The 241,480-nt window shown below is 42.4% G+C and overlaps 1 protein-coding gene and 2 pseudogenes across 1 annotated transcript; all 3 read right to left on the bottom strand.

Annotated features, from left to right (window-relative positions):
• Positions 1 to 74,644: 74,644 nt before the first annotated feature.
• LOC112312681 (ferritin light chain pseudogene) lies at positions 74,645 to 75,157 on the bottom strand (annotated as a pseudogene).
• A 42,084-nt stretch (positions 75,158 to 117,241) lies between these two features.
• On the bottom strand, positions 117,242 to 192,766 carry HHIP (hedgehog interacting protein). The gene is made up of 13 exons (XM_024568940.2): positions 191,867 to 192,766; positions 186,002 to 186,194; positions 180,114 to 180,270; positions 179,088 to 179,289; positions 139,825 to 139,976; positions 139,253 to 139,426; positions 138,720 to 138,863; positions 135,364 to 135,485; positions 132,941 to 133,064; positions 131,881 to 132,011; positions 128,525 to 128,606; positions 119,884 to 120,032; positions 117,242 to 117,518 (listed from the first exon to the last, which is right to left on the bottom strand). The coding sequence occupies exons 1-13, from the start codon at positions 192,143 to 192,145 to the stop codon at positions 117,325 to 117,327; spliced, it is 2,103 nt and encodes a 700-aa protein (XP_024424708.2). The 5' UTR covers positions 192,146 to 192,766; the 3' UTR covers positions 117,242 to 117,324.
• Positions 192,767 to 198,185: 5,419 nt separating this feature from the next.
• LOC112312361 (ferritin light chain pseudogene) lies at positions 198,186 to 236,955 on the bottom strand (annotated as a pseudogene).
• Between the last annotated feature and the right edge of the window lie 4,525 nt (positions 236,956 to 241,480).

The following is a 241,480-nucleotide window of genomic DNA, read 5'->3' as shown; positions in this document are numbered from 1 at the left end:
CATTTTAATATTCATAGTTTTGATCTTTTTCTTAAATAAGTCCTTTTAACGTTTCATGTAATAATGACTTAGTGATGATGAATAACTTATCTGGGAAGCACTTTATCTGCCCTTCCATTCTAAATGATAGCTTTGCTGGGTAGTAATCTAGGTTGCAGGTCCTTGCTTTTCCCTCACTTTGAATACTTTTTGTCAGTCCCTTCTTGCCTGTAAAATTTCTTTTGAGAAATCAGCTGACAGTCTTAAGGAGACTCCTTTGTAGCTAACTTGGCTTTTCTCTTGCTGCTTTTAAGATTCTTGCTCTATCTTTAACCTTTGGCATTTTAATTATGATGTGTCTTAGTGTGGTCCTCTTTAGGTCCAGTTTGTTTGGGACTCTCTGTGTTTCCTGGACTTGTATGTCTATTTCCTTCACCAATTTAGGAAAGTTTTCTTTTCATTATTTTTTCAAATAAGTTTTCAATTTCTTGCTCCTCCTCTTCTCCTTCTGACATCCCTATGATTCAGATGTTGGTACATTTGGAGATGTCCCAGAGACACCTAATACTATCCTTGTTTTTTTGAATTCTTTTTTCTTGCTGTTCTGGTTGAGTGCTTACTTCTTCCTTATGTTCCAAATCGTTGATTTGAATCTCAGCTTTATCCCTTCTCTGATTGTTCCCTGTAAGTTTTCTTTATTTCACTTAGTGTAACCTTCATTTCTTCTTGTGTCTTTTTTTGTTTTGTTGCCATCCTCAATGAGTTCTTCGAGCATCCTGATCACCAGTGTTTTGAACTCTGCATCTGATAGATTATCTCCATTTCGTTTAGTTCTTTTTCTGGGGTTTTGTTCTGTTCTTTCATTTGGGCCTTATTTTTTTGTCTCCTCACTTTGGCAGCCTTCCTGTGTTTGTTTCTGTGTGTTAGGTAGAGCTGCCTTGACTCCCTGTCTTAGTAGCATGGCCTATTATAGAAAAGGTACCTGTAAATCATGTGGGGCAAACCCTTAGGTGATCGCCAGGATGGGGCAGCCTGCTTCATGGCTTTGGGACTCTGTGTGGGGGAGGGTTTGGAGAGGCGACAGTGCTGCTGCCTGGCTTCTGGAGGTTTTCCTGGCACTCGCTCCATTTCCAGGCACTTCACCTACTCCCTGTCTGTGACTGGCGCCCTTCCAGCTGCTGCCCTGGCGCTAAATCCCAGAGTGGGTGGGTTTACATGAGTTCTAAGGCCGTGCTGGCCCTTTAAGTGGAGTCTTCTGAAATTCTGGCAGTTTCTTCTGCTCCCCAACCCCCAGTGGTTTTTATAGCCAGAAGTTATGGGGATTTATCTTCTTGGAACTGGAATCCTGGGCTGTATGGTCTGGCCTGGGGCTGGGATTGCTTGCTCCCAAGGTGTGCCTCCTGATTTTTATCTACATGTGAATGTAGGACTGCCCATGCCCATTCCACCACTGCCACCACTGTGTCTCCACGCCACAGTGCATCTCCTCACCTCTGCCTGTCTCTGCCCATCTCTACCCTTCCTACCCGTCTGGATGAATGTTGGATGCACTTTGGTTGTTGCATCCAACAACCACAGTGCCCTTGGTTGTTGGACTTTCATGCGGTTCAATTTTCTAACAGTTCTGGGTGTTGTTTTGAGGTTTACTTGTAATTCTCTCTGTGGGTGCGTGAGGAGACAAGGCATGTCTACCTATGCCTCCATCTTGACTGGAAGTCCTCTATTATTTTTTATTGAATTCTTAGTTACTAGTTTATTTCATCAATTACCTTTTTAAAAATGATAAAGTTTGCAAAATATGTTAGGTTAAAGCATTAGGGAAAATAATACTTCGTAGTTGTGATTATATGTGGACACTTTGCTTTGTGCATCTTTTGCACCAAGATAATCTTTTGCCCACATTGTTCTGCTATTCCCCGCTTCTACTATGACTTTCTAGAGCAGTGATTTTCAACTGGTGCACCGCAAGAACTTTTGAAACATGCAGTACCTGACTATTTAGTCAGGAGCACTGACCTCTTTTCCCTTAGATTGTCCAATAAAAATATGACTGACTGCCAACACGAATAGCTATCAGGTGTGAATGAATCAAAGTTATATGTCAGATTGGCAAAACATGTATTTTTTGGTGTGCCCCAGAATTTTAGTAATTAGTTTCTATGTGCCATGAGATGAAAAAGGTTGAAAATTGCTGTTCTAGAGTGTGGTGTCTGGAAATGTTTGCTGCGAAGGCTCTTTACCAGCCTTCTACACGTACGCTCTCTGTGCCTGATGGTCTGCCGTTTAGTTACAACTGTTCTGTGCACTGGCATCCAGAAGGCCTTAGAAGGAAGACGACGACGAAGAAGTCCTCAGGGATTAGTTTATTATCCATGACAATAATTTATTATAGTAACAGGACAAATCTGAAGGTTAGTTAATTAGACCCCCCCAACTATAAGAAGATTTCTATAATCAAGGGCAATTTTATATAAAAAGTTTAAATTATTTTTTAGTACTATCAACTAATCTATTTTTCAATTTTATCTGAAAGTACCCTTCTTTTTTTTTTTTTTTTTTTTTTTTTTAGGGGAAGGGAGGGAGAAAGAGAGGGGGAGGAACATCATTGTGTGGTTGCCTCTCATGCGGCCCCCCTTCTGGGAACCTGGCCCACAACCCAGGCACGTGCCCTGACTGGGAATCGAAACTGCGACCCTTTGGTTCGCAGGCTGGCGCTCAATCCACTGAGCCACACCAGCCAGGGTTTTTTTTTTTAGTGGCTAATCCTACCACCTTTGTCTTCTCTTGTTCTTTCTGGTGAATGGAAGCAACTCGCTGTTTTGGAAACATAAGCAGAATTACATGTGGACCAATTTTAGGAGAGTTCTACCTGCTTATGAAACCTTTTTCTAAGTGAATTTTTGTTGCAGAATATGGTATTTCACATCATGTATAATAGAAGCTCTAGCATTGACCTTTGCAATCATTTTAATCACTGCATTGTGGCCGTTGGCCTTCCATCGGGGCAGTTCAGTGATCACCGTAAGATGTTCTCCCCACTAGGCATTTGCTTTTCTCATGTTGAGAGCAAATTCCAATTCTCCCCCTGTGGTCCTGGAAATAACTCCCTAAACTGTTTTTATAGACTTTATTCTGAAACTAGCTCTCCTCTTTACCCTGGCATTCATCTGAAGCTGGACATCCAGATTTTAACAGATCATTTCCTGTTATTACTACATCAGTATCAAAATACTGATCACTTACTAAGCAAAGTATCCAAAGGACTGAAGCAGAGAGTTCAGCCAGCTCTTTGTTTTCAGCAGTTCACATTTATAAGAATCACATGTTAGATGGCTATGAAGACAAATGAAATCGAGGGTAGCCTCAATAGAAGGAGAATGAATGATAGTGGCCCATCCAACTATTGTTGCAACTTACTCAGGTGTTTACCAAAGACAAAGCAAAGGAATTTTACTATTTATTTTAAAATAGTGCTTATTTTTTAAGGTAGTATTCGGTAACTGATAGGAGATTTAACAATCTGTTCTCAGAAGTTTTTGTTTTCTTTTTAAGTCATCCAAGCTGGTTAGAAAAAATTCGTCAGTTTTTTCTTGAAATTGTCCATCGTTTAACTGGTGTGATTTGATGTATTTTGACCGCTCTCACCTTTCACACGCCCAGTCCCGCAGGGCCCACGCTGATGATCACCTTTAGTTTCACCGTTTGCCTCATTCTAGGCCAGTTACAGGAAGCTCCCAGATGGACCATTGGTCTTTATGCTAAAATAAAAGTATCCAAACAATGTTTCATCCTATGGCTTTCTGTAACTATCTATACTAATTACACATTACCTAAGTAATTTGCCAAATATATGGACCCGAAGTTTGTTGACAGCCCTTAAAGGCCATACCTCTTCCCTGGCTCTTTTATAACCTTTTTCCCCCCATTATTCTCAGACTTTTTGCTCTAGCCAAACAAATATGCTTGTCTGTTTTATGCACCCTCATTCTTATTTTTACTTTTATATGTAACATTTAATGGCCTTTAATCTTGTTTCTATTCTACTAGCTGATACCAATTTCCTGAGCAGAAACTAGCACAAAAGTTGCTCTGCCTTGAATGCCTTTACTTAATGGTTTAATCCTGTATATTTTTGTTCCTTTATTCTAACCCCCCTCAGCATTTTTGTAATCTGTTTAGTACTATATTAACATATGAATGTTATACTGTGTATATTGCTAACTCTTTAGAAATCAGTCTTACTTATCTTCTATATTTGCATTATTATAATTCTCAACATAATAGTAGGCATAGAGTAAATATGCTTTTCTTTTCTAAGATCTTGCACTGACATATTTTCATGTCTTATCTCATTTCCATGAAATCACTGTGTCAGGGTTACATTTAGCTATGAATAATAGAAATCCCTACCACCGTGACAAGTAAGTTTTTATATTTCTTGTATATTAAAAGGTTTGGAGATCCATGATTGTTTCATTGGCCCAGCGGTTTAATAATAGGCTCTCTAAACTAAGAGTAGCTCTGTCCTTTATCAGAAAGGGCAAAGTGCCCCAGAATTCTTCAGCATACTTACATCTCATTGGTCAGAACTTGGTCACATGGGCATCTCTACCTGAAAGGGAGGCAAGTTCGCCTGGGAAAGCAGGGAGTAGATTGTTGAATGAGGCAGATAGTATTTTCTAGAGCTAAACAAATGATCGCTCTGCCAAAAGACAAACAAACAAAAATAACAAAAAGAGTATTCTCTATGCACAGAAAAAGAGAAGAGATAGTAGGTAGAGAGTAAACTATCCGCCACAGGATCCTCCTCTGCAAACCGGAAATACAGTTTACAGTTACGGTTTAATAGCAGCACCTCAGAGGATAACAGGAGATAATAAAGGTAAGCACTTAGCCCAGGGCCTGGCACATAGCAATAAAGAGCAGCTGGTGTTACAGTTAGTTACTTTGTCTTCAGTCCATGCAGTTTGACCTGAGAAATCTTTGGGGGAGAAAAGGCTGTGTTCCCTTCTTCCCTCATGAATCGGGAACACTACTGCTTGTGTGGCAACCTAGGAAGCCCTTTTTCAGCATCTGTATTTTATCATCTACATCATATGTATGAACACTTCACTGTAATAGCAAACATGTAGAATTGCACCTCACAAAACAAGGAATTTCTAACTTCTGCACATTCTGTTTCCATGAATGGGGGCCAGAGTAACGGCAGTGTTTTTCCTTTTGAGTCCATGCAAAATACAAAACTCTGTTTCTTGCGTTTTCCAACCTTACCAAAAAAGAAAAGGTGCCTGATGAAACTTTCTAACGTTGCAGCTGGCGTAGATGCTGAGCATCCCTTAAATTCTTTAAGACGTGCTCATTCCCAGAAGTGGGAAATGAGCATCATTTTCTCATAGTGAGAATTAATTAGAATTAAATTCTAAGTCATTCTGTTAGACCCGTTCGTTCTTCTGATTCTATTGGGTTGGCCAAAAAGTTCGTTTAGTTTTTTCCCCTACGATGGTTCTAGCAGTGCTTAGTTGTCTTTAACTTCTTTTGAAACAATTTTGTTAGATTGTATTGTGACAGCTGTCACATCAGCGTGCATTTTAAAAAAGCTTATCAAAAATCGGTGAATTTTTGTGCAACCGTTTTTATATTGAAGATGGAAGAAAATCCACATTTTTGACATATTATGCTTTATTACTTCAAGAAAGGTAAAAATGCAACTGAAACGTAAAAAAAAACAGATTTGTGCAGTGCATGGAGGAGGTGCTGTGACTGATCAAATGTGTCAAAAATGGCATGAGAACTTCCTTAGTACTGTTGACATTTTGGCCAAATAATTCTTTGCTGTGGTCTGTCTTGTGCATGGGAAGATGTTCAGCAGCACCCTGGCCTCTACCCAGTAGAAGGCAATAGCGGGAGATAGCCGACCTACTTAAAATATCCAAATCAATAAAGTTATTGTTAAAGATGAAAAATGTTTCTTTTATTTTACAAATAAAACTAAACGGACTTTTTGGCCAACCCAATCTTTCCAAATCCCTTAGCTGCTGGTAGCTACTTCTTGTTTCTGCTCTTTCTAAGCCCTTTGGGATTACATGACAAGTACTATAATTCTAGCTCCAAACTTGCCTCCTCCCAGGTGGTTCTCTTGAGCCACTTTGGGTAAGTTTTCTCTATTTTCATCAACTGAGTAGAAGTCCTCATTCTAGGTCATCTCCAGGAATGTAAGGTAACGCAACTGACAATATCGGTAACACCTCGCCGATGAAGGAAGGTAAATGCCGTTGAGCAGGTGACGGTTACTAAGGCGGGGCGGCATGCAGTGCCTTTTATAAAGATTTCCTTAGGAGGGAATAATCTCCAGGGTCATTTTTTAATTATTAAGGACACTTGCTTGCTCATTCCTATCAAAAAGGATGTTTACAATGCTGGGATTAATTGTATTATACATAGATCCCAGGAGAAAAATATTCCATCTTTTTCAAACAACACATACTGTCGAACACTTTAACACTGTGTAGAACACAAATAAGCAGAAAACACGTTTCCTCTTCAGAAATAATTTGCAGTCTAGCTGATGAGGGCGGGGAGCACACAGCGACATTCACACATACTCCATGTGAGGTAGTATTGAGTAAAACAGAAAACAGCTATTATTTGAAAAAAGGCAGATCTCCCCAATGCCCAGGGTGGTCGGTAAGTTCTTATGGAAGAGATAGAAATTCATGTAGGTTGGGGTATCCTAGGTTCTGTACAAGTTGAGAAATAGTGAAGATGAAGGCCAAAATATCACCTTCTTTCTTAATAAATGACAGGTTGACAGATACCTTTTTAAGTCTTAGCTAATTTGGGCTTCTAACAATGAACTCCTGAAGTTCAGGTCATAGCTGGTTGCCCTGAATGGGGCAGAAAGCTCCCTGAAAGAAGGAGGATAGAACAGGGCCCTCTATTCTCAGTTACTCTTCCTATATTTACCAGTGAAATGTTTGCCTCATTAGGGATAGAGCAAAGGGGTGGAGAGAGGCTCAGAGTAAAGGAACTGTGCTTCTTCCCAGCGGGGAATCATCAGGAGTGGCGAAGAAGTTCTCTATTTACACCCTGCTTCCTAACAATGAGCAGGTTTAAAGAGATGAGATGGGAGGGCTTTAGGCACCCGGAGGAGGGAGGAGGTTGTGGTCAGACTGCAGTACAGCAGGGTGTTAGAGCTGAGTAACAAGTAGCATCCCTAAGGTACAGAATGGACGGAAGGTACGGTAGGGTACAGTGGGGTGAAAGTTTACTCTTTCCCTGTTATGCATAGGGTAACTATTGTCTTATACCCATAACCCTATGTAAGCCTTCTATTTAATGCTATATTAAAACTTGGGTGGATCAAAGAGGCAATATAGGTAGCCTAACGCACCGCCATTTTCAGTTGTAAAGGAGACTATGGGATAAAAGCTCTATTTCATCCAAGATTAGGCCGTGGAGAAGGCTACCAGAAGGTTGCCTGGGGTAAGAAAGTTGGCTGGAAATCTCCGCTTTTCCAAAGGGCATTCCTGAGAGTATGACGCTTGTGGGATTGTAGGAATGTCCACCCAATTTGGGTCCATTGTTCCAGGTTTCCTCCTTTGGCTCCACGGGTGTAGATAATACGTGGAGTTCTCAGACAAGTCCACTCGTAAGCAAGTCCATCAGAAATCATACACAGCTCCAAATGAGGCTCTCAAGTGGCCATTCAAAAATATTCGAGTTCTTGGAAGTTGGCTTGCTGTGTGTTTAAACAAAATCATCATTAGGAGGAACAGAACTCGATTCCTTTGGGGTCCAATCTGTGCTTGGCTTGCATCTCGTTGCTTTTGGATTCAAAATAAGGGAGCTTTCTTTTAAAGCTGAAGAAGCAGCGTTATCCATACTATAATCCCTTCCAAAGATACTGTCAGCTGAAACATGAAATACACTAGTGATATGAAGGAACAGTATAGTGTAAGCACAGTTTCTTGTTTCAATAAGTAGTGGCCATTTTGCAGATACTCGTGTAGCTAGTGAATATGATAAGAGGAAATATGATTTTAATGGAAAGCTAGGTGTATGAAAGTTTTTCTCTATTATTTGCAAGATAAAAGGAAGCAACTCAGTGGTATAGGAGTTATATGAGCACCTGAGTCCTATTTACTGTAATCTTTGGCCAATTTTGTCAGCCTTTTTCCTTTTTAAGTGTGTGAACCATAATGCACACCCAGCACCGTCTCACTGAATCAGGTCCGAGTGGACTCCCCAAGCATGTGCCAGAGACTGGAGACACCTCGGAACCCTGGGAGCGCCCTCTTCGCGACCCATCTAAACTGGTATCCCCTCCCCCTCTCCAGCATTAGCCTGCGCCCCGAGTTAAATGGCGTAACTGTGTTTCACCTACGTTTAATGCATACATTATGTGCATACGTGCAGATGTACAATGTTTTCCTTCGCGTTGGTTTTCTTTCACTCAGCGTGAGTTATGTAATATGTATCCGCGTTACTGCATGTAGCTGTCGTTTGTTCATTTGTACTGTTATGCGTATAGTGTTCTCTCGTAGGAATAGACCATACTTTTTTCATTCTAGCCTTGGTGGTTAGTGGGATTTTCAGTTTGAGGATAGGACACAAAATGCTGTTGTGGAGTTCTGGTGCCGGCCTTTTGACTCCTGTTGCGTGTGCATTTCTTTTGGACGTGGACGTAGCAGCCAAGCACCTGCCCGAAGGGGGTGTGTGCGCTCTTTTTTGTAGATCATGCCAAGTCACGTGATGTACCCATTCACGTTTCAACAGCAGGATTTAGGAGTCGCTGTTGCTCCACGTACCAAACTTTAGTATTTTTGCTCTTTTTAATTTTAGCCATTTGGATGAGTGTAGCATTATTATGTTATTGTAGTTTAATTTTCCTTTTCTTACTAAGAAGGTCAAGCCACTTTTCATGTTTTTGTTGGCAATTTGGATAGCTGTGGAGTGTTGTATGTAGTCTTTTGTTCATTTAAAAAAATTGTCTTTATTTTCATAATAATTTATAAAGTGCTTTAAATATTCTGGATATAAACCCTTTGACAGTGATAAGTATTATAACTATCCCGCGTGCGGTTTGCCTTTTCAATTTTCTTAAACGGCGGTCCCCAAACTTTTTGTCACCAGGGACCAGTTTCATGGAAGACAATCTTTCCATAGCCCGAGGAGCGGAGGATGGTTTCGGGATGATTCAAGTGCATTACATTCAAGCTCACCTCCTGCTGTGCGGCCCGTTCCTGACAGGCCTGGACCAGTACTGGTCCGTGGCCCAGAGGTTGGGGACCCCTGCTCTTACAGATGGGATTTTTTTAATGACCATACATTCTTATTTTCTAATGTAAACCAATGTATTAATCTTTTACATGATGTTGAGTGTTTTTCGTGGGCCAAGAAATATTTTTCATCCGGAACATCATGAAAATATTCCCTTATATTATCTCACAAAAGCTTCATTTGCTTTGTTGGACAGGGTTTAGATCCGTAGTCCACCTTAGATGATTTGCGCAGTCGCGGGGACCCTCTCTCTCAGCGCTCTGCCCCGCGCCCCCGCTTCGCGCCAAGGACCCTGCGCGTGTGGTGTGTTCTTAGCTCTCTGCTCTCTCCAGGTGGCCTGTTCTTGCAGCAGGACCACGCTGTCTTCATTTGTGATGTGTTTTGACATCAGGTAGATCCAGTTCTTCTCTCAGCTCGCTCTTTTTGAAGAGTGTCTCAACTGTGTTTGGCCTTTTCCATTACTATGTACATTTTAAATTCAGCTGATCAGGTTACATACATACCCCAAATAGAATTTTTATTGGGGTTGCTTTGAATCTATAGATTGATTTGAGAACTGACCCTTTTACAGTATTGAGACTTGTAATTTTCAGAAGACTCCCTGTATTTGAGTCTTTAATAGCTTTCCATAATGTCTTACAATTTTCTAGGGAGACATCTGGTACATCTTGTGTAGATTTATTCCTAAGAATGTGATATTTTTGATGGTATTCAAATGATACTTTTAAAAAGCTTGTTTTGGTTAATTGAAATAAATTGATTTTTTGTACCTTGACTTTGTGTACCCAGAAACTTTCTAAGTTTCCTCTTAATTAGAATAATTTTTCTGTGTATTCTTTTTGATTTCTTTTTTTAAAAGACTTTATTTATTCATTTTTAGAGAGAGGGGAAGAGAAGGAGAAAGAGAGGGAGATAAACATCAATGTGAGAGAGAAATATTGAACGGTTGACTCTTGCATGTGCCCCTATCGATCCTGCAACCCAAAGTTTTTTGTTTTTATATTTTCTGGGAGAATTTGTGAGAGATTAGAATAATTCCTTATTTATAAGATTCACTGTAAAGACATAATGATAGGTTTGATTTCTAATACTAAACAGATGGAAAACTACTCAGATTTTTGTACTTACTCTTTAGTAAGTTCTGACAGTTGGTATTTTTCAGGGAGTATATCCATTCCATCTACACTTCCAATTCGTTTGGTATACGATTATTCATATTATCACTTTATAAACTGCAGAAGGCCTGTCGGATCTATAGTGTGAGACCTCTCATCCTTCCTGATGTCGGTTATCTGTGGTCCCTCTTTTTTCCTCTTCGTTAGTCTCAGCAGAAACTCACCAGCTCCGTTGGTCTTTTCTGAGAACCCACTTTTGGCTCTATTTATTCTCTCCACTGCATATATGTGTTCTACTGCATTAATTTCTGCTCTTTATTGTTTTACAGGCTTAATTTATTTTTCTACGTTTTTAAGATGAATACTTAATGATTTTCCATATTCTTTTTCTCTAAAATATACACTTAAAGCTGTAAATTTCTCTCTAATCACAGCTGTAATTGATCTTATATGATCTGATACGTAATTACCCATATCATTCAGTTAGAATGTTTTCTAATTTCTATTAGAAAACAGAAATTTTTGCCCATGGGTTACTTAGAAGGACATTTCTTAATTTTCTTTAGAAATATGTGGAAATTTTCAAAATATCCTTTTCTTATTGATTTCTAACACAATGACTCTGTGGTCAGAGAACATTTTTTGAAATGTGTTGAAACTTGCTTTAGTACCCAGCATATGCTAAATTTTTATTTAATGTTTCATAAAAATCACGTTTATTCTGTAGTTTTGGGGTATAGAGCTCCATATATATTAATTAGTTCATATTTATTTGTTGGGTCATTCAATATTTTACATCCAACTGATTTTTTTGTCTGCTTGTTCTATCAGTTAATAAGTCAATTTATACAAACCCTACACATGATTGATGATTTTTTCTACTTTTCCTTATAATTCTGTCACTTTTCTGTTTATATATATTTTGTGGCTGTGTAATTAAGTATATATATTCATATTTAGAATTGTTATATCTTTCTGATGAATCAAACCATTCTTTATGAAGTGTACTTCCTTGTCTTAAGTAATTTTTTTTACCATAAAATCTACTTCCTATTTAATAAAGATGTGCTAGCTTTCTTTTGATTAGTATTTAAATATTATGTCTCTCTTTATTTTTCTACTTTCCACCATTTCATGTCCGTATATGTTTTCTATAAGTAGAAAATAATTGGGTTTTGTTTGTCACTCCATTTGGCCGTCTGGGAGGGAGAACTCCCTGTGGCTCATTTGGAAGATACTGCCTCCCGAACTAAGGCAAACAAATGTCTAGAAGAGAGGCGAGAGAAATTTTATCGAGATCGTTTCAGGCCAGATTTTGGGGGGATTTTAATACCAAGGTCAAATGTGTGGCCTTTATCTTTCGGGGAACCACTGATGGGTTTTGAACAGGTAGGTGAGTGGTATGTGTCTCAGGAAGCTTGGATCAGTAAGGTTCATCTTAGATCAGTAAGGTTCAGCTGCAGCAGGAAGCTCTGAGGGCAGCGAACAAAGGCTCGGACCACCCTCCTGATGTGGCCTCTGGGACCACAGTACGTGATACGTGGTAGGCTTCAATGAAATATTTGACGACTCACTGAAAAACTCAGGACCAGACAGGAATGTGATGGTGGAAATGCTAAGAAATGACTGGAAATATAAAATAGATAGAATTAATTTTCTGCTTACATGTGTCTGGGCACGAAGTTTAAGTTTAGGTTTGAGATAATCATTAAATAGGTATTGAAACCATGCTGTCTATTACATGGGGCCTCAGAAGAATAAATTAGGTAAAGAGACAGTAGTGGTTATAGTGATCATTAATTTACAGATTGTTAAATGTAGGAAGTATCGCAAAGTGAGTATAACATTTTCTTTCACCACCACCTCTCCCACATTTGAACTATGACGTTAGCTTTGGTGTGTAGACCAACGTCCTGCAGGTCTTATCTAGGTAGTTGCTTGCTTTTCCTCAATGGTTTTTGCAGGTTCTTTTGGGGAAAGAGCCTCAGTTGACACATTGCCGAGATGAGGCCTTGTTTCCCTATAGTAGCTGGCTGTTCAGGGCATTCACAACTTCGTATTCATGGTGCCAGAGCAATTCAGTGTCTCCTATTTCTGGTTTTACCTTCCTCTTTCCTCCGAATGCAGTTGTTAATCTTTCCCTGAACAGCTGCTTACTCATTTTTCATTTTTATGTATGTTAAGGAATATAGAATTTGTAGTAAACAGAATTTTAGAGAATTTTAGACTAATAAGTTAAATGTGTGATAATTTTTTTAGTTATAATTTTTTAGTAGTTTCTATCAGACATTTGTATTATGTTCATTTCTTGGGTGTTTCCATCTGCTGTTTTTGGCAGCTGAAACCACCCAGTATAGATTGTTTTCTGTTCTGTTTTAAATCTTGGATTATGAGCTTATCTTCAGTAGGGCTTTATCTATAAAATTCCTGTGCAGCCTGGGTTAAGAATGTTCTTCCAAGATAGTTTTGGGTTTACTTCTGTGTACACTCAATGGGGACCCCTGGCTTAGGACTTAGTTCTCTCTGTTTCTCAACTGTTGCTTCCTAGACAACCTGTGATGTGAATTCAACCCTCTGTGTTGTGCAGGCCATATTATGAATTCTCAAGGTGTTGTTGTAGGTAGTCAGTTAGTTATTAATAGAGGAAGAGAGCAAAGGCAATCAGATGTTAAGTAGCCTGCTTGCTTCACCAAGAAACTACCCCTTCACACACTCCAGGGGATCGCAGTGGTTCCCCACCAAGGGATGAACACCTCTCCCTTCCCCCATGTAGGGAGCAGCCCACCCTTTGCTGCTGGATTGTCTGGGGGAACCGGGACGTCAGCACATGCTCAGTAGAAGTCTACATGGCCCAGGGGGAGGTGATTCTATGAGGCATGCGTAATGGGAGCCGAGATGGTGACCATAGAGGCCTGTCAGTCTAACCTGGAAAGGGAATAGATTGGTTAAGAGGTGGACCCATCAGAGCTGCAAAAGCTTGTGAAGTTGATTGGGTAGTTTGAAAAAGCGCCTGGTCTGTCTCAAGTCCTAGAAAACATAATGCCAGCTAACAAAGCCTTTCCCTCTCTCACCTAGTAACACGGGCTGCCCTGTTTTCCCCGTTCATTCCTTCATTCTCTCTGTGCTAATCAACCATGTGATTAGCACATGGTTACCTGGGGTCCACAGCAGACCACTCGGGCTCAGAACGATTAAGCTTTAATATGACACCGAAATTCTGGACACTGGCCTTAGTTTTGGCCTTGATGAAGGCAAGTTTGGACTTTTTCCATGGGGGCATGGCTGGTGATGGGACATTGGAAACCCAAGGGAACTCTTACGACTTTGTATCTGGAGCCACAAAATCAAATAAATCTTATCACTAGGCCTCATCCTCCCTTGGGGGTCTCCTGGAATGCTTTTCTTGCAACATCACAAGAACCCCACTTCCACTGGCAATGAAGGGATTCCTTTTCCCCATCCAGAGCCCAAGCACAAATAACTCACTTTCCCTATTGTCTATTGTCTTCTTTTGCTGGTAGGCAGATTCCACCCCTTCCACCCCAGCTGAGAGTTTAGTCCCCCTAGTTTTATGCTGGGATCTTCGTTTTAATTCTCCACCTTCCAAGAACCAGGTTCTCATCTCTTCCCTTTGCATTCCTTTAAAACCAACTCTTAGATCGTAACCACCACTCACCACCGCCACTGAGGCAAGCGCGGGGTAGCCTGCCCTTTGCCAGGCCAGTTTTCAGTTGCTTCACTCTTCCTGGCCCCTGGATATTTTGCTTTCATCTGCACTTGGCTGTGCATTTTTTAAAAGTTTGCCTAATTTTCGCCAGCATTTCCAGTTAACCTAGCAGAAGCGTTTTTATGCGTAGTCTACCATATTGCTGAAACTCAAATCTTGAATTCTTTCCACATTTATACAGTTTTTTTCTCCCCATGTTTCTAAATATCCTTGGCTTTATTTATTTATTTTTAAGGACATTATATTCACAGTTGGAGTGGTCTTAAAATGGCATATTTTTCCTTTTTTGATTTAATGCAAAAAAGACCTCACCACTTCATAAATTCTGCTCAGAGGCACAAAGGGAATAATTAATTCTAAACATTCATAGAAGACTAGCTCTTTTATCTTAGCCTGAGAGAGTAATTCTGACAATGCATCCCAAGTGAGTAAATAACATCAGATTCAGAATGGTGATTACCTTGGGACTCAGGGGAAAGAAGAACTGAGAAATGAGGTCATTGCGGGTAGGAGGGATTCCATTGCATTTGTAATGTTTTATTCATTCATTTATGTATTTTAAATTGATATTAGAGGAAAAGAGAGGGAGACAAACAGACAGGCAGACAGAGAGGGAAACATCAATTTGTTGTTCCTCTTATTTATGCATTCACTGGTTGCTTCCTATGTGTGTCTGACCGGGGATTGAACCCACAACCTTGGTGCATTGGGACAATACTCCAGCCAACTGAGCTACCCAGTCAGGGCCTGCAATGTTTTATCCCTTAAGCTAAGTAGCGTATTCCCAGAGGTTTATTATATTCTCTACATTTAAAAACGTACCCGAAACATTTTAGAGTGAAAATGATTGTAGGAGGAATTATCGCCATCGTGAGGTTGCACCATATTTTTATTCCATGTAACAGAAGATACACAGGGCACTTGTCATTGCCATGTGCATTTGCCAAGGGGACAGATAACTGTCCACCCCCGAGAGGTCAAGGAGTAAGTTGTTAGCCAACTGCTGTTCAGATTTAGTTATTTCCATGTTGGATTCTCTTTCCTCACACTTGTCGACAATGCTACGTGCCCGGCCACAGCCCCCAGCCTCTCCAGTGCCCGTGCTGCTTCCAGCTTGGGGAGTAATTCCAGCATTACCCAGGATTACAACAGGTTAAATCGGAATCATCTTTTGTGCTAACAAGATCCTTTTAAGTGGTTTTTGCAATCACATTATCAGTGCTTTTCCCCCATGTTAATTACAAGCTTTGTTTTTAGTGATCTTGTTTGGTCACATCTTTGACAATGACATATGACGGAGGAAACACAGGTTGGCGTGTCGAGGGACTAAGGTTCTTTCAGATGCTCGCGTAGGCCTGGCACTCTCCTTGACTCCTTGCGAAGCCTGCCTCTTGTCTGCACAGCGACATTAAAAATAGTCAGTGTGCTGTGTGCTTTCTTTGTGGCAGTCACTATGATAGATCATTCTTTATGTATCATCACATTTAACTCCTATAATATTTCCAGAATGATCATTATCTCTTCTTTAGAATGAAACAGTTTGACTGGACTAAATTGAACAAGTACAACTAACTATGCTGAATATTTACTTCTAAGTAAATCTGAAGTAACCTTATCTGCCCATCTGTTCGTTTTTTTTAATGATTTGTTTTTAGAGAGAGGGGAAGGGAAGGAGAAGGAGAGGGAGAGAAACATCAATGTGTGGTTGCTTCTCAACGCGCCCCCTACTGGGGATCCCACCTGCAACCCAGGCATGTGCCCTGACTGGGAATCAAACAAGCGATCCTTTGGTTCACAGGCCGGCACTCAATCCACTGAGCCACACCAGCCTGGGAAAGTCTGTCTATCTTTTTATCTGTCACACCATTCAGTATTGGGTACCACATAGAAATAATTTAATATTATTTTAGCATCAGAAAGAGTCACGTAGATGTTATGAAATGTCACATTTAGCTGATTTCTATTTACCAAGAGCAGATGAAAGGAAAGTTCAGGGAATGGATGGCAGCTAAGGCGAGCTGAGTCCTCAGGACCCTGGAGTGTTTGGAGGGCAGAATGCCTGTCCGATGAACTGCCCGAGGCTGCTGTTGATGGCATGTGTGGATAAGATAGGTATGTGGCCTTTGGTTTTTCGTTTTCTCTCATACCAAAGACTATTAAAAGGACAATATTGTCCTGGGATTCTCACCTTTGACCTAATCAAGTAAAGCTTTCCGTCCCCATGCCATTACTGGTAGGAGAGTGGGGGGGGGGTGCAGGATGAGACACAAAGATAAAGAAATATGAAAAGTTGACCAGGCTCTATTGTTTCCTGTTGCTTTATAGATGGAGCCTATTGCTTTTCAGAAAAGAGGAAGAGGAAGAATGGAGGGAGGGATGGAGGGACAGAGCTGGAGTGGAGGAAAGACTGACTCAATGCCAAGAAAAGTGCTCACTCATACTTTGCTCTGTGGCTTCTTAGAGAAGATGCTCGCAGGACCGTTTTGTGACTTTACAGCTTTGTTTGAAAAGAAGTCGGTGTGATCTAATTTAAACTGAGCCTTGTAAGGAGCAAGGGACCTCTTTCCCGCGGTCTCTCTGGTGTACAATTCTATAACACAATCCAAAAAATGCCAACTGCAGGGTCCTGTGTGTTCACCACCCTGAACCCCGGTCTTTCCTAGAGAGACTCACTCACGTCACCTCCAAACTGCGTCTTGAACTGTTGTTTCTACTTCACACCGAGGCTTGTGTTGAACTATTTCTGCCTTGTTCAAGTAACTCTGGGCCTGGGCCACTTAGTCATTTAGGGGGCCTTCACTGGATTAGCAATAAATCATACATGAACTAGTATAATCTCATTGAAATTAAAATAAGACTCCGTGGATCCAATTTCCCAGTGCCATCCATCTGTGGTCTAATCTGAATCCTGCTATGATAGTGTAATTATTATTAACAAATTAATAATAACAGTAGCTCATAGGACCCGGGGGCATATGAGCAGGGCGTGAGCAGATGCTTTCTTTTGCCTTTGGAATTTTACAGGTGTCCAAAGGCGTTGTGAAGATGCAGGAAGGGGCCATTCTAAGGACAACCGCCCTGGGGTGGCCAATAAATAGCTCTGCTTGTGTGAATATTTTGCTGCTTTGTTGTTAAAAAAATCAGTAATTAAATTGAAACTAGGTCTTGCAGAAAATTGTGAATCTCATTTACCCGAACTTTCTTAGAAAGAGTCAAATATTTTCAGTGCCCTCCCCGATGCCAGATGTGGAGCTCTCTGTCGGGGCGGTCCTTGGGCTGCTGCTACCGCCACCCCCTTCCCTTCTGTTTCCAAAAGTAAAAACAACAGGAGACAATTTTATTAGGGACCTTCTGCAGTCCTTCTGAAACATTTTAGTAAAGCTTTTGTTTGGAAATGTATTCCGTTTTCTGAACCTATAAACAGGAAAGTGAACTCTTCAAACATTCTGTAAAGTCCTTTATTGTTTAAAAAAGAACATAAAGGCCCATCGCCCCTTTTGGACGCTTAAAGCCACCTGGTCAGGTAGATAAGGCAGGTGGCAGCCCCGGAACCATTAGAGGTCTCACTGTTAACTGTTAATCTGGGGGTGGGGCACACTTAATAACCGATAAATCCTCAGCCTACGTTTGTGAGCCAACTTTGCGTTCCCTTCCTGTGTGTGCTCTGGGTCTCAGAAATGCAGGACCCGGTGTGAATGGAGCAGGGGAGCCCGCACGCTCAGCAAACACTCAACACAGGGCTGCTGGGTGGGAAATAGGTAGCAAATGGCAGCTTCAAAGAGCCCTCCTTCATGTTTCAGAAGGAGATTCTTAAACTCAGGATCCTGTGATTTAAACACCTTCTTCATGAATGGGAGCGACGTGGGCCGCACACACTCAGGTCACTTCCTTTTAGAACTTCGGTGCTCTGCGTGTCTGTAAGTCATCCCGCAGGGCGGTGGGAGCCCCAGGTAGCAACGGGGATGGCCAAAGGTTGTGAACTCCAACACCGCTGCGTTTGTTTTTATGAGAATTAGGTCGAGATTAGCCTAAGCAAAGGCACCGAATTACCAGGGAACACAGGCAAAATGGGAAATAAAATATACTTTATACAGAGTCTTTACAGATGGATTTCACAGAGAACAGTAATTAACTGTGGGCCCAGCTGGGGATGCCTTTTTAATGATTTTCAGGTAGTCTAGAGAAAAGCTAAAAAAAAAAATCCAGCCCCAACTGCTCTTCTAAAATGGGCTAAGAACTATAGCAGTGAATTAAAATAACCTGTGAATTTTTCTAACCAAAATAAAAATACCAGTTATGAAATATTTCTTTTACTCTTTGCCAATTCTTTAATAGTCCATTAGGTATTTCTAGGAGGTGGAGTAGTTGAAATGAAAATTTGAGCTTAGAAACCTGAAAGGCCAGAATCTTGAATAAACTGACTGAGGGGAGATAGAAGTGGGGTGAAAGGAGGCTTTTTCTGCGGGAGATTTGCCTTCAGACTGGGCATGTGTTTCATTTGGATACGTCTTTGAAAGTTCCAGGAATCACTGAAAAAAGAGACTTGAAGAAACTTAGAAATAACTAGTTTAATCCTCCTGCAGCCTGAAAGTGGGCCACTTCATGGAGAAGGTATTCAATTGCTTCTATATGGTTTAGCTAAGCGATTCTGTCCTTTTCAGATGAAAAGTTGCCACTCAGCTTGGTTAAAGAATTCGTTCTTTCAACCCACTGCTTCTCCCCATTAGATCCTTGTTGTAAAACCGGATTGCTTGTGTACCGCCTCTCTTTCGCCTGATGCAGAAATGATTGCTTGAATGTGTTATCCTCCATGCCGTTGTTTGTAGAGAATGAGTATCTGAATGCACTGTTTCGGTTCAGCTGCCCAGGCCAGCATCTGAGAACATTTTAATCTTCTTTCTGTTGTTTGCCCTGGGAATGGTGGTAATAATAACATGGCTAATAGTACTATGATTAGTAATTATGTGTCCAACAGTGAAGCTAATACAGTTTTATTCTGATACATCTTCCTACAGGTAGTACATAGGAGTGATTTTTCAATTCCCAGGTTCTTTTCAGAAGAACTAGGCTTTTTGTTTATTTGGGGGGTTTTTTGTTTTTTGTTTTTTAAACCCCTTAACTACAATAACCACAGTTCATTTCAGGGTCCCCTTCTTTGGTGAGGCCACCTACAACACAGGGATATTGGCGTGGTAAATATTCCTACAGAGATAGGTTAAAAGACGATGCCCTTGTATGTGGCATTATTTCATTAAAAACAATTCCATTCTAAGTTACAGCTTTCATTCTTTTTTTAAATGAGTGCTTCTTTAAATAACAGCCATTCCTGGCTTCATTCTTGAAATAGCTCCCTAAAGGAGGACAGCTAAGATAGGCACCTTCAACTTTTGTGTACCATACAGACTGTAGTTTGGAAAAAAAAAAAAGAGAGAGAGAGACAGAGAAAAGAAATCAAATTGCCTTGAGGCAAAAATGGGAAATTTGGCTTTACTCAGGGTTCTTCATACTACTTAGTTACCCAGGAATAAAAGGAGATAGAATTTTGGAATGTTAGCTCCAGAAACCATTTAGTTGAATCTCTTTATTTAACAGTCCAATATACTGGGGCCCTATTGGCCAGCCAGTGTTCTAGCAGGTTCTGTGGGGTTCTGTGGATGGGTGGTGGGGATGTCTGTGGAGATCTTTCTCAGCTCAGAGTGATTCTGTTGAACTTTGTATGTTTGGTTGGATTTGGCTTGGGAAGTGGTGAAAGAGGGAAGCTAAGAAAAAAACAACCCATGACAGGTTTACGGCCAGCTCGTTAAATTAAATCCTGTGCTTGACACTGTATTGCTTTCTTTGCTGGGTGTGGATTGACAGGTATTGATGAAATGTCTCGGGTTCTAATTCAGAATGCCTGGTGACAAATTATTAGTTTGACAGGCTGAGGTTATCAGCAAGCCACAGGGTGAGCCTGTGGACTCCAGCCTGCAGCAGCCTTGCTACCACCCTCTGCTAGCAAGACTCCAGCTCTTAACGAGGATGCACTTGATCTCTTCACCTTCAACAGTAGATTAAGTGCTTTAGTAAACAAGCCATTAAGACACTTCGTTGTGCTAAGCCATTCATACACACCTCACATACACTGGAAGCTGAGGGCCTTCAGCCACCCAAGAAGCCTATGAATGGCCAGGAGAAATGCCTAATGCTCTGCCGACTTCGGTACTTCATTATGAAATACAATATAAAAATTGCTTCGGAAGTAAGTTTTCTATTAGTTTGAATAAAGCCAGAGTGGAGAAAACAACAAATTCTTTCACGATCTCCTCTAAAGGATTCTCTCTGCTCCCATATCTACTCAGTTGTGGCTCTGATGACATTGATCCCTGACATTGGGCCCGAGTCCGACCAGAGGTTTCAGAGTACTTTTCAGCACCAACTAAGCCTCTTTGAGATTTTTCTTTGAATTTGAAGAAGCTAAGCTGGAAGCAATTGACATGTTTACTATGTATGTTTGTTGTCTGATATTTTATTTCTTACTTTTCTGGACATAATTCTCATGATAATAGAATAACATGGAAATAGAAATTTAATACCACCTTGGACCCAAGGAACCCTTTAACTCAACTCTTCATTTAATTGTTTAAAGATTTTATTTATTTGTTTTTGAGGGAGGGGGAAGGAGAGAGAAAGAGAGAGAGAAACATCAATCTGTTGCTTCTCGCATGCCCCTGACTGGGGACCCAGGCCACGACCCAGGCCACGACCCAGGCCACGACCCAGGCGTGTGCCCTGACTGGGAATCAAAACTGGTGACCTTTTGGTTTGCAGGCCGGCACTCAATCCACTGAGCAGCCACACCAGCCAGGGCTCAGCTCTTCATTTTAGAGGTGAAGAAATTATGGGTCAAAGACATGAAGACACACTCATTCCTATTGCCTTTGCCATCTTAAAGGGATTTGGTTTAAATTTTTTTCTTACAAATATAAACATATTTATTCTCTCCAATCCCTAGTCATGATTTGGTTTTCATCACCGTCGAGTGATTGATATGATGTTTTGGGTGAATGAAAATTTATGTACAAAGAGATGAATTAGCCAAAGTCAGAGTCTGAGGTAAGGGAGAGAAACTGATGTTGAATTTTGGGGTGTTAGTCCTGAGAAGAGCTCTTTAAAAAAAAAAAAAAGGTCAGAAATTAAAAATATGCATTATTTTGCATTGACCCTTAATATTTCTTTTAAAAATTATTTATTTATTTTTAAAAAGATTTTATGTATTTATTTTAGAGAGGGGAAGGGAGGGAGAAAGGGAGAGAAACATCAACGTGTGGTTGCCTCTCGTGGGCCCTCTATGGGGACCTGGCCCTCAATCCAGGCATGTGCCCTGACTGGGAATTGAACTGGCGACCCTTGATTCACAGGCCGGCACCCAATGACCTTTAATATTTCATCTTACTCAAGAAAGACTTCGAGAAGCCAACTTCTCGAAGTTTTATATCCTGCAAATTTTGTAAAACAACTCTTCAAACAGCTTACCTGGACTGATACATTGACCTACTAAGCTTAGATAATTTTATAACTTATTTGTCTATCCAGGGGGACAAAGGGTGGTTATGATTGTTCAGTGAAAGACTATAGGTAAAGTTGACAGAACTAATAACGAATATGAATATAGGAAAAGTGTTGTCTATGGAAGACCTTTCTGGACGGAACCGTAATGGTACTAATTTCCACTGGTGTAAGAAGTCATCTCCCTCTGTTTTAGAATCATATGGGGATCTCTTTGTATTCTGTAGACTCGGAATCCATTAGCTCTTTTATTATGACTAAAAGCTTAAATAAAACAAAACAAAGGCCACTGCTCTTTGGCAACCCCCCCCCCCATTAGCTCTAAGGATATAACTTAAATGAAGAAGGAGCAGGGTTTAGGTATAATCTACTACTGATGACTATTATTCTCTTTATCAGGAACAAAATAGTAAAAAATGGGAGAGCAGAGTCAAGCCGGTAGAGTAGGTATTCTCAACCTCAAGATAGACTAATGAATCAATGGACTTTGTCCCTTTTCACAAATATCCCATTATGCAAATTAGCCCCCCCACCAAAAATGATGGGATTGTGAATTTCTTTGTACAGTAAACGTGTGTTACTTTTATTATTTCAATTAAAAAATATACCAGAAATAAAAACAAAATACTATGATTTTCATGGTGATTTTATTTTCTGATCAGATTGCCTTTTGGTGCTCCCAAAAGACGATGTGTCGTAATGCCACCACAGAATTTTATTTCCGTTCAAGTTAGCACAGTTTCAGGAACCCCAGAGACTGGAAGTAAGCAGTGGCTGACAGTGACGAGTCAGCCTTGTGCAAGCGCGGTCGCTTTCGTCTGCACTGCCTTCCTCGCTGTGCCTGGAGTCCTTCCAGCACGGAGACCTGTGTCACTCATCTTTGTGTCTCCAGGTCAGGGAACAGTGACGCACTCAGTGAGTGCCTTCTGAACGAACCCCTGAGCTAAGTTCTATGCTTCTGGGTTTCTTGCGGGCAGGGTAAATTCAATTCTCCATGTGTAACTGCGTCCTAAGCTGGCGTCCCGGCTCACTGCTCCGTAAACCGTACAGCTGGGAAATAACCGGGAAGACACAGCAAGGCCCAGCAGACGCGGGTGCACCCTTCTCGAAGCTCATGGCTCAGTGTATTAATACTAACCAGGATTTCTCCTTTGGAAGCTGCTGAACCCCTCGCCTACTTACTGTCAGAACAGTTTAATGTCAACTGTGCTACAACAGAATCCATTGTATCTGACAGACATTCTCCAGTACATGAGTGAACAATACGAAATAACCCCATACAGCAGGTCAACTCATTCAGCTACTAGAATGTATATTTTGCAGCTCACTTAACCTGGGTGGGTCCATCAGGATACCATTCTGCTTAAAAAAAAAAAAAAAAGATGGAGACATTCACGAAGGCCAGGCTGCCGGCTTTGATGGTGCAGGCTGCCGATGGGATGTTTTTTAGGGAGCCTGGCTCTCATAGAAACCACTCCTCCTCTGCTTAGCAAGGGATCCTAATCCCTTCTCACAGCCAGTTCGCTCAAGATTATAGGAGTTTTTACATCCTGAAAAAAGCTGCCAGCTGCCTGGACAGGCAAATAGATAAGAGAAACATTCCTGAGAAGAGGGAGTGGCCCTGGGTAGGAGGGAGAGGGGTGGAGCTCCTGGAGAGAGCCAGGGGGATGAAACACTGCAGAGCTCTTGGATAAGTGATCACAGCCCCGCAGGGGTTGAGATAGGATAACAAGGAGAGACCACCAGGGGTGCTTGTGAGGGGGGTGGCCGAAGGCTGAGGTCACTCGCTGGAGAGGGTGGCTCAGAGAGAAGGGCTCAGCTACCTGAGCGGGCTCTGCCTTACTGTCTAGGTCTCACTCTCGGGGAAATTGCCACACGAGACCAGAGACACCTGTGAGAGGTCCGAAGCTGTGCAAACGCTTGGGCACATCTGGGAGATGCTGCTCTGGGGAGAATGGCTCCAAGTACAAAGCCTGGTAACAGGTAACACTAGCCTTCAAAACGTCCCAGGCCCACATTGTGTTTCACAGCACAGAACGCTCGGGTCTCCACTGAACCCTCACCCGAGTATTTGAGCACAGTCAATATAACTCTTGGAGAAAGTAATAATTTGGCCTTGTTTATAAGCAAGAACACCCGTGTCCCATTTCTGCATACAAGTGGAGAATGTCAAGTTCTTAGGAGTTTCAGAAACATAAGGTCAGCTCGCTCACACATGGATCCCTGATATGAAAAACTTGGCTCTTTTTAAATGAGCACCATGGACTCTTGGCCTCTCAGACACCAGCAGAGATTCCAGTTATGAAACGACAGCATTTGCTTCTCAGAGCCTGGCTGAGACGTCTGTTAGGTTAAGGACATCTGACAGCGCTGAGAGTCAAGTGAACCGCAGGAAAAAATGGAAAACTTCCTCACCTGCTGCGTACCTCTCCAGACGACCAGACCCAAACCCAGCTCCTTGTCTTCGTGCTCGCTGCAGCTCCCGGGCAGTTCTAGGTGACAAACAGATAATAGTGCTGATGTGTCCGATCTGGTAGTGATTCTAATGGGCTTCTCCCATGTGGATGAAGCAGTTTTGTCCCTGTGTGGCATTCATCTCAATGTTCCTTTCCTCCTCATAAGTTTGTGCTGTTTTGACTTTGCAGATGAGGAAACCAAGTCCCAAAACTGTTATATGGTCACAATTCATCCAAAATGTAAGCATAGGTAAGTATTCAAGTGTGCGATTAACCGTGACTCCATCGCAAACACTTCACCTCTTAAGCTACAGCTGCTGTTTTGTCAATACAGTGCATTAACCTGCAAAAAGTGTGGCTGCGTTTCTAGTCTACTTGTGAGTGTGGAGAAGTTCTTTGTGAAAGGCCTTTGGCAGGCGACCATGTCGGTCCCGGGGTGGGGGTGGGGGGGCGGATTTTCTCAGGTTTTGCAGGGTATCTGTTATCTGAGCTGTTATCTGAGCCACAGTGCTGGGAGGTCTCCCTGGCTCCACTGGGGAAGTCGGGATGGCAGTGCTGGTAGTGCCAATAGCGGGGTCTGTCTCCTGGGCCGGCAGGAATTAAGTGGAATGAGGCCTGTAGCTTTTTTGGCTGGGGTTCAGGGCCGCGTTCCTATCCAACAGGGAGCCAGGGTGAAAACCAGAAGCTGGGCAGGAGGCCAGTCAGATCACATGGCAGCTCAGTTCCCAGGGGTCTCAGTTCACCTCCAGGCACGCTGGACAGACTGCACCCCAATTCTGCTCATCGAGGAGAAGGAAGCTTCTCACAGTGACAGACTGAGCCACCTCAAGACTCAGAGTGGGTAGTCAGAGGTGAGCAAGGGCGGTCACTACCTTTCATAGACCTGGGGTTTCTTATAAAAATGTACCTGTTGATGGCAGAAACTGCAGAAAAGGATAAAGACGAAAAGTTAGAATTAACTATGAATTCAAGGACTTCCATTCCAGGCTTTTTTTCTCTCTCCCTATTTAAATTAAGACAATATTGTATATAGTGTTTATTAAATTGTTTTTCCACTCAATATTTTGTGTACATTTTCTGAAATCATTAAATGTATATTTTTATTAGCAATAACGGTTTTCTTTCTTTTTTAAGAAAAGATTTTATTTATTTTTAAAGAGAGGGGAAGGGAGTGAGAAAGAGAGGGAGAGAAACACTGATATGAGAGAGAATAGACCTGAACCCGCAACCCAGGCACGCGCCCTGACTGGGGAGCGAAGCCGCGACCCTTGGGACTGCAGGCCAAGGCTCCAGCACTCCGAGCCACACCGGCCAGGGCACAACTGTTTGCTTATCGTGCACTCACACTGGGCAGCTGTCCAAGCTGAGGTTGTGCCCGCCTGTGGAGTTAACTCTAACCGTAATCCTTCAGAGTCGAGAGGGACGTGATAGCCGTCCTGTGGTTCGCATTCTAAGATGTGAGAACTGACGTCCAGCCTCACTCGGTGATTTGCATGTTTAAACACAGTGGTTTTAAACAGAGCTCAAGCCGAAATCGCTCAGGATACTTTCTGCTGCACAGTGACACCCTGAGTTATGTATTTCACGTGCACAGGGCTCGTCTGCCCTGCCCGACTCCGAGTTCCTCGAGGGCAGAGCAACAGGATGCCTTTGCTGCTTCGGGTGCGGCAGTAACGGCATCATCTGGGAACTGGCGAGAGAGATGGAGAATCCCGGGCTCCACCCCAGGCCTGATGGATCAGAGCCTGCATTTAACAAAATGCTTGGGTGACTCATATCCACACCAAAGTTTGAGTGGCACTGAGGGAGTGGTCGTTAACTACCTGTAGTGGTGATGGTGTTTCTGTCCCCTCCCAAGTTCCTATGTGGAAACCTAATCCCCAGCACAGTGGCGTTTGGAAGAAAGTCTTTGGAAGACGATTAAGTCACGAGGCCTGAGCCCTCTACCTGGGAACCAGGAAAGTGGGTCCTCACCAGAAACCAAGTCTGCTAGCCCCCAGATCTTAGACTTACCAGCCTCTAGATCCATGAGAAATAATTTCTGTTGTTCGTGAAACACCCGGTCTCCGGCATTTTGTTACAGCAGCCCGAATGGACTGAGACGGCGCTGTCGAGTCTTCTCTTCACAGCAATGGAGACTCCCTCCAAGAGCCTTAACACAGAAATGGGAGTGGTAGCCTTTGTTGGAAAAGACACTGGTGTGTTATGGGGAATTAAAAACCAGACTTTGGGGATTAAGCCTCAGGGACCTTAGAAATAGAACTTAGGGGACCTTTTCAATGGGGCTCTACCATAAATGTGACACCGAGTCACAGTGTCACGTAGCACGGCTACTGGTCCCGACCCCCATAGTCAATGCCATTCCCAGAGCTGGGGGATCGTGGAGAGGCAGGTACCACTGCAGAAGTTGTCTGCTGTAATTTTTAAATTAAAATGGTCACATTTTTTTTGCTAATAATTGGGCTTAGAAGTATGACAAGGGCCTATTTCTAGTCTTTCTCCCTCTGCAGCCCCTGTTTCTCTGATTTTCTTTGCTGCAGCTTCTCCATCAAAGAGAACATACATTCTAATGATTGCAGCAATTAACATTTTGCCGGTGACACGCAAATGTACTTCCAGCTTGAGTCTCTTTTCTGGGTTCCAGCCTCCTATCTCCAAATGTTCTCTCCCTGCTTAAAGTTCAGCGTGGCCAAAATTGGGTTCATCATATGTCCCTCCCAGTTTCTTTATTTCCAGCAAGATGCTACTGTTTTCCACGACAACTAGCATCTGTGGCTCCTTGTTTTTCAAATGCCAAATCCTGAACTTCAAACTGTGAATTTCTTTAATTCTCCCTTCCCTTCCTACTGCCACTCAGAGTTCACATTTTCAACAACTCTTTCTTCCATCATGGCCTGTTCCCTTGCCACACCCCTCCTCCTGTCCAATCTCTTTGTCTTACCTTTGCGACGTGCATTTTTCTTAGCCTCTACTTGTATAGCATCTCGCTGCCCACCTCAGCAACTGTTTAATATTATTTCAGGACATTTTATATAGGTCTGAGGGTGTGACCGCAAGAAAACATTGGTAACTCAGAGATCCCCGTTGCCAGTGATCTGCTTAAATATTATGTGAAAAACAAGTTTTCTAGAAATACTCAATGAGACAGATAGCCAGCCCTATTAGAAATAAATAGCATGGTGTTTACATAAAGAACTATATGTTTAGCATAACCATTAACCTATTAAAGGAAAAACTGTTTCCTCTACTCACACCAACACTTCTGACACCAAATCTGTGGGTTTCCACACCAGGCCATTGTCCAGCTCTCTGGAGACCAGCTTGGTGTCCTGTAATTCAGTTATGACATTAAGTACCTGAAGTTAGTGCAGACGCCACAGGTGATGGCTGTGACCCACAAGACTGGACCCGCCCCCACTCTCCCATCTTCAGATGCTAATGGCAAGTTCAGGTCGGTGCCTGACTTTAGACTGACTGTAAATCAGAGATTCCCATGACCTCCTCCTCAGGTTTGATAATTTGCTGGAATGGCTCACAGAATTCAGGAAAAGTGCTTCACTTGCTAGATTCCTGTTTTTTTTTTATAGAAGGTTGCAATGCAGGAACAGCCAGATGGAAGAGGTGCAAAAGGCAAGGTCTGAGGGAAGGGGTGCGGAGCTTCCTTGCCCTCTCTGGGCACAGCATCCTCTGGGTACTTTTACGTTTTTAACAACCCGCAAGCCCTGGGAACCTCTGTGGTTAGGGTTTTAACGGAGGCTTTCTTATGTCGGCACAACTGACTAAATCATTGGCCGTTAGTGGTTACCTCAGCCTCCAGCCCCTCCCCAGAAGTCTAGGGGGGTGAGGCTGAATGTTCTAGCCCTCTAATCACCTGCTTGGTTTCCCTGGAAACCAGGCCCCCACTCCTCCACCACCCCCATCCCTACCTCCCTGGAGCTATTCCAGAGCTCCCAGCCACCAGTCACCTCACTAGTGTGCAAAAAGACACTTCACTTCTGATAATTGCATGGGCTTTAGAGCTTCAAGCTGGGAAGCAGGGACAAGACCAAAATATATATTTATTTTTATAGTGCAATATCACACCTGTTAATTTTAACTTTTTATGTTGAAATAATTTCAGTCTTCCAACAAAGTTACCAAAATCGTAGTTTCCATATGCCCTTTACTCAGCTTCCCCAAATATTAACGTGTTATAACTGCAATGCACTAATCAAAACCAGGAAATTAACACTGAAACAGTATTATTACCTAATCCACAACCTTTATTCTCGTGTTGCTCTTTGCCCCACTAAAGTGCTTTTGATGCGACCCAAGCCTCCGCACCGTGTTTAATTGGCACGCCTCTTCAGTGTCCTCTCCTCCGGACAGTCCTTTGGGTTTCCTTTGTCATTTCCTTTGCCGCTTTGGAAGAGGTCGGGCCAGTTATTTTTTTAGAATGTCTTTTAATTTGAGCGTGTCCGTTGTTTCCTCATGTTGAAACATGAACGTTCTTTTTTTTTTTTTTTTCAAGAACACCACCAAAGCGATGTAATGGCTCTCTCAGTGCATCACGTCAGCAGGTCCGTGATGTCGATGTGTCTCATCGCAGGCGACGCCAGTTTGGATTGCGAGGTGAAGAAGGGTATCTGCAAGATTTCTGCCCTTAAAGTTACCATCTCCCCCTGGTGACTAATAAGAGTTTTGTGGAAAGATAGGCTGAGAGGAGTAGGAGACTGAGCGGGGCTCTAAGGCTGTGGGATGGGGACCAGGTGGTGGCGGTGCGCCCAAGTGGAGAGCATTTCGTACAGGAGGAAGTGCTCTCTGAGGGGGAGAATCAATGGGGACGATCTGAACGTAGCGGGACACGGAATGACCGGGTAAGGAAGGAGAAGCTGCAACTCTGGAGAAGAGGGGACTTGTTGGAACATCTGTGAGGCGCTGGCAGCGGTGAGGAACGCCCATTCTAAATTTGGTTCGCTGCTCTCATCCTTTAATCTCTTTCTGCAGAGTGCTGAAGGAAAAGACTCAAGAGTCTATTTTCTAGACTCTAGACAAATACAGAATGAAGGAGTTCAGTTTTTATTTTCAAGATCTATCCTTTTGTTCTGCAGAGGAAGACCACAACTTTTTGTCTCTGGATTAACTCTGATGTGAGTAGCAGCACTACTGGACTGTAGACAAATACACAATGAGGTGGATTGCTTTCCCTTTCTGTACACGGTTTGTTTGCTTTTCAGCTTCAGTGTCTTTTATGGCCATTCTTTTGACTGTCTAGAGTGTTGACTAGTGATTAGCTACACTTATCATTTTAGAATACGCAGGGCAGGTGAGCATGTGGCTCTGTGAGCCAGAGATGGAAGTGTGTCTAAATGCTAAGTTGATTAACATTGATTTGGTTCATAGTGAAGCCTGCCATGTTGTAAGAAAAATAAATATAACTTAAAGGCAAAGAAACACTAAACACCCAGGTAATTTATGGCGAAGCATACTTAGTTTATGATTTTGGTTAATACATACTTTAACTAGAACAGTGTTCTGCACTCATTTTTATTAAATACTGTAGGTGTTTGCTGGGGCATGAGGTAATAACCCAAATACAATTAAAATGACCATAAAATTAGGGTCTCCACATAGGCTCCCAAGGATGGGTCTGTTCGAAGCTTCTAGTCATCAGCATTGGGTGGTCTGCTATTGGTGCGTGATACTTAAATAGAGCTTTTTCCCCTTAGGTCTGTAAGGTGTTAAGGTGTTTTTATAAAACCCCATAAACCCTTGTTAAACACTTTTTTTTCATAAAGAAAACTTAAATCTTTATTTGACGTGTTTTCTGTGGCACTATTTTGGCATTTTAACAAGTCCTTTAAAGAATCACTCTAATAATTGCATACACCTTGGGGTGGGGGTAAGGGGTATTTATTCAGGTCTTTGTACATCAAACTGCCTGACTCACTAAGCAACAAACACAGAATTTTGGTACATTTTAATTTAATAAGGAAAAAAGATCAAAAGAATCTCCAGGTGGAGAAAGTTAGGCTAATTTGGGTATTGCATATTAACTGATTGAAAGGAAGGGTTGACTACTGACTGAATTAACTGTGATTCAAACATATTAGATTATTTACTACAGGGAGGGCTTCCTAAACTCTAAAGAAGAAACAGCAGCGCTTTTCCTCGCCCTGACACCCCTTATTCCCTTTCCCTGCTTTATATTTCCTCCGTAGCACCTACCGCCTTTGAACAAAGTGCGTACTTATTTGTTGTCTCTGTTGTATGTTGTCTGTTTGAATGTAAGCTCTATGGGAAAGGGACTGTGTCTTTTCGTTTACTGTTGTATATTTGATGTGTCCAGGACAGTGTTGGGACACACTGGCACACAATAAATATTTCTGGAGGGAAGGAAAGGAAGAAGGGAGTGGGGAGGGAAGGAGTGATTAAATTACATTTCATTTGTGTTCCAAGATATAGCGTAAACTTCAGCTCTCTCAGAGTCCAGACTTCACGTGAATGTACGTTCTCTTACGTAGAGATCTCATTTCTCTCCCCTTTCACGCCACATCTTGAATCACAAAATCTTGGCATCATTGGGAATAATATTTGTACGTTTTAGGAATGACGTGAGGTCAGACCATGGTTTCTTGACGATGTCATGAAGCAGTATTCCATATAAATGCACTTGAACTCTAGAGTTTCTTCCCAGTAGAAACAGGTGGTTAGGTTAACTTTTTTCAACTTGAAAAGAAAAAGAAACCGCTTCAGTTTTCAAAGCAATGATGATCTTTGCAGACTCTCTTTCTTAAAAATATGTAATTGGGAGGATGATTCTGGGAAGACGGTGGAAAAGGAAGCACCAGATACCTGTCTTCTCAGCTCGATAACAGTCGTGCTGGCAGAATATGTCAGCTGGGACTATTTTGGAACTCTGGAGTTTCTTGCAGGCTTGCAGCTTCCCAAGGAAGGGTTGGCCCCTAAATGGCAGTTAATTTCAATCAGCTCCAACTTGGCACAGTACAGCTCCCTCATCTCCTGTTCCTCAGCCAAGGGAGGCAGCTGTGCATGTGGTGCTGGAACAGCTTGCAGGACCCAGGATGGGTATTAAGGACTGCCCTCTGGTGAAGGTCTGTGTCTGATTGGTGCCTCTGATCACGGAAGTGCAGACACAGAGGTGGGCCACCCCTGTGGCACCAGCACTCTTCGTTGGTGCAAGCCTCTTTCACACTAGCTCGGGCGACTTTCAGGGGGTTCGATGAGCTGACACTTTCTTTTTGTTATGCCCTCTCCCTGTTCGTTTTCCTCTTTTTTTTTTAATCAAACTTTAAAAAAAAATTTATCTTTTGATAACAGAGAGAAAGAGAGAGAGAGAGATCAATTTGTTGTCCCACTTATTTTATGCATTCACTGGTTATTTCTTGTATGTGCCCTGACTGAGGATTGAACCCACAACCTTGGCATATCAGGACAATGCTCTAACCAACTGAGCCACTTGTCCAGGGCTCTCATTTTCCTCTTCTGGGAGCCAGGCAATAAAGACTACGACTTCAAATGTAGCTGGAAAAGAAAAAAGCAGCTGCATGCGCAGGGGAAATTAGAAAGTCATGGCAAATGCCCGGGGAAGGCTTAGGCTCAGAAAGGGTCCGCAAAGACCTGAAGTTTGTACCTCAGGCTGATCCTCAGCAAGGAGAGAGCCTACAACAATTAAAACAAAAACAAAACAAAGCAGGAAACCCTTGAGGAAGTAGAAGAATCTGATTTCAAGAGATACCACATTATTAGATTCAAATATTTACTTTTTTCAACAAATAAATCCCGGGACATATACAGAAACAGGAATTTAATTCCCACTCAAAATAACTAAATGAATGGAACTACCCTCGAGGAAGACCAGAGAGCAGGTCTACTAGACAAAGACTAAAACAACTGTCCTAGAAGATTCTTAAAAAGCTAAAGGAAGATGTGCAGAAAGTCAAGAAAACAATGTATAAACAAAGTGGAAATATCAATAAAGAAAGAGAAATCCTCAAAAGAAGACAAAAAATTCTAGAACTGAAAAGTACAATGACTGAAATGAAAAATTCACTGGAGGGATTCCAAGGTAGTTTTAAACAGACAGAAAAAAAGATTCAGCAAACACTGAAATAGGACAATTGAAATGATCAAGTCTGCGGAACAGAAAAAACTATCGGAGAAACGCAAACAGAGTACAGGACACCCGTGGGACAATCGAGTGGACCGGCTTACACTTTGGGGGAATCCCAGACGGAATTTAGAGATAGAGGTAAAGAATCTATTATCCAGCAAAGATGCCCGTCGAAACTGAGGGATAAATTAAGATGTTTCCAGACAAACAAAACCTGAGGGGGTTCGTTACCACTAGGCCCTAAGAGAAATCCGAAAGGGCCTCCTGCAGGCGGAGACGAAAGGGCGCTAGACAGTAACTTGACTCCATATGAAGAAAAAAAATCAGTAAAGGTGAACATCTGGGCAGTTATTAACGTTGGTTTGACTGTGATAGTAACATATAACTTCACTTTTTCTTTTCCACCTGATCTAAGAGATGGTCTGAAAGCTCGTATTGTAATGTGTTTGTAACTCTGCATTTCGTTTTCTACCTAATTTCAGGAGACGAATGCATCTATCAAACAATCATTAAGTGTTCGGACACATAGCATACAAAGATATAATTTTGTGACATCAATAACAAAATAAGAAAATCTGGGGACGGAGTTATAAATGAGCTGAGTTTTTGGAGTTAAGCTGGTATAAATTCAAATTAGCGTGTTATAACTTTAGGATGTTAAATGTAATTCCCACAGTAACCACAAAGAAAAGCTATAGAGTATGTATAAAAGGAAATTAGAGAAAATTAACATGTTTCACTATAGAAAATTAACTAAATACAGAAGAGACCATAATGCAGGAAATAAGGGCCAAGAAAGCTATAGGGCTTATAGAAAGGCAAATACCTTAAAGCAAGTAGCAAAATGATAGAAGTATCTTCTTATCAGCAATTACTCTAAATTTAAATGGGTTAAACTCTCTAGTCAAAAGACAGAGATTATCAGGGCTACTGCCTCAGTTTCCACCTGGCCAGGCCGCATCTGCCCCGCAGAGCTGGGGGCTCAAGATCCCTGCCTGGCAGAGCAGCAAAGGCGTGACCCCTGCCCAGGAGAACCATGCAGACGCCATTGCCCCCGCGGGCCTGGGGGTGGGACTGCCGTCACAGTGGCAAGCAGCGCACAAAACAGGTTCATACTTAGGTCTTCAGATTAAATAGAATTTGCCTTGCCGCATTTTGGATTTGCTTGGGCCCTGTCGGCCCTTTCTTCTCTCCCGTAGCTCACTTTTAGAATGAGGATGTCTGTCCTAGGCCTGTCTCGTTATTGTATTTTGGAAGCATGTGACTTTTCTGGTTTCATAGGTTTACTCCTAGACAGGAATTTTACCTTAGATGATACTTTAGATCAGAATTTGGACTTTAGGCTTTGGAGTTGATACTAAGATGAGTTAAGATTTGGGGGCTGTTGAAGTGGAATGAATGTATTTTGCATCTGAGAAGGACATGAATTTGGGGGGCCAGGGGCAAAATGTTATGTACTAAATGTTGGTCTTCCTCCCCAGATTTATTTGCTGAAGCCTTAACTCCCTAGTGTGGCAGCATTTGGAGGTGACATCGCTAAGGAAACAATTAAAGTTAATGGAGCAATAGGGCTGGGGCCGGAATCCAATAGTGTCGTGCCGTTATAAGAAGAGACACCAGGGAGCTTGTGCTATCACCCTGTCTTTGCCAATGTGCACAAGAAGAGCGCATGTGAGCACACGGGGGGAAGGCGGCAGTCTGTAGCCAAAGGGGGGAGTTCTGACCACATGCCTGCTCTGCTGGCACTTTGCTCTTTGACTGCTAGTCTCCAAAACTGTGGGAAGAATAAATTTCTGTTGTGGAAACCACCCAATCTATGATGGTTTGTTATGCCATCTCAAGCTAAGACAAAGACAAATGAAAATGAAAGCACAACATACCAAAACTTATGGGATACAATAAAAATAGTGGTAAGGGGGGAATTTATGGTTATACATACTTAAACTAAAAAAAAATCTCAAATCAACAGTTTTAACCTTACAACCTAAGGGCCTAGAAAAAGAAGAATAAAGAAACACTAAACCAGTAGAAGGAAAAAGAGAAATGAGATAGAGAATAGAAAAGCAATAGAGAAAGTCAGTGAAACCAAAGGCTGGTTCTTCGAAATCACCAAAAAATTTGACAAACCTTTATCTAGATTGACTAAGAATATATAAGAGAAGACTCAAATTACTAAATTCAGAAATGAAAGTGGAGACATTACTACTGATTTTATGGAATGACTTTTCTGGTTTCATAGGTGTACACCAAGACAGGAATTTTAACAGATTATAACAGGATTTAACAGGGTTATAACAGAGTACTATGAATGACTGCATGCCAGTAAATTGGATAATTCAGATGAAATAGACAAATTCTTAGAAACACAAAAGCTACGAGACTGAATCGTGAAGAATGAGAATATCTGAATAGACATAAAACTAGTACTGAAATTTAATCAGCAATCAAAAACAGGAAAAGTCCTGGACCTGATGGCTTCTTGTGAATTCTACTAACCATTTGAAGAGGATTTAACAACAGTTCTTCTTAAACTTTCCCAAAAAATTGAAGAGGAAGAAAAGCTTCCTAACTTATTCTGTGAGGCCAGCATTACCTTCATAACAAAGCCAGACAAAGAAACTGCAAGCAAAACAAGGCTGGCAAATATCTGTTATGAACATTGATGTAAAAATTGGCAACAACAAAGAAATAAACTGAATTCCACATTATATTAAAAGAATTAGAAACATATATGACTAAGTGGGATTTATTCCTGGAATATAAGAGTAATTTAACATAAAATCAACCAATGTAATAGACTACATTAACAGAATGAAGGGGGAAAATCTATATGATGATCTCAGTAAATGCAGGAAAAAGCATTTTACAAAGTCTAACACCCTTTTATGATAAACACAGCCAACAAAGTATGAATAGAAGGAAATTACCTCAGCATAATGAAAACAATGTATGAAAACCCCACAGTGAACATTATTCTCTATGATGAAAGACTGAACACTTTCCTTCTAAGATCAGGAACACAGCCTGGCTGCTTTAGCCACTTCTATTTAACTTAGCATGAAAGTCCTAGCCAGAGCAATTAGGGAAGAAAAAAAAATGCATCTAAATTTGAAAAGAAAAAGTAAAGTTATCTTTGTTCACAGGTAAGGTCTTACTCGTATATGTAGACTATTTCTTTGCTCAAGGTTCTACAAAGATACACTTAAAAATTTTTTTTCTGGCTCAGTAAGTAGAATTTCTCTAGTCTACATTTACTTACAAAGAAGCCCTTCCAGATCCCTGGTCTTATGCATGTAGCTCAGTTTTACTTCCTGGTGTGGCATGTGGGGTGGAGGGTGGGGGTGCACAAGGCCTACCCTTGAATTCCCTGCTTTTCCCAGACTTAAAACTTTATCTAGTTCCTAGAGTTAGACCCATCGCTGTTTTTTACTACCTAGTGAGCCCCCTATCTTTGGCTTCAACTTACTGCTTGTCTAAGTTTGCCAGGTCTGCTTTAAGCAAGCACCACAAACTGGGTGCTTACACAACAAAAAATTTAGCATCTCACCGTTCTGGAGGTTAGAGGTCTGAGATCACAGTGTCGGCAGGATTGGCTCCTTCTGAGGACTAGGATGAAGACTTTGTTTCATGCCTCTCACCTAGCTTCTGGTCGCAGTGCTGGCAATCTTTGGTGTTCTTGGTCTGTAGGGACATCACACCAATCTCTGCCTTCAGCTCTGGTGTCCTACTGCTTGTACATGCCTGTGTCCAAACTTCCCCTTCTTATAAAGATATCAGCATATTGGATTAGGGGCCCACCCTACTCCAGTAGGACTTTATCCTGACTTAATTAATTACATCTGTAGTAAACCTTTTCCCAAACCACATTCTGAGGTACTGGGGGTTAGGACTTCAATGTATGAATTTTTGGGAGGACATTACGTAACCCATACCACCACTCTTCAGATCCCCTCTTCATTTCAAGCACCTGAATATTTATATTTTTAAATTTATAGCCCAGCTATTCAATTTTGTTTCATTGTATTGTTTCATTCATCATAGGTGTGTATTTGAAGTGAAGGGGCCACGTCCCACATCAGCACAATCCACTCACTGACTGGAATTTGGTTCTTCCATCATTTAAATGGTGAGAAAATTTTTAAAAAGAATCACCCATTAATATTTTACAAGGAATTAAATAATTCATGGCATAAAAGAAGGAATAAAACATTTTTAAAAGATACTGTCAATAAAGAAAAGGCAGGTTTGCAAAATAACTGAAAAGAACTTCTACAAATGAAAAATATAGTGATTGGAAATACAAATTACAACGGATAGGTTAAATTATATGTTAGACACAACTGAAGAAAGAATTAGTGAACTGAAAGAAAAATCCGAGGAGATCATAAGAATGCAGCAGAGAGGGGAAATGCAAAAAAAAGAAAGGGATTAAAAATATAAATTTTAATTTAAAATTATTAAAAATTAAAATGAGGAAATCTAACATTTGCTTCATGAGGAGTTCCAGAAGAGGAGTTGGAAGGGATAGGGAGGACTGGCAATTCTGTACATGAACAGATAAGTTTTCAAAATAAAGAAAGGCATTGACTTAGAAAATGCTGACTGTGTTTAATTCCTAATTAATCAAGATTTGACACAATTGGGTCTTGCTTACCTCTTCTGCCTAGGGAAGGAAAGTCTAAGGAAGCCCTTACTTTTGTGTTGGTATTTCTGGGAAAAGATTTTGTTGACAAAGAGATTAAATCTACTGGCTATGAGGGAAAAAAGCCTTGTCTGAAGACTTTTCATATTTTCCTCCATTTTCAAATCAAATCCTATTACAATAATACAATATATGCCCTGTTAGTTATTAGATGATGGTTTATCAAAGTAGAATTTACTGCATTTGTGCTACTGAGTAGGTTAATGAACAAAATAATATTATCAATTCCACTTTCTCATCAAAGGATGTTTAGAAAATGTTTGGACTGAAGCTGTGGCCACATACACACTTAGGGCGTGTTTTATGATGCTTAACTAGTGTGTGGTTCTTCTTCTGAATGTAATTCTTGTTTTGAAATTTAAATAATAAACAGTATTTTATACATATTTTTGCTTAAAGTCACATTTTGTCATATTTGGCTGCCAAACAGATGGTGGAATCAGCGCGGTGCCTGCCCAGTGGAAACGCGGCCAGGACCACACAACACGGTTCCACTGTGTCATTTTGTTCAATGCGGCCTCAAGAAAATAAACTCTTCTCACCACAAAAAGTTGCTTGTCATTTCCCACTTTTTAAAGTGATCACTTCTAACTTCATTTCCAGCACCTTATCCCTTTTCTAACCGTTGTCTCCTCTCAAGTGACTTGAAGATTTGTTTATTTTGCTTTGGAATCCTTCATTCTTCATTTTTTTTTTACCACATTTCTAACTATAAAATGCATATTATTAAAACATGTTGAGCCTTTGGGATAGTTTGATGTTGGTAATGTAAGATTTTTGGCTCATTCATTTAGAGTTTTGTGGTATTTGTATTTTCAGTATATTTGATATTTTTCTATGTGTTTTAACTTTTTAAAGATTTCTTTTAGCACATAATTGAGGACTAACTTCTCAATTCTCCAGAATATTCAACATAAATTTAATTCAGGTTTTTTTTCTTAAAGCCTGTTTATTAGACTGTGTATTTGTGAGCATGTGTAATCCAGGAATCTTAGATTTTTTTTATGGTAAGCCAAGATGCAGCGCTCAGCTTCAAAACAGGCATGAATTATTTCCAGATCTCTCAAATAGGTGGGAGACAGTAATAGCATAAATTTCCTTGCAAAAGCAGAAGAGCAAGACATGGGCAATCGTTACGGAGTCCATTTCCAAACCTTCACGGTCTACACTTTCTAAAGGGTAACGCCCTAAACAGGACATGACATTCTAACCAGAATTTGGTCCAAAATATTGTTGAGGGGAAACTTTAAATGCCTATCGTTCATTTTAACGCAGTCCTATACCATATAAGCTTCTCATCGGTGTGTTTCTCAACCTTAGCACTATTGGAAGTTTGGGCCAGATAGTTTGCTGCTGTGGGGAGTTTTGCTGTTTGTAGAATCCCTGGCTTCTATGCATTAGCTGCCAGTAACGCCCTCCCCACTCACGACTGTCAAAAACATCTCCAGATGTCGCCAAATGGTCCCTGTGCCACAAAGTCATCCCTGGCTGAGCACAACTGGTTTAGGGTGTTGTGTTGCTAACTCCTTCTGCTCAAGGTCAAGTCTAGTCTTGCCCCTTATCTCTCAGTTGTTTTCTTTTGTACTTAAGCTTTTCCTGTCAATTGTGCTTTATTCTTCATATGAACTATTTATTTGGGTTTCTAAATATGTATTTTTTTTGTCTTTTCATTTTCCATCTCCTTTTATAGGATATTTTTCCACTTCATCAAAGTCATTGGATAATCGTGTTTAACGAACACAAACAACTGTATAGTTTCAGTTTCTTTACTCTGGACACGAGTAAAGATAAGAAATGTAGCATTTATCCCTACGACACACAGTTGCGAAGGTTTCTCCAAATTGATATTATGTCACGGATAAACGCCCTTTGAACGCAACCTCCTGTGTGTCATTCACTTCTTTAACATACACGTGGCCCCAAACCTACTTTTCTAAAGGTTTTTAACTTTGTTTTGTGAAACAATCAAAATGCCTTATCAAAATCAGGAGTGATCACACCTCTTCTTACTCCATCTCTCCTTGGTAGAAGCAAATCAATTGTCTTTCAAAGTTGCTTCTTCACACAGTCACTTGGTTTCCTGCTAGCAACTGAGTGAAATCGCCCTTGAATTACCCAGGAGAGCGCTGCCAAGCCTGCTCTCTGGTGTGAAAACGGGCTGCAGAGAACAGCCGAGGTCTGCCACTAAATGCCTTCCTTAGGAGTCACAGATGGTGAGAAGTGGCACCTCTCTTAGAGACTCAGAAACGTTTATAGTTGGGCATGGTTAAGTCTCTTTCCTCCCAGACTTCTTCCATCTCTCCCTGCCATTCTTCCTTCATTTATTTATCGTGCACTTACCTACTTACTCAACCAACAATTATCGATCACTCACTATGTGTCAGACATTGAGAGCACAGCGGTGAAAACCGCAGGGATCTGGCCTCCAAGTGGAAGGAAGATGGATTTGGGGAGCAGTGAGGAGGAGGACAAGTGACAGTTACTTGTACTACAATGTGGCAAGCGTAGGGGTGAAAGGGAGCATGGTTTTATAGGGATATATGGTGGTGGGGGGTTGCTGCCAGGGAGTGCTTCTCAAAAACAGTGATGCCCGAGTTCAGGATTAAAGGTGGAGTCGAAATTCTTTGGAAGAAAACGTAGGAAAGCTATTCCAGGTGAAAGGAGCGGAAGGAACGAAGGCATGATCAGGGGAAAGGGGCATGGCTCAGCATACATGGGAAGTTCTCCTCTTTGATCGGAACTAGTCTGTGGGGGAGACACTGAACAAACTGGAAGACCACCCGTGATGTATATTAATGTAGTTACTGTCCACACTCACGGCTGCATTTCCCTCCCAAATTTCCACCTGTAACCGGAATAGCTAAGCAATGCCACATTATTTTTGAGTGAACATTTCTTAATGCAGACATAGTTTTTCTAATGGAATACCACACACAGAAAACCCCTGTTGCTTCACATAATGACCCTACTTTCAAGATGGCTTTAATTTATTCTTTAATATTCCCTTAGGCTTTCAATACCACATTGTGCTATTTTATACCCATATTTTAAATTAAGTCACACCTAGTGAAAAAAGAAGGCAGCTACTATATAACCACTGTTTAAGTCCCCTGGAAATTGATGTTCTCTCTCATTTACTCACAGTCACTCTGCTCTTCTTACTTCTAGGTCTTTTCTTTTCTCATTTCTTATTTTCTAGCATATCCTTCCCTTTCCTTTGGCCTTAGGACTCCTGCCTTTATCCTCCCATACTTGTTATACATGGGACTCGGTTATACTGTTTCTCTAAGAGGATGAAGAATCAGATCAAAGAACGTAAGTAATCCTCAGGTCTGCTTGCAAATGAGCAGAATCATTTTCATACCAGCTTATTATAAGTTGAGAACAAAGACTAATCTTGCTGATTTTTATTGAGTAATCTGAAAAAAATTAAACCAAGGCATCAATCACTACCTCAAAATAGGCAGTAATTGTTGCCACATAGTTTGCAGATAAAGAAGGGGATACAAACAAGAAGTGGACTTATAGAGGGTTTGTAAATCAAGGAACCTATCCATCAAGCATGATGCATTGAATTTGACTCTGGGTATAGTTTATCAATAATATATAAACTATTCCAATTATATTTTCTCAAATGACCTTTCTTATAGTTGAAAAACTGTGGTACATTTTGTTTAGTATTTCACAACAAAATTGTATCATCAAAACTATATCATCATTTTGTGATGATATAGTTGATATTTCTAGAATTTGCATTGGAAAGATGCAATTTGCCATCAGGAAGAAACTCTCCTTGATATCACAGCATGTGCTGGAAGCCTCTCGTGGGAAGAGTTGTTTCAAAGTGACAGGCATGAATATCTAAAGTAGCCTGAGAAAAGAAGTGGGCCAGAGGCAGAATTGTGGCTGCCCAACGACCTCCGTGCCCTAATCTCTGAAACCTGTGAATATGTTCTGTTACACAGCAAAGGGAGTTCAGGTAGAAGACAGATTTAAGGTTCCCATTCAGCTAATTTTAAAATGGGGAGACGATTTGGGAGTATCTGGGTGGGTCGGATGTAAGCCTAGGGGTTCTTGAAGGTGAAAGTGGGAGGTAGGGGAGGAAGCGGTGTTAAGGTGGTGTGATAGGAGGAAGATCCAGCTGGCCGTTGCTGGCTCTGAAAATGAGGGAGCCCCCCAGCCCAGGGATGCAGGCAGCCTGGAGAAGCTCAGAAAGGCAAGGAATTGAGTCTGGCTTAGAGCCTCTAGAAAGGAATTCGGTCTGTGACACCTTGGTTTTAACCACTGAGACCTGTTTCAGACGTATGACCTCCAGAACTCTTGTAAGACAATAAATTTGTGTTGTTTTTAAGCCACTGCATTTGTGGTAACTTGTTATACAGCAGCAACAGAAAACCAATACAGAACTGTAGAGAGGGAGTTGAAGTGAGAGAGAGAATTCATCCAAGTGGATTCAGCCACCACCGGATTCTCCTGTAATTTAGAAACAAAACATAACCAGAATTAGACCCCTGGAACAGCAAAGAAGATCCCTTCTAACTAGACATGCGGGCCCCTCTAACTGGACATGTACACCCGTCGGTAATGGCAAAGTGACGCTCGATGCAAGCTAAATGTGCCCAAACACAGGGCTTACATTTTGCTAAATTCAGTTCACGCTCTTCACTTATTTACCCAATTTCCTACAGCCACTTAGTTTTTTGCTCTTCTTTTTAGGGGAAGAAAATATGACCATGCTCAACTACTGACAGCTGATTTTTGATGATGCCGATCACCAGTTCAGTCATCACACAGGTAAGGTATGTAACGAGTTCGACATTTCCTGTTTGGAATTCTTATCATCCTGGAGTTTTCCTTTGCTCTAGGGAAATACCGACTTCTAGGATTCTGGTTTAGCAGGATATGTTAGTGTTCTTCACAATAGTGTCCCCAAAGCATGACATACGGTCCCATACAGTTGGACATAAAAACCGACACAGACATTTAGCACATCCGGTGTCAGGTGCCTCGGTTAGTCCATCAGTATTGCTGACATTCAACCCAACCCACTAAATGTGTGTATGGTCCGTGATGTCCTGTTTCAGTAGCAAAGTGACAACTTTCCGCTGTGCCGAGCACATTTGTTTTCTAACATGTCTTTCAGAACAATGAACAGAAACACTGAAGTTGCTTGCTTGCCTCTAGGAAAGGGTGTTCTACTGGCTCCGGACTTGAGGACACTTTCTGGAGGTCAAGCAGAGTTGCTGACTTCTGCACTTGTCCATCACGGTGACCATAACTCCTGCTTTTTCTTGGAGCCCCTCTCCTACATTTTACACACACACACACACACAGACAACAACAATCTCATGTGTGTACGCGTGCATGTCCACGCACACTTCTGTTCATTGAACTGTTGTTCTTCGGATCCCTTTTCCAGGTCGTGTGTGCTAATACACCTCCATATCACCTCTTACGCACTGCTTGTGTGCATCGCTTATGAAGAAATGCTGGAGTATTGGATTAAAAGATCCATTTCGAATGCTAATGCCCTAATTAGATTGTCACTGCAGCTTCCACATATGTCCTTTGAAGAATTTGCTGTTAAAATCCCTTCATAATCCATGGTTTAGGATAATCTCTTTCAACCGTGCCCCTTTCATCCTTACTGGGAGCTGTTCATCCCCCCTGACACTTCACAGAGAACGGGTAAGTCATCAGAGGGGCGCTTTCTCAACTCTTGTAGGCCAGCGGTCCTGTGAGCCGGAGCAAACTTGTAAAGCGTGACCCCTTGCAGGTAACAAAGCTAGTGGAAGCTTTGGCACTTGTTTTATCGTTTTAGCACTGGAAAGAGCACACACATTGTTAGCTGGCTTTCTGTCCCCAGGTGGTGGGGTAGGTCATTTTCATCCAAAGTCCATGGTGTTCTTCAGTGAGCTGACAAGGCAAACACGCGGGGCTCTGCTCGAACGCCCAGCGTTTGCACTTCCCCACCGTGTGCCAGGGCTTGGGAGCCTGCATTTCCCCCGAACTCAGATCTTCTGGCTCATTGTCGGCCCAGTCATGCCAGAGCTGCTGGCCAACAAAAGCATATAGGGAAAATAAATTTGTCATAGGAAAAGTACAGAAAAGCGATCACTTTCAGGCAGGATTACAGTGAGAACACTGTTAGGCTGCATTGCACTAACGTTAAAAACAAAATGCCTTGCCAAATAGTTTTACAATTTTTGTGTGTCTGCGTGTGTGTGTGTCAATTAAAGCCCAAGTGTTTGGATACATCCACCGTATAGCTCGGCCTGAATTCGGTTTTACACAGAAAACCAGAGACATTTGCAAGTGCTATTTACCTAGGAGCCAGGATGGTTACATTTTAACCCTTCCCCCAAGCCAGACCCTCCCGTGTTTTTGCTAGCCAGGTGTGAGAGATGGGGGCCGGGCGGTGGGGGCGGTTTGAATTTCAGCAGAGCATCGCAGGTGTAATGGCGGTCTCAGAGAAACGCCTCCTTTCTTTCCAGAGAATAACAGGCCATTTCACTGAGAAAGGAGCTGGGTTCTCTCCAGCACTTGCACCTTACAACTTCAAATACGTACCACATGGAGAGGATTTCCTGAAAACTACAGAATGGCCACTATAAACGCCTAGTGCCTGGGAATGGAGGTTGCTCTCCGTTCTTTGTCATTTCTCGAAGCTGGACCACTACAGTGATAATGTTGTTGCCTCCCTTCTTTTTGGTTCTGAAATTACTTTGAAAGGCACAGAAAAAGATAAAAAGGAGGTAAGGCAATCTACAGAGGATTGACGTAGATATTTAAATGTTCTTTTTCAAAGACAACATTGTCTACTGTATGTGCATCTGCCAGATTACAGTAGAAGTTGTCACCCAGAGATGTAGAGTGGACTAGGAGTAGGAATCTGAGGTGTCCTTCCGGTGCCCCACTGGACACAAAAGCAGTGTCTGACGTTGCTGTAGCAGGGACGTGACAATCGGGTGGGTGCCTGTACTGAAGCTGGGGGAGCCAGCCTCTGGGCTCCCTCAGCGAGGTCACGATAAGGGGCAAAGGAGGTGGTACCCACCACCCAGTGAAAAGGAAAATGAACCCCACATAAAGTTTGTACAGCTTTCAAGCAGCCATGAAAGTCCCTTTTCTTCCATCTTCCCCAAGTCACATGTTCTCTCGTGACATCTACATCCTTTGTTTTCTCTGGCGTGGTGGCCATTAGGGGTCATTTTCATAAGACATTATCTGTCCAAAGATTTTGAATTTGTGGAATGGGAGGTACACACTGTGTTTTTCCCTGACCTGCATGTCTCCTTAAGGAAGGCTACACCTATTACATATTATCCCCAGAAGAGGCATATGATTTAGGGATGGCTCTGTGCTCATCCTGGGAGCTACGTGTTGGAATGAAAAAACCCCACACTAAGAGATTAGGCACGAGTTGAGCTCCAAAGTTGCATGTTCTGTTTCCTTTTCCTTTTTCTTTTTAAAAAAATGTTCTCAGACTTTCCTCTTCTGTCGACCTGAGATACAGTCTTTTGAGCAACTTAAAATTTTTCAGTGGCCTCCACCCTCTGTTCTTGGGTTGTTTTTGTTTTCTAACTCTTGTAGCCGCTTAGTCATTTGCTGGTGGTTCAAGAAGTGCCATAAATCAGCAAAGTTATTTGCAAGATATGCCTGATAACTGACGCAGACGTAAAGCATACATACACACTCACACACGACTTCGTCGCCATGTGGATTCTAACGGGGCAGGAAGACAACCGGCCGTCGGTCTCATGGCTAAACTCGTTTTAAACTCCATTAGCAAAAAGAACTTTCAAAAAGCTTCTGTAGTAGATGAACCTTGATAATTTTTTTAAAAAGTGTTTTTTGCTATGCAAACAAGGCCAACTATTTTTAAAATTTACCTAATCTCTATTTCAATGCAGGACTTAGGAAACTTCAGGGCTCAACTTCTTCCCCAGGGCACATGACAATTCTCTACAGTGTGGAAGCAAGTTTGCTGGCAAAGCCCAAGCTCCCAGCACAAACTTAGGTCTCTGAATTCTCATCGTGACTTAAGCTTGATCTGAAATCGAGGGATATAAAAATGTCCACATTGATGAACAATTGGGGGATCATATGTTTATAATGTAAACTATGTTTTAAATCCATAGGATTTGATATTTAAAAGAATTCTATGGTGAATCTCTCTCTCTTGCTTTTTTGTAAAGAATGACCATGGAATGCATTATGGGTGTAGAGCCAGAGCTCCCTGTTCTGTTGGCTTAGGTGATGCTCAACTTTTGTGTAGACTCCCTGCCTTCTAGCTGGTAATATCTATATCATGAGTTCTGTTTCAGTAGCTACGATAAATACAGCATCCTAACACTACTTCTGAAACTGTGTCTGCCTTGGGAAGTCTACACTTCAGCTCAGAGTGGTCCAAATGTTCGAATTTTCTTTGAACATTTTACCTTCAATAACAATACAACATTTATACTCTAACTTATTACACTTGCTTATTTTATTTTAAAATGTTTTAAATTACTCACCATTATGTAAAATGGGTGCAACAGGAAGGGGTGCCAAGTTCGTTTCGTTCCACCATAGCACACCCAGCACGGCCCCAGAGTAGCAAACAGGATTCGTGTTCATTCATTAACATATTTAGCAAGTGTTCTTTTTTTTTTTTGAGTGCTTAAATTTTTAAAAAAATATATTTAAAAATGGAAGAGCCTGGCCAGTGTGGTTCAGTTGTTTGGAGTGTCCTCCCATATGGAAAGGTTGTGAGTTCGATTCCCAGCCAGGGCACATACCTGCATTGTGGGTTTGATCCCTAGTCCAGGTGGGCACGATCCTCACTCCAGGTGTGTGCAGGAGGCAACCAGTTGATGCTTCTCTCACATCAATATTTCTCTCTCTCCCTTCCTCTCTCTCTTACAAAGCAATGAAAAAATGTCCTCACAAACACTTGGTGGCTTAAAACCACAGAAATGTACCCTCTCACAGTTCTGGAAGCCAGAGTCTGAAATCAAGGTGTCACCTCTCTCTCGAGCCGGGGACCTGGGGACAGCCCTGCTCTGACTGTTCCTCTTCTGGTGGTTGCTGGCTTTCCCTGGCACTCCTTGACATGAGGCCCCGTCACCTCCTTCTTTGTCACTGCCTTCGCATTGCCTTGTCCTCTACGTGTCTGTGCCTTCTCTTCTGCCTGGTTCAGATCTTCCTCTGCCTTTTCTTACAAAGACACTTGTTATTGAATTAGGGCCCACATGGACAATCCAGAGGATCTCAAGATCCTTAACTGAGTCATATCTTTGAAGACCCTTTTTCCAAATAAGGTAACATTCCCAGTCTCAGGGATTAGGATGTGGCCATATCTTTTTAGGGACCACCACTCAACCCACTACAGAAGGGATCCAGAGTCGAGGTGGAGGGATGAGTCTGGGACTGGAAATGGGATATGCAGCGAATGGAGGAAGGCGTTAAGATAGGGGTGTGCGGCAGTGGGAGTGGGTTCGTCCGAAGCCCAAAGAGCTCTCACCCGGAAGCCTCAGATTCTCTGAAGCAGAGGGCAAGCCCATCGGTTCAGAGGAAAGGCTTAGACCTGAGTGTGGGAGAAACACAAAATATTATAAAGCCGTGGTGTGGAAGGAGAAGGTGACAAAGAACAGGTAAAGGGCCAGGTGCGGGGAGCTTAGGTGTGGAGGACTATATACTTCTAGATCTTACCTTTGTAGATTCGACCATACCTTTATTCATCTATGGTTATATATACATATTATCAATAGACCGCACTAAAACAAAACAACTACAACAACAGATAAAGCAAAGCAAAACAAATGCCCAAGAAAATGAAGTGCAGTCTGCTCACTGAGTCTAGCCTGGCCCAGCGAATCTGCAGCTTTCTCGCTGTGAAAGCCAGGGAGGCGCTGAGGGCAGCTAATGCACGGCCAGAAGTAACGTGGGAGAGAAGGGAATGAAAGCCTTCAGTCACTGGGGGCTCCGTGGGGAGCAGGGCAAATTGAGCTGAATTTGCTTTGGCTTCTGATCTGAAGTTTCTCCAGAAAAGGCTTTTCGAGGAAATGAGAGAAAAATGCCAAGAAGGGGAGTGTGCTAAATGTGGGGCAGATAAGCCTGAACATACTGTACTTGTCCAAATGGCCAAATCATAGGAACAGACTTCAGTCTGTAACTTTAGCTTTACTATCACTTAAAAAATTTAACAGGGGGGTATGTACCAGGCACTGCCCTCGTGCTGGCCTCCATATTGTCCGGAATCCATCCTGGGTGCAGACAGAGCCGGCGTTTATGGAAATGACTCCGGGCAAGTTCTGAGTTTTCCTCTTCCCACAGTGACCCGTCACACCCGTGTCTGAGTGTCCTGACGGTTTTAGCGGGATCAGGAGACGGGATCAGACATTTTCCTGGCACCCTTCACGTAAAAGTCAGTGAGTTTACATGGAATGTTGATGTTTGGATTGATGAGCAGAGATAAGAGATGGGCAAGAATTTTGTTTTCTGAGTCCACGATATTAATTTCTTAGTTCCTCAAGTGTAGTATACTGTAGTTGCGAGATTTCATATTATGTCTGTGGATCCTGCAGGCATCAGGGGCCGAGGGAGCGACTAAATATACCTTAGAGTAGTTTCTCAAATGTCAGTCGTGCATACGAAGCTCTTAGTAATCTTGTCAAGTGCAGATTCTGTAGGTTTGGGTTGGGCCTAGGATTTCGCATTTCAAACAGGCTCCCAGATGATGCTGATGCCGCTAGTCCAAGGAATATATTTTGTTTAGCAAGATATTAGACTATTTAAAAAACTTGCAGAACACCTACATGATCCGAAAATATGTGGATTGGTAGCTGTAATATCAGAAGAAAAATCATAGATGACAGTTAGCTAAAAATGTTTTCCTTATCTTCTGAGAAAATCCATGTTTATTTAGCTTCTCAGTAAGTCTTCAAATTGACCATCAAGCCACTTAGCTTTCTCAGCTGTGAGTATCCAGCAATTAAAAGGAGGCGAGACCTGTACTCTAAAGGCAGTGGGAAATTTCTTGGTTTTGAGGTTGAATGGGCCCAGTAAGTAAGCACATCCCTAAGTTGCATAGGGCTTTTCTTCTTCCGTTCTTTTTAATATTAATCTTGTAGGGAAAAAACTGGCTAATCTCTTAAGAAGGAAGAGCTTTTCGTTTCTGTAAGCAGTATTTTAGTAGTAGTTTTAGAGACACTTTGACTAAGATTTACTAACCTAATTGCATATTTAGCTCTCAGAGAGGGTCACATTGGTTCCTCACTTCACGCCCATTTTCTTTCTCCTTTTTTATCAGAAACCCAATTTTGTGAGATCATCCCCTGCCCTGCCCCCCAGCACTGTGAAGCCTGTACCCAGGGATAAATGACTCCTCCCCATCTCCAACAGAGGGTCTGGTCTATTTAAAGTCAGTCCCATTTCTTCTGCCAGAGATGGTTTAGGATTGAGATTTGGAAGCCTCTAGGAAAAATTTCCTTGCTCCTAAGAGAGCTCCACAGAAGAGAAAGCCTTGCCCTCTGCATTCTGTCAGGACATGAGCTCTACAACTACCAGAGTCATCTTGTAACTGGCCTGAGAAGAAAGCCACGAGCAGTTGGGAGGACAGAACTGATGACATCACTGGCCACTGGCCACTGACGCAAGCAAGCCCACAGCCCTCCCTCCTTCTGGACCTTTGACGATGTGAAACAATTTTTTTTTTTTTAGTATCCTGGCCAGTTTGATTTGGGGTCTCTGTTACTTGTAACTGAAAGCATCCTTCTAGTTATCTTCACCCCAAATAAAATGGAAAAGGACCAGACCTGGGGAGCACCCGTGTGTGGACGACTGCTTGCAGAAGCCTCGGGAGGACCGTGACGCAGTGAGCATTCATAGTCATCTTATTAAACCCTCACAAACTCAGTCTGGTCACAACGAAACAACCAACCACACTGATTTTCCTCTGCTAAGGGAATAGATGAGTTTCTTTAATCTTATCAATTTTTTTCCAAAAAAGTATTATTAAAAGAGTCCATTTTCAAATGACACTGATAAATCTTAGAACTGAGCAAGTTCTCGACATGGATTTATTTATTTTTATTTTCCATTCTCTGTATTCTGGGTGGCTTCTGACAAGTGGCCCTAGATTATTCATGACTGCTTCTACTATGGGTCGGTATATTTTAAGAAAAACAAGTCGCCAGCCACTCTTTCTGCACGTCGAACACACACGTCGCTGGAGTGGATACCGCCCCGACGTGAAAACCCACAGCTCACATTACAGCGGGGGCCGCTCGGTGCCTTTGACACTGGCTTCTCCCAAAGGTAAATAGTCGTAGTTCGTTGATCGTTTTTTGTTGAAACTCCACTTGTGAGTGTTGTGAAACATTAAATAATCTGTACATTTGCACTGCTGGGTATGATGCTGTGTGAAGCGAAGGGGTTGAAGAATGGCTTCTTTATAATAGCATATGGCAAACCTCCCTAATGAGAGGCCATTACTGCCCCAGTCTCCTACATGTGGGCCTCGGCAGCAGGTGTCTGGAGAAAATCCGGCAAACGTTTTCAAGTGTACTGTTACTGGCAGTTGGCAAGAAAAGGTAAAGATCTGAATGTGGGAGATTGAACCAGAAAGGAGAATAAAATGCAAAACGACAATGAAACAGAAAGAGAGGGAAGAAAATCCCTAAAACCCCCCAGCTCACCAGCTTGTTTCTGCATTAAGGAAGTGAATAAATAACTCCATCAGAGGGCACTAAACATGACATATTACCTACACGGGAGAGAAAGGTCTTATTGTGCTCAGACCACAGAGTTACCTAAGGCTGCTTTCTCAATAGAGAATGGATACAAGTGACTGGCTCACGTCAGTGTAGAGTTTAATTAAACCACTCAACGCCAGTCTGCAGAAGCTGAGAATGAAATTTATTGGGGGAAAATATTCATTTCGACAAGTTTTACATGAGACTTTTTTGCATCCCATGCTTAATGTCAAACGCAGGGCTGTCACTCATAATTGTGTTTCCGCGCGCTGAACAAAGGCATGTGGTCCAGGAGGTGAGTGGGGGCTGCAGTCAAAGCCACATTGCACTTGCCAAGCTGAACCCCCGGCGAAGGGCTCCCTTTGCTGGGAGTTGGGGATGGGGGGTCTTTTTCTTTTTTCTGTTTAACCCCACAAAGGTACTTTCTTTAGTTAAGCCAGGTACTACCATCTTTTACTAATTCGCTAAATGAAAAGGAGAGACATCTTTTCTTTTTTTAATAGTTATTTTTGTAATTTGTCCACCTAGAGAGGAGTCCCTTTGTCCTCTTTGGCAGAAAGGCACATGTAACATAATCTAGCAGCTGCCCTGTCCAAGACGTAAGATTGGGTCTCTGCTTCCAAAGTTGGGCCATAGGAAAACACTACCGTAGAGGCGAATTGGGCATTTAGCTGCTCATCTGTAGGCAGATTAGTCTTATACTTGGAGAACTTTTGTTAATGAGGGATAGGTGTGGTCTTATTATCTGCTTGGTATTCCAGGAACTGGCTTGGTCTGAGGGTGCAAGTTTATAAACTGCAGAGGGAGGACGAGGCCCACGACCCTGCAAGGTGGGACCGGAGTCCTCCCCTTTCACGGCCACCCACGTGTCCCCTGGAATTGGTCTGAGGAATGCAGGGCAAGCGGCGTTAATGCGGAGCACGTCTTTCTCCTAGTCCGCGCGTCCTTGCGCTTTGCGTACCACTGCGGAAGGAGCAAAACAACAAAGCAATCGAGAGGAGAAGGAAATCACACACAGAGTCTTTTATTTTTTCTTTTTCTTCGTCTTATCAAAGTTTTATCCTAGACTTTATTTTTTTATCATGGATTTTAAATTTCATTTATTAATAATCTTCTTTGTCAACATTAAAAGAGAAAAACATATTCCTCAAATAATTCTATTCTTTACCAATGTGGTTGATTTTATTATTCTCCGTTTATTTGCTCCTTTTTCCTTGTGAGAAGATCGTACATTTTTACCCTGCAGTTCCCGCCCTTGGAGGGGTATTCTTCCTTGTCCCACTGGTATGGGGCTTGGCCAATAATATTTGAGCTGATGTGATAAATGCCATTAAACAGTTGGCTGTAATACCGTCTTCTATGCACCTGGGTGTGAGCATGAGAAGCCACGTGCAGTAGAACCAAACGTACCCACGCCTGCAGGTAACACGAGTGCTCAGTAAGCCTTTATTGTATGAGCCACAGAGATTTGGGGGATCATTTGTCACTGCAGCAAAGCTGACTAGGTACCGGGAGTGAAGTGCCATGTAACAAAGTCCTAAAAGATGTGGCAGTGGCTTCTGGCCAGGATGTAACAAGGAAACCTTGATCAAGGATGGGGAAAAAAATGGCAATCTATGATGTGGAAGGGTTAATATTTGGTTTAATGCTGTTCACAACCATTTGAAGGCAGATAATATACTTGCAGCTCTCAGTTAAGATGTGGTAATAGAATGCCACATCTATTGTGCCATGGTTGTTTTTAGATGCCTTTGACGAGTAACTACAAAGAAGAAATGAGCTCAGAAAAGAATTGGCCAAGCAGGGATGAGAGGAAAAAGAGAATTTAGAAGTGCTGAAACTTGTAGGGTTGATATATGTTATGCTTTCTCTTATCTACCAGCAAAAGATAAAATTTGGGAAGGCATTGAGCAACAGAGGCTAATTAAAACATAAGCTTTGGTTGCCTTGGCTGGTGTGGCACAGTGGATTGATACCTGGCCTGTGGAGGTCCTCTGCATGGGGAAGCCTGTGGACCAAAAGGTTGCTGGTTCAATTCCCAGTCAGGGCACATGCTGGGTTTTGGGCCAGGTCCCCAGCATGTTTTTCTCCTTCCTTTCCCTTTTCTCTAAAAACAAACAAACAGACAAATCTTTTTAAAAACCCAAAATCTTGGGGTGAAAGGATAAATCAAGAGGCTACCACACACACCTTGTTTAAACCTCTAAATGTATTAAGGTATAACCCTCCCCCACAAATAAACCCTTTCAGCTGCATAGGATGGCTCAAAGAAAAGAGATATGGGCACATCTGTCTAACAAAACCCAATAAGCTCAAACTGCTTGTCAGGAGGGAGGGGCAGGTCTTGAAAACAGTTGTAGCTGCGGCTATCGACACATGGGTCTAACTGGAATCAAACAGATAGAAAGCCAACAGCACTTTTTGTGTTTTGGTTTTTTGGGGGGTTGTGAGTGTGTGTGTGTGAGAGAGAGTGTGTGTGTGCAAGCCTGGGAGGCGGGTGTTCAGCCACCAGCCCAAATGAAAAAGGCCACGACTGTTGAAGACATAAATGCAAACCTTTAGGTCCCTGAATGCCTACAGGCGGAAGAGAGACTGAGAAAGACGCTGAGACAAACCCTGTGGAGCTCGCTTTTAGACTAGCTCCCCCTCCCTGCCTCCCTCCCTCTATGTCCCATCACCCTCAACATCTGATCGCATAACACTTCACCTCCCGCCCCTGCTGTCTGATCTCCCTGGCTTGGCTTCAGCACGGATCTGTGGTCCTTGATGCCTGTCTCTCAGTAACTCTGCATCCGCGGACCCCTCCTTCTGCCCCTTGACTGTAACCCCCATGTGCCCTCGCTGTGTTTGGAGCTGAGCCCAGTTTCCCCCCAACACAGTCAGGGCACCTACTGCAAACCATCCCGAAGAAAGCCTTCCTTAGCATTTTAACAAACATCAGAATCGTTTTTCCTTGAACAATGCTCAGCCACAAAGGAGGGCATGTTGTCCAGTGACCTCTTTTGGTGTGTCCGAGGAGGACAACGGAAAAGGTGGAGCCTCTCAGAGGGCAGAGTCCTGGAGCAAAGTGGGCCGGAGTGCAGTTTCCAGGAAGGAGAACCAGAGCCCATCTAGAAGCATCTCCTCAGAGAGGAGGAGGAGGAGGAGGAGGCTTTGCAACACGTGCCCAGGGCCTTTTAGACCTGCTGCTGGTGAGTGACTGCCACCAGCAGTCCCTTCCCATTCTTCTCCTTTCTGAAGAGTGTTCATTGCTGTGGCCTTATTCCGGAGCTACTATTATTATACCTTATATACACAGCTTGTGTTTTAGTCCATATGTCGCTAAAGAAGTGGACATATATCCAGATGTGAAATAGAGAATGTCAAGCGTACATTCGTGATTGAATGGAATTTTGCATGTGGAGAGGAGAAAAGCAGCTCTTCCTGATCCAGGGGGTGAACTGTGGCAGATTGTGTCATTGTCCCCCCTCCTTTTATTCTCCCCTGCCCTCAGAGAAGATTATTCATCCTCACACACGGCCGGGGGATGTGCAGTGACCCTCCCCACCCCACCCTGCTGCCCCAGGAGGGGTGTATATTGTGGAATAAGCAGACCACCCAAATGAGAACAGAGGCTGTTTGTTCAGAGTGCGCCATATAGCAAGGCAGTCAGCCTCCGTCACGTGCACTTGGCAGAGAGTCAGAGGCAGCAGGGAGCGGGAGAGCTATTTTATAGTGAAAGACAGGCAAGGCTTCAGGTATGCTGATTGGAGGTCCTCTGCATGGGGAAGCTGGAGGCGGGCCGACTGGAAGGGGGGACTGTTGTGTGATTGGTTTGAGAACATTTAACTTGCTCCAGTTGATCCTGAGTTTGAAGCAGGAGCAAAAAATATACATTTATATTTAACTGGCAGTCACTGACCAAGTCCTGACCACTTGGGGCCAATTGCCACCGAGGCTGTGGCGTGGCTTCCTGGGCCGCGTGCCACCGCGGCTGAGGGTCAGTTTTATCACAGAGGTCTGGCCAGCATCCACCTGCAGACTCAGTCTCTGCACTTCACCTCGCTGACATCGAGCTCAGCCACGGGACTTCTTTGGCCAATAAGATGTGAGCGGGCATGATGTATGTGTGCGCCGGTTGGGCAGAAGGTGTCAGAGCCATCGTGTGTTTAACTCTGGCCCTCTTTTCCCTGTGCCGTGAGAGAGGCGGGTCCCACGGAGGGGCTGCTTCTTCAGCTTGGGTCCCAGAATGGAAAGACATACCCCCAGCCTACCTACTGCCAGACACAGCGTGGAGGCTCTAGAGTCCATGTGAGATGTCAGTGAAAAAAACTAACCTTTGTTTTGTGAACCATCCATTATCAATTCAGATTTGTTGTGTATGCAGCAAAGCTAGCTAATGCAGTCACCCCCTGGCTTGGATCAGAGAGACACTGATACACGGATGGTTTTGCTTTAGGGAAAACCTAAATAAGGGGTAAAAGGCATGTTATTTTGTATACCAAGAAAGAGAACCTCTGCACCAATGAATAATAACGGTGATAATAGGAGCTGCTGTCTATACTTAGTGATTTTGAACTCTTCTTGTAATAATGCAAAGAAAATGCCATTTTCCAGAATTCCTCTTAAAAAAAGGAGAGCTGTCTTTGCTAGAAAAATACCGTGATAACTGAGCAGATGAAATAGTGAGCGGATGGAGGCATGGGCAGAACTCTTAGTAACTGCAGGGATGTTTGTCGTTCTTGAACCGAGAGAAAAGAGGACTGGGGGAATAGGCAGACAGACCAGCAGTAGAACCAGCGGGGTGGTGGAGACCGCAGGGCTCCTTGCAGTTCTTCCCGTGAGCCCTTCCTTCCAAATCTCAAGTACGTGTGTGAACTGTATGCAACTTCCGGGCCAGGAAACCTGGTGAGCCTGCAAGGGTGCTGGGCTCCCCTCCAGACTGATATGCTCAGGTCGCCTGGTGGGTGCAGAAATCGAGACGTAGGGACAACTGTGGCCACGAGCCACTGGAAGCTACAGGAAGTCGTGGGCAGGGCTTTCCATTGTCACAGGTTGGAGAGTTGCACCAAGTTCAGTCAGGTTTCCAAGTCTTAGAGCGCTCCTGCTGATAGATAAATTGTATTAACAAACACCTACAAGTAAATATTATTCCCATTTCACCGATGAGGGAATTGAGGCCCATGGCAATGACAGAACTGGCCTTGAGTCAAGCGGTGAGTGATTGGAACAGCTGGGATGAGTCTGACGTGAATTCTCCAAAGGCCATGCGCTTGGTTCTCTGTTACTCTGGTCCCATGCTAAGTTCGAATGTTGATAGTAAATTTGCAGGCTCTCAGAAAAATTTTAGTAAAGGCAATTATTTGCGGACATCTTTACTTAATTTGTTTAATGAATGAAATCCTAGCATTGTGCCCTCTTTTATATATTTGGCACATCTTTTTTAAAACTGTAAATTGTTTATGTGGCTTCTGGCTTAAACCCCTGTGGAGGTGAAGGATCAAGTCCAAATCCCTTGCCCAGGTGCCCATGCCCAGCTGACCTGGCCCTGCCCCCATCCCTGCTCCCAGTTCAGCTCACACCACACTCTGCCTCTGATTTCCAGCTGCACTGGCTTCTTCCAAGGCACCGCTCTACTCTTGCACTTATTGTTTTCCTAGAAGGTTTTTCCCACTGTACCCACCCCCTTATCAAAGAAGAACAAAATGCTTTCATGGAACTAAGCTCTACTCACCTTTCACATTTCAGTTTAAATATTTCTCTTTTGAGGCAACTTTTCCTAATGAGCAGCCCACTCCCTCCACATTAAGTCATGCCCTCTGGTCCCGTACTCTCCTAGCTCTTCGTCCTCGTCCTTCGTAAGTACTTGTCTTCCTCAGGAACTGTAAATCTCTGTGATCGTCTGTTTAATGACAGGCTGTGGAGCTGTAGTGGTTACCGGAGCATCAGGAGGCCGCACTGCCCAGGTTCAAGCCTCAGTGCGCCGTTCACTGGCAGGGAGGGCCTGGCCCAGTTCCTTAAGATCTGTGTGTCTCATTTTCCTCTTCTGTATAGTGGACATGATATTATAGTACTACTTCTGGGGACTCACCGTTTCTCTACACTCACAGAGCTCTTCTGACACCAGATGTGTGGGTTTGCTGGTTTTCTCCCCATACTACTGCAATTCAGTTCTCTGGTGGAGACTATGTAGAATCCTGGAATAGGACCACTTTAAGTTATCCTTTCAGGAGTGACCCTCTCCCCCCATCACAGAACTGGGTCAGCAAAGGGCGCCCTGCCTCCCTTGCGATCAGGAAGCTGCTAGCTGCAGAACTATCCGGCTGCCACCAGGGTCAGTAAGCTGTCACAGCAGGTAACTGTCACATTCAGGGAACTGCCACGATCAGAAGGCTGCTGCTATTGCTGCTGGATCCAGGTCAGGGCCATGCCTGCCATGGTCCACACCCACAAGGCAGACATTCTGCGGTGGCTCTTGACACCTACACGGCTCACAGCCCGGGCCCAGGCCTCAGCCACACGCACTCACCACCGTGCTTACCAGCCGAGAGCACAGAAGCAAGCGGATATTCAGGCTCTGCCCCCTTCTGCCTCCCAGTTCTAGTTGAGCTCCTCTGATCGGCAGAATCGAAATCACTTCCAGAACCTCACTCTGAAGAAGGGGAATGGTTCTCAGCTTCCAGCCTCTCTGCGTGTGCATCTCAATTAGCAGTACAGCACGTGGCACCTCTACGGCTCCTCGACACACTCACAGGCCCTTGCCCCTGCCCCTTGGGTTTGCAAACATTAACAATGGCAGCAAGACAGGAGCTCAACTTATTTTCTCTATCACTCATACAAATGACTCACTCATCTCCACCCTGATGGAGGAAAATTAAGTTCCATCTATCTCAGCATCTCATTGTGGGAGTTATGTATTTCCTTTTTATTCCAATCGCAGTTCTATCTTGATGTCCAGTGACTAGTGGACTAGGATGTCAGGCCCTCAAATTTTTGAGGTGTATCTTCCACCTTCTGGCAAACATCTGTCTTACGAAGAAATGTAGGGTAACTGCTACTCCTTGCTCTCCAGGCCCTATCAGAATGACGTCAGCGATGTGGTTGCCAACTTGACAACTGGTCTGAAGAAGGGGAGATGTACTGTGACTGGAGCCAGATGGTTAGTTAGCCTGAGGCAACATGGAAATTTGCTGCTTATTGGTGAAGGGAGAGAGAACTAGACCAATGGCGACTTAATCAGGAATTTATCGGAGCTATTTCCTAATTACGCTGGACTTACGGACTGATTGTGTGTGAACCCCAATTCCTGTGTCGAAACTCTAGTGCTCAGTGTGATGGTATTAGGAACTGGGGCTTTGGGGAGGTAATTAGGTTTAGGTGAGGTCATGAGGGTGGGACCCCGAGATGGAATTCATGCCCTTGTAAGAAGAGGAAGAGACTAGAGGTCGCTCCACCTCCCACCCCATGGGAGGATACAGCAACAGGGCAGCTGTCTATAAACCAGAAACAAGCCCCTCCCCAGTTACTGAATCATATTCATATATAAGAAAGGTCTTACAGTAACTATTCTATGAATCACAATACAGAGTGCAAACTTCAAATACGAAATTCTATGCATCCTGATCAGGAAAACGCTGTCTTTCAAACCCGAGAGTCTGAAAGTCAGGCCCCACTGTGCAGCTCTTGTTCTTAGGATTTTACACAAAGACTAGACATGCACTTTTCAGTGATGGTCTTCTTTTCAGCTGTTCTTTGGCGTTGATTAGCCAAAAGAGGCGAGGAGAGGTAACCATGAGTGTGCGATAAATGACCCAGCTTCTAGGGAAAAACTTTAAGAACTGACACATTTACTAAGCACCTTGAGGTCATTGATTTTTCACTGTCGTAACTGTTTGGACTCAGGATTCTGAGAGTTGAACAACGATATTTTTTTAGTTGAATTTTTTTCCACCTTGGTCTGAAATACAGTCACAGTAATCCTTACTACCTTTTACCGAGTACTTACTACAAGGTAGGCGCCGTTCTAAGTGCTTAATATCATACAATAATTCATCTGAACCTCGCAGCAACTTTAGGAGGTAGGTACTATTGTTATCTTCGTTTTACTGATGAGGAAATTGAGTCACATGGCCAAGGAAGTGATAGGGCTGAATCCAGGTACTTTTGACCCAAAAGCTTGTGTAAATGTCCCATCTCTGACGCATCCCCTAATTTGTCCTGTTCTCCCTAAATCCCACCTTCCAGACTTAAACACTTTAAATGTTTAATACCATAGATTCTTCCAACCAGGGAACAAACTTGTTCTCGAATGTCAAGTTGAAGATTAGTCAGTAGGTGGAGAGAGGAAATTCTGATGTTTCTCTGGAATTCAGTGAAATTTATACACACGGGCACCCACAAATATATTAAATTCTCTTTCAAATAAGGATTTCTGAGTATTAAGTTTGTATTATTCACATCGTCTGGTGAACATAGCCTTTTAAAAATTCCAAACCTCTCTCTCATTCTGCTTTGTGGTTTGAACGACAGATTGATCACTTCTGAAACTGCTCTCTGAAGCTCCGGAGGAGCCCACCTCAAACAGTACCACCTAGTGCATTTCCAGGGAGGGAAATCTTCTGGCAGGGAGCAAAGTGTATTCATGGGAATATTATGTTTTCAAAAAACAAATAAATGCAAGCAGTGAGGCCTTGGGTCCTGGGTCAAAGATCTGGAGGGTTTTGTGCATCGTTTCCATGGGTGTGGATCAAAGGCTGTCTATTTTAATAGTTCATTTTAGCGAGATTACGAGTGACTTCTCTGAATGCTGACAGAGAAGGAGAACTCAAAGAAGCCCTTTACGCTCAATGCTGGCCCCACCGCAGTAGCGGGGGGGGGGGGGGGGGGGGGGGGAGGGGTAGTTAGAGGTTGCCGTAGCAATGACCTGTATTTCATAATGCCTCCCATCTGTCCACAGATGTGTGAGGCTGCTCAAATGTTTTATTAGAGTTTTATTACACTTCCATACAGCTTCAGCCCATCTGCATTTGCCAGCCTGGGTGCAATTTCTAACATACCAGACTTATCAGGTGTTCAATGTGTGCAGAGGTATATTGAGATAGGGGCTCTGACCAAGTAAGTCCCTGGTGCCGCGTGGGCGATACTATCCCAGGTTTTATGGATAGAATGAATAGGATGCACGGGGTAGGCAATGAGGAGCGCTTGGTGAAGATGAAGATGAAGATGATGATGGTGATGGTGACAGTGATATCTGTCTGGATCAGCTCAGGGCCAAAGGTTCTAAATGAGAGTTTGGGTTCTGTGGTTGCTAATACTGAGTCTACTTCAACCCATTCATAACTTGATCTACAAGGAGAGAAGATAGAAGGAAAACAACAGCGGCCGCAGTGACAGAAACAAAACGAAAGCAGTTCACACCAACTCTGCCTTAGTTCAGGCTACTGTAACAAAAGCGTCACAGACTGCATGGCTTATAAACAACAGACACCTATTTCTCAACATTCTGGAGGCTGAAGTCAAAGATCAAGGTGCCAGAATGGTTTTGCTGAGAGCCCTCTTTGGAGTTGCAGACGGCCCGTGTCTCTGCGCATCGTCCCACGGTGCAGAGCGGAAAGGGGAAGAAAGCTCTCTCGTGGGCCTTGTAAGGGCGCTAATCCCATTCACAAAGGCTCCACTCTCAGGACCTCATCTAGTCCTGACTGCCTCCCAAAGGTACCACCTTATTGGGAGACAGGGTTTCAACATACGAATTTGGGGAGGTGGCACGAAACATTCAGTTTATAGCGACCTCCATGTATATATGTTTACATTAATAAAAGTGAGTGAAGCATTTATTTTTCCTTGCAACCTCATTAGTTGTTTGGCCTGGAGAGAGTCAGAACTAAGAGTTCTCTCATTCTACACCAGCACTAATAGCTCTTCTGTCCATCGGAGATGTCATTACCATTCCCAGCTTGGCACGCCCTCGAGAAGAGCACCGCCCGTCTGCCTGGCTCACAGCCCTGCACCCAGCAGGTGGTGGGCCCTCCATAAATATGTACGAGTAGATGAAGGAACAGATAGAGATTGGTACCGGGTGTGTCTTTTCCAGCTGGCTCATAGTTACCACATGCTTGCTGACGGAATAGATTTCTAGGCTACTGTCAGCTTTATATTTTGTGGTAGAGTTTTAGTTAGTCATTTGTCATGGAAAAAAATGCAATCTTGGAACCCCTTTGAGATTCTGAGAAAACTTTCCCCTGCATATTAGAGATTCCATATGGGATCGCAGTGGCTTTCTTAGGCTGACTTATTCCCATGGTTAATTGGAAAGGTCTGCACACTTGAGCTGTAAGATTTTCATCTTTTGCTTTAGGGGTAGAGGTCGTAGGAAACTGATTTTATTCCTTAACTTAAACTGAGAAAGCTTTGGGGGTTTTAAAAAATACCCATTTCTGGCAGGCCTCTATCAATGGATGCAGTTTCTCCTCTTTCCCAGTTGCATAAGCAACTGCTCCATTCAGATGCCATTTGTGAATATCATGTATTTCCAAGTTGTTCGTTTCCATTCAAGGTGGCTTTCCCATATACAGGAAAGCCAAGAAATAGCGTCCTCTCTTTTATATGTTAGTATGTGCCAGTTCTTTGTGGTATTATATCATCTGATATATTATTTCATTTTTATTTAAAAGGAAAACACAATATTGAAGATATCCCGAAATAGCATTCATGTGGCAGATGGGTCCCTGGCTTTCTAGTTTGATTCGATGCTTCGACGTGCCAAGTCCAGCCAGAAGAGGAGAAACGGTTTGCGGGTTCCGTGGAATCCCAGTGTTTTACTCACACTGGGTAGCCCGAGGGAGCAGAATTTTCCATGCATGAAGCCAGCATTGATTTGTCTGAAGAAAGCGTCCCTGAGTCTCGGGCCGAAAATAAGGTCTGTGGTGGTATGAGAGGATGAGCCCAGCGGTTGGTCACCCCGCAGGACATTCTTCCCTGAGAAATTGTGATTATTTTCACATGTAAGGAAAGAGACACATGTATATCATTTTCAAACCTCTCTCTGACTGAACACACCACCCCAAAATGCATCTACCTTCATCATTGTAAAAGAAGTCCAGCGGGGCTCTGACAGCGTGTGAGCTATTGCCATTGACCTCCTTTCACCAAATGTTTCTCACACTTATTTGCTCTCTGTTTTCATGTTTATAAGATGTGTTCCCAAGCCCTTTAGGATAAAATCAACAATAGTGCCCAGGGCTCCAGCTACAGATTCCCAGTGGGAGGGGCTCAGCCTTTTGTTCCGAGGGACCTGATAGAGTGTGAAGCTGACACAGAAATGGGAGAGCCATTCAGCTAAAATTAAAGTCTTTGTCCCTTCATTAGTTGAACTTGAACTTCACATTTCTGCAGTTCTGCTAGGTTACTCTCTCTAAAATTCCGATTCAATCAAGGTGAACAAGGAAGCTCATTAAAATCTCTTTCTTGCTTACTTTTAAAAAGAGATTGCAAAAAATCCCAGCTGTTTGGTACAGCTTACATTTCTGATTTTTTTTTGATGAAAATTTTAAGAAATTGATTTGTTGAATAGGAAAAAAAAGAAATTGATTTGAATCTCATTATTCTTAATTGTGAAAGATGTTTTTTAAGAAAGTAATCTGACAGATTTTACTTTATTTTATCAATTTATTGATTTTCTCAGGCCCATTGGGAAAGGTGAAAGGTCAACAGCCAAGTCTTTGTGATTAATGAGCTAATGTAATTAAATAAAATTAATTTTTATTACCTTTGATTATGGGGAACTATTGAAAGTAAGCAGAAACTTTTGACTGTAAGTTCTATAATTGATCTCCTTTCATATCAGACTTGCTCTCTATCTTATTTCTATAATGAGCTCAAGTTTTGCTTAAAGTTGGCAGAAAAAAGGTGATAAAATGACAGTGATCGAGACTATCCAGACAGGTGGGTCTGCAGTGGGTTTACATGAGGGAAAGGTAAGACAAACAGAGAATAATATAGTGTTGATTTAAGTAATTGTTTATTTACTAAAATATGGCCCATCACATTCTAAAACAGATTTGAGAAGTCTAATGAAAGCAGAAGTATGTTAAATATTATAAAAGAAAACCTACATTATTTTACTCTCAAGATGCTATTCTTGACTGCAGATATATACTTCAAATTCTTTCATGGGTAACATTTAATGCAAAGAACAAAAGAGCTACATAGTATTCCTATGAAAATGAACTGATCTCTCTACTCTAAGGAAAAACTATACCCAAATAATTCATTTAAAAAAAAAAAAAGATTTTGCTTATTTATTTTTAGAGAGAGGGGAAGGGAGGGAGAAAGAGAGGAGAGAAACATCAGTTGTCATCTGGGGGCCTGGCCTGAAACCCAGACATGTGCCCTGACTGGGATTCGAACCATCAGCCTTTCAGGTTGCAGGCTGGCACTCAATCCACGGGGCTGCACCAGCCAGGGCCAATTCTGATGATGAGAATATACCATGTTTTCTTGCCTTCACTATAAAGGAAAGCCTCTGTCATATTCAGTCTTGGTCTTCCATTTCATATATAGATTTGGAGCATTTGCATTTTAAACAAAGATTAATAGAATTCTTCCAAACTGGTTTCCAAGAATTTTTTAGAATATTCTCTAAATTTTATAACCATATTACTAAAGATATTTATGTATGAACAAAATTAATTTATTCATAAGTTATATACATATACTACTTACTGATATATTATGCACTTTATAAAACACATAGAATAGAAATTATTGTAGGCTTAAAGAAGATGAGAAAAATATTTTTAATATATTTTATTTATTTTGTTTTCTTTATGATGCTTGAAACTGTTTTGCCTTCATTAGTGAGAATTGTGTAATTTAACATGCTTCATTATTTTTTCTAAATTATGGTTTAAAACTTTGTCATATAGTGAATCCAAAATCTGGCTCAATTTTTGAATTTTTGACTATGTTATCTTAAAAAGATGCTTCATAAATATTTGTAGATCCAAATAAAAAGAACTCATCAATTGGCTAGGTTTACTAAATCATGACATTTATTTTGCTATCCTATTTTTTTGCTTGTTTCTTTTTTTCTTTGCTGTAATCTATCCTATTTTTCAATTATGTAAAGATTTTGTTGAACTCTGGGTAAAAAAATTCAATTTTCCTTAATTTCAATCAATTGTTCTTGCAAACTAATTGGATCTCCCCACGTGTCAAGGTTATGTATGGAGAGAGAGAGGTTCATTATTGTGAAAGTGGGCATACATGTATATTTAAAAAATAAATTTAATTTGGGGGGAAATTTTAAATTTGCTTCTTTCCAGGCGTAAAAATGTAAAAGGCTTTAGCTCTCACCTCTTTTCGTTATTGGCCTATGCTTGGATTATTGGTATAATCTTCAGTTTGTGACTTCTTGGTAAGAGTATTTTTAAGCCACTCATTCATTTTACGAGATTACATTCCATCAAACACAGTTAATCTGTGTAAGGGAGTCCGCAGACCGTGGCACACTGCCACACGCCGAACGGCTGAGGGCCTCTGGGGTGGAGACCGCTAGCTCTTCACTGCAGTCCGTTTCCCTCTTCTTGGGTCCATAGCCAGGCGACATTTCCTGGCCTCCCTGGTGGTTGGGTGTGGCTGTGGGACTAAGTTCTAGCCAGTGGAAGGTGAGCCTCTCCTAGGTGGGGCCCATAGAAAACCTTCCAGTTCTGGCTCCCCGTGCCCTGTCTTTCCTGGTGAAAGAGATGCAGGCGGCCATGGTGACCAGGAGCAGAAGGTGGCCGAGCTTCTTCATCAGTAGGAGTACCTGAATGACTTGAGCTGTCCTGCTGACCTCATCCCCCAGACTGTTACCTGAGCAAGAAAAAACCACTTAGGGCTGAGCCATTACACCGGGTCAGGCGCTCCACCTACCTGGTCCCTTGCAGCACCTGGCACATCCTCGGGGGTCTGGACTGCTCAGCCTTCCTTCAGGAAGGCTCACGGGCCACAGGGGATGTGTGACCATCTCTGTCTGCATCCAGGGATGATGCCCAGAGTCATTCTTTGTTTTAACCATCGGTGAAGCTTGCTTTCTTATTGTTTCGAGAAAAAGTCAAGAGAAATAGAAGTTCTAATATTTCTTCCTGCATCCTGGGATCTGTTGCATTTCACTTAGTGAACTCTTGCTTTAAGAAACTTGACTCTGTAGGTTTCACGCCTCTTCACTGGGTCAAATTTGTAACTGCTATAAAATGACAGCGTAAGTCAGTTTGGCGTTGTTAGAAATGCATTATTCTGTAAGAAGAGGAAAAGAGATGTGATTCTCATCTTACTGTCCTGGCAATAGAAATCAAAGCAGCACGAAATACGACTTTCATTAATTTTCCCTTGTTCACGGGCCCTTATTTGGGATTTCCTGACTGACCCTCTTTATTCCATAGGGCTAGCAGTTATAAATTTGACGTGTGGAAAGAGTTTTGACGTTGCTACCATTTTATTTCTTTTTCTTTCCTCCTTGTTCGGGGGTGGGAGGCGGTGATGGGGAATAGGGTTCTAGTCCCATTTGGTGTTAGACGGGGCAGCCGGATCCAGCCCAGATCCGACTCTGTCACTGGGCTTAGCTCCTGCTTGCGAAGAAATGTTGCTGCAGCGAGCGCTATCCGCTGCCCTCCCACCCACGGAATCAATCACCAGTGCAGAAGAGAACTGCAGTCCAGCTGACACTCTGCCACTAAATAGCTTCATCTGATTTTCCTGGCCCCTTCCCCACCTGCCCTTCTTCCTCTTAGAGGAATCGATACCAAGCGACTCTATAACCACGCAAAGCAGACGGTGCTTTTGAAATGAGTAGGGCAGGCTGGAACTCTAGGCCCTGGTTGATAGAATTAAAACTGATGAGAAAGTAAAACATTACTTCAAATATTTGCTTAAGGCCGGGGAAGTTGGGCCCAGCCTCTTCGTATTGCCAAATGCTTCACGGAGCGTCGTAAAATCAAATTCTCACATCTTGTTGTCCTCCCATTAGATCGCATTAAACTCTGGCAGCGAGGCCAGCCCGCCTTGGTGGTTTTCTGACTTGTGGTTTGCACTTGGCTCTCCTCGCAGCCTTTAAAAATGATTTTATTTTGTGAACAGTCGGTGATAGTCAGACTCTAGAGTAAACTTGCCTGGGCCAACGTTTGCAGTAATAACATTTCACATTATCAAGAGTTTCCTGAAGGACTGCAAAGAAGGAAAACAGAGCGGAGCATTTCTGGTAGTGGCTGTTTTTCTTCAGGTGCTGGTAACCTCCCGCGTGGAGAGGCTGTGGATCTGGGCGGTGGAGGGCTCCTCACAGGCTGCTCCAGTTCTGCGCCTTTAAGGGGAAACTGGAGAACTGGAACAGACTTGGATTTTCTTGTGCCCTGGCTTGTTGAATTTGTAACTGATTCTCCCTTTTTCTTTTCTTGGGTGGTTTTTCTGATTATCTCGGTCCATCTTTTCCTGGCGTGGGAGGTGGAGGGGGTGGGCTGGGGAGAGGTTGCCCCAAAGCAAAGGAGGGAGTGTGGAGTTTAGGTAAGGCCCTCTAACTATTACAAATAAGGACTTTCTCGATGCTCTTGTTAGTATTTTTCACCAAAAAATATTTATGCTGCTTGTATAATGAAATGGAAAACTATCTTGAAAGTATACAGCTGGTTTCCTAAATAGTCTGATGATAATAATGATGAAAATGATGATTATGATAATGATTCACTAATGAAAAAAACAAATAAATGAGCTTTTGAAGTTAAAAATGAATGTCATATAGGTACGTGTTAGCTTGAAGGGTTTGAAGATTCCATTTTTTTATGTTCGGATTTTTTACTTTTTTAATTGTAGTAAAATATACATAACATAAAATTCACCATTTTAACCATTTTTAAATGTACAGTTCAGTGGAATTACGTACATTCATATGGCTGTGCACCCATCACCGCCGTCCACTTCTAGAACTTTTTACATCGTCCCAAACGGAAACTCTGTATCCATTAAACAGTAACTCTTCACTCTCCCCTCTTCTCAGCCCTGGGCACCCACATTCCCTTGTCCGTCTCTATGAATCTGACTGTTCTAAGTACCTCACGTGAGGGGATCATGCCGTGTTTGTACTGTTGTGAGAGGCTTATTTCGCGTAGCGTAATGTCTTCAGCATTCGTCCATTGTGTAGCAGCTGTCAGGATGTCCTTCCTTTTAAAGGCTGCATGATATCCCGTTGCGTGTAAATACCGTATGTTTTTTCTCTGCTCATCCATTGACAGACACTTGGGTTTGCGAGCTCAGTTTCATCAGTGGAGTTTACGTGGCAGGGACTGATGTTTGGGACAGAACTCGATTGTCATCCAAATGACCTTGGTTTGAAATTCTTACAAAAGCCAGATGGATAACCTACATCAATCACTTTCCCAAAACGTATTTACAAAATGTCACAAGTGATTTCTTTCTCTCTTTAAAATATGGGGTGTAGGGTGGATAAACAATAATGGAAAACATACAATTAAAAATATAGGTATGTCATTTTTATAAAGGTATGTCATTGTAAAGAAATTAGACAATACAGAAAAGTATGAAGACAAATATAAAGGACCCTTGTAAAATTGTAGCCTTGTTAGCACTGCGAACATTTGGGGGGCACATTACATCAAAAGTGATGTCACGGTAAGTATAAGCTCCGTGGATGTAAATATAGATACGGATGTTGTATTGTTACAGAACTGAGAACCTGTCCACATGCTCGCAAGCACTTTGTTAAATTAGCTGTATCCTGGGGACATAAGTAAATGTAGTTAGCTCTGTTTTGGTAACTTTTAAATATTTTAAAGTATGGACTCTTCCTTTAGATGAACTTTCAGAATACTAATTTATAAAACAAGGAACTTTCCTAATTCAAGTTGGCAAGAGAAGCCTAGAACTCATCGGCTCAGGAACAACAGTTTCTCTGTGGGGGCTTTTGTGGCCCTCTTCAGAGTTTGTGGGTGGAACTGTGTCCCCCGTACGGTGTTGTTGAAGTTCTGACCTTCTGTACTTGTGACTGGGACCTTATTTGGAAATGGATTTAGCATGTGATCGAGGTGGGATGAGGTCCTTCGGGTGGGCTCTCTTCCAATATGACTGGAGTCCCCATAAAAGAAGAGAAGTTTGGACACAGAGGCAGATGCGTGTACAGGGAGAACACGTGAGGATGAAGACAGAGGTCGGGGCGATGCATCTACCAGCGGAGGGAAGCCAGAGGTGCCAGCAAACACAAGAAGCTGGGGGGGAGGCCTGGGAGAGATGTGCCCTCACCACCACGGAAGGAACCGGCCCTTTGGAGACCTCCGTCTGGGATTTCTAGCCTGCAGAACTGCGAGCCAATCAATTTCTGTTGTTTTAAGCCACCCAGTTTTTGGTACTTTGCTGTGACAGCCTTGGGAAACTAATACAGAATTCCCAAAGCATGATTTGAAAACTACTACTTTATGCTCTTATTTTTAAGGCCCACAAGTATTATTTTATTTGTAAGTATAAAATCTACTCAATCATCCCCTTATTAATAATGTACATGAATGGTGAGAGTGCCCCATATTTTAAAGAATGATGCCATAAACACCCTTTTAGGTAAACCTTTGCTTGTCACCCCTGTTGTTTTCCCTAAAACAATTTGCCAGAGGAGGAATGGTTGGGCTAAGTGATAAGAACATTTGAAACTTTGCTACTTACTGCCGACACGCTCTCTGGAAAGCTCATACTGATTTTTCCCCCACCTGTAGCATCAGATTGCATGTACATTTCTCCACCTTCTTACTAGGCATTGTCATTCTTTCTTTTTTAAAATGTAAATTTAATTTTTCTCAAAGTAATACATGCAGGTATGCAAATAAGGAATGAGTTTTAAAGACCCGCAACAAAACCCGGCCATCCTAGCCACGTGCCTCTCCGCTGGCCACTCCTCAGTGGCAGTCTCTCCCTCCCACAGCTGTCTCTCCTGGTTTTCACATTTATATTTCTAAATAACAGGCTTATGGTGCTGTAGTCTTTTACATTTTAGATATTATCTACTGACTTCCTATTATGGAAGAGAAGGAATTAAGTCTCTTACATGTACAACCATCACCCCATTCTCCCAAACAGGTTATATCACAACTTTGGTTCAATCATATTTAGAGTTTACATTTTACATTATTATGACTATATATGTTATTTGTGACTGAATCATACAGTGTACTATAATTCAGTTATTTTGCTTAAATAACTCTCCCTCCCCAGAGTTAATAATTAACTCATTTTTTCCTTTGCTTAATGCTCTAGGTACCTATCACACATTCATATCAAAACTCTGCCTGAAGTCTCTACATCTCTTCTCAATACTTTTCAGCATAGTTCTATCAGTTCTTTCCCCCCTGGACTTCTCCTTCCTGCAGCCATTCACCCATCCTCCTGCTCTCCATTCTCTACATCTGCATTCTGCACACGTGTCAGCCTGGGTTTTCTTTCCCCGTTGTTCTGGGGCTTCCCTTTGCCTCTCTTCTGGGTTGGGTCACGCGTTTCCTGGATCCTATGTCTTTCTGGGTGCTAATTTGCTGCCTTGCTGCAGTGGAGCAGGTCCTACACAAGAGTTACAAGAGTGGGGGAACCCGGTACTTTAATGGGAATGCTTTTCGTTATTCATTGAAAGCATCATGTAGGATTCTGGCAAGTGTGTTCTGCCAAGTTGCATAAGAAAAACCTTTCCTATCAGGAATAATTGCTAATTTTTGGAAATGCTTTTTCATGTGTCCTGAAGAAATGATATATATATTTTTCTTTTAAGCTCTTAATATAGTGGATTACACTAAAAGACTAAGGTTAAACTATCCTAGCATTTCTGTGAAAAAGACTACTAGTGCATGATGCAATTCTCTTAACACAGTACTGGGTTAGATTTTCTAAAATATTGTTTGGAATTTTTGCCTCTGTCTTTGGGTCTCTTATTTTGCGTGTGTGTGGATTTTCCCCTCTATTTTTATCTGGGTATGACTCAGTGTTATGCTACACTTATAGAATGAACTGAAAACCTTCCATCTTTCGCTGTGTTCTTTAACGGGAATTATCTGCACTTTGCAGGTTTAGTACAATGTGCCCAGAAGATTTTCTGGGCATTGTGCCCTTTTAGGGTTTTTATTTCCTCTTAAATTTCTTTTATGGTTATTGGTCTTTGTAGGATTTCAATTCCTTTTTGAGTCAATTTTGGTAACTCAGTTTTTCCTACAAAATAATTTATTTCAACTAATTTTTCAATTTGGTATAAATTTGTATTTGATTTGCTTATAGTTAAAAATTTTTTAACATTTTTTTCAGTTCTAATGTTGATTGTTTAAGTCTTCTTTCTTTTACCATGATTACATTTGACAGTCTATTTAATTGAATTTTTGTTTGTTTTTGGTGTTGAGTTTTATAAGTTCTTTTTAAATTTTGGATATTTTCAGATGTATCATTGGCAAATATGTTCTCTCATTCAGTGGGTTATCTTTCCTTTTTTGTTGATGGTTTTCTTTGCTGCGCTTAATTGCTCTTTTTAATGAACTCTTATCAAAGAACTAACTTTTTCATTTGATTAATCAGCTACTTAATTTTGGATTTTACTTGCATCTTTATTAATATGTTTTGTAGCTTATTTAATTATCTCTTCCCTTCACCCTCCACCTCACTCCACTTTCTCTTTAGCTTCTTGAGCTGATACTTTAGTTTTCCTTTGTATTTGCATCACTGGTAGATGCCCCAAGTGTACCAATGTACTGTATGCCAATATCAATATAAATGCTCTTGTTAATTCTACTCATATTCTTTATATTCTCTGGTGTTAATATTAGCACATCAGCATTGCTTTTTTAGTGTACCTTTCTAGTTCTTTACAGTAAATCTTTCTGCGACACTTTCTTTCATGAATATCTATTATTATCATATAGCTGCTACTACCTCCTGTCTCCGCATTCTGAGCTTTGCTACCTTTAATATTATGAGTAATGACATGTTTGGGTTAACTGTTCCATTACATTTACTGTGCTTTCTTTTTTATTCCTGATTTCCTGCCACTGTCTTCCAGCGTCTAGTGCTGGCGCTGCGAACGCAATTGCCAGTCTGATTCTCCTTTCTTTGGGAGTGGCTCCTTATTCTACTCAACAGTGTTAGGGTTTGTTCTTTGTGCTTGGAGTTCTCAGATTTCACTGCGATGTACTTAGGTATTTTTTTCTTTATTAACTCTGAAACTTCCCAATCTATGGATTCATTACTTTGGGTCATTTTCCTCTTCTATTTTTAAACAATCACTTTCATTTTCCGTTTCTTCTGGAATTGCTAGCAGACACATATGAGAACTCCTGCATTGGTCCCCAGGTCTCCTTCTTCTTACGTATCTTTGTGCTGTAGGACTGCGCTTTAGGGTAGTCTCTCATTTCAATCTTCCTGCTGAAATATTTGATACTCATCTATGTCCATTGCCCTATTCAGTCTACCTATAAATCAATAGTTATATCTTAACTTTTTAATTCTTTCTAAAATAACTTCATATTTTTCATACCATACCTGTTTTACTTTATGAATGCCATCGTTTCAAATCTCTCTGAGAATTTTTTTTCCTTAAGTTTTCTGAGGTCTCCTGGAGGCAAGCAGGCATTCAGCAGGAGCACCTCCTGCCTCTTCCCTAGTCAAAGTCCACATTGCTGAGCCGTGTATCACTTCCATTTCTGCTCTCGGGGCCGGTAGTTTCTGTGCCCAATGAGCAAGCCCTAGGGTGGCTGGGGAAAGAGGCTGGCTGAAATTCCCAGAACGGTCTTTGTCCTCCTGGCTAGGTGGGCTTCTCTTCAGTGAGCTCCACTGCGGAGCACTCGTTGGACAGCAAATATTTCCCGCTCTCTGCCGTTTGGAAGAGTCCATCCACAGGCCTGTCTTTTCTCCAGACTTTCTCATAACCAGTTCTCTGACGTCGTTCTATCTCCATTCATGCCCATCTGGCCAAACCATCAGCTGTTGCCTGCAAACTGCTTTAGATCCACATCTCTCTCTGTCTCTCCTTTCAGGCGACGTGGAGAACTAGATACACATTTTGAAGTCTTGCCCGTTGTGTATTTCCCGTTCTGATCGTCCTTCTGATTGGGTGACTTCTAACTGGGGCTTTTATACACAGCAGCTCAATTTTGCCTGCTGCTTGTGAATCTCTCAAAACTGTCAGCTAGCCTGACATTTTTTCCTTCTGTAGTCAGCTGGTTACAGGGAACTCCTTAGGAAGCCACAGATATTAGTTTGGGGAGCGGCTGCGGTGAAGCAGAATTGGGTGCCACAGAAATTACACTTGCTTGTGTAATTCCAGGATCTGCTTATACTCAATCCTGCCTACAACCTTTCCAGTTCTGCAATTTTATGGTCTTGATATCAGATGACACTGATCTGATTGGCAGATCAGATCTCGTGGTCACTGTTCCTTGATCAGACACTTAGTCACTGCTTGGGCCTAAGCCAGAAACTATCCCTTGAAATGCTTATTTCCTTATTTACCAAAGAGGGTATAGCTTGCTTCAAAAACTTTAAGATTTTCTATTAAGGCTGCAGAGGACTCCTGGTGTATCTGTATCAGCAGCAGACACTTTTAACCTCATTGGATGTAAATGACAGAAAGCCAGAGCTGCTTGAACTGCAGTCTGGACTAGCTAAAGAACCTTCTCTCACTCAGGCCCTGCTCCAAACTGGCAGCTTGAAAATGTACTCAGTTTGGTACAAGATTGCATTAAAGGCCCTAATTAATGGCCTACATGTGTCCGTATACTTTAACTTGTAACTTTCTGGTCCCTTCCTATCCTAACTCTGGGGTTGGCCCTGAGACTCGCTTTGGTCAATGGGTAAATGGAGAAGGTGATTCAAGAAGAGGTTGAAAAAGGTGCATGTATGTTTCTGCTTCCTCTCCCGGGTGCTGTGCTAGGCTGCTGGAGCATGAGACAGACGCCATGGGGAGAAGAACTGAGGTTCCCCAGCTGAGACTGTCCTAGAACAGACAGTTCCCAATCAATTCATAAGAAATGAGAAATGACTTGTATTTTCAGCCACCAAATTTTGGAGTGGCTCGTTTTGCTGCGTTATTGAGGCCATAAATAACTGATACTCTGGGCAAGTGGACAGGAGCAGCACATTGAAATGTGACGCCTATGCACATTGACTCCAAAATCGAAAGAGGCCAGCAAACACTGCCTTTCTTCACAGCAGTCAGGGGTGAAGGGACAGTGACTTATCTTTCACTCTGGGGAAGATATCCCTACAGGACTCCAGAAAACTAGGCTCCTGAAAGCTTCGCTGAAGTTTTTAATCTTGTTAGCTGGCACTGCTGTACCAAGCTGTCTCCTTTCTGCCTTCCAAGTGCCATGAGAGGACCTCTCATTGCCGGCATCTACGCCGTATACAAGTCCTTAGCTGCAAAGGGGTCCTGCAAACGTGCTATTCAGCTTTCCAGAAGTTGACATGTGAGGGCAGGGTATAGAATAACAGGGCTGTGAGTAGATACCAAGTGCCAGTAGAAAATGTTTAATTCATTCATAACCTGTATTTTGAGCAAATGCTGCTAGCCTGAATTTACCTTTCCAGCCTTAATGCTCAGTTTTCCCCAGCCAAACAGACAACCAGTGAATCTGTGACCATTCCTTTTTGGAGCTCATCACACTGGACTGTCTCCTCTCTTCTGATGTGTCTGAAACGCCACTCCGCTGGCCGGCTTTCTGCTCACCTCCAGAAAGAGACGCTGTCCCCTCCTTTAAAGTCCCTTCATGCCATGTGCTTCTCTCACGATGCTCCACTTAGTGCACCTGGCCTCATTGTAATGTTCGTACATCTCTCATTACCTTCTTCTGCAGCACTGAAACCTTGGGAATAGGGATCATTTCTTAGTGGCCTTCATGTCCCATGTAACACTGATACAGTATTTGGACGATGTATTTGCTCCGTAAGCATTTGTGGTAATAACTGAACTATGGCCACAAACTCTCATGAAGATGTTGTGCTGAATACTGAGATAGATATGGACATATTCTTCCAGAAGCTCACAGACTGCTCCAATTGAACAATATCTCAGCTCTGTGCCTTCAAAGAAGACGAAGTTTGTCGTAAGTGGACCTGTGAGTAGTGGGGTGTGTTGTCTCACAACCTCCCGGGACAAGATTCAGCAGCAGAAGCACGGAGAGAAACAATGGAACTTATTCCCTTAGAGCTCATTTTTAACGAATTATGTTTTGCTGTAGGAAGTACCTGAACCATAAGAGAGAGTAAATAAATATTCACAAATTTGTTTTACTTCCTGGACAATCCTAGCATACGCACAGCGAAAAAGAAGCTTCCGGCAACATTAGCTATGACAGGAGGTACTCTGCCTTCTCTGTTCCTGCCCTCCACGCAGACTCCTGGTGCCTGGCGTTCTCAAGTCCATGACAAGTAACTGTGACATCCCTTCCCAGCTCCTGTTCCTTCTTCTGGTAGAAGAGAGTCCTGATTGGTTTTGACTCCAGATGGGCCGTTGTTAATTGAGTTAGCTGTTAACTTGACCTTCACAGGTTTTTCCCCCTGCCAGGTTCTATTACTAGGCGGAAATGGGTGGAGAAGAAACCTCTTGTGCCATATTCTACTCAGCTGCTTGCTGCCCTTTGGGAAATGGATGAAGCCAAGAAGGAAAGGGAGAGGTGCAGTCCGTGGTGACTGAACGCACCAGACTGTGGGGATATAAATTTCTCCCCTCCACGCCTGAGTGCGACTGACGTTTTGCAGGCCCGCAGAGGATGATCTTCTCTGTATGAAAACGTCGATGTCGAGAGCTGCATTCAGACATGAGCGATGACTGCCCTCTGTTGTTCCTGCATTAGGAAAATGGAGACTCCAAAAGCTGGGTGCCAGTGGAAAAATCAACAAATATAGCTGTCACTGAGGAAAGCAGTTCAGCGAGATTTCGTTTCACTCTTTGCCAAACTCAACTCACCAATGTGCAGGCTACATGTGTTTAGAATTAGCAAGTAATGTTTTATCCTTCATTTCCCTGTTTCCCATCCCCCCCTCCTGATGTCGCTGGTCCAAAATGGAACTCAGCACCCAGTCTCCTTAGGTCACTCGTCTCTCAGTACAGGTGGGGTGGAAACAGCTCCCTCCCAACGGAGCTCTCCCAACTGACCAGCTTGCTCTCTGGGCTCTCGCTAGGGCTGGGCTATTTATTTTCATAGGTCTCTGGAGAACTAATGAGCTTTTAAGGCACACCTGCAGCAACTCCAGATTATCCACAGCCACCTAAATTTTCAGAGGACGTTTTCAAGGGTCCCCTGTTGGGGGGCACATTCCTTGCCCAGATCAATGGAATTGAGGCTACGAGAGATCTTAATCCAACATCCACATTCAGGTCTTCGTTTTTGCTGATATGCCCAAGCTCCAATGCCTTCATTTCCCCTTCATTTACAACAGTAAAGCCTCCTTGACCAGGAAAATAAATGTGCAGTTGGCAAGAGCTGAATAGAGGGCTGCTTAAATGATTTTTAATTTATGTTAAAATGCTAAGAGCAGTTTTCCAGGTCCCCATGAATACCTCACAAAATGCAGTTTTTCAAAGGCAACCTTTAAAAAAGGAATGAAGAGATTTTAAAACATTCCCTTTAATTTTAGCTGCCCCAATTGTATCTTTTCTCCCTGCCCTGGTAGGATCCAGCAGCCAGTGAGGAGCTTATACTCGGTTATTCTTGGAGCTCTGGTCTGGAAGTCTTCTGGCCTCCAAACCAAAGCGCTGCAAACCTGATCTTATGGTTGACTCTCCACACCTCCGCCTCTCTTCTCGGAAAGTGGACAGTGACCTGGTCTAAAGTATTTATTTAATTATTTTGCTACAAAAAGCTTTATTGTTTCTGTTTGGTCCAAATGCACAGGAGAGGGTTCCAGGGTGCTTAAAAGGGTGTCTAGTGGTTTCAGGGAGAGGCTAAGGCACAAGCCAGATACCAGGCAAGTGCGGAGGGGCCCCTCAGTGGTCTCTGGGTTCCAAAGGCTCCTAGTCATGCTTGAGGGTAAGCCTTTTGAAGAGATACTTGCCCAGCCCAGCCTGGGGCCGCCAGCCTGTAGAGGTGGGTCAGCTGGTCTCCCATCTTGATGAGTTTCACCTCCTCACCCAGGAAGTGGTTCTCCAGGAAGTCACAGGGCTGAAGGTCTGTGCGGGAAGAACCCAGGGCCTGCAGACCCAAAAGGGCCTGGTTCAGGTGTTTCTCCAAGGCCAAGGCAGCTTCCCTGGCATCCTGAGTTTGGCCCCACTCTTCATGGGAAGGCCTCACCATGTCCTGGAAGAGGACGTGGCCACCACGCTGGTTCCGCAGCTTTAAGAGACTCTTGGTGCACTCACACTTCTCCTTGGCCAGCTCTCGAAAGTGGCCCAGGCCCTGCAGAGCCCCTTCATCACGGTGGAAATAGAAGCCCAGAGAGAGGTAGGTGTAGGAGGCCCGCGGATGCAGGGTGGCCAGGTGGCAGCAGCCTCCACCTTGGTGGGATAACTGATGATTTGGGAGCTCATGGTTGTTCGGTGATGAGGAATTAGGGTCAAAAAAAGGTGTCAGCTGGTCTCGGAGGCTTAGGATGGCTGAGGTGGTTCCAAAGGTGGTGACTGGAAAGGAGGTTGGAAGGTCGTTGGAGAGAAGGGGCCGCTCCGTCCAAACCGTGATGAAGCAAGAGAAAGATCCCAGGACTGCCGGGGGCGCTGAGGTATAAAGTATTGAAAGAATCATAATCGTGTCCTTAGAAAATACTTAGCATTTTTCGGTGTTTTTACATGTGCAACATGTACTATTTCTTTTGATCGTGTCTTCTTGGAAAGAAAACACACAGTAATTTACCATCTGAACTGGGAATTCTTGATACTCTTGATTGTCAATGGCCTAAATTTTAAAGCAGATTGACTTCTGTCTGCCACTCAAGATGCATCTAGGTTAAAATTTTAAAACTAGGTAAAACTAGGTAAAAATATGCTATTTTAAAGAAAATTTATAGGGTTCACTTTCCAAATAAATGGAAATACAATCTTTTTAAAGTGGTATCTTTTCAGTGATACCAGTCCATTACTTAGGATAATAGTCACCGATCAGTATTCTTCACTGAGTGTCAATGTATTTTCTGATTGCTAAATTTGGGGTTTTGCCAAGCATAGGACAGAGTTCCATAGGAGATACTAAAGACATCTAAGGTCTTGTCCTTACCGAATTTATAGTTTAGTTTAGAGTACAAGATTAATGTGTGTGTTGATCAATGTTAAATGAGACGTGCTAATGCTAAATGCAAGCAACTCAAAGAAAAACACCTTGAAAATGTAAATGATCATGAAAATTGAAGACGTTGCCTAGGTGAGAGAGGAGAGAGAAGGCATTTTTGGATGTGAAACCAGCATGAAAGACACAAGGGAGTAGTAGCTCTGTAACCTGATACTCAGTTCTCTGGTAGGTATGTCCACCTAGATGGCTCAAACCTAAAAACCAAACTGAACTTGCCCTCTTCTCTCTGAAACTCTCTCTCCTGTGTTCCAGAATTTGGCAGATGGCACCAGTACCCACCTCCACTCAGTTTCTTACCAGAAAAGTGGGAGGCACCTTAAGGTTTCCTCTCTCCCTTTCCTCCTATGTCAGCTCTAGGATTCTCTCTCTGTTTGGGGGCTGCCTTTTGAGAGCTCCAGGATGCTCATTGCCAAGAACTGAGATAGGCCAAGCTTGTTACTGATCCTGTGCCTACCACTGATTTCGATTCTTCTCTGCATTAGTTCCCTTTAAGAGTTTTGTCCTTGAATGTCTCATCTTGGCCTAATGTCTTTAAGTCAGTGAATTGGCTTAGACAGACTACCCAACTCTAATCAGGCACTTCTTTGGGTTAAAGCTTCGGGTTTAGTTTCCTAGTTTCCTCATATGGCAGCCCTTCTCGACCAAGTCACCTACCTGGGACAGCGAACTCTGGCTATGGTCTCAGCATTCCTGACCCCCTCTTGACCCTTCCTACTCTCTCTGCCTTAGTTTACATGTTCATACTCTTTTGCCTGGTATGGTAGATTGAGTTAATATGTTCAACAAATCTTTGCTCTTCCCTTTCTCACCCTTTGGGTGGCTGTAGAAGTCTACTGTGTTGTATTCACATTGAGCTTGGCCATGGGACTTTGGCAAGAGTAATGTAGGCAGAAGGAATAGTGTGCTAGCTCTGGGCAGAGGCTTCAGGAGACTTTGCATGTTTCTGCCCACCTCCCCGACACTGCTGCCATCTGCCAATAGAAGAGCATGGCACAGAGACGCTATTGCTCCTTCACCCTGGGTGCTGAGCACACATGAATCTGCTGGAGGGGGAGGCACGTCCAGCACAGCCTGGCTCAGCCCAGCTGAGGTAAAACCAACCACAGTTGACCCACAGACCCATGAGTAAAACATAAATGTTTGTTGTTGTAACACACCAAGGTTTGGGAGGAAAAGAATATTCGTTGTAAGCCACAAAGATTTGGGGTTGTTTATTACTGTGGTAAAATGTGACACATATATGTGAATTTCTACAAAAACCTCCTACCTAATCTTCTGGTCTCCAGTCTTACCTTCTGCCTATTGGTCCTTCACTTTGGATTAAATAAAAATATTCACTACCTCCCATGTCCACAGGATAAGTATCCAGTATGGAATAAAAGACTTACCTGCCCAGCCTCACCTCCCACTGTTCTCTATTTTGCATTTTAAGCTTTAGCCATACCTAGCTACCTAATATTCCTGTAATTCACAGTACTATATTTCTGCGTTTCTTTTTTGCAAATGCTGTCAGTTCTGAGCCAAATCTCCCTTCCTGACCCCCTCCTCCGGTCATACCCCCATCCAGCCCTTTCACCTGCAAAACTCTTACATGGACCAGTGCTGCCACCTCTGGATGTCCTTCCTGGGCTTCCCCACACACTCAGAACAATCTTCATGGTTCCAGGACAGCGCACTTGGTTTTGAAATGGATTATTTTCATACCTCCCAGCTAGATTGTGAACAGTGTGCTGATGGGAAGTTTTGTCTTTTCATCTTTTTACTCTTAGGACTTCGCATTGTTCCAGGCATATTTTAAGTATTCAGTAAATGAAGTAATGAATGTTTAGTTGATTTTGAAGTTGAATCTGCTTAATGTGCCTCTTGTCTGACTGAAGTGTTTTCACTTAATTCATGGTTTCACCATGAATTTGGATACCCCATTTCTCTCACTAAGCTGCTGCTTCTCAGACTGTACTTGAAACGTTAGGTGAGCACTCCCATGTAACCAATGCTCAGAGTAAGAAAGAAAGCATTTCGAGCATCCTCCCTTTCTCTTACTGGTCGCCACAACCTCTTCCTAGAGATAAGCACTATTCTGACTTTATCACCATAGATTTGCTTACATAGCAATGGAATCATAATGTATATCCACTTTTGTGTCTGACTTCTTTTGCTCAATATTATAATTTATGGTATTCATTCAAATTATTGTGTACAGGCTTGGTATAAATATAATGCAATCTATTTATCTGTTTCACTTTTAATAGGTTTAGGTTGTTTTCACTATTTTACTTTTTTAAAAAAGATTTTTTAAATTTGTTTTTAGAGAGAGGGGAAGGGCGGGAGAAAGGGAGAGATATATCATTCAGTTGCCTCTTGCACTCCTTAAACCAGGGACCTGGCCTGCAACCCAGGCATGTGCCCTGACTGAGGTTCGAACTGGCAACCTTTTGTTCACAGTCCGGTGCTCAATCCACTGAGCCACACCAGCCAGGGCAGGATCTTATAAGTTTGATGTGTAAAATTCTTTGTATCATGCCTGACATAGAGTAGGGGTTTAATAATTATTAGCTGATATTGTTATTTATCCATCTAATCAATGTTTTTGCTCATGGTGTAGTCTTATATAGAAGCTGAAGCTGTATTCTTCCTGTGGTGTTGGTTCAACAACAAGCTTTACATGGGTTGAGGAAGTAAGTAGAACCTTTTAAAGAGGATGCCAAAATCAAATTCTTCACACTTGGCCTTTTCTCAGGCATGTTTTTTGTCTCCTTTTTCTCTGTTTTGTGAAATGTCAAGGAAGAGACACAGAAGCTTGTGGAAATAGTACCCAGGGAAAGACAAGGATCTTAGTCATGGTACTTTCTTGGGGTTTTGGCAATGCCCCATGTGGGTGGGTGTGGGTCCTCACGGCAAATATTCCAGTGGTTAGAGGGGAGCCAGCACTTTTCATTTCATTGCCTGGGTAACTGACCTCGGAGATCCTCAGTTTTTCTTTTTAACAAAAGGAAGCCCAGCCTTCCCAGGGTGTGGTTTGAATTCCTGATTTGGTGGTTGTCAGGGGCTGAGAACACCCCACAGCTTTAAAGCAATGATAGTCATTACTATGCAAATCTTTTTTCCCTTCCAGCCTTTGTGGCACTAAAATACCACTTAAGTGAGTCTCTTTTCATCAGGGTTATATATGAGATTTAAGACACATGGCTCTCTGATTAACTCTGAAACCATTAACACCACATCTTCATCAGAAAACCCACAGAAATTAGGGTTAAATGGGGCCTCCTGTGATTTTCTCGGTTTCCAGCTTTACTGGTTTCTCTCTCTGCTTCCCCTGCATCTTCTTTCTGTCTGCTCTTTACTTTGGTATAAATTGTCCATTCTAGACCTCCAGTACCTAATTCCCTCCACAACGTACACGTCTTTTTCCTCCTGCACAGATCCTGACCAATAGTACTGCACGTAGGCAGTGCGCCTCTCATCCTTCTTTCTGATCAGAGGAAAAAGAGAAAGAGAACAAAAACTGATGTGGATTCAAAACCAGAGGAGTTGGTGTCCATGCTGCCTGTCACTACCAGAACCAATAAGTAGAGACAAGGATTGAATCTTTATGGGTGCTTTATTCAGATGCCGGTGATCTGAGAAGACAGTGGGTTATGTACGGTCAAAAAACATCTTAATATCTCATCCCAAGCTGACCCTTGTATAGGGAGAAGAAAAGGGTAGGTAAGGGATTTGGAAAAAAGGTTAATCAGATAAGCGTTACAGTATTTCTTTATCTGTTGATCAATAATTCTTTATCTGCATCCTGGAGTTCACTCCCTGGAGCACAATGGCTCAGGCGCCATCTCCGTGGTTTGCAGACGCCCTGGGGCACGAGGTTGAATTGCTTGTGGACCTCTTGGAGTTAACGTGGTCATACATTCCAGTTCCTGGGATAACAGCTTTTCACATGCGATCACCTAAGCCTGTGAACTATGACTGAAGCTACAATCTTTAACTCTGAGTCCCCTACCAGATTCCTCTTGTTTACAGGTATCTGGTCTCCTGAAGAGAATCACTCCACTCCCTGCACTCTCTGCAGCCACAGAAATTGTTGCCATTTCAAAACATGATTTGCATAATTCTGTGTTTTAACTTAACCTCAGTTGTTTCAAATTCTACTCATCTTTTGTAGTACAGATCAATATCAGATTATTTGTGGTGCTATACTAATGTCAGAATGAAGTGATCGGCTTTCTTTGCATTGTGTTGGTATTCTTACTGTAATATTCCTGTCATGGATCTTAAAAAAAATTAAAGGACCACAGGCCCAAAATGGAGTCACTTATGTTAAGCCTCATGTCACTAAGTCAGTTGCAGTTTCAACTTTCCCAGAAATAGAATCATAAACCAGTCAAGCAGGAATCACCTGATCAGCACTAGTTAGGTCACATGCCTGAGAGACCCTTGCGATCCTCTAAAGGACAGTGACCTTGCAATCAATCACCAGCCTGCTTTTTGCCTAGTCAATATCTGATAGTTTTATCATAATCATCATTTCCTGTTCTGTTTTTAATCCCTGCATGCCTCATTATTTTCTTATTGGATTCCACACGCTGAATTTGACATTGTCAAGCTCCTGAGTTTGCTGACTTCCTTTAAAGAGTATGTACTTTGCTGTTAAGTTATACAGATCAGTTGATCCTTTTGGTTCTTGCTAGGGTGAGTTCAGAGCTGTCTTCACTCTAGTGCTAGTTTATCCCCACGGTGAAGTCTGACCTCTGTGAGGTCTCCACTGAATGCTCTGTGCATTATGAAGTTTCTCCACTTCCAATGTTGAACTACAGGTATTCCTAGCCCCGTGCTGGGAGTGCTTTGGCCAACTGCTTGCCTGCTGTCTGGCTCAAGGAGTTTTTTTCCACGCTTGCGGAGATGGGTGCTCTGCCAAACAGTCCACAGAATTCCTTTGCAGATCTTTAGAGCTCTCTCTGTAGAGTTTCCTCATCTCTGGCATTCTGCTCCATAAATTCTACTCACCTTGACCTTCCTGACCTCTGTGAGGATACAAGGCCTTGCATAACCCCTTCCTGCAGCTGTCTAGAGGCTGTCACCTGGGGCTCATGCGGCTCATCTTATTGGCTTCCCTTTTCTCAGGGGTCACAGGCTAAGGCTGCCTGTTGTCCGATGTCTGAAAGGAGTTGTTTCGTATATTTGGTCAACTTTTCTAGTTATCTACAGTGGAAGGGTAATTCTCAGAGCCCCACAGCCCTTACATGATATTTCTATTTTCTACTAGCTGCCTTGAAAAATTATTTTATTTTTTCCATATATTCATTGGCCATTTGTATATCTTGCTTTATAATACATCTAGTCATTTCTTTTGCTCAATTTTAAATTATTTTTAAAGACATATTTTGTACATAAGTCCTTTGCTGGATTTTTGTATTGTAGATATCTTCTCCCACTGTCTGACTAGTCTTTTTACCTCTTAACAGTATCTTTTGATGAACATAAATCATTAAGGTTAACTAAATCCAATCTAACGATTTTTTTCTTTTATGGTTAGTGCCTTTTGCATCTTGTCTAAGAAATATTTGCCTGCTCCCAAGTCATGAAGATATTCTTTTATATTTGTTCAAAACGTTTTTCATGCTTCTACCTTTTATATTTATGTCTATGATAAACTCAAATTAATTTTTGCTTATAGTATGAAGTAGGCATAAAGTTTCACTTTTTTTCATATAGATATCTAATTGCTCCAGTATTATGTACTAAAGTTATTATCCTTTCCCTACAGAATTTCAGTGGTATTTTTTCGTAAGTTATTTAATTGCATTTGGGTAGGTTTAAATATAATTCTTTTTTCTGTTCCATTGGTTCAATATCATATGATCTTAATTACTGTAGCCTTATTATAGGTCTTGCAATCTGATAGTATTATTCCTCCAAATTAGCTCTATTTCAAGATTGTTTTTCCAAGTCCTTCAAGTTTCCATATAAATTTTAGATTTATTTGTCAATTAAAAAATTCCTGCTGGGGCTTGGTTTGGGGTTTTATTGAAGCCATAGATAAATTTGGGGAGAATTGAAATCTTAATAATCTGGAGCTCTTCCAATCTATTAACATGCTGCATATTTCTTTAATTTAGGTCTTCTTTAATTTCTCTTTAATATTTTGGATAGCTGTCATACACATCTCTTGTTAGATTCTTTTCTGGTTATTTGATTTTTTATAAAATTGTATGAATTATTTAAAAACAATTCATTTTCCAGTTGTTTTTTGTTAAGGTGATAGAAATACAATTAATTTTTGTATATTAATTTTATTTCTAGTGATACTCTACACTCACTTATTAATTCTAATAGTATGAAGATTATTTTGGGATTTCCATATATTGGGTAGGCCATCGAAATTTGTTTCGTTTTTTCCATAGGATGGCTCTACTAGTGCTTAGTAGTCTTTCAGTTCATTAGAAACAGTTTTGTTAGATTGCATTGTGACAGCTGTCATGTCAGTGTGCATTTAAAAAAGGTATCAAAACTGGTGAATTTTCATGCAGCCATTTTAATATTGAAGATGGAAGAAGATACGCAACATTTTTGGCATATTATACTTTATTGTTTCAAGAAAGGTAGAAATGCAAAAAAAGATTTGTGTAGTATATGTACAAGTTGCTGTGACTGATGGAAAGTGTCAAAAATGGTTTGCGAAGTTTCTTGGTACTGTTGCAATTTTGGCCAAATAATTCTTTGCTGTGGGTCTGCTTATGCATTGGAAGGTGTTTAGCAGCACCCTGGCCTCTACCCACTAGAAGCCAATAGTGGGAGATGCCCGGCATACCCAAAATATCCAAATCAATAGTTATTGGTGAAAATGAAAAATGTGTCTTTTACTTTACAGAAAAAAAACTAAATGGACTTTTTGGCCAACCTAATAGATGGCCATGTCTTCTGCAAGTAAAGACACTTTTTTTCTTTTTTCCAATCTTTATCACTTTTTTTCCCTTTTCTTTCCTATTGCACTGACTAGGGCCTCCAGATCAGTGCTGAGAATGTGTGATGATGGTACACATTCTTGTACTTAAGACATTATCGGTTTCACAGCCGAGGGGCTGGTGCTATTGGTACCTAGTGGGTAGAGGCCCGGGGTGCTGCGAAACATCCTCCAGAGCCAGGGCTATGCTCCCACAGCAAAGGCTTATCCAGCCCCAGGGTCAACAGTGCCGAGCTGAGAAACCCTGATGTAAGGGAAAGTGGACTAACATCTCATAAACCTTAGGGCATGCCGATATTCATAACCTTGACCCTGAATCACTAGGAAAACATTAGGTTATGATCAGCACATTCTAAAATGTTAGGAATTCTAGAAAGATTTATCTAAATATGATTAAGATTTGCAATGATTTGAGACATGTTTCAGTTGTCTGAAAAATTATGTGGGCGATCTCATTTCCAAATAGTGCCAAATGCATGAAGTATTAGAGAAAGGAAGTCCTCTTTACAATTTTTATATTGTTCAGTGATAATTAAAAAAACATTTCTGGCTTCCTGGTTTGATATTTGCACAAAGAGATTATTTTTTTTAAAAAAGTTCTAAAACAAACTGCGGTTTGTACTTCAGGGCCTCAGTGAGCATTCTTCCTCTGTATAGAGATTTTTACACAATAGCGGGCCTGGACCTCCACGGCATCTGGCTATCAGCTGCTAGCACGTGCAGAAGGCACTTCTCCTGCAGACCAGTCTCCCTTTCACTTTCAGGGCTGGGGCACACTCAGCTGGGGCGGGGAAGAGCCAACTAAATTTGGAGTCACTGCAGCAGGTCTCTGGAATTCATCTGCATGTGATGGAGGAGGGGAGGGAAGGTGGCATTGAAGGCAATTATGCAGAAGTTCAGGAAAGGATAAAATGTGCTGGAAATAAAATGAATAAGCAACAACATCTGGAAGTTGATTGAAAAAAGGCAACCACTGAAAGTGCATCTGGGGAAGAGAAAACAGGACCCAGATTGCCACAGATCTGGAAAGATCAGGAGCCTAGACAAAGTTCTGTTTAAAAAAAAAAAAGAAAGAAAAGGGAAGAAAAGGAAAGAACCCTGTGGCCTGGAGACATGCACCAGGAAGCAGACAAATTTGGCTTGGCTTCCTGACCCAGCAATCTCTACCTGCATGGTCTCTTAGCCATAAAATATGCGCAGGAAGGAAGCCCAGAAGAGCCAGAAATTCCCGTAGTAAGGGAAGATAGCACTTGCTTTGGCAACATTCAGAAAGGTACAGAGTTGAATGGAGATGGTTTCTGTAACTGACAGGTCATTTGTTAGGCAGAAATAAGCACATTTTATTATCCCTTTGATCACAGTATTCATGCCTTCACATTCCACCCATCTCCATAATGAAATATTTTCTTGAGTCTTGGATCACAGTATCATCAAAATGCTCAGATGACATTAGCTTGTGATGTGGCCTAAGTATTTTTCTCAGTGTGTTTATAACATAACACTGAATAAAAGCCACATCAGCACCACTGGTCATAAATCATGCTATCATCACACTCGATAGTCATGCAGAGCCAATCATAATCCTCTCTATCCATCTACAGGATGGAGAGAGTCTAGCATTAGTCACTGGCCATCAGTGTCTACACTGAAGTCACAGAGGAATGGCCGTGTACTGCAGTCTTAAGAAACAAAGTGAGTCTGTCATATCCAATCTCCAGGGGTGATGAGATGAAGACCACCAGGGCCGCTGGCTGGTGGTTCTTGGGGAGACTCAAAACTAGGACAGAATGGCTTTCACTCTCAGGGCTGTGGCGGGACCGTTTGTCAGGAACCTGGTCGTGCTACTCAGGAAACGCACAGATTTCTTCCCGTTAGAGTATTTTCACTCTTCGTTTCAATACCTCTTTCCTTTAGTTCTTTTGGGAGAGGGACCTTGGTCTGCTCTATAGTGCTGAGTGTTGAGGTTTAAAGAAAGGACAGGTGCTCGAATAACCTCGTTTCACTCAATGCCGTTTTGTAATAAGGTTGATGAGATATCTAGGAACTTAACTGTTGTTTATATCAGTTAGCCTGTGGTGACATTGGCTTCATTATATGCCATTTGTCTTGAAGTCACACAGCCTGTCAACAACACTGAGTGAGGACTTACTGTGTTTTGTACCCCATATTATGCTGATCTTCTCTTCATAAGACATTTTGCCTCCAAAGACAAAAGTAACACAATACGCAGATACCCCTGTTGTGGGTCGAATCTCCCCTACCCTCAAATTCATAATTGAAGTCCCAACCCCCAGAACCGCAGAATGTGACTGTACTTGGAAACAGGGCCTTTAAAGCCATACTTAAAACAAGGCTATTAGGGTGGGCCCGATTACAATATGACTGATCTCTGATAAGAAGACAAGATCAGGACACAGATATGCAAAAGGAAGGCGGTCCACAGACACAGGGAGAAGGCAGCCATCTACAAGCCCAGGAGAGGGGCCTCAGAAGAAACCAACCTGCCAACACCTTGATCTTAGACTTCTAGCATCCAGAATGGTGAGATAATTTCTGTTGTTTAAGCCACCCAGTCTGTGGCACTTTGTTACGACAGCCCCAGCAACAATGAATACGCCCACATACACCTTGATGTATGTTGCTGAATAAATAAATATTTTCTCCAAGTTTAAGTGGAATATTAGACACATACTGAGTGTTGTAAAGAAAACCAAGAGATCGTACCAAATAGCCCCTACAAATTTTCTTCACTAAAAATGGACCGACAAGAGTGTGAATTCATCCACCATGATACACTTGTCATCTTAATTTGACTTCCCATAGAATCAGATCTGCAGACGGAGCTGGAGTGTACGTAGGTTATTTGGGAAGGAAAGCAAGGTCAGGGAGTAGTGAAGTGACACAGAAAACTTAGGTAAAAAAACAGGCTACTGTTGTAGGTAACTGGGGCTTAATCTCACGGAGTGCTCTGGGAGAGGGTATAGCACAGGCCTCCGAGTTGCGGCTTCGGAAGGGTGAGGCGAGTGGAGTATTTACCCACCAAATCCATTTATTAGCGGTCGGAAGCTGTACCTGAAGTGGAGGGAGAAGTGGGCAGGAAGGAGGGAGGGAGCAGCGGTAAAATGAAGGATACTCCAGGGCCCCTTTCACGTCTGGAGGGCAATCCAGGGTATCTAAAAATTTGAACAAGTGTGTACATGTTTTTGGTTGAACATATGTCAGATCTCTTGAGTATATATCTAAGAGCAGAATTGCTGGGTCATATGTTAACCATGTTTCATTTTTTGACAAACTGCCAAACTGTTTTCCACAGAGGCTGCAACATTTTACACACCCACCAGCAGTACAGGAGGGTTCTAATACTCCAAATACGCATCCGCTCTGGTCATTGTCAGTCTTTTTGATTATAGTCATCCTTGGGGGTGTAGAGTGGTACAGAACTGTGGTTTTTATTGCATTTCTCTAATAACTAATGATATTGAGCATCTTTGTATGTACTAATTGCCATTTACGTGTTTTCTTTGGACAAATATCTGTTCAAATCCTTTGCCCATTTTTAAATGGGGCTATTTGTCTTTTTGTTGTTTAGTTATGAGTTCTTTAAGAACTCTGGATCCCATTTGTTGAAAAGACTGTTCTTTTTACATTGAACGGTCCTGGCCCCCTGGTCTAAATGCGTTGACGGTAGATGTTTCTGGACTCTCCATTCTATACCATCGATCTGTGTGCCTGTCCTTGTGCTAGTGCTGCTACACAGTCCCGATTGCTGTCGTTTTGTAAATTTGAAATTAGGAAGAGTGTGTCCTCTAACTTTGTTCTTGTCTAAGATTTTTGTGGCTATTTTGAGTCCCTTGGAAGTCCATATGAATTTTAGGATTAGCCTGTTAATTTCCTCAAAAAAGAAAACTTCCTTAAGGCAGAAGGGCTTCCCTTAAGGTGGAGGGGTTATTGATTTGAGATCTTTCTTTTTTCTTAATAGGGACATTTATAGCTATAAATTTCCCGCTAAACACTGCTTTAACTGCATCCATAAATTTGGGTATGTTATATTTTAGATCCATTCATCTCAAAGCATTTTCTTTTTTTATTATTTTTTTTTATTTTAAACATTTTAGTATTTTAAGTTTCCTTTACTTGAAGGAAAACATATTAAAATTTTTCTGCCAATACTTCTATCCAATTTATTTTTTAAAAACTTTTATTGTTATTCAATTACAGTTGTCTCCATTTTCTCATTGTCTTGTGATTTCTTCTTTGAAACATTGTTTGATGTTTAAAGAATGTGTTGTTTAATTTTCACATATTTGTGAATTTTTTAAATTTCCTTTTGTTATTGTTTTCTAAGCTCATTCCCTTGCAGTTAGAAAACATGCTCTGTACGACTCCAACCCTTGTAAGAGCACTGACACTCGTTTCATGTCCTAGCGTGTGATCTAACCTGGAGCATGTCTCACGTGCAGTCGAGAAGAATATGCGTTCGACTGCAGTTGCAATTTCATGGACCTCTGTTATGTGTAGTTGGCTTGTCATGCTATTTACGCCTTCGATTTAACTGTTGATCTTTCGTCTAGTTGTTCTGTTATCCAAAGCAGAGTAGTAAAGATCCCAGCAGTTACTATGGAATTGTCTATTTCTGTCAGTTGTTGCTTCTTGAGTTTTGGTGATCTGTTTTTAGATGCAATTGGCTTTTAAATCATAAACAGGGGGAAATGGGTTAAATTGTATTTGTTTTTTTATTTTTACCTATGCAGTTACCTTTACTGGTGCTTATTTTTCTTCACATAGATTTGGGTTACTGTCTAGTGTCCTGTAATTTCACCCTGAAGGACTCTAGTTTTTCTTGAAAGGTAGGTCTCAAGTTCATTTGTTAGTTTCTCATTTATTTCTTTGAGAAAGATGACCGTGTAACCATACGAGTGGCAAGGAAAATCATTAGAAAAGACTGATAAAATGATAAAACAATAATGACCTTGTGGTAGAAAAATAGATTTCACATTCTTTGGGAATATTATAGTTCTTTTATTTTGAACCAGCTTTAAAGTTTTCCTTGTTTGTAAAAACAAAAAAAAATTATTTTCTGTAAGAGTGATGGAAAAACTCTTCCTGAGTGTAGCAATACTAATAATTAAATTATGGGAAACACTTTAGTCTTAAATTATGAAATAAATTCTCTGTGAAAGCAAATCTGGGTCTGTAAACAATGGCGTTTGTTTAAAAAAATGAACAAATAATGGAAAGTTTGAATAAAGGCGCATATTTCTTGACTATTGAGTGCTAGGTCTGTGTTTCATAACTCCTTTCAAAGTGCTTTATACATGTAAACTTAAACCTCACAAGCGTTCCCCGGCAGGTCATTTATCTGCAAGTATTTGCCAGTAGATCATTTACCCCAAAGATAGGAGATGAAATTGAAGATACAACTAATGGAGCCTGAAATCATAATTTTCTCACCAGAAGCAAGTGTGGTTTCCCTCTGAATGGCCCCAGACTCTTAGAAAGAACTGGTAGTCCTTTGCCTAACAGCAGTTGCCTTTAAGCATAGACAAAGAAGAATCTACAGTAGGCTCCAGCACATGGCAAGTGTGTTAAGCGGCCCGGCATCATAGAAACCTGTTCATCTGCAGTGCACAGTAATCCGTCCGGTTTCTGCTGCTGTCCATCCGGAGTCATGCTCCCTCAGCCACATAGGCAGGGAGGCAAGCTCGCGCCTCCCAGCTACCAAGAAACGGCTGTCATAACACATCTGTTGATAACCCAGGGGCCAAGCATGCATTGTGGATCTTACTCAAGAATAGTGCTCTGCTCAAAGCCTTTCTGGAGCCTTCCTTTTCAGCATGACTCATCAGGAAGTTTTCTCAGAAACTTAGTGGCTGTCTGTGAGGTCCAGCCACTAATGACCTACCTTCCTGTTCAGGCAGGATGTTTTCCCTTAGCCAACTACAGAAATCCCTTCTATAAAGAGTTCTCCTGCTGAGCCTTTGGAGGATTAAGTGCCTAGTGGAGTGCCCACCACCAGGGAAAGCTGGAGTGGTTTTGGTTTATTTCCGAACTCTGTGAAATCCGTTTTTGAAAACTGTCAGCCAAAGCAGATTAACAGAATGATTACCGTGAGCTCTTTATGGATTCTACCTACAGTTCTGAGGGCTTGCCCTGAAGACGTTCCTATGTGGAACGTGATGCATTTGAACAGGGAAGAGTAAAACGACCCATTTCTATGAATCTTGGCGTTTTATGAAAATTGGGTCTAAGCTAACCCAGTAGGATTTGTCAAGGGAAGTCTTGTTGATAGAGGAGCTATTTTTCTCAATGTTTCCCCATCCAGCAGGTTACCTGAGGTCTAGTTTATTTACTTCTTCCACTAGGTGGCGGGACTTTTAAGCAACATTGCAAATGTGTCCCAGAAAGTTCTCTTGTTCTGACAGAGGAGTCAGAATTGTCAACATTTGATGCAGGTCAAGGAGTTTAACTGGATTATGCCTCTGGGTCTCTGTGATAGCCTCACTCTACATTCCTGTAACGCAGTTTATTTTTCCAGGCGAACGTGCATTTAGAATGTGTTTTTTTGTTTTTGGCATCATGTCTCAATTGCAGAAGTGATTTAAATCACAGATCTTTGAAACATCTGTGGTTTCTTGTTTTCAGGGAGAGAAGGAGCGCACCCTGGACTTTGAACTGACAAAGGATAGAATCTTTCATTTCCATTTAAAATGTGGCAAGGGAGGAAGATGGAATGTTGGTGTTGGTTGGAGAAGGCTGGAGTCTTTGGGCCTGAATAGAATGAAAATACTTAAAAACAAATAAAAAGAATGATAATTAGGATGTGGCAAATGCTACAAATAATGAAAGTCAATTGCTTTTATGAATGAGGATCTTGTGGGTTCTGGTGTTCAAATTAAGTTTTGCTTAAATTTCATCACTGAATAATGGCCTCTTGGGCCAATGATTCAATGTACGAGGCATTTGGGGTGATCCTGGCTAATTGAGAAACTAGTTGGGATGGTTTAGAAGTCATATCATCAAACACAAGTGGAAAATATTTCCCCAGCTATCTGAAAATAAACTGGTGAAAAATGAAAAGGTCAAATTGCCATAAACACTTTGGCTTTTGTCATGGGCCGTTGTGAATAGCATCGCTCACTCTCAGATAACTGGAGCTTGGATTACATGAACCAATCGCTTGGAATTAAGTCGATGGGTGGTCTTTCGTTTGTTACTCTGGCACGTGGGTGTCAATACTTAATATTCATGATTAAATCCAAGGAGGAAAATGCTTGAAATTACAAGTTCATTTTGTGTTTGGAGAAGAATCTAGTTTCAGCCGAACTTTTCTTTTAACCAACATGTTTTAACCTTCCTTAATGGAGAAGGGGTAGAGTTCCAAGTGCTATTAAATGTTTACCTTCGGTTCACTTGCTGTAGAATGTGACAGGTTTGCAGATGTGTTTCCAACACAAAGACAGGGACCCAGCTTCTCTCTCTCCTGCAACACAAACCTCACTGAAGTCTCTACAGTGCAGCTACAGCTGTTGGGAAGTTCAGCACAGAAACTCCCCCAAACATGTGATCTATTGTCTCCCCAACGCTCCTGTGAATGTCTGGCTTCACAGACAGGTGTCCTTGTTGATATACACCTCCCATGAAGGCAGCCAAAGGTGTAAGGTGTGCCTGTCAGCGTGACTGATGGGTGCCATAGGAATGAGTCAGTGGGGGGGCGGGTGCTGGTGGTGAGGTGAAACCTGAGCTCCTCTCATCCCTCGGGGCAGGACACCTGGAAGCTCCTCCTGCCACTTCCCCCTCCCAGCCCCTGGTTTTGTCAGCTTTGGAAGGGTGAAGAGAAGTAAATAAATAGCCTGTGTTTGTGGAAGGAGGATGGGATGAGATGTTTGGGGAGTTTAATCCCAGCCAGTGAACTTCAAAAAGCCTCTCATGGCCGAAAACAAAGCTATCAGGGGTAGTTCTTTTTTCACTTCGGTGGTCCTTACACTCTACAAGGCATGCCTTTGACCTGCTGCCCCGCAGCCTTGCTTCTTCCTCCTGCTTCTTTTGCCCCTTGAAACTCTGGGTTGGAGTCAGGGCAAGGTAGGAAAGTATGTGAAAAGAACAACCGGTGTGAAGTCTGCTCAGCCTGCTGCGTAATCCCTTTGGTGACTTTTGAAACACTGGTTGGATCTTCCACAAGAGGGATCATACGTCGCTTTTCATACTTGCAAATAAGAATATTCTTTTCTTCTTTATTTTGAATTTCTGTCAGTACTCAGCCAAATCCAATACTTTGTGCCTGACAGTTTAAATAGTGCTATAATCACATGACTCTGTATTCAGTTATCTTGAGAAAGGAAACTTAACTTAGATAGCATTAATAAGGTAATCTCCAAGAGGCAAAGCACTGCATAAAGAAGCCCCTATGTTGTAGAGGAAAGGCTTAGGAATTAGGCGCATTTCGTTTAAATTTCTGTTCTAGCATTTATTGCGTATGAGCGACCTTAGGTAAGTGACTATACTTTGTGCCTTAGTGTTCTACCTCTGTAAAATGGGGATATTACTACCTCTCTGTAAGTGGTGGGATTACATGAGTCAGTGAAGGTTAAACGTGGAGCATTCACTCTGATGCAGAGTGTGGGCTCAGCACCTGCTAGCTCCTTCCTTCAACACGTCACGGTAGAACACAGTTTGAAACAGGGATTAACCGGGAAGCAAGGCCTCCAAAGTGTTGTCATCTTGGTTGATTTTTCATCACTGCAGAAAAAGTTTCCCTGGATGCACTTGAGTTTGCTGCTGTTCTCACTCTCTCGGAAGAAACCCTGGGCCCGGGAAGCAGCAAATGTTCGGTGGCTGGGAAATGAATAGAAACAGGAGTGGAGCCCTCATCAGGAAGACTGTTTTTTTCCTGCCTGTTTCACAGAAATTTAGTTTTAGAGATAATCAAATAAGATGATGAGAGCTAGAAGAAACGATCCTCATGATCAAAATGAATATTGGAGGGCTCAGAGGGAGTTTGAGAACCCAGAGATGCCACCCAGTGTGGTCATGGGGAACAGGAATGAAAATCCAGATTATTTGATTTTTAATCCGAAGTCCCATATTTTAGAAAGGGTGTTTCAGCATACGTGTTTATTTGTCTGGTTTTTCTCTCAATTGCCACTCCTGGTTGACTGGAAAGATGGAAGCCACCATTGAGAAGGTGGGCTTTTTTACTGGTCTCGAAATGATCCTGTACTGGTTTGGAAGGGAGGAGGTAGGTGAATTCAAATTGAAAAAAGAATCAAGGATGACTTTCCCAGGCTGGATTTCTCACATCAACTTCTGTTTGGGGCAAATACTGGAATATTGAATCTTGAGTTTGTCATTCGTTCTACCAATTAATGATAAGCACAGACTCACTGATCTGGGGAGTAATTAGTTCATTTCATTTTTGGGAAATCGGAAGGTATATTCCTTAAAGGTATATTCTTGTACATGGATTTGTTTTGGTTATTGTATAAACGAGGTCACAGTGAGATTTCTCAGGCTTCATAACTATGAATTAAAAATTAACAAGCAGTCTCTGGACCACATCTTTCCGTTAACCTGCGCTTTGCGTCTCGTTCCAAGAGCCGGGTCCCTGCCAAGCGTACCGGATGCAACATCTGCAGCCGGGATTGGAAAGGAGGATTTGGCCCCGAGTTGGAAGGTGTTGTTTTTCCCATGGTTTGATTTGCCTGGCATTCTTCGCCTGGCCTTTTTTCCCTTTTCCTTTGCGAGGAAAGGGCGGAATGGGGAGCGCTGGTTGCTGACGAAGTCAAGAGGGCGCGGAGGCTGGCGGGCTTATTACTTTTGGCAGATGAACGGTGTGATGTGGTTTCACTTCCCATTTGCAGAGCCTTTCTAGAAACTTGGGCCCTGTTCTTTCAGGGAGTCCTCCTCGTCGGCTTCTATATATTCAAGAAAGAGAGAATGAAAGTCCTAAGAAGGAAAGGAATTTGAAGAAGCAGATGTGTAAAGAGAACAGGGGACCCCATGGGAAATCAGACAGGATAGAGCCGGAGACAATCTTTGGCGTGTAAACATTTCCTTTCTTTCCAGCACAGAATGTGTAGAATTTGCGTGCCTCATGTCTCTCGCGGCCTAATGCAGGTAATAGGGATAACAGCATCAATGACAAGGGACGTATGTGGTGCGTCCCAATTTATAAATGACTTGCTTGCATGCACTGCCTCATTTAAATAAAGAAGGTACAAAACACAAAGCCAATTTTTTGAGTATTCCTATTAAAACCCCCCAGAGCGAGGGTCCCAGACGATGGGCCAGTGTGGCGCAGAGGAGGTGCCAGTGACCCTGGCACCTGGGTGTCTGCAAGTGGCCACCTCAGTCATTAAGCCCCACCCCGGCCTGTTTTTCTCATCTTTAATAAGATAAGATTATGTTAGGTGATCTCTAAGAACCCTCTTGGCACTGCCATTCTAATTCGATGGGCCACTCCCCGGGTGGGGAGGAATGTCCACCCCAAGCAAGGTGCCCTGCGAACGGGGGGAGCAAGGCTGACTCTGCTCTTTGGGGAAGCCCCTCCCTTGTTGTGGCAGCAGTTTGTTTGGAGGTTTGGAAAACCAGTATCTCTTCAAACGTGCAGCTAGATAAAAAATACTGCTTTTTCTATTTTGAGACAGGCACCCTCCCCGACGAGACTTACGTGGGAGCCTGTTTGGCACGTATTGTGTAGCTGCCCCGCAGGGTAACTAGACTGACAAAACCAGGCTCGCTTTCGGGATGCCGTAAGCCAAGTCTTCTTGAATAGCTTCAGTCTGTACACATAAGTACTTGTTAGGTTGCATACAGCCAGGGTTCTGCGTGGCTGGGCAGAGGCAGGAAAGTGGGCAGAGAGCGTGCAGGAAGGACAGGACAAGCTAGCTGTGCTTCAGCAGTGACGGGGGGGGGGGGGGGGGGGGGAGTGAGAGAGAGTAGGTGTGTGTGAGTGTGTGTATGATTGTGAGCCTCTATCAGTGTGTGTGAGTATATGTGTATGAGTCAGTGTGTATGTGATTGTGAGTCTGTATCAGTGTGTGTGAGTGTGCGTGAATTAGAGAAGGTGTCAATGATGGAAAGAACAAGTGTTGTACACTCAGAGTTACAAAATAAAAAGGTTGGAGTGTTGTCCCTTTAACTTGGGACGTGCGATTCTTCCAAACACCTGTGCCTTTACACACCTTTCAAAGGAGATCTGACAACTAATGAGAGCACCCTACACTTAGCAGGAGAGAGAGAGGGACATATCCACTGAGACTTTAGTAGAATATCAGCTTCTGGGTTTGGGGTTTCTAGATCCATTTCTCCTTAGTTTCAGGAACAAAATAGTCACATGTCATTGGGAGCTACATCTTTTTTCCCATGCCTACTATTTGCTTTTATTTTTTTTAAGTGGCATTTTGTTATTCATTTTAAGGATTCTGTTTTGAAAGCAAACACTTTTAACATAAACTTTTTTATTTTGGAGTAGTTTTGGAGTTAAAGCTGCCAAGGTAGTCCAGAGCATTCCTAAATACCCTCCCCCTGTTTCCCTCGTGTGCGTACCTGCATCGCCAGGGCACGTTAGGCAAAACGAAGAAACCAACATTGGTGTTTTGCTATTGACTAAGCCCCAGGCGTGCACACAGGTTTCGCCAGTCCCCCCCACCCCCGCCCCGACCCTCTGTTACAGAACTCCACATTGCAGGGAGCCCGCCCTGGTCCACTGAGGCAAGCAGAAGGGTCTGGGGAAATGCCTTTAAGAGGTATTGCCTCGTATCCGGATTTTCCATGTTGTTCCGGAGGTAGTGTGGCACAGTGCTTAGCCAGACTTCGCTTTTCTGACCAGGCACACATGGACCCCAGGCTGGCTCCTGCAGTTCCTCCTCGTTGATAATGCCGGTGACAACTCCCTCAGGCTGCTCCTCAAGCTGTGTGTGGCCTCACTTAAGGTTATGGGAGCCACTTCGCATCAAAGCTCCATCGGGGTCCAGAAGAAATGCTGCCCATTCCGGCAATGTAGTGCGTTTCACAGGGGTTTGGTGGTATTGAGTGAGGGAGACTTGGGCCTTTATTTACAGGGAGACCTAAAACCATAAGCCCCATGAAGGGAGGGACTCTCTGTTTTAGTCACGGCTGTCTTTCCAGGCGCCCCTGGTGCCTGCCCCAAAGGAGGCTCAGTAACTATTTGTCTGTTGACGGAACAAATGCACGAGAAGGTGCAGAAGATGCAGAGCTGTCGGAACGTGGCATTTGGCAAAGGAAGGGCGTTTGGCCCTCTCAGTCCCCACCCAGGTGGCCTTGGCAGTGAAGAGGAAGGAATCCTCCCCGGCGGGGGCGGGGGTGGGCAGCTGAGGGTGCTTCAGCTGTTGGCAGCGGGAAGGCTCACTTCGCTACATCACACCTGGCTGTACTTCATAGATCAATGAACAGCGTCCTGTCGGGTTTAATGTAGGACTTCGGCGATGTGGTCATAAATCCCGGAGCTGCGAGCCGCAGCTTAAGGACTCGAGCGGGGTTCTAGTGAGAACCCAAGAAACAGCAATCGCCATAAAATGTAAAAAGTGCCAGTTTTGAGAGAAAACTGTAAATTTTCTAGGACATTAGGTTTCAAAAGAAGGATTACACACAGACTAAACAAAGTAGAAGTCATAAAAATTTAAAGACACCACAAAACATAACAAAAATAAGATCCTTTTTAGTTATGACAGAATTCTAAAAGGAAACTTACACCAAATTATGCCACCCAAGCAGAGCCATTAATTAACCTAATGAGAAAATATGTTCCATTTCCACGGCCAGAGCATGTCAGGAAGCCTTTGACATTTTAAAATAGGAAAGAAAAAAAAAAGAAAGAAAGAAAGAAAGAAAGGCAGTTGCACCGCTCTAAAAAGTTTTAAATATTAACTTATCAGTTCCGGAAATCTGAGGTACTTTTGATAATATCCTCAATGACCCCGTGGGGAAATTTTTGCAATTGTTGCATAAATCAAATGTGGATTACAAAAGCAGGATTGGGGAAAGAAGCTGGAACCTGCGAACAGTCGGGAAACGAAGGTCAGAATCCTAAGTGCAAGCTTAACTGCTGACCTTTGGGCAGAACTTCACAAGATGACCTTGAGCAACGAGGAGAGTTAAAGCAACGACCTCCCTACGCAGACCCCGAATAAAGACTAAAGCAAAGCATGGGGATGTAAAACTATGTATCCTGAAATGAAACAATAGCAACAAAAGTCCGAAAACCAGCCCTCTTTCTGGGTTTTAGTAATTCTGTTGGCTCCGCTCTTGCTGTCGCTTCCATTTCAGCTGCGGCTCTTTCCTGCCCCGGTTGCCAAGTTTCTGTCCTCCCTCCTCCTGCACCCCTTCAGTGCCCCGCAGCTCCCTACCTGCTCTCAGCCTCGAGCCTCGTCGTGAGCCAAGGGAGAGACCCAGGGTGGTTGGCGGATGCTCTTTTTCTCCGTCTGAGCGATGGAGATAATAGCATTTCCCCTTTATTTCTCAGACCTTGTTTCAGGGGGTTGTGAGGTCATATGGGAGGTCGTCACACGAAAAGGGCCACAGGAGTCTAACGTATTATTAGTCAGCACTATTCGATTGCTACACCGCCTTGTGCTAGCCTCGTTAGAGTCCAGAAGGAATGAGTCAGGGGTTTATGTATTTCTCCCCAAGATTACTCTTAAAACTGCAATTGCAAAGTGGTCCCAGTTGTGAAAGCTGAAACCAGAGAAGGCACGAAGCCCTAGGCCTGACTCGCACCCGGTGGCGTGATGTGGCCTGGACAGGCTCCAGGTCCCACCTTCTCTGGTGACCTGTGGGGTAACGTGCCCTTTTGCACTCTCAGAGGTGAGAGACAGTTAACGGGGTCCTGGCAGCCCTGGAAAGTTTGCCTCCAGGCCTGAGGTGAGAGATGTTTTTCCAGCCTATGCTGGGAAGCTAATCTAATTATTACTAGGCTATTGATCCTGCCAGTCACGTTAGGGGAGGTCACCCATTTGGCTCACTCGACAGGAGCAGAAGAAATGCCTCCTGGGACCACCGTTTCTCAGCCTGAGATGTCACTGAGCTATGTCTGTGCTTCCCTCCAGGGACAATCACAGGCTCCTGGGAATGCTCGGAGATGTCCCTAAGCTCAGGAACTCCAGTGCTTCTTGGCCTGGTGTCTACACCTAGACATTGAGAGCCTGGCTTTTCAGATGTTGGACTTGCCCAAAGATCATATCGCTGAGCCAGGGGACTGTTTAATGAGGCCTGAAGGGATTAATCTTTTTAAATGCAAAAAAATGCTGAGGATTTTAGTGTGGAAGTTGTTCATTGATGATGAGGATGAAACACTTTCAAATGAATTTAAATTCTAAGCTCTAGATTAAATACACCCCACTTACTGATTCTAGAGTTGTGGATCACGAGATCAACGTTTGGAGCCAGTGGCTCAAACTCTTCGGTTCATCTGAGTGAATCTTGATTCTCAAACTTCAGAGTGCACAGGAATCCCTCGAGGGCCCATTAAAACACCGAGTGCCAAGCCTTGCCGCTGAAATTCTGGTCTGGGCTGGGGCCTGAGAACTCTCATTTTTAACAAGTTCCCAGGTGACATTGATGCTGCCGGTCTGGGGACCGTGATTTGGGACCCACTGTGCTAGGAGCATGGGCTATAAGGTCTTGGGTGTAAACTAGACTTTTGCCCCCCTGAGTGTGGCCCTGGTCCAGGGCTGATATCAGCATCACCTGGATGTCTGTTAGAAATGCAGAGACCGAAGCCCACTCCCAACCCACTGTACCGAAACCTGCCTTTTCTGAGATGCCCGGGTACTTCCTATGGACAGGAAAGGTCGAGAAGTGCCACCCTCGAGGCCCCTGTGTGTTTTGTTTTTGTCCAGTAACCTGTAATTGTTCTGGATTCTCAGGATGGAGTTCTCTCTCTGAGTCACATAGCCTTCCCTTTGAAAACAGCTCTGATTGGACAAGGCCAAGCTCTCCCTGAGAATCAGCTTAATACGATATAGTCTAGGGTTTCACTCAACTCACACTCCTGTCTCATCCAAGAGTGGATTGAGACCTGTGCAAATGGCCCCTGAACAAAATCAAAAGGCTTAGGTATGCTGACAGGCTTGCTCTTCCCCGCAGGAGCTAAAGGCACAAGGAGGGCCTCTAGTACTTCTGCCATTATGGTTGGAGCAATTCCTTTTGAGTCAGAAGCCTATGAACCAGCCAGAAGCTTGTGGGTATCCGCCTTTCAGCCCCGCTGTACAATTCTACAGAGCAGACCCAGGCATGCTGCTCTCGGCGGGGCCGGCTGCCACGCTCCCTGTGTGAAGGCAGGTGTTCCACATCAAATAACACTGCCCCGGACCTGAGCAACCCTGAGAAAAATGTAAATGAAACTAAACAGTTATGATAAGAACCAGTCGACCACCTGGTCCACTCTGGCCCAACTCATCCCACCCCCCTCCACCTCCCGCCTCTGCTCACTGAGCTCAAATGCCTGGGAGCATCTTTAGAATTTCAAATGCTCTTTAAAAGAACAGACTCCACAAACCTGGGGAGTCGGGACAGATTTATGGAAGGCCTGGGGCACAAAGGACTCCACCCAGAAGAACCCATCAGGACATACAGTTGAGGACAGGGTCTTCAGGTTACAGTTTACTAAATGTGCAAGACTTGGCTACCAAATCAAGCATTTGGTGTGTCTCCTGTGGTTTTGCATTGTTCTAGCAAGTCACTCACTCAGCGAGTATGTATGCAGTGGTAGGGTCTGTGGGGTAATACAGAAATGAAGTTCCTTGTAGGGGAAATTAGTGTGGAGATAAAAATAAAATGGAGTGCAAGGCTGAGAGAGTTAGGACTGTCCTGGACACCAGGAAACTGTAGAGAACAGCGTGTCAATCTCTGATCTAGGGAAGACATGGGCTACAGCAACATGGGCAGAAATTGGTGACTGGGGTTATGGAGGTACTATCTTTGACGTCACTCAGTTTCAGGCTCCCGTGGACACCAGGCCCATTTTGGGGACTAATGGTCTCATACCAGGGCAGCTGTGGCCCAGAGGGAGAGCCTTGAAACCAAGGAAGCTAGAGAAGTGAGCATGGACTGGTGGGAGTGGCTTTAAATCACACAAGGGCTTTCCTAAGTGTTCAAAATAAAACCCAAACCCTTCGTCAATGCCCACAAGACCTTGCATGATTGTCTTCCGCCTGCATGTCCAGCCTCACTCTTCTCTCTGCTCTCAGCACTCCAAAGCCATGGCAGTCCCTCCTCCTCTCCAGGTCTTGGTTTTTGCTTCTGTTAGGGACGCCCCTTCCCAAACTCTGCACAGCTTCCTCCCGAGATGGAATTGCTGTGGCCTCCCTGTTTAAAGTAGCTCTCACTCCCACTTTATGCCATCACCCCGTGCATTTCCCTCTGAACTGTTCTGTTTATCAACTACTATGCAAGAACGCACTCCAAAAGTTAATGGTTCAAAGCAAAAGCAATTCTTTTGTTATATCTGTAAGTTTCTCTGGGACAGAAATTAAGGAAAGACTTGGCCAGGTGGCTTTTGCTTGGGGTCTGTCATGCAGTTGCAGGCAGGAGGTGACTGGAGCTGGGGCAGTATGGGGCTGGAGCAGCTGGCCTGGATGGACGTCACTGTCCTTCATGCCATCTCACGGTCTCTCCAGAAAGACTAGTTTCAGCTGCTTCTTCTCAGCATAGTGGGCTCAAGGGAGCCCCACTGCTTCTGTGAAGGCTGAAGGCTTCCAAAGCCACAGGTTCTTGTGAGCCAAGTGGAAGTCACGTAACCTTCTATGACAGTGGCATTGAGAGTCACTTAGCATCATTGTTGCTTTTCAATGGCCCTGATTCAAGGGTGGGGGAGTAAGACTCCATGTTTCGATGGGGGTTGACTCAAGGAAAGCATGAGGGGAGATTTTGATGCACACCACCTGGGAAAAGACAGTCTTCCAGAATGCCGTTTCTTACAGCATGTAACATAGTCTTTATTGTTATTTTCTCTATTATGTCTGCCTCGTCCATCCTGATTATTCCTGTACCCCCAGCCTAGAGGGGTGTGCAGTCGTGGAATGAACGCCCAAATGCCAGGACAAGTTGGTGCTTCAACTCAATTCTTTCATGAAGCCAAAACATGTCATTCGTGCAATGGCCTTTCCCCCTTGACCTGCCCACTTTCTAAAGGATGCAGCAATACCTGCACAGCAGCAGGAAGAAGTCTCCCTCACCTAACTCTTCCTTTTAACTTGGCATTTCGCCATTGCTGCTGAGTCCTCATTTGAGAGACACAGACATTCCGAGGCTCTGTCTGTGCTCCTTGGTCTTCTTGCCCCAGGAGCGCAAGACCCAGACCTAATTAGAAATGCAGTGATTGCTAATCAAGTACCTTCCTTCCGCTAGTCTTCTCCTGCCCAGCTAGCTTTCCCAGAGGCTCTCCAACTCCTCCAGTGCAGGGCCATGGGGGTGGCGAGGGAACTCTCCCTACAGACACTTAATGGAATGATTTTATTGATCATGTTTTACCTGGCCAGGAAGTGAGACAATTGGCCACTGACTAGCTTTCCATATAATTTTCCACATCTCAGTAAGGAACTGTTTGCTGAGTATTTTGGTCTGCTGTTAAGTTTCGTTTTCCCCCTTCATTAGCTCAACTCTCTACTACATATACATCAAGTGTTTTATTAAATTGCTTAGAAAGTCATTTGGGAACAAGTGGAATTGAATAGGTCCAGTCAAAGTTTTTCAAGCAGATTTGGGGGTGGGGTGTGGATAGTGTGAGAGCTTTTTAGGGACGTACATGAAACGCGCTTTGGGTGTCTCCCAGAGGAAGTGTGATGATGTGTCTTCACACAGTGGTTGGCAGGTGAGGATTCCTTACAAATCTTAGCCTTGCTGCTCTTCTTCTATAGAGAGGATGGGAGCAAATGGGATAATGATGTAAGGCTGGCAGTACAAAGTTTTAACACTGAAGAGCTCCATACTCCTGTTTTGCTTCTGTAGCAATATTCAGGTTGTCTTTTTTTCATCAGGGAGTTTAACTTTGTAGAGCATCAGCTGCCGACGTTATGTTTGGAGCAGTGTGACCATGCCATACTGTCACTAGCCCAGGCTACCTGCCTGCAAACAAACTTTTCTGAACCTGGGTTTGTATTTTGTTGCAGCTGCTTCTATCTCTCGTGAAGTGGCTCCTGAACACAAGAACAAAAAGAGGAGCAGAGACCTTGACCTGGAGTTGAATAGGCAGGCCAGCCCACAAGGTTGACATCGGGAGCTTGTGACACCAGGGGTCGGTGGGAAGATGCTGTTAGGCTGGCCCGGTCCTCCAGTAGGCCTGGACGGCGATGTGGGAATAGCAGGGAATCCTAATAGTGGTCAGGGTGACAAGTGATGACGAATTTACTTAATGGACTAAGCGGAAACCTCACCTGGAGTCTGGATTGTAACACAAGATCTCCCACTCCTCTCTTGGTTGGCCCAGGCCCCAAACACAGGTCTTAAGTAAATAAATAACCAATATGGATTGGATTGAGTAAAAAATTTTGCTCTGCCTTGTAAGTACTTTTAGACACGAGTAGTGTTATCTTTAATATCCGGGTGTTGTTTCTCCCCCTGCAGTCTCAGCATTTTGAGAATCAAGGACCTGCCCTGGGAACACCTTTGCTTTCCCAGCGGGGCCCGGACTAGGCTTCAGTGATGATTTATGAACTGATGGTGGATTGCTGTATGCGTTCGTTCTTAATGTGAGCCTGTGATGAAGTCGCTGTTTCCTAGTCCCCATGTCAGGTTTTACTGTGTAACTGAAAAGAGAGAATGTATACAGGAAGAAAGCCTCCAAATTTCTTCTTCTCTCCCTCCCTCCTTTCCTTCCCACTCTTTTTTCCTCTTCCTTTTCTTTCTTCCTTTCTCTTTCTTCCTGCCCCTCCTTCCTACTACCTTCTTTCTTTGATTTTCTCTCTCTATAGAAAAGTAGGACTGAGTTTCTTTCATTTTTGTCTTTTTCTCTAATCTAGTAGTCAAACCTTTCTTTCTCCCTGTGCATCTCTGTTATGTATAGTACATTGATATGAAGGATTTTTTTTGAAATCTAGTTCTGTAGAGGGAATCAATCAGGGGAAGCACATTAATATGAGATCCCAAGTCAGAACAGGTGGAAGTGAGATATTTCAAACAAGCTTCTAAGAAGCCAACAGACACAAATAAAGTCATTTCTTACAGCGAAACAAGGGTGTATAGAGGCCAGTCTTCCTGCATGTCCATGGTGGGAAGGGGGTTAAGTGAGCTCAGGCCCAGAGTGAAAATATCACAGTGTTTCGTGAGGTAAAGGGAGTAGACCACCCACGTGGCTGCCACGTTCAACACTCAGCACGCCTCTGAACATCCGGCGGACTTCATTGTTACCAAAGTTGGTAACGAAGCGAGTCCAGCTAGATAACCGGCAGACTTGCCCCCAAAGCATGAGTAGTTCCTTGTAGTGCAGTAAACTCATCGTCGGAGATAAATGTTTGAAAACAAGATGGGGGTAAATGTTATCGTTCACTTGGCAGCGCATTGTGGCAGGCGACACAAATACCTAGAAGTCTGGAGTAATTAAGTCATTGTAATTGTAATTTAAAAAAATGGATAGACAAATTTAAATGAATTCCAAGTCCCCCTAGTCTCTTTCTCCTTACCAGAAATAAACAATGCTGTCTATTTTGCCAAAGAGATACTGGAGCAGTCTGGTCCGGCAGACATACATTATGTTCTTATCCATGAAACACTGTTTTCAAAGTGCTATCTCCTTTGATGTTGGCAAAACACGTGGCAGTTATCCTTAGATCCAGTTTACCAAACATGGAATCAGTACAGATGCTAATTTCTTTCCAACGTTAGCTTTCCAACGTCTCCTGCCTACGACATTGGAAAGACCACTGGTCAGTGGCCGCTGAGATTCGGACTCAGTTTCCATTGCTGGCCCACAATCCCGCCACTATGCCATTATCCAGTCTAGATTATTGTGGGCCATGAACTACGAACACAGGTTAATTTATATAGTTATCATTAATCCACAGATATTCTGTATTATTAGAATAGCACACGACCTTACATTACACCCTAACGTCAAGGGAATATGAGAATTGCCACATTGACCCACCTGCCCTCTCTTCCCCTTGCTGGAGCTCACTCCTTGGAAGGATACTGTTGCTGCCGTTGAAGACATCCTGAAAGTTCCAGTGTATGTCAGCTTCGGCCTCCATTTCGGGTGTTCCTTATTGCGCATGTCCATGGAAGAAAGAACACAACCTTTAGCCTCATGCTGCAATACCTTATTCTAACAATTCAGAGGTTCCCTTTGAAAGATTTGGAACGATGGGCCAGATTTCCTCAAGTTTTGCTACTCAAAGAGGGCCTGTGGGGAGGCGACACTGAGATGACCTGGGAGCTGATTAGAAACAGTGATGCTCAGGCTCTGCTTCATACTTTGTGAATCATCATAAACTGCTGTTCACAAGGTCCCCAGGTAACTGACAAGAAAGGACATTAAAGTGCCATAAGGACAGACCTAAAAGAGCACCAGTGACCCTGGCTGGGGGCCGGGGATCTGGGTCAGACACAGCATCTCAGCTAAGAAATGGGCACAGTCTTTCAGAGGTTTGGTGTTCCAGAGGTTTGGTGAGGGATGCCTGCTGTTTGAGGTGTTTGACACTAGAGGGCATTAGAGGGTGACATTGGGCTGCACAGCTAAGTCAGCAAGGCCTCTCTCTAGGAAGCCAATGGGCATCTTAAAATGGTGTGCCACTAGAAGTTTTTTGGAGGTCTCTTCTGTTAAATTTACTACAGTTACCAAATAACGACTGGTATTTATTTAGCAAGAAGTGTATGCCGAGCACTGTGCCAGGGCCTTTATGTGAACGGCCTCATCTAATCCTCAGAGCTGCTACAATTGCCTGATGCTATAGACAAGACACTGGGCTCTGGGTGGTCAGGAAGGACGATTTTGGCCACACAGCTGACAGGTGGCAGAAACGAGGGAGCCCGGCTCCGACTGGGGCTGGGACTGTGAGCCTGGGACTCTGACCAGCGCACTGCTCGCCTTCTCTGAACTGCCCTCGACAGGCCTCCAGGGTGGGCACCAGCGAGCCAAGTCTGCAGCTCTGTGAAACAATTAAGAACAAAGCAGAGGAACAAAGAATTAAGTTACAAGGCCCTGCATTTTTGATGCGCTTCCTTTGTGAGGCAGGAGAGCGCAGAGGTGGCGTGCTCGGCTCGAAGTTATTCTGAGAGATGGAGGAGCCATTAGCCAGGTGTGGCCATCGGGCGCTTGCAGTGTGGCTACTGTGACTTAAGAACTGAATGTTTCTGATGTTACTGGATGTACGTAGTTCTAATTTGTTTACCTTTACAACTGAGACTTGAGTCAGCTCCTGGAATGGTGTTAAGTATGTTTGGAACGGCTTGGGTATGTGAATCTACCTTTTCAACTGTCAAGTATTTGGTTAAAAATTCCCTGTCTGAGTTAGTATATGCTCTAAGTGTAGAATACACACTGGTTTTTCAAAGACTTAGTATTAAAAAAAAATGTAAAATATTTCATTAATGATTTATATATTGATTACATGTTGAAATCATATTCTGGGTACCTGGAGTCATATAAAATATATTATTAAAATTACTTCCACCTGTTTCCTTTTACTCTTTTAATGCGGCTACTAGAAAATTTAAAAAGATACATGTAGCTCACCTAATATTTCTTCTGGACCAGGCTGCTCCTGAGCCAGACTATTGGATTCAGATCTTCACTCTACCACTTAACAACTGTGACCCTCCATTCCCTCCTTTGGAAAATGGCGCAGGGCTACCTACCTCACAGCCTTGCTGAGAAGGGTAAATGAGTCCGTACTGGCAGAGTGCCCATGGGATGACAATTCTCCAAGGGTCTTTTGTGTTTCTGCACATCTTGTAAGTATAAGCACCGACTGCCTTTCTTGAGAACTATTTCTTCAAGGGCGTTTGTCTAGCAGACAGCCTCGGAAGACAGAGATAGCTTCTCCCTCTAATGCAAAGTCAGGGAGGTTTGTCTACAGTCCATTATAAAAGATTTAGTATCCCTAAGCTCAGAGCTCCTCTTCTATAACTCAACCCACTGCTGTGCAAGCATCACCTGGCCCTTCTTTGGGAATTGGGGCTGGGAGAACTGGTTACTGGTTATGACCCATCTGGTGAGTAATAAACTGTCCTTCGTCTCCGACCTAGGAGTCTTGTGTCTTCTGCCAGCGCCCATGAGATCATGGCAGGCTGCTTGCTAGCTCTTAATTAGAGTGAAACCTTAGACCCCTCCCAGTTCTTGATGGTACTTGGAAGAGGTGCCTCGCACACAGCCCCATGTGGATGTTAGGTGTTATTACTGTTACCCCACTTCTTTCCACTGGGACCTGCTGAAATCACCACTGTCTTATGCCTTCTGTGGCCCCTTCCACTGACGGAGGGGTCTGTTCCCCACTCTGTCTTTGGACCTCGGCATTCCCCTTGGCTGTACCTTCTTGCTTATGCCTCATGGGCACTTCAGGCTGCATGAGATGAGATCGTTAGAGAGCCAAATGGATTTTAGTTTCTCTCTTTAAATATTATTTGCTATTGCTCCAAAATTCTTCTCTTCCCTGAGAATTTTATAGAACAAGATGTAAAGGCACACAGCGGCACCCTCACGCCACCGCCACTGGTCCCCTGTCTGTGCTTTCTCCAACACAGAGGAGGGCTGGGCATGTGAGGAGTGTCAGCCCACATCCCTTCTCTCCACCAACAGCTCTCTCTGTGTGTGGTGGAGCTACGCCCCTTGTTACACTCAGAGGGGTGTGCACACATGATCACAGGGCATGCTAGACTTTGGCTGTACTATAAAACTGTGCCTAGAGTTAAGGACTTTATTGGTTTTGGTGAAAGGCCAATGTAAAAACTTGCAGAGCAAAGAGTATGTGTAGTACGATTTGGAATAAGCTACAGGATCCCAACAAGGTTAAAGGGAATGTGAAGCATTTCACTGTGAGTTGTATACAGGGGACCATCAAACACACGCATCACCAAAACGTTTTAACTGAACCGTGTGAATTGCCTTTAGCATTGAATTTTGAAGTAGCCAATAGAAAGAGACACTGTGTTTTTATATAGGCAACTTAAATTTAATTAAAATTAAGTAAAATGAAGCCTTCAGTTCCTCGTTCATGTCAGCTGTGTTCAAGTGCTCGATGGCCACACGCAGCCAGTGGCTGTGCGTTCGCTGGGCGCTGCCCCGCTAGGACGCTCCCATCATCCCAGAAGTTCCACTGGGCAGCCCTGCTCTAGAAGTACATACAAGCATCTGAATCCGATAGCAAGTATTGTTCCACGGTGCGTAGCACTGGAAGTTGCTTCCAAGACCCTTCAATATAATTCTAGATGTGTTTACAACTTTGAGTTACGTGATTATATCTTGGTGTTGAGCTAAGGGTATAAAATCTTGTTTCTGGAAATTCAGTATAACAGAGAAGTTCTTTTTCTTTTTTGCAAGGCTTATGTCTTTATTTAGGTATGTTTATTCACAGTGCTATCTTTCTTTTTACACTTTCTTCTCTTGATAGGGGTTGTTCATAGCATTCTGTCACAACTACGCGCTACCTTGGCAGAATGTACGCAGCCGAAAACAAACACACTTTTTATTTTACGGTGTGTGTCACTTTAGCGACCCTGTTTATCTTGAACAGACAGGTGGAGTCCAACATTCTTGAAAACATCGTCCTTGTCTGGCCACCACGACACGACTGCCGCTGCAGTCACAGCAGCCAGGAGCCCCCGTGTGATGACGAGGACGACGAGGGACTGGCCCGCCACGTAGTCTCTGTGTGGTTGCATGCCTTCTACCCGACTAAGCCCAGCATTGGAATTAAGATGTAGGACATAACCGTTGTTTGCTTTTCGGAGGCCAAAAGTCATCGTTCCATCAAGCCTTTTCCAGTATCCCTAGTCTGCCCTCGACCTTAACGCAGCCTGTAAAGCGTGCCTTATATCCCTGGGCTTCTGAGTGGGGCCCACGGAGCAGCAGCATTAGCGTCCCCTGGGAGTTTATAGAGAGGTGGCGCCCCGCCCTACCCAGCCCCACTGAATCGGAATCTGTGTTCGGCCAAGCGCCCCAGTGACTGCAGGCACACTGAAGTTTGGGAAGCACTGCTTTAGACATACAAATGAGACCTCAGGAAGTTTCATGTCGTGTCTGGGGCATGGTGTCACAGGTTGGGTTGAATTCTCTCTCCCCACCCGATTCATATTTTGGAGTCCTAAACCCCAGTACCTCCAAATGTGTCCTGATTTTGAGATGAGGTCTTTACAGAGGTGATCAAATTAAAATGAGATCATTAGGGCGCACCCAAATCCAGTTCTGTGGGTGTCCTCGTGAAAAGGAGAAATTTGGGCACAGAGGCCTGTGTAGCAGGGAGACTAATGAGAACACAGGGGGAAGGTGGCCATCCACAAGCCAAGGAGAGAGGCTGGAAGAGGTCCTTCCCTCAGGACCCTCAGTGGGACCCGGCTCTACGACTCCTGGATTTCAGAATTCAGCCTGCGGCGCTGGGCGGGCAACAAGGTTCTGTTGTCTCAGCCACCCGGCTGGTGGTGCTGTCCGTGCAGCCCTGGCAGACTTGTGCTTGCACTTCTGTGTCATGAATCGTCTTTTCGATAATGTCTTGCAGCCATTTGTGTCCTGAATCCGCCCAGAATACGGCATCTACCTGTCAGGTAGTGTGCCTGTGACGGTCTTCTTGGGAACAGAGCTCATGGAACAGAGGTGCTGCTGACAGTTGCAAAACTGGACACTAAGGGCCCTGGAGGGACGGGCAGCCTCCCTGTCACGTGCACTTCTTCACCACAAGGACAAATGATGACAGATCAGAAAGTATATTTAAGAGTGAGAGCTTTAGGGGACATTACAGGATTCAAGAACTGCCTTATGTCCCAGCGATTCCACTTCTGGGAATGTCTCTGAAGGAACCCAAAACACTAGTTTGAAAGAATATGGGTGCCCCTGTGTTCATTGCAATGTTATTTCCAATAGCCAGGAAATGGAAGCATTTCCATTTCTATCAATAGACAAGTAGATAGGACAGCTGTGGGACATACATACAATGGAATATTACTCGGCCACAAAAAAGATCGAAACCTTACCTTTTGCGACAACATGGATGGACCTAGAGGGTATCATGCTCAGTGAAATCAGTCAGATAGTGGAAGACAAATACATATGATTTCACTTATATGTGGAATCTAAAGAACAAAGCAAATGAACAAACAAAATAGAAACGGACTCATAGGTGCAGAGAACGGACTGACGGTGGCCAGAGGGGGAGGGGATTGGGGCACTGGGTGAAAAAGGTGAAGGGAGTGAGAAGGATAAATTGGTAGTAACAGACCAGTTATGGGGATGCAGAGAATATAGGGAATACAGTCCATAACATACTAATAACTGTGTGTGGTGCCAGGTGGGTACTCGAAGTATCAGGAGAGCACTTTATAAAGTATGTGATTGTCTAACCACTGTGCTGCACACCTGAAACTAATACAAAATAATACTGAATGTCAACTGTAATTGAAAAATAAAATGTAAGTAAAATAATAAACCATATATAGATGGGAGGACCAGAAAAAGACTCAGAGAACCCATCAGAGGAAGCAACAAAGAACCAGAGAGAGGGGAGGAGAGGAGGCAGGGAGACTAGAGAAAACTGAGTAAGAGTGTCTTTTCTAATTATTTAGCCACCACAAATTAATAAAAAGGAGTAGTTACTGGACTCCTGTCTGAGATTTACAATTTCAAATTTGCAATATATATGTGCGTCCCGGGATTAGTAACATCCACTAACCATACCTGGTAGAGCTGCAAGGAGCCGCAGTCTCAGTTTATACCTGAGGGAAGAGTCCCAGGGCAGTGACGGACTTGCCCAGGGCCACCCGGCTAATCATTTGGAGACACAAGGCCGGGTCCACGCACACAGCCCCGGCCCAGGGCTCGAGCAAGCACACCCGGCATGCACCGCGTTTGGTAGCTGTGGAGCGTGAAGCAGCCTATCTGTGATCATCTAAATGATGGCTTTACATGAAGCACGTGGATTTTGCATCAAGTCGTTTTAATTATAAGGCTGTAAATATGTGAAAGGGATCTGATGACATCTTATTAAATTGCAACAGTGAGCTCAGGTCGTTTCTGATGTGGGCAGAGTCCCAGGAAGAACGAGCTTTGTAGTCAGGAGCAACCAGGCTTCTCTCTCCTCTTCCTGCCCCACCCTTCCCCCCTTTAAACTCTGTCTGCCTGTTTTATCCTAGAGAATATTGTATAGAAATCAAAGATAAAGTTGTGAAAATGCAGAAGATATTTCATCCCAGTTGATTTTCTTCCTTTTATCCTTTCATTTATTTGAATGATGGTAGGATTTAATCTCCAGAGAGAACTCTTTGGAACTGCAAATAGAAAAAACTGTGTTTTTTTCTGATCAAATACTAAGTGTGGCTGCTATTTTACGTTGTACTTCCATTGTCAATAGTACATTATTCTAAAAATTCTTTTATAGAAGTGAATGTAAAGAAGCCAGTTCATAGAACTCTCTCTCGCCTTAGCTATCAGTTTCCTGGACAGAGTGGAAATGGACAGCTTTAATAGTGCAAATGTGAGCCATGAAACTTCCTAGGACAACTGCGGGGATGACGGCCTTTTGCTCTGGTTGCCACCTAGATCGTTTGGGGGCTACAGGTCGGCTCTGGAGGTGGGGCCCCTCTGACCCCACTTGCTGGGATCGCAGTGGGCTTCAAGGCCATGGTTTTTTATCGTGCCCTCCTGAGGACAATCTCGTCCTTTCCCTCTGTAATTCCACCATGTTACCTCTCTCTTCATCTGTCTTAATTCATGTATGTAGCTCTCTCAGGCTAGAAAGGGAACACAGAAGCCACGCCAGGCGTTCGCCACGAAGGGACGGCAATGCAGGGAATTGACGCCACTGGTCATGGCAGAGCTGCGAAGTCAGGGAAGGGACGGTGAGGAACCCCGATCTGGTTGGAGAGACCAGAGATGCACAAGAAACAAAGAGGGTGGCTACGGGCGAGACCACTGGGATGGGTTCTGAGATGGGGAGGGCAGAGCCCAACGGAGAGAGGTCACTGGGGTTGCTGGGCCACAGTGGAGTGAGTTAAAGGACACTTCTCCTGGTGGCACACTGCCTAACTTAAAACTTCTAGGGAGTCACCCACACTAAGGGGCTCTGTGAATAAGCTTGTAACCCATTTTATTCTCTTAGAAATAGTCATAGAGAAAGAGCTTTTCCTCCCGATGAATCAGAGCTGTATTTATTCAAGGAGAAAGGAGACTAGATGAAAGCATTTTGTTCTAAAGAATACTGGCAGATTTAATACCCATGTTCAAAATAGCATACCTGACCTTACATAAATACTCTTGATGGGGTTAATGGGAAGCTAAGTGGCAAGGTCAGCAAAGTTTGGGGGAATCTGCAATCCCCTTTTCTCATGCCCCACCCTCTCTACTTGCCTCTCCCCTGCTGGTTGGGCACTCACTGCTCCAAGCTGCTCTTTTACACTCTCACTTAATTCTTACTTACTTGAGAAGATCCGATTGAAGTCTTTTACAACTTCGAATAAATTGAAGCCAATAAAACATCTTATGGCTGCCTCATATACCCATACAAAGAATCTGACCTTCAGTATCGGCATGTATCTGGGGGAGTAAAATTTTAAAATTGGAATATGGAAAATGACAAAAGGCAAGAATATTCTGAAGAAGTAGTTTGGGTACAGAGTATCTAAAATTGGTGTTCATATTATCAGGATGAACATTTAGGAAAATTTCTAAATAGTAAAATAAAAAAATAATTTTAAAATAGCACATGTATATCAGGTCATAAGATAAAGTTTAATACATTTGATCATGTTAAAAGGCACAAAACACAGTCAATCTAACCAAATTTCAGGCATGCATTTACATAAATATATTAAATTAAGAGAAGAAATTGTACACTTAAACATCCTTTTCACCTAAAAAAAATCATTAAATCCACAGATCAACAATAAAAACCAATTCTCTGCATTTACCACTTCAAGATACAGTTGTTCTATTTTAAAGATAACACAAATACACTTGTTAGAATTTATATGCATTATACATATATTATATATTACATAGATAGTGTGTATACATATGTCGTGTTTGTACAGATAGATAAATATATATACATGGGTGTGTGCACACGTACAGGTACACACGGAAGTACTTTAGGCCATCTGTACTCCTAGTGCTGGATGCTAATGCTGAGCTGAATTGGAGCTGGTTGGGCGTGATTAGTACCTTTTGATTCAAACATGTTTACCATACCATTGGGCTCACAATCCCCCACGATAAATGTCCTTGCCTTTTCTATGTCACATCATCACACTAGGCACCTCAATAAATATTTGTTGAATTAATGAATGGATGGATGGCTGAATAATAGAAGGCTGATCAAAGAGAAATGTGTATTGTAACAACTTGGTTAGATAAATCAGACTAATTCAAATTTAGAGGGATTATCTGAGCCAATGACTTTGTGCATTTCTTTTCAGATGAACATTTATGGAAATCCCAGCTAGTACATCCATCAGCTCTGCTCCCGCAAACATGCACCTACTTTTATGCTCATTCACACAACCTCTGCCTTTCGTTAATAGGAATTCAAGCAAGGATTGGTTCTGGTATCTTCTGCAGGTGAGATTATGGACAAATCACCCTAATTGTCAGCACCCTGAAGGAAAGCGAACAACTAGGAAAACCAAAATGTATTAGAAGAATGATAAAGTCAACCATTCTTTAAATCTGCACCAAGTTAATCCCAGATAAAGCCCAGAAAGACTAGGGAGTTTCTTTTTAGATTTCTCTTATGCTTGTTCAGGATAATAATTCAGTAATGTTTTCAGATGGGTTTCTTTTAAATAAATAGTCTTCTTTCACATATCCTAGGGAATCAAGCTCCTAAATTCCATAACACATCAGTGTCATTGACCTTGTTACTACTTAGTTCTTGGTGGGATCCGTGTCCAAAAATGTCCTGTCAGTGTATCGGATATCTGATAAAGTTGTCAACTTGATTTCTCAATAATAGTATCATGAACAGAATGTATTAGTGTATTAAGTAGTATTAGGCTCTATTATACATGAAATCTTACCTTATTCTAGGAAAGTTATATCTCAGTTTTTAAGACTATGATGTAAAGAAATATCCAAAATATGTTTTTTGGGCATAGACTATCCAAACCTGATTATACACTGTTCATGTGAATGGAAAGTGTTGGCTAGCTGTTTTTTAGTTCAAAAGGAAATGTACAAGGACTGGTTACTAACTGTGAAGACAAAGTTATTTTATATTTAGCCATTATGGATCTTCCATCACTGTTAGTGCTTTGTTCTTTCTATCCTATGGGCTAAAATGTCTTTTTAACTCAAATATTAGAGTCAATGAAGATACCTCACCAAACTTTTAAGGTAACTTGCTTATATGTGTGTGTGGTCTGATTTTAAGTAATACATCACCTACACCTGCAAAAACGTCCTGACTGAAATGTGACATCATTTCATCCTGACTTTGTGAAATACATGAGAGGTAACCTTAGAATTCATATTGATCATTTTTTTTTGGTAAATTACTATGTAATCTGGCTAAAAAAAGCAGTAACAGGTTTTAAGCCTAGTTTTTTGTTGATACAAAGGATCCATTGGTTATTTTTTAAAATTTTTTCCAACCAATTTGTATATGACCTGGATAAAAGTAAGGAAGGTAAGTGGTAGATCCGTCTTGGGTTGGCATTTAATGAAGAATTTAGGAGACGTGCTAATCTGATAAATGAGGAAATCTCTCACGGCTGCGCTACACCACGCCCTCGTGTGCTCGGGAATCCCTCTTCCTCTCCCAAACACTGATTTTAAGGCAGCTTCCAAAACTTACGAGGACATATTTAAGAGAAAGAAGTGTTGAAGTTGGCCAGGACTAGTGTTTGACAGTTTCTATGGCCGTATTTTTAATATCGGAATGCTTCTGTTCTTGGGTTTCCCACCTTCTTTGACGTTCTATGCAGTTTTGGGTGTATGACTAGTTCGTGCTGGTGTGGTGAAGAGAAAGAAGGTAGGAAAACAAACACATATTTCTTTTGGATTTTCTAAAGAGGAGCTGTCTGCAGGTATCGCCAGCATTCCTAATAGCAGGCCCACTAACTCCCTGGGGGTGTTATAGAAATATGTACATTTTCTGGGTGTGAAATGTGAGTTCTCTGCAAATTCAAGTCTCATCTGAGAGGGGAAAAGAAGATTCTAACGTCTCCACTGAGGAGCTATTTCTTATTCTTTCCTCATAGATCTGGAATAACCTTCTTCCAAGTAGACTGTATAGATGTAAATGGTTGTTGCTTGAATAGGGAATAGCTACTAACTTTCCCTACTGTGAGCTGAGGCTCTCTGCTGGGGATGTTTGCATGTCTTTTCTGTGTCTATGGAGGAACACCAGCTGCACCGGGGCATCTGGGCTGGTAGTCAATTTCTGCTTTTGATCATGTCTTTCAGTGACTGTCATAGATCAGTCCGGGATGTTCATATTTATCTGCTGGTCTTCATGATAGAAAGTCCGAGCAAATGTGAGACCAGGAGAGGCTACTTTCCAGGAAAGTAAATAAAAGATCATAACTGGCAAAATCAATAGCAACCTACCCCAGGACATCTTCATTATGGGTGTATTGAGGACATGTTTGTTTAGTTAAAAAAACAACAGAAATAGAGAAGGGAGAGGTTAAAAGGAAGAAGGCTATACTGGGGTGGGGATGGAGGTGCGGGGGGAGAGAGAGAGAGAAATAGGTCTCATAAGTAACATTCTATAGAGATGCTCAGAAACTTTATTGCACAGCCAACTACAACTGCCTATGTTATACCTTATTTTTTCTCTTAAAAATTTGGACTTGGTTTCTCTTTTATCTTTTAAAACTAAAAGTTAGACTGATAAAAGTTTAAATTAATGTGTCCCTTAAATGACCCTAGGTGTAGCATCCAACCTCATGCCTTAATACCTAGTAGGCTTTTGTATATGATTCAGAGATACAAACACTATTAAAAAGAAATATATTAAAACTGTTAGTACATTATTATCTAATTATTTTCAAAGAAATAAATACAGAAGAAGTGCTTGTTCTGAAGTATACAAGTGAAAAAGTTTTCTATTTGGGTTGTGTGTATATACTGGTGTGGGTTCCTTTGCTCTTTGAGAGATAATACCTTAATCTGAGAAAACATCTGAGTACTCTTTGTGATAAAATAAAATATATTTTTTATAATAGCCACATTAAAACAAAATTCCAAGAAGGTATGGATGAAAGTACTTTTTATCACCACTCAGGTTTCTGAAATCGTCCCTTCTTTTCACTTTAATAAGGTGTCAATTCTGTGTTCTTCTCATCACCATATATAACTGGCAAGAAATCAAGGTTCTATAAACTAGGAAAAAGTGTGGTAGAAGCCGTGGTAGAAAGTTTTTTTCCAACTCTTTATAACCTACCATAGCAGCATTTCATATTAAACTGACACCCAAGTATTAAGCTCTAGAGTGGACAAAGGCATAGCCACACACATGTGCCCACTCCGCTACTTTATCTCACGCATCTGTGTTCACAACGAGGACACTGTTCTCCCATCTGGATGGGGTGCTTTTGGAACCGAGTTGGTGCAGACGCTGCCACTGTGTGATGGGACAATCGCTTTTCCTCAGCTCCAACTTTTTAATCAGTTCCTCTGAGTCCCTCACTGTGAATCACTGAACACAATTCTCCAGCCACATAGTTTAAAAACCTACTTGAAAAGGTCCAAAGATTTTGGAAATGACCACTGCGTTCAAAACGCACTGCCAGCAGTTAACCTCTGCTATTTAGGTCTTTTCTGAGAACGGAAAGAAATGACCTTCCTTTCTTTGCCTGGTCATAGTATCTGCAGGCCTTGCTCTCTTCCTTTTTGGAAGATTTTGGTCGTTCACTCCAATGACTCACAATAGCAAAGGCAATGACACCTGGGGTGCATGTGTTCCTGGGGAGAGGCTGGTGTCAAAATGTGGGTCTGGTCAATTTAATACAGACATTTTTAAAGAGGAGAACTAATGGCGCTACCACACCTTGTTTTTTGAAAGGGTTATTTTGGAAGAGGTGGAAAGATTAAGGACGTAAGAAGAAAGGCTGGATTTTCAGATTTTGCTCCATCTATAGCAATATCGTTATTGTTTTCAGTGAAACGACGACTGGGAGAACGTGTAATAAAACTGCACAATTTGACAGATTCAGACAGCTGGCTCCCTCACAAGAAGTTCACATTTTGCTAATGTCACCATGTTGAATAAGGGACGATTAGATGGTAAGGTTCATTTACAAAAATGGTTGTCAGGACATTTTTTTTTTTTAATTGTAAAACTTTCTGTGATGGAATTCAGTAAAAGGGCCACGAAGAGAAAGCCGTGGAGACAAAAGGCCGCTATTAACCTACAGATGAAGGCTACTGCAGGGTTCACTGCAAGATTTGTCACACTGTTGGTCCAATGAAGTGTTAGCGTGACTAGCAGGGACCACCCCTTTTCTGGGGTAAGAGGGCAATTTGGTCTCCATGCTCATTTAATCCTGAGACTTCTTTGAATAGACTGTCAATTGAATCTAAATTGTGCAAAATTATGCATGCACTTTTTAATGCAGGCTATTGTTCACTAGGCACTGAACCAAGATTTCTCAACCCATTTCCATTTGGCATGAGGTCACTCGAAACTTAAGTCATCATATATGGAAGACAAGCACAGTGCACTTAACCAGTCTCTCCACATTGTGGTCCCTGCATCAACGCTCCCTGTGCTCGAATTGCATCTCTCCTGCCTTAAAACAATAGAGAATTACCAGTGACGAGATTTCATTCTTTCTCATTGAAGTTCGTATTCCTAAAAGTAAGGAGCAGGTTTGGAAAGTCAGCCCATGCTGCATAATCTGGACTCCTCTCCAATTCAGATTCCAGAGGAACAACTGTTTACTGAAGGGGTAAACAACCTACAGAGGGTGTGCGTGTGTCACGATAGATATTTTTTCAGTAGTGCAAAGAGGCCTAACAATTTTGTCACAATCCAAACACGGAGAGCTGGCCTTGAAAACCGTTAAGGAAAATGTCTATCAGTTTTTTTGCAATTGTAAGTTAGAACATAGCATTGCTTTCAAACCCTGGACAGAACATTTACAGAAATTTATTCATACATTCGCCATGGAGGATTTTCATCGAGTTCTGGAGGAACATATACACGAAAAGTCATATTTGGCAAGAATTATTATATTAAAAACTTGTCCGAGTGACCGCTTACATAGCCAAGATTTGTTTAAAAGAGTGAGCTCTTGTCCAGTGGGGTGCGACTGAGTGTGCCATCTGTGACCTTCTAATCACACACACTGACGGTCTCGCTACGGTGAAAAGCACTTGACCCATGTTTAATGCTGGAGTTTTGTAAGGGTTGGCTGTTTCCTTGCTTTCTCATCCGTCGTTAAGGACTGCATGCTGGCTCAAGGACCCACTGCTAGGTTAGGTCCACGGCACACTTAGGACTGTTTGCTTTCTCACTCCCCTTCTTTCCAATTAAGTTGGTGAAAAATGTAACTTTAGTATTTTACAGGACAGGGTAAAGGTGTTTCATCTAGGTGATGTCTATATTATAAAAATAAAATAAAAAATATAAATATGTAACACAAACCCAGTGCCTATTGTTAAATAAAATATACAATAAAAGCAGACCTTTTAGGAAGATTGGTTTTAGAATATGCTGTTATGATTTAATTATAAAACACTTGAAAACAATCTTGATATTAAGCTAGAGTAACCAGATTTCTTTGCCAATAAAAAGGTAAGTGCATAACATTCTGTAATTGGATACAATGATAAAAACGAAGATTACAATTTTATATCAAGTTGCCCACACTGAAATCCATCAGGGAGTTCTGAAACATTCTCACATTATAGTCCTTTAATATAAAAATATTGCCCTTTTTATTAGTTCCATCAGATTGCACGGTAATGTTTCAAAACTCCATTAAAGTTGACTTTAGTTATTACAGACAGAAAATTCCTGGGAAGTCAAATAATCTCTTCTGGTGACATAAAAATGCCGTTATCAATTTACAATGGAATTTCTGTGTGAATTGCTCCACACAAGGAAATATAATTTTTAAAACCCATCTGTTCTGCAGCCACACGCACACCCCGGGGTTGTGAGTGGGTGCGTGTCCGTGCGCATGGGAACAAGTGCGCCAACACGCACACACACAGAATCCGCGTGTATCTGGAAACTATTTTTAAATTAATAAAAGAAAATGAAATCACAGGAGTGTGTAGCGGGGTAACAGTCTTTCTTTTTAATGACAGGGTAAGAAATAAATGCCCACTGGAAAGGAATCTTCCAACAGTCCCAGAAACTATACAATGTAACTTGTTAGATCCAGCAAATAGGATGTCATGTCAATGATCTGGTCAAGAATACCTGCCCTGGTCACTCGGCGGACGTCTCTGTCCACTTGTTCACACTGAGGACCGAGATACCCTTTCTTACAGAGGCACTTGTTGGGTCTGATGCAGACTCCGCCATGGCGACACGCTGGCTCACATTTTGCTGGGAGGGGAAAAAAAAAGCAATAAAATCACACTCACACGGTGTATGTCAGAAACAGCACACATATGTGACGAGTAAAGGAAGGGAGGGAGAGAAGGCGGGAGCCCGACACAAAATGATCCAAAGATAATGAAGACAAGGAGGGAAGAGCGCTCTCAGACCTACAGTTCTTTGGGGGCCAGACCTCCGCAGAGAATGGGAGATGTTTCCAGAGAAGCATACAGATCACGGGAAACAAATTCGATCCCTTGCATAACCGACTCTTTAAAACGAGGATTTCAGTTCTTTCAAGCCTCGGCTCCACGAGGGCACTTCCAAGTAAAGCTCTGTGCCTGCTCCACCGGGGCCGGGCCTCGAGGTGAGGAGGGCCTGGCCCACGAGAGAGGCCCCCAGGTTTGAGCGTCTCCAATGCAACATAAGGGGACGGTCAGTTCTGAACTCTGGCTATTTGGAGTGTCTACCACTTGGACTCCCCAGGATCCCTCCTCCTCGCTCCCAGCAGGGACCCAGCTCAGGCTTTGTCTTGGTGCACTTGGAAGGTCCTTCCTGGGTCAGTGCAGTCGGCCAGTCAAGGACATTCTTTGCAGTCCTTTTCAGGGCTACTCTACAGCAGACATCCTCCGCACAGAAGGACCTGACCACTTCAGTATTGGTGGGAGGGCAGAGATTTACTGCTAAAATGGGATGGAGAGAGCAAAGTGGGTCTGTAACGTAACTGCCTTTTACTGATCTGCTAAATCTGTGTAGGGTGTGTAGCCCTGTATGCAGAGTCGAATTCCTTGAATGCATTTCCTTATACGTTCAGGGGACAGGGTCACTTTAATCTTTGCAAATGCATGAATCAAAATCCAAGGGAAGAACAAAAAGGAAATGGGTTTTTTCCTCTCTTAAATTTGTGGGAGATGAGTCAGCTATGTGAGTATAGGAATAAAATTCTTGCTTGGATCACAAATGTCATGAATGGTTTACTTTTATAAAATGGGTCTGGTTTATCTTGTATATTCAAATTATTTAAATTGAGTTAGTGGAAAAATTAAAGTACTTTATTGAAATAGAACTCCATGTTAACTCAGAGAATATCTGTGTTCATTTATATCACTTATTATTATTATTAATATCTATGATGGTGTATATATAATGCCACCCATACTCAAATAATTGGTTTACCTTCAGTTTAAACATACTGTTGCTATAAGGCACTCAATAAATATTTGTTACCTGGTCGTTTGAGAAGTTAGGCGAAATGCAAAGTGAGGAAGACGACAGAATGGACACTATACAAATGATGCAGAGAGAGTACATATTGTCAGGCATCAGGGGGAGCAAAGTGAAGACAGTATCAGAACTTAGAATATTAGTGTAACTGAACACCGACTGTTATTTTTTTGTCAACTAAGGAAAAGGTGGACAGACTGGGACATATAAAGTGTGAGCACTTGTTTTAAATAATGAAATTACTTAATTTCTGTTGGATTTTAATTCTGATAGCTCTTTGCTGGCTATGTAACCATACTATCAATCAATCATGTAACATTATTAATGCTGAAACAATTTAAGCTTACAATGCAGATTGTACATGTAGCTTTGAATGTTGGCCACTTTTTGTCACGCAATATATAAAGTAGACAAGTTAGGCTTGTAATTTTTCTGTAACAAATACATGGTTAGGATTTAAAAAAGATAAAATTTATGAATTAAGAATGGGGCTTTTCATTTTCATTGGCAAGAGATACTTTAATATTTGAAATAGCAGTGATAAAATTTTTTGTAAGCAATATGTATATGCTGGTTGTTGAAAATGTACTTTTTTTAATCCTGATGGCAACTTTTTCCCAGTTTTATTTGAGAAATAATTGACATACATACATCACTGTATGAGTTTGAAGTTTCTGGCATGCTGCTTTGCACGCCAGAAACTTTAAATAGATTGTGAAATGATTACCACAATAGGTTTAGTTCATATCCAACATCTGATATAGATACAATGAAAAGGGAAAAACTATTTCTCCTGAAAATGCATTTTCAGCAAATACATCTTCAACTCCAAGTATCTAAATTTACATAGGGTTTTTTTTTCTTTTTATTTTACACTAAGTAGAATTTGAACATCATTGCACGTAAATGAGGAAAACCCCAGTCGAAGGCAGAGGAATCCTGGGATGCCTCTCCTTGCTCTCTCCGAGCATCCGCACACCTGGTTGATGGTTTACAACTCCTTCAGGAGCAGACCAAGCATTAACACTACTGGAAATGACTGATGGTTGAGCACTCGATAATTCTAGAAGAAATAACTTAGTGTCACGTTCTTGAGTCCCTTAGGACCATCCCATGCCCAGTGTTTCCCGGGGACAACGGGAATACTAACCGATCCTGCAGAAGTCCCCTTCCCATCCTGGGCTGCAGCAGCAGGTCCCCGTGGGGGTGCAGTAGCCGTTGCGACAGAGCCGGGAGCACTCGGAGGCCAGCGTCTGGGCAGGCTGCACGGCCGCTCTGCACGCCTCGGGCACCAGAGGTCTGTGTCAGGAGACAGGGGTGGAGAGTGTACTTTGGCTGAAAGTCAGTACTGGGATGAAATCTAGTGACTTTGTAGCTGACAGAGCCTATCTCTTGCTTTCTAAGCAGACTGTTCTTTTAAGTGACTCAGAAAGATTGGCAACTTTCTTTCTTTTTGACAACTTTCTAAGAATAGAAAATAAACTAACCAGTTTTACACCAGAGAGAACATGACAAACACCCTAAAAAACTTTATCATGATCAAAATAATTAGATTAAAAATGTAGTCATACGGATATTTTACATTTACTGGCTATGAATTTCCAGCAATTACAAATTTAAAAATAAAGATGTATAGATATTTTCTAAACTTTCCCCCCCAGATCTACAAAAACTTGTAGGACTAGTATCTGAGATGGGTTTCACTCGCTATTGACATAGTTGGCAGTATCGCACGGCCGAAGGTATCCATCAGAATGAATGCCCGTAGCCTAAATAGCTTGGGAATCCATTTTTGTTTCAGTTTTACACTTGTTTTCAGACACTTCTTTCAGCCTGAGTTTCTTGAAGGGCTGTCACACTGCGTATGTGAGTGTGTGTTTTATTGATGCAAAATTTCGACTCCTCATGCAAAGAATCATATGCACACAGTTGAGTGTGTATATACACGCTTAAAATTTTAAGATTTCGTCCTGCTACGAAGAAAAAGAATGCTATTGGTTGGTAGCAAAGAGAAACATCTTATCTGCCGAGTAAAAAGTCATAGATTTCCCTTTAATTGCCCTGTAACTGCCATCGTTTAGAGAGGACTCCGGATGCCTTCAGAAGACTTTTATGGTTCCCGCTGCGTCTGAAAGAAGAGGCTGTCTTTCGGCTGCGTCGAGCTGAAGGCATGAGCATGCTGAACCCCTCACTAGCGAGGGCCGTTGGGAGAAGAGGTGTGTGCAGTGGTACACTTCACATCAGTCCCTGGTACCTGGGCCGCAGGGCGGTGAGAAAGGAATGCAAACAAACGTCCTTGTCTGCCAAATGGCCATCATTGGGCGGCCAGGGCCGTTGGGTTCCTTAAGTACCATATCAAAGAAGGTGATAATTATAGGTCAGAACCACCGTAAGAGGTAAACGATGTAGCTTTCTGGGAGAAGAGAATAATTAGGCCCTTTAGACGCAGTCTTCCCCAGTTTTGCTCCTATGGGTACTGAGAACAATAATAATTTGGGGGCTGACCTCAGGCTGTTCCTACCATGACTCAAAACCGTATTAAGAATACACAGTGACTGCTTTAGCTTCTCTCACCCATAAAAGTCCCAATCTAAGTTGAAAGTACTGTGTTTTACAACTAATGTGACAATTCAGAAAACCCTCTTACATCTATTCAACCACTTATTTAAATATAGAAATGGTCCATTTCCAGAAAGGTCCCTACGGCATTCCATGGACCGAGCATAGTTTTACTCCGAAAACGTTAATGGATAGTTCCCATGTGCTTCCTGGGAGTCTTTCTGGGGGTAAGGGCAGGGTGGGGTAAGGTGGAAAGCACGCTCAGTGGCTGTGCCAAGCAAAGTGGGGGCGTGATCTCTGCCTTCTCATTGTTCTTGACTCACTCTTTCTTCCTCACTGGAAATTCTTACTCTGTGAGATGGTGGTGGCATTTGTGACCATCCAAGGAGCCAATTGTCAGTAGCCATGAAGTCCCTGAGTCACCTGCCGTGATCACTGACCAAGTGGCACTGAGTAAACAGGTGTCGTTCAACGCTGACTGGTAACTGAGATTCTGTTTATCCAATTTCACTTGTTATCCAGTAGTCTGCCCTTTCTCTGACTCATTCAAGAAGGGAGACCCAGAAGTAGAGTGTGTCAAAAACATCTTACATGCTATGTGGGACGCAAAACACGGAGGTGCGTCACTCATGTGCACTCGACAATATGGCTTGTACGCCCGAGCAGATGCATGTAAAGAGAAGACCCCATTTAGACCAACGGTGTCGTGGCTCCGGTTAAAGGACAGCAACCCAACGGTGCTGCTGCGTGAGGCAGAGTGCAGGGGCGTTGCTTCATGTGGGGATCCACCGGGGAAAGGAAGTGGGACACGAGACCAGCACCCAGTGCCGCAGAGCAGTTCCCCAGGGCGGCTCGCTGACCCTTGTTTGCACACCAACCCTCCAGTTGGACTCTCTGGCTACTTTGCATCAAACATTCATATATAGGGAAATACAGATTTGGATGGAATTCTAACTTGTATTTCTGCCTAAGATTTAGTAAATGTTTATCAACCTATGGGTAAAATTATTTTATACTTAGGCTTGTTTACTTTTGCTTACATACGATGGTGTGGCTGCCACATAGTTTTATTTGAATACCTGGGACAACCATCTTTTTCTTCCTTTATGAAATTGACAATGAACATTCCTCACTTAGCATGTCCAATAGATTTTCTCTTTCTCTTTTAAACTGTTATTCTCTTGAGAATATGTTCACCTGAAAATTATATGAAACTCAGCCCGTTTCTCATAGGACTTCATTTCTCTTAAAGAACGGGTTATCCTCTCTTTTTCCCCCTCCCCATTGGAACGAAAGCTTTCTGAGGACAAAACCTACGTGTTCAATCCTCTTCAAGCCCAGTCATTACTTGGACAAGTGCTGTGCTGTTCGTGGGAATGAGGCATGAATAAGACACAGTCCCGCTCCTCAGGGACACGCCACGGGGAAGACAGACGTGCAGACTCCAAACTGGAACTCAGTGCGAGCTCTGTCTGCTATGACAGACGTGCAAACGAAGTACCACAGGAATACGGACGAGGGAGCAGTTAGTGCGGGACTGAGGGATGTTCTAGAACGATGACATGTGAGCCACCAACGTATTCTATCTCTTTCAACCACTTACATTCATAGGAGCTAGGGAAACACTATACAGGCATCCAATGGATTTTTGTTAAATGGAATTGAATGCATACCGTAGAAACTTTCTCAAGCACTTTTTCTGGACTGTAAATGACATGAAGATAAACTCCCAAATTTTGATGTTACACGTTTTGATTCATTTGTCAATGTTGACAAGAGCAAGTCATTGAAGCAACAGATTTTTTAACGCAACTAAAATGAATTAGTTTTAAAAAATGATGCTCATATGTAGTTTTTTCTTTAAAAAGTACATTTTCCTCTAGAAAGCATCTTTTTACACATTTCTGTGGCCGTTTTATGAGAGATAAAATCTGCCTTTGTCTCAAGCACTGCGTTATCTGGTGACATGCCCCCTTGCAGCAGAAGTAGAAGATACTCAGGTTTGGTACTATTATCTTCCACCACAGTTCCAGGCAGGGGACAAACATGGGGACTCCAAGAAGTGCTTTTCAGAGTTTTCAACTCCTTAACAAATGAGTCTCATTTTGAGGAATACATCCTTCATTTCTCATATTCTCCATTTTATGTCTTTTTAACCAATACCATGTATAAGTGGGAATTCGATCAAGTTTTCATAGCAACGTGTACAATTATGCTAGGAACTGATACTCCAACATTTAAAATGGGTAGTTTAGGAAAGACTATAATATATATAGTACAGATCAGAAAAGTCCTTTGAATGCTGTGGACATAGATCACATCTCTAGGAAAGAACATACATAGAAGAAGAACGATATAACCATTTAAAAATAACATGGCCATTAAGTAATATTCTCATAAATTACAATGTTATATAATCTTTTCTCTTTGAAACAGGCGTGGTCTCACATAGCATTGCCTGGACCACAAACGTCTGGTTCACACATAAGCATGCGCAAATCTTGGTAAAGCATGAATAAAATTCCGGTCATACTTAGGCCATTACTATCTGTATTGTATGCATGCTCATCCATTTGGTAGAAATTTTTACTTTGCTCTCGCCCCATTTTTTGGTAACCTATCTTTAAAATGTCAGGTGCTGTATTACAGCTCAGAAAGGATTTGTCCATTGAAAAGGCACTGCGCACCACCCCATAGACTATGGCTCCTTAAGAATGACAGATAACCTGGCAGGTATACCCGTATTTAGTTGCTGGCTATGTAGAAAAACAATAAGAGCGAAAATGTGGGCCATGCTGCCTTGTCATTTAGACCTCCAATCCGCCGTGCTGAATGGATTTTTATAGGGCATATACTTGTTCATGACCTCTAGCGCTCAGAAATTCTGTCATGTTTGAACACTAGTCCCTGCTGGAGCCCGTGTCCCTGTTAATAGCTGAGGGGTCAATGGAGCTGCTAAACAGTTTGTATTACTGTCAGGGTGGCCATGAACACACCGCCCGCAGCAAGAGGACTTGGCAGCTGGGTCAACAGGCACGGTGGGGATTTATCAACCTAGGGGGGCCACTTGCATAAAACTTTGACTGATGAATTGGGACGCGACGGGCTCCTCGGGCTAAAGCCTCTCTATTATGCACGACTTTCTTTGGGATGGCAGAGCTGCCTGCCGCTCCCTGTGACATATGCAAGGGATAAACAGAACCGATTTCCTCTTACGGAGTGATTAAAAAAAACAAAACAAAAACAAAACCCTGCACTCTTCAGCATCCAGTATAATAAGGAGTAGGATGAAGATATTTTAAGAAAATAAACAAAGGGCAGTGAGTGGGGCCTTGGAGGGGAGCCATAGGGAGGAGGCAGGAGGAGCAGTTTTTGATATGGGTCACCCAGGAGTTGGAGGTACCACATTTCTGTGAAATGACCTCTCCAGCCTGGAATTTGCATTGTTAATTTATGGACGTCTGCAGGGAATGGTCTGTGAGGCTTGGTAGGGGAACAGATAAGCAATAGGTTAAAATGCAGTGAGACTGGGTCCTTGGTAATTAAATCAACATGATGAAGAGGAATTTTGTTGTACAAGTTCCTGGAGAAACAATCTCAGAAACATTAAAAAAAAAAAACCCGTCATTTGGCTTAAGGTCATCTGAAACAAAAATGAAAGAATCTTTCTTAAAAGTGCAAAAAAAAAAAAAGTGTTGTCTAACAACAAAGCCTGGGAAATTCACAACTCTATTAGAATTCCTCAGTTTCTGTCCTGCAGGAGCGATGCTGGACCCTGAAATGATTTCGGTAACAGCGAGCATCCAAGGCGTGTCTGGGGCGTTCAGAAACTAGGAGTGAAGAGCTCTTTACAGCTCTATGGGCACTTTTACCCTAATTTGGAACTAATACAACCTTAAATGTCGAGAGATCACCTGAAAGTGATTTCTTCCTGGCATGGAACGCACACCAACAATACTAAAGAATTTAATGTCTTTTAAACGTATTATTTAATGATCTTCATAGAACGCTGCAGAGAGGAGGCGGGGCAGCATGGTCACCGGCACCTTGCCAGCCAGCGGGCAAAGGGGCACGCTGCGGGAAACCGCTGCGGGCAGGGGCTCGCTGAGGGAGGGTCAGAGACGAGACCAGCTGACTCCTGGTCCTCCCAGGGGAGACTCGCTCCTACTCTTGACCAGTCTCGGGCCGCAATGCTAAGAGAAACTAAAATGACCGCCCAGCTCTCATGCTCGCTGTACTGGAATCTGTTTTCTGGAGCTGCTGGTGGAAAGAGCACCCCGGGTCGGGCATGCAGGACTCAGTACCACAGACCTTGGGGGACCCCGCGCATTGGCCCAACAAGCTGGCTGATCGGTATGGACTGGGGCCTAACCCCACTCGGCATGAGATGTGACTGCTCCGTTGCGTTACAACCTGGAGGCAAAAGTCATCCCTCTTTCTGAGTTTTCCTGAAGTAACTCCACAGTTCTAGTGAAGCCTTAGAGAAGCCTGCTTGTGTCCTCATTGAGTTTTCTTTTCTTTTTTTTTTTCATGTTAAACAATGGCATTTGGTTTTTATAAGAGGTTATCTGGCCACCCTCTTCTGAGAAGGAGGCCCACTGTACACGATTGTACACTAATGTAAACGGTTGTGTAACATGGAGCCTTAAACCGCACTGCCCTCTTGGATGGAGCCGGTAATGCTGGAACCTTGCCTGCTCTTGCCGAAATGACTTAAGAATATTGCATACGATTTATAAACTCCCTCATCTTTCTTAAATGTGAGCGAGTGGTGTGTGTGTGTGGGGGCGGTGTTGTGTAGGGGAAAAATAGAAACAAGCAATCCTCTGGTAAGAAAGTAACTTCTATGACATCTAACATAGAATATAAAAATTTTATAATTTGTTGTCCTTCTCTTCCAGGGCCAGGAGTCAATTGATGTTTGAAAGTTACTCTGAAAACATTATTCTAACAAATCCCGCTCCTCCACAAGAATACCATTAACCTAAGATTTTAATGTGAGATAGATTTTTGATGTAACAAGACATGTCTCTCTATTGTTTTTTCAGTTGATGAGGCTTTTTCTTTCATTTCTCCCTCAAAAGTTTTAGAAAAACACTCTGCTTTCAGGCAGACACCCTGAACACTGGGAGGCTAGTAATTAGCTTATGTTTTCAAAATAATCCTGCTCACACACACTAACGTGTGTACTTACAGAGAAACTGAACTCATCTAGGCAGAAATACTATAATAATAAACACTGGCATCCAAATCAAAACAATGTGAGCCCCCCACAAATGTTTATGAAAACATTTGTTTTCTTACAGTCGATTTCATTTCAAAGGGTGTGCCTATGCCCGCGTACAAGGACGTGTCTTTGGGACTCTGTCACTGCCCCCCACCTTCTGAAAACCAAACACACATCTTAACCCTGGCCCGCTCACCAGACACAGGCTCCGTAGTGGGAAGTCGGGCCTTTCAGGTATGTCACTCCGAGACCACCCTACTGGAGGAGGCCCTCGAATCACAAAGCCAAGGTCCCTTATGGCAACCCTGGTAATTAGACCCTAATAATGGGTTGAAGGTGTAAAATTCACCTCGGTGTACCACCAACAGACTAAACAATCCAGATGAAGAGAGAAAGGTTTTCAGGAGGAGGAGGGAGAATTAATTACACCACGACCAGGAAGCTTGCAAAAGCAAATCGGCTCTGACAAGCGTAATGGAAAAACAATGGTGATTTTGAAACTAATGGTATTAGATGGGAGTAGAATCCCTAGGCCTCATTACGACTCATTAGATTGATGACATTTTTATGAATTAACATTAGTTTGAATTTTGTTCTTCATATTGCCAACTTCAACCATCACAGAGGTGTCTGATATATTTTTTTTCATTCATTACTTTGCTTTTCACAAACAGAACATTGGTTTCATACTCAAGGAGGAAAAGAACACCACCTCCCCCTGGCCCCCCCACAGTACCTGTATAGAAAGTACCTGTACAGACAGGTACTTCCCTTACAGTGAACGAAAATGTGTACCATTAGAGAGGAACGCTATCACTGCGTGATCGAAGCCTGTATGCGATTCTGTGGAGAGACTGTTTAGAACTGAGTAGTCCCCTTTTTGGTCTGCAGTGCCAATGGCAACCTCTGTTTTTCCCAGAAAAGACAGTGTTTTGTGGTATGGAAAAAGGACAAGAATCTCCATTTTGTTAGTTGGTGACTTTTTCAGAAAAACGTACACAACTTACAACTTGCAAATTAAAAACAGAGCTAAATTATTGCTTTTAGTAAACTTTTCAGATTTCTAGAATTTATTTTTCTAAAAGACTTGAAATTCAGGAATTTAAATGTGCAGATGGGCTTATGAAGATAAGTTAGTGCAGAACTAATTTGAAATTCTCAGCGTGGTGTCGATGGGCTCCGGCATCTACTGGTGTTCAACAGTAGTCGTCTTTGTGAGTTACGTAAGTTCTGTAAGTGGTGGTTCCTCAACTTGTGGCTAGTATCTATTGGATAGTGTATAATTTCAGTGGCTTCTGATAGCCCAGTTTTGTCCATGAAGTTAACAATTGACTCATAATGATTCCAGATCATTTGAACATCGTGAGTATGTGTGATGGCTGAGTGTAGAGGCCAGGGGAGGGATAAATAGACTCTTTAAAGGATTATAACATTCCGATCTTCTTTCTGCTGAGGTATGTAACAAAACACTCTTTCAGTTTTCATTTGTTTCGTCACAGAAGCCCACATGCGAGCTGTGAGCTTCCAGACAGTTTGGAAATGAGGCTCAGATGTTGAACTGCCAAATTATCTTATCCTGATTGCCTAACAAAAGTCATAGTAAGCATCTGTAACATCTGCCAGCATGTTTCCAGTTTTCTAGGAAGACAAGGAGGGTTCATTGCTTCCCAGAGGAGAGCTGAAGCCACTTCCTCACAAATCCAGGTCCTCCTCTGCGTTTAACGGAGGACTCGTTCCACAAATACGTATAATGCTGATCCCTGATGACAAGAAGAATGACAGGAAGATGGGGTTGCAATAAGGCTTTTGGGTTTCAGCGTAGCCCAGCCTAGCCCTCATGGACTGCGCTCGAGGGTCCTCTCAGGGCAGCACATAGCCTGTGGACAGGGCAGAAGCATCCATCTTTCTTGGTTGTTAATTGCAGTTTGTCTATCACTAATTTGAATGCACAAAAATAATGTGGAGAATGACATTTCTTGACTTAAATATAAAAAAAAAATCTTACCTTTTGGGATCTACAATTTTGTAGAGTTTTCCATTGTGAGTCTGGGTCATGCTTTTACTACTTGATAGAATGTAAACTTCCCCTATGTAGAGAGAAATACAATAAATTAATCCACAGTATTACAAGGCTTTACTCCCTGTTCCCTAGCAGGTTATTTTATTTTTTAAGATTTTGTTTATTTCTTTTTAAAGAGAAGGGAAGGAAGAGAGAAAAAGAGGAAGAGAAACATTGATTGGGGAGACCTGGCCTGCGACCCAAGCATGTACCCAGACCAGTAATCAAACCAGCAACCTTTTGGTTCATAGGCTGGCACTCAATCCACCGAGCCATGCCAGCCAGGGCGGAGATTTTGTTTACACGGTACACGTATTTGTACACATGTATGCGGTTGTGTGTGCGTACACACACAGCCCCTCTCAGGAGATCACTTGCCTAAAGACTATGCCCGTTTCACACGTCCACCTTCACAGTGCACCCAGATTTTGCTCACTTCTCTCCGCCTCCCCCCCTGCTCCAGTGCAAGAGGATACTAACTTCTCGCCTGGATTACGGCCACAGCCTCCCATCTGATCTCCTGCTTCTATCCTGTCCTCCTATGTTTTCTCTCAATGTACCAGCCGCAGCGAGTCTTGTAAAGCAAGCGAGATCCCTTAAGTTGGATCACGCTCTTGTTTCCATGCCCTCCGATGGCTTCTGATCTCTCCCAGAGTGAGGGTTAGCTCTGACAGTGGCCTATGCTGTCCGCTCTGACCCCATCGGCCATGTTCTACCCACTTGTCACTCCTTTCTAGCCTCGCTGACCTCTTGGCTTCGAACACATGAGGCAGGTTCCTGTCCCCGGCTCCTGCCTCAGGTCCCGCTCCCTACAGATCACCAGTAGATTCACCTGCCCGCCTGCTTCAAGTCTGTGCTGACATACGCCTTTCCTGACTGTACTATTGAAAACCGCGCGGTCACAACCTCTAGCAATCTCTGTCCCTCTTCACAGCTAGTTTTTCTCCTAAGCACTTATCACCAATTGACATATAGTATGTATATATATTTTTAAAATATTATTTTAAATATCTTCCTTTAGAATATACATTTCATGACAACAGTTTAGATTTTTTTAATCTGCTGCTGCATCTGCAACACCTAGAACAGAGCTTTGCACAGAATAGAAGTAAATATTTATAGAATGAGTGCCGAATGGCAAGTTTTATCTTGATTTATTCTGCCCGAGACTGAAAGGTTTGATCACCAACGTTGTCATTGTTAATTGATAATCTGAGGCCAGATGGAATTGGGGTACTTCTTTTTAATGGTCAGCTTTTAAAAACAAAATAAATAAAAATCTGGAAAGAGAGAGGGAGAGAGACCTTGATGCTCAATCCCAACTCTAACCCTCGGCACGAGGCCGTGCTCATGACGATGAAATGTGACGGATGGACCCCCCCCCCCCCCCCCCCCGGGCAGGAGGCACCCACTCTGGTGGGTCACCAGCACTTTCATGTAATCCAGTGATGAGAGCGGATCACAGGAACGGGGAATTAGAAGCTGTACTAATGATTACACGTTTATAAGGCTTTAAAATTTATATTTGGTTCTCCTTCATGAAATAGTCCTCGATTTAGTCAATGCTTCTCTAGTCCGCTCCATTACTGTGTATTAAGCAAACCTTACTACTTTCGTCCTCCTGAAAAGGATGTGTGGGTTTACACTAAAAGCACAGACTCAACAGAAAAAGTAAAAATGAAGATAAAAAGCAAAGGAATGTAAGTGACAAATTAATATTTATTTTATCAAGTCCTTTAGGTAGTTTACCTCATTTGACCCTTTCAACAAACCCATTCTGATTTTATAGTTTAAAAAAAAAAAACAGACCATCATAATTTTTGTCTCAAAAAATGCAAAAATTTGCTCATTTTCTGATATGGCTCTTAATTAAGCCCAACTTCACCTTAAAGCATAATTAATTCAGTGAAAGTACATTTAATTATGAACTACATGAGACGTTGCAGCTTTTGGACAGCAAGGATTGCATGTGCTTCATTGTTGGCTCTGCCGCCAACAGAGTAGTCAGTGTGGAGAGACTCCTGGATGTTTGGATGTTTGAACCGGAGATGCTAAAAGAATGACTGATGGTGAGTCGTGCGCAGTAAGGACTGGGAGATCTGAATGCCTCAGTCACAACATCTAAACAGTCATCTCTAACTCTGCCACCAGCAACTTAATCCTAATTTGTATTTTAAAATAAGAGCATGCCAATGAAATTTAAATCACATAAATTTACGTAAAAGGGGTATCTTTCTGGTTCCTATGAGTGGGGTAGGAGAATATCAAAGGGAAAATTAATTGTAAAATGCTTTCAATGCTGGAACAAGAAAAGGACAGATTGGATTTCTCTTCTTTGAGTCATTATATCCCTGTGGTTCTGAAATACGTGTCATGCGTTTCAGGAATCTTGTCTGAGTTCCTCGTTAACCTAAGTAAGTAGCGTGCAACTATTTCTGATGAACCCTCTGTTTGCTATAGGAAAACCACATCTGCGCTTTTAGAGAAAATATTCTGAGTTAGATGGGAAACACAACTCGCGCTCAATACCGAGTGATCCATCTCCGATGTTAAAGGGGCACAGTGGTCCTGTCTGCTTGTGGGGGTCATTATGTTTGTTTAAAGGGAGTCACTATGAAAGTGACATTTATCTCAGAAGTTTAAAATCAGGAGCATTTCCACTCTGATCACATTCCAATTTCAACTTCTTTTTGCAGACATGTTGATGACAAACCAACAAATAAGTTGTATGTTATCCTGTAGATCATCAATGAGGAGATAACTTCTACTCCTTTGGAAAGCAGGTCTACAAACAGATTACTTTGCATAAATTTTGTGCCCTGGTGGACAAAATTTTTTTTGAAAATTAGGAAATAGAAGATAAGGTGGAATTCAGATTGCACCAAATTTTTAATTTATTCCAAGAGACGTGGATAAATGGAAAGGTTTTCAGATAAAAAAAATGAACAAATGACTCAGATGCATCAATAAATATCAGTAGACATTTAAAATTTTCCCTCTCTTCAGGACTCAAAACTTATCTTTTTGTTCCTGCCTCCCATTTTCCTGCATTGGTTACTTTCATATTTCTGGAGTGGAAACAAGATGTAAAGACCCCCACTCCCAGGCCCCCCTGCCCCGAGACAGGTTATTGAGAGAGAATACAACAGCGGACCATCTGAAATCTCTACAGCAGGCCACCTTTGCTGTTACAGTTCTAGCAAACTGAGGACCAGAGGGTTCTGTTTACTCTTCCGAGCAGGACACCACCTCTCCGGCAGGGGTGTGAGAAAGGAACTTGATAGGGACGGTCTGTGTAGTACCTAGTTCGTCTTCTCCAAATCCCAGCACGTGCCCAGAAAAGTATCCTCGACAGGAAGCACCGTTGCCGAGACAGAGGGGTTTCTCTTGCCATTGCCTGGTCGCGGGGCTTTGCTGGAGGGTTAAGAAATTCCTACAACACAAACATGCCATAAACCCACATGACTTTGCTTAAAAAAACACAATCAGATGTTGAAAGTAACACTCCATACATAATTGTTGTGCCACAGGCCTGGCTTCTAAAGGGAAAAATAGTCCACAGCCCATTACATGCGTGAATACTGTGAAATGCCCATGTGGGGAGAAAGTACTCGAGGATGAGATTTTGTTGGGGGGGGGGGGGCAGTAAAAAGTACCTGTGTCTGAGAAAAGCCCTCCCCTTCGTCCAGAGAATCCTACTTCCTCTCCAGGCCTAGACTCCACGCTGTGCAATTAATCAGAGAAACGGACAGGGGAAGACCGTGGGGTATGCTTTTCTCGTTCCTTGTAGCCACCAAGCAGATCAGCTCTGCCATTGGCCGGAATGCCAGCAGCGACTTGGGAAACAAGATTCTTAATTGGGGTTTCATCCCAGAATTTCTCAAAATTATCCACAAGGTGACCGCTAAACTTTAGGCTAAAATTTAATTTTGGAGTATTCCTACCAAGAGACACAAATTAACTTGCCAAAAGTTCTGAAAGGCAAAAGCAAAATTTCTCAGCCTTCCAAGATAATCTTTAAAATATTTATAAACTCACGTAAAACAATAGTTTTCAAATTACTCATTATCATGGTAAACTTATGGTAAAAAGGAAGGGAAGAGCCTAAATCATATGAAAAGTCCCTCTGAAGTCTTCTTTGTGCTTCACAAAATTAGTTTATGAACTTGATCAAGTCTGTTCAAAAAGCATCTCTTAGGTAGTTCTTGAAACCGCCATACATAGTGGAGGTAAAAGTAAATAATATTTGTGTGCGTCCCGGAGCTGACTCCCAAAGGGAGACACTCATTTGGGCATCTTGTGGCAGTCTGCCCGCTAATCAATGGGTACTTCCTCTACCCACTGTGGGATCGGGACACCTACCCGTCGCGGTCTCCAAACACGTAGCTCCCATACAGCCTTTCCGACTGGCAGCCTCGGTAAACAAACCCGCCAACCAAAGGACCGTTACCAAATGGCTTGAATTCTAAAAGTGATGGCTCGCTTTCTGGAAAGAAATACGCAGTAGCATTAGATAAAAGTAACACAGACCATGCAACAATTATTCCATTCATTTACTTTTAACTCTGAAGTGTGTTCCGTGGTGCACAAGGTGGAGCTTTGCTATAGATATTTAGGGAAAATAGTTACTCCTTTTGCTTAAATGGTATAAAATGTAAAGGGCCCCCATGTACAGCTAAATGAAGTGGGAATGTTCTGAAATGCTTGCTGTTATTATAACGGCCAATGCATAACAAGTTTTCAATGCAGTTCAAATCTGGACACTTTGGAAATCATGGTTATTTACTTTAGAACCAAAATACTTAAAATAACAATGTTTTTATGTTGAAGTTTTTGTAGGAATGCTTCTGCATACACTTAGTAAATTGAATCAGACTTCTGTTAAGTTATATAACATGTTTGAAAGCCCACACCTTAATGAAAATAATAATATAGTACATAAAAGATCTTTAAAACCACATTTGCACATTTAAGACATTGTCACTTAGTCAAGTAATATCTTCATGTAGAATGTTTTATAGTTTTGCTGATGGATAGTGTTATGTGGTTAACGCAGTCAGCTGCAGCCATTCCTCCTGAGTCCCCTGTGTATGGACCTGGCACCGAATCTCTCCACATGTGTCATTACACGCTGAATACACGTGAGCTAATTGCAATGGAAAAGACCTAAAGCCAGTTGCAAATTAATCTGAAAAGTTCTTATTCCTTATCAAGTACATTATGTGCTTAATATCAATAAGTCACTATTAACAGGCCGTATTTTAAGCACATACTTTTGTGGAAAGACAGTGATTTTAAAGTCCTCTCCCCCCGCCCCATTGTGATGATGGTGAATACGATAATATAAAAAGTAGAAAAATAGGTTTTAAGCAACCAGTACGCTGAGATGTGGAATAATTGAATGATTAAGGACATAAACTCTGGAGTCAGGCTGCCGGGGTTCAAATCCAGACCCTGCCACCTTATTCTGTGTGATAGGTAACCTCCGGTGTCTCAGTTTCCTCACCTGGACAGTGTGGCCAATACCCGTGCCTATCACATGGGGTGGTTCTGTGAATGAAATGAGTAAAGTTTGTAAAGTGCTCACTATCGGGGCTGGCGTGCAGTGAGCACTGTGGATGTGGTTATTTGGTTTTTCTCTTTTCAGCTTTACTCAGGTATAGTTGACAAACAAAACTATAAGATATTTAAAGCGTACATTGCGGTGATTGGATATATGTATACTTTTTGAAAGGATTCTGTGGATGTATCTTTAATACACAAATGTAGGGCTTCCGATATTGTGACCAGTTTCAGCTGAACCCCCACTGACACGCTTGTAGAATTTAGCTTAATCAATATCGCTGGAACTCCATCAAGCTAGTGACTCATTAGATTTGTTTTTCAAACCCCATTATTCTTTGGTTTGGCTTTTGTAGGGTGCACACGCACATACAAAAATACCTGAAAAAATATAGAGTAAAATCACTGAATACCACATGAACGAACACCACTGCGTTACTCCTGGTACTAAGTATCGAATGAGTACATCTGTATCGAATGAGTACATAGAAGCAGCAATCAATTTAATAACCTTAGTCTACTACGTTCCTGAATCATAATGTGTGACAGATTGCTTCCTCCAAAAAGAGTAAATACTAAAACATTGAAAGTGTTAAGTATCTTTGAGGTCATATTATCCAACTTTCTTTTTTATATGACTCTACGTAGTAGTCATGGCCTTAAAAAGACTGTCTAAACATCCCATTTCCATGACTTGGGTCAGTAACATGTTTTTGTAAGGCTATTACTTTGTTTTCTCAAAAAAAAACACCCCACATTTAAAAATTACACTCTTAATTGAGACACTTATAATTTTCCTAATTGCTAAGACTAGCATGCTGGTTACTGAAAAATTTCTTACCTTTAACACTTGTTTTTTTCCTCTGCATAGAAGCTGTTAAGACAAGTTCTCCCTTATATATTAAATAAATAGAAGGTATTCATCTTGGTTCTCAGATGATCAAAATATAAACCGCTCAGTTTTGAGGGTCCATTAAATTTGGGGGACCTACAGAGCACCATTCAATCTGCGGGAAAGGTAATTACCCAGATGGAGCCCCCAGGGCTTGTAAGAGTCACCGGACCTTTAAAAAGTGAGCCATTTACTCCCTCACCACTGTTAGGCCAGCGTTTTCCTGCCTTCCTGATGCTCATTTTGCAGAAATCCTTTTCTTTTCAATTAATATACTAAAATAAGATAAAACCCAAACTAAAGCAAAGTCAACAAATGATGCTCTACTTACCATAATCTTTCCCCTTTATTATCTGTAGGATTCTGGCTGATGATCTGTTCTTTCCATTGGAGTCTGAACAAAGTATTGTTAAATTGATGTTTACGTCGGTGGGATGCCGATCCACAGCACACCTGTGTAACAGACAGGACACCCGTGAGTTCCTACACGTGTCTTCCAAGCTCCGCCCAGAGAGCCCCGACATAGGAACCCTGTGTGGGCTGGCAAGGGCCCTTCGGGCTGTTGAACTTGGATTCTCTAGAACAGGCTGAAGGAAACATCCCAATGTGTTTGTTTACTTTCCTGAAGCTTAATGATCTCTAGAGAATATTTCTTAATTTCCCCTGGTATCTCCCTCCATTGTGAATGTGCGTACCGACTTAAAACACTTGTTACTCGGTCATTAAGGAATAGCCCATGGATACGAAGCTGCTAATGTGGAAGAATAAGAATCAGCTGCAGCATCCACCCGTATTTGTGACATAAGATACAAAATTAGTGATAGTATTCGTTCTGTGCATCTCCCATGGAATCACTACATTCTCAGACGCGGGCTGCTTGAACAAAGGGAAGTGCATACTCCAATTTAGGGAGTAAAATAAACCTGGTCCCACGACCATGGGGGTCTGAGAGTTGACTTTTGTTTTCATGTTCCGGACCAGAATTTATCTGTGACTGAAGTTACTGACTGAACTCCACGAGGACAGGAACCCCTTCCAGCTTCTTTGTCTCTGTAGGACCCAACTGAAACCTGGGAACACAAGAAGAGCTCACACTATTTACTCAATGTTTAAGTCCATGAGGGACTAGCCATGAGGGGTTTGGACTGGGGGAAGGATAAAGTTGAATAATATAATTTTCAAGTTCTCACAAATATGGAGAACAGTGTTGCATTGTTTTTAGGTTTGTCAAACTTGTCATTATTGACACATCGGGCCAGATGATTCCTTGTGTGGGGGACAGGGTGCTGTTCCGAGTATTGTAGGATGTTTAGCAGCATCTCTGGCCACTACCTGCGAGATGTCAGTAGCACGGTCCCTTCCTCCAAAGTAGTACGAACAAAAGAATGTTTCTGGATATTGCCAAATCATCCATTAAAATCACTGTTTTAGGCCACACACACACACACACAAAAGCCCCTGGGGCAATTAAATAAATTAAAAAATAAGTCCGAGAGAAGGTTCTGGGTCTCAGGCACCACATGGCAATTATTTAGACAACAACACAACAGAACAAAAACTGTCGGCTCCAAATGATCCCATTCGTCATGGGGACACTACAAGCGCCACCTGCCAAAGCTGGGTCAGCTGCTCTGCGGCAGCAGCCCCTCCACTGTCCTCTCTCATGGAAGGGTTCACAGCCTACAGTGCCTGGCAGGGATCATGACATGGACATGCTGTGACTTAAGGTGGCACTAAATACATACGGGGTGAGAAAATGTCCCCTATCTTGCTTTTCTTTTTAAGAGAAAACTGTAACCAAAAAAAAAAGTTTGACCTGTTCCTGACAAGTAAGAGCACATCTGGAGGAAAAGGCCAGGCCTCCCCCAGGTTCAGTTGCTGGCGGCAGCAGGTTTTTACTCTGGCTGAGTACTGGGTCCACTGAGGACCACTTGGCCTTTCTAACCTGAGTTTCTTATGTAAAAAGAGTCTGAGAGTGAGACTTCTGATGATACTCTAACGGAAGACACCTGTTGTTACACATTTGTCCAAACCTATACACCATGCACAACACCAAGTAAAGCCCAGTGTAAACTGAGGACCTGGAGTGATTGTGATGAGTCAGTGGAGGTGCATCAGTTGTCACAAATGGACCGCTCTCGGGGGGGAATGGCAACGGTGGGGGACTGTGCACATGTGGCAGCAGGGCGTATACGGGAGACCTCTGTACCTTCCACTCGATGTTGTTGTGGACTTAAAAGTGCTCTAAGAGAATTACAGTTTTGTCAAAAGGTGGGGGGCCCGAGGCCAACTCCCTCCGCGAACTCCTGAGGGGCATGGCAGATATGAGCATAAGATACTTAGCTCAGTCCAGTGTACAGAACTGCCTCATAAAAGTCTGCTTTATGTTTAGCCAATAATTGTTTTAGTTCTCTTTCTGCTTTATTAAATCTCCCTCTATGTAAAATAATCTTGGAGGGAAGCATGACTGTGCCTTTAGCCACGTGCCGCCAGGGGAGGTGGGAGCTCGCCTGCGCAGGCGTCCTGTCCTGCCGCAGGTAGGTCTCAGAGAAAGGCGCCTCACTCTGTGCTTTTACCCTGAGGTCCAGGCCCTCCCCAGCCCCCCTCGGGAAGTTGCTCGAAGCACCGGTGGGATGTGATGACTCAGGCTGCTTGACTTCAAAGTGCTGCTCTGTGGTGGCATCTGTGAGCCCTGAGCTATAGGAATGGAATGTGACAGTTTCCTCCACATCCTGAACCCACCTTAAGTGTTCCCTGTTGCACAGATTTTAAGATCTGCTGAGATGCCAAAGAGGAAATGAAGTGTAGACTTGGACTTTGATGGGGGGGAGATGAAGGGCATGAGGGATTATAAAAATAAAAAGTTCGAAAAATACTCACCTTGCACACACTGAACACTCAATAAACATTAAATAGCAATAATACTTTAGCTAGTAAATGAATGAATGTGGCCAGATAGCCCTTCGACTGTGGACTGGGTGAAAATTTCATCACAGAATGGCTGCATTAGACTTCACAGCTTTTTAAAGCGTACCCCAATTTTTCACTCTACATCCTTCTTAGTGTGGCTTTCTTTGTGGTTCATTATAGTAAGTAGTCAATACTTCATTTAGAATTCCCTTAGTACTTGTAATTTTTTTTGAAGGAAAAGAATGTTAACATTTAGTCAATTCCTTACAAATCGATATCGAATCATCATATATTAAGTGAAGCCATGATAATAAAAGCTGTAATTTACTTAAAATCTACCACGTGTGTCAGACACTCCATGCTTTACTTATAAATATGTTTTAAATCATTGCAGCATCCTTGCAAGGTAGCTCTTCCCACCCCCGTTTAATGCGTAAGGAAAGTACCATTTCGGCGGATGGAAGCAGACACAGGGTTGTCATGCCTCTCCTTATTCAGATTGAAGTCTGAACCATTACGCGGGCCAACAGCGTTTCTCCCATAATAGCCCTCCGCAGTGGAAGGTGATTTTTCGCCATGAGTTTGTCCTTCTTCGTGCCTAATCTGCCGTCTAAATCTGCTTCTGGCATTATTAGAATCCACTGCTGAACCCTGGCTGGATAACGAGCCGGTACGGTTTCGGTTTCGGAGGTTCAGCCTTGCACCGCGCTCTTGACTGCCCTGGGCGGGGATCCCTCTTTGTTCTCCCAGTTCCTGAACCCCAGCGGGCGTTCTCACCTGCCTGGGTCGTGGAGGCCGTGGGCGAACACCTCGGGGGGCTGGTTGGTGCTGTTGAAGTGTGGGTTGCTCCGCGGGATGGAATAGGGCACGCTGCACACGTCTGCGTCCACGTCCAGCCGCAGCACGGACCCTGTGAAGTCGCTGAGAAATGGGAGGACAACTTAAGTGCTTTCGCTTTCCTCACGTGCTGCCCCTAAGCCCAATGCAGAGAGGTTGCTCTGCAGGTCACCCCCTTGTCCAAGACTCCATTATTCAAGTTGCAAGTCGCAGAAGGCGACGGCAGCACGGGCGCTGCTCGCCTCCCAGGGCTGCATGCACGCACCCCAGGCAGCAGGAACTCGAGCCAGCGTGCCCTGGTCTGGCGCCTTTCAGAACCACGACAGCCGTGTGCTACCGAATGCAGACACTGAGAACCAAGGCGAGGCCTTTAACCACAGACACACAACGCAAAGACTGCTCTGCGCCACTGGCTCCGACCCTTTATCCTGGCACTTAAGACGTGTTAACATCAAATGGAACCTGCGTTTCACCTTAACCCGTCCATTTCTTCCATGTCATCCAGCGTGATCATCCCGTCGCCGAGAATGATGTAAAGAAAGCCGTCGGGGCCAAACAGCAGCTGTCCTCCCAGATGCTTTCTGTGGAGCTCTGCCACTTCGAGAAACACCCGGGCGGTTCTCGAATCCACCTGATGGGGGTTTTTCCTACACGATGGGGAGGAAACAATAGGACGACTGTTAGAGCCCTAGGACGAATCCCCTGGAAAGTAGAGAGTGCGCACCTAGGGAAGCAAACACCTGGCCTGTAAAGAAGAAACACGTACTTGAAATAGAGCTAATAAAAATGACCAAAAAATTACGTTATTTTTCAAGTTTCAGAAGTAGCACCAAGGTTGAAAGGAGATTGAGGAAAAGTGCCAAAGCTATCGTTTTTCACATTTCTCTTTCAAGACGCACATGGGGTTTTTAGCAAGGTGGAGATTGTGGGTTTAATTACTGCCACCGTTTGGCTATCTATTTATAATTTCTAAACACAAAAAATGAAGAGATATAGAAAAAATAAGATTTAAACATGTTTGTGCCTGCATGCGTTTCAGGGATACCTGGATACTGTGTATTCCACGACTCGGAGAATGTGGTCGTGAGGCCCGATAGCCCACCGTTCTTGGTTGGTGGTATAAGACACATACAGCTTTCCGTTTTTCTTGTAATTGGGGTGGAATGCAAGGCTTAGCAGTCCTCTTTCATCTCCTCCCTGCAGCCCAATGAAAAACACAAAGAATCGCGAAGTTAATTATGTTCTTTATTGTGTTTCAACTGGAACCCCAAAAGAGTCTCTTTCTTTCTTCTGGATAATCTTTGCCCAAACTCTTTTCTTTACTTCCTTGCCTACTGCACAAAAAAGGATTATGAAACATTTCGCTCTGCGGAACTCTTTAAGGGTTAGGGCAAGCCAGTTGCCGTGTGTGGTTATCCACGCACAGGACGCTTCCACGACTTTTGTTGAGTGATTTGTGTGCGTAATCTTAGGAAGCTAGGATGACAAGCTTTAAGTGCTGGGAAGAATTCTCTGCCGGGTTACTAGGTTGCCTGTAGTCCATGGAAGACAAATAAAAAGGTTCATAATCAGCAGTCACTTCTAATCCAAGTCTCCAAAACCTAAAACACAGTGTGGGCTGCCAACTCCCACTGTCTTGGCATTCTGTTTAGAAAACAGTTAAATTGCTTGTGTAATATGTAAACCTTTGTTTTACCCCGGAGGCATCTCCATCAGTTGTCACAACGATGGTGGTCTGCTCATCACAGCGCCGTAATAAGCAGCCTTGGCCTATCTACATAGAAATGAGGTATTTCTACATAGATCCCTTCACTGCTCAGCGTGTTTCTTTATAGAAGGATGGGGAAATGGGAGGAGAGCGAAAAGCCAGGGCTGGGAGGGGGTGGGAGAAATATGAGAGAGGAGAGGGGACACTAGGAAATAAAAATCCCAAACAACTTTCTTTTGTTATTATGTGAATGTCAAGGACTGTGTACATTAGGCATGCCAAATGCTGTAACAATTAAAACATCATCATGTTCCTAAATAGAAAGGCATTTTATCTTTATTTTCTGCTAATTCAGCTTGAAACTCAACGAGGCCTTAGCATTTGTTTTATCCCACAAGTAGCCTAGGGATTTCTATAAGGAAATCAAAATATCTAAAATTATCTAGATCAGACTGATGTTCATATCCTAGGAAGCCAGCGAGCACTTTCTCTGTCATCTGGTGTTACCCACAGTGGTAAAAAAAGTGACATAGGAATTGAAGGCTGCTAGTACATCACCTTATACACACCCTCATTAAAAACACACCTCCTACGGCAAAAAGCTGTAAATCACTCCTCAGAAGCGTTAGAGGAAGGCCAACAACCTCCGATACTGCAGTCCCTCCCAGTTACACTCAGCACGGGGGCACTCTTGTGCATCTTGTCCCCAGAACCGCGTGTGTTACTAGCAATGCATAAATCTCTTTGGAGTTTGTATTCTACAAAGATTTGAGAATTTTAAAATTTAGGCATAAAAGCTAAGTTTTAGTAAACGTTGATTTCCTGGATTAGAGAAAAAATGCTTTCAGACATGTGCCCTCCAAAGTGGAAACATCCGAACTGTTCGACTATATAAATAAGAACGTCGACGCGAATAGCCCAGAATTACCAAACCATTGTTCAAATGTCAACCCCCCCAACAAAAAACAGCCTCTTCATTTGCATATCATATGCTTAATATTAATTTTAATCAAAAGAACAATCTCATTGAAGAGTAAGACTATAATTTATGTATGAGCCTCTATCTTTCAGATTATCTTGTTATGATGATTTTAATATCAACTTGATGTTGCTGTTTTGCTTTTTACATCTTCATTAAGCAAATATCTCTGGCCTTTCTTACGAGCTTTTGAAAGCTGGGATGTGTAACTAAGGCTGCGTTGCAGAAAAGCCGCTACACATTTAAACCTCCCTGATGCTGTGTGAGGAGGCCTGGGGGTGGGACTTAGTCTGTGGTTAATTCCTCCTCCGCACAGATTTCCCTCTGAAGCAGCAAGTGCAGGGGAAGGACTGTGCGCCCACTTCACACATGTTTGTGTTCCACTCTAAGAAGCTTTGGTTGAAAGTAGTTCTTTTGTCATTTTTAATCAATTGTCTGAAGTCCAACTGGAGTTGGATAGCAACAGGTTTCAGACTGCGCTGGTTGCCTTTCAGGAGTTAGAAATGCAGAATTCATGGAAGGTGGGGAAGATTGCTGGGAAAAGAGATGGACTCAAATCCTGTGTCATCCATCACATGAGGGAATTGGGTGACATCATTGATATTGATGAAAGTGCCAAATACGGACAGAGAATGAGACATTTGAATGACAAGAAATAAAACAAAAAAAGCAATTTTAAAAATGTCAATAATTTTGAAATGTTTAGGTTATCAGATTTACATTTGTTTAATCATTACATATGATTTCATAGTTTTCACATGCAGTATATTATTTATGTATATGCTTAAAAAATAATTTCAACCTTACAGAGAACTTGTAGAGCAATATAAAGAAGTTCCATATACCCTACATCCCAATTCACTAATGGTTAGCACATTTTCCAAATATATGTTCTGTCACATGTACGTATATACACGTAAGTATCTTTTTCCTTTCCTTCCTTCCTTTTACATTTGTTTAATCATTAAATATGAATTCATATTTTTAAGTCAATGTCCAGGTACAAAATAGTGTTCTGGTTGGTTTAGAAACATGACTAGTTACTCTGATTTCAAAGAAATACTCCCTTTTATAACTATATTGATGACAACTTGAATGTATTGTATAAATACCGTAGAGTATCTCTTGAAATTAGCTCTTCACATTGCATGGTATAACGCGACTCCGGAATGCTCAGAGACCGGGAACGAGGGGCTCCCACGGTCAGGAGGTGGAAGCACGGACAGGCTCACCTCTGCGATGCAGACCTGCCTTTGAGGTCTGGGTCGTTTTTCCCACTCTACACGGAAAAGTGTGGCGATTGGCCACTGAAGGCTGACCTGTGGACCAGGGTCAGAGGCCACAGCACCAGAAACACCACCAGGCATTTGAGGCCTCCGGGCTCTGCGGCCACTGCCACTACAGCCTTTACCCCCAGGCCGCTGCCCCAGCCTGCGAACCTGACCAGCTCTCCGGGGTCTCAGAAAGTCCTTGTGCCAATATCACGGACTCTCTTCCTACTCCTTCCCATCCTTTCTCCTCACTATGTGCAGTTTATGGAAATGTCAAATTATGAAACTATTTTGAGTGAGCATCTGGAGGGTGTGAACCTCTAGGGATTAGTTCCGCCAAGCTGCTCACAAGGAGAAAAGTGCATTAATAGAAGACAAATGGAAGATGGCTTTCAAAAAAGACACTGACTTCTAACATCATGCTTTTGAAAACTGTTAATGTCCAGAATGTTTATCCTTACCCATGCGTACGGCAACGATTTGTCCAAATGTGCACATCACATTGGACTTTGGACTGCGTTATGCAGACTGAGCTCGCATTGTGCTCCCGGGGAGTGTAATCGCTGCTGGAGCCCAGGGGCAGCAAGTGATGTACAAACACATTAGGGCTTCCTCTCTCCAGGTCACGGTTTTTTGTTTTTTTTTTTAACTGATTGAAGCCTCCCTAGAGCATCGTCAGCTCCCATGAGAGCCTCGTTCCTTCCCCTTTGCTCAGCCTTCCCAACACTACATCAGCTTCTAGACAGCCCCACACCGAGCACAGATGACTCTTCAAAACCAGGGGCCTGAAGGACGGGAAAATAATGTCCCTGTACACTTTGGAACTTTGAGATTGAGCCATGTTTCAGAGTAAATCATAACCACCCCCACCCCACCCCCACCCCTAGGGACTCTTAGTAAGTAGTTAACTGCCACTCAATTATCATTCAGCTCTCAGGATAAATTTCACAGGGTCCACAGAAAAGAGGCAAAACCCCCAAAGAAAGAGGATTGGTGACTTTACTGTAAGTACAAGATCAGATCTAGTCTTATGGTTGTGGGGTATATATACTCTTCCCTGGTGGACAGATCAAAGTTCTAACCAGTTGACTAAGAATATTCCTGGTCTTTGAAGAAATAAGGTATCTAGTATTTGAAAAAGAGAAATAATCACCAAATGATTATACCACAAAGTAATTTTTTCTTTTTTAGAAAAATTGTGACGTATAGTCTTTCATTGGGATACAGTTTTGAAGAAAACACTTCCTTCATACTTTCAGTGGGGTTAAAGTTAATTTTTCCTGATTGCTGGCCTTTTAAAAATTTGCCTTAACCAGAAGCACCATTTTCCATTTTTGCTCAGTTTTTCTTGGTGACCTTTTGACAAGTGACTGGCTCTAAGTTCAGTAATCTACAAAACAGCCCTGTGGCATTGAGAAATCAATGAAACATCCTTTAAAGTTAACAATGCAGTGCTAAGTTCAAGATATTCCTTGTTCTTGCCTTGTCAAAAAAAAAGTATGTATTTAACATTTATTCAACAAATATTTATTGAACACCTTTCTATGTGTTAGGCATCGTGCTTGGTGCTGGGGCTAAGACAGTCAGTGGAAACCAACTCCTGCCCTTAAGGAGCTCATACGTGGGAGCCGATGACGAAGGGCAGCTCTCTGCTTTTTTATTCCCGCCATACTTTCTTATGATGCTCTTTTCAGGGGAGGTTAAGCAATGCTACACTTTCAGACGTGTGCATGGGCAAAGACAAGTATTAAAGAAAATAAGTAAATATTCTGGGTAACTTTGACGCAAAGGCTAATTAGCCTATTAGCATCTGAGGCTTTTCTACTTGAAATTTGGTAAGGAAAAGAAAAAAGCTTAGTTGTGTGAAAGCTAAGTTACACGAGGAATCAGGCAGCGTCTTCCGGCAGGAAGACCGTCTTCGAATTTATTGTGTGTACGTGACACGGGTATGAATGAAGACCTCCAGCAGCATTGCCGCCTTCTTCATAATGAAGCAGCTTCCGAGAATCGCCGTCAGAACAGCGTGGTGGTCATTTTAACTCTCTATAAAAACATATGCTTTTATTATGAGGCAAGTCATCACATTTCCTTTGTTAATGTCACTCCCATGTCTCCGTTTTGCGGGCACACATCAGGGGACTTGGAGACTGCCATGGGCCCCTCCTTGGGCAAACCTCCATTTCTCTTAGGCTGGAACCTTCTGCTCTTCGGAAATGGGAAATAGATTTGTTTCAGATTGTTAGTTCAAACTCAACACCCGATTGTGTTAAGTTTTCTGTCACTGCTGTAAAAAATCACTGCAAACACAGTGGCTTGAAACCACACAAACCCATTATCTTAAAATCTGTAGGTGGGAGTCCAACATGAGTCTCCTTGGGCTACAATACATGGGTCCATGGGGCAGTGCTCCTTTCTGAAGGCTCCGGCAGGGGTGTCCAACCCACAGCCCGTGGGGTGCGTGCAGCCCGGGATGACTATGATTGAGGCCCAACACAAAATCGTCAATTTATTTAAAACCTTTTCTTGCTCATCAGTTTCCATTAGTGTTTGTGTCTTTAATGTGTGGCCCAAGACAACTCTTCTTCCATTGTGGCTCAGAGACACCAAGAGGTTGGACACCCCTGCCTAGGGGACAATCCATTTCCTTTCCTTTTCCAGTTTTTGGAAACCACCTGCATTTCTTTTTTGAGTTCTCTTTACTCCATCTTCAGAGTCAGCAGCAGTGGGCTGAGTCCTCATCATAGAGCACAGCTCATACCTCTGACCTCCTCTCTCTTCCACTTCTCAGAATCTGTGATGATATGGCGCTTCCCCCAGGTAATCCAGGATAGTCTCCCTGTGCCATCTTTAGCAATCTAATTCCACTGCCACCTTCATTTCCCTTTGCCATGCAGGGTGACATAATGTAGTCACAGGTTCTGGAGATTAAGATGCAGACATCTTTTGGAGAAGGTCATTATTTTGCCTGCCACTTGGATATGTTAATCTATTTATTAAAAAAGCTCCTTTATTTATGATGTACTTGAGCCATCTTGGCCATGGCCACCATGAGCCCCTGGAGAGAGCTGACTGTGAAGCTCACCTATGAGTTTACAAAGAGATGTGTAAGGAAAGCTCTGTCTTTGCAAGCCTTCACTTCCAGAATCGTGGGGCAGAGGCTGAGGAGGAGGCTGTCTGCTAACGTGGGCAGGTGACACTGTCAGAGATGAACTCCACCAAGAGCAAAGCTCATCCTATGTTAATTAATCACAGGATGCGAAGAAGGTGAAGAGTTAAGCGTCAGTTCTACTAACTGGAGCATATTAAGCTCACTGAAACTGTATTAGTTTGCTTTGTTCATAAGTTCCGAAACACTGTAGAGTACTAATTTCTTCACTATCCCTGGGAAAGATGAGAGGCATTGCTTTTCACTGGTTCCCAAGTCTAGTTTGGTCTCGGGAGAGGAGTAGGTCCCTTGAGGATCCCCAGTTAGTTCGGGGAGTTGTTGCGTCATTTGTTTCTGTGATAGAATGAAAAAGACAATTGGTCTTTAGCCCCAGTTCCTGGCACACAGCTCCTAAACCATTGGGATTTCCTGAGTGATGGGAGCATCTTTTGTTATTCGTAATGAACCCCTGCCTGCCTTACTGGAGTGTATGCTAAAAAGGGGACTCGGGTGGGTCTGGCAATCTTCAGGATGGGGGCTGGTAGCCAGAGGAACCAACAAATGTGCTTACAGGGTTGGAACTTTCAGCCTCACCTCCACCCACCCCCAACCTGCTGAGAGCAGGGAGGACTGGAGGCTGAGTTCGATCACCAACAGCCAGTGACTTAATCAATGACACCTATGTAGTGAAGCCTCCATAAAAATCACGAGCAATGGGGGATGGAGAGCTTCCGGGCTGGTCCGTGCGTGGAGGTGCTGGGAGGGGGGGCGCATCTGGAGAGGGCACAGACACGCTCTCCTTCCCCCATGCATTGTTTTCATTCAGCTGTTCCTGAGTCATGGCCTTTAAAACATATCAGTACTAGTGAGTAAAACACTTTCCTGAGTTCTGCGAGTTGTTCCAGTGAATTCCTGAGCCCAAAAAGGGGCACTTATGGGAAACTGAATTTGTAGTCAGCTGGCCAGAAATGTGGGCAGCCGGGGCACCCCATTTGTGGCTGGCACCTGAAGTGGTGGCAGCTTGTGGGGCTGAGCGCTTGATGCCTGGTTAGCGTCCGAACGGTGTTAGGGCTGAGCTGGAGTGTTGGACATCCAATTGCTGTGGGGTAACTTGTTGGTGAGAGAAAAAAAGTCTTATTTGGTGTCAGAAAATATTACCTTCTCCCCTCCCCCCCAACCCCGAAAGAACACAGAGGTTCCTTAACCCGTCCTCCTGTGTAGGAAGAAGGCGATCATGAATAATGGTACTGAAGTTAAAGAATACAAAAAATAATTTGGAAATCTTCCTTTCATACCAATCTGACTTTGGAACTTAACATTTTTAGAAAATATCTTGTGTCACTTTATTATTCACTCTCGGCTTTTCTTACCTCCACTCTTCTCGGAGGGTGAAACCAGCCGCCGAGGGCCTATCCCTTATAGTATTAATTCTTCCCCTTCCCTCAAATTTCCTCTATTTTTCCAGTCTTGGCTTTTCTTTCAGGTACGTCCTTCACTTATTTGAGTCATTCTCTGGTTTCCTGACCACGGAATGCCAAGGATCAGCTCATCACTTCAAGGGCTCTTTCTGATTATTGGTATTTACCCACCGCTCCAGGTGCTCTGAGAAAGTACACATGATTTTCAAATGCCGCCCTCCCCTGCCAAAGAAATAGGCTCTTCTTCAAATGCAGAGCTGCCGGGTGGTTCCCAGCAAGGCAGCGTTTTTAGGAAGTGTCTCATGGGGTATACAATGTCTGGTATGTAGCAATTGGTCCATGCCAAATGTGGGTTTAGGGTTACAGATTTTATCTTCTAGAGGTAGCAAATGCAAAGACAGATTAGAAAGTGTACAAATGGGAGAATGGAGTATATTCCAGATGGAGACCAACCACCGGAATGTCCCACCAGCTTCCTCCAGCGATTCTCTTCCCCACCCTCTTCAAACATAAACAAAATAAATCAGTCACCCGGGGTTTAGGTTACAACCTACACAGAGGGAAGCTACTAGAAGTGGTGATCATCTAGATTTCCAGCTTCCCAGCTGCTGCTTATTCTGTATACTAATAATGTTCTTTTGACTTCTCGTGCCCATAGGGAAAAATGTATATGCACTCAGTTATATACTTAAAAATGATTCTGGTCACAATAGTCGATGAATGTCTGTGCATGATTTATTTTATATAAGCTACATGTTTGTTAAATGGAACTGAATTTCATATTTGCATTTTTCCTTAGGCGTTTTTACCTGTTTGAACTGTGGTATTTGGTACACTATGCATATTAGTTAGCGGACTGACTTGGTTCTTTCACCTTGTCGAGGTAGTGGTTAGCTGCTGTTAGGGCGAGCCTCCCCCATATGCTGCCCAAGCAATCCAGCGTGGTATCAGGGAATGGCTTCACCACTAGGGACCACTTGTCTCAATACATGGCAAGTATTAACAATGTCTGTGGTTTTCCAAAGTTCAGTTCTCCAAAACATCCTCTCCAAAAGAGAAAATGCTTCAAAAAAATCAAACTGTGAAACATCTTTTTGAAATAATAAAGTAACAAAATAATAAAATGATGAAAAGTCTAAAGTCTTCTCAAAAACAAAATCTTAGCACTAAATATTTGTTTTTGAAGAAGGAAAATTTATAGAAAAATTGGCAACACATAAAGCAAAGCTCTTATGCTTGTGTGTTTAGGCTTGATGAAAATAAATGAAAAGTCTCACAAAAACGACAAGGGTATTTATGGGAACTTAAAAGGAATAAAAATGACAACTTAAAAAGCTTTGTAACTACAGTTAATTCTTCTATTACAGCCTACAGGTTTAATTCTTAGACATTAGATTTTTGAAAGTATACATCTCTGGACTGAATTGTAAAAGGGTCAGTATTGGGCAGTTATATTGTTGGACATGGCAAAACCTCAGACATGCAAATGACGAACTAGATCAGTTCTCCAGACTGTAAGCTTCCTGAAGGCGGGGCCTCATCTTGGTGTTTCTGGTGTCTTGCAAAGGGTCTCATCTGTAGTAGAGACCTTGTCGTAAAAGTTGGTGTGCACTGAGTCCTTACTATATGCCAGAGAGGATGCTAAGTATTTAGCAAGCATTATCTTCTTCAACTTTATAACAACTCTAGAGTTTAATGCTATTTTATATCCTTATTTTCTGGCAAAGCATTTGAGTATCTTGCTCAACATGCACAACCAGAAGTGGCATAGATGGTCTGTGATCGGAGGACAAATAATATAAACTATTGTTACATAGCCCCACCGCATACATCCTACATGAAGAAATGAACCAACAAAGAATAGATTGTCTTCCCCCATCAGTACCCATTGTTCTTGGAGTGAGGTTTCCAGAGCCCTACTAGGGAATGAAATGAATCTCACAGATGAGCCATTTTCTCTTGTGGGAGATATAATAAAGCTTATATCTGTTAACACAAAGGTTAATTTTGGTTTTATGGCAATGTGCTAATACACAGACAACCTGGGGGAAAAAATCCTGACGTGTACATTTCCATGACATACCGTAAATACTCTCTCCACGGCCAATTTCAAATGGACAATGTGATGTCACCAGCTGGTGTGTGACGTGCCAAGCCCAGCACAATTCACTCTCCCAAGCCCATGACCACCATCGCGGAATTTGTATTCTTCTTTAAACCCCTTCGATTCTTTCCCTCCAGTTATTCTGCTCTTTTCTTTACTCTCCTGTTTTAAACTTTTTGTCACACCCATTCCTTTCAACATGTAGCACCCAAATCTTTTTGTAAATTAACCTGGGTTTTAACTACTCCAATAAATCATTCATTAAAGAAAGTAAACATGAAAGAAAAGGTATCTCTTACAGGATTTTTCAATGACACATGCATAAAACCTAGCGGACCACCAAAAAATAGAGCAGAACCACGCTTTCCAGGAGTTCACTGGGGTATTGAGCCGGGGAGAGAGGCAAATGAAAACTCCTTGGTGAATATCTCCCCTCTCTCGCAGAAGGTTGCTCAGAGAAGAAAGTCACTCTGTAAATTCCAGTGTGGTATTTGCATTGAAATTGCAGCTACTACAACAGAGACATAAGAGCCATCCTTAAATTCCATTGATCCATCCTGTAAGATTTCGGAAAGGACTGTGATTTGGAGGTGGAGAATGGGTAGCCCTACATGTTAATCAGATAAGGAATGCGTTTAATTATGTAGGGAGTATTATTATCTTGCTGCCCACCATCCAAAGAACTTGTGGACTTCAGGAAATTGCAGGCATGGAAAGGCACTTTTATACTTATATTTAGCATCAGGCTCACCACACAGTTTTGATAAAGATCTGTTTCTGTCTCTTCAGGAGGTTTAGGTGGTACATGTTACCAGTGGCTTATTAATGAATAATTTGCAAGACGTGAGGTAATCCAAATTTTTATTTCAGAGTTGAAACATACATATTTGGCCATGGTAGGGACATTACTTTCTTTTCAGTTAAAAAGTATAGACGGTGCTTTTATACTCTAAAGTTAAATGTAAGTAATGTCTTCAGAAAACAAAGAAAAGGTGCAGTGGAGACAAATCAGCCCCAACACTTGTGTGTTTTCTAGTAACACTGATTGCAAGTCACAAGGACGTTCTCTCCGCATCCAAAACAAACTACGTGAAAATTCCCTTCCGAGATTTGGATAGGCATTCTTAATATTGGCAAACAGTTGTGAAAATTACCGCAGAGCAGTATTTGTACATATTTATGTAAATAAGACACTGAATGTTGATTCAGATTTGGCCATCTGACTAGAAACTAATAAAGAATATAAGATCTCTCAAGGAGTGTGGAAGAATATGCACATCGTTAAAAACACACGTATCCCCCCAAAGGATAAAGGAAATATTTGTTTATGTTTGGGGGAGTTACAATTTTTGCTTTGCTCACTCTTTTAAGGATTTCCTTTTTAGGATCATTCTTAAAGCGTAATTAATTTTGAAAGTAATTAAATTAGCAAATATGGGGTAAATGTTGTTGAAAAACAAATTAATTCCTTTGGAACAAGGGAGACAATTTAGAAAATGCATTAACTTTTTCAAACCCACCTCCCCCCCATATTTATTTTGCTTGCTGGGTAAGAAAAAGGGGGTATCCTTCTAGTGTCTTGCAGCTTGGAAATATCTTTCTTAGGATGACTGAGCCTATAATAAAGAAAAGTAATTTTCCCATTGTATTAATAAAAGTTTTATGAGCATAAGGACCATTAACTTTTATAAGAATATGAGTAAATTTTTAGTGGAATTATTTGGAATATTAAATTTTTGTATTAAAAACAAATGAAGTAAAATGACTCACAGGATTTCATCTCCCATCTTGACAGCTAAAATCTTTGTGGCATAGAGTCTGACTATTTTGTTTTAAACCTTAAACCCAAAAATATAAAACATATTTCCTTGATAGTTTCATCTGATTTATACTTTTGTAGTTTGAAAAATACTTTTTTTGTCTCCTGTCAGAAAATGGAACAAAATTGTTTTTAATGAATTTGACCTCTTGCTTTTATAAAAAATTTTTTAAGAGATGTAGCTAATATGGTAGACATGCAGCTAAAGGCATTCTCTTCACATCATTATACAGAAATATAACCCTTGAATACTGGGGTTTCCTAGTCATGTGTCCCTGCCCTGTGTTGTGATGTATTTCCTATTGTTACTCCAAAGAAGAATTCAAATTGACTTATATGAGAACAAATGTTAAACAATTAAGGAAGATTGTTGCTTTGAAAAAGAAACCTTGAAAAAACCCCAACAGTTTAGACCACCAAGAAGCACTAATAAATTTAAGAAAATATGAGGTTTCCTCTATGTGACTTCTCTTGAGAAGTTATGTAATAGATGGCTGGAACTTCAAGGTCATATAAAAATTATGGTACTTTTAAAATTATTTTCTGAGTAGAGTTTGTGTTTATGTGATTTATATGTCATTTCAACTTGCAATTTACCAAAAGAGCAAAATCAAACTCTTTGACTCTTTGATATTTTCATTAACCACTATTTTACAAAATGATCAAATGCAGAATTTTAGGAACATTAAAGGACTAAAAAATGATCAATCCATTCTTATGTTAAAAAAGTCATTCTAATTCCCAAATATCATTAGTTGCAAATCAACGCTTAGAAAAGAAACACTTGTCATGCCTCAGATACCCAACCGAAGCAACTCCTTTTGATGTTTGGGATATTACATACTTAAACGAATTCTGAATAAAAACAATTAACATATACTTCTTAAAATGCATCTTTAATAATAAATTGTGTAACATTTAAAATATAAAGTTTTGCAGTTTCGTGTTTTCTATAACCAGGAAACTAAGATATTATTCCATTAAGATGAAATAAGTTTGGGAAGTTCCATATTGCAGGTGACTGAACAATCTGAAGTCCATATTAAAGATAGGAAAGTAATTATAAAATCAGAGTAGGACTTATGAAGAAAGACTAAAGGAGGAGACTTGAATTTCTTACGTTTGGGAAAAAAAATGTGAGTACACTTAACTTGCTTCAAATACATGAAGCTTATTTTAAGGAGGATAGTATCTGGCTATTCACCGTTTCCATGGGAGATTTACCAGTAGGTATTTTCAATGCAAAGGAAGCTGTGTTCCCTAGAATTCTTAACGTAATGGAAATATACTTTACGTATCTAGGAATAATATAATTTTGGACCAAAAGTCAGAAGTTGGGGGAATTTCTGTTATTCAAATTGCATGAGATTGTGTTCTTAGTTAACCGAGGGAAGAGCCAAACAGTGACAGACAGATCATCAGATTCCTAACATGTTCATCATTTAACATATAGAGCAATTTGGACAAAACTGATGGCACATTAATGCTTCCTATCTTAATTCACAGAATCACCACACAGAGACCAGTTCCAGGTTCTACCCCAGGGCGAATGTTGTGTTTATGAAGGTTCCAGCCTCCTGAACACCAGGCCCACTCTCTTCAACATCTGCAACGTCACTGCCACACACCCTCTCTTACTGCACAGCCATTGGCTCAGATTCCAGCACTCCACTCAGTCTTCGGGCAGCCAAGGTGGTAAGCCAGTTGCTTCTGTGTCATTGTCCCTCAATTCCTATTCATCTGTGTTCGAGGTTATGGACTCAGGGTGTGGATTGCCTAGGGTTCCAACTGGGCTCCTCCACTTGTTAGCTGTTTGACAGGGGAATTTTACTAAGCCTCTCTGTGTCTCAGTTTTATCACCTTCAAAACGGGGGGGGGGGTGCATTTCTTACCCCATAAGCTGTTGTGAAGCAGTCAACAGACAGAGTGTCCAGTGGGCCCAGACACACTGTTGCTGCTCGATAGGAGTCAGCATTGTTACTATATGCCGGGCTGGGCTACCTGGGCTACTGTATGTATTCTAGTTGGGGTAAGAGACTTTGAACAAGGAAGCCTGCAGATAAACACATACACTTTGAAGAGGACGATGAAAGGGAAGAACAGGGCGTTATGGGAGAGTAGGTCGGGGGGGTCTAGTATAGATCATGGTGCCAGGGAAGGCCTCTCTGAGGATGTACATTCAAGCCGAGACTTCCAGCGGCCAGAGAGGAAGACAGAAGAAAATTCCAAGGAAAGAAAGAATGGTGTCTCCCAGGGAGACACTTCACTGAGTGTGGTTCTTCGGGAAGAGGAAAACGTCAGGGAAGAGGCCCAGAGTCCGCCCACTGACTGGGGAGTTTTCCCTGAGGGCACACGCCTGCAGAGCGGAACAAACGCGGGCTCCACACTCTGGGGCTGGGTTCGAGTCCTTGCTTTCTGACCTACAGGCCCTTTGACTTTGGGGGTAACTTAGCACCTTTGAGTTCCTGGTTTTTCTTTCTTATTGTAAGTGAATGATAACTTCTACTTTATAACAGTTATTTTTAAATGAAAAATATACAAAATAAACATTTTAAATTACTAGCACTCAGCGGGCAGCATTAGCTGTCCACTTCTCAGCTCTTCACACTCATGTCGGAGGGCGAGGGTGGGCTTGCATTTGATGCACAGGGCAGCGGGCTGTAGGGGCGCTGTCCTTGAATGTCAGGGAGGGCAGAGAGTTTAAGAGTATATGCAGGGATCAATAATCATGTATTCGTTTATTGATTGTTCTGTCAGACCTTCGGCCCCACACCAAGATGCCTCCCTTAAAATGTATAAGGTCCGCTCTAAAAGAAATAGTAATTCGATTTTTCCTCCTAAGCACTTACGATTTTTTCATTTCGATAGGAAAAACTGTTTTTTCCCCATTTTGATGGTATCAAGTGGAGAACTATAGCTGGCTGAAGTGTTTGATTTTTCCTCTTAGTTGAGGACACCTGAGGCAAGTGACTCTGGGAGTGTGAGCCCTGGTACGGCCACCGCTGGGCACTTCGTTCTCCGTGTGAGACGCTGGCAGCAAAGCAGCCTGTTTGAGTCTATATTTTTAATATTTGAAATCAAAGGAGCCAAGTAAAGAAGGCCTTTTATATATAAAATCTAAGTTTACACAGACATATTTAATTAGGTAAATAAAGATACTTATGTTTATGAATATAAGCAATGTAAACACAAATACATTAGCAAAAACTACATAAATATTTTGAGAATCATCATGTGGTTAACACAGCAAATTTCTATGAGCAGCAATTCATCAGCCTAATTATGACATACACGAATTCATCAGCAGTCTCAAACACTGCCTTGTTCTGCTCTTTCTTAAACAATTTCAGACGCACAGCACACTGTCTTTTGTGTTACACCTATGTGCTTGGTTGGCATGGGGAATTAGGAAGTATAACATTACCTATCAAAATTAATATTCACAACATAAAACTTTTAAAGGACTCTTTTCCTACACTTATAACCAAAATGTAAGGCTATATCAAAGTGACTATTAAAAATCCAGGTGCCTGGGAACCCATGTTTTCTATGATTTAAAAAGTTATTTTTTTTAAATTGGAAAATTGGCAGTCTTCCCATCGTGTGATAGACAGTAGACCATCACAGATACGAGGAGATATTATTTTGTGTGATACCATACGTCATTCCAGAACAGTCGAGAACGGGAAAGGCCTGAGATGGGACTGCCCTGCCTAATGCTGGGGAGACCGGCCTCCATTGCTGTTGAGCTGGTCAAACACAGGTAAAGCTCAGTTTCCTCTGAATCAGTGCCTTTCCTGTCATAAATCTAAATGAAGGTAAGGGAACCATGGAGAAGATGAGGGACAGCTCGGTCCTCTTCCTTGGCTACGAGAGTTTCTGGTTTCTACTGGCTGTGTGCGATGGTAAGAAGAGCCTTCCCCCACTCCCTTCACACAGGTTTATAACAGACAGAGGCCACCATCTTATCTTGCCTCCCGAAAACAGTAGCAAAACCAAACCAAACTTTCTGATTCTCATCACTTAAGCAGTAAGTCCACGTGATTTAACAGGGAACACCAACCCCTTTCACAGGACGGCCCTAGCCTCTCCTTCCAGCCTCAGCTCCGCCTTTCTGGCTCAGGTTCTCGTTTCCACCACAGTCAAGTTCGATGCTCCCTGGGCTTCCCATCCTGATGCCTTTACACTTGGTGGTTCCCTCTGGATGCCCACCTCCATAGCTGCTCTGGAAGGACTGCCCTGCAGTCTTCTCTGACTTGAGTTCAGCACACCCTCTCTTGACCCCATAACACTTTGCACACCACCGATTTATTTTGTGCTGATTGTCCCTACCAGTCTTCCTACCCCATAAAGAAGAGATCTGGAGTGGAAATCAAGGCCATTATCCTTTGACTGTATCCCACTATGCAGTCCAATAGCTGCACCTACTAGGCACTCAAATATTTGTTGAATGTTTGAATAAAAGACAGTAAGACTGTTAGCTCCATCTCATGTATTATGCACATCTTTACCCCACACTCTTTTAAGGCTCAATTTTATCAATGAAGTCATTTAAAAGAACTAATTTAGAAAAGGTACTAGGGCAAAGCTTCAGTAGTAATAGCATGTTAATGACTTCCACTTGGCATTAGTAGGACAAAGGAGCATATTGCTAAAATATACAATAAGCATTATGAGAAGGCTTCCTCTGACAACAGAAAGTGGATGATCTATAAAATATTAGTCTGGGATTGTTTTTTGAGTTGTAGACTAACCCAAGCAGTAGTTCAGATAAAAATAAAAGGTAATTATTTCCCATTGTGAGTTTTAAGAAAATTTGCACTTGACTACCATGCTGTTTTCCATGATAAAAGTGTAAAAGAACACTGAAGGTAATATCGTAATCTTAGAATTACTGCCTAGGATTCCTGTTACTAGAAAACATCAGGTAGAGTATTAAGGGATAACACTGGACAATTTTTTTCTTTATAACTATTTGTTTAGAGCTTCAGAGCAAAAACACTAATAAAAGTCAGTCATGATTATGATGTCATTTTCATAATTTCCTTAGAAATAAACTAGCAAGTACAAAAAATATTTATAATGTACGACATCATCTATGTGCCTTTCCATTGCTTAAATGCCAGGTTATATTTAGTGAGGCTTCCTGTTTGTTATAAAGAACACACTTTCTGGGTGAAATAAAATACATTAATAAAAGTGCTCTGAAGTCAAATTATCTTTATAAATCACAAGTAAATGCACAGATGTAGCTTAAACACCATCGACTGAGACAAATGTATGACCTAATCCAGCAACGTATGAAAAGATTGTTTTCATTTCTGCAATCCAAACTCTTTGGAAAGACTTATCTGTCACTGAACTGGTCTCAGTATCCAAAACCAGCTCCCAAATGATATTTGCCTACTGGTATGGCATGGGCCCTGGGTGACATTTATAAGACACCAACTTGTTGGAGAAGTGAGTGCTCCGATGACATTTACAGTTATAGTTTTCGGTGCTCCCACTCAAAGCCCGCAAAACTTCCACGGCAACTACCCACATCCAACGAGTAAGTAATTACAACTTACGCAGAATAGGAGACACGGGAGAATTGAGTTTTGTGTAATGAGAATGAATTCTCAACCCTTCCACTCTTGCACGTAACTTCTTAGATGACGCGTTTTCTCATTTATCCCATTCTGTAACTGTTTCATCTGGCAGAGTGAGTTAACATCTACCAGTTTACGAGTTCTTTGACACTTAACATGCCCCATGGCATGTGTCTTTTGGAGTACGAAATGGACTTGGAAAACAAAAGGACAAAAGAGTCCCAGGTTTCTTCAAATACATTGGAAGGGTATAACCCTTCTCCCTAAGTTCTAATATTTAGACTCTCAATTTACTTCAGTAGAAAATCAAACTTTCCACTCACCCAGGAAAGGGAAAAGTTTACCTCACCACATGAGCCCTTTCCCCAAGACTTTCATGAATAGTGTATTTCCACCTGTTGGCTGCCTGGGACACTCTCAACCAGCATCAAACTGGGGCTCTTTTAGCAAGCCACTCATAACTTCCTTGACAATTCATGTTGTTCAAGGCCAAAGCCAAGTGTAGCTTCTTTTTCGGCTTCAACAAACTCTTCCAAAGTTGACCCATCCCTGGAATCATAGGCTGATGGGCACAGGAGATGACCTGGGTCTAACTGTGTGTTAGTTTATTATGTAAAGCTCGTAGAGGACAGCAGTGTTGGGAATCAGGGCTGATGCTGGAGCAAATCGTCTTCAAATATTCACAGGTTGGATTTTGGATGGTTACTAGAGTTAGACAGACATGAGTTTGAATCCTAGTCACTAGGTTAGGGAGACAACTAAGTTTTCCAAACATGAATGTTCTCCTCTATAAATTAGGATAATAGCCAGGTTATAGGACTATTGCAAGGATTAAAGAGGTGCATCTTATAAAGTCTCTGGAACTAGTAGAACTTGGCAAAGGTGCACAGCCTCCCTTTACATGCAAATAGAGTATAAAGTATCCCATTTAGCTTCAGCTTCGATAATGCTGAAATGACCTATAGGCCAATAGCAAAAATATTCCAAAAGATATTCGGCACCTGGAACACCTAAAGCACTCGCTAGACCCAACAACCTTTCTGGCTCTGAGGTGGGAAGACAATTTGATTGATGGCGGAGGGAAGGGAGACGCTGAAGCACCAGCATAACCTAGGGCAGCTCCCGTAGGCAGAACCCAAACACTGCACGGGGCTGGCTTCTCCTTTCCCACGTACTTTTGTGACTTTTGAGCCCATCTAATACACTTTCTTAGTTCCTCCTTCTAGGAGGCTGAAATAGCCTCTGTGAAGGTGGTAGAAATTAAGCAGGGATGCAGCATTAAGTTTTATACTAGTATACGATGAACGCATTGTCCAAACTGAAGGGATGGATGGAGAAGACTGGCTGTGTAAGAGATGGGTTTGCCAGTAGTACATTCAGTCCTGTGGTTGGTTTGACCAGCACCATTGTGGGGTTGTACTTCACACTGAGTGATGCTCTTTCTCCTCCTCCCCCAAACACTCCACTTACACGAAAGCCACATTTATTGCCATGTAGCCTTTTCGGGCAGGGTACATAAAGAGAATGGTATTAGGATATCGAAGGAGTTATCGGAGGGGTGGCTGATGCCTAGACAGACACGCATAAGTAGGGTTACCTGGTTATTCAGCAATAACCAATGAGTGGTATGAGGACCGGCTGCATAGAACAATTACATAAAGTGACAAAGCTGTGGTATATTACCACAGAATAAATCACCCTTGTCTGTGATCATAAAATAAACCTTGATCGTTTATTTTAAACCACTCTGTCAGGGAGCCTGACAGATACAGAGCAATGGAAGGACATCCAGTCTAAGCATCTTTGTTTTTAGTGTTTACACTTTCACACATACTCTGAGAAGCTCTGGTCCCTGTGTAGCTCTCACAGCCGCAAAGGTGGCTTTGCGGAGAATGCTATGGGCTTATGGTGAGCCAGACTTCTCTCTACAACTTCATTCCTTTGTCCCCTTCTTTCCGCTCAGAGGCCTTTATGTCTTTAATAACCTTTTAATCGTCTATACTAAGTCTATAACTTAATAGTCCAAGTTGTTATCAGAAACTTTACTTTTAAGTACAGTTTAACTTGGATAAGCAAAGAGCAAATGCCTTCCCAAAAATTCCTTTTCAGAACACTTCCTACTTTTCCTTGGTTTTCAGTATTTCACATGCATCTGGAATCTCCCTCTTCTTCCCCATCCTAACTCCAATTGAATCTTTAATCCTTAGACACACTCTTCTTTTGAGAGATCTGACTTAGGGTACTCAGGATCACAGAAAACAAAATATTGTATTTTAACCAGCCCTGTTCCTTGAACAAATCTTATTCTGTTCCTACTGATTTTTTTTTCTCTAACTTTGCAACATTTCCCCAAAGACTGCTTCTCACTAATTTCCTGGCTCTTAAAAAATTCCCTTTCTTTAAGTTTGGTGTCATAATAATACTTCTTAGGGCCTCCAGGGAGGATACTGACTTTAATTATATTATGGCCACTGTAATTTGGTGGGTCAGCCACACTTACTTCCTTAACCAATTCATATGCTACTCAAGGCGAAACCAAGAGTAACCTCTCTTTATGCTTAAGCAACCAGCTGTTCCAAGAAAGCGTTGTTTATAGTATTGAGAAACTGTTCCTCCAAGCCACAGCCCAGTGCAATGTTCAGTTGGCAAAAAGAAGGTTGTATGTTGTTCAGCAGGGAAATCTGTCTCATTCGACCACCCAAGAGGGCAGCAAAAATAAGTCACCTAGTAAAGGTGGTCTTTTATACAAAGGTCAGACAGAACTTTACTGGAAACTTTGGGTGGACTGGAAAGTCCTGGCTTAATATAGTGAACTGCATATTTAACATGTGCTCAAGTTTTACTGTATAAGTGAAGCGTACTGACAGATCGATGCCTGCTCGACTCTGCTTTTTTCTGTTAAAAAGCAGTGATTGTTAAACAGGAAGAAAAATGAAACTAGATGGCAAGACATCGCTTCCTAATCCCGACACAACCCTTCATCAGCTCCCTTCTTCCTTCTGCTTTTCTCCCCCTACTTCTCCTGGCAATTGTCTAGGGTGACATCCACCTGCAGTTCCTGGTGACTGGAAGGGAGAGAAGGTGCAGAGAAAGCAGGGAAGTAGGAAGCAAGAGGAAGTGGCTGGGTCATCCTGTTGCTTTTCACAGACGCAAAATAACTAAGTGCAAGTCAACTGGCATTCCCTCAACTTTTAAAACACTTTTGCTTTTGGGAGTTTTGTTGCCATCATCAAGGTCATTGTTGTGTCTATTTTACAGTGAATATTTAATGATCAGATATGGTATATGTAGTTAAGGATACTCTGTAATTTTAAAATGTGTGACACTTAGGCTGACCATGTATCCTAGTTTGCCTGGACACACTTCTGGTCTGTGTTCTAGTAAAACAATTACGAGCCTCTCTCAACTCTCAGAAGTATTTCAGTTTGGGCGATAAATTAAAAGGTCACCCTTACTTTAATACATATTTCAACTCTTGAGCATGGGCAAAGGAGAAAAATTCCAAAAGTATATTTTTAGATGAAAATATCAGCTCTGCATAGTCAGTGGTGCCAAAGGCTAGAGTGGACATAGGTGACATCAGTATGGTCCCTGTCCTCCAGGAACACGTGGCAGACAATGACGGTGGCAGCTGTTAGGGATGTAAAGGATGTAAGTCACAAAGAGCAGGCTTGGCTGTTGCATATAGTGCAGAAGGATGCAGTTACATACTAATTGATGCACTTAGTGGTGGGGAGCAGCAGTATACTCAGGGGGTCAAGACAACGGGGTTGGGACTCGAGATGTGTACGCATAAAAGCCCGGGTATACCAATCACTGATGGAAATCCCCCACAAGTCATTTAGAGTAGAAAGTTGCAGAATGCAATCAAAAGCACCTCTACCACTTTCTTCTCACTAGTCCCATAGATGGAGCTCTCAAAAACAGTTCTTTGTAATGATGTCCTAAAAAACCCAAAGCCCTAGGAAATACACACCATAAAACAATTAGCATACTTTTTGTTAGAAAATGTACATTTAGAAAAATATACTAAGTTTTCAAAATATCCCTAATTGTTCAAATATCACTGTGTAAATGGTAGTCTAGTGTCTTCAAAGATTTAAAGCCACATAACTTCTCAGAGAGGAGTGTTTTGAGAATACCTAATCCGACATAAGCCAAATTTTTCTTAAAGGGCCATATAGAGAATATTTAAGGATCTGCAGGCCATAGAATCTCTGTATGGCAACTTCTCAACTCCTCTGTTGTAACTCAAAAGTAGCCATAGATAGTATGTAAGCAAATGGTGTGGCTGTGTTCTAATAAAACTTTATTTATAAAAATAGGCAGTGGGCCAGATTCTGTCTATAGTTTGCCAATCCTTAATCTAAGTCATTTACATAGTATGTCTTAAGTATACTTTACTCTGGCCCACAAGCTATATAATAATATCCACATATGTGGTATAATTTATTACAAGGTTTAAATTATTTAACTATAATCTTAAATTTCAGTTCCAAGAACCAGCTATTGTAACCACAGTGATCTTTTGTTAATTATTTAACATTACTAAAACCAAAAGAAAATTATGTAATTAGTGTCATTTTTTTAACCACGGGTCAACTTTTATATTCATAAACTCCTCATAAATACCCCACACTTACTCTTTATTTCTAAAAAATGAACAATAAAGTAAATAGCATTTGCTCTGGTCATTTATCCCAAGTGGGGATGAGGATTTAGAAAATATTTTATCTTTGTTTAAGCTGATCCAAGATTCTTTATTTTAAAATGAAAATGAGGAACATCAATCAGATTGCAGATCAATAGTCTAAACAAATTAATAAGGTTTAAACATTCTTAATTAAGAACATAAAACATCCTATGATCCAACCATGGAGCTTGATTATGGAAGGTACTATCTTCATGTGGGCCCGATTACAAAACTGGAGATTTGTTTTCAGCGCCCAAATTCTCCCAGGTCCTGCCTTTCCTTCTCTCCTTAAAGCAAACACTCTCAAGGTTTCTCCGCATCAAAATCCGCCCTTGAGAAAAGAGCTGAAATTTGTTCTTACTCAACTAAAAAGCCTGGTAAAGAAAAGAGTCAGCTTTCTCCGGGCCGTTTGCATTTTAACAGAGGCCAAGCTATAAAAATTGGACTGATGATCTTTAAGAGTCTATTTCATACATCCTTGCTTTTGTAAAAAAATTTTAACTTTTTCTTAGTATCTTAGTATGCTACTTTAAAAAGGTCATCTCATCTGTATTTTGCTTTGCACATATTTTTTCCCCTGCGAATAACTATCAACAAACAACACCAAATGTTCCTGTTTCATATCTCTCCTCCCAGAAAAACCTCATCTAATTGAAATATCATTGAGAAGTGGAGGCAATTCTCTTTTTTTACTTTGACATTTGGGGATGTTTCTGTTTCTTTTTAAATTTATTTTTTAACTGTATTGGGGTGACACTGGTTAATACGATTATGCAGGTTCCAGGTAAACAATTCTACAATACATCACTTGTAATATTGTATTGTGTGTTCACCACTCCAAGTCAAGTGGGGTTGTTTTGAAAGAAAGAAAAGTCCCACAAGGTAGAGGGGTTGGCAACAGGTCGTGCCACACAGGCCTTCCCTGTGTGTCCGTGGAAAAACATGGCATCTGCTTTGATTCAGAGCATCTGAACCGCGGACAGTGTCCCCCGAGCGTGAGTCCATTTGTCACGCTGTCTAGCCTTCAGGGTGTGTTATGGTATGAAGTTCTCGCCCTGCTATCAGCTTCCACGTCTCAGAAAATCAGTCTTTAGACCCCCTCTATGTCCTCCACGTTTCTCACCCACTGTTCACCGTCACTCGGAAACCTGAACATTCCAGGAAAACCGATAGCAAAGCAGCAGACTTGTTAAATAAGGAAATTTCCCTTACGTATAACTCAATGTCAGTATGGCTCTGTGTGCCCAGCAGACCTCAAACAAATTATTGCGCCTCTGCAGGCTTTAATTTCCTCAACTGCAGAACGATTCCAGAGGTTCCCTTCGAACTTCTAAAAGTTTTATGATTTTGTAACTAAAGCACTTAGTGACAGCTATTTTCTTTGAAGCTCGGGAGCCATTTTTGCTTCATTTCACTTTCCCAGCCTGTCCCTGAAAGTCGATGTTGAACTGATTGTCGCACAAATGAGATGCTGAAGCACAGGGCTGTGGCCAAGCCGCCTGCAATCTCGTCTAGGCCATGTGGAAGCCCCAAAAGCTTTGAAAAGCTTTTTAAAAGTAGGTTTAGTGGAAATTGAGTTGTCAGAAAAACTAGACATGAACTGCTGTGAAGCAGTTTATAGTCTTTATTTATTCCACGCAGTCTGAATATTCAGACGTTTTTCCACAGATACAGTAATACGAACAGTAATATTACAACTGCTATCCCAGGCCCCACCAGGGTGCAGGTAATATGTCCTATGTGAGCCAGACTGACTGAGTGTAAATCTGAAAAATCATGGAATCCTGAAACTTATCTAGCCGCAAGGGTTTTATTAAAGGATGGTAAGGGATGGCGAATGCAATACATTTGTAACGATGATCTGAAAACTACAATATTTTAAATTTTGTATCTCAGGGTAAATAGTGTTTGGTACTGTTTTCATCAAAACTTCATGTGCATTCTTTGAAAATTGGTATTTTTCACCATGTTCCTTTTCAATTACTATTTAATAAGAATATTCAGTTAATAAGATGTTCCCATTCCTTGTTACAGATAAATGGTAACATTGGGGACAATGAGACAGCCTCATGCCAAATAATGGTACAAGGAAATGGGGAGGTACTTGCCCTGTCTAGAAGGCAACCCTGAGACACTAATCCAAATGCCCTCCTTCCCTCCATCCTCTCTAATACTGTGAATCTCTATCTGAGTGTTTACAGTTAACTCATTGTAATCCATCAACAAATAAAGGCAGGGTTTCTGGACCTTTCCCAGTTCCTCTGGCTCAGTTAGAAGTCCAGCAAGCATTAGCCTGATGAACAAATCAACAGTGACTGAAGGGCAGCCCTAAAGCCACCTCCCCGTGGGGGGCCGGGCCGTGTTGGCTTTGCAGCTCTGCAAAGCTCAAGGACACAGTCAGTACGTCCCTACACACAGACCTGCGGACGACAGATGATCCCTCTGAGCCGAATTCCACAGCTCTGTTAGCTTTTCCACCAATCAGAAAGTAGCTTTATTACCATCTTCTGGTGAACAGTCCTCTGGCTGGGTCCCTACCTGGACCTTCCCATCAACTGACACAATCAGGTGGCAGAATGAATAGTCCGACAAGGGGCCAGTGTGGTGAGATAAAGCAGAAGGGTCCAATCGTTTCAACTTTCTACACGAACACATTCAACACTGCTTCTAAAACCTACATCAAGTCTAGGATTTGTTGGTCTTACAAACGAAAGACATGAGTCAGAAATTAGTATTACATGCACATTAAGAAAGTACCATCTGCCCTTGTCAGTGTGGCTCTGTTGGCTGGAGTGTTGTCCCATACACCAAAAGGTTGTGGGTGTGATTCCTGGTCAGGGCACATACCTAGGTTGCAGGTTCCATCCCCGGTCAGGGCACGTGTGGGAGGCAACTCATCAATGTTTCTCTTCCTCTCTTTCTCCCTCCCCTCCTCTCTGTCTAAAAATAAATAAATAAAATCCTTTAAAAAAAAAAAAAAGTAGCATGGGGATGAAGGGAGGAGGGACTGACTGTTGAGAGCCTGCGCTCGGATTAAAGGAGTCGTCTTTGTCCAATGAGTAGTGATCGTCTGCTGGCAACAGCCCTTTGACTTTCCTTCTGGGCATCGCCCCTTCCGCACTTGGCCTTCGGTGCTTCAGACCAGGGATTTTCAACCTCTTCTAACAGCACACAAAAACTGATTACTAAAGTTGTGTGCCACACCAAAAAATAGATTTTTTGCCAACCTGACGAAAAAAACAGGTGTGATTTTGATTCATTCACACCGACGGCTATTGTTGTATTGGCTGTTGGCGTTTTTTTTGGCAACAATGTAAGGGGAAAAAGGTGAGTGTCCTTGACCAGTCAGTCAGGTATTGCATGTTTTAAAAACTCTTGTGGCACACTGGCTGGAAAAATTGCTGCTTTAGACCACGGTGATCACGTCCCCTGGCTGCAGAGAAGGGCACATGACTCAGGCTGATCGTGGTAGCACGTGACTGGAACCCAGGTGTGGCATTAGCTCAGTGACTCGGGCTGGAATTCGTAGGGAAAAGCCACTCTGGATCCTCTAGCTTTGCTGAGATGGGAAGGGTGTGAGCCTGGAGCAGCTACAATTTGTGCCACAGGAAGACACCTACCCAAGGATGAGGCCACCACAGGGGAAAAGGAAGCCCTGGCAGAGGAAAGCAAAGCCCGTGGTTGTTTTGTTTTGCTTTTTGATTAAGCCCATTTAAACTGAATCTCTGTTTTTCTTAGGATCTTCTCCTCTTGCGTTCACTTTTGTTCATTTTTCAATTCTGTCTAGATTCAGTTCTTAAGCTGCCTCACCCTCCAGACCAGGAGAAGCTCCCAGAACCCCTCCAAGGGGAAGTAGGGCATCCCCAGTAGCCTGAAGAAACCAAGTGGTACCACGGGAGCCTGACACACTGCTGGGTGCTGGCCATAACTGTTGTCACCATCTGCCATGGAGGGAAACCCAGAACACCTAGCTGAGTGTGCAAGACCCCTTCTGGGTACTGTCTCTTGCCTTAGGCTACATATCTAGCCTGATCTTCTGTACGAAAGGCTCTTCCCTTTGTCTCTCCATACCCTTGAGGAATCATTCCCTGAGTGAGGTGCCACCACCCTTGGATGGAGTCACCTGCTCATTCCACTGGGCTCTCCCAGACTTTGTTTATACTTAGCTTTGGCGATAGCACATACCAGGTCATTTATTCTATTTTCTCTTCCTCATTAGATTTGAGTTTCTCACACTCCTGTTGCTTTTCCTGCCCACCATGCATTTTTTTGGTTTCCCTGCGGGGCACTACCTTCACAGTCCAGGTCCTGTGTTTTGGGTTGGGTTCCAGAGATAGGCCCTGTTCAGTACCTAACACATATCATGAATGAGTCTCCTGGTCCATGTTAATGGTAATTGAATAGCAAGTCTCCAAACAACGACAGTGTGGGACAGGCTGTAGTAGTTAAAGCCATCAAAATACTCTCACATGAAAATTTTGACAAAACCAAACACACACACCAAGGAAAACCGCGGAGTCGAATCTCAGCAGGATTGGACATGATGACAAACGCTTTAGGTAGGATTAAAATCAGCACACCTCACAGGATCGTTTGAATATTTGTATCTTAACGTGTCATCTATTTCATTCTATCACTTTCAAATGTGTTTCAAAATAGTGACATTGAGTGCCGTTTTTTTTGCAAGTAAAATCTTCCTACAGTTATCAGTGAGTTATGGCTACATTGTGTTTTACTACGACGTTTGCCAGGTCCAAAGGCAAACCGTCGGGTGGGGCAGAAGACACCGCGGGCTGACCTGGGGGCAGCTCCCGGCTGTGCGCTCTAACATCCTTGTCCTCGGTTCAGCATTTTCCTCCTCATTTCAGGAGTGCTCTCTGTTGACAAGTCTTTTACCACTGAGTTTCACTCCTGGGTGGCATTTAAGCTATATTTAAATCTTACATCTTGTTTATATATGCTCTGGAGCCAGATCCTTTGGTTTACAGGAAAGAATTTGCTGAACTCTTTCCTTCCCCACTAAAACATTACTGAAGTTACATTAATTGCTTCTATGACGGCTAATTGTTGATCTCCTCAAAGGGCTGCTATCAAACCCAAGGCTCTCGCTGCTTGGCTTTGCTTATGCTACAATATGAGCTATAAATCGAAGAGATTATAGAAATATTCCACATTTAGTCTGTGTACTTATATACCTACGCATTGTCTGGTTAAAACTTAGGTGTGTAATTTTTTGAAAAGTTTATTAATATTTCATTCAACCACCCAGAGTTCTATTATATATGCAGGTGTATAAAAATGTATATACATATTTTTGAATCCTATGATACACTCACAGACAGTAAAACTGAGCAAGGAAATACTTTTCTTTAGGAAGGAATTAAAAATATCAGCCCATGAAATGTCATCCAAAAGTAATGGGCAAAGAAGAAAAATTAGACATAAACAATGGAACTAAAATGTAGACATCTGGGTTTACATACCTAAATCGTGCCCTAACCATTAATGGGAAATTAATGATCGCTTTATGTTTTATATCTTGTAAAAAGCATTATTTTCCAATGTTTTCAGTCTATAAGGGTATCTTTTCCAAACAAAACTGAATCAAAATTCCTGATAATTTCCATGTACATTATTGCTCCCAAATAGCACAGTAAAACCTCTCTCATACTGGCCACAACAAGAGAATTGACAAGACCTGTTTCCAAAATCTAAATATTTTTTGAAAAAATACATGTGTTCTGATGGAATATCATCATCCACCTTTAATGGCTCTTCTAAATTTTCAAGTGCCACAATAAATTCAAATTAGCAAAATTACAGGGATTACATTTTCTACTGTGTTTTCCAAAGGGCACCCAAGACAGTCATAATTTAACTATGAATCCGTTTTGAACTCCTTTATATTTCAACTCATTAAATGTCTGGTATTTAAAATTAAATCGTAGAAACAAAAAACTTGCTGGCACGCTTCACCTAGGAGTTGTAACAACAAATGTGTGGTGAGCACTGTCTTAGGGCTTCAGGAGAGAGGTCTCTCTTTTAATATGCTATCCACCCATGTGACTAAATGCCTCCCAGAAACTTAGCATCAGAAATGCAAAGGTTAGATAAAGTTAAAGGTCATCCACCCGCAGGCAAGAGGGGGCCAGCTTCCTACCAAGTTTCTAGCAGACCTGCTTCCCTAGGGCACATCATAAAAGTAATTTACTGACAACTCACCTTACCAGGGGTCACTTGGAGCCTCGAGTCTTCTGGAATTCACTTTTAAGAAGCATGATTAAGTGGGGACAAGTATTGGCCCTCGAGTATTTATGCTGAGAACAAATGTCTGTCAGAATTAAATTCTTTGTGTGTGGTGGTTTCAGACTTAAAAAAGATGCGTGACCTGATGAAAAGCACATATATTCTCTTCACCAAATTAAATCTTAGAAAGCACATTGGTTAATTGATTTATTAGGTTTTAAAAAAATACTCCAGAAATCCAAATCACCAAAACAGCCTAATAAAATAGAGAATGTATTTATTACCAATTTAGTGAAATCCTTCTCAGTTACTTGTCATCCAGTGTTGTCTCACACTGGAGGGAAAACGCACTCACAGTATTTCAAAGAAAAATGAAGATGCCATTGAAGCCATGAAAGTCAACGTACTTTAAAAATTTTTGCAAGAAAAGCCATTTCCTGATTAAAACAAATCTCCTGCTTTTAGTGTTTTTGATAATTTTGACATGAACTATTTGGCTTAATATTAGGTAGAGATGGTTTTTCCACATTAAAAAAAATGACGAAAGGTTAAAATATGTGTGTACTGGACAAAATTAAAACAGATTACCTGACACTGTGTGTGGGAAATAGCTCGATCTACACAGTGCGTGGAAGCGAAGCTGGGACGTTCAGGGGCAAAGCACACATCTCGGTAATAGCAGGGGAGGAGGCGGCATACAATTTCCAGGAACACCCACCATGAAAATGATTCTTTCCAAACAGAGAATTGTTTTGGAATAAGTTAGGTTAATTGGCACCACGGGATTTTTCTCAAGGAAACCCAGAGCCCTGAAATCCTTACGCGTGCAAGTAAAATGATCAGGCATGAGCCTCCTCCCTTTCAGTGTTCCACGTCTAGTTCACTCCGTCCACAGCCGAATTAACTTTTGTAGGTTCACACGCAGGTAGAAGAGCAGACAGCTCTTTTTCTCTCCCAGCTTAATTTACAGCCCGAAAAAGATGGATTAGCTACGTGAGGTTCAATGGCCAACAACAAAGGGAAAAGAACCTCACTGAGGGTTTATCTGGGAATTTCTACTTTTGAGAGTGAATTATGGGTACTTTAAAAACCAGGTCATTATTGTTATAACTTAAAGAGTTAGAAATTCCCCACAGCAACAAATGCCTATCCTCCTTAGCAGAAGTCCCTACTTTTGTATTCCATCGTCATTGTAGTCCTCTCTGACTTCAGGATTCCTAGATTTTGGCCTCTTATATGACAAATCCACGTATAATTATATTAAAAAAAAACAATCATCTGGCCCCCTCTTTTTTGACTTAAACGTGCGTTGGAGCCAAGGAGGAAGGTGCGGGCGCACTTGTCTTTGGTTGCGCTACCATTTTCCCGGATTACCATTCACAGCCAGCACGGAGTGAGCCTCCTTCTTTACACCACCGAATCCGCGTTCTTCTGCAATGGGAAGCCTTCCCCCACCCCCCACCCGTGACATGTCCTATATTGCTAATGGGCTAGGTTTCAAAGTTTGTCTCTTAAAACTACAGGAAAGAAGGCATAAATTCAGTAAACACCGTGTGTAAAATGCTTAAACACTTACTAGGGTCACTTTCTAAGTATTCCTCCAATTACTGACCCACTGAAAATTGGAATGGATAGGAACCTCAACTATCATAGGTCTTCTCATTTCCCGGACGAACCCCTGCGGCTCCAGTGGGCAATGGTTGGCCCAAGGGCGCACTGCACGTTCAGAGCAGAACTGGTGTGAGGGGTCGGTGTTCCACCCGCCATCTGCTTCTTGTCTGGCTCCTCCTACTCTATTTTTGCTGTGGCTCCTATTTACTTGTTTAAAAGTTTGTCAGATCCTGTCACTCTCCTGTTTGAAATCCTCCAATGCTTGCCCATTTCACTCACAGCGAAAGCCAAAGACGCGCTGGTCCCTGACGCTCACTGCTGCACCCACCGAGGTACCCGTGCTCGACCCTGTGCTCCCAGCTGCCCAGACCTGTCCTCCCTTCATTCAGCTCCACACTGTCTCCTCCTCTGCACCCCACGTGCCGCCTACTCCAAGGTCACGGTACATCTCCCCTTCAAACCCAGTTTGAAAATGTACAACCCTGTCATCCCTGACCATTCACCAAAACCCTGAAATCTCACCTATGCTGAGTTAGGCTGCTTCTCAAAGTTTAACTGGAGCAATGGAGAGTGCCCCTATTTGTCAGGGTGGTGGTTGCCTTGTGGGCTCTGCACTGGGAGAGACTGACTGGGTGTCTGGGTCCAATCCCAGGCGGGCGGTGGGGGGAGGGTAGAAATCATACTAAGGCAAAGGAAGCAGCACACTGAGCCCGGGCAGCCACGGACTTGCAATGCCAGAGCCCCACTGGTCGCCTGCACTCGTCTTTACCATAATTGTCTTGCACTGCTTTCTATTTTCACAGAATTTTAGAGCTAGAAAGGACTAAGGTATCATTCAGCCTGGACCAAAGATGAGGCTTCAGAGATCCCAGAAAGTTAAGCTGATTGCTCCAAGTCATTGAACAGCGGGTCAAAAAGGTGCCCTCAGCTTGGCAATGGGTGGGTGCCCTGTCCCTGCAGGGGCCAGTTTTCCAGCGGAGGTGGGCTATTCCAGGAACGTGACACATCAGGATCAAAGGGGCAGACAGTTGATGCTGCCACCAAAAATCTGACTTAGGAATACCTCTAATAATTAATTATTTACAAGGGAAGAAGCTCACCTGGGCAGCCATGCCCAAGAGTTTTGGGTTGTTTTTCTGCAGAGGTTTTATATGTATTGATATTTAATCAATGCCAAAAATCTTAAAATACACAATGCACACACACAACACACAAAGAGACATTATATTTAGGTTGCAATTAAGAAACTTATGCAATTAAGGAAGTATGCCAACTATTGGGTAAATCTTTTTGGAGCTAGCCACTTTACCGCGAGTCACAAAATCCTAGCTACGATCAGCCCCAGGCTAATGCTCACAGAAACCCTGGGTGTAAATATATTAATGTCATGGGGTCAACCTGATCTTCCAAACCCCTGGAGATTTAAACAGAAGCTTTAACGGGGGTACGGGGAAAAGCCACAGTCTGGGTAAGAGAGAGAATGAGCTATGTGGCTTTTTCAACCTCAGGTCACAGGCTTGAGCCCAGTCTAGGCTAGTAATTGATAACTTATGACAGATGTTTGGTGACCTGTGTGTGGAGGGAAGTCAGTTCAGGTTTTGTTTCACTCTTCCTGAACAGGTGTGTTCACATCCACCCACAAAGTCGCTTCCACCGTGGGAGTCTCCTCAGCCAAGCTTTCAAAGAAAGGCTAACCATTTCACAGGAATTAAATTCGGTTATCTTTTTATCCTCTTAAGAGTAGTGCTTTCCTAATTCCTTCCAACCTCTAGCCTCTTCCCTTCACACTGAGTACAGAGTTTTTTCTTTTCTTTTTTTAAGGAATTCTTCTGGCCCTTTGGCTAAGGGCTCCTAGAACAGATGTGTTTTCCCTATCTAGAAATAGCCTGAGGACAGATGTCATTTTATTTGAGTTTGTGATCCATTTGGATCAAAGGTGCTTTAGGATAAGAGGCTGGTTTAGAAACAGCTCGTTAGATTTTTTTTTTTTTTTGTAAAGAGTTTAACTACTCTTAAAGAGAAAGCCAGAACATTTAATATTTGAATGGAAAGTTCTTTTCTCAGGAATTTTGTCGCAGTATACAAACCTTTAAGATCCTTTGTCATAATGTTTTATTTCTGCAGTAGCTTCTGTTTATTGGGTTCAGTTCTATAATCAGATTAAATAATTTCAACTGCTGGCAATGATGGAATTAATTTAGATCAAATACGTTAATGGTCTCTTTTTCTGTTCTTGTCCTACTACATATATGTATGTATTTTATCTTAAACAAATAGTGATTTTTTTAAACAGATTTTCTGTGATTTCGATTTTAGGCTTGTGGAATTATACAATATTTTAAAATGAATGAATGGCGAACTTAAAATCAAACTGTATATGGCATGCCCAGATAGAGTAAAATGGAAATTCACTCTCTGAAGGATTCAAACTTTACCTCCCTTTCAGTGGTAATTCCTGATAGCTGCTGTGACCACAGGCACTGTCACCTGGCGTCACAAAGTCACATGAGGAAAGAAAATTATATGATTTAGAAAAAGATTTTCTCAAGCTTTTCTCATTGTAACTGAGTACAGAATGGTCCCGATAAACAGCACCTTATTTTTTAAAGCATATTTTGACCAAAAAGCCCAAAGTTGATTTTAATTTCTAGGCAATGATCCAGGTTTAACAAACACCTTAGATGTGTACCCAGTTCTGGCCACCTGGACATGATGATTGTTCAACATAATTGTTGACCTTAGGGACTTTAAAATAACTGAATGTCAATTGATGAATACTACCAACAAATATATTAAAATATAGCAATTGATAACATTTATTATATATAAATATATATTGTATAAATAAATCTATATATTTAATATATTAATGTAAAAAGGAAAGAAGCCGGTAAAAGCAAAATGCTACTTAAACTCCCACAGCTGGCAGGGGAAGGTAGCGACAAACCGAAGGGCAAACACGCCTGCAGATTTGGGAACTTTCCTCCAGAACACCGAGTGAACGCGAGAGGACACGTGTCTGTCGTAGGCTGGGGAGACAGCTCTGGTCGTTCCACGGATGTGCCCCCACGCCTGAGCCTCAGCACATTTCACGGACAAATCAGGCGACGTTTGCTGTTGCTGCTGTGTAACTGAAACGTTCCTTTAAAGTTCCCTCTTCCCTGACTCCCTGGCACCTTTTACTGATCGGCTTCAAAAAGAAATTTTTTTGTTTGAGTAGAACACTCTCTGTACCGGGGCATGACAAGTTAACTTCACAGCCCTTTGCCCTACGGCACCCCTCCCGGATCCTGAGATTCTACATCTGTGCTGTGAGGGGTAGTTGCTAGTGAGCAAAAATACGTGCCTTCTTAGTTTTCCATCCCAGTATATTTCCTTTGCAAATCCTACAATTTATTAACTCTAGGGCAGATTGACACAAGCCGTGTTCCAAAATAAACACACAAAAAGACATACATTACTATAATATCCAGGTTTATAAAAACTACTCTGAAAGCAAGGAAATTCTGATGAAAGGTAGCTGCCGGCCTCGTGAGTCAGCTGGTCTGTGCTTAATCATGGTTAGGCTCGTGCTCTGACAAGCCCCAGGACCGGGCGCTTTTGCAGAACGAGGTAGGTAGCGATGCCAGACAGCTAATGTCAATAGGTGATGCTGTAAAAATGAAGGTGTTGTCTTTCTCTAGTTACGCATTTAAATAAAAATATGTTCTAGATGTATCCGTTTGAATTAAAACCCACACGCATCCATCAGTGTAGCTTTGTTTCCGTGGGACTGCCATGTAAGGTTGGTGCAAATGCTAACACTGTCACAGAATTTCCATAAATTATTATTCAATCCCATACTAAGGGGCACTGTTAATACCAGGGAGCATATTCCCAGTGGCCACTGGAGCTTGTGAGTCATTCTCGGAGCTGGCACATCTTCCTTTCCTTCCCCTCCTTTGCATGTTAGTAAGACAGATGACGGTACCAGCCAGTGCTTATAAAGAACTGCCGCTTCATGTGAGATCGAGCATGGACAGTACCGGGTGCAACCTTTTATTACCTCTTGTTTGCAGATGAAGAAACTAAGCCCAAAGAGGCTAAATAACTTGCCTAGAGCCCCAAACCCAGCACATGGTGTCGATGCAGAGTCTGGGACTCATGCCTGCCCGTAGGTCTAGGCCCCCAGACTCCTCACTGTCCTACCAGCCAGGACAGGTGGCACTGAGCGTGCCAACGCTGGCTGTCACCAACCTCTGTTTCTTAAACATGCTCCTCAGTCTGCCCCACGTGGTCTGCCCCCGCCAGAGCACTGTAGCCGGGAGCCCAACCTCAGCCAGACTGCGGTGGAGATCCGGCGCTGGTGATACACTCTCTGTGTTACCGTGGGCAGTTTACTTAACTTCTGGGCCTCGGTCTCCTCATCTGTGACATGGGCTGGCAATCCCTGCCTCCCAGGGTTACAGTAAGGATTACAGAAATAATCTATGGATTACGGAAATAATCTGCACAGTGGGTGCTTAAAAAATGGTGGTCGTGGTTAGTAAGAAGGCAGGCCAGAGTGCCCACACTAAAAGCTTGGAGACTGGAGCTTTGGGAAAGAAAGCTACTGAGTGTCTCTGACAGGGAGGGCTGTGCTGCCTCTTGCGGTTGAGAGAGTTTTGTGACACCTGCTATTTATTTCCTTCTCATCAGATGAAACAGCCACTGGAACGCAGTAACAAGGAACATTCTCAACGGGCCTCTCTCTTGCTCATCGGGCCCATGAGATAGGAGGCTGCCATGCTCAGATAGGAAGTTTTTTAAAGGTGGCAGAGACCTTCTCAGGGCCCAGATTTCTGGGTTTCTCACTTGTTTTCAATGATTACTGTCGGACTTGTCAGGTTTATAGACTCTATTTCCTCTGCCCTGCAAGCCTTAGGTGAATGTAAAGACGTTAACGTGCCCCCTCTCCTCCCCTCGGCTGTGACTTAGGAGAGGCAGGCAGGAGGAGGCGGGCCCCTCTCTCCCCACCTGGAGGCACCACGCTCACCACTTTGGGGACAAACACTGCACGCTGGAAAGTAACGTGAAGGTTGCATGGGTGGACCCTGGCCTACGCCGCCTACTTGCACATTCGTAGTTTGAAACTGTTTCATCGACAGAATTGCCAACGCCAAAATGAAGACATGAGAACGCCACACGTGAAAACTAACATAACTAAACAGAGAATTACACTGAGATAGCTTCACCTCCCTAGGGGAGTTTTTGCTTTTCTCTATGGACATTCACAGTAGATTTAAAGTGAAAATCAATTTAAGTAGATAGAGAGCGACAGGGGTCCAGTCACACTCATCCCAATGACAGACAAGCCTTTCCCCATTGCCTGCTGCACACCTGTAGCCGAAGGAGCGGTGCCTGGGACCCTCACCTCCCCGCCCGCTCAGGAGCGCCGGGGGCAGAGATCAGGGGTTGCTGGTTCCCTTAAGGGGCCACCATGCAGGTGACAGGGGCAGGCTTGTTTTTACGGCTCTGCGCACATGAAAAGCTAAGGCAGCCTTCAGATCCTTGGTGGCCAGGGGACATTTGGTGAAATTATACTAGAGAAACTTCTGTTGTCCTTGTCATTTTTTTACAGGAGATTTTCAGGTATTTTTAGCAGACTACATATTTAAGGAACAGGAGTGATAACAGCTTTGTCAACTAGATGAATACCAGATTCCAAAAAGGAATGAAACCAGGACAAATTTAATGGGCAAAGCAATGATCCAATTAGCATTAATTGTTGAGATTCTTAGATGCCATTTTTCAAAACTTTCTGTCAAGAATCTTACATGCTGCCAGAGCTAACTCACCTCCTCAATCAAAGTGAACAAGTACTATGTGGGAGGTCAAGTGAATGCCTAAATGTACAGGACCAGTGACAAATGGTGTCCAACTATTCGATCCCAGGGATCATTTCAGTATTAGGATTTGGGCATAGACTGGGCTACTGTGGGTGGAATCATCTCTTCCTAAATGAAACAGCAGTTTCTATTCATATAGTGTAGAATTTAATCCATGAATCCAGCTCCGCAATTTATTTTCTATAGCAAAAAGAAGTCAATTCTTTAGTTTGTGCATTGCATTTCTGCATAAAACTTTTGCTCAATGAAACTACAGACAGTTATACTCACGGGGTACTGAAATCTCCCGCGATCTGGGCAGCCAAACCTGGGTGTGTCAAACAACGCAGCATTTTTAGCTTCAGTTACGGCCCATGTTGGGAGGAGCTGTCCGAGTCGCCTGAAGGGCTGCTTCTTTCCAGCTCCAAGAACCAAGGCTCGTACAGGTTTAAGGGGATCAACCAAGTCTAGTTCCTGCCACCAAAAGGTCAGTCCTTTTTCATGTGACAGAAATCGCTATCAATTCTTAATTGACAATTAGCAGAAAAGGGACTTCAGACTCCCTTCCAGCCAGCACTAGCTTTAGAAACTCTTATAATCAGGAATTCTGCTTTATGTCTGATTTAATATACTCATGCTGGTCATTAATTAATATCTTGGAGGATCCCACTGTGGTTTGTCTTGTTTTCATTTCAAACATATGAAGGTTGGGTTTAGTATACATTATTAATTCTGTGATCTAAGTATTGGCATCAATACTGTGCTCTGTTAAAACAGCTTTATTCCCTCTGTTGGGATTTTAAAACAGAAAGAATAGTAAAAGAGTGATATGCATAATAATGTATGAAAATTCCTATTTGCATGACTTATGCAAAATGATTGTTGACAAATACATAATATTGACATACACACACTAGCTATTCATATATCCAGAAGCCTGAAAACTTACTGTGAAACAACTGTGAAAATGTTTGCACTTCAGCAGTCTCTGAAGGGCACAGCACAAAAGTCAACGGCGAGATCAGCTCATGAGCGGGCTGGTGCCTGCTCCATCATCCCTATAGTTGCCTCTTTAATGCTTCTAACCTGTGACTTGCGGCAGGATTCCATGGAAACTGAGATAAAGGCCAGTTGTGGTGGAACCACTCTGACAGATAAGGACGCGATCTCATTGCTCATTATCCAGTATACACTCAGATATCCATGCGATAGATTGGTACCTTATTGATAGCATAAGTGTCAAATACTAAGAGAATTTAAAGATGGCACTTTAAAATATGTCATATGATGTTCATAGGGTGGCTGCAGGCAGCAACAGAAGCATTAGGCCTTCTTGTTCCTATCTAGGGAAAGAGAAAGCTCATCCCCAAGCGTGGAAAAAGAGCCCTCCTGAGAGTTTAATTGGACCGCACCCCTCTTCCTGGCTAGAAGTCACCAGTTGCTAGAGGTGACTAACTAAGCAGGATCTGCCTTTGGAGCTGGGGTCAGCTCTCCCTGGGAAGGGAGATTGCTGAGAGTTACCCTACTGGGTCCATTAGATTAAACATCACTCTACACATGTAGGATAATGGATTTGAAAGTAGGTTTTGAGGCCTGGAGCTCTCCTAGGAGTGGAGGGCCACGCAGGAGTCTGCAGGAAGTCCTGGAGGCCTGCAAACACGTGCGGCAGAACCACGGCCGGTGGTAGCCTGGCTGTGCACATGATGCAATGTCTCAACAGCACAGAAGGTAAACTTTCATTCAGTATCCCAGTGAACGGGCATACATTTAAAAAGAGGGACTCTGTAGGAACGCGAATGAAAAGGAAGACATGCTTTAGTTAAAGTAGAAATAGGAACATCAGGCTTTTTGTTGTTGTTTCTCACAACAAGATTTTCAAGTATTCTTTGCTCATTTCTTTCACCTGCACTTTGTCATGTGTATCTTTTCAATGCCAGCATTTTTACTAAAGTAATATTTGAAAGCCATATGTTATGCTTTCAGATACCTGAAAACATATTTTAGAAGAAAATGACAATGTGTATGTATATGGTGTATGTCCTTCAAGTCAGTAATGCTCTTTCTATGAATGAATCTTAAGAAAGTCACCCATGGTCAGGTTCAATAATATATAGGAATGATAAGTAATAGTATTTACAATGATAAAAAGAAAAGACATCCTAAATGTCTCATAAAAAGGAAATGGAGTTTTTAAGAAAATTTTTCAAAGCTGGTAACATACACATGGCATTTATTGTTAGGTAAAAAAAACAGAAGTCTAAGGAGATGGTTATATGGTTTGATTTCAGTTTTATTGTAAAGCTTTTTAGGATAAAAACTACAAGAAAACATGCTCTTTTGTGTGTTTCTGCAGTTATTAATATGGACCTGTATTACCTTTATAATCAGGAAAAATTCATTTAATTTTCATATAAAAACTGGAAGAAAGTATATCAAGATGTTAATAGTGATATTCTTTAATTAATGGGATTATAGGTGATAATTAAAAAAATATTTTCCCCATTTTTTTTCTTTTTTAGAGAGACTAGTTAGCTTCTACAGTAAGAAAAATACACTCTGAGTGAGTAACGCCCCTGTAGCTGCTCCCTTATTCTTTGCTCGCTAGCTACACGGGCAGTGAGTTATCAGAGCACATTCAGAATAGTTATTAAACTCTGATGTGCCAAACACTAGTGCTTCATTTTAAGAGACTTTTGATTATATGCAGTGAACTTTAAAGAAAAAATTTTATTGGAAGAAAGTTGAAACCTCAGAGTTAAACAGATTTTCCAAGTGATCTGTGTCTTGGTGTCCAAGTCCTTTTTCTTAAAGGACCGGAAGTACAAGGCACTTTTCCGAGAGAGTATGTCTTGGTGGCCCTGTCATCACATGAACTTGAGGCTGGGTGGTCCCAACAATAAGGCATTTCCTATATTCCAACTGAGTCGTTCTAATTATTTTACATGGTATGCACCAAATACAAAGGTGTCAGGAATATATTTGTATTTTTTCCAACTTGTTTGTTCTGGTTCTGATGTTCTTACCTTTGAGTAGAGTTCAACAGAACAAGGAGGAGTTTATTTCTATATGAGTAGAAGAGTATAAATCCTCCTTCCATGTTCTTTTCCAGTTCAGAAATGAAAAGGATAATCAGTTCTTCCCCCCAAATATACAATTACCTTATTTCATTCTAAAACAGTCACGAGTTGTTCTACCTGCCTTAATTTTAGAATGCCAAAATTGGCTTTACAGCTTAGTACTGCAAATATTATACTGTGTTACTCTCTTGGGAAACAAATTTGATAATTTTATTTACATACCTACTAGATTATTTAACATGAGCGCTCAAATTGGAGAAGTGGGAAAGAAGGCAGAAGATGTGCTAACATAGTATAAAGATGGCGTATTATAGGTAAAGATATTTGACTTACCTGTAAAAACATTGCACAAGAAGTCACAATGTAAGTAGCATCTTTTATGACACAGGCTCAAAAACGGATGTGGTCAAGGATGATCGGCAACGGCCAAAATAACCCAGAGACCTCTTTGATTCTACCAGCAAATGCTGATACACAATTCTACAATTGTAAGCATCATGCCAACTAAACATTTCAACAAATACTTTATAAAACCAAGACTTATTTCAAATGTGAAAATTACATAGGGAAAGCATGTGAAAATATCAATCTGGTTGCCCTGCTTAATAGTCACCAAATAACATTACAAATTTAATATCATTGTCCCAACTCAGTTGCCATAGTTACAGTTCCCTTTCTGTTGTCTCCTTATTTTCCCCTTCAACATTCTTTTATTATAAAGAAATACCTTCAGCGAGGATAACACTAAAATAAAAATTAACATAGCCAGAGCAAAGATAAAGAAAATTGAAAAAGCCAACCTTTATTCCACTTTGAACAAGTTTGTGAATGTCCAAATAAGGCTCCTTGAAAATGTCTCCTTCGGGCGTGAGTATCTTCACGTACCCCTCTTTCTCCAGGATGAAGAGCCGGTGCGAGCCGTCCCCACTGTGGAGGGCGCCCACGGGCTGGCGCAGCCCGCTCACCACCTCCTGAATGCAGAAGCAGCTGTGCTTGTGCTTTCTAAACAAAGAAAGGAAACCACTCAGCTTTGCTTAAGGTGCGGGAGGGAAGGGATACACTTAGCATCCTTTTCAAAACACGTTTCCTCTAGGAATCAATGGTTGGGACAATCCTGAAGGGCTGCTAACCCAAAGGCCCAATGAGATTCTTTTCAACTCGGGGAAAAAAAAACCTTGCCTCTTATTGGAAAGTAAGAGAGAGAATCAAAACATCAGGGGGAGCACTTTGTAAAAGTATGTGATTGTCTAACCACTGTGCTGTACACCTGAAACTAATACAAAATAACACTGAATGTAAACTGTCATTGAAAAAATGTTAAACATTAAAAAAAGAACTACCGTTCACACATCACCCAACTTCAGAAATAACCAAAAAGTAGGTATTTTAAAACTTCACAAGCTCATTATCTCATCTTTCAGGGACTATAATTAAAATGAGCTTTACTCACAATAATTACACCTGCCAGAGAGGTACCCAGAGAAAAAGTTCTAAGATCTGTTTATAAAACGCTGGTTTGCTAGTAAAATAATTTCCCTGAATATTTCCACAGTGCCGTAAGGTAACAACAACCATAAATTTCAAGTTAATACTATACTCGTAAAATTCACATGATTCATGGAGAAGCCAAGCTCATAACAGAAGATTAGTAGTCTAAGTATTAAGGGCATTTAAGCTAATATGATTGTAGAGGAGCAAACTACTAAAAAAAAAAGCATCAGAAGGATATAGCTGCTGGACACAAGTAAAGACAGACAGTTCACTTTCAAAACCACAAGATTTGTCAAGTTTTTAAGGAAAGATTCAAGGGAATTATCTTTATGAACCTGCTGATCTCTTCCACTTTGTCGTATTCTTCCATCTGGTCCAAGTAGTTAGATGCTGGTCCTCTGATTTGCTTTCTCGGAAAATCTGGAAAGCACAGCCCACCATCTCTTCTCGCATAGTAAAAGCAAAACTCCTCGGCAGTAGTTTGAAGAAAACCTTTAAAAAATGTAAAAAGACTCATTAGCAATATTTAGTGTCATGTAAAAACATCCTGTTTAAAAGACAGACTCTAGGAAAAGAACTTTGTGAGACCATATGAATATTCTAGGAAAGTATATAGACAAAAATAAAAGAAAAACCTTTTGTTTTTGCTTGGGATTCCCATTTTTTAACCAAAGCTTAAGAAGTTTGGTAAATCTGAAATAATACTGTATTGGACATTTTAAAAGGCTCTTACAAAATACACACTATACAAGCCAGCATTAATCTTGTTACTGTATTCACTTATTTTCAAGCTTCCCCATTACTATATGTTGCCCTTGTAACATATGGTAATGTTACGCTATCTGATCACTAGTCAGCATTTTTTGCCTTACAGCACTAGTGATTTCCTAAGAAAAATAAGTTAGAATCAAGAAACAGACAGACCGTCAGGCGCTAGTTTGGGCCATTTTACAATGCTTATTCCACTGTCACTCACAAGTGATTACATAACAAACCTAATGACGGTCACATGGTCAGTATATGCTATAATAAATTGTTGATTCACTGTGCAATGATTGAGCAATGAATTGATGCTGATAACAGAGCCACCATTTTCAAATATGTAGGTGCCTTTTTCCTACACCTCACTCATAGGCGATAATGATTATTTTGTAAGACAAAAGTTGTATTTAAAATATCCTTTCAATCTTCTCAGGCAGAATAGCTGACATACTACTCTTCGCTGAAAAAAAAAATTATAACGAGCCAAAACAAAAATGCAAAATAAGCATCTGAAAGATAGATAATTTTTCTTACTATATTAACACTTTTTATGAAATCAAAATAGCTATATTTGAATAAGAAGGACTTTACGATAAAACAGAATTTTGACATTCCTTTTATGATTTGAGTTTAGGTGTTGGTTTTGGGGGAGGAGGGCACATTAATTAATAATTCACTTCCATATTCTGATGATTTCTGCTATCAAAAGAGTTTGTTGCTACCAGAGGTGACTTCACATGAAGTCCTAGATCCCTGCTTTTGGTCTCATACCTTTAATTATGTTTAACATCTTGATTTTTACCTAACGCATCAAATTATCATGCCCCCACCAAGAGTGTGATAAAGGCACTTGGTAACTTAGTTGAAGTTCAGAAGCTGTATAACACATTCCAGTTTGCATGGATTTCTACGAACAAGAATTGGAGGACAACCAAGTGAGGCTTATCCATGGAACATGTAAGGCATTCAAGTTTATTTTCTGTGAGCTTGATCTAGGTCCCCTCAAATCTAAAACTGGTCTTGCGAACGGAGGATCCCAAATGGTTAAAACTTGATGTAGATTTTTGACCTAACTTTTGGGTAAAATGTATCACCCCTAAATTTCTGAGACAGACTCTTCAAGGCCAATATCTGATTAGGCTATTGAGAAACATCTTATCTTTGGGGGCCAGAAAAAGGAGGCAAGACAGCTGGGAAGGGTGCTCCCTGGGAAGGACAAGGCAGCTGCAAGGAGGTTATCTTACTTTGAAAAAAAATCAGGGATTAGAAATTGAGAAAAGGAATGAAGGCTGCAGCCACATTTACTCATCTGCAGTCATTCACTGTTTGAAAAGATCAATCTTCCCCTCGCATCCTTAATAGCTAAGCACACAGAGGAAAGCTGCCTAGTAGCGTTGGACAAGTCTGCCCCCGGGTAGAAAGAAGAAAAACTGAGTCACTAAATCAAACTTTTTGAATAGTTTTGAGCTAGATCTTTTTATTTTGGGATATATATGTACACAGATTATATAATATCTCTCTATATGTATATACCTATATAATTTATATCACATATAAAATATAGGCTTGTATAATGTACATGTTTTATAAAGACATATATTCACCCTCAAACACGAAGACACCATACCCATCTCCATGCATTTAAGAAGAGTGTCAGACTATGGATATATTTATAACTGATTGTGTGAAGGAGAAATTTGGGGCCACAGAAAAATTTCAAAGCATAATTCAGAAGAAATTTCGGATTTGCTTTTTTTTTTTTTAAATCTGCATTCCAGCCTTACAGTCTGCAAACCAATACCATCTTAAGGGGAAATGAAGGAACAATGCGGGTGGCTGATTCCACTTTATAAGGAATTAATAGCTGGGGACAAGCATGGGGAAATGAGAAATCAGAAGATTAATGGTGCCAATTCATAAACTCTGTAGCTCCAGAGGTACCATGCTTCTTTGGCAAATTAAAAACAAAACAAAAACAGAAGGTTAGCAATGAATTCCTCCAAGCTTTTCACAGAATCGAGACACAGTGAATCATCTAAGTGTGAAAGATGGAGCCAATCAGAAGACTTTTACATATAAATGTGGGGATTTTTCTTACAACCAATGAGCAAGGTGGATTTTTCCAGGACGAGCTAAAAGGGATCCCGTTCAGGATGTTGGGCTACCGGTTGCTGCCAGGGAAGATGCAGTTTACCAAATGGTACCTTTCTGTTTGGGAGACTACACTGAAGAGCATCTTACTCAAAGTGAGTGTTTAGCTCCCCTTGGACCATCATAATAAGATCGAGTCTACTAATGACTGACTGTTCCAGTAACTATATATTTTTTTAAACTCCTAATAACCTATCAACTGTCTTGGACCTGGAACTGTTCTCCTGGACCAAAACCCAGTCCTATGATACCATGAAGCACCCTATAAAACACTGTCAGGTAAACAAATACTCTGTGAAAAATTCCAAGCTCTAGCTTTTCTCTCAGCATGTATGCTAGAGAAAAGTTATTCTTCCTCCTTACATGTGGCGTTCATCACGATAAAGAAAAATTGGGGGGAAAAACCCCCACCGCCAGTAAGGCCTGTGCTCCAGAGCACTCTTCTAGTAGGGGTAGTGGATTTGATGTGTCCACCCGTTCCCTCTGGGTTGCTGTCCTGGGGCCTAATAAGACACATGTGTAAGAGACCTGACAGGGGTCAGGAGTGGCTGTGGACTAGAGAAACTCAGTGGAATCAAATCCTTGACCTTGGCCTCATTAGCAATGGGATTAAACCAATTGAACTAATTGGGCACAGACATGTCACACTACAATAACCTACAGATGATGCTCTAAGAGTGATAATAATCATTTGGGTAACGAGTGTAATGGGAGAAGCGAGGCTTTCCGGGTGAAGGGTGCCATTATTCAGTGAATGGCAAAGCATCCACTCTGTTCACCATAATTCAGGCGGAAGAACAGACCTGTGGTGTCGGAAAGGAGCTCCTGGGGGGGTGTGGATGTTTTTTTAAATGTAATTTCAGTATTTTTAGAGTTTTAAGAATTTATCTCCTGAAGTAAATTCACAAGCGGAGAATCTGGTTAATAAAATTCTAGTGTATCCTCACTACAGTGATGTTTAACTTACCTTCCTTTCTCGTTTTGGGGAAAATAAGCAGACCGTGAATAATTCTGAATTAAAGTCTCTAGAAAGCAGCTTCCTCTCAGGGGCATATGTGTCCCAAAGTGGCCAGCGTGTCCTGAAAGCCATGAAGGCGGAGCAGAGGGGGAGACCATTTAGGTGTGTGTTTCTTTATGTATCGGGCGAGGGAGACGAGAAGGCGTCTCGGAAGTATTTCTAACCCCTTTCGGCGTTTCCCTTACAACATACATCCCTCGGGTACCTTCCTCGTCATGCTTTTGATTCGCAGAAAGGTGAAGGTACTAAGGAGGATAGTCAAAATATGTTGACTAGTTTCTTATAAAGAAAGAATCACAAAGTAGTTTGTGGATTAAAATATTAAAAACTTGCCTTTTGAGCAATTTCTGAAAAACCTGTGTTCTAGAATTCTCAAGAGCCTCTTGGGTTTGGGGCCAGGGCGAAAGGCAGGATTACCCTCTTACTCATCATACTTTAGGAAACAGTAACCTCCAGGCCAAGGACCAGTCTGGCCAACAAACCGATCAACCTAAGTAACGCAGAGAGAGCATTATCACAGCTCACTCTGCGGACAGGCGTTTAGAGCCATTATCAGCATTTGAGGGCTCCAGAGGAAGCCCCTCTGCTGGCTGCCGAAGCCTGCCTGCCGGCCTGTCCCGCGAAAGCGCCCCGGCAGCTCCATCACCGCTGCAGAGGAGCTTTCATCTGGTTATCTTTCAAGGCAGCCTGGGTGGCCACCGAAAGCACTTGACATCTTGATGCACTTCAGCAGTTTTACATATACACAAACTTTGTAGAAAAATAAATTTGTCATTCGTCACCACATCTGTTGATCTGGGGAGTGAGGTGCTTGCCGTTCTGACTCCTGAGCTGTTTGCTGTGCTCTCTCCCACAGTGGATATCGCTTTCTGGTGTTTGTTTTGGAAGCTAAAATAACTTCAGATACAGGAAGACCCCCACAGATGAGCTCCTAAATCCAGCATGGTTGGCTTTATCTCAAGCAGAGAGAGGTAGATGAAAATGCTAAGTGTCGATGTCACTTTCAACTTAGGGTGGCAAAGGGAACCTTCCAGGTTTGAAATGTGCAGCGAACCTTTATGGGACTTAATCTGCTATCGCTTCTCAGCAAGCCCTCTAGGCAACCGTGACCTGGTCTCCTTTGCTTTGGGGAATGTGATAAAGAGGAAGAAACAGCTGGCTTCAGAAAAGCCTTGGGAACATAGCTGTAGTTTATAAAGACAATAATAATATTTTCACACGGAATGCGTTTACATATATGTTACGGTACAGCAAAGGAAGCAGGCCACCCTAGTCAAAATGTTTTCCTAGCTTATTAGGAGAGCTCTATAAAAAAATACCAAAGAAATCTACACTTTTCTGGGTCAGAGAAAAAAGTGAAATGTGCATAGCAGTTCAAAAAAAATTCTCCCAGTGCATCCCAGAGTTCTTAAAGCTCGTCTTTTCCTTCAATGCCATTTAGTTTTATAAACTGTTAGCTTCAGTAGGTTTGTTTGTGTGCGGCTTTGCCTAACTAAACAGAATCTCTCTCGTTAAATTCTTTTCTACCTCTATGTTGATTCTTCCAACTAAACCAACAACCAAAGTTTACAAACTTTTGATGGTAAAATTAATCAACACCCAAGACTCTATATGTTTATCGGGGCCCAGCACATGACGGTGACCAGGTATATTTGGAATACTGGGCCTGTAAGAACTTCCGCGTGTACTCCATCACTTTCTCCCTGTACAGCTTTGGTTAAGGCCTTGGGCATCTCCTGAGGCTCGGTTGTCCTCATCTGTCAAGTGCAGATGTCTCTACCTTTCCCACCTCCCAGGGGTTCTGAGGAGCAAATTAGTCATTATATGTGAAAGTGCTCAGTAAGGCATTACTTCTTTTTGGATTTTGAATGGTATTTTACTTAAGGAAACACTTTCAGAGCCCGTGGGCAGTCTGCAGGTGTGTGTCGGCCCTGTAGAAGAGGAGGCCGACTTGATGCTGACGTGGATGGGCGAAGACACCAACCAGAAATGTGTTGGTAATCCAGCTGATAATACAATGTGCGTGAAGATCACCAGCTGTATCATTAGTTTAACACAAAAGAAGAAAGTAGAACGTCTCCAACAAAACCAACGTACTGCTTCCGGACTGACATGACAGTCACCCCCTTTGGCAGCAATACAAGGTTACACATTTGAAAAGGTTACTGATGAGGAAAGAATAGGTATTTTGAAAGATGACATTCATTTTATGCTCTTGTATGCAAGCATTTCAGAACAGGTGTCCTGGAAGGATATTCTGCATTGGTTTATTTAATTCATGCATTTCTTTACCTGGAATGTGGCCTCGGCAGGTGTAAAAGAATTCTTTGCAATAGTCTTTGCAGAGCAGGGGGAGTACGAGGTCTCTGTCCAAGGCTTCCCTCTCAGGTGAGTGGAACAGGCTCTGGGAATGTGGAGAGCAAAGCGCACATTTGATTTCTTCCAGTAACTTCCCACATTCGGTGTTGTTGGTCACAGAAAATATCTGAAAGCCGTAAGTCAGAAATAAACTTTTTAGTGATGTGAAGTGAGGTTTAGTTACTTCTTTTTTGTAATCATGTAAGTAGAAAAGTATAATTTAGCCAATGCAGTAGTCCGAAAAGAATTACCATGTGACAACAGAGAATTCCTTTGTAAGGATGTAAGTGCTCTCTTGTATGGGATGCAAGGGCCAAGAGTAGAGATGGACAAAAGTCTTCTTACTCTCACAAATCAAAGTGGTTTGTCTGTCTTTCGGATGCAAAAAATTAAATGACAATTATATTTAGACCCTTGAATCCTTTATCACTTTATTCTGCCTCAAAGTGCATACTGACTGGTACTTAACTTTAAAATTCCAAATACCTTTATCCAACTGTATGTAAAGCAAAATTTTTTAAAAAACATGGTTTATTTGTGTCTTAGGTAAAACTCTATTTCACTCCTGAAATTCTTAATATGATAGTCTCAAAGATGTTAACATGAATTACATTTTTCTAATTTCAATTCATTTCCAATCTACAGATTGCATAGGGAAAGTTTTCTAAAGTAAGGGGAAATCTTTCTCTTTCATATTTTATAAAAATGATACCTGCAGCTGAATCCAACAGGTTTAAGAGCAATTTTTATTATTCATTGTATCTTAGCCAGGAAGAACTCTCTAACTTGCTCCTCAGGTATGTTATATGCAAAAATAAACACGAGAATCTAATAAAAGTACTTTCGTATAGTATTTAGTAAGTTCAAATGGGAAAAGGCATACTTTTAACTTTACTTCTACAATACTATGTCTTTTATTTCAATAAGACCACTTTGGGAGTCATCGGTTCATTGAGGTTAGGTCTCAGTATCTAGTACTAACTTTGAAAAGCTGACCTCAGGAGTCCCTGGAATAACTAAAGGGGAGCAATATCAGCACGACCTTTGAGACGTGTAATGCAGTGCTGTCTAAATCAATAACTGATATTTCATATTAAAAAGCACCATAATGGGATTGAATTCTATACCTTTTCCCAACTTATGTAATTATATACTTTATCATTTCTTTAGAACTATAAACTGAAATTAATATTTTAATCTCTAGATCATTGTTTAAAGCAAATATTTCATTCACAAATTGAGATTCTAATTTGAGTACCTTGTATGGCTTCTATTTTTTAGAATAAAGATATTCTAGGTGATCACAAAACTTGGGTCTGAGAGAGCAAAGCAACTAAAAACCAGTTGAATACAAGCATGCTGACATTTTAGCATGCAGTAATTAAAAATTCAATAGAAGTAACCCGATTTCAGAAAAAAAAATACAATACGTAGTAATGATCTAGAATATTCAGAAGTCGTTTTTCATGACAATTATACTTACGTATTAATTTTTATCAATTTCCTTGAATGACAATTGCTTAAATGGTTAAAGTTTTCTAAAAGGAAGCATACACCAGACACTTAGAATTTGCATTCCAAGAATGTTTTAAATGTCTCTTATTGTCCATACCCTGGCAGCCCTCCCCAGATCTTTCAATATGAATACTGTTGGGCTTCGTTCCGTTTGTTTATCACACAGCAGTCCCCTAAGAACAAAACAACTGCAGGTTGCTGAAACCACCTCTTTGGTTTGCCAAAAAACTGCAATCACCTTTGGTTTTATGGGGAATATGCATGCTTCCGTTTTTTTAAATAGCTGAGACCAAATGACCCCCATGTACGCTCCCAGCTGCCATCCAGGAAGAGCTTGATTTTAGTGCCTGAAGAATTTTGTCTTTTACAATTTTTGGAATGTGTCCTGGCCACAAGATCTCTCATCAAAAGTTTCAGGAATAGGATTCAATAAATTATCTGAAATCAAGTATGATATTATTCTTTGTAAAGTTGCATGCTGTTCCGGCCCAGCAGGATGGTAACATTTTGCTCTGTGTGAGGTCTGCAGTGTAAATACCCATTTGAAGATAGATAGAGCCATCATTCTGGCTTTGGTTTCAATGAACCAATAGTCTTACTGAAGTCAATTAAACTGACTCAGCCCAAGCTGCAATGCTGTTTTGGACAGATGTGTACTGCTGTGTGTGTGTAGGGTTTTTTTTTTTCTTTTTGGCCTATGTGTCTGTGTCTATATAGGTCCTCAACTTTATGCCTGACAATGTCATCAATCTTAAGAAGAAATTTAAGCTAATTTCCTGTTTCAATTTTTAAAACCCATATACGAAACCATCAAATTATAGTGGTTTAAACTAAATATACTTTGGAAATCATGTAAAACTTCGAAACATTATTACAGCATGCCTAGTAATGATTGTGGCTGTTGCTGACTAATTTATAACATCTGGCAGGTCATCCTTTAATCTTTAGCCACATGAAAGTCAAATCCATAGAAGAAAGGTAAGTGAAATCCTGGAATACACAGGGAAGCGTGGCCTACCACTGTAGCTTATCAACAAATAGTAAAATGGGTGACAGAGACCTTCTGTATGTCTCTTTATTTATCAAGCAACTAAACAAAGAGAATACAAAGGCCCCCACATGGGCTTGATGAGGGGACAAAAGGAGAAAATGTGTGACAGTATATTAAGATGTCACCTTCAGATCACTTGGCACATAAAAAGTTATTTCTAAAAATCATATGGCTACAAGGTTCTTCAGCTGTTGGGTAGAACCCGTGGGTCTCTGGACTATAGTGCTGGATTATGTCATTAAAGAGTTCAGTTTCAATTTTAGGCTAATATGTAAATAGATCATTGTACCAAGGCAGCTGTTAAAGGGACCCCAGGATGAGTTATTTGTTTAGTTGGATGTGTCCAACAATAGCCTTTGTCCCTGAAAGAGCCAGAGCAAACAAATGATTGTAAAAGGGCACACTTGAAAACAATTACTTTTCACCCATTCCTTGACAGCTTTGGCTGTGAAACCACCCAAGGTAGAGAGATCTTCTATGCTTCTGTGGCCACAATCTAAGTTTTAGAAGTGGGGGCATTTCTGTTAGTTGCAGATTCAATTTGGCTAATGGGCATTAGACCCTTTGGCATGTTGTACTTAGGAGCTGCAAAAATATTGAGACGATGTAACTTCCTAAATTTTGGCAATAATTATTTATAATGGTGGTTAGCCATCTCATTACAACACATAAAACTATTAAAATGTACAAAAAATTAAAGTATAAAAGCATAATACCTTGGCTAAAGAACTGAACTCAAAGCTAGTTCATTACATGAAAGAGAATGTGTTAGTCTGGAAACTGGATTTAATGGCACAGCTGAGCATGCTCAATACTCCTACCCAGTTTGCTACTATCTATTTGTCTATGAAGTTTTTTTTTTTCCCAATAGGAAAAGGCTACCCCTCTCATTTCTTGAAAAGTTGCAGAAATATTTCTGGGGGGAAAATTTTTTTCATAAACAAAAAAGAGCCCTTTCAAATAGCCATCTCTTCTGTGCACACGTTATGAAATAAGACCCTAACATATATTATAAACCAAGAAGGCTTAGGGAAAGAAGGGAAACAGTGAAGTTTATTATAAAATAACATGTTTTAAAAACTATTATAATCTGAGAGCTAACATAGGTCAAGAACGCATAGGCATAGCTATATCAAGTCTCTGATTTGAACAATTTGAGTATTGTTGGTTTATAAACCATTTGTAATGAAGCCAGCAAAATCTAGTGTACCACATTTAATTCAGACACATTTCCCAAATGAGTAGGGGTTTGTTGGAGATTGGAAGGATGTAAAACGGAAAGGAATGTGGATAGCTAACATGGCAGATTACTTCCTAAAGAATGATTTCTTAAAAAAAAAAAAAAAACTTGATGTAACTTCTCTTAGGATTATAACTCCCATCAGCCCCCTCCCCCTCCCCCCCAAGCTTCACTACATTTAGTTCAGAACCAAGTTTTCTTTCCTCACGCTCCTGTTCAGTACGGCAGGGGGCTGGAGATCATGGGCGTACCCACAGTATATGCTGCACACAGGAGGACTTAATGGGAAAAATTTCTAAACCTTCCTCTGCATTTCTGCTTCTTTTGGGATCCTGGTAAACCCCTGCAGATGATGTGAATGTAGCTATTCTGTAACTTAATTCAATTACAACACAGGAGCTTAATGACATTGTTTTGAATAAAATGCTGGAATATCTGTTCCCGAATCTCAGACTCCTGCTGCATATGGTAAGAATAAAGAGCGAGCTGCAGCTGAAAACCTGCAGCAAGACAGTTCGCACTCATCTGGGAATAGAGCGAGTTGGACAAATGCTCCCTCAAAAGGCATGAACATTTGGACAGAGCTGGGGACTGAAAGAGAATGATGTTCTCTAGTTTCACCCATTAGTGAACCAACTAACAAACACAATGGTGTTGTTGTTATTCTTTTGCCATAAGCAACAGGACGCTGTGTGTGGGCAGCAGTTTAGTGGGGAGGAGGATAAGTCGACCCCTTTTTGTCCTATTGATTTTTTCCTATTTGCATGACTTGAGCAAATTAAATGATGCAATATGGCTTTTTGTTACAAAACAAAGTGAGAGATACCACCCAGACACATATGTTGATTCGTAGGAGCCGTTTACATGAGAATAGAGTGAAATCTACCGTGAACTGAGCATAAAAATTAGATTCAGCCTGGGTTTTTTTTTTTTTTTTTTTAATGCCTGGGCCAGCAAGACTGAAGCACAAGTTTTCCAAGAGTCTCTCAGACCTTGACAACTGCAGTGGTGTAACAGAGGAATTCTTAATTAAACCTAAAATGGGGAAAGGGAGGGGGAGCAAAGACACCTGATTGTTTATTTCGCGTGCAGTGATTGTTAATGGGGTGCTCCCCAGTCTTTCTTCGGAGTACAGTAGACAGCCCACATGGCCGCATCCCATGGCACGGAAGATGCTGCAGACGCAAAAACAAGCCTGTCTTTGCACTCAGCCAACACTATTTTCCTATTCGTTCAAACTTATCAGCACGAGGAAAATGTCAATGCAGTGTGTGACTCCTGAAACACGTTTCCAGGGCAGATCTTCCCGGACAACTAAATACCCCCGAAAGCCGGAATTGATGATATTACCAAACATTCCAAACAGCGACGGAGGATCGTCTCCGTTTTATGTAGTAAACACGCCCCAGCAAAATCTTTCGCCAGTGTTGCGGGTTCTCAACTGGAGTCCCAGGAGTTCCCTTTTCGCTGTTTAACGACTGTAACGTTAGACAACCCCCTCTGACGGGGCTGGGGATCCTACACCAACCGTGCTTCAACATCCTTTCCGATTCAACGCTCGCCCTAACCGAGCACGTGGAGAAAGCTGCACGAATCTTTTCACTCTGGAAAAACAAACCGGAAACCACAGCCACCTTCATTTACAGTTTCACTGCAGCCCATGCCCGACTCGATCCAAAACACACTGTTAATCGCGATTCTCTTAAAATAGTTGCCCAGCCCCGAACGCGGGTACCACAGAGGCTTCTCCTTTCCGAGACAGACGGTTTTGCACGGCATCCCGACCGCGGACTCTCGGGGGCGGGCGAGGTGCCTGCGCACCCCGGAGGGACGCACGACCGAACCACGCCAGCCAGCGCTTTCAGAAAGTTATCAAAAAGAACTTCCCAAACAAGTGTCGCCCTTCCCACAGCCACCAGCGTCGCCGGAGACGCAGGGAACCCCGCCCGGCCAGGACGCCAGTCTCGCAGCGGTGAGGCGGGTGCGCGCTTACCTTCGGATCCAGGCGCCCGGGCCCAGCGCTGTCACTCCGCAGGCAGCAGGATAGCCGGGGGTAGAAGCCACCGCACAGCATCTCCCCCCCACTGAGCAGCTCCAGCTGGGACATCACCCGCCTATCTCTCCTTTTCAGGCGCTTCGGGGGGTTCCCATTCAGGCACCTTCTCCTCCTCGCTCCGCTTCCTTCGTTCCTTTCCCCAAACTTAGCATCTCCTTCGAAGAAGCCCAGAGCCACGGCCAGCAGCAGCAGCTTAAATGAGAGCATCTTCAGCATCGTCTGCCCGGCGCGGCCGGGGGTGGGCGCGGGCGAGAGGGGGGGAACGCCACTGCCCAGCAGGGGCACTAGGGCGCAGCGCCGGGAGGAGGCTGCAGGGCGGCGGGACACTTGCGAGGCAGAGGGAGGTGGCGGGGACGTTGCAACTTGGCCAAAAATAAAAGACGATGGTCCAACGCCTTGGGGGAGCCCGAGGAGCGAGAGAAAGTTGTGCGGATGACACCGTGTACAGCTGTGCCGGTGTCAGTGGGGTCAGGGGCTTTCTGCTGCAGCTGGGCAGTGGGAGGAGGAGGAGTTGGAAGAGGAGGAAGAAGAAGAGAAGCCGGCCACAGAGGTTCACTTGTCCGTGTAACGGGGGTTGTTTAGGTGAGACAGTAGCAGCAACAGAACCGGAGGGGCAGGCGAACGCAGGGCCAGCGCTGGGCTGTAGATGATGCTGAGGTCTCCTCTGCCAGCGGCTGCAGCTTCTCACACAGCCTCTCATGTTTCGTTCCCTCTTTTCTTCTTCTTTTTAACTAGCGCGCGGGGAGGTGCTGCCACCGCGCGCCCCTTGACGTCACCGCTTCTCGCGCGCCCCCGCCCGGACGGGGGGGGGGAGGGGACGGGGCGGCCTCGGCGCGAGCGCGTCCCCCGGGCGGGGCGACCTCCGGGATGCGCTGGGAGGGGGCGAGGGCCACGGCGGCAGGCGGAGGTGGGGGCTCGGCCGAGCTCTCGGAGCCAGCCTCCGGGTCTCGGAGCCCAACGCGCCCGCCTAGCGGGGCGCCGGGGTGGGGGCGTCCACCGCCCTGGTCCTCCGGCTGGTCGGCTTGGGGCTGGGTCGCGGTCCGGAGAGTCCCCACCGGCTCCTTTCTCCTGCCCGCAGCCCCTCCGCACGACCCCGGGCTAAAAAGGCGGCGGAGCTGCGGCTCCGAGAGAAAGTGAGTAGGACTGGGCCGCGGGAGGTGAGGAGGGAGGGGCCCCCTCCTCGGCCTCCCCGTCCGGGCCCCGGCCCGCCCCTCACCCCTGGGGAGGATGAGCCGAGACCCCTGGAGCTGGCAGGAGAGAGCTTTCCGGCCCCTTCCCCGCTGCTGGCCCGCACGGACTCCCCCTGTGCCCTGGTGATTTTCAGTGTGAAGCTCTAGTCGATAAAGATCTTCCTTGGGGTCTGATTTAGTGGCGAGTGCAACCCAGATGCTGCGAGCCGCTGAGAAGGTGGAGATGGTTCGAAGACTCCGGAGAAGGGTCCCATCCTTGCCTAAGCTCCTGCGCGCTACGGTAACGGCGCGGACGGGGTGTGCGGCGGAGTCTGACCGCGGGAGGGATTGCGCCAACCTGGGCGGGCTGCCCCCTGACGCCCCTTGCGGGGCCCCCACCTGTGCCCTGGAGCTCTGCCAGGCCCTGCTGGCGCTCCCCCGGAACGCAGGTTTCCCCCGCCCGGAGTGGAGGAGAGGCGAAGAAGCTGGATGCAAATCAGCTTCATTTTCAAAGGCGGTGGGGGGGGGGGGGGTGGCGGAATCTGGGGAGAGTTCCCTGGGGGTTTCAATAAGGAGGCGTTAGTTCTGGAGGAAGAATTCGTAGCAGGTTTGCTGAGGTCCAGAAGCGGGATGCCCTATGTATCCCATGTACCTAAGTAAATTAAACTTCCCCCCAGTTAAACACTGTGCCTAAAGAAAGAGTTACTAAAAAGATCTGCAAGTTATCAAGAGTGGTGCCTGGACGTTTTCGAGATCCGCACAAGTTGGCAGTACAGGGACTGAACACAAGGCGTGCCTAGCGCCACTTAGTATTTAACAGGGGACATGACTTTCCTGGGAGACAGACTTTGAAGAGGAGATAGGGACGTTTTCCTATTTTGGCAATGGAGGAAATGGTGGCCGTATTTGGATTTGCTTCACTGCTGGGCATAAATTTCGCCCAGCTGACGTGAAAGTTGGGGACGGTGGAGATGGGTAGCTGATTGAACTAATTACTGTTAAAGTGGGCCCTGTGGCTAGTGAAGCTTGTGCACCTTTCACTTCCTGGGCCCGGATTTACTAGTGGAGCTAGATCCCCCCCCCCCCCCCCCCCCCGCAAAGATGGCCAATTAGAATAAGTGAAAAGAACCTCCCGGAATGCTCAGTCCAGTGCCGAGCTCAGTGCAGGGCCCCCTATAACAAACTTACCGTTTCTCCCAGGGGCTGTTGTGTATACACGTGAGTCCTGTGTACACGTGATCCCGAAGGTGTCTTCTGATCCCCAGACGCTCTGACGTCTTCCCTGTTTTGAGGACGTACAAAATAAGGCATAGAGCGATGAAGATTTTAAGAGGTTAAACTCTCATTTAATAAACAGATCTGGAGATGAACCCCATCAAGACTGAATCACTTACCCAATCTCATCTAATCAGGTTGTTTAAAAACCAGAACCCAGGGACCCAATCTATACCTGGCATTTGGCTATCCAAGGCTCTATACCCCAATACCAGTTTTATGTTCTTTTTTCCAAAATAAAAATCTTTCCAAAATTATGTCTCAGTAGTTTGAGCTCTCGCTCCAAGGGATGAATTCATCTTAGTTGGTTCAAAACAGGCCTTCCTTATGGTTGTACTTGGAGACTAAGGTCTCTTAAAGGTAAATTAATTTTGGTTATTAAACAGGCAGCTGTTGTGATCCTAAGTTTCAAGATACAGAGAATTTATAAAGGCTTACAGAAACGAGGCAATCGTGGCTGCCAATAAATGGGGTCACTGATGAGACAGCTGAGCTTATTCTCAGTGCCACTGATAGAATCTGCAAATGGTCACTAAGCAGTGTTATACGTATGAACTAACTTCTGATTTTTTTTTTTTTTTTTACAGAGGGAAATTGCACAGCTCAACTACAGCCAGATTGACAGCGTAACTTTCTAGGAAGCAAGAATCAACATTGGGTTATTTCCTAAGATCAAACCTTGAAAGCTCATTTAGAGGCTGCACACCACCTGCACACTGGAGCACGGAAAAGTGGTCTTCTTTGTCAGGAATGTCTCCCTCTTCAGAGAAGAAGGGACCCCCACCCGCCCATACTCATTCAGACAAATCAGTCTTTTTTTAAAGCAAGGAATGGAGCTGTACAAGGGCGGCCAGGTCCCCCATGCCCTGCTGGCACCAGCACAGAGCAGCACCACCCAGGACTGCCGCCTCCACGCAGGCAGTGTCCTGGACCAGGGCAGCTGGCTGAGGCAGTAGATGGGAGTGCAGTCCTGCTTGAGCTCCACTCACCAAGCACAGTGCGTGGCTGTGTGGCAGTGTCTACCCCAGACAACGGGGCTCCTCTTTCTGGTCTGCACCGAGGCCCCTTGAATGGGCTAGGAGCAGCTAGGCCCATCACACCCCCATATGCCAGTCCTATCCAGGATTATATTCCTTACCTCAGATAGAGGAAAGATTCTCATGAACAATTTAGATTTATTATAAAAGATGAAATATTTGACACCATTGAATTTGAATAGGTAAAGCTCCGAATATTACCATGTATATGAATTATGTATGTATATATTTATATAGGTATGTACTTACGGTTATGTTGATATATATCTCTATGTATCAGAAGTTAGCCCAACTTAAATTTGGTAAGTGTTGAAAATAAAATTATTTTCAGTATTGCAGTCAGTTTTGCATATGGATTTCTGGACTTCACAGAAGCACGCACTATTTCATTCCATTTCTACAAATATATATGAAGTGTCAGGCACTGTGCTAAGTAATCAGTACACAGTAAAAAAAAAATACAAGCACCCTGCTTCTGCTTCTAGGAAGTTAATCTAGCAAGGAAGACAGATGATAAAGTCACAATATTTGTGGTTAAAATTGTGGTAAAAGCTATTAGAGAAATACCAAGATAGAGAATAACAAGGCACACTCATTTCAGATTAAGTAACTGAAAAAGCCTATTTGTGAAGACCACATTTCAGTTGAGACCCAAGGATGAGTTGGAAGGAGTTTATGAAGTGACTCCGCCCTGTCATTGAAGGTGCAGAACCATTTGAATTCAAAATAGTATGTGATACATTACCAGAAAAGCACAGAATACAGCTGGGTAACTACGAGAGGAAGGCTATAGGCCAAATTCGTAGTGTAGTTTAGAGACCAGGTAACCGATGAAGTTAGGCTCACGTAGTTGTCATTTCCTTTTGCAAGTACCCTTCTCTTTCCCACCTTATCCTCATAGATCTTTAAATCCCAGCCTTTCACTCAACTCCTAGGAATTACTCTAGTTCGAGTGGCCCACCAGCCATCGTGTCTCATCTAACCAGCCCCGTATGTAGTGCATTCTCATTGTTTTCATTTGTGCGTTGCTGATAACCCTGGGATTTCTCTCATATGTGGGAGTTGAAGACCCATGACATGGAAAGCTCCACCAGGACAGGAATGACGTTCCCTTCTTCGGTGACCCCAGAAGACAGTCCTGTTCAATGTCATCACACAGTGGCAGCCTCTCAGCAAATGCTGCAGACTGGCCAATCTTGTTTGGCATAACACGTTTTAGAGGTTGACAATGGAGGAAACATTTGCATTATACAATTTTAAATTATTAAACGGGAAGATAATGCACATTATCACCAAGGAATTTCAGGAGACATTGCTATCAAGTGTGACTCCACAGGGGAAGGGCAGCAACACAGCCCAAGAATAAGTACATGTCTTTTAAAAATCAGAGACTTGTTATAATTCAAATATGGTGGCACAACGGTAGGGCAGCTGGTTGGGTTTTTTCTAGTTATTCATTCGGTCTTTCTTTCAAAAGATGGCTTCTGCTGTGTGCCAGGCCCTGCCCTGGGTACTGCGGACACAGCAATGAACGAAACTTGTCTCCTGGAGCTCACGGGCTATCAGGGAAGAAAAATAACAGTCTGCCAGAGGACAAGTGTGGTGAAGGCAAGGGCTCATGGGAAGGAGAGCACAGAGGGTTGAGAGAGAGTTCTACACAGAGTTTTATGCTTCCGCAATGGATGCACTGGGGACATGTTCTGAGAAATGTGCCATGTAACAAGAGCGCACATACACAAGCTGAGATGCTGTGGTCCACTGCGCACCAAGGCTCTGCAGTGCAGCCCATCACCCCGAGCCTGCTCGCCGGTACAGCACGTCACCGCACAACACAGCAGGAGACTAAATCGAGCACAAGAGACTCGGTGAACACCACATATGTAAGGGGGCTGCTGGCATCACAGGCACACTGCTGTACAGAAAACGTTTGTGTAAGTAGGGAAACCTGTGTATAACAGGGAAACTTAGGCAAGTAATTGATTGAAGGAGTACCCTTAGAAGCAGGAGAAGAAGGCGAAGTAAGGACGAAGCTAAGGATGCAAGCTGGTGCCTGGCTTCGGCCTGGTCCCACGGGACCTCTAGAACCCGAATTGCACTACAGAATCTGTCCTCACCTGAAGCAAGAGTGGGGTGGGGTGGACTGACTTTTCTAACCCAGGTAACAGTTATCATTTGTGTGGCTCCCTAGGGAGACATAAACCCCCAGGTGCCCAGAACAGTTCTCTGGAGAATGGACAGCTATATATTTTTGAGGAATTTGTCCATTTCAGCCGCGGGCATAAAGTTGTTCATAATGTTTCCTTGTGATCCTTTTAATTTATATAATCGGTAGTAATGATAATTGCTAATGTGTGTCTTCTGTCTTATTTCCTGATCAGTGTGGCTAGAAGTTTATCAATTTAATGGGTTTTCTCAAAGAACAAGCTAGCTCTTGTTTCCATTGATTGTGTCCATTTTTTAAAATTTAATTGATTTCCTCTCTGATCTTTATTATTTACTCTCTTCTGCTTATTTGGGGTATAATTTGCTCTGGTTTTGCTAGTTTCTTAAGATGGAAACTGAAGTAATTAATTTGGGACCTCTCTCATTTTCTTTCTGTCTCTCTCTTTTCTTTCTTTCCTGCAAAAAGCCTTATTGTTTCCATTTGGTCCAATGCACAGGAGAAGGTTCCAGGGTGTTAAAAGGCTGCCTAGCGGTTGCAGGGAGAGGCTCAGGGAAAAGCCAGACATGGGGGGATGGAGAGGGCCCCTCAAAGCCTCTGGGCTCCAAAGGCTCCTAGTCATGCTTGAGGGTGAGCCTTTCAAAGAGATTCTCGCCCAGCCCAGCCTGGGGGCCGCCAGCCTGTAGAGGTGGGTCAGCTGCTCACTTATCTTCTTGATGAGTTTCACCTCCTCACCCAGGACGTGGTTCTCCAGGAAGCCACAGGGCTCAAGGTCCGTGGGCAGAACCCAGAGCCTGCAGACCCAAAAGGGCCTGGTTTAGGTGCTTCGCCAAGGCCAAGGCAGTTTCCCTGGCATCCTGAGTTTGACCCCATTCTTCGTGGGAAGGCTTCTGGACGTCCTGGAAGAGAACGTGGCCCCCGTGCTGGTTTTGCACCTTCAGGAGATGCTGGGCCCCTTGCACTGCTCCTCTGCCAACTCGTGGAAGGAGTGGCCCAGGCCCTGCAGAGCCCCATTGTCACGGTGGAAATAGAAGTCCAGAGAGAGGTAGGTAGAGGAGGCCTGCAGGTGCAGGGTGGCCAGGTGGTTGATGGTGGCCTTATTTGGTGGAATAATTCTAATGAATTTGGGAGCTTATGGTTGTTCAGCAATGAAGAATTACGGTCAAAAACTCGTGTTGGCTGGTCTCGGAGGCTTAGGACGGCTGAGGTGGTTCCTCTGGTAGTGACTGGAAAGGAGGTTGAAGGGTGGTGGGAGGCTGGAAGAAGATCCCTGGGTCTGTTCCACCCAAACTCTTTGGAAGCAAGAGTCAGATCCGGGGGACCAAGGAGGGCGTTGCCTCCCATTTTCTAATGTAGGCCTTTAGTACTGTGCCTTTTCTCCTCAGTACTGCTTTAGCCACGTCTGACAAATTTGGAAATGTGTTTTCAGTTCCATTCTGTTCAAAATACTTTCTGATTTCCCCTTGGAGTTCTTCTTTGACTCGCAGGTTATTTAAAGTGGTTTATATAGTTTCTAAATACTCAGGGTTTTTGGAGGAGACCTTTTTGTTGTTGATTCTAATTCAATTCCATTGTAGGGTAAGTATAATGTGTATGAGTTGATTTTTTATAAAAATTTTTGAAAAGTTTTTATGGGCAGGACAATGGTCAGTCTGGGTATGTGTTCTGCGTACAAGGGAAAGAAAGTGCATTTTGCTGTTGTTGGGTGGAGTGTTCTGTAATCGTTGAGTAGGTCGGTTTGGTAGACAGGGTTCATTCTGTCTCCTTGTTGGTTTTCTGTCTACGTGCCCGTCAGTTATTGAGAAACGGAGGGATATTGACATCTCTGACTATAATACGGATTCTTCTGTCTCTTCTCGCAGTTCCATCAGCCTTTGTTCCATGTATATTCAAGCTCCGTTTATTGGGTGCACGAGCGTTTAGGATGGTCACATCTTCCTGAGGAATTAATTGCCCCTTTTGTCTTTGTGAAGTGTCCCTTATCCTTGGTAGTAATTTTTGTTCAAAATCTACTATGTTATTAATGCAACCACCTTTCTTCTGATTAGTGTTAACAGATTTTTTCAATTTTTTATTTTTATTTCTGTCTTTGTATTTAAAGTACATTTATTATAGGCCACATATAATTGAGTTTTGCTTATTTTTGTCAATACGACAATTTATAGCTTTTAATTGAGGTGTTTAGACCCCTTATATTTGATGTGATTACTGATCCAGTTGGGTTTAAAATCCATCACCTTATTGTTTTTTATTCCATTTGTTGTTTATTCCCTTTTCATTCTTTTTCTCTTCTTTTAGATTATTTTTATTTATTCCATTTCTTCTCTGTTATTGCCTTATTGGCTATGAGTTTTTCTTTTTTCGTGTGCTTGCATTAGAATTTGGGGTATCTTTAGATTATCATAGTGCCTCTTCAGTTAATAGTATACCACTTCACGTATAATATAAAAAACAGTATACTTTCATTTCTTCCTCCCAGACCTTGTACATATGCTTCACATGTGTTATAAAGCTCAATGTGTGTTGTTATTATTTTTTTAGAAAGATATTTACCTTTTAGAAAGATTGAAAAATAAAAGTCTTTTATACTTATGCACATATTTACCATTTCTTGTGCTCTTCATACCTTAGTATAGAATTTTCCTGAAGAACATGTGTTAGCAGTTCTTATAGTAAGTGTCTAATTCTGATTATTTTATTTTCAGCTTTGGTATGTGTGGAAAAGTTTTCATTTCGCCTTTTTTTTATTTTTAAAGAGAAGTCTGTATTTTTTGTGGATACAGAGAGGGGAAACCCAACAGAACAGGAGTTGAGGACAGATACTCCTCAATGCTGGTCCGGCTGAACTTCACTGGCCTGTAGGTGATGGAGGACTCGCACAGTAGTAGCCAATTATCTCAGGCTTGATTTCATCAGGTCAAAGGTCTTGCTATTGTGGACACCCACCATCTACTGCAGGATGCTCACGTCCCACAGGTGCGTCCTCACCACCTTGGGCTTCTCCATGGTGCTGTGGGGAGCCCTCTTCTTGGGTGCACACTCAGCAGAGAGTGCTGCTTCCTCCTCAGGCCTGGGCTCAGCTGCCACCACTGCTGCGTGCCGTACACTTGCAACAGCTGCTCACAGGCACATCGAGCAGCTGGTAGAGATCCACACTGGGGCAGGTGAACTTGCAGAAGGTCCGCTTCTTTTTTCTGTTCCACTTCCACCACCTTGTGGAATCTTTGGAAGGGACCACCCCTTGCTTTTGGTTTTTGAGAGACATTTTTGCTGGGTATATAATTTTAGGTTTAGAGGGATTTTTTCCCCTCAGTACTTTAAAGATACTGCTCCACTGTCTTAACTTTTTTTTTTTTTCTTTTGAGAACTTGCTCTCATTCTTATTTTGTCCCTTTGTCTATAATGTGCCTTCCCCCCAACCCCAGTTGCTTGTTACATTTTCCTTTTTTGGTAGATTTAAGCCCCTTAATTCTAATATACCTATATTTTCTTGTTTCTTGTGCTCGGGGTTTGTTGAGTTCTTGAATTTGTGGGTTTATAGATTTCATCAAATTTGGAAATTTTTTTTTGTATTATCTCTTCAATTATTTTCTCTTCCTGTGGGGACTTTAATTATATGTGTAATAGACCACTTGAAAGTGTTCCACAGTTCACTGAAGCTCTCTTAATTGCTTTTTCTTTATTCTCTCTGTATTTTATTTTAGATAGTTTCTATATCTTTAAGTTCACTAATCTTTACTGCTCCAATATCTAATCTGCTGTTTAATCTATTCCACCTACATTTTTTTAACTTCAAGCATGCTTTCCTTTTATCTCAAAGTGTTAGATTTTGGGTCTTTTAAAAGTCTTTTCAAGTCTGTATTTACCTGCTCAATCTTTCTGCTACATTCCTGAATATGTGGAATATAGTAAAATAATTGTATTAATGTCCTTGTCTGATGATTCTATTATCTATGCCAGTTCTGGGACTGTGTTTATTCATTGATTTTTTTTCTGTTTATTGTAGTTTATATTACCCTACTTCTTTGCATGCTTGATAATTTTTTATTAAACTCCAAAGATTGTGATTTTTATCTTGTTAGGTGTGTAATATTATATTCCTGTAAATATTCTTGAGCTCTGCTCTGAAGTGCAATTGAGTGCCTTAGTAACAGCTTGAGCTCTTCAAGCCTGCTGTTACACCTTGTCAGGTGAAACCAGGATACCTTTAATCTAAGGCCAATTTTCTCCACCACCGAGGTGATGCCATTGTACAGATGCTCTACCCAACTTTCATTGAATTATTAGGTTTTTCCTTCTGGCTTTTTGGAACGTGAAATGTCCTTGCACCTGTCTGAGCTCTGAGCATCTGCTCCTTTCCGGTGGTTCTTTTCCTTTCCGGGGGTCATTTCTTTACAGTCATATATGCTTCTGACTACTCAGCTGCAAACTCAAAGGGGGTCCTCTGTGGGTCACCCCCGCTCTTTTTCTGTGCAGCTGCCTTCTCTCAGGACTCTGCATTTTGAACTCCAGTTCTTGGCCTCTCTAGACTTCACATATCTCTTCTCAACTCAAGGTTACTGCTTTATTCTATTTGGGTTCCCCCGCCCTGTACCACAGCCTGGAAAACCTGGGCTGTAAGCTTGGACAGTTAGAAGGTTCACCTGGCGTGTTTTCCCTCTCTCAGGGATCAACATCCTCTGCTCAGTTAGTTGAGGTGCAATGCCTAAAAACCTTGTCCAGCTTTTTTGTTCTCATTGTTATAATATTATAATAATGACAGTTCAGTTTTTTCAGGTGGTGTAGTAAAGTTGGTCCTTGTTATTCCGTCTTGGCTAGAAGCAAAAGTCCAACAATATCTTGTGTGTGTATGTGTGAGAGAAGGTTTTTAATAACTAACTCAACTTCTTTCAAACTGTTGGATCTAACAGGCCCAGTTACCAAGTCAGTGGGGCATTCATAGCTTTGTATGATGTGTACCCGCACAAAGCAGGTGGCAAGAGTTCATTTCAATGATTTTCCATGTTCGCCCTCCATGATGGGCAGTGATCCTAACTACCTCTCCTATTCTTATATTAAGCCCGTTGAGATCTGCCCACCACCCTCTGTTTCTAGAGCCATGCCCAGGCCTTCTTCTGGGCTCTCCGTTACCCTGGGGACCCCTGACTCTCAGAATGTGTTTTTCTTCCTGCTCCAAAAGCAACAGTTACTTCTTTTGTTTATGCTAGACAGTGTGTTCAATTTATTTAGAAAACACACAAAAAAACCCTTCTTCTACTTTTTTCTTTTGCCTAGAGGGTAACACCTGGCTATGTATTCTGAATGTAAAGATGGGGAAGTCGGCAGCAAGACTTCAACGACTGCTTCTGTTCTCAGCCCTGTGCTGTACTCTGCTGCCCATCAGACCTGGCATCCCTGAGTCCGCAACCCAGCCCCTCCCGAGTTCTGAAAGGCAGAATGGCTCCCTCTTGAGCTGCAACCTCTTCCTATTTATTCTGGGTTTTGTCTTTTTCCTAGTCTGCTTTACCCCACTTGCCTTTCTCCTTCTAGAACTGTGTTGAAATACTTCATCCATTGATAAACTCCCTCATGTTCTTCTCACTGCTCTGGTTTTGACCCTCCCCTTTTAACTGGTATATTCCTATTTAATGGGATCTGGGGAGAGTGAGGAGATAAATCCGTATGCTCAGTCTGTCACCTTGAACTGGCACCAACCTGGCTGGAAAATAGTGATCTTACTTGTTTATATTCATCTTTCTCCACTGTATGTATAGCTCACATTTATTTCACTGTTTAATATTAAAAGTGTTTTGGGTCTTTATTTACAAGTTTGGTGATATTTTGTGACCAGAAATATGCTGTAGGAACTTAATTCTTGCTTATATCTAATTAGCCTATGGAAAAATCGACTTCTTTACACACTGTTTCACTGAAAGTCATAGTTTCCAAGAAACTATCAATGGTGGTGAGGACTTAATGTATATTGTCAAATGATTACTACAATCACACATCTATCACCTCACATAGTCACCTTTATTTTTTGTGGTGTCATGAGCAAAATTATATTTCCAAATGTATTGATGATAAGTTTCACAAAAAAATGTATATTGTTTACTTAGGTTGTGTTGCCTTTTCAAGCTTCCTTCCGTGATATTTACTCTTAGTTACTGCGTAGATGTAAATAACTGTGGTTTAATTCATTAAATCATATGAAGTAGAATTGTAAGTCTATAATTAATTTTAATTCTATTCCATTTATACTTAATTTATTCATAATTTGTTGTGATTATTGTGCTATATATAACTAATTATAAAACAACTATGGGGGACTACATATTAATCACCCCTTATTTGTTATACTTCACACATTATACCTACTTCTTCAGCTGAATACAATTTTACTGCTAGATATAAATTCCCTAAAAGCAGCAGCACCCATTAGCAGATGGCATTTACTGAGTTTCCTTCCCAATAGCTGGTCTTTCCTAAATATCTACAGTCAGTCTGTAATCATGTCGGAATCACGATGGAATGATGGGATCATGTCAGAATCAGATGGATTCTCTCTGCAACATTCCCTGCTCCTGGCCACAGTTACGGGGGCCGTGATGGCCACTGTCACCTAACCTCTTTTGTGCAGCCAGCCCTGCATCTCCTAATGTGTTTGAGTCTCCAAGATTCTGCTGATGTGCCATTGAACATCCCCAGCCCTACACGTTGGCTGGAGCTGCTGTCAGTGGGAGAGAGATTGGGATGGAGATCCCTGGGTGCTTGGCAACAGGAATCTTGTATAGATTTCTTGTGATGGATGGTAGTTGTGTCTGTTGGAATTGTCTGGTCAATTCACACTTATTAATTTTAAAAAAATAGCCTCATTTAATCGCAGTGACTTAAAATGTTATTTTTATAGTACCCACTAGAGTTTTTCCTTAGTAAATGTCAATTTCTTATAATACCTGAATCAGCGGCAGTGTGTAATTTGCTAATATGTTTTCCTTCGATGGAATTGGAAGGGTGAGCTAATGGACTGGAGGGTGTGCAGAAATGAGACTTAATTATAAAATAATGGAAAACAGTTGGCATCCTGAAATGACCTCATAAACAGAATGATCACGACTGAGATGATTCAATAATTAATGATTACATCAATGAAATTAACTCATTTGTATCTCAACGCTATGTAAATGATGTGAGAAACTACAATACCTTAACCATGCAAACAATTAATAAAATGTGGAAGACATTATAAACTCACAGAATTGAAAGCCCACACAGCTATAGAACTAATTACTTTTGTGTGCATTAGGTGTCTTGGAAACTAAGCATTAATTTTCTGGCTTTGACTCATATCAAGACCACCCTGTAGGAAAGTTTAAATCCTGGATGAGTATCTATTTATCATTTAACTACATGTTTGGCAACCAATCTGTAAAAACAACATATGCAAATGAATGTTTACTGATGATTGAATGAAAACATGCTCTATTTCTAGATGTATTTAATTCAAGCATAATGTAAAGATGCTAAGACTTATTTGTTCAAAACAGGCTACCTTAATCAAGATACAGATCTAATCCTCAGAAATACTAAGCTGTGTACAATTGCGGCCATTTGACAATCTGGCAAAACATTTCTTTAAAATATAAAAGATTAATTCAGTATGAAACTAGTTAGGTCAAACCTAAACATATGATTATTTAAACATTTTCAAATAAATATTTAAAATATTATTTATCTTATAAATAATTGCCTTGCAAAAATGGTGTGTTATAAAAACCTTTATCATGTAGTTAAAATTGTGGATTTACAATAGTTTTGTGGTTATTTGATCTGGAAGGGGAGAGAGATATTTGTGAAGGAATGTTCTGACAGACTAAAACAAAAATTTAGTCATTAAATTTTAGGGCCAAAGAAACCATTACATCTGAGGCAACTATATACCTGACTTGATAGAATGTGATATAATTAAAAAATTATCTGTGTGGTATGGTTTGGTTTGAGACCACAGATTCTGCCTCATTTTAAAATTCATGGATAGCATGTATCCGATTTACTTTCAAAATGAGCGGTTTACTTATAAAGAAGTTCTTCAGTTCTTGGTTGGAAATATGTCTGAATTTTATGTCCTACCCAAGGGCCTGAAGTTCTGCAAACATTTTCATTTATTAAATGTTGTAAACACCTGGGCATTTTGTAGACATTACAGATATTTTTACATGCATAAATTTAGAATAAATGTTGGATATAAGAGACAGCTTTCTAACTTCAAAGTCTACTTGTATGCCATAAAACCATAGGTTCTCCAAGATTCAACCTTTTTGGTGTTCTGGTTTGTTTACCTTACATAAAATGTGATTTCTCTATTTAAAATATCTGAAATATATATTCACAAATATTAGCTAGTTCTTGAAATATATTTGGATAGTTATAAATGTAAATTAACTGAGATGTCAGGATTCCTTCTTCTTTAAAACAGATGATCATTTTTTTCCTTTTTGGTAAGGGAAAGGAGAATTGCGGGTTTATTTTTGGGAGCATGAATCCAGAACATATGGAGCCAGACTTTATTTCCTATGAACAATAACTCTCTCCTAATCACCATGTGTGCCTTGTTCATTGCTGTTGAAGAATAGTTTAGCATGATTAATATGCACCTGAGGAAGAACAGCTTTATTTTCACCCTGAAAGAGGAAGGGGCTCTGCATGTGAGACCAACCCCAAGGCCAGCACTACTCACGGAGAAAGGCCTACAGTAAAGTCTGCACTCACAGTTAGGAAACGAAGCTTTTTAAAACGTGTTGGCCTTGCGAGGTGTGGATATTGAGTTGGTATATCCTCACAGGGAAAAGGAGATCATATTTCTGAAATTCAGTGTTGCATTCTGTAGGTTTGTAATCCAGCCTTATCTCATTTCTCTTGAAACTAGCATTTTTCTCTTTCTTCATGCCTTCTGGGACGTAATGCCATTCGTGCTATTCTATTTGTACAAACGAATGGCTTTTTTTTTTTTTTCATGTAGGCTCTTCTAAGAGCTTTCTCTATTCAACACCAATGTGACATTTCCCTCTAGTCTTTGAATTCATTTGATCAGTTATTTTTGTGACATGAAGTTTCTTGTGTGAAAAGCCAGTACAAAGAGTGTATTTGAACCCTTTATGTCAGGTGCAATGATAAGTGTTTTGCATATATCATCTCATTTAATCATTGTAGCAAAACCTTACAATGAAAAAAATACATTTTAGGTAAGAAACAAAACCTCAGGGAGCTGAAGGAATTTCTCGTGGCCACATAGCTTGTAGATGACAGAGCCATGGTACAAATACATGCTCAAGCTGTTCTCGGCGGCGATTCCGAAAGCTGGGATCATTGTTTTATCCTAAACGCAGATGTCCCCACATTGTGCTCATCTTTTCCTTACCGATCTGAGACCACGCCTGTCTGCATGTGCGCTGCCGAGAGTTCCCGGGACCTTCTTTCATCGTCTGTCTTTAAGTCTGAAGCTCATTGCATATATAGCTTCTTGGACTTCTTGGAACAGACAATTCAACCTGCTCCTCTGAATTGTCCTCATTGCCTCTGACCCCTTCCTTCACCCTATCTCCTCCACCTCCTTCTGAGATAACATCCTGTTCTTCCTCACCACCTCTGGTTTGACATTCTTCTTGTTGACTACATCCTCTCTATTAGTTCTATCTGCTTCATAACAATATCATCACAAACTCAGCAGCTTAAAAAGGAAAAATTGTATTGTTTGGAAAGAAAACTAGACAGTCATAGTTCCAGTGAATTAGGAGCATGGGCTCAGCTTCAGGGCCCCTCCACGCTGCTCTGAAGGTGGCAGCTGGGGCTCCAGTCTCCAGGAAGGGGAAGGATCCACTTTCAAGCTTCTGTGATTGTTGGCAGCTTTCAGTTTCTTACAGGCTGTGAAACTGACAGTTCCTTCTTGTTTATTGGCCAGAAGCCCCCTTCAGTTGCTTACCACATGGCGCTCGGCATGGGTCATCTCACTGCATGGCAGCTACTTCTCTAAAGCCAGCAAGGAGGAGAGGGTGTCTCCCACAGTGGCTATTACAGTCTTGGGTGGTGTGATCACAGAGGTCTAACCATGTTATGTCCCATCCCCTTGGCTGTATCCTATTGGTGTGAAGCAAGTCAGAGGTCCCATCTACTCTCCAGGGAAGAGGATCTCATAAAAGTATGAAAGATGTCCCAGGCTGCTAGTACTTTCTTAACTGATACCATTTCACACCTGCTGTTGAGAGGGAGGTTGACGCCCAGGAAGAGAAGGAAAATAAAACAAAAGTGAGCTGCCCTTAAAAAATACACAGTCAAGTACTTGTCTAATCAAGAACCACAGAGGAAGTTTTTTGTTTTACTTTTACTTCATTACTGAATTAAAATCCACTGGCAAAATCAGATTTCTCATGTCTAGGGTCCTGCTGATAATACAACATGTGCTAAAGGACAAATATTGAATCACGTATTTAGAGAAATAGGACTTGCTGATAATAGTTCCTTATGGAGCTGGGGGGAAACTATGAAAACCAGAAGAATCTAAGTTTTAACTTTTATCCATCAATATGTAACTGTTAAATCAGGTTTTATACTATTGCCTGAACTGGCAGGGTTAATAGAAATAAAGGACAAAATCCTCAAGGCAGTGAAAAAGCTGGGATTTTTAATTACATTACAAACATGTAGAATAATTTTTTAATGGCTACCCTTAAAAAGAATAAAGAGACTTGTCTGGGTCCCAAGTTGGGCGAGTAACATTACTCTGCTTGAGAGAAGCAAATGAATGTGTAAAACCTTTCCATATTCTCAAATGTTTCGTGTTATGAAAACCCCTGCATGCTGTTTCTCTAAAGGAGTCCTCTTTAAAGCTCCACAGGCTTTTAAAGGAAAACTTCATAAACAACTGTTTTCCTGGCCCAAAAGAACCCTGCGCTATGCGAACCACGAAGAGAGCCTGGATGCCCACTAGGCCAGGTTTCAGCCCCATTCCTGGGTAGCCTGCTCACGCACAGAGCCCCTCGGAAGTCAGTGAGAGGAAGTAATGCGCCTCCCAGAGCAGAGAAAATTGAAATGTGCTGAGTTAATATTTTGGATCATAAAAGTCACTCAGAGAAAATTCTTTCAATAGGGTGCCAACCAGAGACTGGTTATATAATTCTTATATAAACCTTATTTTTTCCTCTCGAAAGGAAAATTTGGGTTTTCTCAGAATAATGGTGCTGCTGAACATCCCCAGAGTAAAATGTGAATAAGCTAACTTTACAAGTCATTTTTAATTTCTTTCTGATTATAAAAGAAATACACTTGATGTAAAGAATGTGGAAAATACAGAAAGTTGCAAAGGAAACAAAAAACATAATCTGTTCTATCTGCCACCCCAAGATAAAAACATAATATTTTGGTATATTTTTAAAAATTGTATTGTTTTGAAGCCAATGAATTTGGTACCTATTATTATTGAAAAATCTGAGTGTATTTTATCTGAGTGATGGGTATGTATGATTTTTAAGTCGAAAGAGCAATTTTTTAAATAGACACTTCAAAACCTATAAAGGCCAACTGGCTTCATGCCCTTGAAAAAAGTCACTTTGGAAAGAAAAGTAGACACTTACCCACTGATACATCCTTAGCACACAGAACTGAAAGTCATTTGCTCAGAATTGCCCTATGAATGATTTTACGAGCGACAAAACAAAATCATCTTGTGATTTTATAACCTAAATGCTCTTTTAAAACAGTTCTTTTTTCTTTTTTTAATTTCTCCAGTCATCTTTATCTAGAGAAGCAGAACAGAGTTACTTGTGGATCATTTGTGGGAAACAAACGTCTTAGAGTAAATTGTTAGGGTTTTTATAAGTGTATTTCAGGTAGGTTCAACCGCAACTATTTCTGCTAATGTGAAGTGACATCTTGCATAAATATGCCATAATTTTATGTTAGTCATTGGTTTCAATCTGTGCAACATATCTGTTCCTGTCACATTTGCTAAAGAGCAGCTCAGCAGTTACAACACCACCACATTTAAAATGCAGTTCTCAGTGAAACGCTGAGGGAGCCAAACCCAGACTCCTTCAGAGGTTAGTCATTTCAAGTGCAGAAGTTACAAAACTTTATGAGAAGATCAAGGCCAACGCTGGGGACTGCATTAGCATGTCTGGCTGAGCAGCCTTGAATGGCAGATAGCTGTGGCTGGGGAGTAAGAAGACTTGGCGAATAAGGGTGAATTGTAGAATGTCTCTATAACAGCGCTGTGTACTAGGTGGCCCACGGATGTGCCGGTGGGGTGGTGAAGAATTTTAAACTGAAAGGTCTTCTAATGGAGGAGATAGGATTGAGAGAGACAAGAAACAAGCACTTTGAAAAAAAGAAGCCACGAGTCAGTTCAGCATTCCACGCTTCTGACGACTGCCGTCTGGAGACTCACCTTCTTTGGTGTCCGTGGGGTCAGGACATTCCAACTATTTCCTTACTTCTCTGACTACATTCAAGCAGACCCTACTCCAGGGATCGAGAATTTTCTTGAGGAGTGTTAACTAATTCGTGAGGAATGTTGACTAGTTAGGCCTGTCCCTACCCCGTGGAAGGCCCTGTTACACGTTGTTCCCGGTCTGTGTTCAGTTGGGTGTGGTAGTAGAAAAAACCACTTGTTAACAGGGCAGAGGACTGAAGAGTGAGAGCCCCACTTTGTACTCGCTAACCCATGTGCCTGTCGAGGGCTTGTCTCTGAAACTGCTTTGCCAGTTTCTTGAAGACAAAGATATTTTGCAGCCACAAGACGCCCCCCACAATACACGCGTGGTGCATCGTTGTTGATCGCTTTTCTGTGTGACTTTGCCATCGCTGGGAGGAAAGGACCTGCGCTGGTTAATTTATAACCACCGCTGCTTGAACGCTGCCATGGCGTCTGGAGAAACGATGATCATCCGCGGCAGCTTTTCTTTCCCTCTGGACTGGATGACTCAGCCCCCCGCTGTCATCATTCCCATGAGTAGCCATTCCACATGACTCAAAGGGAAAGGTGGCAACATAAAAGCAAAGATAATATAATAAATTAAGACACTTGCTGAAACTCCACAGGAAAAGTGGTGATTCTGAGAAATGTAGATGTTCCGCTTCTCACAAGTTATTCCAACTACTCCCTCATTTTTTTTTTCCTTCCAGAGACTGTTTTCTGAATGAAAGGGTAGAGGGACCAGGATGGTCTTGGTGAGTGATGGTCGTGGAGCCTGTTATGATAATGTCACTACTATGTGTGTGTCTTCTGGAATACCCTTTGGAAATTCTGATGCTAGTAGCCAAGAATCTCCGAGTTAAGGCAAGCATGTCATGTGCAGGCTAGGCCACCTTGTTTAAATTAGCAACACCCTGACCAAACTAAATTACTTTATAAACGACATTACTGAGCACAAGTATTTCTGGTTAATTTACACTTAACTCATTCAAAAGATGTGTTATTGCACTTCTTTATTAAATGAATGAAAAAATCATCTGTCAATTTAAACTCGGAAAGAATACTAACACGTATGTGCTTTACCAAGGCTAAGTCTTAATTGTTTTCTTTTCCATAGGGCTCCACAAAGGGAAAATGAAATCTTGCAGTCACATTCTAGAGAAGCCATTTTATTTAATTATGTTTAATTTTGTTTGCTTGAACTTTTAAGTATTTTATTCACAAAATACCAAGAACTGCTGCTTTCCCTTTGCTGCTTTCTAAGGGTATGGCTGTTTAAAAATAAAAGTATTAACATGATTTGATGACTCTGACCTTTGTGGTGTTACTTTTATTACTGTGATAGTACTTCTTATACATTATTTTGTAACTTTTGTTCTTCTTGTCTTGCCCTCTACTAATAAAGGAGAGTGACCGTATCATATACATATCACATTCATATATCATATCATGTAGTGAAAAATGCCAACAACCAGATATGATATATGATATATATATGTGTGTGTGTATGTGTGAACACACATATACTCAGTGGCTGGTACCATCCCTGTCACATGTTACCTGTTAAAGCACAGAAGCTAGTCACATCGACGACACCCAGTGGTCTCCACCGTCAACCATTTTGCTTCGTCCACTAAGTCGGGGAGCCAGGGGGTGTGCCCATGGAGCACCTGCAGCACCAGGGAAAGGAAGCCCTCGCTCTAGGATGCTTGCTCGTGGGGCAGCAAGAAGTGTTTGCTAAAGAGCAAAGGAGGTGCTGTGATGTCGCCTTGCCCAGTTAGCTAAAAATGTGCCCTCCCCTCAGTATTCAGAGACTGAAAAAATAAGGAGATGGCTCCAATAAAAGAAAGAATAGAATTTATTGACTATTTTGGTTAGAGAAAAAAAATTCCGTGAACGTTCCCCCCTCCTGCCCAGCAACAATATCAGCAAAGCGACAAGCGTTCAGCTTTATCATGCGTGAGGGCATCCGTGCGTGATAAAGCGCATCTGGTCTGGAAAACAGCGCCCTTGGGTTTGCTCAGCAACGTCCGCGGGCATTGCTAGTAGGTCCCATTAAGCCCAGTACCTGGATTTCATCTCTCTTCCTCTCCTAAACTCTTTACCTCTTAGGCTGTCTTCTATCAGAGTGCTGACTGTAGCCTATTCAAGCTTCCCCTCTAATGAATTAATTTTTAAAAATTGTTCTTATACCTGGGAATTTGGAAGGGAATCTGCAGTTCCATGTACCAGGACTACAGTCCTTTAAAAGAATCACTGAATTCCATCCAAACTATAAACAAAAACAAAAGCAAACTAGGCAAACAACTAGAACAGGAACAGAACCATAGAGATGGAGATCACATGGAGGGCTGTCAATAGGGGAGTGGGAGGGGGAGAGGGGGGAAAAGGTGCGGAGAATAAGTAGCATAGATGATGGGTGCAGGATAGACAGGGGGAGGGTAAGAATAGTGTAGGAAATGTAGAAGCCAAAGAACTTATAAGTATGACCCATGAACGTGAACTATAGGGGGGAAATGTGGGAGGGAGGGGTGGGCAGGATGGAGTGGAGTGAGGGGGGCGGGAAATGGGACAACTGTGATAGCATAATCAATAAATATATTTTTAAAATGATATAAAAAAAATCAATGCACAAAAGCCCCCCAAATAACCAGTGAGCTCTGCGAACAGGTGTCATTGAGCAAATCGCCTCGGCGTGTCCAGGACAACAACGTCCACCTTGGTGGAGATGCAGAGGGGGCTGGGATGCAGTGGGGGCTGAGATGCAGTGACTGCCAGCAGCGAACACCTATCCAGGGAGACGGCGGTACCTGCAGACGCGGCTGTGGCCTGTGTTAGGTGCAGTGGAGAGAGGGAGACCCCAAACTTTACGGGGGTGAGCGAACACGTCACAGCCACTGACACTTTCACCAAGAAAGTGGCATCGGCACTTAGCCTTGAAGGACAGTGAACATTTTAGTACCTTTTTTTAAAGAAAAATAAATCTTTATTTATTTAAGTCATAATGGTCAGATTGTCTGCTGTTCGTGAGAGACTGCATTCCTGACTGATGTAGTGGAAAGTGCCAACAACCAGCGATATCCTATTTTTTATTGAGATATAACTGACAGATAACATTATATTGGTTTCAGATGTACAATGTAATGATTTAATATTTATATATAGTGAAATGATCACCACCATAAGTCTAGTTAACATCCATCGCCATACAAAGTTAGACAAAATATTTGTGTATCTTTTTTATTGTAAGAAGGAAGCTACAGCTGAGACTGGCTTCAGTAAGAAAAGATTTTTGTTTCACGTGACAAGAAGACCAGAGGTAAAGAGGGCTCTAGGCTCAGCGTGAATAACTCATATTGGCCAAGTTCTCTCCATCCCCTCCTGCATCCTTCGTCCTCCCTCTCCACTTTCATCTCTGATTGGATGGTAGCAGTTCAGGCATCACATCCAGGTACAGCCACGTCCAGATGACAGTGAGGGACAGTCTCCATCACTGGAAAGACAAAGTCATTACCAGCAGATTCCCTTTACATCTCATTGGCCAGGATTCGACCATATAAATTTTCCTATACCAATCTCTGCAAGGGACCAGGAATTCTCAGGGTTAGAGTAGACTGTCCATCCTTTGCAGTGGAAAGGGTTTGGGAGAGTTCTCCCAGTGCATAGTATGCAATCAAAGAGGCAGAACTGGAAGCTTGAAGCTTCCCAGTGAAGAGAACATCACAAACAACAGCAAGGAGTCAGAAAATACCAGGCATGAGAATAAGAATGTGAACGCAAAGAAGACACAGAAGAGGAGGAGGACAATGAAGAGAAGGAAAAAAAAATGATAATTAAAAGTATCATTAATAGGGATTTACATGCCAGGCATTATGTCCAGAAATTTATATACACCATTATGTTGAATTCTTACATGATTGTTTTGTGAGGGATATTATTACCCCATTGTACAGATGACAAAATTGAGGCAGCAGTTGAGCCTGATTCTGCCATTCACTGGCTGTGTTATTCCAAGATGCAAAATGCCTAGGACATATGTGTATGTGTGTATGTGTATATATGCATGTGTATATATGTATATATACATACATATACATACACATGCACACACATATATACATTTATCATAATTTACAATGTCTATTGCTGCAACTTAGATTTTTCAAATCAGCCTCTATGAATAGCATATTTTATGGATTACTAGCTCAAATATTTCAGACTTGAACTTTATAAGTGATTGGGTCAGCAGAATCACTGCCCTCCAAAAAAAGGGGGGAAAAAGAATAAAAACCCCTATACATTGATAATGGCTCATCTCAGTAATGTTTTCTAAGACATTTGGCATGGCTTTCAGTTTTCCTTTGTCTCTCTTTGTTCACCCCGGGAGTCCTCCCTTCAGGGAGAAACGAAAGGACACATCTTGTCTTGCGCTGTAGGTCCTTATAAAGATCTAGGAAGGAAGTGTCTGCTGATTTGCCACCAGGACAGTGGCAGTGATCTGGAGTCAGTGACCCAGGATTGACTGCCAACTCTGTCACTTCCTGGCTGTGAGCTCGTGGAAGGTTATCTGAGTTTTCTGAGTCTCAGTTTCCCATCTGTAGACTGAGATGACATCTATCTGCCTTATGTGGCACGGATTGAGATCAATCATGTGAAATATGCACTGAAATAATCATACTTATGTGTACCACTAATATTAATAGTTGATACCGATGGGAAAAGACAAATTCAGAAAGTCTTTTACACAACCTGAGGGTAAATTCACATGCGTTTGGATGGTTTGCGTGTGGAAGGGGAGCCAGTGGATTCTCTGAATGAGAGCCCAGCCTCCCTTGTACAGTTTTAGGAAAACTGTGTCGCAGGAAGTGCGGGCGAGTGGAGGAGGAATTCGAGCACAGGCTAAAGCGTCTTGGGAGAAAAAACTGAGAGCAACGCCGTGCTGAACATTCAGCGTGTCAGGCAGGTGACACGTCTGAAATATTTGGGGATGTATTTGAGAGCGTTTTGCAATTGTCAGGCTATTGGTCTGATGGAAGGGACAGGTCGTGGCACTGATAGGTGATGGGCACAGGAGTCAACAGATGACCCGAATTTGGCACATGGGCCTTACATAATTCAGGAGGGGCAACAGCATATTCAAGTGTCCTGGGGATCAGTAGTCCAGATTTTAAAAAATTAGATAGATAGACAGATAGATAGAGCAAAAACTGCTGGCAGCTCTGTTGCCTTAAATTCTCAATGGTCATTATGATAGCTAGGACAACTCAAATAATGTCATTTTATCAGTAAGGCAGGGCACCTGGCAGAACAGGTTTTAGATTCAATAAAATCTATATTCACACGTCTGCTTTGATATTTTCTGAGACTGTAGGCAGGTTACATAGTCTGAGTCTATTTACACATCCGTAAAATGAAGATAGCAATGAGACTCTCATAAGATTATTGAATCGACTGAATAAAGCAGTGTGTATAAGCCTACAGCCCAGTGCTTGAAGGAAGCACTCCACAAATGGTTTCTGTACTTACAGATTATTACAAAACTTAAAAAAACTGATCTCTCCCATTTCTGCAGCATCCTTTCCCCAGAGGAGAGGCTTAACCAACCCACTGTAAAATCCAATGCTGTAATTCTGATCCCATGTCTATCCCTTTCCTAATGAAAGGGTGAATAAAAGAAAAGAACTCAATCTCTGAATAAGCAAGTCCACGGCCTGGTGAGAACCCAGGCACAGGCAGGTGACTGAGGTTTTCCAAGTGCTTGTCCTCAAAACGAAATCTTAAAAAACAGCCTGGCATTGCATGCCATCCAATAGCACTTGTGGTGTAGTGCTTTTTGGAAAGGACTCCTAAGTGGGGAAAAGAAGTATTAAAGCAGTGGAGCTTAACCAAACCTATGAGTGCGCAGAGGAAATCCTTTATTTGTTGAAGAAACGACACTCTTACTCTTGCAGAAATGGGCCAGAGGCCAAAGGGAAAAAAAGGAAGAAAGACCAAGTAAGATATGCTGGCATAATAAGGAGAGCCTCCTGAGAACCACACACGGGAACCTGCTTGCAACCTGCAGCAAGAGCAACAGCAACTGGAACCTTTTTGTCACAATTGACCTATTTACTGCCTGGAGGGCCCAGCCAGAGACAACTGCCGTGTTGACTGAGCGGAGAGACGTCTCAGCGGGGCCTGTAAAGGGAAAAAAATCCAAAAGGACTTTGGGGCGGGGAGGTGGGGGTGTTGGCCACAGAAAGACAGTAAAACACTTATATTCAGAGATGGATCAACTATAGTTCTCAGCTATGTTTCCTGGGGAGGCCGGGAGGGGAGACCACAGGCTTAGCTGCTGCACGGAGCGGGACGCTGCCGCCTTGCTTGGCCCGGGCCACGGGGCCTGGTTTATGGGGGAGCAGAAGGAGAACACTGTTCTGTACTTCCTGGCTCTGCTCTGCAGCCCAGTGGTCCAAAAGAGACACACGCTCCCTCTCAAGATGAATGGGTATGAAACTGTGAAGGTAAATAGGGCTTGCCATCCCCCTCTATGTTTCAAACACTCAATTGAAAAACAATCTTATAAAGAGAGCTTTATTGTATAATAACACCAGGAAAAAGCGGAGAGCTCCCCGGATCAAGTCCGCAAAGACATTATTTTGGCAGGCCTGGGACCAACGCTGATGTTAAGCACCTAGAGGGTGAATAGCTTTGCTCTGAGTGGGGTTAATTGAATGCATCCGAGGGCTATGGCAATGAAGAGGTGGATTAAAAAAAGATGGCACTTGGATCTTTGGGCACTCTAGTCAGGCTAAAAATCTTTTCTGAAAGGGGCAAAAGGGCAGAGCGATGTTGGGAAGCTTGGTTGTGAAATTATGAGGCCTACCATTAGAACTAGTGTTGTGGAAGCCACGGGTGGCAGCCACGGGCAGCAGCAGAGGTGGTTGGGAAGTTTGGTAGGAAGGATAGGCAGAGGAGGCAGGTGCAGGAAGTGCCTTCCACCATCCTCCATGGCTCAGACTGTATCCCAACCTTTAGATACGCCATGTGGTGTGTTCTCAAGAGGAAGTGATGAGGAGACAAGGGAAGGGGAAAATGAAGGTCAGGTAAAGGAAAGATAAGAAGTAATGGAGGGCCCTTCGAAATCTTTCCAAGTGCAGAGGTGTAGTAACATTCAAGGAACTGAGATGTTATTCTTCCTCTCTTCACTGCTCCTCAAGTTTTGATACTGCGGCTCTGTGTTGCAACGTCAGGTCGTGTGAGAGCTTCAGGAGTGAATGATTGACAACGCTGGATCGTACCCAGCCATCGCCCCCGCCAAGAGCAGTGAGCACTGGCGATGGCTGTCCCAGGTGCATGTCCAGATCTTTCTGCACAGACAATTTTTCTACTTTTTTCTCTTCCCTTCTCTTCCTCTTCCTCTTCCCTTCTCACCTCTTCTCCTGTCTTCTTCCTTTTCCTTTCCTTTTCTTCCTTTTCCTCCTCCTTCTCCTTCCTCTCTCTCTCTCTCTCTCATTGGTGTTAATTTTGTATACATTTATTTTAAATCCCACCCAGGGTGGTAGTCATCTATTTTCAAAATGGTTACATAAGAGAGGAGAACCAGGTGTTCTGGCTTCTGGAGTAGAGAGCAGCAACTCAGGGTCCAAGAACTGACCCGAGCCAACCCTCTGGGGCCACACTCTGTCCTTTGCCACTTGCCCCTTAGCCTCAGATGAAAGTAAAAGCATCATTTAACACACAGGTATGAGAACCACAAGGCCAAATACCAGACCCTGGCATACGCTGCACCCAGAAACTAAAGAAAGCTAAAGGAAGGAATACAGGGCACTTGAACAGCATGGCATAGGGGAAATGAAGACAGTTAAGCATGTATTAGTTTGTACATGGGGATCCTCTCCTTCACTTATACTTTGAGCTAAAACAACAGCTTCTTAGCAGGGTGGTTGAAGTGAAAGTATTCTGACAAATGTTAAAGACAGAACGTTGAAACAGCAGTCTGTCCCAGTGCTATTATACAAAGCCTCCAGAAGGTTCCCTAGGATGAAATGAACATGCTCTTGAGGTTTCAAGGTCTCCTCCTTGAAAATGAAGTAAAATATAATTCGTTACTAGGTGGCATTGGAATTCTAAAGTTGATAAAAGAAAAAGAAATATTCTGGAGTCAGAGCTCCCTGCTTGACTACTACCAGGGAGTTAATACATTAATGAGAAAGTATTGGACCTAAAATGGACTAAATTCATTATTTGTTCTGCTGCTAAAATTTTGTTTGGATAACTGAAAAAGATGAAGTGGAAAAAGGAGACATTCATGTCTCATCTGGAAGGAAAGGCCTGGTCGTGTCTGATATTGGAGAACAAATTTTTCTGGGACTATTCATTCTCATGAAAATATTACCTTTGTGTCTCTGCCAATGGGAGCATTCTAATTTGTGATTCAGGGCTGTTTGTCCTGTTGTGGTTGTTTTATTCCCCTTTAAAATTCATCCCTTTTCTTCATTACTTGTTTTGCTTGCAAACTCCAGCTGATGTATGTGGCCAAGTACTTTTCCAAAAGATGAATGAAACTAAAATCTCAGTTGGCTCTCAGCTACAGGACCACTGAAGTGGTTCCGAGGTTACACACTGCCTCCCATTTGGAAATAAATTTGTGCGTTTCTTACTTGCAATTAGGCATGAGTAAGGCCTCTTCTTTGGAATGGAGCCCTGATTTAATGCCTTTTGTTGTACATCAGGCTGAGTCATGAAAATGACACCTGGCAATACAGAAAGGGCATCTTGCTCCTGAGTTAATCAGTGGGTTTGCCTTGGGGTCTGAGGGTCAGAGGCTGGACCACTGGGTCCAAATTGCCCAGTTCCATGATCCTCAAGGAATCTCCAGAAAACACCGGGATCATGCTGGGTCCTTGGGGATCCAGGGATGTACAGCTGCTTTGGGGACTTTGTTTTGACCTTGGCCTTCTTTTCTTCCAAAGGAACATCTATTCCAGGTGTTTTGAAATGCACAGGAGAAAATACAGGGGTCCAGAGGATGGCAGTTATTCAGAAAGTCCCAAAGGATAGTGATGTAAATTCAGTTTTATGCAGTTCTCACCCTGCTCAATTAGGTTCTTGGATGCTCGGAATTCTTCCCTCTGCAGAGGTTCCAAATACATTTCTGGAAAGTTCTCTGATCCAAAGTTACACCCTCCAGAGATCACCCAAATTCCCAGAGCCTCAGCTCACCTGGGTATAAAGGAACTGAGTATTTATTTGGTTCACCTCCATCTGTGTCTGGCTTCTGGTCCACATTCAAAGGTCCTCGGTACCGTCCAGTCTCTCCACTCACTCTAGATTATTAATTTGAAGGTCGTAGTGATTCAGAAAGCTAAAGGCGATTTACGTTTGAGAAGAAAGGTTATATCACCAAAGTACCTTTTCCTGAAAATAACAAACCACTCTCTTTTTATTCTCTCAGAAGATAGCATAGCTCAGTGGATTGTTAGTTTCACTCTTTTCTTAGCAAGAAATTAGAGTTCTTGCTCTTGCAGTCAAATCAGTCCTGTGTTTGTGGGTCTATACTGCTTATATTTCCTTTGATAGTAAGCACTAAGTCCACTCAGTTAAGAGTCGCGATACACTTCAGACACCTGAGATGAGTTCTGGAATCCGAAGTGAGGAACTCTTGTTTCTGTGCTGTGCATTGAGTATTAAGACTGTTCTTGCTACTATTACATTTCACATGCAGTTTTGAATTGGCATATTAAATAGCTGCACTATTAGGATTATAGGCATCACGTCCTCTAGATTCACATATGTTGCTGTTCGACGTACTTTGAGGTGCTGATTTCAGTTCCTTTGGACGTATACTGATCAGTGGGATTACTGGATTACGTGGCAGATCTATTTTTAGTATTTGAGGAATCGCTGTACCGTTGTCCATGGTGACTGCACCACTTCATGGTCCCATCAACGGTATGCCAGGGCTCCCTTTCTCCATACCCTCAGCAACACTTAACTTTTGTTTTTAATAGTCATCCTGACAAATGTGAGGTGATATCTCATCGTGGTTCTGATTCGCATTTTCCTGATAATTAGTGTTATTGCCTGCCTTTTTATATATCTGCTGGCCATTTGTATATCTTCTTTGGAGAAATCTCGATTCAGTTCCTTTGCCCGTTTAATAAGTTTGTTTATTTTCTGCTAATGGTTTGTAGAAATTCCTTATATAGTTTGGATATTAACCCTTTAGCAGATATATGGCTTATAAATATTTTCTCTAAAGTGACCTACAGATTCAATGCAATCTCTATAAAAATCCCAATGGCATTTTTTACAGAAACAGAAAGACAACTTAAAATCCATAGGGAACTGCAACAGATCGCAGATAGCCAAAGGCAATTTTGAGCCAGAAGAACAAAGTTGGGAGCATCAGACTTCTCGATTTCAAAATATACTACAGACTTTTGGTCAAGACGGCAGCATAGACAGGCACGGCTCGCCTCTTCACACAAGCACATCAAAATTACAACTAAAATATAGAACAACCGTCAGAACCATCAGAAATCGAGTTGAATGGAAGTCTGACAACTACACAATTAAAGAAAACACATCCATCCAGACAGATAGGAGGGGCGCAGATGCTGAACGGGCTTGTCCCTCACCCACATGCAGTGGATAAAAATTCGGGAGGGATATCTCAGGAGTGAGGAGTCCCAGCCCCCCAACAGGCCCCCAGCCCAGGGCTCCAGTGCCAGGAAGATGAGTCCCTACAACTTCTGGCTGCAAAAACCAGCAGGGATTGAGTCAGTGGAAGAAACTTCTGGAGGCCCAAGCAGTTCCTCTTAAAGAACCGACACATGGACTCACTTACTCATACTTACTCCCTCCAAGCTTCAGTGCCGGGGTAACAGCTTGAAAGACACCAGTGGCATAGAGGGAGAAACTGAGGTCTGGCATCAAGGTGAGAAGAGGCCATTGTTGCTTTTCTAACCCCCCCCAGAGCCACAGAGCTAGCAAGCTGGTGCCATATATGAGACTATATCAATCTTGGAGATCCCCAGAGATTCCACCCCACCCAATTTTCGGGCCCAGAAAACTGCTTTTCCATATGAATGGCTTGTCTTGGCTCATGCTTCACAACTTCCTAAGTCTTATCAAACAAGCAACAGCTAGCCTCAGTGAGCCCCAGGCCTAGCGCTAGCATCAGCCAGCCTAGGTGCACAGCTTGGCTTTGCCTGCGATTCTCCAAGCCCAGCACACATAGTAGCCATCTCGGATAGCTTTTTAGCTCATGCAGGGTGGCCCCAAGAAAAACACAGGTGAGGACAGACCTTGCCCGGAATTACTTGGAAAACCCCAGGGCCAGCACACCCAGTGTACAGCTACAGACCATGTGGGAGCACCACCAACCTGCCCCTGCACAGCTGATCCCCCATGGAGGGTGGAGGTTGGTGGTCAGTGGTCACAGCCAGTCCTTGCAGCTGACTGGCCTGGGCAAATCCCTCCCATTGATCTGCCAACAAAGGCTCAACTACAAGAGGAGGGTGTACTCAGCTCACACAAAGGGTGCACCACAAGTACCCAGCTGGTGTGATAGTAGAGGCTGTGCCACTGGACCCAACAGGACACCCACTACATTAGGCAACACTACCAAGACACAGAATCAAAGCATCTCTACCTAATATATAGGAACAAACACAGGAAGACTGTCAAAATAAGGAGACAAAGAAATATGGCCCAAATGAAAGAACAGATCAAAACTCCAGAATAAACAGCTAAACAAAATGGAGATAAGCAATCTATCAGATGTGGAGTTCAAAACACTGGCTCTAAGGATGCTCAAGGAACTTAGTGAGCACCTCAGAAGCATAAAAAAGTTCCAGTCAGAAACAAAGGATACACTAATTGAAATAAAGAACAATTTACAGGGAAACAACAGTAGAGTAGATGAAGCCAAGAATCAAATCAATGATTGTAACATAAGGAAGCAAAGAACAACCAATCAGAACAAGAAGAAGAAAAAAGAATCCAAAAAAAACGAGGATAAAATAAGCAGTCTCTGGGACAATTCAAGAGGTCCAACATTCACATCATAGGGTACCAGAAGGAGAAGAGGAAGAACAAGAAATTGGAAATCTATTTGAAAAAATAATGAGAAAAACTTCTCTAATTTGGTGAAGGGAATAGATATGCAAGTCCAGGAAGCACAAAGAGTCCCAAACAAAACGGATGCAAAGAGGCCCACTCCAAGACACATCATAAGTAAAATGCCAAAGGTTAAAGATAAGGAGAAAATCTTAAAAGCAGCAAGAGAAAACAAGTTGTCCACAGGCAAGTTCCCATGACTGTCAGGTGATTTCTCAAAAGAAACTTTGCAGGCAAGAAGGGCTTGGTAAGGCATATTCAAAGACATGAAATGCAGAGACCTATGGCCAAGATTGCTCTACCCAGCAAAGCTATCACTTAGAATCGAAGGATAAAGAGCTTCCCAGACAAGAAAAAAACTAAAGGAATTCATCATCACCAAACCATTATGATATGAAATATTAAAGGGACTTATTTAAGAAAAAGAAGATCAAAACTATGAACAATAAAATGGCTAAAATACATATCTATCAATAATTGAATCTAGAAAACAAACTAAGCAAACAGTAACAGAGGCAGAATCATACATACGGAGAGTGTTTTGATAGTTGCCAGATAGTTGAGTGGTGTGGGGGAATGGGCGAAGAGTGAGGGGATTAGGAAGTACAAATCAGTAGTTACAGAAGAGCCATGGGGATGTAAAGCACAGATAGGAAATAGAGTAGCCAAAGACCTTATACGCCTGATGCAAGGACATGCACATTGGTGGGGGGGTGCCTGAGGGAGTACGGGTTCTGGGTGTAGGGGAAGCAAAGGGGAAAAATCAGAACAGCTGTAATAGCATAATCAATTAAATATAATTAAATATATATGTGTGTGTGTGTGTATATGTGTGTGTGTGTGTATAACAAAGCTATAATAATCAAAACAGTACAGTACTGGCATAAAAACAGATGTATAGACCAATAGAACAGAATACAGAGCCCAGAAACACACGGTCAACCTACCTTTGACAAGAGTGACAAGAATATACAATGGGGGAAAGATAGTTTCTTCAATAAATGGTATTGGAAGAACAGGATAACCACATACAAAATAATGAAATTGGACTCTTACCTTATACCACACACAAAAATCAACTAAAGGTGGATTAAAAGACTTAAGTGTAAGACCTGAAACCATAAACTCCTAGAATAACAGATAAGGGAAAGCTCCTTGACATTGGTCTTAACAATGATCTCTTGTATATGACACCAAAAGTACAGGCAGCAAAAGCTAAAGCAGACAAGTGGGACCTCATCACACTAAAGGTCTTCTGCACAGTGAAGGAAACGATCAACAGTTTTGAGTTGGCCACCTACATTAATGCACCTACATTATACTTTCATTCTTTTGAAAATTGCTATCATGTGTTCCACGCCCCCGGTGCAATCTGCATACATTTATGCAGAAGGCAGAAGCTTCCCCACTGGGACACAAAGAGTCTTCACAGTCTGACCGCTACAATCTTCTGTGTCATCTTCTGCCCTCTTTCCCCACCCAGCCTGTTCTTTGGCCACTTTCCTTCTCTGTGCTCCTCCGTTTGTTGCCTTATGCCTCTCCCCATATTCTACTACATCTCTCCCCCACATCCATTTGTTTCTGATTTATTTATTTTCATACACTCCTTTGGTTATAGAAATAATTGTTTTTCTTATCTCTCTAGCCAGGCTGTAATCTCCTTGGGAGTGGGCCAGGGTCCATGATTTAGATTCTAAATAAGTGCTTGTTGAATAAATGCATAAATTTTGTGAGGCCCAAGGAACTTAGAATAGTAGGTCAGAATTGGTTTTAAAAAACTTTGTACTGCATATTTATTGGGTATCTCTATAGCATTCATTTCTTCCTACTCTTCCCTCGAACAAATGCCAGAGTTTCAGGGGGCAGGCACACTTTGCCCACACAGCTGAGGCTCTTCGGGGGTAGCAGTCCCCTTTAGTCTAATCACAGTAAAAATGCAAGTATAGTGTTTTGCATGTGAGACAGACACATCGTCTCTGAGTGTGTATCCTCAGATGCCGGCGGCTACCTGGTGACTGTGAGCGTGGACAGGCCAAGAATGAGGCTGACACCAGGCTGGAGAGACAGAGAAGCAGGTCCCTGGTGAGACCACTGAGGGAGAGCCTGAGTCCAACCCCAAAGCCTGCCATCTGATTCTCACACTCTCCAAATCAAAAAACCCTTATCCTTCCAGCTAACTTGAGCTGGGTTTTTCATCCCTGCAACACAAACCATTCTAATGCAGACCGCTAGGAATTAGCTCCTCAGCAATGAAGTGAGAATAGGAAACTAAGGGCTTGGATCATGGAGCATCTTTGCAACTAAGGGGATCATGGAGCATCTTTGCAACCAGATCTCTGTACTCCTAGTCTAAACTCCTTTTTATTAAATCCCACGGTATCTCATATTTTCATTGCTGCTATTTTTGCTTCTAATCAAGACTTGATAATTCAAAGTAACCTCTTAACTGTTCATGGGTTTACTACTCAATGGTGACTTTGCATATTAGGTAATATGGCCCAATAATTATTTAAATTTATACAGATGAGTTTCATGAAGATAATATGCAAATGTATGTGACATAATATTCAAATGAGGCATTTGAGACTTGGCTTTTTTATTTTATTTTATTTTTTAAGCAGGAGTGTAACTTGACCATCTCTGGCCTTATATTTTTCCCAAATTACTGAGATTAATTTTAGGAATATTATAGTAAGTCTACAGTTCTGGCTAGGAAATGTCTAGTTCTATAAATCCTCATAGGAACAAAATATTAACTGTTGTATCAATGGTCAGATGTCTAAGGTGAAAAACATTTACCGTAGAGAGTTTATAAAAAGTGCTTCAGATAATTTGCCGCAGTCAACTTTAATGAAGACGCTGACAGGCGTGCAAAGCCATGTTATCGAAGGACTACAGAGGTGTTTGGGCATAGACATGACGTGTTTGGCTGTGAAACAGCAGTGGTACGTTTCTCTCGGGTTAATGCATCGTATTTACATTGTTGAGCAATGTCCCTGCGCCCTGGCCAGTGAGCCCCTGATGAATGTGTACGGCAAGCCGTGCTGACCACGGTAAGCTCTGTTGAATGTTTCGCAGTCTAAATAAACCCGCCACAATGACTTGGGAGCCAGTATGAGGCAAAGTTTATCATTTTTGGTTCCTTGTGAAGAATCAGTAAGAGCATTCTGTTTACTTACACAACGAAGTGCTCTTGATGGGTCCAGGTTCCTGAGGGCAGTGGGGAGACCAACTGCTGAATGGTAAGAGATTGTGGATGCCCTTCCCTCACCTGGGCTTGCTTTCTAGGGCGCCGTTCCTTCTCGTCCTTCACTTCTCTGTGAGCAACAGCTGCATACACATCACTCACCCTGACCCTTGGAAAACAGACCAGTAGTCTTTTCTCTCACTGCCATAAATGCCACTCAGTGAACCAGCCACTAGGTCATGCTCATGTGCAGGGCAATCTGTTTCCTCCCTCCTGGGCTCCAGCCTCACCTTCCTCAGGACTGGAGATGGAGCTGTCCCTCATCCCTCGGGGAGTCAGTCATCCTACACCTAGGCTTTCGGCGGCTGATAAACATAAAGCCATTATTTTCCATGTAAGCTGGTCACACAAACATAAAGTTCCCAAGTTGGAAAATTTGATCAGTTAGGATCAAATTTAATCGATGAAATTAACTTCTCTGTAAGTTACAAGACAACATTTAAATATGGAAATATCCTGATGTTTTTATTTGCTCCCATAGAATATAATGCTTTTCTGAACAGCTTCACCTCCATATAATCCTTCTCCTTCACATGCTTTTAAGGAAAATTTATGCTCTTTTCCAGGGCTTTTAGAGGGTGTATTACAGTACTCCCAAAGTTGACATCATGAGAGAGAGGATGGAGAAGCTTGAAGATAAAGATTAGGAAGCACTGACATTATAAGATAAATCATAGTAGGAGATAAACCAGCTCTAAAATTATTTTGTTGATCCCTGGGAATAGAGAAAAAAATGTACAAGGAATCTCAGCAGATTTCACGTTTAAAAAGTAGGCTGCATCATCTTCCCATTCCAAAATTATGACCTAGTGCTATTTTCTCCAAGTGTTCAGAAAACCGTACCCATGCTCCAAATGCTCCACCTCTCAGAATGTGCACGGGTTAAATTTAGACAGAAGGACATGTGCCAGATTTGTAGCTTATCATGCTCACTATGTCAGGGCAAGAACAGGCTTCTCTTTTTAAAGCCTGCTTGTCCTGTGTGAGTTCAACCTAAAAACGCCAGGAATGCCCTTAGAAATTGATTCTGAACTTCACACTCAGTGCCTAGCACCATGCTTGGTGCATAGCAGGGCCTCAATAAATACTTTCTGGAGAGATGAAGAAGTGGATGAAAGCCTCTTTTGGAATCTGTTGTGCCTCATCCTGCTCTGCCTCCCGAGGGAGGGAATTCCACGGGTGCTTCCGGGGATGACTTGACCTTGGGTTTCCCTCTTTAAAATTCCAAGGAGTGCCCCATGGTCTAATATGCGACAGACCAGCCCGTGTGGTTTGTTTCCATGCCTAAGGATGCTGACAACTGAGAGAATGTGCTCTGGGGTCAGACAGGCCCACCGTGGGGTCCCTGCTCAGCTCTGTCCTCACTTGTAACATGGGGTGAGAACACCTCCCTCCTAGGCTGGTTGGGAGGACTGAGTGGGATAGCATATTGAAAGAATTTACCATACTGCCTGGCTCACAGTAAACACATAGGATATTTATTAGTATTGTTTTAACTTTGCACCTGTGAGAAAGACTCCTGCTTTCTAAAGTCTGTTTTCATAAGCCTCTCAATCCCTGAGAGCATTCTATTTTCCTTTCTCTCTAAAGGGTCAGGGACCCTTAGTCCCCATATATAATATTCCAGGGACAGTCCACTATGGTTTGGAATGACATTTTCACATTTTACATCTGGTATTTTATGGCTTCTCTTGGCCACATCAATGTATTGGGATCTTATATTCAGTGAGCAGCATATTGTAATTTTAGAACACTTTCTTAGTTTGAATTTCTTTACTTGTGAGTATTATTTGGATAGTTCTTCCCAAATGCAGTGCTTCCCATATGTCCGAGCTACAGCGCACCTGACTACTTGAGTGCTCTGTGATCACATCATTTAGTTAGCCATTTCAGTTTTACTTTGTGAATCTTCCTTCCACCTGGAAGCACAGAGCGGTACTTCCAAAGCTGAACGGTAGGCCCCGGGGCCACTTCTGGGAAGAAGCATTGTGTTAGCACAGCTCCACCGGGCTCCCCTTTCTCTTGTTGGTCTAGAACATGGTGGTTGGGATTCGGGTTTTTTGGTTTTGTTTTTTAAAGAAATTTCTGTGTAACTAGAACATTGACCATCTATTTTCATATTTATGCAAAAATTTCTACTTTCTTTGGTTTTAATTTTGTTTACACATTTCTGACCTAGAGAAGTTCTGTGTTTTATCTAATTAATGCTCTAGTATGTTTTCCCCTTTGTGATTTCTTTCACTGCTGAAGTTCTGTGGCTACTGAGTTCAGATTAAACTAATCAAAAGTTTCTTCTTGATGATAAATGGGTGCCTTTAAACAGTGTTCACATTAGGTTTATCACTTCACCTACCATTGCATTGTCATATGTGATGGTTAAGAATGACTTAAACATAGGTAATGAATTATGTTCGTACCATTTGTTGAATAATTCTTTGTCCTCTACAGAGTTGATTTGTAAAGGCATGCTTATCATATGCTCGATTTAAAAAACATATTCTAGCATCCGTCAAAGGATTACCTCTTATACAGCACGAGTTCCTGATCCCTGCTTTGAACCAGGGTTCTACTTTCTTTTGTTTCTTAGTTTTTGCGGCTCATAAGATGTCCTCCTGTCTTAAAGTGTAAGTTCCCCCATCCATCAGTGGATCCTGTCAGTGGGGGATCCTACCAGCTCCCTCTTCAGAATGAAGCCAGAACCTGGCCGCTAATATACCCGAAGCCCTACCACTTAACCACCTCCATCGTGACGACGCTGGCGTCAGCCACTGTCATCTCTTGCTGGGATTAGACCAATGATCTGTATTGAAGTTATTCTCCCAGATTTTTCACCTTGCCCTCCGGAGTCTATTCTCCCCACCACAGTCACAGTGTGGATTTCAAATGGAGGTCAGATCACGGTAGATCATGTGGCTTCCCTTCTTACTCAGAGTGTGGTGCCTGTGAGCTCGTGGGGCCTGGTCTCACTCCTTCTGCCTGGCTCACTCAGCTCCCGGCACAGGCTCCTGCCTTCCTCTGTGGCTCCCCCACTTTCTGTCTCCTTTGGAAACAGCTTTGCTCATTACCTGCGTGCTACACTCATTATTTTCCAGCTCTGCTGCTCCTCACCCCCAGAGGGATAAACATCGAGGGACCCCCTTCCCTATTCCTCTCACTCTGCTATGGTTTTCTTTATGGCACATATCACCACCTCTTTGGTTCGGGTTTATTTTTCCCTATAGGTAATAGGAAATAAATGTAATTTGTGAAGACATTTGGGGGAGGGTGGATGGGTATTTTCAGTGTGTAGAGTCATTCCTGACATATAGTAGGTGCTCAGTTTTACACAATGAGAGGATTTCGGAATTTGAGATAATTCTCTGGTAACACAAAGTGTACATCCTTCCCCACCATGGTTGCTACTTTTTTCAGGCATTCTACTTCTTGAGACCAGTAGTATTTTTCTATAAGATTTACGTATTCGCCAATTACTGAATATCTCCTTCTCCCAGGTACTGTTCTAGATGCCATGGAATCGGCACTGAATAGTAATACTTACATTTTTATTAACGTAGTGTTTCCTACAACTTTAGGACTTAAATTAAAAAATGCATCCCTATACCTCCCTCTATATCTTCTTTCTGATGTTAAATTTGTTACTCAATTTAATTTTTCCTTGATTAATTTTTACAGTTTTTAAAAAATAATTAGGGTTGAAAAAGATATAACAGATCTAAGAATTTACTCTTTTAAAAATAGCATATTTTTCTAATATTTTGTGTGCATTTTTTAGTTTTAAAAAATAATGCCATAACTTTATTTACTTTTCCAATTTTTATTTTTCATTTTTTCCAGTTACAGTTGCCATTCCACGTTTGTATTAGTTTCAGGTGTACAGCGTAATGGTCAGGCCTTTATATAACTTACGAAGTGACCCCCTCAGGAAGTCTGGTTCCCACCGGGCCCACACATAGTTATTAAATACCGCCGACCCTGTTCCCTATGCTGCATTTTGCATCTTTGTGACCATTCTGTGACTGCCAATCTGTCCTCCTTAATCCCTTCATTTTTCACCCATCCCCCCAACTTCCCTCCCATCTGGGAACCATTAGTTTGTGTGCAATTTTTAAATTTTATTTTTAGTTTTTATTTTTTAATAACAGTGTTTACACTTGTGGCCGTATCGCTACTTAGAGTTTTGGAGACAGTTGATCATTATTGCCTGGTTTTTAACAGTATCTTAATCCTCCTATAACTTTCTATCTAATCAGATCCGACACTTATTCAGATCCATCCAGCAGTGTGGCTGGAGGTAGTGAGTGAAAGACAGAAAGGTAAATGTGTTGACTCAAATAAGTTTGTTATATTATTCCTATAGTCCATGAAGTGTATTTTCGCAAACATCAGATGTCAAAGGTGGAGAGGGCCATGCTAAATTCAGGATAAGGAGGAAGCAGCAGGCAGGGGAGAGAACGTGCAGGGCACCCTAGGACCCATGGAGGGCTCAGAGTCCTATGCTGAGAGCATGGTTTGGTGGGTGAAGAGTCAGTGAGAAAGGATTAGGACAAAAGTTCGGAGGTCAATTAGAAAGTTATAGATGCAGGAAAGAGAACAATAAAAGTATTAATTTCTGTGTATAATTCATCCACGGGATTTTACCACCCATTCTTCCCCATTGATAATTTAAAAAAAAATCTCAGTGGTAAATTCAGGCGATTACATCCAGTTTCTAATTATGTAACCTAGGACACTTTGCTCTCTGTGCCTCAGTTTTCTTATCTGGAAAATAGGGATAATAGTTCAACCATCCTGTAAGTTTTATTGTTGAGATTAAGTGAGTTCTCAGAGTGACCATCTAGTACATACTGAAAATCAGTATACATGGTTATTATTCTTATAGTTAGTTTATGTGTTTGATCTTTGAAATTTGCTTGGGAAACTTGTGCTCCATTTTTTGTTATTTATATGTTACTTAGACAGCAGTGTTTAATAGATTTCAGGGAGTTCTACCACCATGCTTTTATAGAATACTTTCCAACTGCGAGGCTGTTATTTTTGAAATAAATCTTGACCAATATGTCTTATAATTTTTTCTAGAAGGACATGTGACTTTTGTTTGCTTGCTTTTAGACCTGGCATACCAAGCACTGGTCTTCTCACACTGAAAACATCTCAGCTGGGGTACCAAACTTTTAATTCACAAACACCTCCCTGCACGACAGTGTGCAGCTACGGTTTTGCTGTGTTCTGGCCTTTCCTGTTTAAAGAAAGCCAACCCGACTTCAGCACCCTTGTAGCTGACCTGCATTTTCTATCTAGATATTGTCCTCCTATTTCAATGCTGTATTAGCTCCCATCTCTGTGTGGACCCTCTTGCATTAATTCTGCCTCAGTCAGCATGAGGCCTTGAAGAGCAGCAGAGCAAGTGAAAACCTCCAGGTCCCTGCACCCACAGACTGTTATTTCACACAGCAACTCCATTGCCATGGGGGCTGATATCAGGCTGGCATTCTTTAAACAGGAAAGGTCGGAACACAACAAAACCATAGCTGCACACAGTTGTGTAGGGAGGTGTTTGTGAGCTAAAAGTTCGATGCCCCAGCTGAGATGTTTTCAGTGTGAGAAGACTCATCCCAGGAAACCGTATCTTCAGCAAACACTTGCCATCGGGTTCTCCCATCTCTGTCCACCAAGGAAGTCCCGTGCAACCACCAGCACCCCTTTAAATTATGGCTCCTTTATTTTCTGGAATATACAGCCTCAGAATGGGTATGAAAAATGAGTCTGAGGAGGCACTTTCTGTCCTAGAGAAGGGAAATGGCCCCGTTTTCTTATTAGTAAAAGGCTCTGGGTTACCGCCCTGGATGCCAGAAGACAGGTCTCCTCTCCTTCAGGTTTATGGGGCTGCTTGTTTCAAGAGGTAAAGCTTGGGTAGGTTCTGAGCTGTTGTTGTTTTCAGATCAGCTGTATTTATGAAAATCCATCTCTAACTCTAGCAGTGGATAATTTCCCCTGTTTTCGTTTTGCATGTCTCCGTGGGAATTGGATGGGAGCTCGGGACAAGCCGTTCAGAGCAGCCTCCTGGACACACATTTTAAACTGCAACGTCTCTTTGATTTTAATTTATATTTTAGTGTTTCCATATTGTCTGGTCCCAGAAAAGCTCTTCTCAGAATGTGCATGCCATTTTAGGTCTCTCCATTTTTTTAGACTAAACATGTTTTCTGTGTTTCTTGGGCCTGGGACTGCAATTTACATTGTCTGGATTGTTTGCCTACTTAGATCACATTCTCTAGGCTGTTGTCAGCTCTTTGCTGGGCTGCAGATAAATAGGCTTGTATACAAGCTTATATACAAAGTCTTCTATTTAAAAAGCCCTCTTTGGGATAAGAGTATTTTTTTTCGTTGTTGTTGTTGTTTTTTTTGCAATTCATAGGCTTCTAGCTTTGGATGCCTAACTATGAATCTTTTTAACTACAAACATGAATGTTTCCCAAAGAAATATCTAATTTACAATGATGCACTGTATATAGGACATCATCTGTATGATACGTTCCACACTAATTTTTATTTTTACTTTCATTTTGTTTAAAAGGAATTTGCTCTCATATGTCTATAATTTTGATGCCAGAGAAGTATTTTATATTATTAGGCTTTTACTATAACACCTGTGAATACCACCAGTTGTTTATTTCCCTTCTGTGCCCAGTACTCTGAGTGGATGTAAAGGAGGGAAAGTAAATTAGTTTTCTTTTCAACCAGTAGAATTGAGAATAGGTAAATGTGGTGCACTCAAGCTTTTAGCCCTTTATAAAAAAAAATCAAGGGACACACACACACACACATATATAATATAATATACATGTACATTATATATATATCTCACCCGGATGACTACAAAAGGAAAACCAGAAACCTAGAAGAGAAGATCTAAAGTGCAGCAGGCACAGCCTAGAGAGAGGGTCCTTCCTTACCCCGAGCACAGACTCTGGCTTTGCCCAGATCACCGGTCTTCCCGCCGTTACCACGACTCCTCACATCCGCATCTTGTTAAAAGCATGTGCATTGGTTACCTTTTAAAGTGTGTGTGTGTGTGTGTGTGTGTATTAAAACTAGAATTTATTTGTTAAAAGTTGTGTATTTATTCTCACATGTTTAAAATTCAGTCCTGTTCAAGGTACTTTCCATTTGATGCAATACACCTATTGAGACATTTTTTCCACGGCTCAAAACAGTTTTTGAACTCGCTGATTTTGATGCTTTTTAGTGTTTCTTCTGTTTTTTGTTTCACCTCTTCCACATTGGCAAAATGTTTCCTTTGAGGACTTTTTTCATCTGGGGAAACAAAAAAAGTCACTTGGGGCAAGATAAGGTAAATAAGAGGGTGGGTCATGGGGGTCATGCCCATTTTTGGTCAAAAACTGCTGAATACTCTGTGTGGTGTGGGCAGGTGCGCTTGTAAATCACCCATCATGACATGGGTAAATGTGGTGAAAGAGTCTTTAAAAAAAATTCACTGAAGCCAAACACAGCCTCTTACAACAACGCCAGCTGGTCCACTGATACAGATGGGTTCCTAGGACACTCACCTAGTGGGGGAAGCCTGTACTACAGGGGACCCACCCTCCAGAAGATAAAAGCCCTGCAGGTTTTTGGGGGTACCCCCTTGTATATATACACATGTAATGTATATATAAATTTATTTTTAAAATATAAATATTTTAGTCTTTATGTCAGTTCCAGCTTCCTATTATTCATTCATTCTTTCCTTCAGCAAATAGCTATCAGTTATCTGTATGATCTGGGTGTGGCCTTGACCCTGCAAGTTTCACAATGATTACGACATCATGCAGAACTTGAGGGCTTAATATTTTTTAATTGAAGACAAATATGTATCAGATCAGAATCTTGATCCATACAATACAATGTTATAAGAAATACCATTGAATGATAGACAAAGACAGTGGGTACCGTGGGGCCCAAAGGAAAGATGGCCAGCAGGATTAGCATGGAGGCAGGTGGTGGTTTCGGAATGCTGGAAGGGAGTCCAGACCCCAGGAGCTGATTTTTACATCACAGCACTTTAATGGATGGGTGGGAGTGTTAAATTTTAGTCACTCCATACTTAGGAAAAATTGCCTGAGCGCTTTTCATACTGATAATTGAAGAAGAAAGTAGACTCAGCTCACAGTCCTCTAGAGGGGAACATTGCCATATTCACGCCTCCTCCCTCAGCATGTTTTTAGTGCTTGGGGGAACACTCTAAATAGCTGAGATGCTTCAAAAGCTGGGCTATGAAGCTAATCCATATTTTTCTATAAATATTACGAAACGCAAAAGACTGTGGCTATTTTGAGGAAGAAACAGGAAAGAGTGTGATCAGTTTGTGCAGCTACGAAGACATGGATACTCGGAGCTATGCAGATTCTATTTCCCTTTCCTTACACAAAAATATAATTCAGCATGAAGAGAAGCCTTAGGAGCCTTAGGAAACAGAAAAAATCTTCTTTTGTATATTTTTTTTATTAGGTTAAACAAAAAAAAACCCTTTCAACTTTGTTGAAAATTTCCCCTGAAAATATACTTTTGAATACCAATTGCTTTTTTGTCACACTGGAAAATAACATGACTTCACTCCCTCTACCCCATGGGTTGCCAAAGTAGAAGCCAAAATTACCCTGTGGCCCACCACCACGGAGAGAAAATGGTTCTTCTCGCATGGTATAACGCAGGCCTCAATCATTCCAACTTGCTTTCCTCCTTGTTTAAGTATAGCTCAGGAGCTCATGCTAGGTGGGGTCGTTGCTAAAAGGGTGCACTATTTTCCACCAACAGCTTGTGGGACACCCAAGTAGGCCACCAGAGTGTTGGGGGGAACCAGAAAAACAAAGGTATGAGACTGCTCCTCCCACTCTGCCCTCCAATTGCAGGGTTATCGAACCAGGGCTCTGAGCAGGCCAGTGGCTGGAGGACTTGCGGCTTGGATGAGAGAAGGACCACTACAGAAAACTGATCCGATTAAATGCCCAAAGCAAGTTCAGGACATTTCGAAAGACGTCCTGTTAAAAAAAAATTAAGTAAATAACAACCCCCCTTCCCCCCGCAAAAAGAACCCAAGGACAAAAACACTGTTTTGCTTTCCATGAAAAATTCATGAAACAAAACCTAGGAATTTCTCACAGTGCACGCAGGGGATGGGTGTTTCCACTTCAGAGCCAGCTGAATGAGAGACAAGTAATGTGGAATATTGTTTTGTGAACATGAATATAGAATATGCCTAAACACTTAGGAACTCTTTGTAGATGTATCCTTTTTTTTTTTTTTTTAATGTGGCCAGCTTCCCTTCATGTCCCAGGGCAGTCCTTGGAAGCACAGCCCGAAAACCCCGGAGAGGGCATCAAAGGGCAGGCGGACGTGTTCTCTGATCCGTAAGCCTGCCAGAACAAGTCACCTCCGTTTAACAAATGTGTTCGGCAGCAGAATTCCCTTGAAGGAGTTTCTTGAGCATTCCTTGGGCATTCACAGGAGTCGTGGAGTTAGAGCCCCTTCCTTAGGTGCGGGGAGCCTGCATCCCCTTGTGTCGGCCACTCTCTCCATCGGCATCTCTGAGGCAGATGCCTGGGAGAACTAATTGTGCCATGTAGTTCTTGCACAGGGCTAAGTGCACTCATGAGCAATCAGAACATGCACAGAAAGCCTGTTTCCAAAGCCTCCCGACACATTAAATACCCTTCACTCCAGGCTCCCAAACGGGGAGTGAGCACAGGCAGAGGTTTAAGATCATCAAGACACCATTTGTAGGAACAAAAAGTTATGAAAACAGTTCCTGCTCTGAACGTTATGGTCTGATTCCTCTGGTTCTGAAGGGTCATTCTGCGTTTTTTAAATCCCTTTTGTGCTTCTTTGCCCAACCACTTTTCACCCATTCAACTTCCTATTCCTCTCTTGCATCCAGTTCTTTGTATGACTTGGCACCTCGTACCTTCGCATGTCCGGAATACTTTCTGAGCAAATATTTTATGGAATTTCCTAAAAACACACAGGTAGAATGAAAATATAGCCCTGTAAATAAAGGGGGTGGAGTGCTTATATTTACTAGAAAACGTGTATCACTGTGCTAGTGTAGGATTCTCTGATTCTGTCTCCACAGTGATTCTTGCCAGTGTTAAAAATGCCATTAAGACAGAAATAAACCTATGGCATTTTGCACTTGACTTTCAGAACACCAATTTCCATAGTAATATGTTTTCAAAGTTCAGAACAGTCTGTTCTGCCATAAAGTGATAGTTATGCTCCTCAAAAATTCTGTTATCCAAAAAAAAAAAAATCACATGATGAAAAGAATTGCTTCAGTGGAAAAGATGTGATTCATAGCTGGAGAGATAACAAAGTTAATTTTTTTAGTAGCATGTAAATAAATTTGGGGGGGTGTGCCTTCAAAAAAATACCTGCAGGTGCTTAGACATATAATCTAAAGTTTATTGAGCAAATCTGGCGTTTGATTACATCTAACTTTTTCTGTTGCTACCAGGACTATCCTTAACTGAGGATCTTTATACATTTTATCATAACTATTACTTCTGTCACTCATGGTAGGATAAACCAAGCCAGAAGCCACTATGAAACTACCTGAGTCCTTAGGGGGACGGCTTATTTTTCCTAGGTGCTAACTCCTGTTCGCGATTGCCCTATGACTTAAAGCAGTCTGGCAAAAGCACCAAACATGCGTCCTCATTAGTCAACTTCATTGTAGCTAATTGGCTTTTTTGAAAGTTGTGCTGCATTTGTAGATGCAAATGCATGTCATGAGTTAAAATTAACTGTAATAAGTTGATTTTGGATCAAAAGAGGCAGCCTGTTTGAGGTTGAAATATTATCTGTTGACCATCGCTGAGAATCTTTTATTCCGTTGCCTGCTATAAACTATTGAGACAGGAGCCAAAACATGGTCTTTTCTAAGGAATGCTCCATTTTTCTCCTGGGACATTTATTTCTATTTATTTTTGCCTTTTTTTTAAAGGGGATTAAAACAATAAGTTTGTGTTTACCTATGTGTAATTGTTTAAAACTGCACGTTAAAAATAATGAGACAATGACTATGTTTCAAATCCTGATTATTAGGATATACTTTTTAAGTATATTTTCCAGTCTGTTTGTGGCACTGTGAGGAAGCTGCATGGGCTTAATGAGGGTGAACCAGGTCTTGCTCAACAGCCTTTCCAAAGAAGGGAACTCTGAGTTAAAGGAAAGCAAGCAATGTTCCTTTTTTCCCTCCTAACTGAAGAGACCAGTTCACTTGCCAAGTGAAAACTCCAAGTCCCAAGAAATACCCTAAACACAGAAAAATAAGCACATAGATGAATGCCTCCCCTTTTCCTCCTTGGTCTGGGGCCGACTGACAGCACCAGGTGGCAGCCCTCGGGAGCTGCCCGCGGCAGATGCCCTACCTGACAGCCAAAAGCTGGCAGGAATTAAGCAGAAACATGTGCTTCCTGCGGAGGGCAACGGTCAGCAGGTGGGATCGGCAGACGGCGTTACTCAGCCCGTCCTCCTGTGTGGTCATCTGGGCCGCCTCCCTTGCGGGCGCGCAGGGCCCGGAACACGACATGTTCTCAGGGCTGTGCTGGACGCCGTTCAAACGCAATTACGCTGTGTGTCGTTGCGGAATACATGACTTAGAGGTTCCACACAAATTGAATTTTGAGGCCAGCTTGAAATTACATTAGATTTGGGGACTTTGGCCAAAGCCTGCCTGAATCCCCCTGCATTCCCCTTAGGGTCGTCTTTCTTTAATCATTCACTAATATTTTCCTGGTTAGGACACTGATTAATGGGTGACGTAAATCCTCCCCTCCCCCGCTTTTACAATACTGTACGTAATGTCTTACTAATTTGTCCTTTTTGGTGACTGTTGGGACAGCAAATATGAAACGAATTTCTGAACCTCAAGAAATTGACATTTCTCATTCTGCTTTGTACTCCAAGTCTCCAATGCAAAGAGCTAGGCCTAAAAGGTGAGAAAGCCGAGGTGTGGTATTTCTTTGCTGTTGTCTGTAAGTACATTTTTATGAACTAACAGAGACCAAGAGAGTTACACAGTTTCGACTCATGAGAAAAAGCACTTGCCCTCACAGGGTGGGAACCCCCACAGGGTGGGAAGCACAGATGCCACCCTCAGATCAACAGCATCTCCTGCATCTCAGATGATTACTTTATTTTTCTGGATATTCTATGAAGGCAATAAACTGTGAATCTCAGAAACTTGTTTGAGGTACAGCCAAGCAAGAAAGCTTTTTCCATCCTTGCTTTGTTTCTGCAAACTTTAGTGGGTCAGGGAAGTACATAACCAATGCATGTCTTAGGTTATAATATTTCTCTGGTGAATTATAGAGTCAGCTAGCCTATGTACAAAAGTTTTTATTTTTTTTCACCTTTTAATCACAGAATGTATTAGGGAACCTTAACAAGGAAAGTATCACTCATGATGTCTCTTTCTTCCTCTGAAGAGAATAACTTAGTTAAGAAGATTCCAAAGCCAGGGCAGGCAATGGATAGTTTGGATGGCATTTGGAGGGGGAACTCAGAAGGCAGCTGACTTAAACAACTGAGTAGCCCATTTGAAAAAACTGGTTTCAGCAAATGTGGCATCAAAGTGTATTTTATAAAACATAAAATAAAATGTGTCTCGTTTCCCATTAGTTTTAATTTGCATCTATTCAAGGAGCTTACTGTGTGCCAGGCTCTGTGTTGGCAACTGGAGATATGGGATGAGTAAGACACGGTCCTTGGCCTTATGCAGATTATGGCTGAGTGGGAGACAGACATATAAACAGGTGGTTTCAGTGTATTGCATCGGGGTGCCGTGGTACAGGCTTCACAGGTGGCGCGAAGGAGGAACTTTCAGCAAAGCCTGGGGAGGTCATTCCTTCCAAGGCCCTGTTTCCATTATAATAGTTAAAACGCTCAAGACTACTACTTGCACTTAATTTTTTTTGAAGTTTAACACACACGTGTATATGTATTTTTGAAGTTTAATGTGCATACACATTTGGTGTGTATATGTATAAGTGTGTGTAAGTTTTGGCCAATTTTCACTGTGGGCACACCCAGGTAATCTGCCTCCAGATCAACTAGAGCGTGATGGCATGCTGGGAGCCCCTTTGTCCCCTCCCCCGGCACCACCTCACTATAAACAGAGAGAATGACTAACCTGCATGCATTTAAACTTTATATAAATGGACTCAATGAGTAGTGCTCTTTTGTACCTGGCTGAGTTTGTCAATATTATGTTTGTGAGATTCACCCATATTGTGTAAGAATGATTTGTTCATTCTCTATGATGTACAGCATTCTATTCTGTGAATATACCCATTCTCCTGTGATGAAATGTGGGTGGTATCCTGTTTGGGCTGCTATAAATATTGTCTCCAGGAACAATCCTGAGCGTGTCTTTAGTGAACAGATGCATTCATTGCTGTTGGGCACATAATACCTAGGAGTGAATTTCTGGACCATAAGGAACGCATGTGCTCAGCTCTCGTAGATGCTGCCAACCTGTTTGCAAAGCGGTTTTCAGCAGTTTGCGTGACACCATCTGTGGACTCAAGTTCCACTTGCTCCATACCCTCCTCAATGCTTGGCATTGTCTGCCTTTCCCAGTTAGCCACTCCCGTAGATATGCAGTGGTCTTTCACTGCAGTCTTATTTAGGAAACCTGGGAGTTATTTTAAATTATAAACTCAAAGATGTGTTCTCACGAACAACTGCTCTGAACAGAGAGCTGGTAAAATTGGAAAAGGAAGCGATTCAGTGACTTAATCCGTTGTTCTGTGGAACTTTGAGTACTAGGTATTTCTGCAATATGCTCAGAATTTTGGAGCATCTCTCAAAATTCATGCCTCTTCGGTAGTCTCTTCCTTTGCATCCTGTGTTTACCTCTCCACGAGCTTCCCCAAACTCTAGAAATAATAATAAAAGCGATAGTCATAGCTGATAATGATTGCGGGCTACTATATGCCAGGCACTGTTCCGAAGCACTTTACACATACATATATTTTTAAACCTCACAACGATTCCATGAGTTAGATGTTGTTCTCTCCATTCTACAAAATGGAAGAATGAAGCACAGAGAGGGCAGGTCACTCATCCAGGTTACACAGGAAGTGGTGGAGCCTGGGTTTGAACTGAGGCGGACAGACTGACCCCACGCTCTCAATCCTTACACTACCCTGAGCTGGTAAGGCTCGCAGCTTGCCCTTTCCTCTCTAGTGTGTATGTCTATTTTTCAGTAGAAGTAGATCAGGCAATTACAGTTTCTTAGTAGGTATCCTCATCTAAAAAAAAAGTGCTCTACCAATTACAGGACATTTATTGAATACACGTTCCAAACTATTGTTAGACACTGTGGTGCATGTAAGGCAAAGAGTGTAATAAGAGTTTGCCCTTGAACAGAACCTGTAAACTTCCAATTTTTTTCCATCTATCACCTCATTCGATCGTCACAAAAGTTAACAGAGGAGGTAGTTTGCTATGAAGAAGTTGAGTGAGTTGCCAAAGTTCAAATGGTGTGGTAATGGCAGAAGCTGGGACTGAGCCTCCACTCGGGCCCTGGAGTTTCCCGATGAACTTTTGGATCGAGTGCACGGAGAAGAATTTGGGTGTAAGGTGAAAAAATGCTAAGGGTAAAATTCTGTATGACCTAGGTCAGAAGTTCTTCCAGGTCTACACAGGGATGAATCCGCTAATGCTGTGGGTCAAAACCATCTACTGATTTTAATTTGCAATTGCCATAGCGTGTTTCAGTTGGTTTTCTCCCCAAGTTTCTGGTCTATTTTTTGGGAGGTAGAGGTTGCATTTTTAGTAGTACTAATGTCTAACTGGCTTCCTAAGGACCAAACTTAATACTTGAATTACTAATGATCTTAAATATATATATATATATATAAAAGTTTGGCTTAATTCTGGATCATAACCAATAACCAAGAATGAATAGTGTAGTCCCATTGTGTTTTTTGAGTCATAAAAGTTTACTTTTCCCAATTAATTACCCCAGAAATTGAAAAAAGAATCTGTTGTTAGTGACTTTTATACCGCCCGGTAGACAATACTGTGATTTTCTTAACATTTGTTCACTAAAGAAAACAAACCTCATTTCCATGCACCCCACGCTGATCAATGTTGACTCTGAAAGGGCATCAAGCAGTTCGGTGCCACCCACTTATAAACACCTACGTCATACGTTGCTTCCAAACTTACATCTGTAGTGTTGACGCAGAAGGCAGGGCCAAATGGAAATGTGGGACTTGCTGTCCCCACCACAGTGATATTCTCGGTTTCTGTGCAAGGACTGCTCTGAAATCGGAAAAACAACTCTCTCCACGCTGTCCCCACGTTTTCTCAACTGCTCGTAGACTTGGTTTGAATTCGATAGGAGTCCCTCGTCTCAACGGCTTACACTTGGCTCCCATGGAGACCCAGGAATCAGCCACTCCTTTTTTAGATTTGAGACTCTTCTAGGACATGAATGGGTCATGAAATCATTTGGGGGAGGGGGCGTGTAGCCAGCATTAAAATTAAAATGCAGTAGAATAGAATAGAAAAGAAAATGGAGTGCTTTGCGTTGACAGCTGAAACTCGCTTTGGTTGGATGTGCATGACTTAAGTGTTGTGAGTCCTGATGTGAAATGTATTTCTTGCTGTGGTTGTGCCTATGCCAGATATTTGCCTTCTGTCTCTCAATTCCAAGTCCATCCTCTCAACCCTGCCCTGTGGCGTTGGTGTTGGGATCCTCCTTTCCAGTGGTTCTCTGCTAGGCTCTGCAGGGAAGAGGCACTGGAAAGAGATGGAAGGCGGGAGGAGCAGAGAGGTGGTTTCCCTTCTGCTGTTCCGTTTCCTGTCGGATGGCTCCACAGCTGCGCTGGCCCTGGCCTCCAGCTTCCTACAGCTTCTTTCCGGAGAGGCCTAGAGAAGAGATTGCAAACTGGTAGCCCATGGTTTTCATCTGGCTGGCAAATATGTTTTGTTTGGCCAATATGCTATTTTTAAAAATGTCAATTAGCTGACAAAATGTGAAAAAAATTTATATTTCCAGGATCTCTTGACAGTTGGAAACTCAGGGAATACTGGGTCCTTCT

The sequence above is a fragment of the Desmodus rotundus genome, chromosome 9 (assembly GCF_022682495.2).
Source record: "Desmodus rotundus isolate HL8 chromosome 9, HLdesRot8A.1, whole genome shotgun sequence".
Lineage (NCBI taxonomy): Eukaryota > Metazoa > Chordata > Mammalia > Chiroptera > Phyllostomidae > Desmodus > Desmodus rotundus.
This window is presented reverse-complemented; position numbering and strand designations above follow the sequence as displayed.

Bases quoted from the DNA above. Each gene is read 5' to 3' on its own strand.
- HHIP (XM_024568940.2), bottom strand. From the start codon at position 192,145: ATGCTGAAGATGCTCTCATTTAAGCTGCTGCTGCTGGCCGTGGCTCTG. The intron at 180,271-186,001 runs GTAAAGAAATGC...CATTTTTTAAAG, and splicing joins CTGCCGAGGCCACATTCCAG to GTTTTCTTCAAACTACTGCC. The intron at 139,977-179,087 runs GTTGGCTTTTTC...ATTGGGCTGCAG, and splicing joins TTGTTCAAAGTGGAATAAAG to GGAGGAGATGAAAGAGGACT.